Genomic DNA, 288,358 nt, shown 5'->3' with positions numbered 1-288,358 from the left:
AGGCGACAAGGCGAATGTTGTGGTCGCTTTTCATTCATGCGACAGTTCGTCGCCATTTCAGCCTGATGTCATGTGCTTGTAGATTAGAGTCAGCGGTCTCATTGAGGTCACACAACTGACTATGCGTTCAAATGAAATGATATATTTGTTATGCGACGTCGCCTGTTGTTGTACAATGGACGAGAGAACAGTAGGAGCTTATCGTGTATGGAGCGTAGCAATATGCACAAGTATTTATTTGAAGGGGAGTGTTTATCGCGGGGCATGATGCAGCATTATTCACATACATAAATGTTTCCCACTGGCCTATCCTTAACGCGAGTGCGTTATCTGCTTCAAACATTACTCCGATAGGTATATAACTGAATGTATAAGTTACCATACTTAATTGTGACGTCACAAAAGATGATCACGAGCGTGGGGATGAGATGGATGTAATGACTGTTATTAACAATAGAAAAAATGCATTAATTCATACACCAGTAAGCTTAAAAGGATACAAATTGTTGTGTTGTACAGGCCACGTGGATCCACATTTTGAAATAAAAATCCTTATTAACTCTGAAAACATATTCAACATTAAAATTAGACCATTATGAATCGTATGTATCAGTCTCATGTGACTAAACATTAAATGAAAGTTGGTGAGCTACATAAAATATGCATTTACATACATACGGAGAATTTAGATCTCTCTCTTCATGAAATGACCTATGTTAGTATCCTGACGTATTTTGTTTGCATAATTGCAATATCTTTCACAGCGTGTTGACGTTTAACATGTTGCTAAGAAAACAAACACGTGATTCAATTTATTTTACAGATGAATGGGACTTCCTAGATAGTCGATGGATTATACTCTTAAATATTTTGTTACCATACGTATTATCTGAGAAAAATATTAGCCCGATGAATGTAATTTGTGCTGGTTCTTCTTGCCTCTGTTTGTCTGTCTGCCCATAAGTCTGGCAGTCCTTGTACATGTGGGCGACTCATGTCTGTGTTCATGTCCACAAAGACTTGCACAAGAATCTGAGGTAATAATCACTGGCTTAAATGATAAGCTATTTGTGTGCTATTTATTTGCTATAAAGTGTGCGTTTTTGACTACCCCGCTGTCTGTGTGCGTTTACCCGGCTGTATTTATACATAGGTGCCGGTCAGTCTACCTGTCCCTCACTCTGTTGTGTCCATACACATATGTCGGTACATAATAGTAACCATGCTTGTAAGCCTGACTGTCTTTGTTGCCTCACCAAATAACACTCAAAACAGGTTCGGCATTTTCTCCAAGTTGCACAAAATATTTGCGTTACACGACAATCTTCTGAAAGTAATCCGTCACCTTTTCTTAATAATTTCATTGTGTTTATTCCATACACAAAAGAATGTAAACTACGCGAATAACACAATGTATAAACTCATTTGTTTTTTTAGTTCTGATAATTCCCGCTTGCCAGTTGGTTTGGACCGTCTGATATAGATGCCGCTATCTTGTCACATGTCAAGTAAGCAGAATGTGTCTCATGACATTGGTGTCTAAACACATATCTCCAAGTACGTTATGTTAGTTTACTCAGTTGCTACATAGTCTATTCACAAGTTTCCAGTCATCATCATAGTCATGGAAAACTAATTTCAGCCACGTGCGTGTTCCAGGTACACATGGCAATGTCGTAAATTAGTTGGCTTCTTTGTAGGTGTTCCGCTTCGGCCCCTTGTAGGTGTTCCGCCTCGGCCCCTTGTAAGTGTTCCGCCTCGGCCCCTTCCTAATTATCAGAGAGTCTTAGTAGTGACGAGGACGGGACGACTGTTTCATCTCATCAAAAGTGCACCGGATATTCTGATATTTTTGGAATGTTAAGTGGCACTATTTTAGTCTACATCCTCAAATTTGGTGTTCCTTTAAAACACGCTGCTTCATATTTTTCATGGGTCCTCGAATATGTCAGTCGTTTGCTTAACTTGGAACAAGACAACCTGAAAGGCTTTCCAAGGTTCTCTGAACGACGAGCTATTTTAATAGCCAACCAAAAGTCGATGGTCATTAACTGCAGACCCCTTGAAGACAACTTCCTGTCTAGGGGTTCAATCTGGTCGTCATTTCATCTTGCAATTCTGCACTGGGATGTGACAAACGTGAGAAAAGTTCGTGCCAGGAATATTTGAAATTTTGAAGAGATGAAAAAACGAGTTAAGTTGGGTCTACACAGGTACGCGTGCACATCAACTATATATAGATACAGGATAAGATCCTAACCAGTTAAACACACCTTCAGCTCCCGGAGTGTTATGACGGTCTCCATATTCCATTACTTACGTCCGCGGCAAGGACAACTGTGAATTATGTACGTAACGTACGACATATGATGATATTATGATAACATAGGTACTGAAAATCCCTTACGCTTTCTTTCAACATAGGTGTATTATAGTAAAGTATTTGATAGAGATGTTTTAAACGTTATGGTTGTATATTTTGTAAGTGAGGGCACAGATATGCATTATTAAATGTACGTATGTAAATAAGACGTATATAAGAGACATATGCCAGATGTTATACAAAGTGTGGCTAGTGGGTAGTGTAACACTCAACTTGTCGCTCAAGTCCAGTTTATTAAAATAAGCACGGCTTTGCGTAAAACGCCAAGTTCCATTCACCAGACGTTAAGCTGTAAAAGAGTTCAATTCAATACACCACGTACCACCTGTTGACATTAGTAGATTAACCCAGATGACCAGTTCACCAACAAGCATGGGGTTATATGGAATCACCAGATTCAATTTTACTTGGGAAATGTTCACAAAGTCACCGTGTAAATTTATATTTATTACAGGCCTTAAACACGTTGTGGAAAGTGAGTTTGTTAAATTTATCAGACCTTTCAATGCACATTCTAAAAGACTATGGAGCAATCAAGTCCGCCCTGGAACCAGAAAAATACCTATTTGAACTCTGTCATAACAAGCTCCTTATACGCTGAATATTCAACAACTGCAATAATTATAATAATAATAATAATGATATAAATAACAGTGTAACAAATGTTTTAATGTTTCACAAGATGAATTTAATAATTCACTTGTTTGTCCATCCTATTCTGTACATGGACAACTGTATTTACCTTTTTTGTGCTGTACGCTTTCCTGTCGTACTGCTAAAGAGACTGCCTGTTATTGCACACACCAAAAGAAGTTGAAACCATGACCATACCGCAACTACTAAAAATGTGAAAACAAAATATGCAACAAAATGAAAAAAATTGTTAAAGTATTTCAGTTCTATTTCAACGATAAAAGGAAATCTTAAGTAATGCCTGATTTTGACGTGTACTGCCCCACCAGCTGGGACATACAGTGAGTATAAAGGGCTCAAAGTTTCAGGACATAATGTCTTTGACGTCAGTGAGCAGATACCCCTACTTCATGTAACATACAATGTCCAGTGTTCAGAGGGACATAGGGACAAAGGCAAGCACGGCGATATAAACGTCATTAACAACTATTGTTGCCCGGAATATATTGATAGTAGAACTCCCACCCAAGGCGCACTTCCTACTGTGGACGCCGCGCACTGGGGATGGTGAAAGAATAGTCGACAAGGTTATAGTTCAGGATACCTTTGAAGCTAATTAATGACACTTTTAATCTTTTCCTTCATCCACTGCATCCTGCATCCGGGGGAGTTGACCGGTCACTTCCTGTGGCTACTTAGTGGGCAGCATGAAGCCAGGTGGTAGAGGAAGAACTACCTGACAGGCACGTGGTCATTAAGTTTCAGATGTTGCAAGCACTGCTTGAACTGGCTAATTACAGGCACCATACAACATGTACACAATTGGGGAGACATACCTATATCAGCTTATATCTATACTGGTCACGTGTAGGTCTACTTTTAGTACCTCTTCATATGACAGCTCTTTCCGAAAGTAGAGAGGTCATGTCTCGAATTGACTATATATGTGATAGTGTAGTATATAGTATATCTCCACTGTGTTAAAATTACAGCGGGTGGAAATCTTCCGCTACCCCATTCAGTACTGGGCTGTTAGGATAATCATATGACTTTGTTCCAGTACCTGTATAGACACGCTGTTATTGCGATTTCAAATCCCCGTTTTTCTACAGTATCTCCGAAAAAGATACTTTACGGATTGCATGTCTCCTCCTCGTCAGCGTTAAAAACCCCACACCATAATACTCGCTATTTCTTATTCTTGACTGATTATCTGTGACTCTTCTTACCTACAGTCAGTGGACTATTCTCTGAACATGGAAATAAATTATGCCCACACCATAATACTCGCTATTTCTTATTCTTGACTGATTATCTGTGACTCTTCTTACCTACAGTCAGTGGACTATTCTCTGAACATGGAAATAAATTATGCTCACAACAGTCCAATTAACGACGATATTTTGTTCTTACAATAGTTTTGCAATTCGTTGGAAAATATCTTCTTATATCAAATACATCTGAGGCAATGGCCACTACAAATATGTAAACATAAAGATACAGTGATATATAAATATACATAGATGATCCTTATCATATCAGTAAGAAGCTATATGCTACAAATGTCGGGTACATAGTGAGACACAAGAAAACAAATACGATATAGTATATATATAAATGGCCTAGGGTGATCAAGAAGTGTTCTATATTTGTTTGAAATTATATACAGAGTAACAAATTATTTCTATACTATTAGGTTGATCATTTCTAAACACGAGGTGAATTTTTTCTGTTGTAGAAAGACTTTGAAATTTATTATTTTGAGTCGAAAGTGGCTTAAGTAAGTGGCACCTTACATCCGAATATTTCGAGCAATACATGAAATAGTGCTCTTTATCTTCAAGGACTAAGCATTGACTATAGAGACGGTCTTCCAGACGTGTTGGTGGTCTTGTTTTCCTACCTAGTTCAATGTGTAGCCTGTGATCGCTCAGTCTTAACTTTGTGAAGTGGACACGGTGTTTTTTTTATTTTGCAATGTTCAAGGTGTGGTTCAAATTTTGATTTAAATTTTCTATATGTTTTAAGTTTGTTCCTTGAATTTGGTGAATTTGGTTTATCTTGAACAGAGGAATGGAACATGTCAGTAAATTTCAGCTGCAGGTCCTTGAGGACGGAGGAAGAGGTTAGGTTAATTTCGTTGATGTTGAACTTCTCTAGGAGGCAACCCCTACACATACAGACGTTAATTACGAGAATGCAAATGTTTCAGGATTAACGGGATCTGATCTGGTCACAGCGTATCTGTGTGTAAGGGAATAATGTCCTATTAACCGGCTTGTGTGGTGTGGAATCAACCATCCTTAACTCTAGCGATAGCATGTCACAATGTACACGGGTTGTATGGTAAAAATGATTCGGCTGATAGCTTCTTGTCGCTTGAGGTCAAATAGGCTGTTGTGACGTCACAGAACCAAGCCACATGTGGGGCTGTCCTAGTTTCAGCTATTTACGTAGGAGTAATGTTTACAAAACACTTGTCCCTGTTTCCGAGATTAATTAACCTAATTACTCGTAGACTCTGCACAACATGGCTTCTCACGAATGACAGCTGTTGTCTGTTCCTGATATGAGAATGGTATGCGGTGTCTTGAAGGATATGTAGCACAAGTGATGCCGGAGGAATCAAATAAGATGGTAGAAGGTCAAGGTCGAATGTGGCTCCACTCCGTTCCTGCAATATGGAAACTAGCAATATTATGTCAATGAAACGATCGTGGTCGGGTCGACTGTGTAGCAGGGGGTGACAGTGTGCTGATGTTGTTGACACACGTAGCAACCGCATACTAATGATAACAACATGGGCACAAGCATATGTCTTGAGATACAAAGCTTAATGGATAGGCCGGTATAAACAGAGCATACCCTAACAGTGATCGTCAGCGAATGGATTTGGTAAGATAATTCTTGGGTTTAGTTACTTCATCAACATCTTTGGGTGATAAAGGACAGTTGATGTGATGAAGAAAGAGGTTTTGATTCTTGTTCCGTATATACATTAAGTGTGTTAACGTACCGTCACAAAATGAGATTCGTTTTCTGTAAGCCCCCTGGGTATCCTAAAACAATGCCGTCTGTGAGTCAGGAGGATTTTACGCGGCCTTTACCAATATATATAACCAAATAAATTGACTTGGCATTGATTGTTATTATTCACACAGTGACCTACAGATTTTTGCCGCGGAGGCTCCTCTCGGTAGACCAACCTTCCAACAAAGCACTGGGATTTGTTAATTTTGTTTTCATTTGGTTTCAAATTAAAACTGAAAATTACACAAAGCTCTATCACATGTAAGGGTCAAGATAGACTACATATTTCCAATCATATGGTAGAACCTGCAAACTGAAATTCACCAACCACATACATTGCAAACCCCATTTACTGATAAGAGCCCAACCTAGGTTGTCCTCTTGTCGACATGTGCAGTACCGTTCATTCAAGCCGTTTCCTATAACACCTCTTCACCACGTGTTGGCAGATTTCCCAGCCCTCCCCATACCCTAAGTTTTCTGAAATACCATTCACCCTCCCAGCCTTGCTTCCGAGCGCATATGTATCGTTATTCATAAACAAGGATGAAAGCCAGCCAGCTAGACACGTGTTCCGCTCGGACCGTCTTCCCATCTGCGTCTTCTCACTGAAACCAACCAGCTTAATTAATTTCCCATTTGATGTGCAGCAGCTGTCCTCACCAATGTGAATACAACATGGGGCACTATCATTGCAGGCCAGGAGACGATTAGGTCGTCTTGAGGATGGAACGAACACCTTTAGGAAATAACAGGTCATGCCCATATAGGTACCATTACATGACGATGTTTGTTAGCACCTTCTGTAAACCTGTTTGACGGACATTAATTTTTATCAGTTGATGAATAATAATTGCCTCCTGTAGAATATCGCAACTCGTAAATATTTCTGGTTCTTTCTGTTTATCACAGCAGTCAGTATTCCACCTGCATGACGGAGGTGTGTAAATAATCCAGTCTGGACCAGACAAGCCAATGATGGACATCATGAACACAGGCAGTCAGAAAGACCACCCGAGGCTCCCTTCACGACGCAACCTTTGCTACGGTCAACCTTAAGTCCCATCCTTTAACATTACACTAAGGTTACCCTAGTGACATTCGATCACCTCAGTGCATTGTGAAAGAAGGCCCTGATCCCGTTAGTCGCATCTAACAACATCCATTTGCTGATGAAGGTTCCGGAATACGAGGATTCCAGATTAACAGTGTCCGGTCAATAAGGTTTCATCGCTGTTAAGTGATGTATAAGGTGATGAGAATACGTCAGTACAGTACACACTGGTTATGCACAGTAAACCCCACCAATCCACACCCTGGTAACCTGGAACTCTCTTTATCACGACCCCGTTTATCCATACACCCTGTTTTATTCTGTTGGGACATACAGTAAAAGATACATATCGCCTGTCCATGGTATACATTACACTTCAATGAAAAATAGAATGGTCCACCGTACTGGAATCTGTTGCATGAGAATCTGTCTATTCAGGCGCGGGGGGTGGGCGTGTGTACCAGTTTGTATGTGAGTGTGTGTGGAGATGTGTATGTGTCTGTATGTGAGTGTGTGTGGTGATGTGTATGTGTCTGTATGTGAGTGTATGTGGAGATGTGTATGAGTCTGTATGTGAGTGTGTGTGGAGATGTGTATGAGTCTGTATGTGTGAGTGTATGTGGAGATGTGTATGAGTCTGTATGTGAGTGTGTGTGGAGATGTGTATGAGTCTGTACGTGAGTGTATGTGGAGATGTGTATGAGTCTGTATGTGAGTGTATGTGGAGATGTGTATGAGTCTGTATGTGAGTGTGTGTAAAGATGTGTATGAGTCTGTATGTGAGTGTATGTGGAGACGTGTATGAGTCTGTATGTGAGTGTGTGGAGTTGTGTATGAGTCTGTATGTGAGTGTGTGTGGAGATGTGTATGTGTCTGTATATGAGTGTGTGTGGGGATGTGTATGAGTCTGTATGTGAGTGTGTGTGTGTATGAGTCTGTATGTGAGTGTGTGTGGCGATGTGTATGAGTCTGTATGTGAGTGTGTGTGTGTACGAGTCTGTATGTGAGTGTGTGTGGAGATGTGTACGAGTCTGTATGTGAGTGTGTGTGGAGATGTGTACGAGTCTGTATGTGAGTGTGTGTGGAGATGTGTATGAGTCTGTATGTGAGTGTATGTGTATGAGTCTGTATGTGAGTGTGTGTGCACTTTTAACATTTGTCGATATGAAGCAACCGAGGATCGCCCCACCGACCGTCTATTTCTCCGGACAGACCACACCTGAGGGGAAGTAAAATAGAAATACATCACATGGCACTAAAATAATTCATAACATTTGTTCTTGCACTACCCATGATGCCTAACATATATTGAAGGAACACAACACAGTTGTGTCTAAATGTAATACATAAACATGAACGCTTATTTTTTATGAGATTTCATTTTTTTCGAAACTTTTGCTGGTCAGTATAGGACATTCTGAAACTGAGTCCAAGGACGTTCTACCGGATACAAAGGTGCATGTTTTGTCTGTCTCAGGACGTGATGTATTGAACTACTGTCCATAGCGCCCCTACACTTCCGGGTACAATTCACAGCACTGGTCGTAGGTGTGGTCTCAGTATCGCTGTAAATGCGGTCACAGGTTCCTGTATTTATTTACGGGACACCGTGATATGACTGGATGAGGGCTGACTGCGGCGTTAAACAACATTCAAGGCTTCTTGGACAGCCCGTGTTCTGCATCTTCGTTATGCCTGGTGATTAACATTCGTTTACAGTTTTTTCAAAGACAATGCTGATAAACTCTCTACTGAAACAGGATAAGAAAACGTTTGACGCATCCAGTATGATAAACCCAAAACGCAAATTTGAAGTAGTTCGGCGTTTTGCTTATGCTTATGTTTATGTTTAACTGACAACAATAAATCTCTAGAAAAAAAACAACAACATTGGTTGTAATACCATCTTGGATGACACAGGGCGATTCCATGAGACTCTGATCAGGTTAGATCCCGGGTTTCATGACGAGAAGAGCTAATGTGAAAGTCAATGGTGTCCTCAAAACTGAAATAACAAACTGACACAAAGGTATATTCATGCACAAAGCCTCATGTGGTGAAATGGGAGCTCCACAACTCGGATAACAAACTGGAAAGTGTTGCCGGTTGTTCAGGAAACACGACTCCTTGTCGGAGCTAGGGGAACACCTGTTAGTCAACACTGCGCGGGGTTTCTTGTGTACAACCTCCCAGAAGAGCAGGCTACACAACGAATAAGAATCATGGAAAAATGACGAGAAGAATGAACGTATATAAAACCTTGACTTTATAAGTGAACTGTAAAGCGATGAATGACGAGGTCAGGGACCTTACACCCTGTCTATGCTATTGAACAATGCGTAGTATAATCTGAGTTGCAAGCACAGAGCGAGCGGGTTGTATTTCCTTTTTGGTTACAGTCCTACTTCCCCTCAAGGTTACAGGCTGATTTGATTTACTTTCTTTCCGGAGAAAAACCACAAAAATGTGGCTACCGCGCTGGCGATTCACAAGGCACTTTTAGTTGTAAACATGCGCATGCGTCACCGGAAGTTGGCAAGTAGTGCAGAAATTATGGAAGGGTATAATTCCCGCACCGTTGTGAACGGCATTCCAGTCTTTGGTTCAATGGGAACATGTATTGTATCTGCTCCAGGGCTGAACGGACGTCAGCCGCACACTCCAGTGGTAGTACGGTGCATCGTCACTTTTACGTCAATGAACGTCACATTGGGCATATTGAGTTTGTTTCATATAATGAAATCTTTCATTACATGTCACTGTATTTCTGAAATGAATATGATTTATCTTAAAGAGACAAACGTATATGCATTAATGGAACATTAGCTGGTTCTGTCACCTGGGAACTAAACAAGCCCTTCTGTATCATAGCTGGTCGTAGATGTTTCATCATTGTGTGTTCTGATCGTATATATACTATATATAGTCTGGTTCATAATTATTGAGAATTTTTCTTCTTACTTTGAGCTATCCTAACACCTCAACTGATTCACTGATACTTAAAACTAAGTAATGGTATAAGGGAGGTAACTCATCTTGGCCTACTGAGTATAGTACAATTAGAGTTACCTCCCCTGAATTTGTAGCAGACGTCATTTTCCTCAGCACTGTCAACAATGTCTGCTGAAGATAAAAGAAGGTTGATTTTTGAGTTGTGTAATCAAGGAATTGATGATGTAAATACATTGGCAGAGAGAACAGGAACTCCTCTTTCTACTGTGTATAGGATTAGGAAGAATTTTAAAGAGGGAAAGGATTTTGGGCACCAGAAAGGAGCAGGGAGACCCAGAAAATTGGACTTCTCAGATCGCGTCCGGCTGGGAATTTTAGCGTCTAAAAAGCAAAGGGCAAGCATCTCCAACATCAGGTATGAAATGATAGAAAGGGGATCAACAGTTGTATCAAAATCTACAGTTAGAAGAAATTTGATTGATCTTGGATGGGAGAAAAAGACTGGAGTTCCTTCTCCTCTCATGAAACAAGAACATAAAGACAGGCGTGTTGAGTGGTGTTTGGCACATGAAAACTTTGACTGGGAAAATGTGATTTTTACTGATGAAAGCTCAATATGGGTATATCCCAATAATGTGAAAATATGGACAAAGTCTGCGTCAGCACCGTTGTATCGACGACCTAAATACAGCCCAAAGTTTCATGTATGGGGAGGGATATCCTTATTAGGAACGACCCCGCTGTGTGTGTTTGAGGGAAATCTGACAAGTCAACGCTACACTAACATATTAGATAATTTTCTTCTTCCAAGTGCACATGTGTTTTATGGAAATGACTGGATTTTGCAGCAAGATAATGATCCTAAACACACCGCAAAACATGCCAAGCAGTGGTTTCAGGAGAAAAATGTGACTGCATTACCATTTCCTGCATATAGTCCTGACTTAAATCCCATTGAGAACATTTGGGGGATGATGAAGGAATGTGTGAATCAAAAGGGGTTGACAAAAATTGAAGACATGAAGAGAGAAGTGGTCCGATACTGGGACAGCATAACTCACGAGACACTAACCTCTCTGATAGGAAGTATGCCTACCCGTCTTAGACTGTGCCGTGAAGCTCAAGGAGACTTGATAAAATATTAAATTGTTACCTACACAACATGAAAAGGTCAGTTCACTTTCACAATACATTCAGTTTTATCTGATTTGTTCTCGTTTAATAATATGAAATGCTTTAGCTATTCTCAATAATTTTGAACCATACTGTATATACCAAAGGACCATAAAAAGATGCGCTATGCAATATTTTCTTTTAAAAAAAACCCCAAAAAATATTAGTGTTTCTTTCAACACATCTGTTGTAACTGTAGTCTCTGCAATTCTTAACATACGTATTTTTTCCACCACCCGATCAAATACAGACGTCTGTTTGTGTAACACCCGATCAAATACAGACGTCTGTTTGTGTAACACCCGATCATATACAGATGTCTGTTTGTGTAACACCTGATCATCTACAGATGTCGGTTTGTGCAACACCCGATCATATACAGACGTCTGTTTGTGTAACACCCGATCAAATACAGATGTCGGTTTGTGTAACACCCGATCATATACAGATGTCTGTTTGTGCAACACCTACTCATCTACAAATGGCTGTTTGTGCAACACCCGATCATATACAGATGTCTGTTTGTGCAACACCCGATCATATACAGACGTCTGTTTGTGTAACACCCGATCATCTACAGATGTCTGAATGTGTAACACCTGATCATCTACAGATGTCGGTTTGTGTGACACCTAGTGATGTACAGACGTGTATCCTTGTCGAACACGCGTCGGTCCTTGCAGTGGTTGTTATTGTGAGCGATGTGATTACAAAGATATGTGTGAGGCACATTTGCAGCAGATACATATGCAAAGAATGGTCATTTTTAACAATGCTCAGTATGTATCTGTTACAGTCAGGTTGTGAAATCAGTCATTTGTGAAATGAGTAAGAGGATGAGCCATTCCGCCTCATTTTGTGTAACAACAATCAACATACTTTAGTCATTTCATGAAATTTCACTTAAGAACTTAACCTACAAAAGTGGATCACAATTTCAACATCACTTGTGACTAATAGTTAAAAAGAATGTGGCAGCGACTGATGCATTTCATCTTGGTTTTTGAAGCATTTACACCTGTTTGTTTGACACCTGCTGCGTCCAGAGTAGCCACACCTCACAAACCCCTGTCCACCACATATAGATGAAATGAAAGTTGATGAAATGACTGAAGTATATTAATTGCTCTTATACAATATGACACAAGAGGAGTACGGAATATCGCCACCCTTTGAAGGCCTGCTCCAGGTGGGAGAAAGTCCAGAAACGATGCTCTCGCGACACCTCGCTGATCCCAAGGAATCAGTTGTATGAGAACTTTCATGACAAATGGATGCGAAATTAGGACCGACACCAGCTCGGGTCACGTTTGTACAAGTGCATGTAGGGGTTCTTGTCAACTGCATCTCGAAACATTACCCTTCTCACCGGGTTCTCGTAAACTTGTGCCCTAGTTGGAAAAGATGACTATCTATGGCTATTTAGCACTTATAAAACCTGCCCTTTGACGCATCCCACTGAGAGTTAACAAGCTGTTAACGTGTTAACTCGATACTGATGTTAAGAAGGAGCCATCATGTTTGCCTGTCTTTGAGACTGGGTTGCTGTGCTTGGCACTATGTCGATCAAGTACGCAATGAGAATGGAAGGATTAGAATCCTTGTCACTAACGAACGCCAGAGCATATGTTCTATGTTCCACATTCAGTATATTTAATGCAGCGTACATAGACATTAAACTACACAATTAAGCTATTGGTTCATTTAAACGAATAAGTTCAAGTGACATCATACAAAGCTTCACCTCCTACACTGTATGTTAGTCTATGAGAATCTGTAACAATAACTTAGAAAGTGAGTGAGTGTGTTTAGTTTTGCTTTTATCAATATTTCTCAGCAATATCGCGGCAGGGGGCACCAGAAAGGAACTTCGCACATTGTGTCCACGTGGGGGCCTGAACACGGGTGTTCGGTGTGAGGAGCGGACGCTGTACTCTTCAGCGTGCTCCACTGAGGTATGTATGACACATGTTGGATGTGAGAAACGAAACCATAGGTTCTTAGCACTAAGGCTGTAACAACGCAGCATTGAGCCAGTTTCCTTGCGTTGTACAAGTATGTATACCAGTGCTGTTGTTTGAATATGATCAGACATAACAAATGTTGTATTGAATAACTGTCAATAAAGACGTTACGTAAACTGTCATGTCTTGTCCTCTTTAATTGTATTCCATGTATGTTGCACTGAGCAACTGTCGTTACGGGTATTGTATGCACTGTCACGTGGTATCCTCTTTAACCGTATTCCAGTTGCACCTGTTGAAACGTGTACATAAGCGTTGGTCGGGTTTCTCCTATCGAGTTAATTTGACAGTTTCATCAGCCTTGTATAGGTCAGTATATCCGACTATTCGTATTCCCTTAGCCTTGCTCCAAGGCTATACTGAATGCTGAGCCCGTGGGTGTATAATAATTCTATCCTACGATGTCTAGATAATTGGACAATAAGGATCCCAGTGTGTTATTTATTATTAAGAAACTATCATGTAAACTATTCATTTTTAACATAGCGACGTGTGCAAGTCTAATCTTCCGCCTGCACACCGCGGAGTACATTGTTGCTCGGGTTATTACCCACTGGCCTGTCCGGCTCTCCGCCAACATTTCCGACACCCCTACCCCTTCAGACTACTTGAAGTAAACAATACAAAGTTATCTAACACCTAACAATGAATATCCCTAATCACTCACCTGAGCTATTGAGGTGTTCGGTTTTGGAGACTGGGAAATTCTATCTTTATGAGTCTACCCCAGGAAAAAGATAGATGTTCTACACCGCTTCCAACACGGCAGGGAAATCCGGGCCTCATTATTACAATGCCGCGGGATTTACTGGGCAATAACGGGGGGCCGATTATGGCGACATAACACATGGATAAGCGTGACCTGTGGCCTCGCTCACCCATTACTTGTAACTTAGATATCCTTTTTAGCAATAGACGTGTAACGCTGGGATCTCAGAATACGAAACACTGAACGCCTGGGTGTATCCGTGAGGATAATTTGACGCTATTGGTGTGAAGCCCTGGCCGAGAACCACAAATTAATGGTTTTGTTGACACATTTTAGGTAACCGAGATTAGAACCTGTGGGACTAATGGATGTTGTGAACGATTCACCTTGGTTTTGCTCGATCACAAAACGTAGTGGATTTCTAGTTCAATTCCTGTTCCCTATATTGTGTGGGTAGTCCATGTTTGCCTGCATGTATGCTTGCATGTATGCCTTTATAATCAACGACTTTGACGTATCTACTCACATCAGAAACAGGATCCGATGATCGTGAAGCACGTCCTTGAGCACGTTGGAACTTTCCTGTGTCAATGTGCAGCTGATACATGCAACTGACGATTATGTATGCAAACGTGGTCTCGTCATTATATGCCTGAAGTAAACCCAACTCAACATGCCCCCATGACGTGTGAAGAACAAGTGAGCATTTAGAATACTTGCCATAGCAAGTCTGTAAGTACAAGTAGGCATTTTAAATGCTTTCCATAGCAAGTTTGTAAGTACAAGTAGACATTTGAAATATTTGCCATAGCAATTCTGTAAGTACAAGTAGGCATTTGAAATATTTGCCATAGCTAGTCTGTGAGTACAAGCAGGCATCTGAAATACTTGCCATAGCAAGTCTGTGAGTACAAGTAGGCTTTTGAAATGCTTGCCATAGCAAGTCTGTGAGTAAAAGTAGGCATTTGAAATATTTGCCATAGCTAGTCTGTGAGTACAAGTAGGCATTTGAAATACTTGCCATAGCAGGTCTGTGAGTACAAGTAGGCTTTTGAAATACTTGCCATAGCAAGTCTGTGAGTACAAGTAGGCTTTTGAAATGCTTGCCATAGCAAGTCTGCGAGTACAAGTAGGCTTTTGAAATATTTGCCATAGCAAGTGAGTACAAGTAGGTGTGTGAAAGTAGTTGGCATAACGGGTCTGTGAGTACAAGTAGGCATGAAATGACCTTTTCATAGAGGGTCTGAGAGTACAAGTAGGCATGAAGAGACCTTTTTCATAGAGGGTCTGTGAGAACAAGTGGGCGTTTAAAGTCATTTGCCGAACAGTCAGTTTGAAAATTGTCAGATTTGAACAACACCGTTATCAACGAAATCTAGCATGCCTGCTACAGGCAATTCCGTCAAACACACACACATATGTAAATAGGTTTTAATCGGCCACCATTTTCAGCAATTCAGGACCTTGTCTCCTGACTAGAAGGTGTAAAACTATAAATGACGTAAAATAGGGCAATGTGTCATCTGACACACGCTCCACGTGCGTGTTTAACACAATGTCCCATTATGTGGGGGAAGGTAACCCATAGGACGATTCAAGGTTTGTCATTTGTATAATTACTCTAGAGTTTCAGGTACAGCTGTTCAGCAACGCTGGGTGACACAACGGACAAGTGACACAACCTATCGCTTGTACAGACCTTGACATCTGGCACTGAATTACATGTAGCGATACGTACACACCATTTGCATCCGTTTCCATGTCGATGGTGGGCTGCTGTCAGCATATATATACTACTCTCTGCCTTCATTCTATGACAGATTAACTGCACTCCTATGAACGAATCCGGTGTTCATTAGCTTCAGCTGAGTAGCACTTCTTCATATTACACCATTAACCGTTGTGACATATTCTATCACGGGTGATGTATTACAAACAAAAATGCACTTATTATCGTTTGCTGTGTCGAACCCTGATGTGTCGATCTCTGATGTATTGTTTGCTCATTTGTGTCAAATGTAGTGTCCTGTATCGACGTATTCTCTTCTGTTTTCATCAACATTTGACCTCTCCGCCTTTTTGTCACGGGACACAAACTTTGAAGCCGTGAACTGTTGACGTCCGCGCAAAAAAACCCACTTCCAAATGAATGAATGAATGAACGAAGGAAGGAAGGAACGAATGAATGGGTGGATGGGTGTTTGAGTGAGTGAATAAATGAGAGAGGCAATAATTGTGGATGACAACCTCTGTATCATGAGTAACACTATGTTACGCTCCCAAACGTCGTGTTATTCACAACAAAGAACCTGGCATCCATACATCTTGCTTTTCTTATGCATTTTCCATTTCTAAATGCCCTTCAAAGATTACAATAAGTAAACATATAAATATATAAATTTACACAGAGTACGTTGATTAATGAAATATTGGTTGGTTTGGTTGGTTTAGTGGGTTTAGGTTCCCGTAGACCGACCGTGTGACGGTATCCTTGTGACGGTACCCGTGTGTCTACCTCGCTGAACCTACCCCTATAGAGGGGAGAATGCATGATATCAAACTTAGGATACCCGAAGGCGTCATTCAGTAATTGTCTTGTCGGTGTACCGCATTATTTTTGGTGTCTGTGACTTTTAGTATCTGCTTTTGGATGTGTCGAGCTCTCGGATGTGTCGAACCATTAACCGTCTGACTACACATGATCATCTATAGTGGGAAGGTACACCTGATATTGTGGAGTTAACACCCTCATTAGATCTGAATGGTACATCACAGGGTGAAGTGTTCTCTTTAGCGCAAGTCAATATATAGAAATACATGGATATATTTGCCCCTTTTCTTGACGACGCATATTCCCATGTAAAAATTATTTACGCTGAACAAATGTAGTCTCAGTTTGGATGTATGCATGAATACTTAAATATAAAATTACATGTTCTTCAGGCGTTTTGTATCTAACTCGATGCTGCGATGAAACGTGTTTAACTGTGCCGCCTCGTGACGATAACATCCATTCAAACTGGTGGAAGGTCTTGTAATGGGGACGCTACGGCAATATTACTTTGAAGTATGTATAAATAGTCTTGGTTTTGTTTTGCTCCATTCAAGCTGGTAGCAGGTCTTGTAAACAGAACCACTAGGACAGTGTCCTTTTGAGGTATGTGTATACAGTTTTCATCTTGTGTTAATGGTTCACCAAACAGAAGTTTGCTCTGCGGTAGGGTCTCTGATTTACATAGTTTTATTGTCTGCCACGATGGCCACTTCCAGTACTCAGTGATATCAACTGACCACCTACCGAGAGTCCAAAGTAGCAGGGAGGGGCAAATCGGTCTGGTCAGTTTCAACTTCTCGGCTACGCCTTCACGGCAGTGTGGCTGGCTCATCACCCGGAATGTATACAGTCGTACATGAGCAAGTGACTGTGTGAGCTGGAGAGAGAGAGAGAGAGAGAGAGAGAGAGAGAGAGAGAGAGAGAAGAGAGAGAGAGAGAGCGTGAAAGGGAGAGTTAGTGAGAGTGTGAGTGGGTGTGAGGGAGGGTGTGTGAGAGTGAGTGAAAGAGTAAGAGAAAGAAGTAAGAGTGAGATGTGAGAGAATGAAAGAATCGGAGAATGAGAGAATGAGATAGAGAATGTGAATGTCAGAGTGAGAAGCTGTTACAGCTTGAGAGTGTGTGTGAGAGAAAGCGAGAGAGTGAGAGGGAAGGAGAGAGTGAAAGAGACTGTGAATATCAGAGTGAGAAAGACAGTGACAGCGTGAGAGAGCAGAGTGAGAGAATGACAGAGTGATAGAGCGTGTTTGTAAGAGTGAGAAAGAATGTGAATGTCAGAGTGACAGAGTGAGAAAGACGTTGACAGCGTGAGAGACTAGGGTGAGATAATGACAGAGTGATAAAGCGTGTGTCAGAGAGTGAGAAAGAGGGGAATGAGAGAGTGAAAGAGAGATTTCATAATTGGACCGTCATAAGGTGACCAATGCACACATGATTTACGTGTGAATGTATGACACGACCAGTAGTTCGCCACCTTAAGTAGCGCGGGCTTGTCAGAATGCCATTCACAAAACTTTAAAAGGTAAACCACATTGAAGCAATAACGTAAGTAAATAAAACCGATGACTTTCCAAAGTCACTTCCACTCTCCAACAAACATATGACTGGTTCGGATATTCTGAATAACACAAATAAGCAGGTTCACATTTGCCTGTGTATGTTTTCCTTTACACAGCAGTGCCCGGAGCGAGGAGCGTACAATAGAATTAAGACTATTCTACCTATATGAGTACCAGGTGTTGGACACGAGAGCTCGTCTATAATGTCGCTCTGGCACTAATGCTTCTTGCTATAGCAAATACGTCGGGAGATTTCCTCAACAACAGTGCCACAATTACCCTTCTGTTCCAGAATCATGTGTTTTCAAAGTCAACTTGACATATTAGATGCCATTTAATACCGTTTCAAAACACCTTTGTCCATTGTGAAAATAACACTGCTAAGGTAGAAAGTGGCACTGCTTGCTCAACGTAAATAGTTCAAGGCTTGACTTTTGTCGAAATCGTATGTTTAACAAAGTTTGCAAGATCTTTGGAAGCAGTCAGCGACCTTTTTCACTCCTCATTTTTCTGCATCTTTTTACAGGTAGTAATACGCCGTGAGCATCAGATGTATACTGCATCCTGCATTAAGGGATTAAACCCAGAAAACGTTTTATCAACAACACTACATTGGTGTCCCTACCACTACCTTGTCCTGTCTGTTCACACGGAGAGTCAGCACCAAATCACCAACATTGATGCATTGCGATTTATTGTATCAGTGTTGCTGCCTCATGGTTGTCAGTATTGCTTCCTCATGGTTGTCAGTATTGCTGCTTAATGAAGTCAGTGTGGTTGCATCATCGGATGTCAACATGTCTTCTCGAAAAACATTTGGTGTAAAGTTTAACATGGAGCAAAAACTCTTAAAAATAGTTTAATTCCGTATTGTTTAAAATGTTAATGCGTGCTTTCCTGGTATCAAAGCCTGTACTATGACCAGAATTGGGTAATCAGATCGCTTGGTAGAGGTATTAATGTGCACCAACAACCCACAAAAAAACAGAAGACCTCAGTGAATATGGTTACCATGGCTTCAAAATCATACATATATGGTCAGTCAGTTATTAAGATATTTGCAAACATTTAAATAACGCATATGTGTAAACATTAGATGAACATGATGTAGATTCGTTACCCGAGATACATATTACACTGTTGAGATACATATTACACTGTTGAGATACATATTACACTGTTGAGATACATATTACACTGTTGAGATACATATTACACTGTTGAAATACATATTACACTGTTGAGATACATATTACACTGTTGAGATACATATTGCACTGTTGAGATACATATTACACTGTTTAGAAAACTGTTGAGATACATATTACACTGTTGAGATACATATTACACTGTTGAGATACATATTACACTGTTGAGATACATATTACACCGTTGAGATACATATTACACAGTTGAGATACATATTACACAGCTGAGATACATATTACACTGTTGAGATACATATTACACTGTTGAGAAACATATTACACAGTTGAGATACATATTACACTGTTGAGATACATATTACACTGTTGAGATACATATTACACTGTTGAGATACATATTACACTGTTGAGATACATATTACACTGTTATATTACATTGTTGAGATACATATTACACTGTTGAGATACATATTACACTGTTGAGATACATATTACATTGTTGAGATACATATTACATTGTTGAGATACATATTACACAGTTGAGATACATATTACACTGTTGAGATACATATTACACTGTTGAGATACATATTACACTGTTGAGATACATATTACACTGTTGAGATACATATTACACTGTTGAGATACATATTACATTGTTGAGATACATATTACACTGTTGAGATACATATTACATTGTTGAGATACATATTACACTGTTGAGATACATATTACACAGTTGAGATACATATTACACAGTTGAGATACATATTACACTGTTGAGATACATATTACACTGTTGAGAAACATATTACACAGTTGAGATACATATTACACTGTTGAGATACATATTACACTGTTGAGATACATATTACACTGTTGAGATACATATTACACTGTTGAGATACATATTACACTGTTATATTACATTGTTGAGATACATATTACACTGTTGAGATACATATTACACTGTTGAGATACATATTACACTGTTGAGATACATATTACATTGTTGAGATACATATTACACAGTTGAGATACATATTACACTGTTGAGATACATATTATAGCCGTACACAGGTTAACACAGCAGTATACACATATGGTTGAATATTGCATGTCCGGCCCACTCGGAATAAAAACACATCACCAGATATAGGGATATACACAATATACATTCTATCATTGTAATAACACAGGTTCAAAGGTAAGGAGTGTAATACAGTCAAACTGAAGTAATCTGTTATGAGCAGTGGTGGGTGGTGATAGTTGAGGAATTTACCCAAGTATAGCATGTTCAAATTAAACACGACGGTAGTGGCTAACTTAAGGGTATAATAACTGATCAGTAAATGGGTACAATAACTGACCAGTAAATGAATACAATAACTGATCAGTAACTGGGTACAATAGCTGATCGGTATATGGGTACAATAACTGATGAGTAAATGGGTACAATAATTGATCAGTAAATGAGTACAATAACTGATCAGTAAATGAGTACAATAACTGATCAGTAAATGAGTACAATAACTGACCAGTAAATGAGTACAATAACTGATCAGTAAATGAGTACAATAACTGACCAGTAAATGAGTACAATAACTGACCAGTAAATGGGTACAATTGATGACCAGTTGCGAGTAAACATGATTTGACCAGCGTGGCCACAAACAGCGATTGCTTTTTTATATTGATCAATAGATCATGCTACTCTAACTATAGTTGCGGACGATCGATAGCCCGATTTTTTTAAATTTTACACTACTCAAGCTAGTTGTAATTACTTTTTGATAACCCCGTTGTTATTCTGTCCTTCGCTGGCAGCGTTTTAGGAAATATAAATACAATGTATACTTATTGTCAGTATATAATTTCTTGTCATCGTATGGCTGAAATATTGCCAGTGTGACGTATAATCTTAACTCACTCACTTACACAGATTATGCCGTGCCTCCTGGGTCTGTTCGCTTAGGTCTCTCTGACCAGCGCAGTAGGAGACACTGGTCTTTAGAGTCTGATTAAATAGAACTGGCATAGAGCTAGTTCTCTCATAACCTACGCGGTCATTAGTCATCGTACTTGTCATTACGCCAACAGAGGCTAAACATCGCAAGAAGGTTGCAATGAGTTGTCGACTCGGCAAACAGACCTCACAGCTGAATGGAGGGTACCATCCATTTGGCAGAATATCTGTTTTGGAAACACAATGATATCGTATCTCAATAGTGTTCTCTCCGAACAGCGGATATTCTGGCCCGGATGTATGGTCCCGATGTAGATGGGTCAGTGGCCGACTTTCTCTGTTGATGCGAGCCGGGGATGTGCTTATCCCCACTTAACGTCCAGCAAAGATCACATTATTAGTGATAAAAAACAACGTTGGTGTTTGTTTACCTATTTTTAGTTGAAGACCATCTGATGTATCTCAGAAAGCTGGCTGGAAAACCTGTCGGCGTTAATCTCGGTCACAATTGCAACATTCTGTTTACGAGTATGGAATATGCCATTAACAAGTAGGGGCTATTGGATTTACTAGATTCATAGAACTGTAAATGATGAAGCCAAGGAGAAGAGAAACAGAAGAGAAATTGGGGAAAAACGTGACTAAGTATTCCATTTCTTGGGAATGTTTCATCTGTGTGGCTCTATATTACTTTTTCTCATAAGCATTGGCATTGGCACTGGCTAGGTTTGTCCTCGGTAATGGAATATACCCTACCTTTTTTTTCAGAGGTATAGATGTTTGAAAGAGATTTGACAAATGCACTCCAAAGTAGGTAGCAGTAAGACCTGAATCTGTAAACCAACTTTAATGTGATGAGTGTGAAGATGAAGATACAGATATAGATGTCATAGAGAAGGTAACGACGTCTCCTACTGACTGAAGACTTAATTTATAACAGTATTACTCACTGCTGTATGAATGATTCGTCTGAACTGAATTCTCTCAGATAGTTCTGAAATATTGGTAGTTACTGGTAAACATGAGACAGAATGCTGTCCTGTAGTATGATATTTTACATGGTGTGGCCACATTTCCTCAGTGGCACGTAAGTTAATCGTTCGCTTGGTAATGGACGTCCATGGCGTCGGCTCTATATTGTTCATGGTATATCACTGGAATTTGCCTTGGTGGACAGTAACTCGACTGGACAGTCCAGGTTTTACGAGCTATAGGCAATAGTTCCAAACTGGTCTCTTTCATTCCAAACCATACTTTGGACAATATTTTTACGAAACTTGAAAACTGAACAAGAGAACATTCATGATTTGTATTTGATGGCCCACTTGGTATGACAACAAGCGAAGCGCTTCCGTTGAAATGTATTCCCACTTAATTGAGGCAGACGATGATTTGGACAGAATTTGGCAAATCCTGAAAATGTCGGGAAAATCCGGTTGCAGGATTGAAGGCACGCTCTGACTGATAAATGATTTTAACTGGTTGAAAGGAAGTTACAGTATCTAAAACCTATGTATCAACACAGTGTTATACACAACCTATGTGTTATACACAGGTGAGAGGCAGAACTAAATACAGTGTACCGTGTGTGGAGGGAAACCCAAATATTCAACAAGGATTTGGTATAAACGAACTGTTCTATTTCATCCATCGAATTTGTTTTATCCAGAAGCCAGATAGCTTACTAAAGATTCTTTGCATGTATTACTGTCTCATTGAGCGACGTCTTTTTCTTGTCCATAGGTTGTACCCATACCGAAGCCTACAGAATCACTGGCATTTGTGACTGGGTTAACCTGAGCTTATCACACAACAAATTCTTCATGCAATGTGGTCAGTTTCATTCAAAGGGAGCTAACCGGTGGCAAATGTGAATTCATTAACCTTTCTAACCCTGATATCCTACATTTATTTTATATTTCCTGTACATCACCTTCTTCCGCCCGAACCCTTCCTACGCTGAAGTGCCATCTGGCTCCGAAGACCACATCTTCACGAAGACTTTGCAAGCCTTGGAAGGGTTAAGGTGCCTCGTGTTCAAAACGTAGTTGATGTATTTCCTGTTTAAGCTGGGGTCCAATCATCGCTGTGATAAACCATGTCTTTACCATGCTGTTTCTCACAGGTACGACCTCAGTATACAACTATACTTTAAATAGTTCAAATATTGATCTTGATAATAAATACCAGTGTACAGCTGATCCCACTTGAATGAATTCGACAGGTGCAACGCTTCTGTACATGTGTTGCTATCAACACAAGCGTATGTGTAAAAAGAGGGAGAGTTAATTGGCACGGGCATGAATTGTGTTTTTTTAAAGATTGACACAAGGGAAGAAACCGTCTGTCATTTATGTTGAAGGGCGTGTAGTCCTGTTACCACAGATGATAGAGTGAGCTGTCGTATTCCAAATCTTTGGCACGTCCGTGTTCCGTGAAAGTCACGATCACAGACATGCCCCTGTCATATTTACAATCACAGTCGGTGTTCTCTATGATTCAGCGATCACAATCGGTGATGTCTGTGATCCAAAGATCATGGATATCTGGCAAGACCAAAATGACCATTTGTGAAGTGATATCATCTAAGATTATCAGTTGGCAGTTAGTTGATATCACTGAAGATAATCATGGGAAAATAAAGTGTTGTCATGTAAAGTTACATGATATCACGACAGATCATCACTGTAAAGCTGACATTAGAGAAGATCATATATGGTGACATCATAAAAGACAATCTCTTGTAGGTCAAATGACGGGATTTAAGAGGATCACAGAACTGTGACGTCATCAGGTCGGTCACCAGTTAGTGGAATGGCTCCATATAAGATGCTCCCTTCGAGGTTAAGTGATGATCACTTGAGATGATCACCTGGACGTTAAGTGATGTCGTCTGAGATGGTCATTTAGACGTCAAGATATGTCATTTGAGATGATCACAAGTTCAGTAATGACATCAATCTCTTGTCAAACATGAAAAAATGCGCGCGAGTATCAGTGTATTAATTTTACTTTTGTTTCAATCACTTAGCTCATCCGAAACATCTGCATATTTTAGCTTGAAAATTTACCTTGTCAAGCTTTCGTTGCCAGCTGTCATAATACTTTAAGACGAAGGTAGACCGTGCAGATCGTTGTGATTGACACAGAAGGACGGCACCGTGCACATCAACACGATACAATCATGTATGTAAACACGTCTCCGATAAGCCCAACAGATTGTACTGAAGTTCTTATTCGCCTTAATGACGCTCCTGTGTCAGTGCCGAGGGGTTCAGAGTGTTTCTATCAAATCTTGAGTCTTTATTTTCGTCATATTGCCCGAAGACACGATCGCCCACGCTCAATGACAGACAGTGCATGATGTATACATTCCATCTCAACAGTCGAGGTAACGCACACTGGCAGACAATACTTGACGTTACAGTCACGTGACTGATGTATATCTCGGGCGTATGCCGTGATGTGATACCTGATTAACAAATCACAGAGTGGCCTTGTACATGCAAGGATTTGATTCTTCCTAGATATCACAGTAAAATGGTATTTTGCAGTAAGACAGACGCACGAGACCCTCACAGATTATTTAATGATCAATACAATCAACATTCGACTCCTAAAACGTGATACAATGTGCAAAGGTTAGGCACAGTCAGGTAAGGAGACCAGTCCCACCTGTCCAAAGAGGTTGTGGTGGACATACGATCGTATGCTAAATATCTGTTTTTACACATACCTCGACTTCTATTGGCACTTGTACAAATGCAACACATTGAGAGTTCAACCGACATCCGGTTATGAATGAATTGAATTGAAACGTGTTTTACGTCCGGTAACCTTGCCCGTTTTAGAAATGTTTTTTTTAGAAATGATACCCGTCTTTTCATGCTGGATGCCGGGTGGAAGCTCGGTCTCTGTTCTGATGTGTAACTGACATTATGGATAAGGAAAACATATTATTTAGTGAGTGTATATATCGATAAATATCATCCAACTGACACAATTTCCGGATATCGGAGGTCCACATAGTGTGATTCCTCTTTATATGCTTACGATGATGTACACGTACACTATGAACCAAATATGATTTTGATCGGTTTCATCAATCAGGATTGTCATGATGTGCGTGGATGTCATGCAGCACGAATATCAGACACAATGATTGTTTCTCACGTGCAAAGCATAAGTACAGCATGTGACTATAAAAGACCCAAATGAATTTCACCATTTCAGCCACGATCTTTGCAAGTATTGTACACGAAAATGGGACGTCTCAACGCTGCCGATCGAAATCAGGCAATTGGACGATTGCAAGCTGGCGAATCACAGAGTGAGGTGACAAGGATCGTCAACGTTCATCCCAGCACAATTGACTGATTTCTTCAAAGAAATTCGACAAATGACCGTCCAAGATCAGCAAAAGCTAGAGGCTCCACACCTGCCCAAGATCGGTACATCCGGGTAACCCATCAATAGCCTCCCCTGGCCCTCCAGATCCACGGATCTAAAACCCAATTGAACGCCTTTGGGATCACATCGATAGACGGGTACGTCGACGTCGTAACCCACCACAGAATCTTCAACGGTTGTTCCACATACTGCAGGGGGAATGGAGAATGATTCCAAAACAAAACAGCCTACGACTGATTCGATCTGTGTCCAGGAAGTGTCGGGCAGGTAGCAGGTTGAGGTGGTCATACTAGGTACTGACTTCAACACCACCTGGTGGGCAGCAGTAATGAATGTGATGAGTGTTGTTATTCTCATGAAATATGGACAACATAGCAATGCATTGCTCCACAAAACGTCATTCATGATTCTTTGTTTTCCACTGATCTACAGGTCCTTGAATAACACCAAATTTTCATTGCTATTTGGATTTTGCGTTTCTGTTTTTGAAGAGTATACATGCTTAGCAATCAGAGATCAACAAGTTATATTCATTGACTATTTATGCATGACTAATGGGGCACGGGGGAGAAATGTACGAAGCTACTGCGACAAGGAACATTGAAAGAATGCATGCTGGAGATTACCAATCTTCTGTTGCCAGGTGCCTGAATGTTAGTCTGAGCAAGATATCATGACCAAACAGGTATCACAAATGACCGTCTCCGTACAGGAAGACCTTCACTTACCACTGCAGCCCAAGATCGGTGCATCCAGGTACTACAGTTGCGTGATCGTACTACCACGGGTGAGAGCACAGCAGACAGGGTGCCTGGGCGTCAGAGGATATCCGGTCAAACTGTATTAAACAGGTTGAAAGCGACTTGTCTGAGAGCCAAGAAACCCGACGTCGGGGCCGTGGTACGTTGTCGCCATTCGCGCTGAACTTCCCTTTTATCTAAAAGTATCCACTTGGTTGTATAGTCATTACCTTCTCCTAATCTGGTGTAAAATGCCATGCCTGTTTGTGGACGAGTTCTACATGTTTGAAAATACAACATTTTCGCAACAGATTTCCCGCATATGCGTTTCTTTTTTTGAGAGTATATATAGTGTTACAGATCAGTGTCAACTTGATGTGTGGAGAAAACCCGAGGTAATGAAGGTCTATGTCAGTTACAACTTTGGTGAAAGTTGCGGACACCAATATGGTGCTCACAAAATTATACATAGGAACAACACTTCTACAACACGGCCAGAGGTTTCTGATACTCTTCTAGAAAACGACCATAAGTTCCTGGCACAATTTTAGAACACAGCCATTGCTTTCTGGCACACTTCTAGAACATACCCATAGGTTTCTGATACTCTTCTAGAACACGGTCATTGCATTTGCTTTCTAGCATATTTCTAGAACACGGCCAAGGGAAAAGCATATGTAAAATGTTCAGGGATTACAAATTTATACAGATTTTCCATGTCTAAATGCTAAAAAGACATACATTTTCAGGGTCTGTAATTCAAAAGTATTTTCATATGTTAATAGTGAGGTCATTTTTATTTCATTTGGATATTTCAATAGCATGTTAAGTATTTCTTTGTAAGATTTCCATAGGCGGGGCAGATAAAAAGATATTGATATTCGTCTTCTAAAACGCTGTTGATTACAGAGGATTACGGGGAATATTGATGTAGAGCCCTGTTTCAACAAACAAATCACGCGATGAGCAGCGGAAACGGAATTTCATTTCAGTGATTTTTGATAAATAATGTTTTTTTTATATAGTTCCATCGTTAGGTTATATTCAGTTCATTGTACCTTTACTGACCCGGAACGGAATGTATACTAGCACAACTATAGTGTACATTAAAACTTGATCTAAGAAACATTTATCAAATAGGATACGTTTCTGGCACAGGCTTCTGGCACACCCAGGGGACGCAACTTTGCCAAGAGTCAATATTTAACTATTATCGTCATGGACGTCATGACATGTAATTGTTCACCTAAATGATATTTACAACATAATAGGTATGTCTGATTTTTCACCTATATCCCCATGGAAACGTTCTAAAAGAAAGCGTGCTTGTAACATTGGAAAGTTGTAAGGCCTTTGAGCAAGTATGATGAAGATATGATGACATATGGTCTTTCTCTTGAAAGTAAATAAGTCCTTTGAACTTCTTTCTCGCTCGTCATACAAGCCCAGAATCTGCACAATCGTGTTGGCAACACTATCAGATATCAGAAGAAACGTAACTCTGGGTCCGTAACTGTACATCACGATACTACTCTGCTGTCGGTGCTGTCTGGATTAACGAGGCCTCAGTGTAACTGGAATGGAGCTATAATCCTGCTGGAAATATGAAAGACAAGACACAAAAGAAAAAAAGAAAAAAACCAACCAACCAACCAAACAAAAACAAAACAATTAAAAAACAAACAAAAAAACAACAACAAAAAAACTTGCTAGTGACTGGTGACAATCGAACCTATGTATGATTCATAATAACGTGTGCGAGAACTGTGAGTATGCTTCAACGTTCCTTTCACTTTGACATCTGCAGTAGCAGTACACTCACATCTCCTGCTTAGAAGAAGTCTTAATAAACAATAATAAACAGGGCATCCATGTCATTTTTCTAGGAGTGGCCCAATTTTGCCTAGAAGTGGATAAAACAGCACACCCAAAACCTTGTTCTAACACTGGTCAAAACGTGACACTTATCACCGTAATGTTACTACAGTGAAATGAACATGCTTAAAAACGACAAACAACAACAAATGAAAAGCAAACACACACACACACGCGCGCGCGCGCACACACACACACACACACACACACACACACACACCAAAACAACAATATCAAATTGCCCCCGATGAATGTGCACTTGATTTTAAAAGCCAACTGGATTTCATCCCTTCGTTCACTTCTACTAAATTTTCTCATAAACTGCAATGTTTCTGAAACACCATGTTCCGATCTCGTCAGAGACAAATATTATCGCGAGACGACGTGAACTTATGGTCGACCTTTTAATCATACTCTCAACACTCAACAAGAGTGAAGATATTGACCTGCCACCTTTGACATATACACGAACCTTTTGCACCAATTTATGCTCAGCAGGTAAACAGGATGTTTTCATTCAGGTTTACAGTGGGAGCTTCGGGGAGGGAGTGGTGCTCCGTAGGTGAATAATTCCATGCGCAGTTGGGACAGGAGCTTTAACATTTTCTTAGCGTATTGGCTTGATTATTGCTTTTCGCACCTGTCGGTTGTATGATAGCACTATCATGGCGAACCTGACGTGATCGAATCCGGACCAGACAAACCAGAACTACATAAAGAAGAAATTACTTTGGAAACGTGGAGATCCACACTTGTCGATGTTAAGTTCAGGTCCAGCAGGAAGTAAGTAGTTTCCTCACCGCAGGTGCAAGTTGTGTTGGAAATAGTTCTTACATGTCGGAGTACACATGTACGAGTAGGAGTAGGTCTTATTTTATTTGCTAAACTCAGGGACATATTAAATACTACTACTACTACTACTACTACTACTTCTACTGCTGCTGCTGCTGCTGCTGCTACTACTACTACTACTACTGCTACTACTACTACAGTGAATATCTTGGACCACAACAGCCAAAGAGCTGTGAGGACATGTAACCAATATTCACAACCATGCCATGTCGTCTCATAGCAACGACGATAAGTAACGATGTAGGTCAAAACAGTCTGAAAGTCCGAGTAATGTGAAAGAATTCTCAGTTCTTTTTCCATCGTCAGGACAGGACTTTATACACTCGCACTGCAGTTGCAGACCTTGGACAATATGACCCGACTCACATGCATGCACCACGAGTACTACAAAGTTTCGCAAACGTCTTGAACACGCAGCAAAATGGTTTCTGCAGCCAGTTATTGCGTACAGTTGTAACACCACGCAAAAGCCATACATTCAAACTGAGAATCACTTTTCTCTTTTTAAGTAACAGCCTGGCTTCCTCGAGCACCACATACAGGAAACGTGACGCTGTTTGCCGTCAGTGGTATTGGGGACTGACGTCATACACAATACATTACCTTCCATTAAATTCAAACAAAACAATACAGTCGCTACTCTCTGACGTCAGATATTGATGGATGTGAAATAAATGTTTACAAATGGTAAAAACCAAAATCATTGCCAGCCAATCACACGATAGTGGCTGGATCTGAAACAAACACTTGTATCCAAGTTTTTACATTCACGATATCCAGTACAAACGTCTAACTGATTGAGGATGTTAGATGTCAGCCTCTTTGCTGTTTACAGCTTCCTCAAGTTTAAAAGGTACAAGTTATCACACTTTCGCTTTAATGAACGGTCGCTTTGCAGAAAGCCATTTTGGAGAGGCCGGAGTCGCCGCTATCTCACACCGACAAAAGAAAAGCGCCGTGTTGCAGAGTTTTCAAAGATTTGGTCGATGAGTCAGCAAAGACTTGAGCTGTGGGAACCACACAACCACAGACCGAAATGTTCACATCAAAGCTTGTTCCGTTCTTGAATCCAATCCAACTTTTTGGTTTTCTTGATTCTGTTCCAGAACCTCAGCGAATCGTCCTCTTGTATAGGATCTTCGAGCGATCTGACCCATTCATCCAGACGTTTCTTTCGTCTTGGTGGTTCATCGTCCTGTGGCATGTTTTTACCAATGCCCGACATTTTAACAGATATTAATCTGTTCTCAAAATGCAATAGGGAGCCGAATATATATAAACTGAAAGAGACTTTTAAAAACAACGTACCCGACAGATTCCATATTATGCTACAATATTTTGGTGATTTTGTATGTATATTCCTGGATGGTTGTCTGTGTAACCTGTCAGCATGATGTTAGGAAATTGAACTGAAATTGCTGTCAGTGGGCGGTGTTGGTGAGTGACTGGATGGGGTACGGACCCCTGGGTATCCAGTCACTGTGTAGCACTGCTAGCGAACTGGATAGAGAGAGTATCATTGTCGGTTGCGTGGACCATCATTGAACATACGTGCATCATTGAAAGTGAACCGGGAAGTGGATCATTAAAAGTGGAGTGGGAGGATATGAAGTGAAGTAGGAGGGTATGATTGTTGGAGTAGGGAGGTATGACTTGGTACTTGAAAGAGTAGTTGCCGTTTGAAAGTGAAAGTGGGCCATAATGCGTATCGTTGGAAGTGGAGTGGGAGAGCGCTCGTAAAAGTGGACTAGGAAGCGTATCGCTGCAAGTGGAGCGGGAAAGCGCCAGTGAAAGTGGGCTAGGAAGCGTACCGCTGCAAGTGAAACGGGAGTGCGCCAGTGAAAGTGGACTAGGAAGCGTACCGCTGCAAGTGGAGTGGAGAGCGCCAGTGAAAGTGGACTAGGAAGCGTATCGCTGTAAGTGGAGTGGAGAGCGCCAGTGAAAGTGGACTAGGAAGCGTATCGCTGCAAGTGGAGTGGGAGAGCGCCAGTGAAAGTGGACTAGGAAGCGTATCGCTGCAAGTGGAGTGGGAGAGCGCCAGTGAAAGTGGGCTAGGAAGCGTATCGTTGGAAGTGGAGTGGGAGAGCGCCAGTGAAAGTGGACTAGGAAGCGAATCGTTGGAAGTGGAGCGGGAGCGCGCCAGTGCAGGGGCAGGAAGCGTATCGTTGAAAGTGGTATAGGGAACGTATCGATGTGTTTATAGTAGGGAGTGTATGAGCATCTTTACGTAAACTTCCGTCCATCTGTCAGTGAGCAGTACTGGTGGTAGGCTCAGGGTATAATTATTTGTTTATGACCAACCTTTGTCAAGCTGGTTCGGTGACCTGAGTCAGAACATATACGGTTAAGGAGAATAAGGAATATACTTAGGCGAGTCGGTCAGCGTCACAGTCCTTGAACTGAACCGTCATCGTCACATCCATAGCTTCAATTCTCCACAGGAACACCACATGGTCCCATGCTCCGCTCAAACACCATATACCCAATTCTCTTATGTACACAGACAGCTGGTCGCCGCTTATCGTGTTTTACCTTTCCTATTCCGTCGTTCCTACCCATCTTATCACCCCTCTGTCTCCGCCCCTGAACACTTAAAACAGATTCCCAAAGTATCGCATACTCTCGTTCCATGTCCGTGATAACACGCGATTGATCAATCCATATTTTTGACACAAGATTGTGTCGGTATCAACGATCGGGGATGTCTTATCCTTACCTCATCTCACGGAGATAGGATGAGGTTTTGACAGACTCTTCGCAAAGGTGTTGGTGTTCGCTTTGATCTATATTTATGTAAGCAAACAGGGCTTGGATTAGATTTGACATTGGTGAAGGCTGTTCCTCGGTGCGAACGGTTCTACCTACCCTTTTAGCGCCATATGCTATCCATGTCGCTAGGTGTTCTTTAAGACATACTGAAATATTGACAGCTGTGGTGCTTATAAATGGATGTGTTCATCTTAAATCTCAAATGCAGTGACCGTGATTTTTCTAAGTGAATAAATTCATAGCGAAAGTGAGACGAGGGTTGAGTGTTTTAACAAATTTTTAAGACCTCCGATATTTTTTTCATTTGTGTCATTATTATCATTATCATTTCAGCAGTGAAGGGTTACACAAGGAAGGTTCCAACCTTAACAATATTTTCTGGAACTGATCAACAGATGGATCCAGACAATCGACACACCTGTCCCTGTATGAAGCCCCAACAGAATCATCTCTGACAGTTGGAATAATTTTACTGCAGCTATATGACAATAAATGTACAATATACTGCTTACCTACATACTGCAGCAAAGATGCTCTTTGTATGTGGGTTTAACTGTGTGAGTATTCGTGCGTGAGTGTGTGTGGCCGTACGTCCGTGAGTGTGAATGATCGTGAATGCGTGTGAGTGTGAGTGTGAGTGTGAGTGTGAGTGTGAGTGTGTGTGGCCGTACGTCCGTGAGTGTGAGTGATCGTGAATGTGTGTGAGTGTGAGTGTGAGTGTGTGTGGCCGTACGTCCGTGAGTGTGAATGATCGTGAATGTGTGTGAGTGTGAGTGTGAGAGTGAGTGTGAGTGTGAGTGTGAGTGTGAGTGTGAGTGTGTGTGGCCGTACGTCCGTGAGTGTGAATGATCGTGAATGTGTGTGAGTGTGAGTGTGAGCGTGAGTGTGAGTGTGAGTGTGAGTGTGAGTGTGAGTGTGTGTGGCCGTACGTCCGTGAGTGTGAATCATCGTGAATGTGTGTGAGTGGCATTGTTTGGCATTTTCACTTCCCTACAGGACTTCATGGAACTGTGAACTGGGCTTTTAAATCCAACAAACACCAACAAAAGCCCTTGAGGCTTCAGGTTTTACCTTTCTCATAAGCTTAGCTGTTTCTGAAGAATGAGAGGACATTAGCTAGCGGCTCACTCAAAAAGATAACTACTTCCTATCAGGCGAAAAGCAGGTAATCAGCCAAATTCCCCAAGGCCGATTGCCGACACCGGAAGCTGGGTTTCAATATATACGACGATCATTTCCGGTGTACAGAGCGTATAATGCTAGAACATGACGTCATCGACTCTGGTTTTGGCAAGAGATGGCGCTACAGACATCCACTTCCACTACAGGAACTAGCTAGGTTGAATTGGGCACTTCATAACAGGCCTTTTGGAAATGCGCCCAAACTTGGTGGCCACCTTGTGTGTGGTTCGGGGCTTGTGTTATCTCGTGTACCAGGGGACTACGGCGAGTGTCTGTACAGAGGCTGGGATGGTGTAGGCGGCAACTCATCTCCAATGCTTGGCAGCATGTAAATCACTTTGTCAGATCTAGGTAATAAGTTCAGGCTTCGGAGCGTTTACATATGGTGTTTTCGTCTAGGCGAGCACCTGTCGGTTAGGTAATAACGTTATCAAAATATATTTGTCGGTGTTGCCATTCCGCCATTGATTCATTTCAGGGGGAAAACCTTACGTGTGGTGATTATTTCAAGATATCATCAGAATGATTACCAGAAAGTTTGAGAGTCTGAATCACCACGTCCTTCAAATTATGATAGGGAAGGTTTGATTGTGAAGGTTGTGTAAATTATGATTAAACCATTATGTCAGGAATATATGCACGTAACGTTCGTTTACCGTTATCCGATCTTCTCGCAAGAGTGAGTGACGCTTGTTTTTTTTTACTTCTGTGATTTATGAATTAGGGAATGTGCTATATCACTAACCATTCCTTGAATAGTCTTCTCACGCTGTACTGATGTTGAGCATACATTCTTAGACACCATGAACAGGACAGTCCTTTAGTTAACCCCTCAAAACCAAGCGCCGGGTGGGATAACATATACAATCATTTAACGCCATTTGGTGTGCTCCTGTCACAGGATCGAACATTGACATTATGGAGTGCTAACCCAGATACTAGACAAGTGTTCATTAATAATAACAACGCAATGTTGTACCCGAACTCCTACACAAACACTTTATCATGAAACATGAAATATTTTAACATGAACTATTCATAGTTTAATCACCACATTCAAATTAAGCTCTCAGGTGGTTAGCATATTGATTTTGTGAAACAATTTTCATGTGTAAGACCATTCTTCAAAAAGAAATACAGCCAGTTGTTCGTCATCATTTCCAAAGTGTTAGACCGAATCATTGTACCAAAGACAAGGTGAAAATCCTACAGTGACGAATGTTTCAACCATAAAAGTGTCTTTTCAGGCATTCGTTTCCGCCGGTGTATTATATAGTGGCCGGGAAATGGCGTGTCATATGAGACAAGTAAGGATTATCTCCCCTTAGACATCCCATGACAGCTGAACATGACTGCACAAGCATCCGGTGACTTTACAAACGCTGTTTTGACATACACCCATTTTTTCACCCCTAGGTTCGGTTCCGTTTGTCAGAGAATGCGTTGTAAAATGAGAATTGTTAGTGCTGACCTTACCCAGACTACAAGTCAATGTCAATCTTACACACTGAAACAACTTGCAATTGGACGTGGGTGAATATGTTTTGTTGAGAGGTAATTAACCGTCGTTGTAGAAGCCATATAATCACATCATCCAACCACCCGCTATATTTTCTACATTGTTTTAACGCTTAATTGCAGGTTCAGTATTACCACAAGTCTGATCAGTTCCCACAAAGTTTCCATGAGATGGTATTTGTTGCATTTGTCCCAGAATGACAATTACATCTGTAATGTACATTTGCTACTTGTTTTCATACAGTACATATCTGTGTAGATTTGAGAGTATTGCCAGTGCGTAACGCACAGTCGTATTTATCTTAAGGTTTAACCACCATGAAATGGTCACCAAAATGCTATATGACATTTCAAGATTCGGGCATTTTGCATCAGTGTACTGCTTGAATGGACAGGATGTGCAACACCAAAACAGCAAGTCAGTACGAATCGTCTTCGAATGTCATAAGGCTACAGTTCCCCATAGTCAGGCCAGCTGACATAACATGCCTAATGTGAACAAAGGTAAGTGGAACACTAAATGCGTCTAAATGAATATGTTAAGCACCACGGCAAGCCTTTCTGCCGAGATACCATTGCTATCGTAGAACTCGACTTAAGATGTAAAATCTATTGGTCCCACACCAAAGGTTCGAGACGTGTACTATTGGTTTGTTATGGACATGACCGGAACTTCCCCGTATGTAATGAGCAGCTCTCTGATAGCAGTTCCTTCAACCTCTGACCCCGTGTTACCCGGATGGTCAACTGCTTCATGAATCTCCTCCTCTAGGCAGACTCACATTCACTACTTGTCTTCAATGGAAGACTGGCGTGGTGTATGATGTAGTGCCCTGCAGTGTGTAGCCGCAATGTACAAGTTGTCTGACAAATGGATTGTTCTCGGGCTATTTATAACTTGGAGTGGGGGATGCGTACCTGTGTGGAGGGGCGGACGCCTCTCAGACAATCGGCCTCAATGAACAGCACTCGCAAATACGCCATTCATAACTTGCATTGTCACTACCGAACGCAATGCTTATCGGAGCAAAGATACGTATGGGATCGAACCTTGTATATCGTTATTGGTGTATGTACATACGTCTCATTTCTTTTTCCCTTTGTGAGTTTATTCCTATCAACCAACAACTTATTCGTACATGGGCACAGTCCCCGAAATAAAATCACTTACAGGCCTTAACAGAAATATTTGATGAAGGAACTCAGAGCCTTCAGTGGCCTTCATGTCTCAGACAGAACGGGGAAGTGAAAGAGTTGCTGAAGCTGAACAATAGATGACAATAGCCAGCTGGAGAAGGGGAACAATGGATGATGGTATCATCGTTGATCATTCCAGCCATACAGTGAAGAGATTAAGTTTGCATTCATAAATGATTTGTGGTTCAGAGGCGACATAACAGAGGCGACGTAAGGCGGTTGCCAACTGTAAAGTAAAACACACCATCCCATAAAAGGGGACTGTGCCAGCATTCGCAAAAAAGAAAAAGAAATAAAATAAATAAATAAATAAATAAATAAATAAATAAATAAATAAATAAATAAATAAATAAATAAATAAATAAATAAATAAATAAATAAAATAAAATAAAAATAAAGATAGCGATATTGATTTAATAACAGTTTTGGACATATACTTATATGAAGGGGTTGATGGCCTGAGATATTGTTTCAGCTCAATAGCTAGAATTTTGTTTGCAATAATATGGTAGTGACGAATGTAAATAGTGTTCATCTGTTCATTATTCCGTGTATTTCAATTTCACATTCAGTTGTGTTTTGAGGTGGTCAATAGAAATACTTTGTCCCAGTTGTTTGATTGTTCTATGAACGCATGCGAACGAAACATTTGTACTGTGCATTTGTTAATTCTTCAGGTTTTTATCCAATATAATTATTGAGTCCTCGACTGGACACTATGTCGGAAGCTCTGGTCCATTCACTCATTTATCACACTCACATGATAAAGCATGCGGCCTGCCAGAAAGCCTCAGTCGTCCCGTTAACGCTGAATGAACCAAATCATTAGATTATGAATGCAAGACAAAACGTCAATGCCAGAGAACTAAAAAAACCGACCAGAGAAATGCAACAGTGGTGCGAATCACACGAATGAAACCCATGGAAAATCTATATGATGACACATACACGCACACAAGCTCTCTCTCTCTCTCTCTCTCCCTCTCTCTCTCTCTCACGCACACACACACACACACACACACACACACACACACATTGTGGGCAGACAAGTTACAACGTAACAAACCATGCCATCGTTGGGTACTATATGTAAGGTGAAATCTATGCAGTTACTCCGACGTTACCAACATGTTCTTATACGCAATTTCAAGCTACGTAACCATCGACAGCCTAGATTATCAATGTGTCATAACATCACGTGACACCCTACAGTGGCCGAGTCAAGCAGAAGAATACATTGCCGCCTGTCAAACACTGATGTCAAACATGTCGTCACGTCTTCGTGAGTTGTCACGATTGTTCAGTAGTGTCCAATATGGTTCGAATCAGAACGCAAGGAACAGAAACAATATAGCAGGTTGAATTTCGTAAGACAAATGTAAGAAAATTGAAAAAAAGAGTGGAAAGTTGAAACGAAAACAGTAGAAGGAAACAAACCTAATTGGCCACAATGCCACAAATGGCACTTTGACTTCCTCTGACACCGCACATATGACAGGTACACTGCGATGTTTTCTTTGCTCCCTAAACCTGTTTGTGTTTGGTTAGTGAATGCTGTCAGATGTTCCATAAGAAGAAGAACAAAGCTTTTTCGTCATGTCTAGACCGGTTGTACTCACGGCAAGAAACCTCAAAGTGCTCTGGAGTCTGTATTCTTCAGACGTGATATGTACAGCCAAGAATGAGGTCTAGGGAGTTATTTCAGTTATAAAATATTCCTTCTATATTCAGAAAGCATACCTTGTAATACAGACCAAGCATCAGATCTCTGCCTCATGGCAATCCATCGATTAGGATGTCTTCCACGCTGCTGACCTGTGATGTGGGGCATTATATTTGTCTCTGATTGTAATCAAATGAAGACTGTTTAGCTTACAACAAAATATTCAGCAAATATTCTAAATACACTCTAAACAATATTGATATTGAACTCATCTCTTCTTCAAAATAGTAGAATGTCAACCTTCAAGTTAACACTAGGTTTTGTGTGTGACAAACACAGTCCCTTGGCTTTTACCACCAATTATCGGTTCTATAAAGAATGATTTTATTTGTTTACAAAATGGGATGAGTGTTAAAGTGCAAATACAAAGCAAGACTATACATTGTATAAGAAAGCGTTACATTATATACCAGGTCGGATTGTTTCAATGTTGTTCTTTGAAATTACTTTTCGTCACTATAATTAGACCACTCCAAATTATCATTCATGTATCTGTCATTTTCAAAAAATGAACCTGTTATTCCGTATAAGACCCCAGCAACTCTTTGAGCCAGTGTAATAACTGATGTGTACCTGGTCACAAGAGGCAGCAATGCTGATAACGGCAATACAGGATCTTCTAACACTGAATATGTCTTTCGTTTAGTGATTGTAAACTTGACAAGCTACATGAACCGATCCAGGGGTCACACGAGCCGAAGAGCGAAACCACAAACACGAAGACAGATATCGAATGTTCCTAATCCATCTAAGCCGAATGGCACAGAGCTCCATGACCCAAGTAGTTGTAGCCAAATAGCATATGGCTTCCTGCTTGATCCCAGCAAGACGTTCCTTGTTTGCGGTCAACCGACCTTCACCTTGTTTGGCGTGAACAGTCTTAGATTCCATTGGTATGTCCTCGCCAGGTGGCGCACTCTGGAGCCAGTCATGGCAAGCTATTAGTTAGCGGATGACCCATTCTCTCTTTTTCAGAGCATATTTGTTATAAACAATCACAATATTTCCAACCTATCCCTTTTTCTTGGATCAGGGTTATGCAATGAATATATCTTGTGTCTAAGGTATACTAAAAGATCTCACTATGAAAACATTTGTGTCAGTTTCCCTTAGATGTCATATGGTAGACGTTTGTGTTAAAGGTGGAACAGACTCGGCAAATTTGTCCAGCAGTCCGTGGTGACCACCACTGTTACCACACACGTCTCAGCTGCACGCAATTTCGTGAGTGAGTGAGTCACTGAGTTGTGTTTTACGCCGCATTCAGCAATATTCCCGCTATATGGCAGTGAACTGGCAGGGGCGCTGCAGCACAACTCCCCTTTGAGGAAGAGCGTTGAAGACCAGGGCGGTCTTCTTAATGATGTAAGTGAAGATGCTATCACTCTCATACAGGATGTGCTTTGAATTACATCACGTACAGATATGTCTACCACTTCGTTCAAGGTATGTGCATGAATATTCTTGAATGCGGCATAAAATGTTGTGTTTATTCATTCCAGTTTGATATATCTTTATAACCCATAGACGCACATATTTGGATAATGCATGTATTGTACCTCGTGGTGCATGGCTGGTCTGTCGTGTTATCGTACCAGAGTGGAGCGTGGCTGGTCTGTCGTGGTATCGTACCGGAGTGGAGCGTGGCTGGTCAGTCGTGTGACCGTACCGGAGGGGTGCATGGCTAAGTTATACTAAGTTAGCCAATTACAGCATTCATTCATTGAAGTACCAAAACAACCTTAATCTAATTATGTTTTACAGATTAAGACTGATATGCAGCAGTGAGGGTTTGGGTGATCCTGGAACAGTCAGGCCGGTAAGGCACATCATCAGCTCAGGGCCCTCGCCCCCTCTACACGCAGCCCAGACAGCGAATGGGACTTCTCCCAGGAAACACTACCTAGTCGAACCCACCAAGAACTTTCCGGAGAATATGGAGGCACCCCAACACTGCAGCCTTCTGCATTACCCAGATTGTCAGAAGGGTTGTGCTCCCAGTGGAGAACCCAGGCACTCTCCTGATCTGCGCCAAGAGATCGGGAGGTCCAAAACCAAGGGCACCGAGAACAATGGGGAGCCTGACGAAAGTGTACTTGGGACGTAAGCGAGACATTTTAAAGGCGATGTCCGCATATTTATCATGCTTTTCCTGAATCTTGCCAATCACATTGCTGTCAAAAGGGACAGAAATTTCAATGATATAAATAATTTCATTTGCTTTATCAAAAAGGACAAGATCAGTTTTTTGGCTGGCATTCGTCTTAGGCTCGTCTCAGTTTGAAAGCACCATTTTCCAGGACGCCCTGGACATGTTCAGGGTCGTACCATGGATGGACCTCGGGGTCAAAGCCACAGGCATGGCGGAGATGACATTAACAAAAGCAGCGAGCCATGCCATCATGTCGTTTAAGATATGCTGTTTGTGCCAAGGAAGGGCATCCAGTGACAAGGTGTTGGACAGTCTGTAGATACATTGCGCAGTCGGCATTTTATGTTAACATTTTGGTTAAGAATAATATTCTGGCGACTGCGAGTGGGAAGTGACTGGTCTTGACCAGCAAAAAGAAAGCCCTCAGTTTCACATTTGAGACCAGCCGACTTTATCCAGGCGAAGGAGTCGGTTGGATCGCTGTTCTGTTCCACACACGGCATGTACACACGATGCAATGGCTTCTCAGCCAGCTTCTCCACAAAAGACCGACTCTGTGCAGAATTCCCTGCTTTCATCGTGAGTCCTGACGTGCATCACTAGAGGATCATCCGATAAATAAATATGTGCAAAAGCACAAAAAAAAATTCTGTCATGAAGAACCTCCACATTAATCAAACCCCGACCTCCCGAACTGATTGGCATATATAATTAGTTATTGTTAGTAGTATTATATTTAGTGTCAACAACCACAGACCAGCGCTGTTTTATCAATTATCAACCACATTACGGTAATACATTAACGTTTTAAACTGTCAGCAAACTTAGGGTATCAATAGTCATAATGTATTAAATCATGATCGTCATCAAAGATGAACGGAACTCTAAGTACGAAATTAATTTGCATACATGCCAACAATTTAAATGCACTGAAGGCATATGTACATTTACCAACTTCGGTACGACGTGTTAAAAACCCACTGCATCCAATCAATACCAACCGATTGTCAGTCAGTTCATGGGGGTTGCTTGTAGCGACCTAAGCACGCTGACCAGCTTTCATATGAACCGACTCCTGGTCACAGGATGCATAATAAATGACAGGGATCGCCTTGGATTCCAGGGCAAGGTTCCAGTCGCCAGTACCCCGGTATGTGGGTGGTTTAGGAACATATGTGTTTGTGCCCAGAGTGATGTTAACAGATAAAACAAGGCAAATGGCTGACCCTAGACATAATCTCAACCCTACAGGGCAACCCGGGTAAGTGACGCGGGCAGGGTTCCAGGGTAAAACAGTGTAGTCTTCTCGGTCGACTAATGCACTGGAGACGACAAAATGTATTGAATGAATAAATAACTGGTTCATTAATGTAATGAATATAAATATGAAATAATCACGTTTTGGTAGAGAATATGTGAGCGGGCCAGTAAATGCTATGGAGGCTTAATGATACAAACAAAGTATACTTAGTGAGTGAATGAGTGAGTTCAGTTTTACGTCGCATTCAGCACTATTCCAGCTAAATGGCGGTGGTCTGCACCAGACAATCCAGTGATCAACAGCATGATCATCTATCTGCCAATTGGGAACCGATGACATGCGTCAGTCAAGTCAGTGAGCCTGACCAACCGATCCCGTTATAGTAGCCTTTTATGGCCAGCGTGGGTTGCTGAAGACCTATTCTACCCCGGACCTTCACTGGTCGTAAAGTGTACTGACCTTCACAGAGAACCGAAATAAGCAATACCAGCGCTGAAGTGTGAGAGGTCTGACTAATGTTGCTCTGTGCGCAATATCCAACCACAGCATAAGGTTGGACACCTTGGACTGAATTCACTACATTTTGTGTCCCCAGCACTGTATCCGAAACGACGCATTTGATTAAGCTACGCAATGCCCACGCTAAAACGTCCAGGTGTGTTAACTGCAAGATGAATCGACAACTTCTCATATAACTGATATCCAAGAAATCCGTGAATGTTCACAGGGAGTTGTCACTTCACTGATGTCATTATGTTTATGGCCTTAAGTGGATGGCGTCGTGACAGAGGTGATGTATACAGATGTAATGTCAGTGGATGGTGTCGTGACAGAGGTGATGTATAAAGATGTAATGTCAGTGGATGGCGTCGTGACAGAGGTGATGTATAAAGATGTAATGTCAGTGGATGGCGTCGTGACAGAAGTGATTTATAAAGATGTAATGTCAGTGGATGGCATCATGACAGAGGGAATGTATACAGATGTGATGTCAGTGGATAACGTCGTGACAGAGGTGATGTATACAGTGCTAATTTCCATGCCCCACTGAGTGTGCTTACATACTTTATTCATAAAGTGTTTATAGTTTCTTTTGGTGTCTTAATCTGTGTATGCTTACAGTTTCGTAGATGAAGAACCCAATTTTGTTCTACGTGTGTGCGTCACAATAAAAGGACACAACCTATATTTTGTCAAGAAGCCTGTTCCTTAGCGATGCGGCTTGAAATGTAACGTTTGACAAAGGGAGGCAATCGATGGAGTAGAGAATCCCGCAATGTACTGACACGACCAAAAGGTGAAAGTGTATGATTAGCTAAGCGGGTTTATAATGGACTTTATCTCAAGTGTTTCACATCGCAGTACACTTGATGTCAAAGGCACTAGTAAGATTGAGATAAATTATGGATGTAGCACCAGGGTGATTCCTGTGTATCTAAACACTGGCCTCTATGTGGAAGCTCGACATTGACTTGTAAACAACAGCTTATTTTAACTACTTTCACGCAACAAACTTGCGTACATGATTGATGGGTAAGGTTTTTGTATGTTTCTTATGGCATCAAAGACGATATGGGGACTCTGCCTAAGTTGATATCCACAAACGTGTTGTTCAATAGTGTAGTTATGGAGATATAAGAACGTCTGTCAAGAAACATCGATCCTGAATGAAATGACACTGACTGAAATTCGCAGATACTCACAGAGACCTCGCAGAACTGGACACTTGATTTCCGATGTTGTTAGGGTTTGTCATTCATCAAATACAAATACAAACGCAAACACAGTGACTCTAAAGGCATCATCACAACACCTCTAACACAATCACGATGTCATCGTCAGGACAACAGTGTCTGAACAACGACATTAGCACCAGCACAACACAACACAATGCGGTCACAACACCGCTAATAAAACCACACAGATATCGTCAGCACGATGATCTTGAGGCTGTCCCCAGGAAAACTGTTTTACTTACATTTAGCTTTCAGACCACGGCTAAGAATTTTGAACAAATACGTCTTTGTCTTTAGACAACAGATCCCCCACAATGTCTGTGTCACCTTTAAAACACGTTTTAAAATATTTACTTTGATTTTTGAAAGCAGTCCCCAAACACCGGGTTCGTACTCTGATTTGTAGGTCCGTTGATGAGAACTAGTTTGCAAACATTTTAGATGTCGCGAAAAGTTCCAGGAAGTTTTGCCACTTTATAATAGAAGAGCATCTGGTCGTTTCCATGACAACAAACGTGCAATTTCTAGCAAAGTAGAAAAAATGCTGTTTTCGAAACTACATAAAATATATGTAAGTAAAGTTCGTGAAAAGAGTTCGTCATAGAGTAAACCTTTTCAATAAGTTTCTTTAAAACTTCAATTATTGGAACGACATTTCTTTTCATCAAAATACACTGAAATTCTGTCCCCTTTGCCTGTTTAATGTATTCAGCAAGCATTCAGTGTATCCCCTCTAGTAATAACAGCCCCAACTCCCCACCACACCAAACCCACACCCAACCCCTTGGTTGGGATATGGGCCGTAGTACTTTCCGATTTTTTTTGTAACACCACAATATTATATTTTGTCGGCCTGCAAATCGAGCTTGAACCAGGCAATCTAGTGACTGGAGATCTGCTCGCAGACCACTTGACCCCATTGTCCCGAGCATATGTTGTTTGAAAACCATTCTAACTCTTTACTTTGAAGTAAAAACGTAAATCAACTAAGAAAAATATTTACCATTTTAGGAATGCATTTTCAGCGGTACTGAAATCATTCTACGAAAATAGCGGCATTAAGCTTATTTTTACCTTAAATCTGTCTGTTGTCTTGATCATTAGTATATCCTCAGGGGCAAAAACATTATACACTTGATAATTGGATTTGATAAACAGAACATGCAAATTAGGAATTACTGTGAAGAAACCAATTAATTTTAAAATATAAACAAAACGGCATCTTCGAATTGTGTTTGTTTCAGTTTTCAACATCATGTAACATATTTTCTTTTTCCAGGCAGTTTACTACCATAACGTTTTTGCGTGAAAGAGGTTTTCTTTTCGAAAGTCTCATTGAAGTCGTCTTTAAGCCATTGCATGTAAACCTAAGAGTTAGTATCTATATTTAGGATTGTATTCAAATATTGATTGATTTAATATTTGCTATTCAGTTGGCATTTCTAGGTGGGCCATAAAACGTGCCGACGTTGGCCCTGCAAATACATTTGACCTTGAAGCCCGCCTGAACACGGTCAAGTGAAGTGTCACCGGGGAACGTCAGGTCCCCCCTAGTCTCACTTACAAACAACACTTCCGGTATCAATACACAAATATGAACAGGCCGTTTAGCCATCATTTCCGCTCAAGTTGCCATATTGACAAAGTGCCTTCCGATTCAACCAATCACAGCAAGTCTCATACTTCAGTCCGGATAACCATAAGCAAGCGGCATCGAGGCTTGTAGACACTCTCGCACCCAAATCTTTTCCCAACATTGTCTCATAGTAACACCACACTCTGTATGTTCAGGTTTGTCCCTTCCCAAAAGACGTCTTCAAAGTTTCTGACATTTTGAGATGCGTCCTGAAACCCCCACAGTGTGTCGGGGGTCAACAATTTGTCTTTCAATAAAAGAAGAGGAGGATTTGCTTTTCAATCCCTCGTTAAATAATCTGGCGGAAGTTTCAATATGGTGGCAGATTACCTGTGCAGGAAACGTACCCGCCGATGATGATAACGGTCCATATTGTTTAACTGACATTTCCGTCGAGGATGCGAGTATCTTTCGAAAGATAACACACGACTGAATCTTCATCTGGTTTTTTTTAATTCACAGGAATTGTGTACTTGTGCTCACGTTTCTTGTGAAAATATCTCTTCAAGTAAAGAATGTAAAATGCCATGTTCACATACTCCTCTTAGTACTGCTGAATGATACTTATGTAAATAATCATCAGAAAATTCAAAATGTAAAGTATAGGATGCTAAGTAACAAACCGATCTATGAAGTATACGCTGGAAAATTTGAAACAAAAACAAACAAACAACAAAACAACAACAACATTAAACATCTATGACCCCGTTTAAATACGTCATCACTGAAAGCACAACACAGTAATATAACACGTCGTCCTACCATACACTCTCCAAAATACCAGCCATGGTGGGCGAGCAGTGTAGGTGGTAGCTTGAAGATAATTGTAGCTTGAATGTAGGTAATACCATGTGGGTGGTACCATGTGGGTTACTGCAGTCTGGTGTAGGTGGTACCATGTGGGTTACTACAGTCTGGTGCAGGTGGTACCATGTGGATTACTGCAATCTAGTGTAGGTGGTACCATGTGAATTACTGCAGTCTGGGTGTGGGTGGTACCATGTGGGTTACTGCAGTCTGGGTGTGGGTGGTACCATGTGGGTTACTGCAGTCTGGTGTGGGTGGTACCATGTGGATTACTGCAGTCTGGGTGTGGGTGGTACCGTGTGGGTTACTGCAGTCTGGTGTAAGTGGTACCATGTGGGTTACTGCAGTCTGGGTGTAGGTAACACTATGTTGGATTACTGCAGTCTGGGTGTAGGTAATACCATGTGGGTTACTGCAGTCTGGGTGTAAGTGGTACCATGTGGACTACTGCAGTCTGGGTGTAGGTAATACCATGTGGATTACTGCAGTCTGGGTGTAGGTAATACCATGTGGATTACTGCAGTCTGGGTGTGGGTGGTACCATGTGGGTTACTGCAGTCTGGTGTAGGTAATACCATGTGGATTACTGCAGTCTGGTGTAGGTAATATCATGTGGGTTACTGAAGTCTGGTGTAGGTGGTACCATGTGCATTACTGCAGTCTGGTGTAGGTGGTACCATGTTGGTTACTGCAGTCTGGGTGTAGGTGGTATCATGTGGGTTACTGCAGTCTGGTGTAGGTGGTACCATGTGGGTTACTGCAGTCTGGTGCAGGTGGTACCATGTGGATTACTGCAGTCTGGTGTAGGTAATACCATGTGGGTTACTGCAGTCTGGTGTAGGTAATACCATGTGGATTACTGCAGTCTGGTGTAGGTAATATCATGTGGGTTACTGAAGTCTGGTGTAGGTGGTACCATGTGCATTACTGCAGTCTGGTGCAGGTGGTACCATGTGGATTACTGCAGTCTGGGTGTAGGTAATACCATGTGGGTTACTGCAGTCTGGTGTAGGTGGTGCCATGGGGGTTACTGCAGTCTGGTGTAGGTGGTACCATGTGGATTACTGCAGTCTGGGTGTGGGTGGTACCATGTGGGTTCTTGCAATCTGCTGTAGGTGGTACCGTGTGGATTACTGCAGTCTGGTGTAGGTGGTACCATGTGGGTTACTGCAGTCTAGGTGTAGGTGGTGCCATGTGGGTTCTTGCAGTCTGCTGTAGGTGGTACCGTGTGGATTACTGCAGTCTGGGTGTAGATAACACCATGAGGGTTACTGCAGTCTGGTGTAGGTGGTACCATGTGGATTACTGCAGTCTGGTGTAGGTGGTACCATGTGAATTACTGCAGTCTGGTGTAGGTGGTGCTATCTGCATTACTGCAGTCTGGTGTAGGTGGTACCATGTGAATTACTGCAGTCTGGGTGTAAGTGGCACCATGTGGGTTACTGCAGTCTGGGTGTAGGTAATACCATGTGGGTTACTGCAGTCTGGTGTAGGTGGTACCATGTGGATTACTGCAGTCTGGTGTAGGTGGTGCTATGTGCATTACTGCAGTCTGGTGTAAGAGGTACCATGTGGATTACTGCAGTCTGGGTGTAAGTGGTACCATGTGGGTTACTGCAGTCTGGGTGTAGGTAATACCATGTGGGTTACTGCAGTCTGGTGTAGGTGGTACCATGTGGGTTACTGCAGTCTGGTGTAGGTGGTACCATGTGGATTACTGCAGTCTGGGTGTAGGTAATACCATGTGGGCTACTGCAGTCTGGGTGTAAGTGGTACCATGTGGGCTACTGCAGTCTGGGTGTAGGTAATACCATGTGGGTTACTGCAGTCTGGTGTAGGTGGTGCAATGTGGGTTACTGCAGCCTTGCTGTAGGTGATACCACGTGGGTTCCTGCATTCAGGTGTAGGTGATACCATGGGGGTTACTGCAGTCTGGTGTGGGTGGTACCATGTGGGATACTGCAGTCTAGGTGTGGGTGATACCATGTGTGATACTGCGGTCTGGTGTAGGTGGTGCCATGTGGGTTACTGCAGTCTAGGTGTAGGTGGTACCATGTGGATTACTGCAGTCTGGGTGTAAGTGGTACCATGTGGATTACTGCAGTCTGGGTGTAGGTAATACCATGTGGATTACTGCAGTCTGGTGTAGGTGGTACCATGTGGGTTACTGTAGTCTGGGTGTAGGTAATACCATGTGGGTTACTGCAGTCTGGTGTAGGTGGTACCATGTGGATTACTGCAGTCTGGTGTAGGTGGTGCTATGTGCATTACTGCGGTCTGGTGTAAGAGGTACCATGTGGATTACTGCAGTCTTGGTGTAAGTGGTACCATGTGGGCTACTGCAGTCTGGGTGTAGGTAATACCATGTGGGTTACTGCAGTCTGGTGTAGGTTGTGCAATGTGGGTTACTGCAGCCTTGCTGTAGGTGATACCACGTGGGTTCCTGCATTCAGGTGTAGGTGATACCATGGGGGTTACTGCAGTCTGGTGTGGGTGGTACCATGTGGGATACTGCAGTCTGGGTGTGGGTGATACCATGTGTGATACTGCGGTCTGGTGTAGGTGGTGCCATGTGGGTTACTGCAGTCTAGGTGTAGGTGGTACCATGTGGATTACTGCAGTCTAGGTGTAGGTAATACCATGTCGGATACTGCAGTCTGGTGTAGGTGGTACCATGTGGGTTACTGCAGTCTGGTGTAGGTAATACCATGTCGGATACTGCAGTCTGGTGTAGGTGATACCATGTGGGTTCTTGCAGTCTGCTGTAGGTGGTACGGTGTAGGTTACTGCAGTCTAGGTGTAAGTGGTACCATGTGGGCTACTGCAGTCTGGGTGTAGGTAATACCATGTGGGTTACTGCAGTCTGGTGTAGGTGGTACAATGTGGGTTACTGCAGCCTTGCTGTAGGTGATACCACGTGGGTTCCTGCATTCAGGTGTAGGTGACACCATGGGGGTTACTGCAGTCTGGTGTGGGTGGTACCATGTGGGATACTGCAGTCTGGGTGTGGGTGATACCATGTGTGATACTGCGGTCTGGTGTAGGTGGTGCCATGTGGGTTACTGCAGTCTAGGTGTAGGTGGTACCATGTGGATTACTGCAGTCTAGGTGTAGGTAATACCATGTCGGATACTGCAGTCTGGTGTAGGTGGTACCATGTGGGTTACTGCAGTCTGGTGTAGGTAATACCATGTCGGATACTGCAGTCTGGTGTAGGTGATACCATGTGGGTTCTTGCAGTCTGCTGTAGGTGGTACGGTGTAGGTTACTGCAGTCTAGGTGTAAGTGGTACCATGTGGGTTACTGCAGTGTCGGTGTGGGTGATACCATGTGGGATACTGCGGTCTGGTGTAGGTGGTGCCATGTGGGTTACTGCAGTCTAGGTGTAGGTGGTACCATGTGGATTACTGCAGTCTAGGTGTAGGTAATACCATGTCGGATACTGCAGTCTGGTGTAGGTGGTACCATGTGGGTTACTGCAGTCTGGTGTAGGTAATACCATGTCGGATACTGCAGTCTGGTGTAGGTGATACCATGTGGGTTCTTGCAGTCTGCTGTAGGTGGCACGGTGTAGGTTACTGCAGTCTAGGTGTAAGTGGTACCATGTGGGTTACTGCAGTGTCGGTGTGGGTGATACCATGTGGGATACTGCAGTCTGGTGTAGGTGGTACCATGTGGGATACTGCAGCCTGGCGTAGGTGGTACAATGTGGGTTACTGCAGCCTTGCTGTAGTTGATACCATGTGGGTTACTGCAGTCAGGTGTAGGTGGTGCCATGGGGGTTCCTGCAGTCTGGGTGTTGGTGGTGCCATGTGGGTTACTGCTGTCTGGTGTAGGTGATACCATGTGGGTTCCTGCAGTCTGGTGTAGGTGTTGCCATGGGGGTTACTGCAGTCTAGGTGTGGGTGTTACCATGGGGGTTACTGCAGTCTGGTGTAGGTGGTACCATGGGGGTTACTGCAGTCTGGTGTAGGTGGTGCCATGTGGGTTACTGCAGTCTGGGTGTAGGTGTTACCATGGGGGTTACTGCAGTCTAGGTGTAGGTGTTACCATGGGGGTTACTGAAGTCTGGTGTAGGTGGTGCCATGTGGGTTACTGCAGTCTGGTGTAGGTGGTACCATGGGGGTTACTGCAGTCTGGTGTAGGTGGTACCATGTGGGTTACTGCAGTCTAGGTGTAAGTGTTACCATGGGGGTTACTGCAGTCTGGTGTAGGTGGTGCCATGGGGGTTACTGCAGTCTAGGTGTAGGTGGTGCCATGTGGGTTACTGCAGTCTGGTGTAGGTGGTACCATGTGGATTACTGCAGTCTAGGTGTAGGTGGTGGCATGTGGGTTACTGCAGTCTGGGTGTAGGTGGTACCGTGTGGATTACTGCAATCTAGGTGTAGGTGGTGCCATGTGGGTTTCTGCAGTCTGGGTGTAAGTGGTGCCATGTGGGTTACTGCAGTCTAGGTGTAGGTGGTGCCATGTGGTTTACTGCAGTCTAGGTGTAGGTGGTACCATGTGGGTTACTGCAGTCTGGTGTAGGTGGTACCATGGGGGTTACTGCAGTCTGGTGTAGGTGGTACCATGGGGGTTACTGCAGTCTGGTGTAGGTGATACCATGGGAGTTACTGCAGTCTGGTGTAGGTGATACCATGTGGGTTACTGCAGTCTGGTGTAGGTGGTACCATGTGGGTTACTGCAGTCTAGGTGTAGGTGTACCATGTGGGTTACTGCAGTCTAGGTGTAGGTGGTACCATGTGGGTTACTGCAGTCTAGGTGTAGGTGGTACCATGTGGGTTACTGCAGTCTGGTGTAGGTGGTACCATGGGGGTTACTGCAGTCTGGTGTAGGTGGTACCGTGTGGATTACTGCAGTCTAGGTGTAGGTGGTGCCATGGGGGTTACTGCAGTCTGGTGTAGGTGGTACCGTGTGGATTACTGCAGTCTAGGTGTAGGTGGTACCATGTGGGTTACTGCAGTCTAGGTGTAGGTGGTACCATGTGGGTTGCTGCAGTCTAGGTGTAGGTGGTACCATGTGGATTACTGCAGTCTGGTGTAGGTGGTACTATGTGGGTTACTGCAGTCTAGGTGTAAGTGGTACCATGGGGGTTACTTCAGTCTGGTGTAGGTGTTACCATGGGGGTTACTGCAGTCTGGTGTAGGTGGTGCCATGTGGGTTACTGCAGTCTGGTGTAGGTGGTACCTAGTGGATTACTGCAGTCTAGGTGTAGGTGGTGCCATGTGGGTTACTGCAGTCTGGGTGTAAGTGGTACCATGTGGGTTACTGCAGTCTAGGTGTAGGTGGTGCCATGGGGTTACTGCAGTCTAGGTGTAGGTGGTACCATGTGGGTTACTGCAGTCTGGTGTAGGTGGTACCATTTGGGTTACGGCAGTCTAGGTGTAAGTGGTTCCATGGGGGTTACTGCAGTCTGGTGTAAGTGGTACCGTGTGGATTACTGCAGTCTAGGTGTAGGTGGTACCATGTGGGTTACTGCAGTCTAGGTGTAGGTGGTACCATGTGGGTTGCTGCAGTCTGGTGTAGGTGTTACCATGGGGGTTACTGCAGTCTGGTGTAGGTGGTGCCATGTGGGTTACTGCAGACTGGTGGAGGTGGTACCTAGTGGATTACTGAAGTCTAGGTGTAGGTGGTGCCATGTGGGTTACTGCAGTCTGGGTGTAAGTGGTACCATGTGGGTTACTGCAGTCTAGGTGTAGGTGGTACCATGTGGGTTACTGCAGTCTGGGTGTAGGTGGTACCATGTGGGTTACTGCAGTCTGGTGTAGGTGGTACGATGTGGGTTACTGCAGTCAGGTGTAGGTGATACCATGGGGGTTACTGCAGTCTGGTGTAGGTGGTACCATGGGGGTTACTGCAGTCAGGTGTAGGTGATACCATGGGGGTTACTGCAGTCTGGTGTAGGTGATACCATGGGGTTACTGCAGTCAGGTGTAGGTGATACCATGGGGGTTACTTCAGTCTGGTGTAGGTGTTACCATGGGGGTTACTGCAGTCTGGTGTAGGTGGTGCCATGTGGGTTACTGCAGTCTGGTGTAGGTGGTACCTAGTGGATTACTGCAGTCTAGGTGTAGGTGGTGCCATGTGGGTTACTGCAGTCTGGGTGTAAGTGGTACCATGGGGGTTACTGCAGTCTAGGTGTAGGTGGTACCATGGGGGTTACTGCAGTCTAGGTGTAGGTGGTACCATGTGGGTTACTGCAGTCTGGTGTAGGTGGTACCATTTGGGTTACGGCAGTCTAGGTGTAGGTGGTACCATGGGGGTTACTGCAGTCTGGTGTAAGTGGTACCGTGTGGATTACTGCAGTCTAGGTGTAGGTGGTACCATGTGGGTTACTGCAGTCTTGTGTAGGTGGTACCATGTGGGTTACTGCAGTCTAGGTGTAGGTGGTAGCATGTGGGTTACTGCAGTCAGGTGTAGGTGTTACCATGGGGGTTACTGCAGTCTGGTGTAGGTGGTACCATGGGGGTTTTTGCAGTCAGGTGTAGGTGATACCATGGGGGTTTCTTCAGTCTGGTGTAGGTGGTACCACGTGGGTTCCTGCAGTGAGGTGTAGGTGATACCATGGGGATTGCTGCAGTCTGGTGTAGGTGATACCATGTGGGTTACTGCAGTCTGGTGTAGGTGGTACCATGTGGGTTACTGCAGTCAGGTGTAGGTGTACCATGTGGGTTACTGCAGTCTGGTGTAGGTGGTACCATTGGGGTTACTGCAGTCTGGTGTAGGTGGTACCATGTGGGTTACTGCAGTCTAGGTGTAGGTGGTAGCATGTGGGTTACTGCAGTCAGGTGTAGGTTGTGCCATGTGGGTTGCTGCAGTCTGGTGTAGGTGGTATCATGGGGGTTACTGCAGTCTGGTGTAGGTGTTACGATGGGGGTTACTGCAGTCTGGTGTAGGTGTTACCATGGGGGTTTCTGCAGTCTGGTGTAGGTGTTACCATTGGGGTTGCTGCAGTCTGGTGTAGGTGGTACCTTTTGGGTTACTGCAGTCTGGTGTAGGTGGTACCATGTGGGTTACTGCAGTCTAGGTGTAAGTGGTACCATGGGGGTTACTGCAGTCTGGTGTAGGTGGTGCTATGTGGGTTACTGCAGTCTGGGTGTAGGTGGTACCATGTGGGTAACTGCAGTCTGGTGTAGGTGGTACCATGTGGGTTACTGCAGTGTGGTATAGGTGGTGCCATGGGGGTTACTGCAGTCTGGTGTAGGTGGTACCATGTGGGTTACTGCAGTGGGTGTTACCATGTGGGTTACTGCAGTCTGTGTGCAGGTGATACCTTGTCTAGAAAATAGCAACCCAGTAGAAACATATCGGTACTACATTTAGATGTTATGCCTTTGAGAGGAGCAAGAGACTGTGTGATGCTGAAAGCGTCAATTACATTAAAGAACACAATTTCAAAGATCTCTTATCATAATTATATCTTTGTAACTCAGTTTTGACATATCCCCAGTTTAGAATTCTTCTCTGTCTTGATTCATATTATCAGATTGCGTTTATTTCTAATTCACACTGCTGAAAGTACCTCCTTTGTACCAAGATTGGAGCTGTATGTTTTGTTCATACGTTTGTATTTCTATTCATTTTTCTACACATTTGGAAACAACTACAAAAACTCATATGAGCTAAAGGATTTTATATGCCTTGAAATTATACCAGTGTCTTTAGTGTAGACATGTGCTGTCCCTACCTAACGTGACACCTTAAAACCTTTGACCCAAATAGAAATGAAAGGAAATGAGCTTATAATGCCACATTTTATCTCGATGTTTACCGATTTTCGAAATCTTAAGAACCCTTGTACAGACAGTGAGTTTGTGTAAAAATAAATCTGAAAAAGGCATTTAATTTCCACGTAAGTCTCCAAGCACCTGGGTCGCTAGCCACAGACTGTCATTGTGGTAAAGTCCTCACGTAAGAGATGACACGCGGAACTACATTTTAATTCCGTCGACAATTCACCTGCGGCCCTGTCAACTCAGGGGACAAGTTGGCAAGGCAAGATACTGTTTACCCAGCGACAGACTCAAGCACCCTGATTGCGCACAGGAAATCATCAGTGTGACCTTTCAATTGACGCCCTGACCTTTGAAAGAAAACAGCAATTTGCACCTGTCGGGCGTTCCATTCACCATCTCGACGGCAACACAATGGGGCCCAAGGGGGGAAACGGGAGGGGAGGGGGCGGTGGTGAACACTCAACTGACGGCGCGTGGGAGCGGGATGAGACAGGGGAAGTGTCGCACGAGGGGTGGATGTGTTTGATTCTGAGGGTGTTTATTCAGTTTATTGAGGTTTTACGGTCACGTGTTAACGGGTTGTTAGGTAAGGGTGCAACAACATATACAAATGTTTGTTATCAACAGAGGTAAATGATGGATCCAGTAGTTAAAAGGGGTGCTTCAAATTTACGATTTCTTTTTGCACTTCAGTATATACGGGATGAAATTTGGCAAATACATGCGAGACGCTGCAGCTGTTCCCCTTTTTTCTTCCCATGACTATATTGAGCCTGTACGTTAAGCCGTGCATTCATTGTGCTCAATATATTGTCATTCGTGACCCCACGTCAAACTTGAATAGAAAGCGACTTTTATACCGAAACTGACTAACATACCGATTTACCAACGTATACAAAATGTATATACGTTATGACTGAACACGAACATTTACAAAAGTATAAAATGTATATGCTTTGAAAAAATCCATAATAAAATAACCTTTTTCATATTTTTTCAGACATCGCCAGGTCAAGGAAAGCTATTCCGAAGTTATACGCCGTCTATATGGAGATCAAGTGATATGTCCGTCATCAGACTTAGAATCTGGGAGATCAAGTACATCATCTAGACCATCTCACTTTCCTCATGAGTGAGAGAGTGAGTGACTTTAGGTTTACGCCACACAGAGCAATGTTCCAACGGTTACTATATGACAGCGGTAGGATAATCCAGCGATCAACAGCATAAGCATCGATTTGACCAGCTTTCCCCCATAAAGTCGCCTGTTATGGGGTTACTGAAGGCCTTCCTCGTGAGATGTAGATAGGTACATATTCTACTGGTTCCAACTCTTTGCATCACTTGCTTGATAACGGTATCAGGTGTTAGAATCTACACCGAAAGGTCGATAATATTGTAATAAAGAAATTGACCATCCATATAGAATTTGGCTTTACTTTATCTTTACAACTTCTAAAATGCTTCTCAAAGAACATTTTTCTGATTCTGGAGGAAAACCAAGTTCTATGGATAGTCAACTTCTTTATTGCTGTGAATGCCACGTGTCGGTGTAGATGCTGAAACCGTTAACAAGCTGGTTCCTCTGAAAGAAGTTACTCTGATTAAGTTTAAAATACCAGAAGTCGCACCAACTTATTGAAACGCTGTGAATCGGTAATGTAAATGGTAAATGTGATGGTCAGTTGCGTCAGTGAGTCTGACAGGACGGTAAGTAGCCGAGTAGATATAGATTTGGTTTGAAGATGGTGACCCGCTTTTAACTTGGATATGGGTGCACTTTCTGAAATACATAAAGCGTGGCTGAAAGCTTTCCTGTTATTTTGGACAATAATATGAGCTCCACACATTGTAATAAGCTCCACACACTGCAGTAATGTGAGAAACGGAGTATGAAAAGCTATGTAATGCCAGTAAACATGTGATAAGATGTTACTCCAAACTTTAATTTTTACCAATATATCAGTTATTCTAGAAAATGCGATTACTGAAAGAGTTTGTTTCATTTGAAATCACTCGTATATTTGGTACCAAGTTAATCACATGCGGTTTAAATGAATATTTTGCCTTTACTACATCTGGTTATAGAGTCTTTTCACTCAAATAACTTCATTTAAAGTAACTATTAAGAGAGAAGGTGAACCGGGACCAGGAAATTAACAAATTCATACCTTGCACACCAGATGGTTGAACATCAGTCTACTGTATAACTGACACCTATTTGTATATTCGGAAATACCTACGACCCTGAAACAGCACTGAGTTCGTCAGAACCAAACACGCCCCATTGACAGGCTGCTTGATTGATGGACGCGGTGCAACAGGTAGGCAACAGGTGGGAGGATGGAGAAATGGAGAGAGGAGCGTTACAAAGGGAGAGGAGGGGGAATCGGACAGAAAAAAAATCAAAAACAACAAAACATACCACCTGTCTTCCGGGCGCGCTCCCGGCTTTGTGTTACCTGGGAACAACCCTTGACTACTATATCGAATAATTGCACTTCATTCTTGCCTAAGTTCCTAGCTTCTTTTCACTCGTTTAATAATGAAATGGATTATTACAATGTAAGTCTAAAACAGGATATGGTTGCATGCTCACATAGTCGAGTTGGTGTAATAAAATATATCTTAACAATTCATTTTAAGGTGTAACGTCGTATGAATTATTCATGTGGGGAATTGTTATTTATTTGTCTGTTACTTTGACACACGCTGTGTGCTGCAGTCTGATTCCAGACGGGTATTGCCCGGGGGAACTTACACCCAACATGGTGGAAAAGGAGTGGCGTCTTCTTCACACCTCTAGCTGACGTACAGCAGGAATGTCATTCTTGAGCACAAGTGCAAGAAACTGGGAAAAGGTTTAGAAAATATATACTGACCGATAACAGTCTGTAATGAGTTTTGTTTATATAGAGAAGTAATGTACATTGCAAATATATCAAATTGTGTGCCCAAGTCGCGCAATTAGGTTAGTCTGTCTCACAGTCCCTGAACCATATCATTTTCCCTTCATAGTGCTTATGTGAAATATGTGAAATACAAGGAATAGCATAGTAGATAATTTGGTACATTATTGTGTAAACTTGTACATTATTGTCATTATTATGTAAACTTGTACACACGACTTGGGTGACGGGGGCATCTTATATTATATATGATTTGTTGTTATATTCACCTTTGTCCTCTGTCTTTATTCACACGAGTAGGTTTCTGCACAAAGGTCACCATACAAGATGAGGCGTCATACATACATTCGGTTGGTTATTCGTTGTTGGTGTTTATCTTTCAATTTGAAACATATCCACCAAGGTAGCAATGAATGATTGAACACGTATGTTTTTTTTCCAGCCAAAAGAATGTGGTTCCTCCGTTTGCAGTCCCCTGAATACCAAACAGGATGGATTTGAGATTTAGCCTCCAAATGTTGTAGTGAAAGGTGTTCAAAATTAGACCAACCAGTGGAATTTCAAAATAGACACATACAATCATTTCGTTTTCGTTAACACATATTTCACAAAGACTATTGTCGATTAACTTCATCTTAAACAATTCGTTTTTGGTTTTGTGTTTTGTTTTGTTTTTTCTTTGACGTAGTTCAGAAAAATGAAGAAGTTAAAGTGTTCACAATGACTGAGGCAAGGATCTGTTTAATGTTTCACTAATCTGTATGCCCGTTGTGTATTACCTTCAGACACTGGTGTATCATCATGTGAGATGTGAAGAAGGCTATCTAGTTAAACTGACCTGCACTTTATCGATGCTGATATTAATGAGGAAAATGCTGATACGGGCAGGAGTTTTATATACATCTAACCTCCCCCTTTCTTCACCTGGCTTTACTTAAGTGAAGGCATTTTAGTATCATGTTATTTGATGTTGTGACATGTCGGTAAACATTTATCATCTTTTGACCACTGTATATAACAGAGGATATATCCCTAATTTAGTTCTTCTTGTCCAGTTAATGGGAACTTGTTTGAGTGACATTTTAGAAGTGGAGGTGTACAAACATGACAAATTGTTATGGATAAGAACAACTTCCTTATCGCGTGATTGCGTTGATTCTTGTACCGTTGTCAAGCAGGAATGATGCATAATAATTGAAGCCACACTGTCAACACTGTATATATATATGGTTTTCTTAGTGTGTGTGTGTGTGTGTGTGTGTGTGTGTGTGTGTGTGTGTATAGACCGGCGTCATCTCTACATTGACCAGAAGAGCCAAAACATCTGCTCAACTAATCTACATGAGGAAATTAAAACACCTGAGGAAAGTCTTTGTAGAACGTAACCACTACCGCCTGAAATAGTCAACCGAACCATTGAAGCCACACTGTCAACCCCTACCAAAAGACCTAAACTAGCATCAGCCCCAATCAAGATATCCATTCCCTACGTTGGAAAAATGTCGCATCAGATCAGCCGGCTCTTGAAACAACAAGCTAACATTGACACAACCTTCTCAGCGTCCCCCAGCCTCAACAACCTCCTCCATGCCAACGGAAGAAAACAACCCACTGTCAACAACAACAACCCGAAATGTGTTATATATAAAATAAACTGTGATTGTGGAAAAAGCTACATTGGTGAAACATCACAACCCATCAAAACCCGAGTCAATGAACATCGCACCTCTGTTACTAATTCGGGCAGTAAATCAGCCATCTCGGACCACATCAAAGAAAACCCTAATCATCAAATAGAGTGGTCTGACATCACAATCCTAGCCAACAACCAAACGGACTTCACCAAACGCAAGCTCACCGAAGCCATTCACATCACACGTCACAAGCCCACCATCAACCATGACCAAGGATATTTCATTCAATCTTCTTATGATGCACTCCTCTACCAAGCCCAATCAACTGTAGAAACATCTCATCCTCCACTGTAATTCCTTCATTGTAACCCCATTATATACATACATACATACTTGACAACGGTACAAGAATCTGTATCGAAACGTCGCAATCACACAATAAAGAAGTTGCTATCCATAACAATTTGTCCTATCAGTTAATGGGAAGTTTTGCTTACTCGTAATACACATTTACAAAATCGAAGGTGAATTTTTTCAGGCGCGTACGTTAATTAAGTAAAGTGAATTAAAGTGCCTCAGTTCCCCAACTGTTGCTGTTGAAACCACGTAAAGTCAAATAGGTTTATTGTACAAACAGCCTCATGTCCACATACAAGTGTGTTATGTATACATATAAATAGCACACTGTTACATACAGGAATAGATACACCCTTGAAGCAGTTAATTTCTTTTGACAAGTGCATGCATGTTTAATATATAGTGAACGATTTAAACGTGAGATAAAGGCTTTCATCGGTGGCATCCGTATCAAATGATCTTCAATATATATTTCTTTCGAAGATCGATATAAAATGGTCGAACAAACAAACAAACAGTGAATTTCAATTTCTGTTTCTTATTATCTTTCAATGGAAAGCGAAACTGTTGTCGCATGTAAGACTTGAACCGCAGATATTGGCAATGATCAACGACACAGGTAATGCTTGAGCTGCACAGACCAGGTTATGAAGCAGGTGTCACAGGTAAGACTTGAACTGCACGGGCCAGGCTATGAAGAGGGTGTCACAGGTAAGACTTGAACTGAACATGCCAGGTTATGAAGAAGGTGTTACGGGTAATACTTGAACTGAACAGACCATGTTATGAAGCAGGTGTCACAGGTAAGGTTTGAGCTGTACGGGCCGGATTAGCGAAGTTGTGCCACAGGTAAAGCTTTAGCTACACAGGCCGGGTTAGCGAAGTTGTGTCACAGGTAAGGCTTGAGCTACATGGGCCGGGTTAGCGAAGTTGTGCCACAGGTAAGGCTTTAGTTGTACGGGCCGGGTTAGCAAAGTTGTGTCACAGGTAAGGCTTGAGCTACACGGACCGGGTTAGCGAAGTTGTGTCATAGGTACGTTTTGAACTGTACAGGCCAGGTTATGAAGCATCTGTCATAGGTAAGGCTTGAACTGCACAGCCCGTGGGTCTTCTCAGACCATGAGACAGACCTTTGTCTAGTATTAGCAGTGGATGCCTCAAGTTTCGAAAGTCCAGGTGTCGGGAATTTCTGTTGCTCCTTTAGACAACAGACATGGCTACTGTACGATATCATTCGTTCATTTGGGGTGTTATTAACTTGAAACTTATCCGCATCGTCTTGAATAAGGGGATAGCCTACATTATTCTGTGTATTCAGGTTTAGGGGAGTTTGGTTAAGCAAGGTTTGACAAGGTATACCTCGCCTTATACCGAATGACTACGCCAGTTACCAATCCTAAGATTTATTGTTATACATACAACCTTCACAGAGTGGTTTGTCTAATTTTCTCACGTGCACACGGGGACTTAAAAACCTGAGAGACTATCCAGTTCAATATGTGAGTATTCCAGCCCTTCATCACAGCGGTCGACATGCAACAAGACTTGAGCACATGGTGTTCTCGTAGCTTGGCTTCCGGAGGTGCGTGGAGTTCACAGCACTGTATCCACATAGTGATCAGACAGGCGTTCTGTGTACTCTCCACATCGCCGAACTCCACATTCCGCACATCCTCACGTAAATATGAAAATGCCAAGTGGCTGGAGAGATATGGCCCCCCATAGAGCGTTGGCCAGGCTGGCGGATATATATGTTTCCGGTTTAATATAAGCGTGTAAATGGGATTTAGGAAGGTATATATAGTACGGAAGTCATAAAAGGTCTTGTCAGGAGTTGAGTTGGTTTGTTCTGACTCAAAGGGGATTACAGGCATGTGTGTTTTCACACTGTCCAGTGGACAAATGGGTTGGCATTCACAGATGTGTATAGGTGATCTGTGACCAGAATAGACTAGCGCCGCTATGCTGAACCATGTTTGGCGGGTTCAGTCGCTCGCACGCGTGTGCGTGATCGTGTGCATTTGTCTTTTTTGTGTGTGCGTGTGTGAGCGCGCGTGCGTGCAATAACAAAGCGTTCAGCGAGGTTGGCCACCCAACCCACAAGGTCACCTATTTCTTGTGCATGTGGCCAATACCAACATGGGATGGAATGGAATGGGAATAAAGATAAGACTGAAGTATAGCGACCCTGGGAGCCGACAGTAATTATGAACATTCAGTATCATGTTGTACTGGTATCTAATGCCATAATACCGATGATCTCCAGATATTCATTTGGTGTATGAGTCTTAAAACAGTTTTGGCAGAAACAAATGACAATGAAATGATTTTAGAGACGTCACTGATTGTGGGTTTCCGGTTTTGGAGTTATGTCATGACGACCAGCCTTAAGGATAACAGTCCACGACATGGAGGTAGTGTGCGCCTACAGACATGGCTATGGTGTCGGTGAGACACCTGGACCAACAGATAGCCAGGCCATGCTAGTCGGATGTCCCTAGATCCGGCTATGGCCGGACCTATATCTGGGTTTGCGTCTCTTTGGCCTGGGACCTGTGGATGTTTGTTTGAATCTGATATTTGTTCCGATTGTTGTCAATACAGACGTATTGCATGAGTATGATTTTAAACCGAAGTTAGTGTAGTGATTGCAACAGTCACTAATCTGACAGAAGGCTCTTGTTCGACTCCCTACATAAATGAAATGTTGGAGGACCATTTCTCCTGTGGAGCCCACCAGGGTAACTACAAGTAGCTCCAGTCATATTAGCAGTGAGGGGAACCCATGCTGACGACCTGACCGCCCCGTTCAGGTCTGATCTGTGTTTGATCCACAGTTTATCCTGGGATATGAAGAACGTTTCTCAAAACTTTCACAAAGACCGTGCGATTGTGATTACATAACGCAGAACACTGATTCGAAAGAAACATTTCATTCCACGCAGTAAGCTGATACACAACTGCACGTGTTGGGATTCTGGAGGACGATAAGATCTGTGTGACCAATGTTCCAAGATTTACATGTCACCAGTACATAACTGCGGTGTAAAATAATATTCACCCACTCATCTTAAGTACCACTGCTGGGCCATTACAATGATGCTTTACTACTTTTCCAAGACGTGTCACTTTTTACAATTCAAACGTGAAAATACGTCTCTTTTTCCAAATGAAACAATACAAAATGCTTCTTCAGATGTGAGAATTATTTATCTGTACCAATGCAAAAAGGTTCCCACATCTATTGCTACCAAACAGAACGTGTTTTCTGGAGGGCCTTACAAATAACTTTGTTCACGCCACCCACGAGTGGCCCATATCATCTTCAACGCTGACATTAGAGGGCCACCCCCAAGACAGAGCTCCCCCTCCCCACCACACCCCCTTGATTGACAACATGACGGAAGTTGTGAGCGGTGAAACAACATCTTGTTAGTGCGTCGATAAAACACTGTTTCTCTGACGCCAGATTTTGACATTTTTCTCCCCAAATTTGACAGAGGAGTGTGGAAACATTCAGCGCGGGGGAGTCATGCATTTGCACTTAGCATCTTCCAAACAAAGAATCTTTACTCTCCATCCAGTCTGTCGCGAGTGGATTTGAACTGCAATATTTGTATAATTGATTGTTAGGGGGTCTCTCTTAAACGACATTATGATGTGAGGGTGATATATTTGTGTTGTTCGGCCGACAACACACTTAGAAGGCAAATACAGTTCATTTACCCCCAAGTCAAATCTATACACTGTAAATGTTCCAAAAATGAGAGAAGACTCCAAGTACGAGAGAATTTATGGGAATTTACCGGAGTTTTCCCGGAGTTTTCCCACTGGTAAACAGATTGCATGAATGACTGATGATTAATCATTAGTTCTCTTCGAGTGCAGATTCGAACTTGGATCTTTATCATATGAAGCGAACGTTTCACCATCTGTGTTGGTTAAGTTAAAAACATATTATCAATAATATTTTAATATCAATATATCAAAATGATGTTTCAATTGTTGTGCATGCTGCGGCGTGACCTACTTTACTGACCTACTTTAATCTGATGTTCCCATGACATATTTATTGGTTTTTGCGTGTTGGTTTTGTTGTTGTTTCCCCCATAACCCTGCACCAATGTTAGCTCTCGTGGTTAGTGTAAGGGTCAGAACAGATCCTAGTGGAGACATTGATCCTGATCGTGGTTCTCGCTCTGACATGCATGTAAACTACCCAATACCATCTCTCATACAGTCGAGTGCTGGACGGTATCATTTTGCCTATGACTTTCCACCCAGATGTGAAACTTTGAGCTAAACGACGGTGGTACCTGAAGCTGTGTGCGAGCGAGCGAGCCAGTGACTGATGAGGAAGGAAAGACCCCATGACACTACAAGCAGATCATCCTCTGTATAGTCTCCAAGGTACATGTTCCGGTAAATCTCACGATTGTCGATTATCCATCTCGGTTCGGCCTGATAATAGTATTACCTCCCTTTACTGGCTTTGTATGTGAGAAAAACACGTGTATATGATACTGAAATTCCTGGGACCACAACTATGGGTTGTGGACATCGATCAGCAGATCCTCCCTGGTCATTCTGTCTAGCGATCTGCAGAGAGAGGAGTTAAACAGCCAGTCATCCATAATAAAACAGCATGTAGCGCCATGAAAGTCTGCGAATCAGCATGTAACGCCATGGAAGACTACAAAACCTGAAAAGACGCGTCTATCTCAAACAAAGTGATATTCCACAAAGTACATTCTGTCACACTACGTATGACCTTGACACATGAGGAACCACACGGAAGCATTTGGGTAGAATCGTCGGACCTGGCGGAAAACACCAACAGCCTAGCATGCAGTGTCAGCTCGTATCCAAACCATACCTAACGTGTGTTTGTAATACCACAGCTAACGACAGTTTTGTGCACGTGTTTATTTTCTACAACAAAATAATCATTTGAACAAATCTGACGATAGAGCAGCGATTGTACGTGCGTTAACCCACACTCCTGTCCGCCGCCCCTGCATTGATTTGGGAGTGGCAGTTCCTGCCGCGATAACGACACCTATGTGCTGTGTTTTCTTTATTGAAATTTAAAATATTTACTGTTGTCTGTCTCACAATTTGATGCACCGCACACGACCGGGAAGATAGGCTACAGGGATTATGTGTCGTTCTTCCCGTTCGCTTAGCATAACTGACGGCTCGTTCAACATCACAAGGTTGAGATGTCAAGCACATTAGATTAATGATGTTTATAGAAAATCGCCACTGATTCTCAATTATATTGTATGTATTTAAGCCTAAAAGTCTAAACTCACTAACATCTCACAGTTTCACAGTCCCCGAACCATATTATTTTCCCTACAGCCGCGGACTCCGTATAAGCACTAAATTAACGAAGTCAGGTTCCCTGGCTCCTTTTCATTTTAAATGGTTTGGTCCTTAGTATCATATATATATAATACTTAGTCAGAGATTAAGCGTTAACCTTTCGAATATATTGAGCTGTTTGAGTGTGTTGTGACCGGAGAAGCATATATTTTGTAATTCACATTTCGAACTGACATTTCAGGTAGCTAATTGAACGCCTTATAAATCAGGAGAAAATTATCCGTGACTCGGGAGAAATGCTTCGCAACGGAACCAAATCTACGAATGTGAATGGCCTGTTCCTGAAAGCGACTGTAGCGCTACGACAGACGTAAGTCTATATTAAGTATGGGAGTTACGATCATTGTAGCGCTGAGGTCGCTTTGAGGATAGGGCCCAGGTTATCATGGTGACGCATGCGCTTTTGTACACTAGCACTTAGGGAAACTGTTTGCGGCTGTAAATCTGTGGAATTAAGGTGTCTAACTGCAGAATTCACGCGACTCACGTATCACTCGAAGTCGGACAATGACCCACTTTTATTCCACGAAATTTGTTCCGATATTATATCTTGGTTGCTAATGTGAATATATGTATTGAGGCCAGAATGGAATCTCTATCTCCAGGGATCATTTACATGACACATGCTCTTTCCTATAATGTTCTTAGAGTATCAGATATATCAAGATATTTTCTTTGTTTAGCAAATCTGCCCTCCACAGTTACGCATAAATCTAAGCACGGTTTCGAGTATGTATTGACAAGTTATCTGTCAGCTAGGATCATCAAATATCTGTTTCATACAGATAAAAGATAAAAAGAAATACTCAACTTAATCCCCTCTTCTCAGAGGAATAATGTCCACCCGTAAATACCTTTGTCGATAAAGACACCCGCGACAAAAGGTGATCTTCACTCTATCGCGAGACGTTGTGAATTCTCACGTGATTTGAAAGTTAATCCTCTTACTGATCCTCAAAGTAGTGTGGCCATCTGAACATGTTTTTGAAAGGAAGCGCGGCTTTACGTGTTTAAAACAACTGGTTTAACGTCCTGGTGTGTGATTGATTCGATAAGAGGTGCAGATTTAGCGACTTCAATTAGAAAAGCGAATTAGGTCCCTGGCAATGGCTGAAAATGGTGAAAATATGGTATTCATGTATCATTCACCGAAAAATAATCTTATGATCATAATATTGAGTAAAATGTTGCTTTTGAAAATGTTTCACTTAATGTTCTTTTTATCGATCAGGTTGAATGGAAGATAAAGGATGACTCAGTGAAAAAAACAGGTACGTCTGACTGCGACATGGAAAACTGAATGTATAAGTGTGATATATATTGTTACGAGAGTGTATTTTCTGTAATTTGTATTGTTATTGATTAAGTGATAGTTATTATTGAGTCACAATGTCTAGAGTACTGAGTGATAGTTATTATAGGTCACACATCGCAGTGATATATTTTAGAGTATTTTAGCGGTACGCCTTTTAAGCGCTTTAGTGTTGCCTCCCTTTAGGGTTTCTTCTGTTGGGTGTGTGTTTTGACTGTTGGTAAACACGCGACCGATCTCGAAGGTTCCATACTTCGATGGAATGCTCAAGGATCAGCGACTGTGTATGTAAAGGCACACACACGAACTTTCCGTCAGAGTTATATTGGAGTTGTGTCATCATTCGGCCTATCTACAACTGTCTGCCTCTTCGTCTGATGTCAACATCGACATACATTCAAGACTTACCACTCGCCGTGTAACATTGAGTAGAACTGTTTCTCACTCTTAAACAAAGACTTTGGGGAGTTGATATTATAATTGTGACCCATTACTTAGGATTTGATTCTGCTGTATTGTACTAGAAACCTCCATTGTGAATCTTTGTATCTTGCCCTTGTCTGCTTAATACACAATAGTGAATATTTTCGACTTGTCAGTGTTATATTTTGCTGGTTCTGAGGGGATTTCTTAGACCTTTTGTTACGGCAAATTATTAACCGTAACAAAATATTACGTGAAATTGTGATGTACATGCAGTGGGTAATTAATCAACAAAACGCATTAACTCGATATCCAGTATCGCGATGTGTCGTTTCAGATGACGTTAAGACATACCCGACAGGTCCATTATCTTGTCTCGAAGTGTCGATATTCGAGGTCCTCAGGTTCCACAGCACACATTTATTGTCGTATTGCTGTCATGCGTTTGCTGGTGTATACACATGTAGCCTTGTAGACGTCCGACTAACGAACTGAGCTGCTATGAACGATTAGTGAGGTAGTAGTTTGGTTCTGGAAATCCTCTGTTAAATACTGTTTGGTTCTGGAAATCCTCTGTTAAATACTGTTCGGTTCTGGAAATCCTCTGTTAAATACTGTTCGGTTCTGGAAATCCTCTGTTAAATACTGTTCGGTTCTGGAAATCCTCTGTTAAATACTGTGCTATTTCCTGTTTTGCGCAAGTGGTGACAGGTATGGGTCAGTTAGTTTGTTGATTATGCCGTACATGATAGTATGTTACATACAATGACGTCCTGTAAACCACCGAGTCTGGACAGGCAAACCAATGACTGATAGCATGAGCCACGTCTGATGTGATCGATTTTGGCTAAGAGATCGAAGCAAGCCACACGACCAGGGTTTGTGAGGTTCCTATCGTATTCCCGCATCACCCCGACAGGTTGCGTAACGTGCACGTGACAGATCGCAGGGATATCCAGTTCTGATTGAGCTCACGGTGTTTACCACAGCTCACTGAGTGAGTGAGTGAGTGAGTGAGTGAGTGAGTGAGTGAGTGGGATTTACTGACATATGTCGGCTCCTTCATAACGTGTCACCCCAGTGTGGATGGAGACGTGTTAAGAAGGCTGTAAATATTTATAGGGTTGTTGAAATGCTTGAACACTCACACACCAAGGATACTAATCAACGCACTAAATTTCAGCTACTGGCGTGACCGCTGCTCTCAACACGACATGTTGAACTGATGCACCAAAATAGCAAAGAGCATATGATTACACCAACATACATGTTTATAGTGAAATTATAGTGAAACGTGATGAAAGTTTCTCTAACTAATATAACCAGATAAGAACAAGTTCTACCACAAGTCCTCCAAACGCGAGGACACGGAGCTTCTACAGTGTCCAACCCGCTCCGACAACGGGGACAGCCTATCTATGACTTATTGGGTTATGAACTCAGAAACTTTACTGGGATAAACACACAGAGTCGTAATACAGCCGACATCAAAGGCCGTCTCTTCCCAGGTGTTCCCAGGTGTAATGAAGACTGATTGTAATCAGCACTGATCTGCAAGTACCCACGGCCTGGTCGTGTCTTAGCCGATGTAGCGTACAGATCAAAGTGGGAACTGACGTGTTACAGGTATATTTGTATCTGATGGACAGATACTGACAAGAAGTACGCCACCACTGTTTTAGTACTGTTTTGAAGTTTGGAACACTTGCGGCTTCTAATGAAATATTCTGGTGGAGTGGTTTGCAAACACTTGAAAGCGTTGGTTATGGTTGCTGGGTTATGTGTTTTCTTCAGACACAACAGGGAGGAGACCCCCAGTTTTATCAAGAGGGTCTTATTAGTTTTAGACATACAAGGGTCTGTGACGTAAGCAAGATGATGAGATGTTCTTGTACACAGAATGCTGAACAAGCGAAATCTTGAGTTTGTCCTCTTCATTACCCTGATTACAACCCTGACGGGTGAAACTACTTGGGCAAACTTGTGTTACATGAGCGATCCAAGTTTCAACTTTGTTTGTTTAAAATGCATTTTCTCGCTTTCATTCGCTACAGTCAACAATGTGTTTTCGTCCAAATAGCGTTAACATGTCGACAGATAAGTGTCACATACTTGTCTAAGAAACAATACTCGTTAACTAAAACAGTCAGTAGCATATCGAAGATATTGCAATTTCAATATTTCACACATTGGGCGTAGCCTGACGAGAATCCAACAAGTTCTCGGAGTGAGTGAATGTTGCTTTGTCCGCAAATTTTCATCTTCTCACCTTGCTGTGGACAATGGACTCAATTGTTCAATATGCCTCAAGTACACAGTGACCCCTACCTCTACTTGACTTCTCCATGTCCATCGTCGACACAGTGTATCACCTCTTTCTAGTTATCCACCAACAGGCAGTGGAACAGGTCCTATCTCGACATCACATCTATCTCGAATTATTAGTATCTGGTCTTAATGTCATATTTTATTACTGCGGTAGGTGTAACAACTATTGTTTCTAGCAAACGTCGATAGACTCTGAGGTTTAATATGACCCCCTCAGTCACGAGTTGACAGGAAGTACTGAAGTGGTTACTCAGCAAGAAAACAGAAGGTAACAGAAAGTGTTTAAATAAATTCTGAAGTGTTAATCAGGATCCCTCTGTCACAGTCAAGAGGAAGCATTGGTGGTCCACGAGATAACTGAAGGTAACAGAAAGTGTTTAAATCAGCACTGAGGTGTTAGTCAGAATTCAGATAAAATATATCACATACGGCTAAATAAAATGATATCGATTCTTATCAAGTATAAAATGAAATATTCCTATCTTGAACTTGAACAAATCAAATGCACACCAGCACTCCAGATCGTTTATTTCATACCTCGTCTTCTTATCTTTTTAGCAAAGACATCATATCATACTAAAGGAAACACTCACTTAAATATTTGCCCAGTTGGGATAACAACATACATAATCATAAATATCTCCCCGCCTCGTGGCTCCATCCCTCTTCAAAACTGAACCAAATACACTCAGACATATTATTTCCAGTTTAGCATATCTTCACCAAAAAATAAACTCACGTTTAAAAAATCATTTAATCTAAGCCTAATCAGTTTTAACATTATTCTATGATATAAAATCAGTCTCATGGCAAGTACAATGTTAAGACCGATGTCCTGCCCGCACTACACCTTTGATCAACGATCAAGATGAGTTTTTAAAATCTTTCTCCGTACTATCTCCCTGACAGTATATCTACACTAATAGATTGTCTCTTCCGGTTGTTGCCAAGTTGATAGACATTCTGTAGGGACTACACCCATGGTGGGTCTCGCTGCACTGGCAATCATCATGTGGAGTCATTTCTTTTGGCGTCCAGACACTAACACCCGAAGAAGCAGGCGTTTAAAGGATAGCTGGCTTGAACGTGTTTCATGTTTTGTGAAGCTCACATAAAGTGGGAATCGGGCTGTGGTGTGCGAGTCTGTGAGTGTGCGTACGTGGGTGCATGTGTATGTGCCTGTCTCTCTCGTGCGTGCGTGCGTGCGTACGTGCGTGCGTGCGTGCGTGTGAGTTCCTGTAGCTGTCTGGACAACTGCCGATTTGATAGTGGTAATCCAGTCAGATACTACACCGCAGTCTTACCTCTGTCAGCTGACTTAAAGCCGACCAGTCCTTGTGTTATCTCCCCTTCATGCTAAGCGTCAGACAGGGAAACAACAAGTACCATTCTACCGTGGATCGGGACACCGACAGTCTGCTCTCCGCGAGGCGATGAAGTCAGATATGGATATGTCACATGTAAAACAAACCACTTGTTTTGGCTCACCAAGGCTGGCATATTGTCAGGTGTTTAACGCCGCATTCGGGTATATATCATCAACATCACTGTGGTGGACACCCGAAATGGTCTTCCTACATCACATTCACGCGGAGAGTGGAACCCGGCGTGACAAGAACGCATTAAGAGTTACTTTTTAACAATTACATATCATCAGATTTTGCTGCTGACCTTTAAAAGTTGCGTTTTTACGTAAAACACCAGCAAATATTACCATTATCCAGTTTCATACGATGTCTTCATATCAAATTTGAAAACTAGATTACTGCAACAATAACTAACTAAAGCATCCTTTTCAAGTATACCTAGTTACAGATCTTTAGTGACAGAAATATTCCATCTGAACACACGTATAGGGGATCCGGTGGCGACTTAAAGGGGGACAACTCCACACTGGGAATTGGACTGCTCAGACCACTGGATCACTTGTGAATCCATTTATTCAATTTATCAAATAGTTTTGAAACTTCCTAACTTTCTTTTTCACCCGGTAATAATGAATACTCCTGCTTCTGACGTCACGTGCAACTTTACATTTAATATATAATACTCATGATCAGTAGTCTCCCGACAGCCTCTGTAGCACGTGCAATATCGGGAAGATGAGCAGCGCCTAATGTCTGTACAATATAACCACCTATATATTTCCTCATTCTCAGTCACAATACATGTTTCGGTACATTTTGTAAAAAGACACTTTTTAACCCGTTGTAACCAGACAGTATTTCCAGGACATGTTATCATATTTCTACGGGTTTTTTTTCATAAAGTTCCAGAACGTGAGTACCACTTTACGAAATTTGTGAGAACGTGGAGTCTTTGCGTCTGTGATGCATCTATGGGTTTTGTTTTTTTTCCACAATGCATATTTTTGTTGCTTGTTGAATATATATATATGATCGTGATGAGAACTACGCAAAAAATATCTGACTTTATACGAATACTGTTTGATGTGTCCTGTCACTAAACCAAACAATGCGGTTTAAACGCAAGAACTGTCGATTGACAATCAAAGGGAAGTAACTCCATATTAGAAAAACGTTATTGTGCTGCATGAGTTACCTTTCTTTGCTTGTAACTACTTATTTATTTCATGTCCTCTCAAATTAGTCATTTTCAAAGCTTTACCACTCTAGAACAATTAAGCATCGGGTTTACATATATAGTAATAATTTTCAATGATATACTCAACTTCAAACAAATGTGGAAGATCTCTATATTGCCTTATGCCACCATACACATTTGTATTAGTACATGTATATGTACTGTTACTCTGACTTAACCGACATATAACTGGAATATTGCTCAGTGTGGCGTAAAACTAAACTACTCTGACTAATCCTGTTTACATAGTCTATAGAATATTGTCACTGTCTCTACATGGAACGTTTGTGCAATGTGGGGTCGTTCATAATCAATACCTACTTGGAGGAGTAAACCCCGTCTCAAGTGAGATGAACAAACACATGTAGGTCCAGCTAGGGTACTGCCTTTGTCTGTCTCACAGTCCCCCAACCACATTATAACCCGCTGCAGTGCTGAAACCATAACTGAACCAAGACAAGATTTCCTCAGGTTCTGAATCTCTGATCTTCTTGGGATCCTATTGAATTTATGTGGTCTTTTTTATTACTGTCAAAATCATAATAAATTTATATTCAGAGACTAAGCATTAGCCTGCTGTTCACGATGACTGCTCGGTTGACGACAGTCCTGTATTTCGCTACGGTAGCATAGTACATGCTGATCATCAATGCTTCGTTGACAGAGCCCTAGCTGAATGTTGTCGCTGAATGTCAACACGTTCCGGCTGACGGTGGTGGTATTCCCTTGGTACACCTTATTTATATAATGTCGGCGTTAAATTACCAGGAAAGACATGTTTCGGTAAAGAACTGATAGATAAAAAGGGGCAGACAACTCCGGTTTAGTAAACTTGAAAGTGCTAAACGAGGTATCTTTCTTATTCATCGCGAGGACTATTTCTGTGAAAAATGTCCATATTCTTTGAACACCCTTTCCCAAAAGCGAAAGAACCCAAACAAAAAAGACAAAACAAAAAATGAATATATTCAAGAGTCACCCTAGCACATTTTATGAACATGTGGAACCAATGGACGAATTGGACACCAATACAATTTATGACACATCTTTCAAAGTCAAGTAAAAGCATGAATATTAATATATATTATTATATATTATTTCTGAGGCAAACACCTGCCAGTAGTGAACATATCGCAATATGTTTCCGGTCAAATGTACCAAAACAAACACGGTTTTAGTTAACAAAATACTTTTGATGACGCGCATTCGTTATATTATCAGAATGGGTCACGATGCTAATTTGTTTTGCAAAACAGTTCAGATGCACATGTAGTAATAGTGTATGAGAGAGCGTCGTACTTTTCCTAAACCTATGTAAAAGGAGAGGAGTCAGTACACACCAGTGGACACAGATGCAGAATCAGTTGGATCATGTTGAAAACTGACATGTTTACTGTAGGTTTGGTAGTTGTACTGTGTCCGTACACTGTCACGGACACCCTACAGCGCCTACATCACGGTACGAAGGTAGACCACTGTGTTGCAGACTGTAGTATATGGCCTATAATAATTACAGGTATTAAAACGGGAAAACTGGACGAAATTTTACCAATATGTTATAACGGTGTGTGTTATTGAAAACTGGAAATTTACAGACCAACTGAGCAAATTCTGCAATGTTAAACCTGTCAAGGGTCACAATGATAACCAGTCTCAGACTTAATCCGTCACCAGAATTTCTTAAACTAACAGAACCAAGTGCAATGCATGTATCTGTCTCTATGGCCGTTTGTAGTTCACCCTGGTCAAATCACGCGCGTACCACGCATGCCCTCGTGGCATACTCACGACTGGCCATCGATGCCTTGGTCCTCCTAAATGACATAATCAAAGGTTCACGATAATAGCATTATCGTAAGTTTTATCTGTAAACGCGATTATCCGCGATAGCTGGAATAGGTATATAATACGGATGACAGTCACAAATCAGGGGGTGGCTGTCTAGTAAATGTTATCTATTGTATTACGTTGTGCATACTATGCTGTTTTGTAAATATGTACTATGCAGGTTGTAAAAACGCCCTCTGGCTTGATGGATAGAGCATTTAACGATGACATTACGTTGTGTACGTTTGAATGTGTGTCGCTAATAATATAGTGTGTAAAAAGAATCTGTGTTTGATGTTTATATTCTTTGAAAGCTGACAGATAGCTCTACCCATACTATTATCGAATGATTGTGTAACAAATCAACCTGTGACTGCGGGTATTAAACTCCCGGTTTGTTTCACTCAGGTGTTGTGTTGTGTGTGGGTTGGTATAGTCATACCACTTGCCAAGCGAGCCAATTCCCCAAACTCGCGACCTTTAATACAGGTATTCGTGCCGAGCGATTGGAGTCCACTCATGTACGTGTTTGTCTGTGTAATGTAAAACACGTGCAACAAGAAATCTCCCCTACGTTTATCCTCTTTACTAAAACCGTTAGTGCGTTCATTTTGCGAGGCACGTTGTTTTAGAAAAGACCACAGGCATTTTCCCGTTCGTAAATCTCACAAACTCGGGGACAATGTTAAGGAAACAGTATCAAATCAGTATTAAACAATAATTCGATAAACTGATCCAGGACAACATTGGAGGCTTTCACCCATTTTTTCATGTAACGAAAATGTATAAGAATGAAGATTTTTATGGATATCAACTCGATGGATATTCAATTCGAAGGGAGGACACCAGGATACTATCTAGCAACAACAACTGGCGCCAAAGGAAACTACAAGAGGCCATCGAGATCCGGAGACAGAAACCAGCAATCAACCGTGACCAAGGAGTGTACCTACCAAGTGCCTGGGACTTGTTGATAAATTAATCCTATCTATCTATGTACATTCCCTCTATGGAATTCATTAGCGTTTACACAATATATAGCCAGTCTACCCGTGTACATCCTTATCATCTTCCCTATGACGTACATCATCCTTAACCCTCATCCAATCATGTGTGATGTCATCACCACTGGCTTCCATCCTTAATCCCCAATCATGTACATCGTCCTTATCCCCTATCTGTGTTATGTAAAGATAATCTTACCATTGGCTTCCAACGTTGTTATCATAACTGTCGGCTTCCCATCAGTGCTTGTTTATACTGGCTTCCAGCTTTTGTTAATTCATTTCACTTGTTACTTTGTTTACCTGTACATATAAATATAGCTCTGTACCCCATTCTCATTCACCTGATGAATGAGTAAGCATTAACTCCGAAACGTTGTGTTCTCATAATAATTAAATTTTTATTGTGTTCATTAAAATTCTGGCAATCTGATTGGTTAACTGGGAACATTTCTTTTGATTTCATTTCCCAATGAATCTGAAAAAAATAAGCCACGCCCCCCGAACCGGACTACTTTCGGACCTGAGGAATGTCGGGGAATACCTTTACACAGCGAGGGAATTCCCTTGCACCTGCGTACCTTAATGAACTTTGGGTAAACACTGAAGTGATACATTGTGGTTAACATAAACAAACAACTCAAAATTATCCGTGAACGTTCATAACGATACAACGCCTCGACAAGAGCATGCGCACGTTGGAACATCAGTTCATGGCATCGCAATCCCAGTCACATCACAGCCTCTTTCTACTTGCGCAAATACTACAATCTCAGTTCAACTAACGTCATATCATCGGGTTTCATTTCCATTTCTCACTTTTCAAACTGTCTCTTTCAGTTCGCAGGTAGTAATTCAAACGTTTGAACTTGAAACTTTGCCGATACCGGGACGCGTCACGTTGAGTTGTTCCACTCTGATTCGCCGACCGATGTTAGCTTGGTTGATTGACAGCTGTTTGGGGGTGCTCTATGCTGACTGGCTAATGGTTTGGCAGGCGTGTCGTTTTATGTAAATGAGTCACCTGAGTCATGTCACGCCATTACCGAATTCTTACACCGAAAATGTTAATCGGTGGTAACAAAGATATCTGTTTCGATGAATTTGATTATGTTTAAAGAAAATATTGTTGACAAGGTATAGTATTCGTCGCTGAATTTAATTATAAGGATTGACTTTGTATTCTTTCGTTGCATTGAAGTATGAAACTAAAAACCAATGTGCAAACTGTTACAAAAGTTTGCACATTGGTTTTTAGTTTCATACTTCAATGCAACGAAAGAAATACACAGTCAATCCTTAAATAAAGTAGCTGATATCCATAAAAATCTTCATTCTTATGTATTTCACTTCTAAATGCCCTTCAAAGACCTGAAACGAAAATGTACTGTTTAGGATATAGACTATACACTAAGCACCTTGCATGTGTTAAACTACTCAATAATATATAAAAGCAGAGAATATTTAGAATGGTCCCACTAATAGTTTGTAATATTTTTTATTGGGATTTGATCCTTGATCGTCGTCCCTTCACAGTTTAATGTTTTCAAAAAGCATTTAGGAGTTACTTCCCTTGGCCCACCTTTAACGTTACTGCACACAGCCTTGTGGACATTTTCAAACTGTTGTCTTCGCTGATAACCTGTCTAGTTTATCGTTGTTAAGATCCAATGTTTATAACAAGTATATTATTAGATAATTGTTGGTACATTTCAATAACAACAATCATTATTTACGACGTACCTTTTCAGGTTATATATCCTGCTCAAAGTTACAGTCTGATTAATGATACCCCCGATAGTAAGCATGTACCTTCTTGTGAAGCATGATTGTGTTGGTATCGTTGTTTGCTGCGGTAAGGAAATTATGCACAGAACAATCGATGATGACATAAAATCCTCCCATTTGATCAAGCGACAAACAACCCAACAAAAAACAAAATAGTAATCGCAAACTGCAAACGGTTATGACAGTAAAATAGGAGAACATTAATAACAATTATATTTCAGTAGGAATTTATGGACATGATTTGTAAATCTTCCGTAAAACTGTAAAATACCTGGAAACTCCGTTTACAAATTTATCTATAAACGAATGAATATATCCCATTTATCAGATGCTCACATACATTGTACTGCTTCATATTAAAACATCTCCTTTTAAGCACTGGTCTACGCCCCATTTCCCAGAAAAATGATATCAATCCTGACTTGGTTTGCTACCGGGTTTGTGTGTATATAAATAGTGATTTACTTCCTTGTCGAACAAGGGGAAAGTTCTATGGATTCACAACGTCTTTAATGTTATTGTGAGAGACATTTCCAGTTATCAGGTTACGTTTAAGTATTGAATGGAAGTAAATCAAATCATAATTAATGTTGTGTGGCGGCTGCATTCAATTTATTACATATACTGCATTTCATTAGGCAGGAAATGACGTAACGACCTCACGTGACGTAATACACGGTCAGCTAACCACCCGTCGAGTCACACAAAGGGGTGGACTGCGTCTTTCTCGGAAAAACAAGGTGTCACAGCAACATCGCGCCTGAGGACAGCCGTTATTTCGGGTAGGTGTCCTCTAGGGCTTGTTACCGTCATTAATTTTTGTTCGTCTACTTTTGTGAGATTGTTTCAGTTTCGATATGCAGGTTGTGTGCTTTCAATATAATACTTCTCGGGTACACACAGACCTTCGTTGGTAGAGTATGTAGTGTATGCACAGTGCATTCAGTCACACGAACCACTGAATGGCTGCTTGTGTGCACCGATCTTTGCTACTTCTACTTTCGTTCATTTCAAACATCGATAAAAGCAGCAACCAAGCGACAGTCGCAGCAAAACTATGTGATGGATTTGTTTCGAAGATTTGTACACATAGGAGACTCGATGTAAGTTGATTATGACTCAGTTGTAAAATAATCATCATATCAAACAAACCGGTCTTCATTAAACTGCTTTGAGTAATATATAGTTAGATCATGACCTGACGGTTAAAGAGTAAATCAACCATAAATAGTCATACCAATTTCGACATCATATCTGATGTCGTTTCAAACCTACTAAACTGTTCTAGATCAAGGTTGTGTCACCTTGTGCTAATCGCAAACTGCTTATATCTTCAGCGGGTATTCGTGTAACGTAAACGGTGGGCGAGTATTTCCTAGACCATCTCTATGAGATAACATGACCAAGGTCAACCTCACGAGGTCAGAAAGAGTGCTGATCACAACAAAAATTTACCAGTAGACAGGGCCGTATCAGACTTTCCTTAACAAGGGTCACTGTCAGTGTTTAAAGAGTGTCATAGTAACAATTCGATGCATCAAAAAATAATCGCAGCTGCCTATCACTGCTTGATAATTACTCAGTGTATATAGAACATAATTACTGGGAGCAACAGAATCGAACACCCGAAAACACCTTCATCGCTAGGAAAGTGGTGCGGGTTTCACAGTCAGCAGAATGTTCGTGTGATCGTTGAAGTTCCACATTTGGTTAACACTTGGTCCTGACTTGTCCAGTCCGAGTCACCTTGTAATGAAGAAACGGATCGACTAAACCTATGCGGTTACAGAATTTGGCGATGACTTCGTCATTGTATGAATATGCCAGAGTATAAGAGCGACGAAGAGTTAGTGTTGAGCTCACATCTCCCCTGACAATGTGGAACGACCATATCAACAGATGACGCCCAGCCGGCAGTAACAAGTCTCACTGTCACATAATCTGCAACAGGAAGCTGTATGACTGTCGACCATTTCGAAATGTGGGAGGTTTTCCTTAACGGATTTTCCTTGTGTTTCCTGTAGGTCATTTGTCGGGTTTTACTGGTCACGACCACGGACCAAAGATAACATAGATAGAGGTTTTACACTTCAGAACAACACATGATTAACAAGGTTCTATAACTGTTGTTCCACCATGAATAGGATATTTAAAAACAACTGTCACAACTGTGGTTACACCTTCATGTCAATGTACGGTATAATAGAAAATCTTTCATTCACAACCCTCTTTACAATACATGAGTTGTATTTCAGATGCGTGGAACGTCACAACGGTGTGAAAGACAAACATGTTATGCAGGACACAGACATTTCCTCTTTCGCGGACCCGTGAAGGTCCCGGGGTAGAATAGGCCTTCAGCAACCCATGCTTGCCATAAAAGGTGACTATGCTTGTCGTAAGAGGCGACTAACGGGATCGGGTGGTCAGACTAGCTGACTTGGTTGACACATGTCATCGGTTCCCAAGTACGCAGATCGATGCTCATGTTGTTGATCACTGGATTGTCTGGTCCAGACTCGATTATTTACAGACCGTCGCCATATAGCTGGAATATTGCTAAGTGCGACGTAAAACTAGACTTACTCACTCACTCCTCTTTCGCGAAATTCACAAACATGTATACTATGCCAGCAAACCTGTGTCCTGATAAGTTGCAACAATCTGGGCTTTAATAAAACCCTCACAATCTAGATAGTAAAGTTCACTCTGTTTCAAATTTCCATTTTGCTTTGACTGTCATTTATGATCAGAGAACTCGTAATTGGTGATGTCACATAGAAGCAGCAGTGGTCAGGCTACCATGAACATCCGTCGGTGAAATGCCTGATGTTCAGACAATCAGTGGTCCTGACGTACAGAGGGAAGAAGGACTCGCTTCCACTCTAAACGTCTCATTGTATGTCACAAAGACCACGATCTATGTTGTTGCAGAAGATATTGCAGCCCTCACTTGAAACCTAAATGCATATTTCCAAGTAATATCAACACAACTGCTTAAAGGAGATAGTTATATATTCCCCACAAGAAGCTACTGTTCAACGTATATTATGAACCTCTGCTGAATCATAAACGACTCTTCAGTTGCAACATTGTTTAACAGATGCATATAATGAAACCTACCAATTTAGTATGTCATATAAGAATGCATGTGTCATGAATACATAGTGAGTGAGTGAGTGTAGTTTTACGCCGCACTGAGCAGTATTCCAGCTATATGGCGACGGTCTGTAAATAATCGTTTCTGGACCAGACAATCCTGTGATCAACATGAGCATCGATCTGTGCAATTGGGAACCGATGACATGTGTCAACCAAGTCAACGAGCCTGACCACCTGATCCCGTTAGTAGCCTCTTTCGACAAGCATAGTCGCCTTTTATGGCAAGCATGGGTTGCTGAAGGCCTATTCTACCCCGGGACCTTCACCGGTCTTATGTGTATATAGAAATCCACCCACTATCGACTGATAATTGTAAAGGTAGAAAAGCATGGCAACGAATAAAACAATTTCCACTATATTCATAGTCATATATGAACATGTCGCCAGAAACGTAATTTTCAGTTATTTACAAACAGATAATAATCGAGAACAAAGGTTACAATACAATGTGTATTTAAAGATCACATATACTCTCGGGAGTATACGATGCATAGATCATTTACTGGCATCGTTATAAATGAAACACGGTCGTTAAAACTCCCCACTTTCACATTTAATTACTTTAAATCGAAATTTGTACAACAGTGCACAGTTCTCTCTTGGACACAACATTTCAGCCAATCAGACGGGCGCATGAGGTGTGAGTGTTTCTTAATCTTTTTAATCATTTAATCTTGTCACCTGCTTTGCGATTTACACCTTGTTTTCAAAATCGCTTGGTGCCGTAAGTTATACATCGTCAAGTTACGTCATACAAAACATTTTTGTCATGATTCAAATTCATATTTAACAAAGGGTAGGAGGTATTTTGATTTTCTATCTCGAATAAAACACACCGTATTCTACTTGATTCTTGATTGACTTTAGCCCCAGATTTGCAAAAATAGCGGCACCTAGACGCGAACATTCACCAGTCTGAGAATAAATGATAATTAGGTATGTTTTCACCAAGTTAAAAATAAAAACTACTTTTTTTTAAAGTGGGCCCTTGTGAAGTCCCTTATCCCATGCCCGCATTATGTATACTACTTACCAAGTTGCATGCAAAATTTGAGTAATATCAGTGGAATACTTTGAGATACAGACTTCGAAGAGAACACAGGGTTGGTCTGGGAAAAGGTTTTGTTTGCTTGTTAGAATTTTAGACTTTGAGAAAAGAGAAACAATCGGTGACAGGGTGAATCGCACACTTTGATGTACCAAGACAGTGTAAGCTTGAACGACAAGAGAACGATCATCACACGGTGGGACTGTGTTGCGAGGTACAATCATCAAATCCTCTTTGACCCATTCTCTCAGAGGTCCATCTTTCAAGTAGTACAAGTTGGGTTCATGTTGACCAGGTTGACGTTATACGTGGACCATATCAGATTGGTGACGCGTTTCCTGCTGTCGTCCTAGTATTCGCCCGGCTCGTATAAGTACCTAGCACTGACAAGGCCTAGTAATGGTTTCTCTCCTATTTTATGTTGACGATACACCGACGATGATTTGACAGATTTCAGTTTGGTGTCTTCGACAGGTCTCTTGCCCAGGAGTGTGGTGACTTCATGGTTGATGCCATCCACCGCTTGTGGCAAGCGTGTCACGCATTCCGTGTATCTGTTTCCGGGATCGATTAAATCCCGTGAGCGCTGATGCAAGAACAGGCGCTCAGCTAGGGTGTGATCGAGTCTCTTGATGGCTTGGCTGTGGCGAGCTCCTGCTACACCTCCTCTCACACTGACGTCATGCTTGGCAAACAAACTGCGGCATCGCTCTTGTGCCCATGATCAACTTGCACCTTGACGGGCCAGGTCAAGTGACTGTGACTGTGTTTGTAGATGTGTTCCAACACTTTGGCAACTTCATACAAATCTTTGGTCATCAGTGGTCCAGCTTCTTTGTAGTGGCTCGTGATGTCGACTGTCAGGGTGCACTTGCAGGTTTGGCCCCCCGTCGTGTGGGAGTCACAGGAAGTCAGCTTGGTGACAGCAATTCAGTTTCGAAATGTTGTATTTTTTTTCTCAGGATATACCAAGGCCGGTAAGTACACTTACCAGATGGCTTGTTGTTCAAGCAATGCTTTTCATGCTTTGGCTTTCTCTTCTGAGACTCTCGCGTGGCTTTGGCAAGATTCAGGAAGGTGTCAGCACCTTTTCAGCTGCTTCTCAGCATGTTCATTCAGTGTCTGAACATTTAGTTCTTGAACAGGTCTTCCTTGAATTTGGCGAGTTGATGTGCTATTTCTCCACGTGGTTTTTCACACCTTTGCCTTTTTGATTTTGTAGGCAGCAATGTTCTTGATGGAGTACGCTTAGAGTCTCAAGCATCTTGTCCTTCATCTTGCTGAGCACTTTTTTGTTGGCAATGTCATGCAATGGGTGATCTTTGGGTAAAGCTGGTGTCGTACAGGGGCATGTGTTTAATTATAATAAAAAATCTTCATGTCCTTTTACACATGCTCAGTGTGAATTTCCATGAGCAGAGTCTGTGTACAGCACTTTGCTGTACTGCTTCTTGAGCTTGTTGTAGAAGAAATTGTACATCAAGTGTTTGGACAAGTTGAGGATGCTCATTCCCATGTAAACGAGCGGGCTGAATTTGATGTGGTTTTTGTTCATGTGCAGAGTGGCCAATCTGTCACCGAATATCATGCTCCTGTTGAACGCCGGGTTTGTGAGTTTTGCTTCCTCTTTCGATCTGACAAGTTCTCTCGCCAAACACTGAGATGTTTATGAGCTTGTACAGATATTTCTCAAAAATCTCTGGTGGCCAGTTTTTACAAGCTGGTGTTCATGCAGATGTAAGGATTCATCCAAGGACTCGAGTGACAGGTATAGCTGCAGGTTGCAAAAGTGAAGGACGCATTTCATTTTGTACCTCTGGTTTCATGGTCATCGTCTTATCCTTTCCCAGCGAGTTTCGTTGGCAGCTGGACAAACAAACAGTCTGGATCCACCAACAATCGTTAAGAAGCCAGGGGATAGCTCTTGTGTGAGTCATGTAATTCGGTGGGGGCTGGGGCAGGGGGAGTGGGGGATACTCCAGGTCCACTTCAAACAAGTAGCCTTTGTTCGAATTCAGCGCGACGCATGTGACGTCGATCGACTCGGGTGAGGAGACCCATTCCAATCCTCTTGTAGACTTATGGCCCAGCCCTACAGGTTGTTGACATGGAGATAGAGGAGATAATTGGTCGGTTTGCCAGGGTCGTGACCTTCCACATACTTCTTGGCTTTGGCATAGCGTTTGGAGGTAATGGAAATCCTGCCTTGCAAGCCTTTCTCCACAGTTTCAGTTCTACGCTGATCTTTTTAAACAGGGCAAAACAAGAGACGTAAAGGTATGATCCAGACGATACTGTTTTGAGCACTCATCTTGTGAGTGAGTTTAGCCTTCGTCGTCAGGTGCATGTGAGCGGGATGTGACAACTCTTCCCTGATTTTTCTGTCTTTGAGTTGCAAGTACAATAGAGATGTTTTGACTGCGTCGGGACCTCAGTAGATGACGGGAGTGTTGGACGACCGTGTAACTGAATCGGCAAGCTTCGTGTTCCTGCATTTTATGCAGGAAAGTTTTGTCCAAGGATGGAGCAACAGTGTCGACGTTTTTGTTGAGGGCTTGATGTCCGTGGTTGACGAGTTTCAATACGTGGTTTTTGGCCGGTATGTTGATTTGGACAGCCAATCCTCACAGTATGATTCCAGCAGGTCGGTTTGCACTGCTCGCAACAGTGTTTCTTTTCCTTGTGGTTCGACTGGTCATAAAACCGTCTGTTGAAATTTGTGATCCATGCAAAGTGATGCTTGTCTTCTCGCTGGATCATGAATATGTTGATGGTCATCCACGTTCGTTCCCTTCGTGTCAGAAGACGTTGATGGCAATGCAGCCATTCTGCTTTATTTTGGGCATCTAGGGGGTGGGAGTGGATTCGTCGAGCCCGTCATCTCTGGGATAGCTTGAAAGTCTGTCCAAATGTGAGTTGGTCAGAAACAGGAAGGTTCTGATCACCACCTTTTGGCAATTGCTGCCTTTGATTTTGACACTGACCGTGGCTTGCTTTGGTAGTTTGGTGGCAGGTCCAGGTATGATCCTCCTATGAAGGGTTCATACGTGGCTACGTGCAAATTGACATGTTGACCGTGTTCATGGCAAAACCCATTGTTGTGTGTGAAGCGTTCCAGGGATTCTCGTATTTTTGTGAATGAGTAGTTGATGGATACTTCGACGGTTTCGGGTTGAGTCGCGACTTCTTGTTTGTACATTCAGTCTCACTTCAGCTGTTTTTCCAGCGACATAAACACCATAATATGAAATTTGAGGCTTCCTAGATCGTTCAGTTCCTCTCTGATTTTGTCGATGATCAGAGGTTTGAGATCTTTGACGTCCTCTGCATGAACTGGGTTTCAGTTCCTCCAGCCTTCCGGGGACTTGGCTTTCACCATTGGTATGTTTTGTGAGGAGGAATGTTGAGCAACTTCAACAGCTGACGTTTCCTCAAACGAGTCTAAATGATCACTGTGCATTTTTGGGCAAGCATATTTAATAGTCGAACGCTTGGCATTGCTTCTATGTTAGTCTCTTTTCATCAAGTAGATGAAATGGCCTCACCATGGGCCTTGTAACGGTTATAATAGCCTTTGCCACACATTTAGCATGTGTAGTTGATTTAAGTTTCGGGGATGGACATCATGTGCATGCCGCAGATGTTTCCGTTCAGCTTCCACGTCTTGCGGGTTGAAATCGAGCTTGGGCGCTGGTTGTTTGGTGATCAGTTTGCCCAAGTGCGTGAGTAGTATATGCACTATTGGAGTTGTAATTTTGTGAGTTTGAAGGCTGTAAAACATTGGATTTCGGCTACATTTACCCACTCAACCAATTTTTACGTGACACCAATGACAGCTGTCTGGAACCCAAGGACAAACACAACCACCGATGCACAGGCTGCCTTGCCACCATAACGGAACTCCCCACTGTCTTTGAATCGGACATCTCAACATGTAAGTGCGGCACCACTGACCACTGCATCTACAGAGAGAAATGTGTTCTATGGAAAAACAAATAGGGATATCAGAACAGTATTCAGCATACACCGTTGCCCAACCACAGTGGTCCCAAGGACGTGGAAGTGGCAGCCCCTTTGTGCAACAAACACCGAAAAGCTGCAGATGCTCCAGAAGGAATCTACACAGGCAAAAACCTGTAGCCAGTACACGAAGGGGAGAACCGTCTGTTGCTGCTACTCGATTTGCCGATGACTGGTGGTGGAGAAACGATTACAGTGTATGGCTACAAGATCTGAGAAATGGTTCGAGATGCTGGCGGAATAGAATGGGTCCAACTGGTGGGTGGACCGACCGTACATGTGCAGACATGGCAAAACCTGCCACTCACCCAATATGGAAAAGGAAAGACAATCGTGAAGTCGAGCTACAGTTCACCTAGTCCAGGTTTGGCTGCATGTTTGGGCGTTGCTATCTCCTCGCCTACTATTCATATGACTGATGGGCTGGTGTTCCGGGTTTGTTCATTGGATGACCTTACACAAAAGCATGACAGCCATCGAAGTGTAAACCCATCTTTGCATCACTTCCACAATCCGCCCCATCCTCTGGATATTGAAATAGCTCCCTTCTTCTTCCTCCTGCTGCTTATCTTTGTCGTCGTTGAAGTATATGGATGCTTTCTAGAGAAGAAAATGGAAAGCTCTGTAAGACTTCCCCCAAAACAAAACAAAAAAAATATACCCAAACAAACAAACAAACAAACCAGAGACAGGGTAGTGTCTGTAGTATACAGCTAGAATCAAATAGTCCTGCCATGTACTAAATACCTCAATACATGTACTGCCAAATACCTCCTATGCACTCAATGATATACATTCTGCTATGATTTGCAAACTGTTTTGCTGTATCTTTGCCAAAGTACCCTAGTACACGAGCTGGTTGGTCTATTGGACCTTTTCCAACCATTTCTTGTAGCTTTTTGTCCACAGAAGAATACTTTTTCCAGTATGCAGCCTCTGCTTTGCCAAATGCCTCGAAAAGGTAAGTGAGGCGGATTTCCTCTTGACCTCTGTTGTATACAAAATGCATGCTCGAAATGTACAATGTATACGGAGTACAATATTTCCAATTGCGTACACACATTTTTCTCTTCTCCATATGGTGGGAGTCTCTGTGGTAGACTGTGGAAACTGGTTTGGGTTTTGCTGTCTTCTCATGTACCTTTTGTTGACTGGTGTGTGGGTGGTGTGCTGTACTTCCAGATCTCGTGGATGACCTTCCAGAGAACCACAGCGGCCATCAATAAGTGGGCCCATCTTTGGATTGATTGCACCACCTTTTGGATATCAAAATGGATCTCTTCTTGTTCCTCCTCGGTTTCTACACCCTCCTGGAGATAGTCGTTGCCGTCGTCAAGCCTAGACAAGATGTTGACCAACAAAGCCGCAATTTGCTCAACACGAGATGACAACATCGACGTGCTTGCTCCACATGAGCCTCGATCTCACGAGGATTCCTCTTTCAAACCTATCCCACTTTTTCATGGCGGAATGGGAAGGAAGATGCAGAGTAGATCTGCATCAGGACTGACCCTATGGTTTTCGACTTTGCATCTCGCATACATCTTGTTGATATCTTTGGTGGGCAATATGTGAATTGTATGTGCTGTGTGATCTTCACTGCCCAAGTAGTGTTTGGTTTTGCCACCGACTGTGAGTTCCACCAGCATCAGCCCCCAACAAGAAGCAATACTTACAGACGAGCGGAAGTGGACAGTAGTGTAGGTAACCTTAGAGATTTAGCTGATGTTGAGACTGGATGTCTCATAAAATACATGCAGTGCAATCTCGTCTGCAGTGAAAACAACAAATGTTTGATGGTCTCGGCATATGGTGGCAATCTAGCCGATTTAGACAACGTCAGTACCTTGGGTCTCTCTAAAAAAACGTCGTACCAGTACGTCCTAACCAATGCCAACAAATGGACCTTGATTTCACCCCAAATCGATTGGCTACTCGATATCACCCTTTCTTCAAAGTCCTCAAAAAGGTGATTTTCATCGCATTGTACGTCCCCAGACAACAAATGTGTGTGCTTGTGAGTGTCATCCCGAATAAAGCACATCATTTGCTAGCGAGTTGACTGGATGGTCAAAATACAGTTGGCATAAGAATTCGATGACGTATCCAATTTTACACAAGTGCTACCAAACATTCCATGCTATCTAGGGGAGGCATCGCCCACACCAAATATCAAAATATACCGGGGGTGCACCTAAAAAAACATCAAAATCAGTTGAACTGGATTATGAATTTGGTCCTGACCTGCCCCTACCTCGTCGTGGATGAGCATTGAAATCTAGTAGAACTAGTAGAACGGGCGTTCTACTGGACAGTTATATTCCGATTTGGGAAAAGGGAATGTACAGTTACTATCAAGATTCATGATAAATAGCTTCACGGACATCAACATAGCAAAGTCAGCCTGACCCCCCTGGAGCACAGCCGAGAGCTGCGTTTCATTCACCTTTGGACAGTTATCGCCTTGCTAGTTAGCAGGCCGTACATGATTAGCCGAGACACACACACATCGGCTCTTGCTCAGAGCAAGCCTAAAACCGTATCGAGCCAACTGCTGCCAAGACATTTCACTGCGTTCCATTTGCCTTCAGACAGCTATTGCCTCGCTAGTGAGCCGGCCGTGCATCATTATAACCAAGCTCATGCACTGATACTTGTCCACAGTGTTCGTTCAGAGGTACTGTGACCGTAGCGAGGTGACGACAACCGAGACATGCGTATCCTTCATGTATCAGATCAGTCTCACATCAGTACAAGCATGTCCCAACAAGACAGCAACCAGGAGAATGCTGAGCATTGCATTTAACTTGGCTGAAAACAGCTCTCACCTTGCTAATATATAACAAGTTCGACGACAATATGTGGATTGTTAGCCTTTTGTCAGACCAACCTCAAACTCACTGAATAGTGATTATTTCCTAAACTCTTCCACCGACTTTCGTGAACTTTTGCATGTACCTCGCGGATGGTTATGCTATAGTGAAACAGCATAGAGGATACTCTTGATGACTTCTTTCAACTAATTAAGACTTAATTACGACAAAATATTGAACATTTTGCCTTTTAACAGACAGACTCCGTGCTCGCTTCAGATAGTATCTTCAAAACCATTCCTCCAGTTTTACTCAAATTTTACATGCACCTTGTAGTAAGTAGTATACACAATGGGAACATGGAATACGGGACCTGGTCACGTGCACCCATTATGTATGCTACTTAAAATATGAATTTGACTGATGGACAATCATGACATAGCTTATAACATAACAATTTCACTCCTGGAAGTGAGATGGGTGTCAATATAATACCGCTTACAATATTATTGACACAGGTGTGATTTATGTATTAATATGTTTGAATCAATATGTAGTTATAATAGCAGTAATATATACTGTCATCATCATAAATTCAGCCGTTTATGAAAGACCGAGGTATTTCTCTCAGTCATGTTGGGTCCATCTCCTACACATGTCACACTCCAGGGCATCTTGATTCTTCCTAGCTTTCACAAGCCACCCACTTTACAGGCATGGCTACCAATTTGAATTGAGGTTGAACTGTTCGTCTCCTTTTGCATTCTGAATCATGAAACCGTTCTCAATTAATCAAAACAATATTCCTGTTTACTGACTGGGGTAATTGTCACCAATGACTGTCATGAAACTTCTTCTAATCATTAATTAGACAGTTGTATGGTTTACTGTATTCATGAAATAAACATGTTTGGCCCTTTTGGACTTTAGTCTATGGTCCTTTTCACTTGCCCCTTTTGTCCTTTGGCCCTTTCGACATGTTCCCCCTTTCAGAAGAAATCGTTGTGCTACAATTTGTGTCTTGCAAAATCCCTTTGGTCATCCATCGTTTACTAAAACTGGTAAGTAGTTTTGAGTTTTTAACTCAATAATTAAATTTTTGTTGTGTTCATTAAAATTCTGGCAATCTGATTGGTTAACTGGGAACATTTCTTTTGAGTTCATTTCCCGATGAATCTAGAAAATAAGCCACGCCCACCGAACCGGACTACTTTCGGACCTGAGGAATGTCGGGGAATACCTTTACACAGCGAGGGAATTCCCTTGCACTCGGGTACCTTAATGAACTTTGGGTAAACATTGAAGTGATACATTGTGGTCAACATAAACAAACACCTCGAGTCGATTTTCGAAGATCAATCTACCGGAAACGTTGCAACTCTTAGCATGGATGATTTTCCGGATGATTTAGACCTGGAAGAAATTGAAAGTTTGTTAGAGAAAAGATCATCAACCAGATCTACAAATACATCGGCAAATCACGAGATGAAGAGTGCAATGCAGGACGATGATAAGCCATCCCAAATACATCGTTTCAAACGTTTATCAAACAATGATTTACTTCGAATGGACGACTACAGACAAGCAACATCCATAAAGAGAAACACAAAATGATGTGTGAAACTATTCCAAGGTAGATATACACGATTCATATGAATATTATTTTCAAATTCCATCCTACGTATATTTTCTCAAAACGAAACACAGTTCATCAACACAAAGCTGATTGTTTGTTTTGAAAATGGAACAATTATCCGAATGAGATAAAGTTATGTAGATCTAACCGAGAAAAATGATTTGCTATAAAGTTACCTAGTTCAAAGTTTACATAGATGGGTCTGTCATAGTCAGGTTTCTAGATATTGCTTTAATTCTGTTTATTTAGATTGGTCGTTCGAGAGAGAGGGGAGGACTGTGGATTTTTCAACAATTACACCAGAGGAACTTAACACAAAGTTGAGAGTTTTCTACACTGAGGCACGGCCTAAAAACCAGGAAACAAGATGTCAAAATATGCCGACTGCACATGCTGCCGAGTATCACAAGAACACTTTAAAAATTGTTCGTTCTGCCCTGAAAAGACACTTAAATGACATCGGGAGAGATATAAGCACTTTAAGTCCGCAAATGATATGTTTGATGCTAAATTAAAGTACAATGTACAACATGGCTTGTCACGTCCCACACAACATAAATCAATTATTGAAACAAGTGATCTGATGGAAATTAGCACTTATTTACATTCGGCATCCAATCCTGTTATCCTCCGGTACAAAGTGTGTTACGACTTGGCCATCCATTTTGTAAGTCGTGGTCTTGAATTTCACCAGCAGTTCACACCCACATCCTTTGAATTTGCGGTAGATGATAGCAATGTTGAATATGTCATACTGTCCCATGAAACGAAACAAAAAAAACCCCAAAACATCCAGGGTGGTCTCAGCAGCGATGAAGCGCAAAGCGACAAACGAATGTACGCAACGAATGACATAAACCAATGTCCCGTCCATGCACTTCGCCAGCCCCTTGATAGAAGTGACCCAAATGCCGGATCACTTTTTTCGCACTGTAATAAAGATGCACTTTGTTCCCCAGACACATTTAGTATACAGCAACCCCAGTCAAGAAATACTAGTTCACTCGTTTCATGTCTGACATATGCCCATTGTAGTAAGTCATACACTGCTCATTGCCTTCGCGCCACAGCAATCCACAGCTTTGAACTTCGTCACATAATGTTTATGAGTGGCCATAGGAATGAAAGTTCCGTGCGCAGTTATAGTCGCCACACAAAGACTATTCAAAAACTAAGGATTAGCGAGACGCTTTCCGCCATTGTAACGCCTCGGCAAGAGCATGCCCACGTTGGAACATTAGTTCATGGCATCGCAATCCCAGTCACATCACAGCCCAAATACACTTGCGCAAATACTGCTGCCACTAACAACCTCAGTTCCACAAACTTCATGTCATCGGGCGTCATTTCCAATTCTCACTTTCCAAACTGTGTCTTTCAGTTCGCTGGTAATAATTCAAATGTTTGAACTAGAAACTTTGCCGTTACCGGAACACGTCATGTTGTGTTGTTTTGCTCTGATTCGCCACCCGATGTTAGCTTGGTTGATTGACAGCTGTTTGGGGGTGCTCTATGCTGATTGGCTGATTGGTTTGGTAGGCATGTCATTTTATGTAAATTAGTCACCTGAGTCATGTCACACCATTACCGAATTCTTACACCGAAAATGTTAATCGGGGTAACAAAGATATCTGTTTGGATGAATTTGATTGTGTTTAAATATTGTTGAAAGGCTTGGGTATTTTTTGTTGAATTTAATTATAAGGATTGACAGTGTATTTCTTTCGTTGCATTGAGGTATGAAACTAAAAACCGATGTGCAAACGTTTGTAAGAATCCGCTACGCGGATTCATACAGTTTGCACATCGCTACGCGGATTCATACAGTTTACACATAGGTTTTTAGTTTCATACCTCAATGCAACGAAAGAAATACACTGTCAATCCTTAGAATGAATACAAATCTAAACAGCATCTTCAATCTTGGATGCGAGGTGGGGATCGATATACTTCCACAACGACTGCTTCGAACTCATAAACATTTCCCATTTAGCGCAAACTGAGGGTCTGGTGGAAATTTGTGCATGGTGACCCCATCACCCGACCCCTGGGAGGAATTGAAGACAATGCAAAGATTTGGCATGTCTTTGAAATCAGCAAAATCAGCAAATCTTGTTACACAAATTACGTCACTTCCAGTATTCACTTCTGCAGTGCTCTGGCGGTTTCGTTGCAGGGCCAGAAGCCGACAGCATCTGGCAAATTTTAATCGCACGGTATTCATTAACTTTTTGATGAATTAATTTTGTGTTCCACTTAAGGCTGACGACAAGTCGTTCATATGTAACGGTTAAAGGAGTACAAATAAATAACGAGGAAACAACAACAACAACAACAACAACAACAACAACAACAACAACAAAAAGGAGAAACAAGTTTATTCGTTTTTGGAAAGTCATCATGTTAGCAATGATTAACAACAATGCCAACATTTCGCGCACATTGCGTTCCCTATAGCCGTCCTATTACAGGTTATGCTTATGCTTAAGGACTGGTCACTGATCGACGTGTTGTATGTAAACCATACAGTTAACAAGCTACTGACATTAATCATACAGTTTGTATCCGACCATAAAAGCGACTTATTGACACAGATAGTGATGTTTTTCTTCTAGTAGCATACGCTCCCCCAGAGGGATCTACTTACTATAAAGTCACCAGGACAGCTGCATTTCTCGAACTTCGTTGTAAGATTCACTGGTACAGGTGGGAAACAGGTAACTGAAGACGTGAGTGCAAGTACATTCAAGTATATATAGTATGTTCTAACAAGATACAATTCTTCTGTATTTTGGAGGGTGCTGAGACAGATTTCAAAGATAAAATCCTCTGCGAATGATACAACTAATGAAAAGTGGGACGATCGCTTTTATGAACGGGAAGGAGAGATATAACCAGAGGTACTACCCAATTTTGACCAATCTGTTGAAATGAGTGAAGATGATAAGATGATACCTGAATCCATTACAGCGGAAGAAGAATTTCACAAGACTATTCAGCATGTGAAAAATGATAACTCTCCAGGTTTTGATAACGTCCTTATAGAAATGCTCAAAATAAGCGAATCTAAAATAATTGCCTTTACAGTGTTCAATAAGATATTTTTAAATGGTTGTTTTCCACAGATGTGGACTAAAGCGGTTATAGATCCTTTGCACAAAAACGGTAATGTAAATATATACACAAGAGCATTAATTAAGCACCACCAAAAATAATTGTCGATTGTAACAAAAAGGTATCAAAACAGAGAAGTTAAACCAGTTATATCTAAATACACATGCAGTGAGCATGACATTCACTTGCTGACTCAAATACATGCGTTTTATGCTGAAGTTCTGTCATGGTACAAGCGACTGAGGGATATGAAAAGGTGAAATGAAGTATTCTCATTGCTTTCTTATCGACGCATCAATAAGTGAACAATGCTGTAACTTTTTTCGACATGCTGACGACTAGACTTTCTGAAAATACCAGATGGCAGATTATTGGTATGCATGAAGCTGGTTTGTCCTGTTGTAGCATTGGGTCCAGATTGAAAATCAATTACACTGTCATTAGTCGCCTTGTAAGGAAACATGTGGCCACTGGTTACGTCATGGATCGTCCACGATCAGGAAGGATAAGAAAGAGCACTCCCCGTGATGACCGTGCCCTAGTTCGCCTAGTGAGACGCAGGCCCATGACCAATGCAGAAGATCTCAGAGAACAATGGAGAGTGGTTGTTCGTCTCTCAGCATCTGAAGGAGGCTCAGGTCCGCTGGACGTCGTCCAATCAGACGCCCCTTACTCACTGATAAACGCAAGGCTCAAGGTTTGGCAAAACCACAATATGAGGACATGGCGCAGGATTCATTGGTCCCATGAAAGCCGTTTTCTTCTGTTACTGATGGCTGTTGGCGAATTTGGAGTAATGAGGCTGATGATCCATGCAGCTGAGCCCTTTGGCGTAGCGCTGTAATGATGTGGGGGTGTATCTCCTATGACTGTAAGCTGAATCTTACCACCATTCAAGGGACGTTCAATGGTCAGAGATACCAACAGGAAGTACTGGAAGCAGCTGTTGTCCCTCCTTTTTATAACCACCCCGTCGCCAGTCGGTCAGTTTTGATGGACGATAATGCCAGGCCTCATCGTTCCAAAGCTGTTATCGCATACTTGCACAACAACGCAGTTGACAAATTACCTTGGCCAGCGAGAAGCCCTGATCTCAACCCAACTGAGCATTTATGGGACCATCTGGGCTTAAGTTCAAGTAGCGTACACCTGTTCAAAATCTACAGGAATGAGTCCAGGCTCTTCATGAGGAGTGACAGAGGATTCCAATGATGCGCATTCGGAGTTTGATTTCCAGGATGAGGAGGAGGATTGCAGCAGTTATCCGTGCGAGGGGAAGAAACACCAAAACAACCAAAACAACCAAAACAACCAAAACAAACCTGATGTCACCATTACTGTTGGCTTAGAATTGAACAGTGAACGTTTTTTGAGAACTTTGTGTAGGTTGGACCACAGACATTGTCTGTGTGAGCATAGTTTTGGACATGATTATTGATAACGTTTTAGTGCCTCTATATGGCCGTCAAAAAATTACAGACGAAAATAGCAGCAGTGTTGGTAGTTGATAGGTTAGATGGTAACGAAATTATAACCATGTCTTTGGTTTCCATATCATGAATGACCAGTGTGTTGTGTTAAACACAATCTTATAGCATGAAAATGGGTAGTGCTTAATAAATGTTCACTTGTATAGATATCTTCTCTCATCTCACTCAGGAAAATATATACTCGTGCTTTAAATGAAAGACTAACAAAATGGGCAAATGTTATGGATAAAGTTTCTGAAACTCAAGTTGGTTTCGGAATGGTATTCAGTTGTTGACCAAATCTTCACATTGTATGCTACTGCTAGACACATATTAGATGATCCTGCGCACTAAACGCATTTGTGACAAGAGGGGCGGTACAACGAATTGGGCGAGTACATTTGGCTGCTACAGGTAGCTTGACGATTATGCACGTGCAATACATGCTAACCGTGACATGAAATCAACACCGCATATTCCTTCGAATGATAAGACTGCAATTTCAGGCATAAGATACTGATATTCCACGCTAACCTTTAGTTAAGACGAAGACAAATAGATGATTTTGGCATTGACAAGCATTTTAGATATTCAACAATATATTTAAAAAACCCAGGAAAATGTCATTTGCTTCGTGAAAAGGATCGGTGGTCCTAAACATATTTGCTCAGAATATTGTGTTGATTCAGTTCGTTGGGATTGTACCTGTTCCCAAATCGAGTGTGCTATAACAATTCATGCCTGAAACGCACGAGGAAAATGAACTTCTCGATATTTATCAGACAACCTGTCTCCCTAAGTTGCTTCAAAGGCATTTAGGAAAGGCTTTCATGGAATCAACTTCACCTGAAGAAGAGACTAGAATCAGTCTCGAAACATTGTGACCTTGTATAATAAAGAAGTTGAACCACTTTTAGTTTGAACCTGTCTCCCTCTTGTTTCAACTGGATCGTTCTGTGGGGCGTTCCCAAGTATGCAAATTGGGGTCATTTGTCAGGTCGTGGATCTTCTTATATGTGTTTACCAGTATCTTCGAGAAAAATCTAAAATTACGGCGAACATTTACGGTCCAATTGTTTACAGATGTACTTGAAATTCTACCGTTGCTATTTGTGGATGATGCAACTCTTGTGTCAGATACTATTTGTGGTCTTCAGTGCCAGCGAGACACTTAAAAACCGTATACAGATAAGTAGGGTTTAGCTGTAAATTTAGATAAACAGAAAGTTCTACTTTTTTGGAAAGGTGGGACATTAGAGGTTAATGAAAACTGACTTTGTAAAGTGAGAAACATTGAAACTGTAAACAGCTACTGATGTCCAGGTTTTGTGATCACGTGTAACTGTAATCTTAACTTGTAGCTCGTAGTAAGAAGGCTTTCATGGAATCAACTATAAATTTAAGGAAATTAAGACCAATACACTGAAAGTATTTTTTTTTATAAATTCAACCAATATATTTGCACGGGTAGAGGTTTTGGGGGTTAAATGATATGTCAGCATTGAAAACAATTACTTATAAGCAAGTAAAATAGTTTCAAAGACACAGACACCATATGCATTAGCATATGGAGAAAAAGGACAGTTTACAGTTTATATTAATTCGAACGATTCAGTAATAATTATTATTGGGTCACAATGTCTAGTGTTTTGAATATCAAATATGATGGGTCACATTTCGTTTTATTAGCTGGTCAACACTTTTATAATTCTTGTTTTCCGGAATTTATTTGTTCCTAGTTTTCGATGTTTACTTCTGGCAGACTTATTCGGGTGCATTCTACAGTGTTGACGATGTTCGTGTGTGCCCGAACTTTCGGGAAATGACTTTGTAAATATAAATAAGGGCTGGTTGCCGTGTTGAGGGTGACACTCCTACTCGTTTACATTACTGCCAACACTTGAAATCCTGTCAATGCCTGAATCTACATTATCTGCTGCCGCACCGATCGCTGTGTTGACATTCTGCCATAGTTGATTCTCTCTCACACCAAGACTGGTGGATTTGCTATATTGTATTTTGTGACCCACTGACTTAGATTTTGTCTCTCTTGAATTGTACCTGAAATCTGCATTGTTATATTGACTTGTGACTTTGTATACCTTCCTCTCGTTACATAACAATACATAATTTGAACGTTAACGACTTGTCTTTGTTCTGTTTTGCTGGTTCACAGGGGATTTCTTACATAGTTTGTCACGGGAAATTCTTAACCGTAACACGTTTCATTTCTGAAGCACGCTTGATCAACACTGGACCAAAATTGTACACCTACTCACAGCTCACGTTATAAGTTATATAAAACATATGACAGTTTTCTTGAGAAAGAGGGGTATCTGTTTACAGAATCTGAATATTAACCAAGTAAAATACTGGTCAAATGCACATCTGGTGTCTTACGTTTAAAGAATAACATAGGAATGTGGCAAAGTCTTGACGGGTCGCAAAGAAATGTCCTGTATGTAAAGTAGAATTAAAAGATGAATATCACTTTTTGTTGAAATGTCCAGCTTTTAAAGAACTTCGGGGTACATTTTTGCCTACGATTTTGAAAGTTGATATGATATTGTTTAGAAATATCCTTTAACAAAACAAACAGAAGACATAAACGATCTGGCTCGTTTTATCCATAATGCATAGAAAATAACAAAAACCTTAGAAAAATAGAAATAGGCATTGAAATTCGAAAAGATTCCAGTACAGCAATACATGCATATGTTACTGATATCTTTCACTGGGGCTGTAAAATATTCTACGCAGGTAGACAGGTAAACGCTGAAAGGTTTGAGAAATTGTTTCCTCGTTTCGTTCATATTTACATACCTGTGTAGAATATGTGTATTAATATGCATACGGGCCTGTGGTCTTCATACATAATAACGATGATGATGATGATGAAGATGAAGATAATGATGATTATGATTATGAACACCAGTCACATAAGTGTTTGGAAATTAGTTTGTGTGAAGACCAACTTCGTTGCCAGTATAAGGAATACTGCAAGCATTCTCTATGTTAAGTACACTGGAGTTACTATAAAATTATAGTTCTCAATAGATCAACACACCTCTCTATGCATTGTGACAGGCAACATATAACCAGTTACGAGTATTTTAGGTCAATAAGCTTTGAGTGAACAATGCATAATTCCTGGAAACCAACAGTTCAAGTCATATCAATAGGTGTAGGGCGTCTTTCTCGGGTCGACATGGCGTGACAACTTATTGGCCCATGTTTATTTAGATAGCTGTGTATCGTGACTGGTGATTTTAACTAACACTGAAATGGTATCTCTGTCTTGTAAATGGCTTATATGGGGAAAAGGCAGCAAACCAACACAAAAGGCGTACTATGAGACGACCATAGTTCACAACAGTTTGTAACAGTATGACTCTCTCTCATACGAAAACGTTCGAGTGACCCAGCCTGATTTTTTTTATCTCCTAAATAGGACTTAATATTTCCTAATTAGTATTTAATATCTCCTAATTAGGACTTAATATCTCCTAATTAGTACTTAGTATCTACTAATTAGTACATAGTATTTCCTAATTAGGACTTAGTATCTATAATTAGTACATAGTATCTCCTAATTAGGACTTAGAATCTCCTAATTAGGACTTATCAGAGTTTAGAGGTTTGTACTGGATCGGAGCAAGATGGTTGCCTTCGTTGTCTCAACATTGATTGTCTCAACATTGAACAGCGTTTCTAATTGGCATTGGTTTTCATTTGTCTGCGCCGTCATTGTATTGGGATTCTAGAGAGGCATTTAGAAGTTGCTGAATATATTAAGACGAGTATACTGATGACAACTTCTTTTAATTGTCTAACACGACGTCTCGGTTCTATTTCTTGCCCCTTCTTCAGGTGATAGAGACAGGAGAGTACGAGACATGATATATATAACAGTGCTTACAGGAAGAAGACAAGTACATGTATATACAAACAAATCACAGAGGACAGATCAAATGCAGTTATATGAACAATGATAACAGGGATTAAGTGAAGCGAGTTGACAGGTGTGTACACAGCAGGGTCATATACAGATAATTAGATTTACAGGAAGCCTGAGATGTGCATGTGTATACAATCAATGAGGTAGATGAAATAGACGTTATATAAACAATGACGATCGGGAGATGTAAACACAACAGAGTGATATACAGCTGACTAAATGGCATCAGGGGTGGCTTTTGTGATGTTCCAGGCACTGGAGAGATATACACCTTGATCTCTATTAATCTCTAGGGTTAATCTCCTGATGTTGATGGGTTTAGTAGTTTTCGTTTGCGCCAATCGTGAACGTTGGTAGCCAGGATGCTAGTCTGTTGCCAGTCAGTGGAATGGGTGGGGTTGTTTTTGATGTGCCCTGAAAGGGCAGATTAGTTTTCGGATGTAACGTTTGGGCAATGATACAACTGCCTAACCAAGTTAGATCTTAATGAAATTCTTACAATCTAGACAGTAAAATTGCTCACTGATTCAAATTTCCTTTGATTGTTTGTCTCTTAGCATAAAAGAATCTATGATAAAAGTACTCGTCCATGAATACATTTTTAAAAATTGGCATGTGCTACTGGTGTCGAGTTAAAACCTGAAACAACTTCACCGAGAAGCAGCAGTGGTCAGGCTACCATGAAAATCCAGGGTGAAACGTATGATGTTCATACAATCGGTCGTGACGTACAGATGGTAGAGGACCTGCTTGTACTCACTGCAGTACAAAGACCCTTGAAAACTTCTAATCTATGCCAGATTGATCTATGTTCTTGCAGAAGATATTGCAGCATAGGTCTTAAGTAATATCGTAACCATTACTTAAACAAGATAGTCGCATATTCCAGACAAGCAGTTAAAACGTATGTTATGAACCTCTGCTGAATCATAAATGACACGCCACTTGCAACAGTGCCTCACAGTTGCTCTATCACTATTATGCAATATTCTCCCAAATTAGTATGTCATATAACAATAGCTCTTGCTGGGATGTAGTGTTCTTCATCTAGCAATTGTTGATGACATTATAGATAGACATTACATACATATCAGTAATCAGTTAATTGTTTTTGCAATTCTGAAAACACCAAGGTTTGTTTTTAAAACTTGCCTGTCTTATGACAAAAATGTACTATTGTACACACGTGACCTTTAGCTGTTCGATGGGCCGCTAGGTCTTTATATAATGTATGAGCAGTCTGTGTGTCCACCGTAACCCATCCACTATCGACTGATAATTGTAAGCCTGGCAGAGGTTGGAAAGCAGCGCACTGAATACAACCATCTCCTCAATATTATTCGTCATTTATGAACATGGAGCTAACGACTTAATTTTCCATTATATTCAAAGAAAATAATCGAGGACAACGGAAACAATATCGGTAATAAGAATGAAGATTTTTATGGATATCAACTTCTTTATGAGAGAACACAACGTTTCGGAGTTAATGCTTACTCCTTCATCAGGTGATTGAGAAAGGGATACAGAGGTGTATTTATATGTACAGGTAAAACAATAACAAAGTAACAAGTGGAATGAGTTAACGAAAGCTAGTATAAACAAGCACTGATAGGAAGCCGATAGTTAAGATGCAGTAAGCATTAACTCCGAAACGTTGTGTTCTCTCATAAAGAAGTTGATATCCATAAAAATCTTCATTCTTATGTATTTTCACTTCTAAATGACATTCAAAGACTTAATATCGGTAATGTTTATTTGAAAAATATCATGTTAGAAATGGTTGACAACAATGCCAATATTTTACACTTGTTTTATTTCTTGTAGGGTCCCATTACACGTTATGTTTATACCTAAACACTTACTGACGTGTCGTATTTAAACGATATAAATACATATAGCAGCAGTCATCATCTTTATCAAGTGTTTAGAGATCGGTTTGTCTGCACATAAGCACATTCGTTCTCATTTGAAGCAACTCTGACAACATCCTTAATACTGCTGGAATTATTTGTGTTCGATACATTGAAGACAGGTGCGCTCTTATAGTTTTGAATAGATCAATGCACCGTTCTGTGCATTGTGACAGACTTCATATAACCGGTTACAAGTATTATACGTGTATTTCAATAGGCTTTAAGTGAACGGGCTGCATATAACCAGTTATGAGTATTTTATTTCAATAAGCTTTAAGTAAACAATGCACATTTCCCAGAATCCCAACAGTTCAAGCCATACCAAGAGGTGTAGGGCGTCTTTCTCGGGTCGACATGGCATAACGGCTTATTGGCCCATGTTTATGGGTGTGTCGTGACTACTGATGTTAACTAACACCGATATGGTATTTCTGTCCTGTAAATGGTTTATATGGGGAAACTACATGATATTATCTTCTTGCCACATTTTGATGACTATCCCCTTGCCAGTCGTGGACGACAACACTACAACTCATCGTTCTTGTGTCGGCATTGTAAAATAACGCTGTTGAAACATGACCATGTCTTGCAAGAAGCCCGATACGAACTTCATCGAACATTTTGGGGAGTACTGTGGCCGCCATGTTCACGATAGAGATCTTTCTGTTTAAAATCTGTCTTGGTAGATGTAGAAATTGTCGTAGGTATTCCTTGGGGTATGGAAGGGGGTTACGATGCCGAGAGAAACTGGCAGATGCTACCCGTGCGAAGGTGGGTTACACTATCAACTGATGTGATCGCCAGTGGTGGTTCATAGAATTGCAACAATCGCTTTGGACAAGTGTGACAATCATATTGATGGTGTAGTCATAGTGACCTTATTTTTCGACATTTTGGATTTTCGCGTATTCTTCCCATACTGCAAGTAAATTGTTACCAAATGTCAGTTTGTCAATTCCATTTCCATTTTGTTTTAATTAGAGGTATATGGGGGTACTATAACATATCTCCAAGAAATCCTCTGACGATGTGTGATATTGTGACCACATACCTTTGTTCATATTTTTCAGGTCATTTGGTGATACAATGCCTTTACTTCCACTGGACTGAATAGACTCCAGGAAGCGATCAATAATGGCAATGGAGATGACATATGAGAAATACAGATCTGAAAAGGATCTTTTCTGGTCTGATATACCACATGAGAAGGCCACAATGGTGGCCAAGAAGAAGAAGATTAAGAGGAAGTATTTATTGTCACTTAGACCGTCATGTAGTGTAATGGAGACACATCATGCTTTTAGAAGGAAGAAAAAAGTCAAAAGTCACCATGCTCAAAAGGTACATGCAGACATAAAATTGAAACTATTTATGTGTGTTAAGTTTTTACTGAAATCGAAAATAATATATATGAATAAGTTATCGATAACAAACAGCAAAACGGCACCATATAACATCATTCCTGTAAATATTCCTTTCCGAGAACTTTTTTCATCATATTTTCAAATTAATACCATAGCTCTTTCTTTATTATTATTCATATGATGCACTGACGTTAAGTATTATCTACGCATATATCTTTCTGAATAGAATGTTCAGAGTGACGAGGTGCTATCTGAGTGAGGTATATGGGATGCAACTAGGAATTAATGTAAATTCAAATGTCTATTCCAACATGCCATTGAAAAAATACTTGATTCCTATTGTTAATAATTGTTTTCCATTTCCCTTCTGAATCCCCCCAACCGTTGTTATTTGCGTATGACGTGGTCTTCAACAACCCATGCTGAAGCTTAAGTGGTTAGACTCACTGACTTGTTTGATATATAGCATCGTGTCCTATTTGGGTAGGTCAGAGCTCATTATGTACGTCACGGGATTATCGGATTCAGACGCGATTATTTACAGAAACATGTGATATATATGTGGAAAACAACGTGACGAAAACAAACTGAAATTCCTCCTCTTCGCAATTTTGAACACCAATGTCAAAGCGTTCGAATACATCAATAGTCTACATGCAAATGGCTGCCAACAGCTCTTCAGAGCTGTAGACCTATCACCCTCGACTATAGGCTCTGGGTCTCTGATACACACTGGCCTCTAGCAGACGCTCGATTGACATTAACTAATGGAGTTCCAAGCATGTTATAAGGTATATTCTTTTCATAAAATTCCAAATGTTTTCATAACTATGAATACACAATGCCTTTAAGAAAGTGGTCAAATGTAATACGTTTTATTTGGAATGCCACTTTTAAAGCAAAAGTACAGAATCTAGTAGTTATGGTGGGCTGTGTTCGATCCTAACAAAAAAGCTTCTCCCTCAGTTAGGCCGGAAAGGCTAAAATCGCGACATGTCTTTGGGTTCTCTGCACTTGCAATGCACAGTTGTGACTGAATAAAGCCATCACAAATTACAAAGAAACAGGATTACATTTAGGCACATATGAAAATATAAATTTACACATTTTCTTGAACTTAACATTAAATAGGAGACTACTGTCAATGCACTTTTGGTTTAGGGACACTTGAGGAGTTCTGACACGTGGTATTCTGTTGAACACGCGGAAAACAAGTTATGAATGCCTGTACAGCAGAGCTGACCTTACGTGCAATACCGACTACCGGACGTCAGAGACCCCGCCCGGATAGGCAACAGTGGGTTGTTTTTCACTGAACACAACAGTCACAACTCGGGAAGTTGAAAAGGCAGTGTTTCAAATGAAAATGGGAAAAGCAACAGGACCGGACGACATACTGTATGAAATACTACGCAATACAACGTGCATACAGTAACTTCACCACATAATAATCTTTTGTCTCGAAACAGTGTAAAGTCGTTCATTACTCCTATGCCAAAGGACGGAAGTTGCCCTGCGGTTACAGAGGTATTACCGCTCATATCTATACGACCCGTGAAGGTCCCAGGGTAGAATAGGCCTTCAGCAACCCATGCTAGCCATAAAAGGTGACTATGCTTGTCGTAAGAGGCGACTAACGGGATCGAGTGGTCAGACTAGCTGACTTGGTTGACACATGTCATCGGTTCCCCATTGCGCAGATCGATGCTCATGTTGTTGATCACTGGATTGTCTGGTCCAGACTCGAGTATTTATAGACCGTCGCCATATAGCTGGAATATTGCTAAGTGCGACGTAAAACTAACCTCACTCACTCACTCATATCTATACCCTGCAAGGTCTACGCCGATATCCTGTGTGCCCGAATTCAAGCATGGTTAGAAAGGAATAGGCTGCTAGCAGAGGAACACAATGGCTTTCGCTATGGCCAGAACTGTGAATACCACGTATGCTGTCTGTATAATCTAATAAACAATAATCCAACCACAGGTAAACTGTAGCGCAAATGGGTTGCACAGCATAGAGAAACTGACCAGTTTGCTTACATGCGAGCGAAGCGAGGAAAGGTTGGCAACGTACTTTCCTCGCTTCCGTTCGAAAAATATCGCCATCATCACTTATATACCCAGTTCTTCACTGGGTTGTGCTCTCACATTACCAACCCCATGTTGAACAATTACTCACGCTAAATATCTTTTATTCATCATTTTAAGCTCAACTCGTGGTATGTTAGACTGTTCTCTGCCACCAGTCCCCTTCCAGTTTGCGGTGCCTGTAAAAGCAACCTTAAACTTCTTGATTCTGTCCACCAAAAAAGGTATAAGACTTTATCTTGGGTCAATCAGAACCTCACCTGTTGACAGTCTCTATATTGAGGCCGATGAACCATCTCTTACACAACGCCGTATAAAATTGTCTTTACAGTACATTACCAAATTACACGCTAATGAATCTAACCCTGCCTATAACTGTGTGTTCAATGCCATTCATGAGGATATATACAACAAGAAATGATCTCTTGTTCCCCCTCTCGGGCACAGAATTAAACCATTTATTTCTGCTGCCGGCATTGAGCTGGAAAATATAGCTCCTTACCGTCTTATTTCTTCTCCTCCTTGGCAGCTGGTTAGGCCACAAGATGACCCAACATTAACTATTTTTTTTAAAATCAGAAACTACTGAATTACAATATAAACAAGAATATAATCAATTAAAAAGTAAATATAGCAATACAAATCCTTATTTACAGATAGGTCCAAGGACGGTGGCGCAGTGGCTTGTGCCACTGTCATTGGATCTAGGACAGCATCTAGTAGAATACCAGATAACAGCTCTATTTTTACAGCAGAAGCAAACGCCATATTAACGGCTCTTACATATATTCAACGACACCCTAAATATAAACAATATATCATATTTGCAGATTCTCTTTCTTGCCTTTAGGCTATTAAAATCTTTCTTGTAAACGTCCACTTTTAATAGAAATTATTGAATTATGTAATGATCTTGCTACTGGCCAATACGACATCGTTTTTTGTTGGTTACCCAGTCACGTCGGTATTTCTGGTAACACAATGGCTGACCTTGCGGCCAAGGCAGCACTCAACAAATCTGTGACACCACTTCCATACACTGATTATAAGGCTGCCATTAGATCTTGGTGCAGAAGAAGAGGGACACCCAGGTAGGCATCAATAAATTACATGCAATAAAACCCTATACCTACCTACTAAAACCTACTCGAGTTGTCAGTCCAGATTTGAAGAGGTCATTTTGCGACGATGTCGTATTTATCCATACAAGATACACTTATGCATATCTATTAAAGGTGAGGATCCTCCGTTTTGTATCCCTTGTGATGAGAGAGTGACGGTCAAGCATATTCTGCTTGATTGTGTTGAATTCGCCATCACAAGGGATAAATATTTCAATGTCAAAAGTGTTAAGGATCTTTTTACCACTGTTAGTACTCATTTAATTATGATTTTTTATTTGCACTTTTGTGACCTTTAATCGAATAGGCAGTGAGCACAGAAGGCCGTATATCTGTAACCACTGAACCGTGGCGTCTCACTGGAGCAGGCAAGTTCCCAAGGGGGGTGTCCTCCTCAGTTGATAAATTATCATATTATGATGCATATATGTATGACATGCTGGACATGTATTGGGCATTCTGTGTGAATTTACCATTACCATTTTCATAATGCATGAAAAAGACACTCATTAAATCTATCTCTGAGTGTTGTCATTCTTTCAATCCAACATGGTTGCTAAATCACCTCTGATCATAGTATATGGACTCTCCCATACCCATTTCGCCTAATCCTGAGAAATCAACCAGGCATGACATACCCACATTACCTAACTACTTTTCCGTAAGTACCGAGTAAAAATACGTAAAATGGGAGGACAACCTGTTAACTAATGGGAGTGAGCCTTGTAGGGAGTACCCCCACTCTGACAAACTAACAGATTGTGGAGAAGCTGTCGTTTTTGCCGGGGATTGTTCTAGCTTTGTTAGATATTACACTAACGTGTAAAACATTTTGCTTTGATTGTGTAACTAATCACATTATTGCAATGCTAACATTGAGACCATTCTGATTTATCGAGTAAAATAAGATTAAGTAGACTGAATAGTTTAGAGTTTGAATCTGGGCATATTTGGCCGGTTTTGCCACTTTTGCACTCTACCTTTTTACCTGGGGCGTGCATATTTTGGTGGTTTTTAGTATTTTATCTATTTGTTTAGATTTATTGATTTATTGATTTTACTGTTAGGAGTCCACTGAGTGAGTCTGCTTTGATAACTGCAATTTTATTCTGACATTTAGATTAGGCTATGACTGATACGTAATATATTCAAGATTGATTTTGCGTTCATTTTTCTGTCGTTCTATAAGTTATCACTATTTTTGCTACAGTCGAAAAGATTTACCGTGTCTACGTTGTGTACAGATCCGTGGTTGTGGTCCTTAAATATTTTAGAAATTATGTCGTTGACACAGTTGGAACTGTTGATCTGCAGTCTTTCAAAGTTCATTTTCACGAGATACACTCTCCCCATTTACCCTTTTGAGAATGAACATATAACCGTATACACAAAGGTGTCTTCCCGTAAAATAAGTAGGAGGAAACGAAGTATAGCAGCGCATTTGCCATAACTGAAGTTGTTACAATGATAATGAAAACCGTTATTTCCAACATACATATTGCATGCAATTATATTAAGAAATTGAATAGCTCATTACTAATGGAAGGAATGGATTAAAGTCACAAAATGAACTCGCTAAAATCGTTTCACTAGCATTCTGGTACACGTCTCTTATTTCGTTTCCTGAGGGAGCACATTTTACTTTTTTGAAGAAAACCAGTGCTTAATCCCTCAACACAACACCGTTGTCACTACACCAACCTTGACCTAATGCAAAGATCTAACTTACAGGACTACCCGTAGACATCACTTGCTTGATAACGAGTTTATCAGCTACGCCGAAACGTCGCTTACATTACAAGAAGTTGTACATGTATATTCATAGAACTTTCTCCATTTTTCAAACTACCATGACCCGAACAGATATTACTTTTTGTTGTAATCCAAATTGTAATCCACACACTGATTTCCACTTTTTCCACTTCTTTTATCCCAATTTGTTGAGTATTTCAACATAACGCACAAAGACAAGACCACTGAGCGAAACGATGACATTTTCTGTTTCTCCGCGTTCAGTTACGTAATTTCCGCAAAGCGCCTACGAAAGCGGTTACATTAAACGTAAAAATAATTTTATCAAGTTTCAGGATAGTTACATAGACATTGACATGCACTTATGCAAACCCAAGCAGCTAAATTTTGAAATTTAGTTAGCTTGTCGGTGTGTCAAACTGTTTCGTCATTGTGGACTGACATTTATAACTGTGTTTTTAACAGAAGTACATATTAACGCAAATAGGCCAAAGTCAAAATGAGTTGAATTTTGTGTCACGATACTCATGAATATACCCTCATTCATTCACAACCTCCAAAACATTATTTGGGTATTTGGAGTGAAAAAAAATATTTTTGCCCATAGGCGAGATATTTAAAAATTGCTTTATATCAGCGGAATTAAGTCAACAACATTTGAACGTCGTGTCATGATACTTATAAATATGCATGCCCTTATTGATTCACGACGTCCAAACTTGTATTTAGAGGAAAAGTAAATATTCTTGCACATGTGTCAAAATGGTTTTTGCGCATGGGCGAGATTTTAAAAAAAATGTTCTAAATTTTCTGAATTAAATGAAAATGAGTTAAATTTTGTGTCGTGATACTTATAAAATAGTTTTACCCATTACAAAACAAGGAAAAACATGTATTTGGAGTAAAAGTAAATATTCTCACCCATGGGCCAAAATGATTTTGCCCACGGACGAAACACTTCGTCTCAACACTTAAATTGCTCAAAATTAACTGAATTAAGTCAAAATGAGTTAAAATTGGTGCCAAGATGCTCATAAATGTACTTTCATTCATTTACTACCTCTAAACACATGTATTTGGGCGAGATTTGTTTTACATTGCTCTAAATTAACCGAACTGAGTCAAAATGAGTTGAGCTTTCTGTCAATTACAATTCCCAAAACATGGAAAAGATGCATTTGGAACAAAATGAAATATTCTCACCCAGAGGCCAGATGTTTTTTGCAATGGGTGAGATTATTTAAAATCACTCTCAATTAGCAGAATTAAGTTAAGTGAAATGAGTTAAATTTTGTGTCAGGATACTTATGAATATACCCTCATTCATTTACAACCTCAACAAACATGGAAAAAGATGTATTTAGACTAAAAGTAAATATTCTCGCCCATGGGCCAAATGTTTCTCGCCCAAGGGCCAGATTTTTCAAAATCGCTCTCAGTTAGAATTAAGTCAAAATGAGTTAAAAGTTGTGTCATGATACTTACGAAAATACCTTCATTCATTTACAACCTCCAGACCATTAATTCTGGACGAAATTAAACATCAGTGATATACACTGATGCGGACGGGAATGTCAGATAGAATTATCAACGCAGTGCAGTCTTTCTATGACGACATCAACTGCTCATTACGTGTAAACGATTATATCACTGATAGTTTTAAATTACATTGGCGTAAAACAAGGTTGTAAACTCTCCCCTACTCTTTTTGTCCATTTACGCCAACCACCTTGCAGAAGAGATCAAAATACTAGACTACAGAGTAGATATCACTGATGTGACGTTATACTTACTGTTCGCGAAAGAACAAAAAGAATTCTTTCAGGAGTACAATACAATGAAAATACAATGAATTGTGTTGATACGTTTGTTTTTCCCGTGCAAACATGCCATTACTGTGAATGATACATTTTGAGGTTCAGCGACGAGCTGCCCATGTGTTTTTTTTCCATTTCTGTGCTTTCTGTGTTTTCTTCACCCCGATCCTCAAGGGACGCAACGTCTCTGCTGCCAGAGCAAAAGCGCATACCACACGAAAATATATATGCGCTTACATTTCCTAATGAGTGAGTTTACTTTTACGCCGCACTCACCAATATTCCAGCTATATGGCGTCGGTCTGCAAATAATCGAGTCTGCACCAGACAGTCCAGTGATCAACAACTGTGAGATCGCGCAAGTATGACCATCACTCATTTTCTCAAGGTTTCTATGGCGTTGCTGAACCCCGAGGTGTTCATGAGGTTTTGATGTTTTTCTCGAAATCACTGGCTCTTTTTTCCCTCAGCTCGGTGTTCAACTGAATGTAAGCTTCCATCCAGGGACTTTGATCGAAATGCAGCACCCAGTGCGTTTTAGTCAGTTTCATGCCCAGCAATATGTACAGTTGCAGATTCCACTAGTGCACAACGTACTTGATCTTTCGCATCATGTTTGGAACGAGTTTCTTCACGTTGGTCAGCTTGGTTTATTCCCCGATGAACGCTTGTTGATAGTCTGATACCCAGTCTCAGTTCACCATCACCCGTTCGGGAACCAGCGGATATGCTGTTGTGCAATGCATGCAATACTTTAAATCCACTTCGAGGATGTAGCCTTTGTTCGAATCCAGTACTATACCCATGATATCGATGTCATTGCCCAAGCATGCGAACCCCACGGTGGGTAGAGGCTGACTCACAGCCAAGCCCTACAGCTTGTTGGAGTCGAGATAGAGGTGAACAGGTGCATGTCGTAATCGGTGAACAATTCCAGCTTGAAACCCGTTTTCTTCGAGTGCACCCGAAGAGAGACCGGGGCTGGTGAAGTACCTAGCTGGGTTGAGCTGATGCTGTTTCAAACATGTTGTCTCTCATCTCGAGAAATGTTGAGCATCTCAAACACATCGGCCATTAGGGGCACGTCCGTTCTCAAGTATATGTCGTGATAATCACTTAAATGCTGACAGTACAGTTTCTCCCACACATTCTGGGCATGCTCATAATCAACCTTAGAGAAGATGGAGTCGGTTAAGTCGCTGTTAAGGCGGGTGATGGAGGTGGTGTCGTTTCATCGAACTTGGACCAATCTACTTGTACAGGTACATGCCCTTTTTGAGTAGCAGAGGCCGAGTCGATGTGTCAGTGTATCTCGGTGATCGCAAAGGTATCGTTGGCCTTGACCAAACGGTTGAGCAACTACAAAAGAAGCTGAGCGCTATTGATGAATCTCACACTGTTGAGCGAGAATGAAATGTATTTCTCCAACAAAAGAAAAGGTACGTCTCCAAATTGTCGATTCCTTTCAGGCAAAAATAAAAGTTTGGACTGAAAGAAAGAAAAAATGGGAAAAGAAAAACAAATTTATCAAACAAAATAAACTTTTTATAAAAAATTAGAAACAGTTCTACAGGCAACTTAAAACGAGTGGTGAAGGTAAGCAGGATAAACGGCCTCCCATGGATGCCAATGGAAGGTTTTGGAAACAGTTGTAGTCTGTACCACAGACCACAGTTGCGACCGTAACCTGGAGGCACCATGGGTCAGTGATTATGACCATGCAATGCATGAGAAAGTAACTAGGTCGTTTGTTCTGTTACATCTCACCAGCTTGCCTACAACGTGACGTTAAAATGTCCAAATCTAATACAACTCCTGGGCCTTCATTTGAAACGTGGCAAGGTAACCAATGATGGATCGGTCGGGTTACAAGGGGGAGGAGTTATTGAGCATCTTGTGGAAGATCAGGCATACACCTATCTGGTAATGCAATTTCGAGACAAGTTCTAGAATGCCCAGATTCAAAATAAACTTCGTGCCGAGTATAAATCTTGTTTAAAGAAAGTCTGGAGTTCCGAGTTAAATGCTCGAAACAAGATCAAAGCCACTAATACTTTTGCTGTGCCAGTCCTCTCCGATTCCTTTGGAGTAGTTGATTGGACCAAACAAGACATCCAAACTCTTGACCGTCTGACCAGAAAGATCATGTCTGATAAGAGAGCACACCACCCTCGTTCCTCTCTTAATCGTTTATATATGCCAATCAATTCTGGAGGTCGGGGTTTGATTAATGGGGAGGCTCTTCATAACAGAATTTTATTGTGTACTTTTGCACATATTTATTTATCGGAAGATCCTCTGGTGATGTTGGACACAGTTTGAAATTTGAGGTTAATTTTGCTCATGGTTATGTACTGCTGGACGATACAGCGATGGGAGTAAACCAGGTGAAGTCCTTTACCAAGTCAGCACAGAGTCGGTCCTTTGTGGAGAAGCTGTCTGAGAGGCCATTGCATCATGTGTACATGCAGTGTGAGAAACAGAAAAGCAATCCAACTGACTCCTTCACCTGGATGAAGTCGCTTGGTCTCATATGTGAAACTGAGGGCTTCCTTTCTGCGCTCCGGACCAGCCTGAAAACACGTTCAGGCTACAAAAATATGATGTCATTCAGCATTAGGATGCCCATACAAACACAATCCTCTGTGCAGTACAAATTCAACACAGATATATTCTAAAAATTCTAAGATACTAGCGCTCCTCTTGCCCAAGACTGGGTAATAATTATCTAAAGTTTTATTCACTGGAATAGTCGTATTATTTGTATACTATGCTCAGATTTGTTTTCGTCTTCAACAAAACCCCGAATAAATGGAAATTTCACATTGGTATTTCACACTTTTTTCTCACATATGATTTCTGTTTTCAGAGACTTTCCTCACCAGAAGCTTCTGGTGTCTCATGTGTCATGGGTCACGTTGGGGATGTGATTAGCAGGACATCTGAAAATGACGCATTTCCATTGTATGTGAAATCTAAAAACACATACAGAATATGTCTGACAGGAAATCTCAGCGTGACTCAGTTGAAAGGGGCTATCGAATACAAAGATGGTATTCCTGAAGATCTACAAATGCTAACTCATCATGGCAAACTGATACGGCCATCCACACTGAAGAACCTTCAGCCGGATGACACCATCCATGTCATTGTCAGGAGCAAGGGGGGCACGAAAGGAGCTAAAAAGAAAGCGTCACGTAAGAACAAAGGTACAGACGATTTGATTTGATTGGTACAAATATACAGTTAGGAATACATGAGATATACGGGCGGTTTACAATGAAGATTACAAAACAGCCTACAAAATATACAGATTTCTTTTATAAAACACTAATTCGTTCAGAGTTAAACATTTCGTTAAATCTGCATAGAGTTTTAATTCGAACACTGCAAGAGTTCCGCGACAAGAATCGATGGGACCTCGAGGACAAAGTGCATTCACTATCCCTTACTCTAGATCACAACCTATCGGACAGAGGTCTGTGTCCCGTAAGAGCCCTGAAAGTATTTCTTGCACAGAACTAACACTTAGTGTCTTAGACACTGACATCCTTGGAGTGTTAATAACAATCAGGGAAAATTATTTCCAAGAACACAGTGGTAGCCTTGACTGAGAAAACTATAAAAATGACTTACTCTTTAGTAGAGATCAGTCACCTATTTTCTGATTACTTGGTCCACATGAAGTGCTTCGTCCTTATCATCATGGGATACCATGTCGACAGATCATGTCAGCTTGCAAGTGGACCTTTTCGACATTCTATATGACACGTGTCATTCAGAACCTTCAGCTACTTCCCGACCCAGGGTTTCTGGTTGTTTCACAGTCTCCCGTTACCACCCAACCCTCTCTGGAAACATTTCTTGCTACACATAGAGAGTCTTACGCCTGAAACGTCTAACATAATGATAAATTAAGCAGCAAGGAAAGTTTTCTTTGAGGGCATTCTAGAGGTTGGGCAAATGAATTTATGGATTTAAAACGTCTTTATTCTGTATAAGTGACGTATGGCAAGGCACATTCTCGAGTATTGTGATAACTATTTGTCTTATCAGTATTCATTTAGATTTGAATGTTTTATCTCTTTTTAACCTAGAAGGGGATTCCCTGGTTTCTGGTCTCATTAAGTCTGTAGCAGATTCGAGTGACGTATTTGAACAATATCAACAAGACAAGACAAGTTTATTTATAAGGATTTGAGCTCACATTGCCCCTCATCATCGTTACACGGTACATTTTACATTCGGAGTGTGACGACAGGGCGCTTCGAAATTAGCTTTTATTATAAACATTGCTTTATGAATTTAGCTAGACACAAATGAGAAATCTTATTAGATGATTGCAACGGTTGAAAAGGTTAATCTTGCTAGACATTCCCAATAAAATCGATCAATTCATATTACTCTATTTAGATGATATTAGGGCATACACACATGAATTGAAATTCATCTTCGTATTTGGGGATACCCTGCTCAACACACAAACATTTGATAAGTATAATAATAAGTAAATTAAACTGTATATCGTCATATGAGCCAGTTTTCTTGCAAACGAAAACTAAAATATTTTCGCCAATGGACAAAGCCCCATGGGCAGATATTCTAATATGGTTATAAATTAGCCAGCATAAATGAGTTGATTTGGGTGTCATGAAACTTTAGGATACATTATCATTCATTTGCAACTCCTCCACCTATCCCCAATCATCTCGGCCATGTTCCAAACGTTTTCACTCATGGGCAAGATTCTTTGTTATGAATTAGCAGGATTTGAATTAAAATTGTTTTTAAACGAGGAAATTATTTGATTTAAAACTTTGCATTCTTATGATATATTCCAGACAACAACATGTTGTATTGTGTGAAATAAGAAAGTAGCTACGGCGTTGTTACTTCAGATGAGAGGTCTTATCTCTGCTCTTATAATCCGGTTAGAATTGGTCTTCAGCAGCCCATACCTGTCGTAGAAGGTGACTCATGGGATTGTGCTCGCTCACCCTATTGACACATGCAGTTGCATTCCAATTGTTTAGATCGATCCTTATGTTGTTGATTACTGGATTGTCTGGTCCAGACGTGATCATTCATAGACCACCACCGTAAAGGTTGAATATTGCTGAGTGACCTTAAATAACAAACCAACCTACTTATGTTTAAGAAAAGCTCAAGAAGAGTCTCCAATTCTCCCAACTCCATGAGTCAGAATATAGTAGAAAGATAAACAGGGATTTAGAACCCTACAGTAACTTTCAGAACTGTATCAAAATATATCACACCACTGTCCTTCCCTGACTCTCCACATTTATAGTGTATGATACTTATTTCACGATGAAAATGACCGCCACATAACAATACACAATCACACAACTTCGATACCAAATAATATTACTCCTACATTTTAAATAGTATACATTATGTCAGATGTTCATTTTACTACTTCTATTTATGTTAAAGGACCAGGCTTGTCCAATTCTGCAACAGAGGAAGAGGTCCAGGGATGGCTATTAAGCTGCGTGAAAGTACCGGAACACTTGATTCAAGATGAAGTGAAGTATGTAAATGGGCATATGCTCAATGAGTACAAAGATCCTAATGAAATTAAAGAAGAGCTTGGACTTCCCATTGGACTTTGTAGGAAGATTCTATATCTAAATGAAAATGAAGATGCTGAGAAACTATGGGGATTGAGCAGAGAACAACTAGAATCCTTCACACCAGATCATATATGTGATTTTGCAAGAGATTCTTTTCAGGCAGACAGGAACCTTGACAAGATTACTGAGGCTATTAAAAGGGAACATATTGATGGCTTTGTGATAATGTTATATGTGAATCATGGAATGCTTGCTAATGACTTGAATATCAAGAAGGTTTTCGGTAGAAGATTGTTACTGCATGTAAAGAAGAAGTTAAAGGATAGCATAACGCCTACTTCAGCAACAAATGAAGTAAGTAACACACAGCTGGAAAGTCACCATGTCCCATCCCTTGATTTTAATCAGAGCACGATTCTGTCAGCACCTGATACAGCAAATATGCCATTCACAGAACAACCTAATCATGCTCCTAATGGTTCTCCAAGTACCTTCTCACCAACTGTGGAAAGTATTACCTTCCTACAAAAACACTTAGGATTAGATGTTAAAGAAAACACCAGTGAAGATAATCCAAATGAATGTCAACTATTTGCAATTCACTCTTCCTGGGAACAAAGTAATGAACTTGCTCAGATGTTTCTATTTTGGATTTTATGCAAAGAGGGTGAATTTGAGGACTCGTCTATGAAAACGAAACTCTGGGGTTTGATTGTCCAGAATACATCAACCTGGTTACAGACCTTGCCTATTGCACTGCAATCCAATTTCAAAAAAGGTAAAGATGAATATCGGTATCAGTTCAGGGGACGAAAATCTGTCCGACTGGGCAAAGCTGGGGCAAAGATGATCAGATATGAAAACATAAGACTCGAGCAAACACATTCCTACAAATATCATATTCTTATTTTGACTGGAAGTACTACTAAAGAACGAGATCGTGTGTATAGAATATATGATGGAAACTACCATTTGAAAACTTCAATAAAGGAAATCACAAACAAAATGTTTTGCATTGATGACTCATTGACATGTATCAAAAGTTTGAATTTTGACTCTCCTCCCTCCAAAGGAGGTGGACACCATGATAAGGATCTTGATCTAACCTATTATGGCGAAATGAAGGAAAAGTATGGGACATCAACAGATGTTTCCAAAACACCTGCTGCAGCTAATACAAAACTCCAGGGTGGAGTGTCATTCCAGAGGCCAAGGCCATTTAATCAGGATAGTCTTTGCACGATATATTTCAAGGATTATGTTATGGATGTGCCAGAATGTGGTAGTGGAATGATAACACCTTCCTTAGAATTCAAATACTTTCGGTCAAGTCTTGACACTGGCAACAATAACAGTCCAATAGAAAAATTTCTCACAGAGACTTTGCGTTTTGCTTGTGGTTGCCTTAACAGACGTAGAAATGGAACCATATACTTTGGCATTGCTGATGAGAAACCTGTTGATGGAATTACACGCCGTCACGGTCAGATAGTGGGATTCCCCATCATGGAAGTTGACATTGACAGTAAAATCAATTATGAAGATGAACTGAATGATGCCAAATCAAAATGCTTTGACTCACCAGAAGCAAACAGCGCTGCAAAGGAATGTATCAAATCACCCGTTTTTGTGAAAGTTGCCCCTTCACTTGACCAGGTTCCGCTGTTTGTTATGGAGGTCGACATAGAACCTTTTTCAAGTTTTTGTGAAGGCATAAAATTCAAACTGGATTTATCGAAAATATCTGGGAAGAAACAGAAACCATTGCTGTTTGTTCGTGATGGACCTGAAACAAAAAAGATTGATACTGATGCAGAAGAACTGCATTTTGTAAACAAATTAAAAGAATGGGACACTAAACGTAAATATGAAGAAGAGTGTTCGGTCAGTAGAAATTGGCCTGATAAAAATTGTCACAAATATTTGGCAGAAAAACTTTGTCGAAAGTTATGCAAAACTAGCAACAGAATTGATTCTTCACTTTGGCCAATTCTAGTTTCTAGCAAACCATCAGATGCATTAAAATCCACACTTTTCTCATCACTTACTTTCATCTCAGGCATTCCTTGGTGTGCAGTTTTTGATTTTGATGATGCATCGTTTAGTAATGGTTTGTGCAAGCATTTCTTCAACAGTAATCAAACAACTCTAACAAACGGAGACATCTTTAGAGATGTTGAGAATAACAACAGTTTGAGAGAGCGATTAAAACTCCCAGAAAACAATGTGTTGATATTTTGCAATGGGCGGTCTGAATTTCGATTGCCTCACCTCACAAAGCATGATTGGAAAAAAGATTACTCCCCCAATGTAAAAGGTGCAATCAACTTTTTCCAGCAAAAATCAGTTATTCCAACTGGAAGAACAATAGTGGTGTTTTTACTCTTTGCAACGGATTTTCATGGTTTTTTGGATATCTTTGGAGAGATGATAGCATTCTTTGGAAGTGAAGATATTGTACTAATTTGTGAAAGAAAGGACGTATTTCAAGAATTTAAAGACATGGCTTTAGTGCAACAGATTGTACAAAAAGAGGACCTTGATCAGACGTGTGTTGTTGGCATGACGTGGGAGCAGACCAGTACCTCTGTCAACAATCTAATAGGTGTTGCGAAACAAACTGAAATATGTATACCAACTAGCAGTGGAGCACATGTAACAGCTGAACAAAAATTTCTTGAAAGCATTGACAGTTTACAAGTTTTGAGTTACTCACAATGCGAGGACAAAACATTTGAAACACTATCTGATAAACAAACATTTAGTAGAATGAAGGAATTGAAGTTTTATCAAGGTAACAGGGTTGAGTGGTGGAATTTCTATTTTCAAGGACATGTCATGGAACGACATTGCTTTCAAAGACTGAAAACTAAAGTTTTGGATGCCCTCAATGGAGAAAAAGCCGACAAAATATCAAGAGTTGTGCCTATCTTTCTTAATCATGAACCGGGTGCAGGCGGTTCAACTTTAGTAAGACATATCCTTTGGGAGTTTCGCAAGGAATTCAGATGTGCAATCATCACAAAACTGGAGGAAAAGACTGCATCAGACATACTTTCATTGTGGCGGTATAAAGAAAAGGACATCAGATATGCCAGACCTCTTTTGCTACTTATTGACTCAATAGTGGAACAAAAGTTAGATTTATATGAAATCCACCGCCTCGTGACAAAAGAATCTTGGAAAGTTGATAGCAAGATGAGATCCCCTATATGTGTTTTCCTCGTTTGCAAAAGAGATGAAACCCTACACATGCCACAGCGAACCCTACACCAGGAGGTATCTGAGAATGAGTACCTGCTTCAGAAGGTAGAAGACAGCGAAAAAGAATGGTTGACCATGAAGATAGAGCAACTAGAAGACACAAGCAGAGATTTCGGTCTCACACAGTTCAAAGGAGAATACTTTATTTCCTTCATGATTTTACATTCAAATTTTAAACAGGAATTTCTCAGGGATACAATTCACAGTTTGATGAGCCGAATGGAGTTTGAGGACAGATCATTCAAGCTGCTGGCGTATGTTGCCCTTATCATATCTTTTGTAAGTCCCCCAAAGGGAGGTGCAGCCATAGCAGTTCCTGTAGAGTGTTGTAGTGAACATATGGGATTTAACTCCAGGATGAACACCCAGTCCCGAAATCTTTCACTATGGGAAAACCATCTGGAAGGTCCTTTGAAAATATTATTGATAATTGAAGCAAACGAAAATGGAAGTGGTAAACAGATACGAATGGCTCATCAAAATCTGGCAAAAGCTGTGATAGAATGCATTCAAACTCGATATTTTAACAATGACCTAGCCAGTATTGCTACTGATTTCCTTGAGTCAGATCTACTCAAAACTTCTTCCTTTGCCCGAACATATTTAAATCGGCTCTGTGTTGAAATGCTTATACGACGAAAAAAGGAAGAATATGATGATGGAGAAAACACAAAGTTTAGTCCACTTATTGAAAGCATTATTAGTGAAAGTAAAATGTATTCAAGTGGTGCAAACGTCTTAGTTAAAGGATTTGAACTGATGCAAGATGGCTTCATTGCTCATCAACTGGCACGTTTACATCTTCACCACAAAGAATACGTTTGGGCAAAAGAGTGGGCACAAAAGGCAGTTGAACTGGATCCAAAGAGATCCACCTTCTTACACACGTTTGGATGTGTCTACAAGCATCACTTTCTGAGTCTGAAGTTGTGGGATGAACAAAAAACACCCGATGATCCCAGTACGACAGATGCATTAGATATGGCACTTGGTGCATTAGGTCATTTCCAAAATGCAAGTACATGTGACAAATATGAGAAAAACCTCTTGGCATATTTCGATATTCTTTCAACAGTCAACTGCATTGCTAGATTTCTCCATGAAATTGTTAACATTGGCACAGCTGATGTTGTTCACAGATATTTGACTGAAGACAATTACTTTCCAGAATCTACCGCATGCTGGGAGAACTACCATTTAAAACTGAAAGCCTTGTATACCACGGCCATGGATGCAGTCGCTGTGCTAGATGAACATATTTACTACAGTCAATGTTCTTACGCATCTAAATATAGCCATCAACAAAATGAAGAACACAGAAATTCGAGGATTATTAAGAAACGTCTTCCTGACTCCTTTCAGGATTTTGTAAAGTTCTTCTGTGAAAGAGAAAACACAAATGATCCACCACCCTATATCAGGTCGGATGTGCTCAAGGACGGATGGCATAGAAGGCGTGTTGTGGCTCTGCATGGAAAAAGGCTGGTAGACGTCTTCAAAATTGTCTTCCCTAGAACTGAACAGATACACGAGAGAGTGCACTACAAGGGAAACACTAAGAAAAATAGGAAAGGAGAAAAGCCTGTTCCCTCTGATAGCCTATGGACAATTCAAACCCATCTGAAGAGCATTAAAGATAAAAACGCGGATGACTGTTTAACTCTTATAGCTGTTAACCTTGCGCTTGCGGAACTAAAAGCTGCAAAGCAAACAAGTGTTTCCGAACTCTATGGGTATTGTCTTCAGATAATACGCACTGAAAGACGAGGAATCGCATTTAGCATGGCCTATCTTTACATTATGATGTTTATGTGGCCACAGGGGAAACTAGGTGTACCATATGATCATACGCTGATGAAGGAGGCTATGAGGTTCTTGTTTGATGAATTCAGAGCAACTAAACAGCGAAAACCAAGAGGTGAAAATGAGTTATTCAAACGAGAAAACAATATTTATCACAGTATTGCTCTTTTCTATTTAGCTAAAGGTAGAGGCCTGTCATCATTTTCTTACCACTTATCTCCCCTATTCTTTAAAAAGAAGCAAGAGGAAATGTGGGAAAGCTACCAAGTTAGAGAAAAGCTACAGTTAGTAAATGGCTACACAAGACTAAAACCAAACAGTGGTACGATAAGTGTTATCGTGGACTTGAAAGACTTTGAAATAGATGAAGAGCTAGAATTACGAAATTTCAAATGCAGGCGACCAGAAATGACCGAGAGACCTATTTCATTCTACCTGGGATTTTCATTATCTGGCCCTGTCGTGTGTTACATCTGTCCTGACGAGACATCTTTGGATCAATGGCAACTTGCTTCAGACTACGTCGATTATTCCGTTTTCCCAAAAGAAAAGCTTCGGAAGTTGCTGAGAGACATAGAGAAAATCAAGGCAAAAAAAGATCGGCACCCAAAGGAGGTAAATATGCACTTCACATACTAATACATTAAAAACATTATAATTGTTAATATTCTTCTTATAATATAAATGTAAATTAACTGGGGTGACATCACCATGACAAACTATATCCTTGAAGAGAAACAGGATACTGCGCAGGTTTATTACCTATAGATCAATACAAAATTGGGGCAGGACGCATGAATCTGCATGTGCTGAGATATGTATATATGGCATCGTATCTGTCATAATTTCAGACAGACCTCTTGAAGGACGAAGCGGCAATCAATGACGCTCTATTCAGATATGAATCGGAAGAAGCCATCATTGACTAAGACCTGTGACATACAAAACGCCTGGATGCTTCTTCAAAACAGGTTTTGTAATATCGCTTAATTCCAAAAGTTTGCAGTTATGACCATTCTCTGGTCAGAAGAGATTTAACCGATCCATTCGTGAGACCAATGTGCGACATACAGTCATTCCTTGTTTACGAAATGACGATGAAAAGCAAAACTGTTGTAGTGTCACAATATGTAAGTGAGTTGTATGTATAATATGCTGAAAAAAGTCTGGAACATAAGGAAATCCGAAAAATTATGCGTGAGGTCTACTTCTTGATTTGCCTGTGTGACTCCATTCCCCTTGTAGCGCTGAATATGTCCTATAACCATGACGCGATGGGATCCGAGGATTTTATGTCGACCCCATCTGCACCATCCCATTGGCTCTTGCTCTCTCTTCAACTGTTATAATTAATCATGGCATATTCTCGTACTTCATTCCCCACGTGAAATGGGTGCATGTAGTACTTGTTATATGTAAACAGAAAATGTTAACCTGCAAATGAGCAGAAAATGTGTTATAATTACAGGTATAATACTTTTACAGTTTAACGCACTCTGCAACAGTAATTTCTTGTTTTTGTAGGTGCAAAATGGTGAATCTGTGTCTCAAAGTCGAAATTTTTTTCTAGCTTTTTTTTCTGGACATCGAAATCAATGCTGTTGGTTTATTTCGGCATGGTCACAAATGGAACAGTTTGCTTCTTCTGAAAAAGATGTGAATGCATTTGAGAAACACTGCATCTATTTTCCTTCGTTGAGGGTTTGTAAGTGCCACGACATTACAAACATTTCAATGCAAGCCAGTGCTTAATGTGTAGTATATTTGTCTTCTTTAATATTTTATGTAATTTAAACCCGCATGGTATCCCAGAATTCGTGACTGGTTCGTGATCCCCGCTGCGCCACCCATATGCGCAATTGATAGTTTATGTGTAGACTGATCAACAAAGATGAAGTCATTTTACTTCGTCAGTATGAAAACAATCAAAAACTTTGATGTTTACTCATCTGCCAGTGGTAAAAAAAACGTTATGACTGAAAAATAACGAAGTCAGTGTAGGTCTTTCTATTTTGTTTTATAAACCTAATTAGTGCATTGTCACATTTGTATGCATTTTGAAAGTTAAATTAAAAAAAAACACATGGTTTCCTTATACTGTGAATTTCTAACATGATTTAATATCTAAACACTGTGTAGATTGCCAACGTGAATCATATTTCACACACACCCTATTCGTGTCAGACGAAAGTTATAGCAACAATGTCAGGCTATTGCCTCATTCAGGAATGTATGCATCAATATCCACATAAAAGAACGATATTCCATTCATCTGCAGATGGTAAATAATCCTACTCTATGTCTGGTATCTTTCAGGAGTCTAATATGCGAAAAAGTGACACATCGTTTGAGAAGTTTTCACACTGGTGTGTACACATAATCTCACTAGTCACCCAGGACAGCACACCCGGCAACTAACTGTATGCTGTCCACCATTAGTTAGACAATAATGAGCAACTATCAATCAATCAAGGCAGTGGCGGTTAATTCTTTGTAGGAAGGATGTTGTTTTCACACTAGTACGCGTACTTTACGACAGGGTGTATTCAGTATAGATTAGTAAATATACACTCATAAACACTGCTTTTTAACAAATCGGCTGTGGATGTAATTAATCAATCAATGTGTTATCGGTTAATCCTTTGATCGATGTTTGTTTTTGTAACATAACATGCAATACATTTTCCACTACAGACCTTAATTTATAATGTTGTGTATTTACTCCAGACAGGAGAAATGCCAAATGGGAACATATGTCGAGTAATTTTAGTGGTGTTACCAATAATTATACACGTTATAAATTCATTAATTGACCATCCAGAGAATGACAAATAACACTTGTAGGTTTATACCATCAAACGCGAGTTACAGCAAGGAAGATGTAATCTCTGTGTCGCATGCAACCTGAAAACACTTATGGGTCGACACTGTTTTGAGGATACCAACGGAACTTCGTTGTTACATAAGAAATACACATAGGCATTTGCTGTGTACTTGGGTAAATGGGTATAATCATTTTTTTTTCATGTAAGAAAAATTTCAGATTTCTCTATCAATGGCAAAATCGTTGATATTAGTTTACGAATTCAGATAAATCAATTGTGTGTCTTCATTATCATAGATAATAAACCAGTGCCGTAGCTACCAACATTTACGTATGATGTTTGCCATGACAGGTGGGCCAAAGCTCAAAACTATTTAAATATAAAGCTTTGCAATCTTTCGGACTTATATGAAACAAATGGCTTGCTACGTGTAGGTAGACATCACATGACATGATTAAATATCGAGATAAAAAACACAGAAATAGGATCATATTGGATCAGTCACTACTACCTATACTACACTACTATCCAGGCATCAGAAAAAAACTACACTGCTGGGATATTTTGTTACAAACAGATAGATATTTTTAAATAGCGGCGTTTGATAGGCATCCGGCCTCCTCACTTTTTAGGGTGAAGAAATTCTGCTAATGAGGACAGGAGCCCAGTCCCCGTGTTCGTCACGGTCGAGGGAGCGGGTGCCGACCAATTTGCTGACCAATGGATTGTGGCCTAGAACGCCTTAAGAATCAGCCGGCAGCAGGAACTAAGACACTATGCAGTTTCTTGACGCAGATGGACACTTAGTTAAGTTTAAAAGCTCATAAAATTGTTACAATCATGCAACATCTCTGGCTGTATATGGTGTACATGAAATCCTGGAATTTCCCCAGTTACTGTATGCAATGTCTGTAAAATTCATCATGCCATAAACTCTGGTTCATAAACGCATATTTTGTTTTCTATTCTAAATGTAGTATTCCTAGTTTGTCGTTACAATTAACAGTTATTGGACTAGTCCATTTTTGAGTACAGGGTAATCAGGTGGCAATTTAAGTCGTGTGTTGGCGAAATTGAACTGTAGGCGAAATGCAACTGTAGGCGAACATTGTTCACTCCGCATCAGTGCCCCTTTAACAACTGCTTTGCGGACTAAAGCGTCAGTATAAATTCTGCTTGGACACCATTTAGGCAACAGAGGTGTCTTAACTCTGTTTACTCTGTTGTCTTAACTCTGTTTACTCTGTTGTCTTAACTCTGTTTACTCTGTTGTCTTAACTATGTTTACTCTGTTGTCTTAACTCTTTTTACTCTGTTGTCTTAACTCTGTTTACTCTGTTGTCTTAACTATGTTAAGGTCCCAAGTACAAAGACTTTATTTGCTGGTGATATATAGCCTGTTTCTATAGTATTTTGTTATGTATAGTTCTATCTCCTTAAAGATATATATACATTTGACTATAAATATTTTAATACTGTTGTCGTTTAACTGTCACTTGTTTTAGTTGTTCCCTACATCTCAAGTGTACGTACCACCGTGAATAAGGTGTTGATCATTTTGAGGTAAAATATTTTGTTTTAAGCATATTTGGATTCTGTGAATACGCAATGCCATTTAGAGGGTTGTGAGATGTAACACGTTGTATTTGAAGTCTTGTTCCATTATTTGTGATTGTAATTAAATATGTGAATCCCAGTTAGTTGACTTCTTTCTTTTATAACAACACGGAGCCTCAGATCTGGTATCAAATGACGACATAATTCATTTTAGAAATATCGAAATATTATCCAACATACAGATTAACAACGTACAAACGTAATTCAATGGTCAGTCATTTGTTAGCTGTACCGCATTTACTGCATTTGCATTTGTACCCTATGTGAAAGGAAAACTCCTATGAAATCTGCGACTGGCTGACAAGATCGTTTGTTCCTGCAATCTGACTATTATAAAACATACTGAGTTTGATTATTCTAGCAAGACTTTACGGTGCTGCATATACAATATTGGAACATTATCACAGATCTGTGCTCAAACTGCTCAGTGGGACAATTTTGTCATTAAATCGGAGCATGATCTGAAAACAAAGACTTACATACTGTCTGTCTTTGTTATTTAATCCCGCATTCGGCATGAAGACAGCCATACAACCAGCACAGATTGGTGAGCATCTATTCAGGGCTACGCTCGCACGCGTGCACGCACGTACACACGCACAAACGCACACACACACACTTACAGGCTCGTACTGCTTAAAGCGCAGTACTTTTGAAAGCACCGTTAAAACACATAAGTGTAATGTATATTCATGTGTGTCATTGACGAGCACTGGACAGGGTAAGAAGCTGTACACTCTTCTAACTTGTTTTGGAGATCCAGGGTTCAAACAGAACTTCTGTTGCCTTGGCAGAACCACTATCCACTATCTAGACCAAGGTCACTTTGCATGTACATGTTGATGTTTGCACGAAAAGACAATGACATCGTATATGCCAAGAAATTTATTTCTGAACCCTGTATAAAATTAGAAAAGAAATATCCCCGCACGTTTCTATTTTTACGAGCACTGATACGTCTTGCACGTACAGGCTGTTGGCATGGGGATGGTTACCTTGGTGATCCTCTCACCAAAGGCTAACCCAGCACAGTACGCCCACACCCCTGTCTGTCTGTAGCTGGCCTCACAACGGCTGACTGTACCATAGCTTGCTTTGGTCGTACACCCACGTCTGAAAAAAGACAAAGTACTTTCAGCTTCTGTATACAAACAACAGAATAGTCCTTGTTCGCTGGGCATGATCTGCACTTAAAGAACAGAAAATTGATGGGGCGGTTCATAAAGAAACTAGTTAATTATTCATCTAATCTACATCTGACTAGACCCGCCCCTGTAAGGTTTCCATCTATTCTGACTATACACTGGTTGATGTTACCAGTCATCTAAGCATCAAACCTCTACAAGTATAGGTCACAGTGGATCAGTATAAATAAATAAATATAATATCAGATATAATAGATATAGGTCAAACAAAACATTTGAAAGTTTGTATTCCCAGAGTAGAATCAACTTCTCCATTCCATGCCATTCCATGTTACAGAATGCCACGAAATTATTTATCTACTTTTTTAAAAACTGCGTCGTTTTTCGAGATATAACAATCCGATACTCTGGTCTGAATACTTTACTTCGTGTTGATAAAAACCAGATGCCGACGTGCTTATCAGAGAGCTTATCACAAAAGGCTTTCCATGATCCTCAGATTCTTCTGACGACCGATATACATGGATCAACGGTTCGGATTTTAATGGCAATGTAGCCCTTGCATTTCAGCTTTATATGGTCAGGTGTGCACACACAAACACAGAAACACAACGCTTATTGTGAACATTATTCATCATACCTTCTATGACTGATGCGTCATTACCAGACTAGTATAGAGGTCACACTTTCAACATTTCTCACTAGCTCGAGAGCCAGAACTCCCTTACTAACTTGGAACAGACAAACAACATGAACGCCAAACCACCACCAACCCGCAGCTGTAGAAGATGACGTCTTGGTACACGGGGTTGATGACCCAGCAGTAGTTGTTGTAGGAGTAGAACCGTCTCAAGGTCAGAGACTGTCCTTGGCAGCCATCGGTGTAGCTTGCTTGACGTCTGAGTCTGTAATTGGAAACACCCAAGTTGAGACGGGAGGTTGCAACGTAATATGAATAGGAAATATTTACACAAGATGTACATCCAAATGACGTTCGCCGAGCCACATGAGAAACCACAATTTGAATTCGCGTAAGTTTTTTTCTTACGACAGTTTACACCGTCTTTCAAACGTCTAATATATTTTCATGTTATCTATAAAGACGAAAAACGTACAGACACATGTTTCCCTGACTATCCCCACTGATGCTGTGTCTCCTTGAAAGATCACTTTACTCGAAATTCGCAGTGAATCGGTTACAAATATTACATGGTGAATCTTCATTCATCGGGATGGGTTAAACTAATGTGCACCTGTGTCTGAAAATGTGCATGATATATTTGTTCTTATGTTTGGCTCGTTAAGAACGACCACAAACATACCTTTGTCCACGTATGGCCATGTGTGGGTGGAGGTTGTATTTGCCCTTGAATCGACCACCAGTTCCCAAATAAAATATGGCGGCTCTGATCTTTGGTCGTTGTTCAAGTTCGAAGATTATGTCATCCCTGAAAATAAAGTACGATCAACAACTGCAGTTCGGCATGAATACTCGAGTCTGGACCAGGAAATCACCAAAAACAGGTCCAGATTTGATTATTTACAGAGCACCGTCTTATAGGTCGAATATTGCAGACTCCGGCGTTAAACAGCAACCAAACAAAATTAAGGCACAATAAACTACTTCTTAAGCACTACACTTGTATCAAGAGCGAAAGAAGAATCGAAGTGAATGAATAAATGAATGCTGTTCAACTCTGACATCATAGTAAAATGTATTGTGTTTAGCCTCTTCCTGGCATACCAGCCGAGTCAATACCATGACAACCCAGGATAACGCGTCTCACATTAAACTAATGTCAGGTATACTAGAGCTGTGAGGGTGAGCTTAACCAGCTGTTTCACTTACTTTGGGTAGCTGTAAGAAACATCAGAGAATTGATACATAACATAGGGCTCTGGTTGAAGGCCACACTTAAGGACAGCAGGGTTGACAACGGGTGTTGAAACAACATCGGCCTTTAGACTAGGTGAGGTTGTTAGGGCGCCGGTGGTGGCGGGTAACGTCTCGGGGAAATCTGGATGTGGCATCGTAGGGAAGTCGGGTTTAAGGGAAGCTGCGTTTGGTAAAATGTCCTTGACAATACCAGAATCTGGAGGTGCTTGGGGAAAGGTGGAGGCTGATACAACGTCATGGACGATGACGTCTGAGCTTGGGACGACGTCATGTACAACGTTATCGGAAAATGCTTTAGGTACAATGTTATGGGTGACGTCGGGAACAATAGCCTCAGATCCGGATTCAGGAACAACGTCCACCACACCAGATGATGAACCTGTGACAACATCTACCACACCACTGTTGCCGGGATCGGGAACAACATCTTTCACAACGCTGTGTGACTGTGGGTCGTGGACGACGTGGATGCCGTCACCTCCGTGGACGTGGACAGGGTCTGTGATAAAGTCGCCATTTCCACCTACAGCGGAGTGATGAGGCACAACATCGATGACATTATCTGGACTCGGTCCAAAATGTCCGAAATCTTTGGGATGAGTCTGGGAAGACACGACCCCAACGAGGACAGACACCAGAAGAATGTGTGCCTGAAACATTTTAGACAGAACAATCATTTTATTCGAGACGTGGAAACGTTGTAAATTTGTATAGTGTGTAAATATTGGTAGAGAAATTTAGCTATTATAATAAGTTCCTGTGAAATGTTATTGCAGCTGCATAGCGGTATGCGTGCAAACATTCATTTCATCCACGCCACTGTTGTCTGTGCCAGTCCACTCGCTCTCCTGACACTTTTACAACTCCTCCATGGAGGCGATCACACTGTTATAAAACACACATTACAACATTCTTCCTATAGAAACAGAGGCTTGTAACTTTGAAAACGCGATCAAATAATATACTGTACAATCCAGACTGGTAAAAACCGCTACGTGTAACACCACTTGCCCGCTACAACGTCATGTGATCAAAGCAGTCATACACAGTCTGGTGCCTTTGGTCAAACATTGCCAGTTGTTGAAAAGCTATTTGGTAGTGTGGTATTTATACTTTCTCTCCTATTTAAGCATTGACAAAAATGACGCAATGCAGCTAAATAGCTAGCCTTCTTCATTATTAGACACAAAGAATTATTTGAAACACTTTAACTGCATGAACATTATATAGAAACTGGAGCTTGCCACTCATTCAAAGACATAAACATAGACATAGACAGGTATAAAATGTTGCATAAATGGAACATATTGTCCAAACCAATGTCACCCCGACCCAACCCTGGAGTAATTTACCGGTCCCTTTTCGGGTAAACATAGTAAAACTGCGTCGTCTTCTGAAAACACACTTTGTTTTCTTCTTCCCGATCAATGACGGTAGAGTTTAGTGAACCTTCACTCGTTTATGAAACATTTAGCACAGGTCGTCGTAAATACAAGTTGCCATAGGCATTCAAATAGAAACAATAAAATATCCGCTCGTTTCTGATACCGTAGAATATAACAACGGATATCACGTGCTTTAAATGTTGAATGATCATACCATGTGCATTAAATGTTGAGTAATTATACCATGTGCATTAAATGTTGAGTAATCATAGCATGTGCATTAAATATTGACTGGTCATATCATGTGCATTAAATGTTGAGTAATCATAGCATGTGCATTAAATGTTGACTGGTCATATCATGTGCATTAAATGTTGAGTAGTCATATCATGTGCATTAAATGTTGAGTAGTCATAGCATGTGCATTAAATGATGAATCACCATGCCGTATTCTATCCAGTGATTCATGCCGACATTGTTCACCAATACTATAATTTCCTGCCTGACAGATTCCGTATTGGTGGATATTCTCAAGTGGTGACGGTTTATATTCATCAGGTACATCTTTGCACACGTGAAGCAATTTAATCATGGAAGTATATATAATTATTTAGTAAAAGTCACCAGTACCATAGATCTAAGTAATTTAAAATGATTTTACATATTTCCGAATGAACAATATATGACAAACCGTCTCAGATACAGTCAGTGGTCGATACTTACCTAACTAATCAAAGCAGCTACTGTAACCCCACAATACTGGTTTTATCCCCCAAAGCATATTAGATAATAGAAAATAGGTTGACCCTACACACTTACTAAAAAAGGGAACTCCCGGAAAAAGATTTCACACCACTGACATTGATATAGTAATAGTGTCAGGCTATCCCCAGGTAAATTAGCAGGTTTAAACGGTGCTAAACATTCTAAGCACTAATGCGATACTATACCAAGTGAAACGTATGTTATAACGACACAAAGAAACCAACCTGACACATCACATTACTTACAAACATTGTATTTGTGGAGACACTTCCTGCCAAAGCCTCCACCTGCAGCAACGTGATTCGGTCAAATGACGGCAGGTCAGCGCGAAACTTAACCCCCCGGACACCATATAACGGTTCATTACGTATGGGCCAGCGGAATATACAATGATGATACCGCCACCATAAACACCTACGGTCAGCCATGCTCCCTACAGCGGACCTATTCACTGCATCACTGCTCGACTATAGAGAGTTTTTAAGAGCCCAAATCCCAGCCAATCTCTGTTGACTGAGTAAATACTAAAATTGCTCCTAAAAAGAGTTTTATTGCTGTCACACGGTTCAGACGTTGAGGGTATTTAAATGTGTTGATTAATCTTCGCTTTAATATGCATATTTTCTCAGAGTTGCGTGTCATTATCCATTTAATGCAAAAGGAATTTTAAACTATAGTGTGATTCTTTTATGGACCACACCCTCTAACGTTATTGTGTGATGCAACACGAAATTCTATTGGTAAATCTGTCAAGTTGTGCAACATAAAGCATCGGCCCTATTGATCAATATCAACACACTGAATACGTCGTCAATCTGAACATTAAGAAATCACCGTATTGACACATGTGTCGGTGCAATGGGCTGTTTACCAAAAATATCGTTTGGTGGCGTCAAGGAGAACGTCATGTGATCTGTTGATCCATGTTACACCAAATCCCCACCCCCCCACCCCCATATATATAACATGTCACTCAATATGTACAGAATGATCCGGCCACACCATGGCCTGGGGTGATAAGTTATGAAACAATTCACGTATCTGATCCGGGCGGAGTGCATACTTATCCCTCCACCATGATGGAGTGACAATACATTAAACAACGCCGTGTTCCTCAAAATAATGACATAAACAAAAATCCATATTATTCAAATGTTTGTTAGATTGCGTTGTTTAAGTGATAGGAGTATTGAATACAATCGCCATTCAAGTATCTCAAGAAGAATCGTAACTGACTTTTAGAAATTGTCCAGGGGTTGAAAAGGATGTTTCGTTCCCTTGTAACTGTTTTACAACACATCGTGTAGATTACCTTTTACCGAAAGAAGCTAAACTATTCCAACGAAAGAATATATGAAGAAGAAGTGAAATCCCAGACAGTTCAAGGGAATCTGGAAACAAGGTTTCTGTAGGGACCAGGACACGGCAGGAGGAAACACTGTGTCAGGTTAAGGTTTGCTGACGACCATGGAAGATACTAAGATATATTATATCAGTAAGATGTCCTTAGACAGTACGTTGTTATGGGTATCATAAGATGATCGTCTTTGTTAGCCATAGCTAGGGTATCCATGATTCATTCATAGTTACACCAATAAACATTAAATATATACAAATATGGTTCTCTTCTTCACGTGGTCAACATGACACCAATCACCTGCAGAATAGTTTTGTCAGTATTGTAACCACGAGTGTCAATAGTCACAAGTCAACAGACATTAACGGATTCTATTAGAGCAACAATATTCGTGCATTGCTTTGACATTGATCAAAGTGACGTGAGAATACCAGGCAATGGGGCTGTTGGATTTGTAAATAGAAGTGGATTATATGCATCCATTATATGTAAATTTGTCGGAGGAAATCGAGAAGTATTGTTGTCGCATACGTCTGCCACACCGACGACCAAAGGGACGCTATTGACAAACCAACACCCATTATCAGGGAGGATCTGGATTCAAACCTACGATCTTTGAATGCTGGTGGGCCCAAGCGAAATGGGTGGTCGAGTTTGTTGTGCACGTCAGTATTCTCTGAATAATTTTTTGACTGGTCTCCAGTAACTGAACATGAGTATCAACAGGAGATCCACCGCAGTTGGTGTCGTCAGTGTCTATAAGTGTCTCAGTGAGCGCACCTGAGCTTGCAGAGCCTAAATTAAAATTCATATATTACACCGGGTTGGCCCTTTGAGAACTCAAAACTTCGGTGTGTGAAACTTTGCGATTACTGAAACTGTCGTGTATCACATTGTCACCGGAGTTTCTGCATGTATTCTCTGTGAATGATGGACTGCCTTGCGAACTTGTCTCGGGTGTGCAAGACATTGACGAAACATCGTCCTCACTCTCATTCAACATAATGCCCTTGATTTCGTCGTCTTCGTCTGTGAACACAGCGTCTTGAACGTCCCTTAGAAACTTGTCCACCTCCTCTTGTTCCCCTAACTGCTTGTCCAGCCAGTCTCTGGCTTTGTTGACCACCACCTCCCACACTGGACGTTCATTTGGGCATTCCAGTGTCAACCAGCAAATCGCCAGACCAGTCGCCCATATCTTCAAGTCCTGAACAAAACAGAGGCGTTGTATGTATGTGCTAAACTGTTATTAAAACATCACATCTTCTGTGTCTAACATGGCTTTACTTCCAGCCAATTCACCTGAATGGAAGCTGTAGCTTATTACTAGATGAAGCAGTATGTCATTACTACTTTCTCTGCGTATGTCCACATTTGCACACACAGTAAAATTCAAGTATCCATTAAATATTGTCTAGTTTCCATCACCAGCTTTGAATATTGCTTGGGGAGGAACTTTGAAAATTGAGGAACACTGCCATAAAGTGGTCTTGCCTTATTTGTTTCACCCAGTATATAAAGAAACTTTGGACAAGTCAAGTATTGCTTCAAATCACTCACTGTGCAGACTGCCATGTTTATCAGTCTGTACCGTTGTACATTGATGAGACGACACAGTGTCTCAGTCAGCATCCAGGAACCGTCATTCTCCTGCACTGTCACCATCTCAGACGCTGTGGGCGAACCTGAACAACTCAATAAGTCATTGCTGACACGACCTGCAATATACCACAGGAAAGATAAATGATAAACTTAAATATTTGTATCCTTATTTGTCGTTCAGAAGTATATTTTAAAAGCAAATATGCCAGTAAGAGGCAAATAACCCCCATCAGATCTGAGACATATCGCAGGTTGATTGTGATCAATTTCCTGAATATCGTTGTCGGATGAGATGAGGTATGCTACGTCATGTCGTGTGAAAAGACAACAACCATACGGTTTGCTGGATATCGGGTCAGAGCATCCTTCACTGATTGAAACAATTCATATCTAGGGTTGTGAGTGATGACTCATAATTCCAGTTAAAATATGGTTTCACCTGTTGGGTGAAAGCCCACCTCTCTCCCATCGCGTATGTGTTGCCACACCAGAGTGCATAGCAGAGCAGGCTAAACCAACGCTTGTTGCATTCAGTCACGACAAAGGGGGACAACTAATTCCGACATCACAGACCACCTGTGTGTTGTGCCTTTAGCCGATGCCTGTCAGCTTCAGGTAAGGTCCAAGCCCAAACTAACAGAAATTATTACTGTTAAACAAATGAGTATAACATGCAGCAGAATAAATGATTAAACACAGAGACAGTTTAAGTTTCTTGACAACGATACAACAAGCTATATCGAAACGTCGCTTCACCTGAGCAAACAGTTGCTCATCCATAAAGTTTGTCCTTCTCGGATGGCGGTATTGATGTGATAATAAGAGGAAGGCAATGGCAATTGAGGCCCGCACAAAGTATACGTGGCTGACTAGATCAGTTACCAGTGATTCCCGGAATACTCTAATCTGTTGTTTGTATCAGTTCATTGTATGCAGTTGGGATGTGATATCCCTGATCTCTGTTGATCGAGAGCTTGTGTCTTCAACTGCTTCTGCTGGTTTTCAATTCCTGCTTCTGCTGGTTTTCAATTCTAATAATGCAAGTCAAACAAATCATTTACCTTCATCGGTGGTATCTGCTACATCCGCTTCATTTGACCTGCAGCAGACATGGGTAAAGTGGTCTGGTCACTTCAGTTCATTCCACGAATATATTACTAAAAAGCAGTTAAAACACTTGCTTCCTTCATAGCATGACAAATTAACTCTATGAATATGTTTCATTTGTATCCTAATTAAGACTAATCTTTGGTTATTAGTTTGCGCCATGTTGTCATCTGTAGATATTATGTATTGTGATCTACCTTCAGTTGTTGTCATCTGTAGATATTATGTATTGTGATGTACCTTCAGTTGTTGTCGATCTATAACTCAGTTTCATGTTGTAAATGGCACTTAGTTTTATCTTATATGCTACTTTGAAATCTCGAACTGTGATGTACTAGTTGTTTTACTGTCCTTTGGTGACAGATTTTATAAAGCAGAACTATAACGTATTTACAGTTTTAGTCAGATCATGGCTGAAGTATTGGTATGGCGACTTTACATTTTGACTCACTGTTATGATTATCATCATTTTAAGGGAGGTAGAGCAAAACCTCGCTAAAGCGGACACACTAAGCTCCCTATGAACTCATAAAGAGTAACGTACGTCCGGAATACCGGTACACTTGCATTTAGAAGACCTTTGTATATCGCGAATCGGATAACCAGCCATCCGGATTACCGAGAGTCCACAGTAGAAGTATCTAGCTCTGTCACTCAGCTGCACGACCGAAAGTTTAATGATGCATAACTTTTGTTAATGAATTAATCACAGTGATAGACACACCAAGCCTTACTCATGAGTGGCTTATACCTCACGTCCGTTTTCTGACGTGTAGTGGGCTGTGGGTGGTCCTCAGTGGTCAATACGTCCACACCAACGAATGACGTGTACTTTGAAATCACATTGCCGGAAATACTCGCAGCTACTATATCATCTTTCTTCGCTCCGCTGAACTCTGAAATACGGCGAAAATGTTTGCTGAATGTTACTGCTTCTAATACAAAATATTTATGCACAAAACAGTCACGGATTACAAACACGTTTGACAGAGAAACACTGTATTTAGCTATACATACTTATTATTCGTATCTATGGAATACAGAGAAGAGCCGACGAGTGTGGAGGGAAAACGGAGAAGGGGTGAGGTACGTTGTGAATAAGCTTTTAGTTCTAGACGATACTTCCAGAGAGGATGGCGAGGGGGTGAAATACGTTGTGAATAAGCTTTTAGTTCTAGGCGATACATAGAGGGAGGATTGTGAGGGGTGAGGTACGTTGTGAATATACTTTTAGTTCTAAGCGATACTTACAGGGAGGATTGTGAGGGGGTGAAATACGTTGTGAATAAGCTTTTAGTTCTAGGCGATACATAGACGGAGGGTTGTGAGGGGTAAGGTACGTTGTGAATAAGCTTTTAGTTCTAGACGATACTTCCAGAGAGGATGGCGAGGGGGTGAAATACGTTGTGAATAAGCTTTTAGTTCTAGGCGATACATAGAGGGAGGATTGTGAGGGGTGAGGTACGTTGTGAATATACTTTTAGTTCTAGGCGATTCTTACAGGGAGGATTGTGAGGGGGTGAAATACGTTGTGAATAAGCTTTTAGCTCTAGGCGATACTTACAGAGAGGATGGCGAGGGGGTGAAATACGTTGTGAATAAACTTTTAGTTCTATTCGATACATAGAGGGAGGATTGTGAGGGGTGAGGTACGTTGTGAATAAGCTTTTAGTTCTAGGCGATGCCTACAGAGAGGATGGCGAGGAGGTGAAATACGCTGTGAGTAAGCTTAGTGTTCTAGACGATACTTACCGGAGAGAGGCGAGGGGTGAGATACGTTGTGAATGAGCTTTTAGTTCTAGGCGATACTTACAGAGAGGATGGCGAGGGGGTGAAATACGCTGTGAATAAGCTTAGTGTTCTAGACGATACTTACCGGAGAGAGGCGAGGGGTGAGATACGTTGTGAATGAGCTTTTAGTTCTAGGCGATACTTACCGTGAGAGATGAGGGGGTGGGGTACGTAGTGAATAAGCTTAAAGTTCTAGACGATACTTATCGGAGAGAGGCGAGGGGTGACACACGTTATGAATAGGCTTATAGTTCTAGGCGATACCTACAGAGAGGATGGCGAGGGCTTGAAATACGTTGTGAATAAGCTTTTAGTTCTATTCGATACATAGAGGGAGGATTGTGAGGGGTGAGGTACGTTGTGAATAAGCTTATAGTTCTAGGCGATACCTACAGAGAGGATGGCGAGGAGGTGAAATACGCTGTGAGTAAGCTTAGTGTTCTAGACGATACTTACCGGAGAGAGGCGAGGGGTGAGGTACGTTGTGAATAAGCTTTGAGTTATAGACGATACATAGAGGGGTGATTGTGAGGGGTGACATACGTTGTGAATATACTTTTAGTTCTGGGCGATACATACAGGGAGGATTGTGAGGGGGTGAAATACGTTGTGAATAAGCTTATAGTTCTAGGCGATACTTACAGAGAGGATGGCGAGGGAGTGAAATACGTTGTGAATAAGCTTATAGTTCTAGGCGATACACAGAGGGAGGATTGTGAGGGGGTGAGTTACTTTGTAAAGCCGCTTACAGTTTCATGCGATATTTACAGGAGAGAAATCGTCCAGAGGATTTTCAGGGATAGAACATGTGTGTGTTTCCAGACCACTACATTTTATTTTTGAATCACACTTGTACTATGTAATAATATTGTTTTATGTTTTTGTGTTGTCTAAATCTAAATTCAGAAATATTTCAGCTATATGACGGCGGGCTGTAATACGTATTTATTTAAATAAATAATATGTTCGATTGAGGGCGTGGCGTGATGTGACGGTGTGAGCTGTGAGATGTGATGTGATCTGTTTGTGGGGAGTGTGAACTGTTGTAGTGTCTTGATGTTGGTGAGGTGTGCTATGATGGGCACTGTATGTGGTGTTCTGTGATCTGAAGTGTGAGTGGTGATGTAGGTTTGACGCAGTGTCCTTGTACCTGGTTAATTACCTTTGTCGATGACTTCCAGGTGTTTGATCAGGGCGTTAATCGCCATCCTGTGCATGTATGTTTGAGATGTGGTGGAAGCGTCCCGGGAGACGTCGAAGGTAATGGTGTACGTGAACCCCTTCTCCCCAATCCTGCCAGAGACTCTGGCTGTTCCAATAGATGGCGTGTGGCGATCAATCTGTGTGGAGAGCATGAGTGAGTGAGTTTGGATCCCACCACTTTGGGTACTTCTTCAGTAATAACCCGGAACGTCTGCTTGATCGCGGCTCATGAGAATACAGAATAAGGCGACACTTGTTTATAATGCCATTTCCATTAAACACAACTGGGGTAGCGAATGTTTCGGGGTAGTCATAAATCACAGAACGACGATAAAGATCCTAACACATCGAGGATAGTATGGCATGGATTTGATGAGGTTTGAATACATTACTGGCATAGTGTTACTTAAAATCTGATCACTCACTTGCTAAAATACAAAGGCACCTCGATATTATAACAATTGTTTTATAACACTGGTATGTCCATACTTTTACAACAGCACGCTGAAGTCGCGGGCGTGATCGTCTTCTTGGTTAAATCCACGAAGCCCGTTTCTTGTTTATCCTTTGATGATATTGGGCCTATATTCCTAAAAGCAGGGTAAAGCTATACTCATTCACACACTTGCTGTTAAAACAGTTCCGCTTAACTACCACAAGTTCACCATGTCCTACCTCCCCATCCACAATGGCATAGAGTGTGTATTTCCCGCCATTGAGCATCACTGGACAGTCTCTCGGCAGTCTCCACGCCACTTTCAGACCCTCGGGAAGGTCAAGTGTGAGGTCAAGGCCGGTCACGATGGGTTGCAAAGCGTACCTCAAGAGCTTCATCACCTTCAAACAGTGAAATAAGTCCACGATAATAGTTTAAGTATCTAATTCGCGAAAACAGATAATGTAAATGAAATACCAGTTTGCTAATCGGCATCAAGGGCAAAGTGCTATAAAAACGTATTATGTTCCTTGACTTGACAATGTGTGTGTCAGCGGTGCTGCACATGCCTGTATAATACTGGGTTTACGTAATACGCACCGGAAATACTTGGATATAATTAATCACTGTTCTCATATCCAACTTATTCTCTCAGTGACATCCATATGTCTTCACTGTATTACATCAGGCTCCAAAGGCCTCAGCTACTTATCTTCACTCTATAACATCAGGATTTAGAGACCCCAGCTACTTATCTTCACCGGCCTTCACTCTATAACATCAGGCTTTAAAGACCTCAGCTACTTATCTTCACTCTATAACATCAGGCTTTAAAGACCTCAGCTACTTATCTTCACCGAAAGTTGGTGACGACGACTAACGCCATACATAAGAAGAAGCATTGACTGAACTTGTATCAGCGTCCATATACAGTACTTACAAAACTCTCTACCTTGTCATAGAAAATATACACAGATTACGGTCGATTGTTTCTTCTCAATTTCACGATATACCCATATTCACCTTCTTATGAAGATTATCAGTGTCTCTCACAAACTCTACCAGCCCACCTCCGGCCTTGGCGACCCTTCTCACCAGTGACGTCGACAACGCAGCACCGACACTAACTGTGAAGACCCTAGAGTGGAGATACATAAGTTATACTTGAAAACTAGAAAGCTGTGCCTGACGGTGGCAATTATTAAACATGTATGGAACTTTTACATGTCGCCGGAAATTGCTCGATATGTGTTCCTGTGCTTGACGGAAACTGCAACACGATATCAAGCTTGTCATTCTGCTTGTCCCATATACGTAACTGGAATGATACTGAAATTGAGGCTGAACCCGACTCATTTTGAAAGCCAAATATAATGTTTAACCTGACATTATATGCGTATCATCATATAACACTCTGACGATATCAAGGTACAAGTAAAGGTTTGATGTGACACCTAGCCTGAAGGACACAACGTTCCTAGGAAAGCGCACCTGCTGGATCTGACTTTCTTCTTGACTAGATCCACAATGTGATCAACCCTGGAGACATCTCCGTCCGTCAGAAGGAACACCTGCAACAGAGCACTGATACATCGCAACATTCTCAGGAGTGGTATATCGCATAATCTGAGTACATCAAGTCAAACGAGTATTTGTATTGGAGGGAACATGTCTTAGCTTTTACGATAACTGTCACGAACGACGTTACTGCTACTGCTGCTGCTACTGCTACTGCTACTGTTACTGCTACTGCTACTGCTACTGCTACTGCTACTGCTACTGCTACTGATACGGCTACTGATACGGCTACTGATACGGCTACTGCTTTTGTCAATGCTACTCCTAGTACTACTAATGCTACTTCTACTAATGTTGCCACAACTACTAATCTATAGGCCCCGTGAAGGTCCCGGGGTAGAAAAGGCGACTCAGCTTGTCGTAAGAGGCGACTAACGGGATCGGGTGGTCAGACTCGCTGACTTGGTTGGCAGATGTCATCGGTTCCCAATTGCGCAGATCGATGCTCATGTTGCTGATCACTGGATTGTCTGGTCCAGACTCAATTATTTACAGACCGCCGCCATATAGCTGGAATATTGCTGAGTGCGGCGTAAAACTAAACTCACTCACTCACTAATCTATAGACTACTTCCATCAATGACGGTGAGTATCGTTATTCATGTCACTGACAATAATTCACTAAAAATAAACATGTTAGCGTTACTGTACAATATTTACATTTTCGGAAACGGGAAGTGAAACTCAAATGGAGGTATAAACTCTGGAGGTATAACAACCCACTCTGATAGTCAGACGTCCTACCTGTCGAGAGAAGCCAGGGATTTCTCCTCTCTCCAACACGAAGTGTAACGGGTTGAAAAACTCACTTCCTCCCATATCAGCTCTCAGATCCTCCTGGAGCTCCAAGGCTTTCTTCAGGGAAGCTGGCCCGTATCGCTCGCTCCCCCTTCAAAACATGGATAGACGGGTACTTTCAAGGATCACAGGGAGTGGTTCCCCCATCCAAACCCATCGAAACATGAGTAAGAAATATATTACATTAATAACATATGCCTGGATATTATTAAAGAAAGAAAACACCCCAAGTATTTCCGATTTTACAATATTGTGGAATTTCAAATGACTCATCAAAAAAATAAGAAATCGTGTTTCTGTTTTTAACATTTATGACAAAATCCTTTTCGATGATGATACACGTCTATATCCCCATTAAAGTTATCAATTAAAAATTATCTTGATTAAATATAAAATCGTGCCTCTGACTTGAATTATTGTGATGAGATACATTACTGTATTTAGTATGTTTGTTTACCGAGGGAAGAGGGGAGAATATCCGGTTCCAAAGCTGATGACGTTGAAGTAGCAGTCTGTCGGAAGACTCTTCAGGAAGCACAAGAGAAGCTCTTGGGTTCTTCGTATCGGTTTGCCGTTCATGCTGCCTGTTGTGGAAAACATTGGTAGCTTCACCACCACACTGTTACATGACTAGTGTGATTGATATCATTGATCACTGTCTCCCTTAGATGTGTCTGCATTCGAAGGATTGCCATTGCCGGGGAGTTATTATTTGATATTTGTGACCCATTACCTTCGACTTGTGATTCAACTGCATTGTACTAGGAATCTGTATTGTGATTCACTGTAACTTGTTCATCGTTTGCTCAATATATTATTGAAAATTATAGATTTGTCTGTGTTATATTTTGCTGGTTAAGAGATGATTTCTTGTACCTTTTGTCTTTTATTTACCGTAGCACAGTATGTAATAACCAACTTAAAGGACTGGTATCTCTGCGTTCGTTATAACCAAATTTCACAGTAATTGATGACTGCCGACAACACCCTGCTCGTAAAACAGTACAAGCTGCCTTACGTACCTGATCTGTCCAGAATGAAGATCAACTCAACGTTCAGAGGCCCCGAGATGACATTTGGGTGGAAGGACATCATCAGTATGTCTCTCCGAAGAAGGGATGAAGACGCACCTTTATATGACAACAGAAACAAACAAAAGTGGGATATGTTCACACCGTGGGACCTAACCCAGCTTGTCTGTCCTAAAGTGTAAATCCGTAAGTATGAGGGACTTTCTACTGAAAAAGTAGACCTTTTCTATGTATCTGTTGCTAATGCAGCATTTAATGATATTCTAGCTACGTCTCGACTGACACCAGGCGCCTGGAGAACACGTAGTGCACGGCGTTACCTTTGTTTCCTTTCTCCAGGGAGGTTTGAATGTTGTAGTCTTCCCCATATAGAACGTTGAACGATAGGTCATGTGTTGGATTGAATGGTTCAGCGAGATGTATCTGAAATGACACATCGTCCACACACTGACGTCACACATTGAACAAATTCACTTCATCAGCTACCAGTTAATGGTCCTTGGAAACTAAATGAATCGGAACTATTACTCCAGCTGCCATTTTAAAAGAAATAGTCAACTTCAGCATCTGCAAGACTTATGGACTATTGTAGCTGCTTCGTACATACTCACATCATCATCATCACCACCACCGACAACAAAAATCGCCATCGCCACCACCACCGAGAACAAAAACGGATTTCTCGGGAAGAGTTCTTTCGTACATAAACTTATGACGTAACTAAAATTAGTTATTAGGTTGTACACCAGCACGTCCATAATTTTATAGTCGTATCATTTTTGTCAATTTCCAACGTTGCTAAATGTGCTTCTGTTAACCAGAAGTGGTTGGTCTTATTGCATGTGTTGTGCCCTCCGTGGTATTGCTATTTGACAACACTTGCAGTTCCACTGCGAGGCTCGGCATGTTGTGGATCCGGATGCTGCACCACCACGGGTACCAGCTGTCCTCGTATTGCAGGTGTGTTGAACATCATAGAGTTCAGGATAATTATTAGGCCGAAACATTTCCAGTTTTTTATAAACCAAGACGTGTGAATAATCGAACTCTAGGTTACTTTGCAAAATGTGTATTATTGAAAAAATGCAGTATTCTGGCAACAAGGGAAGTTTGCCAAGATACATTCTTACTAATCGCGTTACGGATAGACCCGCTAATGCGCGAGTGTGTGTGAGTGCGTACGTGCGTGTGCGCCTCTGTACATACCGTCACGGTCTTGATGATACCGCCGTCCACTACTGTGGTCAGCCTATCTGTAGTGGACCAAACTTTGGCTATCTCGTGCTTAGACACCACGGTGCCTTGGAAGGTCAGACTGTAGCAGGACGCATTCACGTCGGGGACAGCCACATCTTCATCTGCACCACTGTCTACGATAACAGAAACAAACATCAGCTTATCGCCTGTTTCGGGAATATTCATTGACTATTTGTAAGAATGGTTTTCACACTGTATCCATTAAGGGTACAAAGTGAGCCTAGTTAGGTGCCGTGACGACCAAATGTTTTAGCCACTCGGGTCCTCCACCGCCTCTGTATGCAGTTGTCACTACTCAAAGATCGTGTAAATAAGCGACATGTCAGATGTGGGTTAATGAAGCTATTTTTCGTGTACTTGTCGGTCCTATTTGTCTACTAACGTAGCATAAAGACGCATTGTCGCAAAATAGTTTTATCATAAATGTTGAACATTGAATCAAACATGGAATACATATACATTCCCTAATTTAACGTGGACACTTTTCAATGAAGAATAGGAGTTTGAACCAAAGAATTGAAGACCTTTCAAATTTGTATCCTGTTCCTATTCACATTGAACAAATCCTATTGTATAACATCACCTCATTACACAGTGCCTTACCTTCCATGTTAGGAATATGTCTAGGATTGACGACCGTGGGCAGAACAAATTTGAGAGATCCATCAATCTCCTGAGTCAGTTCCGTCACGAAAGAAAACTGAAGTTTGGCGTTCGAGTTTGGTGGAAGATTACCCAGCTTGCATCTGAAGATGTCTGTGGAAGCTACCTGTTTCTCCCTAGCAGGTCGACCAACAGCCTCAGCTTTTGTGTAGGTTTCTTCACCCTTGATGAATGATTGAATGAACTGTGATATATCGTGAGGCAATGTTTGTACTATAGAATCCCACAAAAGAAACGCATAGGCGATATGTGTTTTAAAAATCTATTAAAATCGTCAAAATGTGTACCAAAAGTGTTGATATCATGTTTTACACAATTCCACAAAAATAAAAGATCGATTTTACTCGGAAATGTTGATTTTGATGCGATTTCTGACACGGATTAAACAGTGCACAAAGGGCACGCATTGTCTGGTAATAAAAATCCAAATTACTTATGGATATTGGCATTCATTTTGCAGGGGTTTTCAAGGTCAAATCACTACGCCACGTCTTGACTCGGCGACACGGAACATCGCCATTGAATGAATGCACGCTTGAGATTACCAAACTTCTGTTGCCAGACGTCTTAATGTTAGCCTGAGCAAGAGCAGATATCGGGGGTTGCAGCTCGTTGCAGCCAAACAGGTATGACAAATGACCGTCCCCGAACAGGCTGACCTCGAATTAGCACTACAGCTCAAGATCAGCACATCTGGTTACTACATTTGCTTCCACTAGTGAGAGCACAGCAGCGATGATGTCTGTACTTAAGGGATATCCGGTCAAACTGTACGGAACAGGTAGAAAGAGATTGGTGTGAGAGCCAGGAGACCCGACGTCGGTGTGGTGCCACGTCGTCACGATCGTCCTAGGTGTCTCCGGTATCTAAATGTATCCACATGCTTGTATACGCATTACCTTCTTCTAAACTGGTGTAAAAATCTACCTGGGGACCAGTTATACGTGTTTGTAAATACAACATTTTCGCAACAGATTTCCGGTCATGTGTTTCTTTTTTGGGTAGTATATCTCACATTCCTTCTGTTACCAAACACCAAGTCACCAAAAGTTATAATTAGTAAAACTGTTATATTTGATTTAACAGACTGAATAATTATTTTATGCTTTACTAAATAATGTAATCAATCGTGTGGAAGTTACCATATTTATCAAGTGTAGTCTGGAAACCTCTAGAGTATAGAAGAAGAGCATGGCTTAATCCAGCATAGTACAGATCTTTCCTGAAGGCATTCAGACTATACAAACATTCAGACTAGACATATCAAGGGCATGCCTCTTTCATCTCAAATTACTGTACGATCAGCGGGTACGTGAAAATGTCGTTTTCACCCCGGATAAGCAGTATGTTGCTCTTAGATGAATATTAATTCTCCTGACGTACTGTTATCGTATGTTTTAACCATTAGGGTGTACCAACACACATGTTTTATTGGAGAAACACATTCCTCTCCTTGAACGTAACTCATCTGAACCAGACACGGGACTATCATCAACGATTCACGCCTTTGGTGTACGCACGTCAACAAACAATCAACGATCACACCTCAACCCCCGGGTTGCCTCTTACCACAGCTAGTATTAACACTGGTTGAAGAGGCCAGGTCGATTTGTATGATTATGTTCATGATTAAGTTATTTTTATTATCACCTGCTGTTTTTCTTGAATCTCAGCTTCGTAATGCCTGTCGTCGATGTCGGCCACAAGTTTGTAGACCACGCTGTTGTCGTCCACGGGGAAGAAAAAGGCCACGTCTACTGTGTTTTCCTGAACATTGTGATACTGGACATTGGCGTCAACATTTGCCAGGAAACCCTGAATACTCACTGATACCTCCACACTCGTCAGAGGCACTGAAACAGTACAGGTGCAGGTGAGTGGGCTCTATCTCAGAACCATTAAGTGACTGTCTTGCCATTATTTTCAATCCTCTCAAAGTCCCTATACAGTCGTAGTAACCTGTATTCAACTGAGTCACGCTGCGTAATCGACATGAGTAAATGTATAAAAGATGAGTTGTCTATATTCCACCGTCCAAGTCCTCGGTGTAGTTTTCTTCAATTGTAGCAGCAGTCCTACAACATCACACAATGCCGACACTCTGCCATGACTAAACTACTTGGGATAACACTTTCTTAGTAAAGTACAAGTTCTAGTACTTCTTTGGTTGAGTTACTGTAACATTTGACCACTTCCTAAATGTGTAATCATAAACTACTGGCGGTTAAGTGCAAAGGGACGTGGAAAGAAACGTCATTAAACACGCCACTAACACGTGTCTCACGGCTTGTGGTTTATTTCTTCGGTTGTTGTTTATCGACAGTCACCAATGTTTCAGCCACGTACCGGCAGTCCGTAAATACAGACTGGACCAGACAGTCGGGTGACTGACCTGGTGGCATGACGATTTTCAGGCCTTACCAAACGATCCCGTTACGCACATGGTACAAGCACGGGTTGCTGAAGAACACTTCTAAACAGAAACTTTACGGGTCTGTCGCTGATGAGATGTAAAGATGTTTTGTCAGTTTTGAAACAAAGCGTAGGAAAACCAACACTGTCAACCCGGCGTGCAATGTTTCCTGATGACTGGTGTCATGTACTCAAAATACCTCAACATGATGGAACGGTTTCTTGAACATACAATGATAAAGGGAGAATGTTTCAGGCAGTCCAGGAAGAGTGGACGAGGCAGGACACGGTCTACTACTTACCTGTTCGTCCTCCTTGTCCCGTGATTACTAGACCAGAGGGAATCGCCATATTCTCCACCCTACAGCCACACTGACCGCAATACACTAGTAACCCGCATACTGCCAGTTCGACCCAGTAGCGTCTACCAACGTCTTTATTCCTCAACACACCGATCAGTGACTGAACACAAAGAAGTGTTTTCAATATATTACTGTTGCACTGAGAATATGCTCGCTCGGTGAATCGTAAGATTCTATAAAGGAACTTCTTTGCCTATTTATCCAGCTCATTGATTGTTAGACAGCTATAGTAGCCGTTCGTAGAACATACTGCACAGAAAGATATGCGATATTGTGTATTATTTGGCTTGTAAACAGGTTGGTGGTTTTACTATCAATGTGCGATCTTCTGATTGTGCGTAGGGGATACTCTGAGGGATCGAGTTCCAGTGTGTGACTGATCAGCATGTGGGAAGGGACACTGGCGGCCATTTTGTAGACATCGCGGTAATGACGGAGCAAGATTCGTCTCGGTCAGAAACTTTGGGTGGAGAAATCAAGAGTCTTGATTTATGTTTCATAAGTCAGCACCAGACCCATTGTTCTTGGTCTACACGGAGAAGTAGCCGTGTCAAATCTCATTTCAGAATCACATCCCAGTCTGTATCATATTCACCACTAACTGACTTTCGTGCTTCGATCAAAATTTCACCTAGAAAATTAGTTTTGACTTATTCTTCGTATTCATGATCAGAATATGTTGAGTTTAAAATGGTCGCTTTATTGCGCGTGCCTGAGAACACCGAGAAGTAACATTCCTTCCTCAAGTCACGATGAGTTGCCTCCCTTGGGCTGTTGCCGGACGACGTCGAAGATTATGGTTTAGTAACCTGAAAGTCACTCAGATGTGTATATAATTCGAAATTAATTTTCTGGGCAATGCCCAATTTGCAGTTATACATACCCGTTAAAAACACATGAAAAACTGAGGACGGGATGTTCTGGACGGGAACAGGTCAAACTGGCCACAGACAAAAAGTCAAAATGGGCACAGAAAAAGTAAAAACAAAGATACATTATTTTTTTCGTATTAATGAGCATTGTTCTTGAAATGCTTTATCAGTTGATATCTTGAGGTTGTAACTAATTTTATTATTTTGAGATTTTTTTACGATGAGACATTTCCTCTGCAATCCTTTGAGCTATTTAATTTCTTTTGCAAAGTTTTCTCAATTAATGCAAACAGATGTTTACATTTATAATTAAAATCAGCAACCAGAAACATTATTTTGCACCAGATATCAAAATCAATGTTAGTCGCACAATCTGGAAAGCCAACAAGTAGAAATGTAATCATAATACCGTCATCGTTTGCCCACAAGTTGACAAAGCAATCTACATATTACTTATATCAACTACACTTTCATACAACTAATCGAGGACCAGGACATCTTTATTGAGAGCTCGTCACCACACTTCAGGAGGCACAAATGAAAATGAAGGTAAGATGCATAGGTATTTACAACATAACAACTTATCCTTTAAATGGCTCGTCAGTTGCTGATCAGCGTGTGTTTAATTAAGATTTGAATACAGAAGTGCCTCGGTTAACTATGTAATTGATCAATTAGTTCTTAATCTCTGTGTTTATTATAATCGTTTTTATACATTTAAGGTGAAGGAAACTTTACTGGCAAGTCTACAAGAGCTTGGAAGCTCCATTGCTGAAAACTGACCACCGAGGTTGTAGGCGAATACTTACTACAAACGTGCGTGTACATGAAGAAAGAACCTACTTATACATCGCCGACTGAAAAAAGACTGTGTTCTAAGTTCACATTTTGCAAAAATAACTTATGACTATCATAGTTAAGCTAAGGTGTTATTCTATCTTCTGATAGATTGTACAAAATCAGATTTCAAGGTTTGCAGTCCATCTGCAAATTTAGTTTCAGTGACATAGAACACTCTGGTTTTCAGGCAACAACATGCCTTGTTATTTGTTGAAAATATGAATTGTTGATGTGCAAACAATAAACCAAATATTGTTTGATATGACTTCTTTTGTATTTTTATATCAAATAATACAACAAAGGAAAATGTTTAGAGCATGAAAATATGAAAAAAATAATGTGTGACCATTTTGACGTTTTCTTTCTAAAAGGTCTCTGACGTTTTGAACTAATGATCAAACTGTTCTACATTACACTGTGTGATGTTGAGAACAAGGTAGATTAGATGCTTCATTGACATTTTAGAAAATGCTATTTGACGAACATAAGGACATTTCAGGATTTCATATTCATTTATTCACACGAAGGTAGATTATACTACATTTGTGATAGCTCTGTTGTAGAAAGAATACATGGGCCTTCTAGTGTATTATTATTGCCACACTCGTTTATGGGTTGTCATTCTTGATTTTGACAGTTTTCAGGTAGGTCTATAAATCACCGTAGACCATTAATTTCGACAACCATCTAAGTTGTTTAATGTTTCGTACAAGCCGTGTTATTTTGTTTGAAAGTGAAAGTCATGCATATGCAAATTCACATGATACACTGATCACATTCCAAGAACCGTCACGCTCCATCGTCATAACAACTATGATCATAAGATGGTGCAAGTGGCAAACCTCTCAAAGTTATACTACAATTCCCTAACATTTGAAAGGGCATAATACAAGCAAATCTGCATTGTGATTGGTCAAATCATAAGAGTGTATCATTTATAATTATCCTTGACAGTTTCCACTTAAGACGAAACTTGATATTTATCAGTATTGCTTCCCAAATGGGTACACTTTGAGATGTCATCTTCAGGATTTCCTTGGGCGACATGAAACATTACTGTGTGTGTGTCGATTGAAGTAAATCACACTTAGTTTACCAGTTTTCGTAAAAACGATAATGTTGTGCACACCAGACACATGCAGCTCTTGTTCGAGTGTTTGCAAAATATTTGCTGTTGCTGAAATAGCGATAGCTGCTGAGTCCAACAAAATTAAATCAGTTCATGATGATCTCCAACTGAAATACACAATACACAAGAAATGAACTCATTCTTAAATATTGGAATCATAATAGCAACGTATTCACTGCCGTTCAGTGAACTACAGCATGCGCCACAAGTGTCTGTCATGCCAAACATCTTCTTGATGACACGCTTATAGTAATGCACGTTGCATTATACATTCTGTTATAAATAATTCTTAATCATTACCATGAACACAACTGCCTTCCCTTAACTTCTACAGAATTCCGTGACGTTAGATGAGAAAATATTTTTTAATTTAGCATTTGCCTCGTTATTATGACCTGTATTTCACAATAAAACGTATCTGTGAAAGCGTGGGTTCTAGTCACGAGCGAAACTTCACGGCGAGATTCCATGTGTGAGCCACAGATTGTTACCTGAGCATGATGACCTGCCGCATGGTCATGAAGCAAGGTGAGCGTATTCCTCTGTACCACCAGGTGTCGTCACAGACACATGCTGTTGTCACATATTAATTGTGTACCCAGGAAAACACTGGTGAAAGTGAAGACGGGAAATAGCTTTAAACTTCATTTGTGTCTTTAATGGGTTAAATTTGAATTTAGGTGTAGAACAGGGTGTTGATGTAAAACAAGGTATTGGTGTGAAACAAGGTGTTGGTGCAAAAACATTGTGTTTACTTAAACAGGATGAAGGTGTAAAACAGGGTGAGTAGGTGAGATATACTTCACACGGGAGTAGCAGTTTTACAGCTATTCCCGGCCCCCACAAACAGATCCCATGAAATGATTGATGAGGGAATCAACGACTAACGAGTTTGGATGTTGATCGTCGTTCTCTGTAGCCACCGTCAAATCCACATTATTTAAGAAAAGCACATTGTTCTCGAGACCCTTGAATGCGTCTCGCTGGATCATGTCGTATACAAACATCCAACAGTCGTCCAGAAACCCTATCCTCTTCCTGCCCTTGAAAGCATGCGTTCCTCGTATCGCCACCTTTACCCCAGGTGCACGTGTCACTAACGATTTGACGGATCGGGCAATTCGCTGGATGTGTGTTCTGAAAACCTCTGGGGGGAAGGAGTGAAAATGAAGGTATATATGAATGAGGAATATATCCCTTGAGGTACTCGGAATGGCATCCAGATAGGCGTGAGTTGCTCTGTTGTAAGACAGTTTGTCAAACCTGAATCCATGGAAGAATGGATACTCGTGAGGCACAAAGAGAAGCGTGATGTTCCAGGTCTTGTCCATTGTTACAGCTTGTTTGTGCCACTTGGAATTGTCCCATTCCTCTGTAACCAGTTTCAACCCTAAACGTTTGTTTAAATTAACGAACCACGCTCTAGAAGTTGAATCGCCATGGATCCAAAGTCTCCGGTTTTTCAGACATTTCCTGTATATTTGCGGATCAGCTGGAATTGTGTTTTCACAAATTAGAGACTTCCAGGAATTTTTGTAGAAGAAGCCAACAGGTGTTGATGCCTCCCAACTTTTCCACAAAGGGGTTTTGTTACATGGGACACTTGGCAAAGACACCGTCTCTTGCTCTGCAAGCAGATATCATTGCTTGAAGGACCAGTCACACAAAGTTATGACGAAGGTGGAGGGACAGAAATACACACCGTTGTCTGATGTTCGACATAATCGCAAAACACTACCTACATAAGGAATACCCAGGACCCAGTCTTAAACTTCGAAACAAACCTACGTTCGACACATCCATGTCTGAGAGTGCTTACATAGAGTCAAAATGTGAGGTTACATCTTTTATCATCGACAGTTGCGGGAAATGTACAAGTATGTGTTTCCCGATGTCAGTCTAGTGTTACGTACGGTGGCTTTCCCCTGATTATTCTGTATAGAATACAGATAGTCTCTCTCACTCAAATATTCTCACAAATATATATGACAAAGTGTGATACTTGAGTGAGTGAGTTTAGCTTTAAAGGCCGCACTCGGCAATATTCCAGCTACATGGCGGCGGTCTGTAAATAATCCAGTAATCAACAACATGAAGATCGATCTGCGCAATTGAGAACCGGTTACATGTATCAACCAAGTCAGCGAGCCTGACCACCAGATCCCGTTAGTCGCCTCTTACGACAAACATAGTCGCCTTTTATGGCAAGCATGGGTTGCTGAAGGCCTATTCTACCCCGGGATCTTCACGGGTCGTGATACTTGGTCTTGTAACTGTCAGCTTATGACGGGGACATACTTGCAGTTGCCTTCACTGTGATCACAACAGCTGTGGGGATGTTTTGATGTAACAGGTGTCTGAAACATAGGGTTGAATGTATTTTATGAAATTTCGAAATACATATTTCAACATGATGATAAATACAGTTATAGATAAACAATTTCGTCAGAACGTTTCGGAGAAAACCAACCTGGAAGGCATTACTCTGTTATGAGTGAATGTGGCCATAGGTCACTTTCAGCAATATTCCAGCAAAATCAGGACGGGAGATACACTGCACCCAAGTGAGGAACCGAACCCTGGACATTGGCATGACAGCAAACACTTTAACCACTTGTCTATCCCATGATCCCAGTTACGTTGGAATATACACCATATCGCGATAATCAGTCTGTTGTATCAAGAGAGCCATTATGCTGAATTAGTGTCATTAAACGAATCGTATAAGGTCACATGGACTCACTTAAGAAATTTCATCATGCGCGAAATATCAACAGTTCAGAAACTCTCCGCTAGACGTTATCATGTTGCACAGTCTACTGACATTCATCGTGTATTCAACGACAGGTGGATGGTAGTGTGACCACCCGCACTGTCTACATCATATCTACACAACCATTATGTTGGATTTATATGATATCTAGACAGCCATTATGCTGGATTAACATTATACCTAGATAACCATTATGTTGAATGAACATAATATCTTGATAACCATTATGTTGAATGAACATCATGTCTTGATAATCATTATGTTGAATTAATATGATATCTAGACAACCATTATGTTGAATTAACATCATATTTTGAGAACCATTATGTTGAATGAATATCATACCTTGATAACCATTATGTTGAATGAATATCATATCTTGAGAACCATTATTTTGAATTAACATCATATCTTGAGAACCATTATGTTTAATGAACATCACATTTTGATACCCATTACGTTGAATTAGCATAAACTCGAGATAGTCAGATTACCAGTTTGTCAAACTTAATATCATATCGCGTTAGGTATAGTCAGGACGGCGCGATAACCACAACCAGCATTAGGAAACCAGCAGAAAACATGTACATAACTAGACAATACGATTAGCCACTGTAACCCAACATTCGTCAATACTGAAATCAATGGCATGCATGTTGAATTACCACTTTTAAATTCACTTATTAATTCCAGCCACGTTGACAGCACCAGGGTTGGGCTGGATTCTATCGGCTCGAGTCGGAAAACTTATTGCAACATCTGCATGTCATAATTCTCGACAGATTGGCCATTTGAGTCTGTCTGTGCAAAATATACCATTATGAATAAATGAATGAACGTAGTACCGTTTGAAGAATTTCGCTTCGTGTGACGTGAACAGAGTCGACTGATAACCTTCTTCACGAAGTCCTGTTAAGTCGTAACACAACAACTTCCGGTGTGATGGTTTCCCACAATACCAGGGGAGACCGTAATTCTCGGCCGTCAAGTTACAGACGTCCGCATATCCTTGGATATGTGGTATCGGCAGGCACAAAGTTTCCTCTGTAACGCCGTCGCTCTCAAACCTTGCCGATATGTTCCTCAGTGTGTAGTCATCGAGATATCTCCTATAGAATATATCCACGTTTTCTTTACGACTAGCAATGCTGGCCTCGAGTTTTGGACTTCCGGTCCAGAGAGCTCGGAGAGTTCCTGTGTAGGTGCCGTCTTTGTTGTCGGTGACAACACCTGCTGCGCGTGCTTCTTTTGACGTTTCTCTCATCCACACTCTCACGTTATCACCTCCCTTGGTTTTACGTCGTTTGTACTCGTCGAAAAGTTGGATTGTCACAGAAATTGTGTCTCCTAGTTTAAAGTCCGTTTTAGATGAAGAGAGATGCATCTTTGAATTAGGAGCATACGAACAGCTTTTGGGGTCCGTCTGTGCAATGATACTCGCTAAGAGCTTTCCTTTTACTGCCTTCAAATCAGATAGGGTTTTCCTGTCCACAGACATCGGGCCTTGCCAGTCACTTGAGGGTCGAAGATCGCCATTGACATTTAGCTTTGGAAGAGACGAGTTCTGTCTGAGAACAAACCAAAATAAGTCCTAGATGAATACGATCAAAGAAAAAAGAAAATCTAAGAGGAGTTGTATATTACATGTAACCATGACAAATAACGATCACAATTCTCTAACAAGGACTAACAATTTAGCAATTTTTGAGAGGCGCGTGAACATGAAAGCAAGACATCACTATCTGCCATCAAGATCCCATGGTGGCTAAACCTTGGCAAATTCAGTTGGCTACAAATGACAACCTCCCTACTCAACCCATTATTAGGCACTGTCCAAAACCAAGATGGTGAAGTCCTGAGACGAAGGGTGACATGGGATTCATAAGGCAACGGTGGTCTGTATTGTAAGCATAGGAACCTCAAACCTCATTACCAACAGGAAAAAGTTGATTACAAAATATTGAAGAATTGTTACTTTATGCAATACTCGGGGATTGTTTTCACTATCTACGTCAAAATCCATCTATACAAACACTGAGACATGAATATTTTCCTTATTGTTACTGTAAATGCCCATCTGTAGAAACGTTAAAACGCCTTATTAATTGTTCTTGTGTGTCCTTACTGGTGAGAAAAGCCAGAAATGTAAAAGCTGGCCTAACAATATTTTAGTAGAAGCAGGACAATCTGATGTACATTTTGGCAAATGTATACATGTATACTACTCTGTATCAATTCAGGTGACTTATTTGTACAAACTATGTTCTGCTCTGTTGTTGCTATCGTCGAGCGCTGAAACAAAGGGAGATTGGCTAACGCACCAATTTGCACCCCGTATTTAAAAAGGTTTGTGATTAACATGTTATGTAATAAATAGATATGGTACATATTCACCCAGGTGTTCAGGATGGTGAAAGGGTGGTGGCGGCACATCACGGGTTAATGAATCAATAACTATGTCAGCATTTGTGCAATTGCTACTCATACACGTGTCTGTCAATTTCCCTACACGCCTTCCTCGTAACAAATAGTGAACTGTGTCAATATTTAGCAGGTAGTTTGTTAAACTACTTGGTATTTTTAGGGCATACGTTCTGCAAAAATCTGACGCAGTTGGTCTGATGTCTAGGATATGATCAGCGTCTCACTGAGTCTTTTACGTTTATTAGTTTTCGAGTTAGATTGCAAATCATGGGGGCCGCTTTCAGGCGCGTAGGAAGCCATTTTCTTCGTCTAATCCGATAGGTAGCAAAGCTTATATTTAGATAGTATTGAGAGCTTGCCCAACCTTTACTGCAACAATCATATGTAAACCCGGACTCATTTATAATGGTAGCTACGGCTCTGGCTTTTGAGGCAAATGGACTGTAAGTTTGGTTTGTATTGGGCTTTCGTGTTTGCACAAAAGGAATTGGACAGCCTGGATAATGGTAATGTTCATGGACTGTAAGACAGAAATCTCCAACAATCTTCGTACTCACCGGAACACTAGCACAGACAGACAAATACTAAGCACTCCCAGCATGGACACAAAGGGAAAAACGACTTTCATCCGCATGGTGGCCGGTGACTGGAACGGCAGTTAGTCTCAATACGCTGAACACCACAAATAAATTTTAAATCTCAGTTTTCCTTGGTTAAAGCAATTTCACAATAATGTGATTCTTCTGTGATTCGGCACGCTTGGCTTAGCGCGTATATGCCTTTACGTTCAACCTGGTCATTCGTGACCCGCTCGTGTCAGTCCGTGATAAGGCGAATAGCGGGTTACACCTGGAGAAATCTCCGTTTTCATTGGTCGAGATATGTCAGGAAAGAATCACAGGGCCGTATTGACCTGCTGAGGGTCAACTGTGTAGTGACAAGATTTATGCATCATGCGCCAGTAATCATATTATCATTCAGCTCATTGGACGTGCTGCACGCCTGGCTACACGTGTAAATGTTGCTTTCGTTATATTTACATGCAGTGGTACTAGTTTCAATGCCTTAGAATCAGTTTCAGCGCCATGGTACAAGTTTCAGTGTATCAAGTACACTGGTACCGTGGTATCAATTTTAATACCGTGATATCGGTGTTAATGCCGTGGTACCAGTTTTAATTCCGGGATAGCGGTTACAATGCCATGGTACCAGTGTCAATGCCATCGTATCAGTAACATGTCTAGTGCCGTGGTGCTGGTTTCAATAGCCTGGTACCGCCTGGTACCAGTAATATACCAATGCGATTGTACCAGTTTCAACACCGCGGTACCAGTTTTGCGAAAGCCTGGTGTCACACATTTTCGAAGATTTCATGTAAGTTTCATCGGTATTTTACCTTTAGCGCCCCATATTTTTGTTTGTCGAGGCGACCGTGAATGGGCACTGTCACTGGCATCAACATTCTATATTCTGTATTCCATAAGATGCATGGGTTTCAGCGTGTTCACATTTTGTAAAAGCCGATATATCAAAGGCTCATGTGTCTTCTCATCAATGCTGTGTAGCAGATGACACGATAACACATAGGAATTAAGTTTAACCCAAATCAATCAGTTTGTGACCTTCATGCTTGTGAAAACACGGTTTTCCTTTCGAGAGAGTGAGTTTACTTTTACGCCGCACTGAGCAATATTCCAGCAATATGGCGGCGGTCTGTAAATAGTCGAGCCTGGATCAGACAAATCAGCAACATGAGCATCGTATTTGGAGTACGATGTATCAACCAAGTCAGCGAACCTGACCTACCGATCCCGTTAGTCTTACGAAGATCTTACTGAAGATCGATCGAATCCCGAGTTTTGATGGTTCGTTGTTCTGACTCAAATAGACCAGTGATTTTAGTTCGTTATAACCATACTTCGTTGGTTGCATTTCGACTACAAAACAGTAAACGGCTGTGACCAAACAAAGAGGTTTTATCCGTCTTGTGCTCGTCATTAACATTGTGTACTGTACGTACAACAAAAAGAGCTGCTAGACTGGAATGAGCTTCTTGCAGACAGTCTACAGTATATGAAAAGGCCATGTGAAAACATGGCCGGGCAGTCTGGATGACAGGTTACTGTGACAGAAGGAACTTATTGTCTTTTCCACTTTGTGCATTTTACCAATGACAGCATCACGCATTGACCTCATCCCCTCCGAAAGACATTCGACAAGTTCATCTCCATGTTTGGCATATTATGTTTCCGCAGATTTTAAAGCTGTAGTTTTAATCAGTAAAAGGCAGTTCATGATATCTAGGCCCATATATAAAAAGGGTTGCTGTTATCAACAAAGGAGAAGTGAATTGTGATTATATATTTTGCAGGTTGGCAGTAAAACTGAGGTGGGGTTTTATTTAGTGATCTGCCAAGTCCACGCTCACAGTCATAGTAATACGTAACATTAATGTAGCCACCATTTACTTTGACAACATACGGCTTTACTTTCAAACGGCTTTACGGCTTGTGGTCAATCAAACAGAGCAAGAGCTACCCGAAACAGTTAAATAAAAACGCTCCTCTCGACACTGGCATCGGAGAACTAATAAATCAGATTCTTGGGAAAGGGAGACACTGAAAAAAAGTAATACTTTTCTATATTTACCCCCAAAATATTAGCCTTGAAAATATTAACTTTTTGGGGTAAATATTTTATATACGAACTTATTTTGTAAATCGTCATGTGTTTTTATCCGCTCGGTATTACATGCTGTAATTATTTTGTTTCAGCAGCATAACTCCAAAACCATTCAGATATGTCATCTTCGGATGACTCTTGTCATGTGGATGCGGTGGTACCGTAGTACTCAGTCCGTTGGGGTGGGGCCTTGAGAAGAGAACCGTGAGGGTTAAAGGTAAGATACGCTGATATGGTATATTGTGGTAATCGTATTATTTGAACGGACTATAACCCTGGTTTGACAGAAAAAGTGAACTGCAACTGCTTTTCTTACTAGAAAAGAAAGAAATTTTATTGTCTGTGGATGGAGCTTCGACATCCTTGAGTTGTTTCTCATCCATGTTTCATTATAAAAGAAACCAAGTGGTTGTAATCACAAATTCACCCTGGCAGTTGTATATCAGCGGTTCCGTAACCTGGCAGTTGTATGTATATCAGCCGTTCCGTAACCTCGTTATTCCGCTTCTCCTGGAATAACATGAGTTGGTGACGAATGCTTATTTTAACACTCATCCAAATGCCTACCTTGTATGAATTAACTCTCTATCCACCAACAGCAGAAGAAAACTGACACGTGTTCACAGTACATTGTTGACACATGCATGTCACCAATACGAATATAACTGATCTAAGACTTGTATGATAATGAGGTCGGGCGTACATGATCTGTCTGTCTGTCTGTCTGTCTGTCCATCCATGGCTGGAGGCAAGGAAAAGGATTGAGATCAGGTACTGGAAGACAAGATAGGTATACTGGAACGGTAGTCGACCTTCTCGGTGTAACGTTTTCCCTACGACCATGCCTCTCTGTAATGCACACACCCCAAATTTTAATGACCAGATTTACCTCACATTCTGAATCTCCATTCTTCATGGGGATCCTTCTCTATTGAAACCAAGCTTGTTTCTGTCAGAATTAGATATTTTCAAACCCCAGTGTTGCGTGTGGCAGAGCCCTGTGAACAGTACAGGACCAAACGAGAGATTGTACACCATTGAAAAGAAAGGTCAAACATAAATTTCTCAAGAGTTTATTTTCCAAACATATATATGATTATGTTTCTTGTCTGCCTTCCAATATCATACTTCAGCTTACTGAGAATATTTAAGCTGGCTACCACTTTCTTGAAAACGATATGTTGTGAGGACCCGGCCAGCGGATCCCGGCAAGCAATGGGAGGCAACTCTGGCACATTGCGTACTTCATAGTTCAATTATGCTTGTGTTTTCCACAAACATGACGGCTAAAATGAAACTTTGTATAAAGATTCATTACATCTGTCCTAATCACTCGCCATATCCATGGACCAAATGAGTAATACTTGAATATTAATCCAAATGAGTGTGTTCCATTCACACAAAACTGAATGTATAGTATCTAAACACATAAACTCTTTCTTCTGGGTAGCATCTATTGCATTAAGCTAAATAGTATGTATTTTGGGAGTTGTTCAACACTGATTTCAGCAATGCTGCAGCTATATGACGGATCTATGTAAATAATCGAGTCCCGACCAGACAATCACGTGATTGACAGCACAGCTCGATGAGACGAGTACCATTTTAACCGGATGATTTCGAGCCAATAAGACGTGCTTTCCTGATATTTGCGGACTATCGTGAAATGAAGGGCCATACTGTTTATTCCATCTTCAGCGCTGTTTTCTAAGAATGTCTTTAATCTGTTGGCTGAAATATTATAATGATATTATGGTTAATAAAAACATTGGTATTACACTGGGACCCGACAAACTCCAAGTGTCATGAACAATAAGGAATTTACTAAGAACATATAGGAAATCTAACATTAAAATGAAATGAAGATTCTGATGAACATTTTCAGCTGAAATGGAGGTATATATATAGGTGTGTAACACTACTCGCCGAAGGAGGACAGGAACTGTCAGCTGTATCTACACTTCAAATGGCAGACAAAGAATTTGTCTTCAATGACTATATATATTGTCAAAGCTTCCTGAACCTGGCGTCTCTCACGTTACAAATAAGTTTAATGTTTTTTTAAATAGTTTTTAATGTATGTGAAGGGGTATCTGTATTCATATATTTATGACGCATGTTGCCCATGACTTACGCATAATAGTCCTGGTTATAAGACACTGTCTTCCATATAAATATCCGTTTAATCTCAGTCTTTTCTAGGCTGTAGCGGAGGCTTGTAAGGCCCTCGTACCGCGCTCGTCGCCAGGCTTCAAACAGCAAGTATATCCTATAAATAGTTATGCAAAAATAATATATAACTTCAACATAGCTTGACATCTACAACAATGTGGGACAACGCATTCAGTTATCGATAGTTCAAAGTGGATTGTCAATACCACGATTAGCATGCTTCTACTGTGATATACGAATACCTATCTCCTACTGTTCTAGTTCAGGAGATTATACCTGTACATGATAGTATTAGGTTAGTCATGGATTTGTTGTCTTACCCTCTTGGGTTTTCTTCATTGTGGTCGTCCCGTGGGTGTGTGAGACTGCGAAATGCACCAAACATTGTTGGCGGTTCCAGTGGCTCGCCATTCAGGAATCTAAGTCTGTGGAAGATAATGTATTAGAACCTGTCGTCCATGCAGAGTGTACACCTAAATACAAAGAGGTGTCACACACTATCACAGAACTCGACACAATATACATTTTTATTATCTTCATCATGGTACAACAGACCTGAACATGATTATGCACTTGCAGTTACTGATGACGTCATCTCTGACATGTATGATCATGGAAATGCTTTCATGCTCTGTTTGTACATACAAATGGTGGAATGACCTGTATGCCTGCCACTTCCATTCGGTGTTTTCCTTATGTATTCCGATACAGTCGTATAAGATTGCTACACTGTTCTCGGTTTTAAAGCCTTCGCATGGCACATAACCGACTAACCCTACAGTTCTATGTTTTAGTAGAACCAATAATTATGGAACGTGTTCTCCTGTTGTTTTATAAATGATGTACCAGAAAAAGTCTGCTCAGTTAAAAACCATCAAGAAACGAAAAGTATTTTTAACATTAGTTTCTGTTGGCAAAGAGGTAACATACTTGAGTATACCTTTTGAAAACATCGTTGTCTTCAAAGCCCCAACCGAAGTAAAGGTTCGAGTATCCATTGATGGCTTCAAAAACTCTCTTTGGGAATGACAAAACCCCTCCTGCGTAGAATGGTCGATAGCTGCAACCAAATAAAGACAAATGTTTAGAATATGTACGAAGTACGCCAGTGAGGAACAACGACTCCGTTCAACATATGATGGATGGGTGAGTTGTGTTTTACGCCGCTTCTACCAATATTCTCACATAGTATCCGTGTGGGGAATCGAACCCGGTTTCGGCGTGACGAGCAAACGCTTTAACACTAGTCTACCTTATCACCCCACCACCATAGGGAAACAAAATTTATCTACAGCGCGCTTGCTGCACCGTAGACACTGACCAGAACTGATGCCTTAAACCATCAATGTGTAACACTTATAGAGCTAATTGTAACTAATACTACACACCGAGGGTGATACCTTTGCACACATACATGGCGGGCGCGTTTGTGGGATCTTAGATTTGCCTTGCTGTATTAGCACTGCACTGCTCTGTGGATGCATGTGCACGATGCACATCTCGTGCTTCCGTGTTTCCCCATTGGGAAGTTAGCAAACTGATATATCTGAAACAGTGCCCGGTGAAATAGTGTACGATCAGCATGTATACTCAACGGATCTCATTTCAGTCGTACAACTAGGGGCGGTAGTGTAGCCTAACGTTCGCTCATCGCGTCGAAGACACGGGTTCGGTTCCCCACATCGACACAGAGTGTGAAGCCCATTCCATGTATCCACGCAGCGTTATTGCTGGAATGTTGCTAAGGGCGCGGTAAAACAGATCACTCACGATCATGAGTTACAATGAAAGAACCATGCTACGGAACAATAACGATGTTGAAAAGAAGAAAGACCTTCAGTTTAAGAATACATCGCATCAATATTTCATAGTCGTGGAAATCTTTAATGAACATATAAATAAAAACAACATTGAAGATCAATGAAGGGAATAAATATATTAGCTGAACAAGAACGACCAAAATAATTTTAAATTATGCCGTTCAAGGACATTCCTTGCTAATATTTGAGCCAAGTGATCTGTTCTGTAATTGAGACACTATGTTACATCAGATACTATGTCATGACATGTACTATAGAGAGCTGTACTCACGTGTAGTTGAAGGCTGAGATGGAGGACGACAGGTGATACGAGCGGTTAGTCAGACACTCGTACGGGACGAGGCTGCTCTCTGGCACCATGTCCACGTCGTGGAAGATGAAGCAGTCGAAATCGCCGTGATTTTGTGCTTCTTTGAAGCCAATGTTCATCAACATCGCCCTATTGAATTTGACACCAGCAACCTAAAAAAGACCGATTGACATATGGTGGAAACTTCATTTCGGATATTATAAAACACAAACTGTAGACGAAATATGTAAGTACAGTGTCTCTCAGCACACTGCCGTCAATAATTTCGTGTGCTGTAGACTTTCCAGATAACGAGGCTTCAATGTGATGCTAAGGTCTACTGTTTTCTGTTTACCAAATATTGTTTGTCTTGCAACAACTATCCAGTTTATGGCGACTTATTCTATGGCCTGTATGGGTATAGAAGATGACTGAAGCCCATTTCTGGCTTCCCCAAGCAGCCATATTGCTGGAATGTGTGGTATATGCGGCACAAAACAATAACCACTCGCTCACTCACTCACTCGAAAGTCTACGCCAGACGCACTAGGAATATTGAGGGCAACAGCTAGTCTGTCTCACAGTGCCTGAACTACATTATTTTCCATATTACCAAGCCCTCCCTCCACTGCTAAAGCCCTAAATGAAGCAAGGCTAGATTTCCCCAAATACCAATTCTGTGACGAAGATGGTGAAGTCCAGAAGTTTCTTGACGAGGCGAGGGATGAGGTTGTTGAGTAGGATACGGAGGTGTTGGTGCCGGTCTCGGAATGGAATTATGATTGCAATTTTTTGCTTCCGTGTACAATTAACAGGCTGCGAATGGCCATCTTTCATGAAATGCATGTATTTGGTTTCTAAAGTTTCGATCGAAACATCTCCTTCATCGACCCCAGCATTTGCATCTGAAAGATAACATTAATTTTCAAAACGTATGTAATCATTAGGTTTACATTAGTCGTGCAGTGCTAACAACTCTGACATGTTTATAATGGTGAATCCATGAACGGTAACACACACCACACCCAGCTCGCTATGGCTTCTACCTCTATAATCTACAATAAACTGGAGTAGGTATTACTGAACATACCACTTAATATTCGCTTATTCGTTGCTTATTTGTAATACATTCATTGATAAGATGCATACCTGGTAAGTGACCCCCTAACAACGCTGATCTAAGAACTCACATATCAATATCGGACTTGACCACCATTCGTATTGATACAGGCGAGGGAGCGACTGAAGACACCACACGCTGAAACAAACTGAATGTTTATGTCGAGTTGTTGATGAAACATCCACCTGTTAATGCGGCATGTTTGCATGGATACACCAGTCGAATTTAATTGTCTTGTTGGCATGAAGTCCTACGATCGACCACTCACAAGTGTTGTATTGTGTTTCAATGATCACTGAAGGTCTGTCAGTTTCTTTTTGTATCATTACTGAAGAATTAAAAAAAGAAAATGAACAAAAAACAAATAAAACAAAACAAAAAAGCAAAAACAAAAAACAAAAAACCAAAAGCAAAAGAACATAAATGCGGAAACAAAAACAAAAGAAGGAAACTCCCAAAAATGTGGAGAACCATCCAATCTGCGCCGTGCAAATTGATAACTTTCAATTTTATACATAGTAGTCTGTCCTCTCTGCCCTCCTCGTCACACACACAAGTATACAGGTAATATCTTGTTCTTACACACATACACACACACACACACACACCACGTACTCACACACATCATGTTCCTACACACACACACCATATACTCACACACAGATCATGTACTTAAGCACACACCATGTACTTACACACATACCGTTTACTCATACACATACCATGGACTCACATATGCGATGGAGCCATTCTTGCTGACGTCTTTCATGTAGTTTTACAAGAAAATTGCCACGTGTTGTGTGCAGTGGATTGCAAACATCGTGACGCAGAGGTCCGTGAGTGTAATGTAAAACATTTTGGAACTAATTTTATTAAATTTAATCAAATGTAAGCAGATGTCGAAAACATTCACAAGCTACAAGCATAAACTCACAAACACATGCATGGACGTGCAACCTACACTGTGAAAGCATATATATATATCTTCACATTACAAGAAAAAATTACTCACAGAGATCTCGAATCCTTATCGGGCACAGCGGCAGACTTGTGTTTGTGAAACTGTAAGCGTTATTCCGTTTCACAAATCTGTCACCACTGTTGAACTTTGTTTTCACACTTTTTAGTGTACTATTCCCACTAAACATGAGAAAAAGGACGTGCACCACCAAAAGGGCCATGCATGTACTAAATAATATGACTGACGCTCTTCTTCGGGCCATCTGCACCAATATCGTAAAATGGTATAGATTAACATGAACCAGCATCGCAATCAGACAGAAGTCTGTGTTCTACGGAGCGTCATTTGTTAGTTTTACATCTGTCGAAGAGTCCTGATCTCTCACCTGTTTCATTGATTCATCCGCCAGCTGTCGCCAGCGGTAGAATAGCCACCTACTACGTACAAACTGCAAGATCCTTATCCGAGAACACGTTACACGGCGCAGTCTTCTTCACGTTGTGTTGCTACTCTGAGTTGTCACAAACAGTTCTCACCCAGTAGACGAACGACAGCAGCAAGCCTGGATTAATTGTTTTCCGTGCACATTTTAAACGTGTCATAATTGTACAGGAGATTATTATTTTGAAACACAACATATTTCTCAGATGCTTCATTGCAGTATTCTGAAGGATAAGAAACTTTGGAAATTTTGAAAAGATAGGGAGCATACACTGAACATTGTCTCGACGTGCGATACAATGTGGCTCTTAAATTACTTCAGCTTGGCCTTCCGACCCCGTTAGTCACCTCGTATGTGAAACACTTGTTGTTGAATTCTAGCCTGGATCATCGCAAGTTTCCCAACATGTATAAACAATTACATAGCTAGATTGTCGCTTGAAGCCATGTATGGGATGTCTGCTCCCCCTTGACCTCTGTCCGTCCAGTGCGAGGCCAGAGAAAAGTGTCGTGTCTGTGTGTTCCCGGAGTGTATAGCTAGTATATATTGTTTACACTGGGGATAAAAGAAGTAGTTCTATAATTTGACTTTGGGTGTACTCTTGTGTAACCGTGCATTCCAATACAGGTAAAAAGGAGGGAGGAATGGTTCCACTGATTAGAGCAAAAAAGCGAAGTCAGCACCAATCGGCTACCGCTCCATTTGGGAATTTCAGAAATGGCAGTTTGCTCACGCATGCCATTCATTAGTATAGAAACGCAGTTATGTCCACGTGCTTCTCTTGTCAATATCTGGTTTGTAAATTAAAGTGTAACAGCTTCGCTGTTCATTGTTAAGCTCTTGTTAGGTTCTCTCATCAATATTTTATTTAGTTCTTGTGAGGTCATGTGTGGACGTTTGTCAAACGCATCTTTCAGGGAAGGGAGACCACTCTTTAGGCTTTAGTCCACTATACCTTTTACTCCTATGTACGGATATTGTCGCGAAAAAAGGGAAACCCAACTGGTTTTAGGCTGTTACTCTGTATTCCTAATATTGACGCAACTGATAATAGCCTGTGTCCAAACATACTCCATCGGCCTCATTGGGAGTTCAATGGGTTGCATGTTCAGTCGCAAAATCGGACAAAACCTAGAAAAAATACGAAGAGTCTATGAAAACAATAGATAAGACTATTTGGTTGGTCAGCCTGGTATGACGACGGCAGGTCGACTCACCTGGCTTCAAGTACATGTGCTGCCAACACTTCGAGGGGTCTTCCGAAAGATGTTATATTCTTGATTCTTCTATATGTTGAGATATATAAAGGAATATGATAGCCATAGAAAAGATGAAATCTGCCATCGTATCAAATGTCTCAAAATATATTGGTGACATGACTACCCGAAAATCAAAATGATATTATTAATTTTGTAAATTGTTATTGACTTTCATGTAATGACCCAAAATGATTATCATGTCTTACTATTAAGATTATTCTTACCCCATACCCCGACCATCTGCGACACCCGACCTGATATTGTTGAGACATCGTCATTGCACACTAATTTGCATACAGCCATAGTTTGTACCAGGTAAGTCGCACTGGACCGCTTTGCTCAATGCCGTACTAAGTTCCCCTCAGTAAAGTCCTTCTTTTACACTTCTTATCTCCCTAACACTCAGACTGCGGCAGTTGTGTCGAAATAAGTTAACACATATTCCACACTTTCATATATTAACTGCTATAACTGATATTATAGATATCAAAGTGAAAAAAACCACATTTATTTTTTCTATTTCCGATTGTACTTTATTGGAGTAGACGCCTCGGTCTAATAGTGTCCATGTGTGGTTCATATGTTACCTATTAAATGTCTTGGTTCGAACAATTGTTATTGTTCAACATACTGTATACTTCATGTGTACGTCGTGGGTTAGTCAAACACTTCGATCTGCAATAAAGTTAATACAATCAGAAGATAAATACATAAGTTCTTAAGGAATAAAATTTGTTTATTTAAAAAAAGAACGTATATTCAATAACAGCTTTTATATCCGATAATACAATGTCAATAATATGCAGGTCATGAATATTACGGTACGCTGTTGTAAACACTATATATACCAACAGCAACTTCCGGGTTTTGGTGGTTGCATTGTTCAATCGCGGATCATAACATGGATTGTTTCCTCTCTGCATCGTGATCGTTTACCATACAGAGTGGGGCAGGTAATTTGAATGCTTGAGGTTGTATTTGTCTTGAGCAAATGCAGACGTTGTGTATGGATTCGTCTGCACTGTTGATCACATAAAACGTCTCATGTCTAATAACCACTGAACTGAAAAGGGGAACCATGTCCACACCACATCACGAAAGTGTCCACACCACATCTCGAAAGTTATAAGTGCTCTCTATATGTGTTCATATTCTTTTCCGAGGTACGAAAGTGAGCTATACCACTCTAAACGCTCGGTCATGCATGCTAGAGCATCCCCTTTTCCCCCGCTTCGGAAGAAAAGAGCTATAGAGCGTTTGTCAGATCAGTGTTCGGGAAAAATACATCAATGTTTGTAACACAATTGTTTAGAAAATGTTAAAGAAGGGGAAAATAGAACTCTCTACATCCAAATAATATACGAACCGTTATCTACAATCTACCGGTAGTTTGAAGCATGAAATCATTTATGACGTATCTGAAGTAGACAGTGACAGACGTGACTGTCGTGACTGTCGTGACTGTCATGCAAGCATGATTAGATACGAGTGAAGTAAAAATACGTTTAAAAAGGTTTCAGTTGTGATGCCAAATCTATGTTCTAAGATTCTAAAGAACATAGGTGCCATTACATGGCATCGCTCGGCACAAATACCTGCATCCCACAATCATTCGGGCATGTAGTGCTATGTCCCATAACCGCTACTGGATCCGCTTGTGTGTTCCAACCCATTTCCTTCACGGCTTAGGAGTGGTAAAGATTTTAGGTGTCCTTCATTCAATCGTTCACGTGCCAAAAAAAAAACTGATGCAAGCTTGGTTACTGTTCACAGTGGCGGTTCAAACAAACTTCAAACTTCTAATTTGAAATAAGCCTGTATTCAATACAGTATATTTGATACAAAATAAACGTTCTCACCCACAACAGATGTTTATCTACTGAGCAAGCACGGACTATGATCTCCATAGCATGGCATACCGACCAGCAAGCACGGACTATGATCTCCATAGAATGGCATACCGATGAGCATGTTGATGTGTGGTTCCTTTAATTAGCCTGGACGAATGCCCCTTTCGTAGGAATTATGCACTGATATAACAGGCCTCATTGTATCATGAATATCAGATACATTACAGTGACTCCCGACAGGCCAGTCCTTGTTCCAAACCTCAATGCTGCAGGCTTGGTAACAACAAAGAGCATGTCTATTTTAAAGATGAGGCCGGGTATCGGCCAACCAACCTTTTCGATGATGTCCGCCGATGCTCTGTTCACCAGAACACCGTCAGCGTTAGGTCCTCCAAAAGAGTGTGTGAGTAGGGCTTTACCCCGCTTATAGGACTATACCAGAGAGATTATAGCAGGTACGCGACCGTCGTGACAAGAGAATCGAACTCGGTTGTTTGGTGAGGCGATTCGTAAGTGTGCAAATGAGCTTTCAAGTAACACATTATTGAGGAAGATGGAGCAAGAGTCGAAACACCTTCACAACAATTCATGTAGAGCCAATATCAACCTTATCACAGAATAGTGTTTAATGGCATGTACATCACTGGACAGAATGTTCTAACGCTATGTGGCAAACAACTTGAGCATATATCACAGTGTTCACTGGCGCCAGGGGCTGAAGTACAATGGCGCTGTGTCAAATCTGTAACAAACTGACCTGACCAGGTGGGCTTGTAAACAATCCATTCTGTGGCGACTTGACGCAGTGCCGTTTTAGCAATAATCTCATTCCAGGACCAGGGGTGTAATACATATCATGCCACGAGTGGGCTGGGTGTCAAAGCACCAAATGTACCTATAACAGTCTAAATAAAATATATATATTTAACAAATCAGTTCAAAACTTTAGGACGGCTTAACTAATTAAAACTGGCACTCAGTGCATTTGACTAAAGTGTTTCGAGGCACATTGCTTGTATTCAGTCTTATTACACAGAGACAGTTCCTCATTGTCGCATCATGCATGAACCAGAAGTAAATAGAATCAGGCCTCTGGCTGAGATTTGTTCCTCTTTCAAGTTAGCTATACCTACTCCTTCTCTATGTACAGTCTAGAAGACCAATAACATATGCCAGTGGCGATCTTTAGCAGATAAGGTAGGTAGCCAACCAGAGGTTGTAGTTTATCGTCATGGCCAGCTATCCGATAAACAAATAAATTATCCCTCTCGTTGTGTAGTTTGGTGAAATTGTAATCTTGTTTGCTGGCTTGGTCGAGGCGAGCTTGCATGTTATCAATGTCCAGCCTCAGGTGCGGTTCACGTAATCGTGTAATACTATTACAGAAGGCACACATGGAAGCGTTAAGAGCGTCCCCTTCTTTCTTCAGTTCACAAAATGTAACCCAGAAGTCATGAAACTGTGACATCTTGTCCAAGTTGCGGGGAAACGTTTTGCCATTTTGAGGCAGTTTTTTTAAAATCTCAAATATCTGTAGAAAGTGCGACATATGTACAATCTCTGGTGGCACTAAGCAAGGGAATGTCAGCTGCACAAGTTTAATACCATCCACAAAAGACTGGAATTGTCTGTCAAACCAGTTCCTGTAATGAAGTCGGAGACTGTTCAACCGGCCGAGGTGACGACGGAAGTCATTCTTAATGCGATCCAGCTCTATCTGTTTCTCGTCAAATCTCGTGAGAACCCGTTTCTTCATTATGTCGTGTCACCTGTTGGCAAAAAGTTAATTTAAATTCAGTTTACAAACAGTGTTAAGCAGTGTGCGAACTAGTTTCCAAATTTTGCTAGCCACCCCGGATAGCTATGTCAGAAGGTTGCAGACCACAAAATAATTCACTAAGCAAAAGATTACAAAATACGATATTGTTGGCATGACAAGGATTTCATCAATACGCTGCTAATAATATGGACATTTTGTTCTGGTCATAATCGTGCATGGTCGAAAAGTGTGTTTTAACTTCACAAGTCGGAGAGAGTAATATATCTGCAAAATGACCTTATGAAAATACACAGGCCAGTTGGGCAGCTGTCTGCGAAGAGTTTTACTAGCCACGAACTAGTCGATCTATTTGACGAACTTGTGTGAAGGCATTAAAACATAATGATGTCACCACAATTCAACCTAGGTGACAGCGCCACGTATTTATGCGATTCTTGATCAGGCATTCCAGGAACTGAAAATATCGCCCTTCACACGCTATGAACGCTGTGAGTCCGACTACAAGGCAGATACACTAATGCGTCTCGAACTGGAAGCAACTGTTCTATTCTATGATTAATGTAATATTGAAGATACTGAATCACATCATGGGCCTTATATCTGAATCATGGGCCTTATGTCTGAAGCGTGGGTCTTATGTCTGAAGCACGGGCCTTATGTCTGAAGCATGGGCCGTCTGCCTTATGTCTGAAGCACGGGCCTTATGTCTGAAGCGTGGGCCTTATGTCTGAAGCTTGGGTCTTATGTCTGAAGCTATAGGCCTTGTGTCTGAAGCGTGGGTATTATGTCTGAAGCACGGTCCTTATGTCTGAAGCATAGGCCTTATGTCTTCTGTCTGAAGCACGGGCCTTATGTCTGAAGCGTGGGCCTTATGTCTGAAGCGTGGGTCTTATGTCTGAAGCACGGGCCTTATGTCTGAAGCATGGGTATTATGTCTGAAGCACGGTCCTTATGTCTGAAGCATGGGCCTTATGTCTTCTATCTGAAGCACGGGCCTTATGTCTGAAGCACGGGCCTTATGTCTGAAGCATGGGCCTTATGTCTGAAGCGTGGGTCTTATGTCTGAAACACACGACGTAACTTGAATATTGCAGAAACAGCCGAAAATCAAACTCTCAAACTACAAACATACAGTAGTCTTGACAGTACAATGATTGAGTTTAGTTTTACGCCATATCACGGCGAGGAACACCAGAAATGGGCTTCACGCATTGTATCCATGTGGGGAATCGAACCCGGGTCTTCGGCGGGATGAACGACAGCATTACCTGCTGGGTCACCCCATCGCCCTTAACAGTACACAGACACTAACGTGTGTTTGGAGGAGAGAAGAGAGGAGGGGTAGGTGGTATCGTCCTAAGCGATGTCAGCACGGGGTGTCACACACGGTGGTTGGGATCCGACTGGGGGATAGAGATATCAGCTGAGATAAGATAATACTTTAGGGAATTAAACTGGAGAAGCAAACGGAACGACCATACGATGTCGATCATTGGGTGGTCTTGCCTACTATATATTTTGAGACATTTCAGAAGATGACTGACTCGAGCTTGTCAAAAGGTATCGTACACATTTACTTATCTTAACATAAACTTTATCGAAATAAGACACGTAAGACGTAATAAACATATGAGACATATACCTAGCTGGGCGACCATATTGCCAACTGTAGTCTGACCTATTGTTTTCAGCAGCTATCTGTATTTTTTGCCTGATCTTAAGAGTAAACATGCTGTTCTGGATATCATACTGAATGCCCATTTGGGCCGATGTGGGTCATTTCGACATACGATGTTTGCAACTGAGTACTAAGTTTTAGGGATACAGAGTAGCAGCCTAAAAAAACCAGTTTTTTCCATTTCCGACAGTACTTTAGTACATGCGATCGTTACACTTGACGGAGGTGGTGTAACCTAGTGGTTTAAGCGTTCCATCAGTATACTGAAGGTATTGGTTACCAGTGTGCACAAGTCAAGTCCATCTCGTCTTCCGCCCATGATGCTGCGAGAATCAGTCTAACACCATACATAGTAATCCAAGCAGGGGTTCACATCGGCATTGTGTCACCCATATAGGGTTGATTACTCTGAGCGTTTCAATCCTAAGACAACCGACGAAACGAATAGTGTACATGTGGTATCGTCACTATTATAGGTGATTCGTAAGTGAGTTTAGTTTTACGCCACACTCAGCAATATCCCAGCTATATGACATATGCCAGTGGCTACGTGGCAATCCTACATTGGCTTTCAGCAGAGATGTCCAGTGGTTATGGAGCACTGTTGTCGGGTTTACTACCATAGACCCGACTGCGACAACTGTGGAACTACTATGTTTGAATGAGCGGACAAAATGTGATTATCGATTCAACATAAACATATATACTTGATTGCTTTGTCTTCCTTAATCAGAATGCCAGCTGCCATTTGCTAATTTCGCAAGTGCTAGCTATTCCGTCACAGCTGGAATTGATATTCCAGTTCAATGAAGCCATTTACTTGTAACTGTACACATCAGCCTTAAAGATCAAGCATCTCATTGCCCATCATCTTCAAGCATTTCCAAGGCATTTCCTAAAGCATCAGATAATTTGCCAAACCTAAAGTGAGCTTGGAACCAATCATGAAAGTGGTTCGAATCCCGTGATTAACAAAGTGAGATATTACAGGCTACTAGACTGGAGGTTGAAACTTCTGTGGAATGGATACAGACGAAGACAAGGATACTAAGATGCTTAGAGAGAGGACATCAGATGATGACAACAATTGTGAGAAAAGACAGATTAGCAATACGGATGGTGATGTGAACTGTAGGAACCTCTAGAAACAAAGGGTGACGGGCTGTTCTTGAATATACTTAGAAACTGCCAGTATACACAGTTCATCACCACAGACGGCATGGATGTACGTGCATCCCCTTCAAACAGTCATCAGCAGGTGTTCAGCTGTCGGTTTCCGGGTGGACTAGCGCCTCCAGAAGTAATGAACACTGATTGCTTGGGCGCTTGGAAATATAATACATTCATCACCAAACGATTGAACTGTACAAACCTTACCTGGAAATGTGTACATAATGGACACGATGTTTGAAAGGGGAATTTAACTCAGCACCAGAATAGAGCAGTGACCCTTTCGCACAAAGGATATTACACACAACTTGTATGACTTCAGGGCTTATCACAGAGACCAGCTGACCGAACACCACAAGTCATTGTACTAAGGGCCAAGCTACTTACGGTAATCGCCAACTCACGTGGAGTGTCAAGATTATTACTCCAAAGTCGGGCCGCTACTTGATCAGGCAGCTGTTCTACTGCAATCCGCTCTTGATTGCGTTTTTCTGAAATTCCCCAGCGTACTATCCGCGTACAGTGTCCAGGTATTTTCAGGTAACGGGCAATTAAACGTGAAAAGAGATTTTGACACCATAGCTACGTTTATCACGTTAATCCCTCATTGAAACTATCCTCATGTTGTTTCCCTACTGCCATGTCGCCAAACCTCAGTTCGATTGTTAAATCAATATCTCGCATGGGCTGATCAGGTTACCTCGAGGCAACATGGAGACGAAAATAAACGCAATAAAATACCTTACCATGCCCGAGTTAAATATAACTTAAATATTGATTTACGTACTAATATATAGGAGACACTTTTTGTATGCACAGATAACAAATCCCGGTTATATATAAAGACTATGCCAGCTATTACCCAGAGGATCAACACCGCTTTAAGCAGTGCTGCAGTAATATTCGACATTGTCAATTCGGCATGAGCCAAATGTCCAAAGTGAAGTCACTCTCACGTCCATCGTGACGGTGAAACCCACAAGCACGGGTATGGAGCTTGTAAATCTACAAACAGACTCATTGAGATCAGGATTAAGGTTTCTGACAGGAGAGAAAAGGCGAATTATAGACCGTAAAAAGGCGAACAGCTGTCCGTGTTCCTGTGCTGAGCGTACATACACCAATAATGAGTGTGTGAATCTTTCAAGACTAACTTTGCTAAATGAAGGACTATGTGAAGGCATAGGAACTGATCTGTCTGTATAGCGTTTAGTGACTCCGATCTTGGCTTATAGGACCTGTTAGACATACGATATCTTTGAGTATATGCTCAGCTACTGGCCTGCTAAACATGCCTACAAATTACCAATCCGCTGAGCGTGGTGCCAGCTCGTTAAATCACAACCTGTCGCTTTACTTTAGGTTTTACTTTTTGATAAGACGCGGAGAAAGCATTAGCTCGATCACTGTGTTTGAATTGCGAAGATATATGGTCATTCGCTTGAACAGTCGAAATTAGACTATTGTGGTAGTGACATTTTGAAGTATTACCCTGCAGTGTACAATAGAAGTTCTCTGCCCACAGTAGCCGCAGTAGACGTGAGAGGCCTGTGCTATGTACTTGAATGTCGCTCGTGGTCACGCCATGACTTTACTTGTGTGGAAGACGGTGTATAAACGTCCACTGGTCTACACTTGGTCATGTGACCTGCTTCTGTACAACCAATGCCACACACACTGAACACGGAAGATATATTAAAGATCATTATTCTTAGTCCGCCCTGACAAGTCGTACTTTTTGGGAAATCAATTTTGTGGCTTGTGATCTCAGGTTTCAGCATGTAAATCAATCAACTGCGGTTTACCTTATTTACGCAGAACAGAACCACACACTATGGAGATTTCAACCATAGCATACTTCAAAGTGTAAAGTGAGTGAGGGGCTTGGTTTAAGCCTGCCTTTAAAGGTATTTAAATGTCTAAGTTTGTTATAGGAACAGGAGGAAAGTTTTGGAGGTCTACCACCGACTAAATGTTGCTGGTCGTTATAGTGTTGATAAAAATACAAACAAGATCAGGGAAATATGGGATTGAATCTGTCAATATACGATCCTGGAAGGCCTAGGGGCCGCAACCCACAAACTGAAGTGCAACATCGTACACTTCTGACCCTCATGCTGTCTGATAAGCGACATCCTGGTGTAAATACAATTACACACTTCCGGTGTCCCCCGACGTGATACTGCAGAAGAAATATACCTGAACGCGGCGTAAAACCAAACTCACTGTTTGAGGATGAATATTTTCACCACTCACGACCAGCCTAAATCTACACGGAATCTGCTCCTGATGGGAGCGCGGGTGTCTTTGTGCTAATAGGTAACGAAGAGATTGGTATACACCATAAGAGTTGACTTGGGCACGCACGCAAAGTGGTCGTCGAATGACCTGAACCATGTTTGCGGGGGCAGCCAACTGACCAGGGATGAGTACCCCTTTAAAGGCACTTGTGTGAAGTGCACCTCTGTACTTGTGCGTTAGATAAGCATACAATGCATCTTTATGTACTGAAAGATATGCACTACGCATTCAAAAGGTACAAAAAGCGTATAACGGTTGTACCTAAACAACTGCAGTATGGTAGTAAAGACATATATCCGTTGTCAGCTAGTTGAGGGGCGAGCCACTACACACTGCCACAGCAATTGACAAAGCAATTCACATGTTGCTGGTGGGCCAGTACTCTCGAATGCATGTTTGTCATAATGCTCTGACATGTAAAGGTTTTTGGTGGAAGGGATGCCACGATACAGGTGCTGCCGATACGTATCTCGGTACTGAGGTCACGAGAGGATACGTGTACGTATCTAGGTACTGAGGTCACTAGAGGATACGTATACGTATCTCGGTACTGAGGTCATTAGAGGATACGTATACGTATCTTTGTACTGAAGTCACTAGAGGATACGTATACCAATACTGAGGTCACTAGAGGATACGTATGCCAATACTGATGTTACGAGAGGATACGTATACGTATCTCGGTACTGAGGTCACTAGAGGATACGTATACGTATCTCGGTACTGAAGTCATTAGAGGATACGTATACCAATACTGAGGTCACTAGAGGATACGTATGCCAATACTGATGTTACGAGGGGATACGTATACGTATCTCGGTACTGAGGTCACTAGAGGATACGTATACGTATCTCGGTACTGAGGTCATTAGAGGATACGTATACGTATCTTTGTACTGAAGTCACTAGAGGATACGTATACCAATACTGAGGTCACTAGAGGATGCGTATACCAATACTGAGGTCACTAGAGGATACGTATACGTATCTCGGTACTGAGGTCATTAGAGGATACGTATCTCGGTACTGAAGTCACTAGAGGATACGTATACCAATACTGAGGTCACTAGAGGATACGTATGCCAATACTGATGTTACGAGAGGATACGTATACGTATCTAGGTACTGAGGTCACTAGAGGATACGTATACGTATCTCGGTACTGAGGTCACTAGAGGATACGTATACCAATACTGAAGTCACTAGAGGATACGTATACCAATACTGAGGTCACTAGAGGATACGTATACGTATCTCGGTACTGAGGTCACTAGAGGATACGTATGCCAATACTGAAGTCACTAGAGGATACGTATACCAATACTGAGGTCTCTAGAGGATACGTATACGTATCTCGGTACTGAAGTCACTAGAGGATACGTATACCAATACTGAGGTCACTAGAGGATACGTATGCCAATACTGAGGTTACGAGAGGACACGCATCTCAATACTGAGGTTGCGATACTACATTTCCGACATTTTACATTATAGCTCAAAAGTCACCAAATAGCTGAGTACAGATGATTTTAAGAGTGGGCAAATGTTGATGTCTTCCAGGGGTTTGCACTTCGATGTGGACAATAGAGCTTCTAGGTACCACTCATGATTTGATCAGTCCATCGAAACTTTGCTTCATCGATTTTGATAAACTCCATTTCAAGATTTTGTCTCATATGGATCTAACATACTGTGATTCAAAACAAAGGGTGTTGACCGGAATCAATACCACTGTGGTCGACCTGAATGTTCAATGACTACATCGTTGTTGAGGTATATCATCGATTTGGCCGATTTTGGAAGAGAGTTGACAAGAAACTGTCTGAACATTTACGTTCCCAGATTAACCACAGCTTTGACTGCTATTGGGTCTAAGTCTGCATCTCTTCCCTACAACGCACGGAACAATAATACCGAGTAGTGTTTCGTGTGACAATACTGGTGAGGCCGACGGGTATAGAGCTGACAAGCCTTCACGATTGCAGTCATGGATTCAAACCCAGGATCATGCATTTCCCATATCGCTATGGGACATATTTCTGAACAATGGCATTTGGAGAAGGAAAAGAGTTTTGTGTTGTCCAAAGTTTAGACAGGAACTCATCCATGAAACTGATCTGAAAGTATCTATAACACACATGGAGGATATAGCCGGGAAACAATGGGCGCCTCATACTGCAGTCGATCTCATCTACTTCTCTCACGTCAACACATAATACCTCTACAGGCGTGTCATGAAAAGTATGACTTGAGGTCGAATGTGGAATACGCATTTGGAATACTCAGATCAGGTACAGATAATGCCATTCAGACGTACATGTGCATGGTTGAATCAATATTTACCAATTACAAAAAATGACTTTGGTGTTGATGTCGCATTCCTGATAGGAAACATGTTTTACTTTACTTCTGGGGTTGTTCAAACTTGACCAGTGGTCAAGAGGCGTGGTAGCTGGAATGGGTATACTTGTTGTTTTAGAAAAAATATTTTCCCTACCCGCCAAGGTGTGAAGTATGCTTGACACACCGATAATCTGATATGTATCTCAACAATGCACTGGCATATACTCGTCTTGGACATATACACTACTGCCACATGCTACTTCCAGATACACACTAGTTAGTGACAACACTATTTTGAGAGATAAACTACTTCGAGACATGCATTACGTCGAGGTATAAGCAAGATCGTGATATACACAACTGACAAATTCAGGTCTCTGACAACGAGTGAGTCAGTTAAAATTTAAAGTCACATCGGCAGAATTTCAGCAATACCGTAACAATAATTTATTATCAAGTCATATATTAATAACAGTTACAGGTAACTCATAGAAACCTGTCAAGAAAGGAAAGTAAAACAACTAGCGTTTAGTTTAAAACTAGTAACATGTATCCATACATGTCAAGACAGCATAAAAACGGGCTACAGAACGCCAACAACTGAATTCTGATCAGCATAACAGCGACCATGGGAACGTACAGTGCCTTTGCTAAGAATTCTGAGAGGCGGACACGACTGAGCGTTATATTGGTGCGAACACAGATGGCGTATGCTGAAGAGCGAAGTCCCTGTCCAGATAACATGTCTGTCAGTATTGGTCCAACTTTTAATGTTCTCTGAGTGGTAGTTTGGGTCATTACGTCAAGTCAAAGAAACGATCCGTGTACACAGACAATCACGTAACTATGGGCATAACAGGTGATACACCGTTTCAAAATTCGATACTAAATCAACATCTACCTGAATTCAAAGTCTTTTCGTTTGCGGTCACAGGAAATAAACCTGATAATCAACCCGTCTTCTACGGTACTGATCAGTCTAAGTGAACTTAGTCTCAGTGTATTTCGTTACACTCCAGCACTCAGTCTCAGTAGTGGAGTGTAACGAAAAGTACTGAGGATAAGTTTACTTAGACTGTGGTACTGATAGAATGACGACGATAACCATGACAAATCTGAGACTTGAACCTCTTACATACCAGCGAACTGCAGCACCTGAGCCAATGGCGCACCAGGAACAGACATAACTGTCCAAGCCGCTTCCAGCCTAGATTCATTTTGAACCAAGGTGGGCATCAGGGAGTCAGTCTCATACGCTGCTCACACCGAGAGACTTTGTGGCTCTCCATCCTGACGTATATGTCATGCTGGACTCCATGGAACTGGACGAAGAGACAAAAACACTTCTTGGGGGGCATTCCCTCGATATTGAGGATCATAAACTGCTACGTTTAGTTGGACGTTTTTTTCCTCTCCAGTGGACTCACTTGCCATCAGCATCTTAACTAATTAACTCTTCCCAACTGCTTAACTTCAGATCTCCAAACTTGGAGGAACTAAAGACACTCACGCACTCACTTACATTGCTGCTTTTTGGAAACGATTACGTTATAGACGACGGGATAGATCGGGTCGTCAAGATAGCCGATTTAGTTCACAACAATATCGATCTACATTATGTCTAATATCAATCACTGGTCTTTCTGGTCCAGAATTTACATGCCATTACAAAACCAGAATATTCAAGAGCCGGCGTTAAACAACAACATTCTGAATATGCATGACTTCTCCTTTAACATGTCATAGATACTTCCCAACACAGCGAAGCCATCTATAAACTCAACAATTAATTGACAATGGAATCTTTTCATTCCCTGTTTTCATACAAAATCCGAAAGATTTTAAGACTTGTCTAAAGTTTAACGTGTTCACTGCACATATATCCTTAACATTAATGTCGCTTAGTACCAAGAGATTGATCCATTAAGAACTATTTCAATGGTGACCATGGATGAATAGCTTGAATACATTATTAACTCGTCAGTCAGGGCTTGCAGCGAAATGGACAAACCGGCACTATGTTATATTGTACGTATGTTCAATAGCACAGCTGAGACACTTTCATACGACCAATAATAGTAAACTACTTTCACCCTATATACACCTCACCCTTGGCCTTTATTCACACCTCCAACCTAATGCTGATTAAACGCTCCCCTGCACATTCTTCTAGTAGGACTTTCCTCTCGACAACAGAATGCGTTTTGCCATACGTGAGCCCACATTTAAACAACCTACTTGACAGCCAGTCGGTTGCCTGGCCCCCCGGCTCCCCATCCCCCCTCCCTGCTATTCACGCACATGTCCAAGTGACAAATAGCTCGAGTCAATAGTTTGGTTCTCTCGTTCCTTCTCGAGGAGTGGTAGTATTTGATTTAAACTTCTGATATCCATGTCGATTGATAGGTTTATTGTTTGATCTAATCGAAGTTGATATCAATAACATTTCAGTTTGAATAGTCATAAAATCCTACGACTCAGACTGTTTTGTGTTGACTTCAACATCCGTGACATTCTAAACATGTATTTTCGCATCTTGGCCAGTCATAAATTCATAAATATGATTGTTTACATATCAAATATGCCATATCAAATTGTCACATTTAATTCGTCGAGGCTTTAAGACAAAATCGCATTTCAAAAAATACAAGACCAAGTTATGTAAAAATGGTCATAAGGTGATAAACCAGTTTTGCATCTAGTTAAAACAATCTGTATTACCTTCACTAATTCAATCAAATTTACCACTTAAGAAGACCTGAGAAAGTTCATTAGTACAATACTATCAGACAACTTGAAGATACTTACACTCGTGACGTCACCTCTCAATCACAGTGATGTCCTTACAGAACTATCAAAGATGTCGAACATTACTCCTCTCCGCTTTGCGCTGTTTAGGTATCTCACATGCCTGCGCGCTGCCACGACAGGATCTAATACCTTTCACTGACAGACAAAACACGGTCTCCAGTGTCTCCGGTTCACAGACTGTCTGTGGGAGTCATGATATGTATCGGAACACGACCCCTATCTGTACACCCACTGTTTCGGGGACAAACACTCTTATCTCCCCTCGATCTGCTTTTCAACTAACAGCATTGGAAAGTCAAAACGTCTGTTGTCGCTGCCTAATTTAGATTCACAGTCGAGGGTTGGGTAGGTAATAATCATGATTATTTTCCCTTCCAACCATAAAAGAAAACATTTTTTTAAAAAGCAACTTAAAATTATTCTATTCCTTCCAGTGCATTTCATATGACTATGATAATCACACGGAAAAGGACCGGCGAGATTGGGCTTCATGTCAAGACCTGCCACCCCTAGCGACAGGTGGACCCACTCTCCTTGATTTCTATCCCGCGCCAAATGAACGTTGAATGAGGCTTGCGAAATATGTAATCAGCCGTTTCGGTCTGTTCTCAGACAACACACGTATGGGCGCGGTTATTGAGTAAATATAAATGATCAGTTTTCAAAAAGGAAGAATACATTGTATTTCCGTTACTCATTACGCTAAAATCAGTTGGTGAAAAATTCAAAATTATCTGCTTCAAGATTAATCTTTCACCCCAAATTGTGTGTTTCTTCTCAAGGAGTGGGCAGCATGTTTTGGAATCAAGGTTTTAAAAACAAACCATGTCTGTTCCGTGCATTGTCTAATTGAGCCTCCATCAACAGCACTGTAACATATCATAAATCTGTAACTCGACATATTTTAAGTAATTAATAGATAAGTGCAAAGTTGTTAAATCAATTAGTAAATCCTCTTTAACGTAAAAAATGATCTGTATTAAACAGCAATGTAAAATAGTAAAACAGATTTAACGCAATGTTGGAGAACATAAGAATGAAATATAATATTTACTTTTTATTAAGTTTTTTTTCCAACTAAGTGTGTTGCAATGGAAGACTTTCCATTGATGTCAAATCGAACTGAAAAGTTAAACATTAATTGCCAACTTTGCTTTCAGTGGTAACCTCCACCAGGCAATACACATGACAGGTAACCTCCACCAGACTATACACATGACAGGTAACCTCCACCAGGCAATAAACATGACAGGTAACCTCCACCAGGCAATACACATGACAGGTAACCTCCATCAGGCAATACCCATGACAGGTAACCTCCACCAGGCAATAAACATGACAGGTAACCTCCACCAGGCAATACACATGACAGGTAACCTCAGCCAGGCAATACACATGATAGGTAACCTCAACCAGGCTATACACATGACAGGTAACCTCCACCAGGCTATACACATGACAGGTAACCTCCACTAGGCTATACACATGGCAGGTAACCTCCACTAGGCTATACACATGACAGGTAACCTCAACCAGACTATACACATGACAGGTAACCTCCACCAGACTATACACATGACAGGTAACCTCCACCAGACTATACACATGACAGGTAACCTCAACCAGGCAATACACATGACAGGTAACCTCCACCAGGCAATACACATGACAGGTAACCTCTACCAGGCTATACACATGACAGGTAACCTCCACCAAGCTATATGCATGACAGGTAACCTCCACCAGGCTATACGCATGACAGGTAACCTCCACCAGGCTATAAACATGACAGGTAACCTCCACCAGACTATACACATGACAGGTAACCTCCACCAGGCTATACACATGACAGGTAACCTCCACCAGACTATACACAAGACAGGTAACCTCCACCAGACTATTCACATGACAGGTAACCTCCACCAGGCTATACACATGACAGGTAACCTCCACCAGACTATACACATGACAGGTTACCTCCCCCAGACTATACACATGACAGGTAACCTCCCCCAGACTATACACATGACAGGTAACCTCCACCAGACTATACACATGACAGGTAACCTCCACCAGGCAATACACATGACAGGTAACCTCAACCAGGCAATACACATGACAAGTAACCTCCACCAGACTATACAAATGACAGGTAACCTCCACCAGACTATACACACGACAGGTAACCTCCACCAGACTATACACACGACAGGTAACCTCCACCAGGCTATACACGACAGGTAAATAACCATGTCATTTATACACGACAGGTAGCCTCGATTTTGGATTTTGAAACAAACAGAATTGACAACTTATTCATTTTTACTGAACACTTTTAGAATTGCCATTGCATTTACTTCCCACTCAGAACTGGATTGATAACAAAAACATTCTAGTCAACACCGGGGCGATGGTTTCCGTTTTCCGGGGTTTATTGTTTGAAGCTGCACCAACATCCCAGTTACCTGACACTTGCCAAGTGTGACCAAGTGTCCACAACAAAATACACAGTCAACAGTATTAAGAACAACACCCACAAATTGTATCAAATGACCAAGCAAATCGCTGGTGCTGCTAGGGTCCTGAATAGCCCGGGTACATGGATATTGGTTTACCTCACCTAAATGATTATCTATTGGTGCCGTGAAACATTATGTGAGATGGGAATGACAGGTTACTTTCCAGATGTTTCTGTTGACTGATGCCACCACTATGGGTTGGCAGTATTTCAGCTGGGCTGGAGGGGGCTGGAAGGTAGTGACATCAACTGACCTTCGAAATGTATAATACACAGGTTATCACTCATTCGTAACATGGGACACATGCTTCACATATCTGCAACAGTCTCCCAGCTGATTCAATCAATCAACAAATAACAAATGCAATGTGATTTTTTTATATGTTCATCATTTTCATAATCGTACATACAAGTATGCAGAGCCTGTCTGTAAAACAATCTGATGCTGGACATGTGACATTAAAAATATGTCAAATCTGGTTCCCATGACAACACCATGGCAACACAGATTCTTGATGACAGCACAGCTAAACCAAGCTGGAAAGGACAATACAGACAATTAAATTTTACAAAAATGGTTAAATTCTGTAAAATTTAAGAAATATCAAAATAGTTTTTTCTTGGGGGGAGAGGGGTATAATTTTACATAAAACCACAACTGCATCAATTTCTCCAACTGCTTTTGTCCATTTCAATATTCAGGAAATACCATTGTACATTGTCAACATATACATTGCTAAAAATGAAAAAGTGACAACTGCATTATTAAAAATATCAAAGGGTTGTGTTAAAATGAACATCTGGTTTAAACATAATTGACATTATCATTTACAGCTGCAACTCCTTGAAAACTTGTGAGAACCTTTGATTCAAAAGGAAATATACTCTTAAAAAAAACGTAGGGGAACCTTAACTTTGAAGTCTAGTAGAAAGAAAACCCACTGACAAACGTTACAGTGACATTCATCTTGTGTATGCAGCATCATTTCATGTTATCACCACAATGGGACCTCCCCCACGAGCATGGGGTGTGATTATGAATCTTGACATTTTTCAGGCAGGTCGATAAATCACTATAGACCATTTTTCCAATAATTTTCTTGCATCTGTGCATGGTCAGGGTTTTCGGGGTCAAGTCACACACTACTGACTGAAAATTGTAAACCTGACATTTTCATGTCATACTGCAGTCACCTAACAAGGAGGATAACTGAACGAACACGTTCATGTTCACCGGACTGTTCTGAAAGGTCATCCTTTCACCACATTCACACACAGATATTGTAAGTCCAGAAATGCATACTGATAAATAAACTGCAAAATATCCTGAATATGAAATAGTTAGTATCTAACTGGCTATCAAACTGACTCTAACACTTAAAAATATTAGTTTATGCTGTGAACGATTTTTATCAAACACTTGCTTAGACTTCAAGACTAAGACTTCCACTGAAGCAGCTCAGAGTGAACAGAACTCAATAATACGGTCTGTTCTGATGTTGAATGCAGGAATGTAAAAATATTTATAGAAACAGTAAAAGACTTCGGGAATATCAACTGACATGATCATCTTGATCTTGTGGGAACTCGCCAGAAAATGGAGATTCATCTTTTGGTTGTAATATCAATAAATCTTTATGGTTTTGATGCATCTCACAGTATGTCTTAATGACATGACATGAGACTTCTCTAACACACAATTTTAGATCCATCTTTTATACATTAGCCATCAGGATTCACACAGTGCAGGAACTGTCATTTGCATATTTGTCTTCAGACAATTCATGAAGTGGAAAAATGAGTTTTAAGAACATAATGACACTCTGCTTCATTGTGGAGATGAATGAGAAGACAGCAACTATTGTTGTCACTGTAGACCAAATGATGCCAGTGTTGAGAGCACTGGTCCCAAATTATGCCAGTACAGACCCTACTGGTTCCAAATGAGGCCTGTTATGAGTATTTGTTCCATCATGTCAGCTATCCTGACCTCAGATCCCAAAATGATACCTGTTCAGAGTGAAAAATGATACAATCCCAATAAAATTACCCTAGTTTCAGTCTGAAACAAAGATGAATTGAAAACTGTTTGCTCAGTCATAAAACACCAAACACTAATGCAGAACAGAAGTACCTGACAACATGTCAGGTGAAGTAATATCACAAATATCACAATGAGTGCTTATCTGTCTGTACCACACATATTTTATCAAGAAAATACAGGTCATTTCGAAGGACATCTTGAAATTACCAAGATCATACTCAAGGCTACATGCGACATCTATAACAAATTGTATGTAAATTAATCAAATGACTTCTTGGAATAAATATGTTGAACTGAGTGCCAATGTGTATACAAAGTGCATATTGGGACAAACAGAATGTTGGGAGGGTAATGCACCTTTTCCCTGAATAAGGCTCCTAGTGAAAGAAAAGCCAGTAAACACGACTAATCTGCCACAACTCTATCAACATACTGATCATTAGATTTACTGTGCAGGAACACTAGAACACATATTGTATTTATTGTAGAACCATATTCAGTTTCTAAAGATAGTGGTAGTTAAATATTGAATAAAATGAAACATCATCACTGACCAATTATCATGAGCTTCTAATTACAGAGGTGACAAATACACATTGAAAATAAAAGAAATGGACACTCAAAAAGTTGTAAAGTGTACTTTGTAAAGCACACAGTCAACATAGCACTTGATGGTGAAAAGAAACAGATAATAATTATTGTTAGTGTTAACAATGCATCAATTATACATTACATAATTATGAAATAACAAACAGGAATTGGTGTGACAATCTTAAAGCATTTATCTGCCTTCCAAAAGGCCCAATTTTCCCACAAATAATGTCTTCATCTGAAAAAAGGTTATGTGTGAATTTCATGGTCAAGGACACACAAACAATATTCCCTCAGATAACATAAATGATAAAACACACTACAAGCATATTTCCCAAATTGTTCATAGTGATGGAATTTGTAGAAACTGCAAACTTTTTCAACAGCACTTGTGTTAAAGTTATCAAACAGGGGTGACAACTATAAACAACATACATCTTGACTTCTCACAACCTATCTGATAATCTTTGTCTTGAAATATCCCTTATTATTTATTATTCTGAGCATGTATGCAGGTCCAACTCTTTTTAAGTTCTGAGTTGATATTTTGTTAAAATTGCTGTTAATGTCAGCTAAAATTCACAAAATCACATTCCACATGGAATCGTAAAAATGTATAGACACATTAAAAATACAGAATCTGACCACTGGCAAAGTCAAGGAATATCAACACAGTTGAAACACAGACTTTTTTGTTTAATTTCTTTTAATGTTTAAAATGTCAAAACGAGCTGCATGTTAGCAGAAAATAGCTATACTGTACATGGTTGTACACAAGTAGTAGACAAACACATATATACACAAGTTTGCTACATATGATATGATCTATCATACATGTTGTGTGGAAAGCGATTTATTGTAAACAGTTATGCTTATACAGATATAACATACTGGTAAAATATATCAACATGAAGGTCTGCTGTCTGGTTATAACGATATTCACTACTCAACATACACCACTTAGCCTTGATAAGGATATCCAGATACTACTAGTACAAAACTAACTCCAAGGTAATATCAAATATGTTTCACATGGCAACATCTGAAGACAATCAGTGACAGATCCCAAATGGATAATAAATGACAGCATTGTCTGAAAGTTAAGTAAGATCTGCACAATTAGTCAAACAACGACTTCGTTTATACTTGTTCTTAGGCAAAGTAACTGGCCACTTTGCAAAATTCATTAAATATGTGGAATTTTACAGCCATACAATATCACATTGGATTTCTTCCATACCTGTTACAAACACTGTGAAAAATGCTTAAGAAATCTAATGTACATAAAAATTTGACATCCCAAAACTAAATGATAACAAAATAACATCTGTGTATTTCATGCAGATATCCCAAAACTAAAAAATCACAAAACAGTATCTTCATATTTCATGCAACAGAAATATATGTTGATTATTTGTAACCTTTACTGTCAATAACATTACTAAAATATATTTACTATCTGTGGATAAGTACTGAATATGTCAAAAGGTCAATACTAAATAATTGTTTGGTTTTATTATTTCTTCTCAACAGTTCCTGGTAGAGGCAGTGTCTTGCTCAAAAGGTTGGAATAAAAGGGACACAGAGAGGCTCTGGTGAACATAATGGATGCTACACATGAACAGTTGATAGTTGAACAAGTTACTCAACTGCCAGACTCAGAAATTCAGGGCTTCTCAAAAGTAACTGTTATCGTAATTAAAGTATTGATAATTTAATTATTAATGACAAACATCCTTAGGTTATATGCAGATCAGGTAGCTTTACAATATCTGACCCACACTGATATCAAAACAGATGTTATATCTGTGTTCTTTTGAACCTAATGTACATTTCAAATTTGTAATGAAACTTTCAATACACTTACCAAAATGTGTGTAAAGAACGCAAGAATTCTATGCTACACAGTTGTATTTGGATGAACTATATTTTCAAACTGATGGATTTTAAGAATTTTTGCAAAAAAAGGTAAATGACACTTTTCATCTTTATAATATGGGTTATTTAGCTAGATTCTTCTAAATCATCATACACGACAAACAAGAACATGATCACACATGCATTTACTGTTAAGCAGAAAGAGTTCAATAAAATTTTGTAAACATTTCCTGTTTCCAGATGTGACATTCAAAGCCAACTGACAAGTAATTCCTGAATAAACAGTTGACAAGATATTCTTCAGTGATGACACTAGCTTCTTCCAGGTTCAAGTCTGAATAGACTATGGTTCTGTAGTCCAGAGAAACATCAGGAAACAAAGTGACATTTCCTTGTGGACAACCACTCATCAGGTGGAATGGCAAGTCTATGGACCAGTTTATGTGGACTACCAATAACAAAATAAAACTTAATCTGACCAAACAATTATCATACTGACTTCAAAATGCAAAACAATGTTGAACCACTACAAGTATGTATTAATGATATACTTTTGTGTGTCAGGGACCTGCTTAATCTACACAGTCTCCTCCATTTCGATCTCATCCTCAGGATTATCATTATCCAGCAGGCTTCGCTTGTCTGGTCCTGGCGTGATGGCCCGCCAGTTGCTCAGCCGTGACAGAATACTTCCCTGCTTGCTGCTGCGGGGGCCAGAATTGTCCTCATCTAGGCCGCGGTGCAGGGAAATGTTGTCATATTCCTGGTCTTCAGCGTAGCGCTTGGAATAATCTTGGGTCAACAACTTTTCTTTTGATGGTTTGTGGAATCTGAAATTAATATACATGACATCAGGAACTGACATGGGTCTCTACAGTTAAAAGCCAGTGAACCACATGACCTCATTTCATAAGCATACTTGAATTGGACATATCACCTATACATTAGGAATATTGTATGCACTGGTTGAGGAGATATGGAGTATACATTAAACTGCACTGATTATGTATCTGACCTATGTAAAGATGCCTAAAACTTCACTTAAATTTACATATCATTACTTGGAGTATTAGGCGTCATTTTGATGAGGTTGAACATGATACAGCCTAAATGTATTTGTGAGCCGTCAGTAGTGAGAACAAAAGAAATTTTGAGGTTACGATAAACTTAAAAATTCTCACAGTTTGAGTAGCAGGGATGCACTGACAACTGATACTGATGACATCGCCATGGCAGCCGATGCCATCCATGGTTTCAGAGACAGACCCAGTGGTACAAACATGCCTGAAATACAAATACAGATAGCATGAAGAAGCGAAATTGTGAAGCAATTAAAATACTCCAAAGAGTCTGAAAAACAGTCTTCTCATTAGTTAAAAAGCATTAGGTATTAAGCACTTGGGGCTTATTCTACCTTGTCATGGTCACTTAAGACAAACATGAGGAACAGTAGATCTAATAAAATTTCTACCAGTTCCTCCTGGATTCCACAGTTGCAGAAAAATCGTGGAATTTACCTTTCCATGCTGAAAAATGTCTAGTAAGCAGAAAATGAGTTTTCTGTCACGGAAATTGCTTATTTAAAAAACTGAGTGAAAACGGACTGACAGCCGAAATGAAAAGTAGAGATAATCGTAGGATCGGCTGCACATATTTACTGTGAGAACATTTTCAAAATATTCATGATTAAAGATACTTTATTAACAAAAGCAAGTCTGGGGCATCTTTCAAATAATATTAGATGAACACTGCAATTACGTTCTCAAAATCGATCATTTTGAAAATTGAAATTATTTCAGATTTAGTTTAAATATAAAATTGTCATTTGTTTGAAACAGGAAGCTGTTGGTCTGCATCTAAGTTACAAATGAGAGGAGAGAAATAACTTTCAGCCAGTGTTTAATTCTCAAACACAGAAAAAGGTGTGGGTGCTTAGTCAAGATGTGATGTGTACTGTCGACGTAACATTATATATGTGTTTGAGAATTAAACTATGAAGGTCTGTATAATGTTTTTGTTGTTTTTCCAAAATGTTTTAACTGCAGAATGTTTTGCAGAATATTGAAAAATGGGGTGCAGAATTTGCTGAAATGTGCCGCGGAATTCTTGAAAATTTGCCGCGGAATCCAGGAGGGATTGTTGTACCTTGTCATGGACACTTGAGACAACCACAAGGTAGGATGGACCTATTCTACCCTGCTATGGCCATTTGAGACAAACACAAGGCAGGATGGACTTATTCTACATTATCATGGCCATTTGAGACAACCATAAGGTACAGTGGACCTATTCTACCCTGCTATGGCCATTTGAGACAAACACAAGGCAGGATGGACTTATTCTACATTATCATGGCCATTTGAGACAAACATAAGGTAAAGTGGATGTGTTCTACCCTGCCATGGTCAGTTCAGACAAACTGGAGGTAGGGTGAACCTATTCTACCCTGTCATGGCCATCTGAGACAAACACAAGGTAGGATGGACCTATTCTACCCTGAGATGGCCATTTGAGACAACCACAAGGTAGGATGGACTTATTCTACCCTGTCATGGCCATCTGAGACAAACACAAGGTAGGATGGACTTATTCTAAACCTGTCATGTCCATTTGAGACAACCACAAGGTAGGATGGACTTATTCTACATTATCATGGCCATTTGAGACAAACATAAGGTAAAGTGGATGTGTTCTACCCTGCCATGGTCAGTTCAGACAAACTGATGGTAGGGTGAACCTATTCTACCCTGTCATGGCCATCTGAGACAAACTGGAGGTAGGGTGAACCTATTCTACCCTGTCATGGCCATCTGAGACAAACACAAGGTAGGATGGACCTATTCTACCCTGAGATGGCCATTTGATCAACCACAAGGTAGGATGGACTTATTGTACATTATCATGGCCATCTGAGACAAACACAAGGTAGGATGGACTTATTCTACCCTGTCATGGCCATCTGAGACAAACACAAGGTAGGATGGACCTATTCTACCCTGAGATGGCCATTTGAGACAACCACAAGGTAGGATGGACTTATTCTACATTATCATGGCCATTTGAGACAAACATAAGGTAAAGTGGATGTGTTCTACCCTGCCATGGTCAGTTCAGACAAACTGGAGGTAGGGTGAACCTATTCTACCCTGTCATTGCCATCTGAGACAACCACAAGGTAGGATGGACTTATTCTACATTTTCATGGCCATTTGAGACAACCACAAGGTAGGATGGACCTATTCTACCCTGAGATGGCCATTTGAGACAACCACAAGGTAGGATGGACTTATTCTACATTATCATGGCCATTTGAGTCAACCACAAGGTAGGATGGACCTATTCTACCCTGAGATGGCCATTTGAGACAACCACAAGGTAGGATGGACTTATTCTACATTATCGTGGCCATTTGAGACAAACATAAGGTAAAGTGGATGTGTTCTACCCTGCCATGGTCAGTTCAGACAAACTGGAGGTAGAGCGAACCTATTCTAAACCTGTCATGTCCTTTTGAGACAAACACAAGGTACAGTGGACCTATTCTACCCTGTCATGTTCATTTGAGACAACCACAAGGTAGGATGGACTTATTCTACCCTGTCATGGCCATCTGAGACAAACACAAGGTAGGATGGACCTATTCTACCCTGAGATGGCCATTTGAGACAACCACAAGGTAGGATGGACTTATTCTACATTATCATGGCCATTTGAATCAAACATAAGGTAAAGTGGATGTGTTCTACCCTGCCATGGTCAGTTCAGACAAACTGGAGGTAGAGCGAACCTATTCTACCCTGTCATGGCCATTTGAGACAAACACAAGGTACTGTGGACCTATTCTACCCTGCTATGGCCATTTGAGACAAACACAAGGCAGGATGGACTTATTCTACATTATCATGGCCATTTGAGACAAACATAAGGTAAAGTGGATGTGTTCTACCCTGCCATGGTCAGTTCAGACAAACTGGAGGTAGGGTGAACCTATTCTACCCTGTCATTGCCATCTGAGACAACCACAAGGTAGGATGGACTTATTCTACATTTTCATGGCCATTTGAGACAACCACAAGGTAGGATGGACCTATTCTACCCTGAGATGGCCATTTGAGACAACCACAAGGTAGGATGGACTTATTCTACATTATCATGGCCATTTGAGTCAACCACAAGGTAGGATGGACCTATTCTACCCTGAGATGGCCATTTGAGACAACCACAAGGTAGGATGGACTTATTCTACATTATCGTGGCCATTTGAGACAAACATAAGGTAAAGTGGATGTGTTCTACCCTGCCATGGTCAGTTCAGACAAACTGGAGGTAGAGCGAACCTATTCTAAACCTGTCATGTCCTTTTGAGACAAACACAAGGTACAGTGGACCTATTCTACCCTGTCATGTTCATTTGAGACAACCACAAGGTAGGATGGACTTATTCTACCCTGTCATGGCCATCTGAGACAAACACAAGGTAGGATGGACCTATTCTACCCTGAGATGGCCATTTGAGACAACCACAAGGTAGGATGGACTTATTCTACATTATCATGGCCATTTGAATCAAACATAAGGTAAAGTGGATGTGTTCTACCCTGCCATGGTCAGTTCAGACAAACTGGAGGTAGAGCGAACCTATTCTACCCTGTCATGGCCATTTGAGACAAACACAAGGTACTGTGGACCTATTCTACCCTGTCTTGGCACTCCTAGAAACTACTGAATTACTGCTCAGATATGCTTTGCCAATACCACAGAGTCTTGTGTGACAAGTGAAACAGACCTACCTGCTGCAATAGGAATACCAATGATGTTGTAAACAGAGGCAGAGAGAAAGTTGAGTCGGATACGTCTGACAGTCATCCTGGACAACTTGATGGCATAGTACACATCCAGCAGATCATTCTGTGGACATGACGATCATGCAGGTTCATAGATCACAGAAGATCATATACAATCTTACCACTGACAGGATATTTTGCACTGTCTTATCTTTAGCTTTTTTACACCTAGCCAATATGTACAGACACACCCCAAACACTTCAATCATAATGGTTAAGGAGACATTCAAAAATATAATACTGTACTAATGGTGAATGATAAACACATTTTCAACTTATCTCTATACAATAAAGAAGAATCAATACATGCAAAGAAGGATTTCAAAATCCATCACTCCTGAAACCATAAGTGCTTATAAACTGTTGAGCAAAATCATTTCCCTCTAAATAGAACTCTGTACAGACATGATCCATATTCTGAATTATCCCATCAACAAAAATCTTGTTTGAAGGTGAATGTAAGAACAATAAAAGAACAATAACACAGAATTCTGTTTTCTACTGATTGTCAGAAATTATCAAAATCATTATTTACTACAGGCTGTTAATGCCACGACACTGACCTTGATGAGGACAATGTCTGCTGCTTCCACTGCCACATCGGTGCCGGTACCGATGGCGATGCCAACATTTGCTTGAGCCAAAGCGGGTGAGTCATTGACACCATCACCAACCATCGCAACTTTCATTCCTGCCTTCTGCAACATTTTCACCTTCTTCACCTTGTGTGATGGCAACACCTCAGCAAACACCCGTCTTATTCCAACCTGTCAAAGTGAACATTGGTCCAATGTCAGTCATCAAGTGTATCAAATCTCCAATATCATCAATACCATAGACCTACTTGCCATCAAGTCTTTGTCTTAGGTGCTGTTGCAATCACTTCACACTGACAATGGCCATTAACTAACATATTACCGGTAATATAGAACTCTGAACAGAGTAATAATAACCTCTGCCAGTCAATAATTGTTGTAACAATTGAAACAGAGAGATATATTAATATCAAAGTTATAAGCATTACCAAAGCGTCTATATTTCATGTTTCACCTGATACTGAAGGATCATTGAAACATGGGTTGCTATTATCAGAGAAGATCTCTAATGAACTCTTGATGAAAACAATATGTTTCATTTATTCTCCAGCTGGGTTAACAATATTTGACAAAATGTTTTATAGGGAGTGTATCCAGGTAGCGTATGTTTATCATAATGAATGAAGATGATGAATAATGAAAATCTCTTGATGAAATACAGCATATACATAGTGTTTCAAAGCACTGAATTCTTATTTGATATTATCTGTTGCAAGTCTATTCATTCAGAATTTTGAAACACTGTAACACAAAACAAGTAAACCATTAAACAAAATTCTAATAATTAATTTGATCCAGAGAACAATTGATTCCAGAATCCAGCTTAAACAATAACATTAGTGAATTTGTAAACCAGACAGATACATTCTTACAGAGACTGACCTGCTTAGCAATGGCCCTGGCTGTCTTCTGGTTGTCACCTGTCAGGAGTATTACCTGCAGGCCTAACTCCTTCAGACAATGTACAGCCAGGTGAGCTTCAGACTTGACTGTATCAGCAACCGCCAACATTGCAGTTACCACACCTAGTAACAGATGCATATACACAGGTACCACACCTAGTGACCAGTTCATATACACAGGTCTACCATACAAATGGTGAACAAATCATCAAGAATGAACTCATATACACTAAAACAGAACAAAAATCACCAAAATAGGAAAATAAACTTACAAAACTGTAACAATATCCCCTAAAACCAAAGCAAACGCTGTGTAATGGACAACTAATCATTTGCATTGGAAACCAAACTCAGCTACGATAGCACACAAGAATGGTTGCTGAGCATACAAAACAGCAGTCCTTGCATCCAAAAATGGCATCATATCATCCCGAAAAGACATAAATATGAGACGAACAGGCTTTGGTCAATAATGCTTTGATGTCTAATCTGGAAAGTTTGATATGGGTGCCTGCACATCATGCTTTTCAGTGTCATGCTTGTGATTCTGCACAATGTGGTCTTTGCTTGCTGTCAAAATATTGTGCTTCCCTTCAGTTTTGTAAATAAAGTATTCACATTGTCACATTTGGAAGGGAAATTAACGTAAACATGACACATGACAGAGAGCATGATGTTGACTGTGTCTGTTAATTTGTGGATAGATGAAAGTGAACCTTTTGCATACATCCTGATTGCTAGCAGGAGTGACCTACCATCGATGGCACAGAGTACTGCTGTGTGTCCCTGGTTCTCATGCTCTGTCATAACACTGTCCATGGCATCACTCACGAGCAGGCCATTCCTGTTCATCCACTCACGGTTCCCAATAAGGACTTCATATGTACTGGAGGAAGCAGCGCCCATCAGCATCGCATCTGAACACAATACCATCACAGGATTTACTGTCTGGATACAATATACTAACATTGCATCATTCAGATCAAAAAATCTGATGAGTCAGTTGCAGGTTCTAAACTCCTCCACAAAAGTTAAAACACAACATCTGATTTGTCAATCTTGGTTTAAACCATTAGAAAAACAAATACATAAATCATTTACTGACATCCTTATAAATGAACGCTGGTAGAACATAATTTCAACCAATCAGAGGGGCCCACCGCCACAACGGAATGTGAGGTATACCAATGTGAGCTGCTGTAGTATTTCAGGGGGTAGATTATCTTACTTATAAGTTTGTCTAAACCTGCAAACGTGAAAACTGTTTTGAAAAATGAAAGCTTTATGTTTTCACAATCTACTGCCAATAAATTCTGTAACCCGCTTTGCTTATTTTCTGAGTAACATTTTGTTTTCATAGAAGATTCTGTCAAAATCGCTTGTCATAATGACTACAAATCGTTGTTACAAGCAGTGTCTGGCAAAATCTTTTTGATCATGATTCAAAAACATATTTAACTAAAAGTAGGAAGTAGTTTTAGTCATTTAATCTGATGGAAACAAACCATTATCTAATTGATTCTCAAATCAACTTTCGCGATGCCACGATTTTACCCAGTCGTGAACATCCGCCAGTCTGAGAATAAATGCTATTTCGGACTGTTTTCACTGTGTTACAAAATCTAAACTACTTTCTACTGGTAGTCAAATATGTATCTGATAGATAGACAAGAGGATTTTACATGAGACCGGTTACAACATAACAATCTCACTCTTACTACACACAATATTATTGTCACTTCGACCACAACCTCGATAGCTTTTGAGGAAGAGATTGTCATGTAACAAATTGTGTCATGCAAAATCGTTTTGGTTATGAATCATTTACCACTTAGTAGTAAGTAGTTTTGATGCTTTTACTCGATGAAACAAATCTAAATAGCATCTTCTATCTTGGAAGCGAGGTAGGTGTCCAACCACCCGATTTAATATGTACAGGCTTCCACAACGCTCGTTTCACACTCACAAACAGAATATTTAACACAAACTGTGGGGTCCCATGGAAATCTGTGCATGGTGACACCATCACCCGACACCTGGAAACATTTGATGAAAACCTAGCGATTCCGCATGTCTTTGTTGACATCGAGAAATCAGTAAATTGACAAACTTTAATTTTACATATTTTATATATATCTAATTGAAAATCCTTCCTCACATGAGGTCACTGCAGTACTCTGGCGAGAGAGCTACGTAATTTGTTTGTGGTTTCATTTGTGAGTGAGAGTGAAGCAGATGAGTTTTAATCACTTTGTATTAATAAACCATGCGTTTTTAAGAAAAAACATGGTGTTCTGCTTAAGACTAACCACAGGTCTTTCATATGTAATGGTTAAGAGAGTAAAAAAAAAATTGAGTTTTTTGTTCTTTAAGTATGTATCTTAAATACATCCTGTTTCATGTTAGTGTCAACATTCTGCATCTAATCAGCACTTTTGATACTACTCACTCTCTATCTGGAGTGACAAACTATCACCGCTCCCCTCAGACACACTGTCTATCTTGATGCGCATGCTTCCAAACTGGTTCTTGCGGTTGTTGACACCAGCCAAGTCAATGTTGTTGAGCAAAGTCTCTGTCTGAGACACTTTACACTTGAGGCCACATCCTGGCACCGCTTGGAAATCTGTTACCTTCCCCAGCGCCTCTGTGGCCAAAGTCTGTAAAATACACAATACACTCATACTGAACAATAGAGTCATATCATGGCAGAAATCATCATGGGTCATCTTGTTTACCGTGTCTCCATTCTGTCGTGATTCTGTACACACAGAACCCATTCACAAGAAGTTACTGAAGTGTGAAAACCAAGTCCATCTCCGGAATCAATCAGTAACATACAGCCGAAATGCTATCAGCAAGAGCTTGAAACGAATAACTGATGAAACATATTAGATCTGAACCCTAATTTGCATATTCAAAATCACACTTTACAAAAGAGAGCACTTCAATCATATCACACAATGTGTGGGTGTAATTAAAAACTAACTAAACAGTGTGCACACAACATCCAGCTTTCTTTGAGGCTATGAATATTTGTATACAAGACAGCCAAATAGAGTATGAGTGCTCCAAATCTGGTAAGAATTGGAGAATGTTTGGTACAAGACAGACATTTTTGGTGGGTAGGAATTGTTTAGTATCCTAGAGAACAAAAGTAGTCCTTGGGCACTTGGGGTTGCTCAGACATTATGATAGTCAGAGACATCCTAAGTAATTAATTCCTTGACCTTTGGGTTATGACCACGATCTCGTATTTCATGTTTCTGACATGGATCTTACCTTTTTAGCGTATTTGACAATGGCTGCAGCTATGGGATGCTCGCTGCTGTTTTCTGCTGTCCCGGCAATAGCTAGGAGCTTGACAAATGAGCAGACATTCTCCTTTACAAACAGGGAAACTCGGGCAACCTCAGGCACACCCTTTGTGATTGTTCCAGTCTTGTCAAACACGACACACTTAACCTGAAGAGAGTTAATCCAATGGAATTTGCTGGAGGTTGCACCATTATCTTATCATAACTCTGATTTAATAGCAAAATAACAACAAAACATACAAAATTGGATCAAAATAATGTATTTGCCAAATGAGAGCATATAAATTGGGAATCTTGGAAACATTCATGCAAATGTGACGTATGTTCTGTGATAAGATATCACATGATCCACAACTACTGTATTTGTTCAGGATCAAAATAATTCTGATCGTCAAAGTAACCTAACTTCCCTCCCCCAAAATACTAAATTAAAAAATAAACACACAAGACAATCATCACCAGTTGGGTAATGAATGATTCGGATTCCTACAAAATGTGTCCTATGGTTTGTAAAGTGTACCTTGTGTGTTGTCTCCAGTGGCTCGCCTCCCTTGATAAGGATACCGTTTGTGGCACCGACACCTGTCCCTACCATCACTGCAGTGGGCGTGGCCAGACCCAGGGCACAGGGGCACGCTATACTGAGTACTGTGATAGCATACTGGAATGCTTTTTGGAATATCACCTCACTTCTCAATACGGGACCATCCTCCTGCAAAATTATCATGAAGAATCAACAGGCATGATTCATGCAACATCACCATTCATAATCCACCAAACATTTAATACTTAACAATGGCACAATTTGTACCCTGCCCTTTATTTAAAAAATAGTGACATTCTGGAAGACACTTGAATGACATCACAGAACACTGGCCAAATCTATTGTTGAGATGACTTGCATGACCTATAAACATATCAGTGTAGAGATATGATGCCATGATTCCAGCCTGGGAACTCACCATAAACTGTGGATCTATGTTTCTGACATCCACATATCCGATGATGACCCAGCAGACTAGTGTGACGGTAGACAGGGTGCACACAATGGGGACGAAGTACCCGGCTATCTTATCTGCTAGGTTCTGTATTGGGGCCTGCAAGGCAGTAATCAAATCACCACTAAGCCAAAACTTCAAAATATTGGGTTTACAAAATGTTCATTGACAAATAGTGGACAAGAAAGAAAATAATCTGCAATAAGAAGAAGACACACTGTAGTGATACAGGAAGGAGAAATATTGTACCTTGGATGTCTGTGCTTCCTCCACCAGTTTGACAATCTGTGAGAGGGTGGTGTCTGCCCCAACATGGGTGGCCTCGATAATCAACATTCCATGTTGATTGATTGATCCACCAATCACAGAGTTCCCTGAAAACAATGTGACACCATACACTCAATATGTTCAAATGTCTACTCTAAACTCAAAATAATGATATAAACATAATTTGCTAAATAATACAATGAGGGGACCACCGTAGTGTGAAGAACTTCGTACATTTTCTACGTGGAAACCTCCACTCAGTCCTGTGTCAGGCTCCTGACAAAACAAGAAACATACTGAGTGTAATAATGTGTGTTATAAAAGCAAAAAGTGACTCCATGTTTTATCTCTAGAATCCCTCACCTACAGACTTGGGTACAGGCATGCTCTCGCCTGTGATGAGAGATTCATCACATGTAGAAGAGCCCTGCACCACTCGGGCATCTACTGGGATCTTCTCACCAGGAACCACCTACAAAGTCACAGTATCAAGGTTCAGTGGTTTAAACATAAACAGGTTGACTCCCAGGACATATTACCATAGGCTTATAATACAGGCTTAAACATGGTATGATGATAAACAAAAAAATATTGTAAAGGAGTAGTCATGAATGGGGAGTTTGAAGACAGTAATGGTGATTATTAGTTGGAGAAAGGAAACAATGTACAAAGCAGACAGTATACTGTCCTCTTGATTTCATCTGTCCCCAGGTACAAAGTTCTTTACATAATAAGTTCATAAAACATTTATGTCACAATTTGTCCAAACTAGTAATCTGGAAGTAAAGGAAGGGTGTTCATATGCAGAGAAAAGTTGGAGAAATATCAATAATGTTTGAATGTTGTATCAAATGAAAACATACCCACTCATTTACCTTTGCACCTTAATGAGTGAGTGAGCATAGTTTCATGCTGCCTTTAGCAATATCGTAGTGACATCACAGGAGAGGAGGGACACCATAAACAAGATTCACGTGGATGTTAAATCAAAGTGTTTATGATTATGATCATGAGGAACACTTTAACCAGTAGACTTCCCAAACACCCTTGTACCATGAGGAACATTTTAACCAGTAGACTTCCCAAACACCCTCGTTCCATGAAAAAACACTTTAAACAGTAGACTACCCAACCACCCTTGTACCATGAAAAAACACTTTAACCAGTAGACTACCCAAACACCCTTGTACCATGAAAAAACACTTTAACCAGTAGACTACCCAACCACCCTTGTACCATGAAAAAACACTTTAACCAGTAGACTACCCAAACACCCTTGTACCTTGAGGAACGCTGTAACCAGTAAACTACCCAACCACCCTTGTACCCTGAGGAATGCTGTAACCAGCAAACTACCCAACCACCCTCGTACCATGAAAAAACACTTTAAACAGTAGACTACCCAAACACCCTCGTACCGTGAGGAAAGCTGTAACCAGTAAACTACCCAACCACCCTCATACCATGAAAAAACACTTTAACCAGTAGACTACCCAAACACCCTCGTACCATGAAAAAACACTTTAACCAGTAGACTACCCAAACACCCTCGTACCGTGAGGAACGCTGTAACCAGTAAACTACCCAACCACCCTCATACCATGAAAAAACACTTTAACCAGTAGACTACCCAAACACCCTCGTACCATGAGGACCACTTTAACCAGTACCTGGTAGGCTAAACAACCACTCTCGTACCACGAGGAACACATTAACCAGTACCTGGTAGGCTAAACAACCACTCTCGTACCATGAAAAAGCTTACCTTGAGATAGTCTCCCCTGTGTAGAAGATCCACCTCTATGGTCTCCTCGTGGATGACATTGCCCTCTTTGTCCAGGTCGACCAGGACAGCCTCTGATGCCTGGAGGGACAACAGTTTAGCAAGGGCCTCACTTGTCTTGCCCTGTGGGAGACAGATAGTCACAGGAGTTTTACCATGTTCACTTACCATGGTTAATGCAAAGCTCGAATTCACCCCATAAGAACACTTCATAGTACACAGTTACTTCACTTCAACACATTGACTGCCTCTCATAAGTATACCTGTAATATCAATTCTGGTTGAATATGGCACTACAAGTTATCTCATAGCTTCATCAGTAGTATTTTAAAAAGAGGTGCACATGTTGGCAATCAGGCACAAGTAAGGAATGTCCCCTGGTGTTCTCTGTTGCCAACATGTGAAACTTGTTTTAAAACACCACAGATGTAGCTAAAACTTGTAGTGGCAAACTAGGCCAGACATTGACACTAAGAGTGTACTTGTGGTGGTAGTCAATGTCTTCCCATTTTTTGTCCTGTTATAAGTAAAATACCAATAAAAATATGCATCAAAATTTGAAACCAAGGATGAGAAGTCTGTCCTTGATTTTCGGTCAGATCTCTCCTTTTGAGGAGGTGTATGCCAAATAGAAGAAACGAACAGTTATACATTAGGATTTTGTTCCTAAACATATGTCAGGAGAATTCTTCCAACAAGCTGGGTTTTGTTTATATACTTCTTGTTGAAGGACTTCTGAAAAAATACCCATAATGCTAACTTTAAAATTAACCAGCCTGTCATGATATTCAATCAATGTGGTCTCAAATTCTTCTTTGAAGGGACTGATCAATTCATCACTTGATTTTATTTTCGATATTATTGTTGTAATGACTGCTTGTCTTTCATTCTTCATTCTGATCAGTGTTTTTACCTTAGCTATGTGTTCCAGCCATCTGCCAAGAGCTATGAACACCATCAACATTGGGGTTGTCTCGAAGAACGTCACTGGACTAACTGCTTCTTCCAGTGCCATGGCAACTATGACGACTATCACAGAGTAGGTATAGGATATTGTGGTTGCTAAGACAACCAGGACATCCATGTTTGTTGCTCGATGCTTTAGTGCCTTGTATGCTTGTATGTAGAAGTACCGACCCCCAATAAACTGAGAACAAACAATATCTATTGAAGTGGAAGTATTTCCAATAGGTCCATAGTATATTCCATAAAACAACATTTATCCATCACAAAAATATCTTGGAGTGGTACTTGTGAGGCTTTAGGTGTTTTAAGGAAAAGTCATGCTTATAGATTTCAACTTGACACTTTCAGTAGAACACCTTAAAGTTCTTACATATTTCACAGTAACGTTGTCTGTCACCCTGCAACCTCCTCGATCTACCTGTGCTCATGTTATGTCAATTTCAGTGACAATTTTCAGGTTTGTCTTACCTGAACCGGGGTTGCGAGGATGAAGAGAAGCAAGTTCTCAACCGACAAACCAGGCATAATCATCAACTGGTAATGGCCATCAGAATTTGTCGGCATGGGTGTGGTGGAAGCATTTGAGTCATTGGCTCCCATGACAGCATGGTGATGCGTGGGCTTCGAGAACATGAAGTACATCATCACGGTCATCGCAGGGATGCCGAACACCAGTGACAACAAGAAGGAGTTACGCCATCTGTAAATTGTAATAGGTTGATTAAACACAGGTCAGGGCTGTATAAGTATTGTTGGGGGAATTACACATTGTTAGGCATAATGATTAAGAATAAGTGCAACAGCGAAAGGGAGTGTGACAACATAATGTTGACTTCAAGGAACTCTGGGTATATGAGTGAATATATAGCTGGATTGACTATTGCTTGTTTGAGCATGTTTTAAACTTGTACTGAGGGCAGTTTATGAGGTTAGATACTCTGAACAAGACTGACCGTCGGATGTCATGTCGGTGGTCATATCTGGCTGCCTTCCTGTCATCATCTGTCAGAAGAAAAGCATCAAACCCCAGAGCCTGAAATGACAAATAACATCAGCCCTGTAGAATACTAGTACCATCACCCTATCCCATTGGAAATGATGCCATTACAATAGTGCATAGTGTTCCCATATATCGGTTTGTATACTATTACTGATTCACTCAGCAGTATTACAGGTACAGCATGCTGTTATAATAAATCTGTAACAAGTGAGGAGACCTAAAGTAGAGACCTAAAGTGGACATCTGTTGTGCAGAACTGTTATGGGGGCATGTTTTGGACCGGTTGTGGGGATCTGTTCGAGGGCATTATTTTGGAGAGAATTTTAAGACTGATTTAGACTGGAATATCTCTTCTCCATCATTCATAGTTCACTTTCTTTTAGGAGTTTTGGTTAGAATATTGGTTCCAATCGACCTATGTGTTTCAGTTTAGAAAGTGAAAGATTGGTGACAGATTAAGTGTGGGTCATTACACCATTACACGGCTCAAATTGTTGCTCAGATAAACAATCATTGGTACAGATTAAATTCTTTACTGCCAGTCTTCAAACAGCTGGAACTCTGATGAGTGCAGCATCAAACAAGTAGCAAACAAACAAAACCTTAGATCACAGAACAAACTGGGAATATATTTGTATCTGACTACCAACCTTGACTGCTTCGATGATAGTGCGTGGTCCTGTGACCTCTGTGTCATACACAAACTTGCCGGTGGATGTGGAGAGGGCAACAGTAGCCGAGAGTATACCCGGTGTCTTTTTTAGGCTGGACTCAATCAGGTGAACACATGACGAACATGTCATTCCAGTTATCTAAAAACAAAATCATTACGAGATTTACGTCCTTAGTTCCAAACACACCCTGACATAATTTTTGTGCAGATATTTTGGTCTGTGTCACTTTCAAACCTTACTTTACAAACTAGAACCCAGTTGAAACAAAGACTTCATGTGTTTCATAAACATTCAAAACTAAAACAAAATAATATTTCCTTACAAATATCCATAACAATACTTTCATTAACACAAACCTTTCATGACATCATCACAATCCACACATGCTATAGAAAACCAATAACATCATACCAAACTGTAGAAGAACATATTTAGAAACATTATAAGGTGGAGTATTTCCAAGACTGGAGAAATTAATAACTTACAGTAAGTTCCACCACACCTTGACCATCCCCTTCCTGCTCCACCACGGAGGCTGAAAATCCCAAGTCGTCAATGGCAGTGGCGATTTGAGATGGGAGGATATACTCTGGGTCGTACTTCACCTCAGCTTTCTGGGCCATCAGTGCCACCAGGACACTCTTCACACCTGTACCAGGGGGAGACAGATTAACCAGCATAGCAAATTCATTTCTGTAGTTTGTTACTTGTGTTCTCATCATTTTTGCTAGATACTTCAATTACTATAATTTGGTGTGCTTTACGTTGTCATTTTACTAACAATGTAAGATGGAATGTTTAGGGAGAGTAAAATAAACCAAAGCTCCAACTCACAGGAATATAATGGACCCTGACCCAGCAAAGGGATGTACTGGCTAGTGACCAGCTATTGCTATTTTTAAGCGTTTTTAAAGAGTTTCCATTATTTCTTAACACAATGAAATAAAATTTGTCTTGATGATAGACCAGCTATTCACCGATGTTTTCTGCTTGTTTACAGTTGCCGATCATGCTTCTCCGAAACTCGGTCAACAGGAAGCGCGGTAGTGTAGATTTTGCTTTCCCAACGACTAACAAGACCAGTTATCGCCATTTCTGAATTTTTTATGCTATTCATCTAATTCGATATAAACTTGGTAATAAAACTATTGCGTTTCAAACCTTCACATATTGAAGAAATTTCATAATTGGAATTTGTTTTAAAACAGAATTAAAAAAACAAAACTCGTGCTCGTTGTGGATGTTGACGAATGCTAATATAAGCTAATATAAAATGGAGATGTCACCGTGGGGTTGAACTTATCAAACTTGACATTTTGAGTAGTTATTTGCAATTTTGGCAATGTTTTCTCAGGGAAAAATGAAAAGATAAAGGTGAAATTTGAGAGTCATATTTTGTCAGTATCCTTTGCATGGTATCTGTCAAGTCCATAACACGGAGAAGGAAATTTGGGTCAATTCAAAGTAAGAGATTGAATGTTGGCATTATGGGTATGTTCTGAAACTAAAATCTGTACTTTTTATGGTCTGAATTGTCAAGTCATAGATTCACAACACAGCCTGGATGATTTCCACTCAATTCTCATCGTTTATGAAATTTGATGTCAACACACTAATGGTCACGTGACATACCCCAACATGTTTGGTCTCCTCTTCCAAGAGATTCATATTTGTAACATCTACAATGTAAAATACTCACAGTAATTTTAACTCTTGTACCCTATCAGGTTTTTTTTGATGTGTCAGAAGTACAAGTAAAGCTGTCTGCGCAAGTGCTACAGCTAGGTGTTGGCGATAATTGGTATGTGGCGATAACTGGTTGCTGGCCAGTAACTCTTTCCAGATAATTGTGTCAATTTATGCTTCTGGTGTTTCTTTTCACTTAGAGATTCTAAAAGAGTGAAGAGAAGGTTTTAACATCAACTGCTTATAAGTAAATCCGTACAATAATTCAACAGTATGACAATGACCTGTATGTAACCAGATCTGTGCCCCGTTTATCAAGGCGATCATAGCGCTACAATAAAAGTAAGTCAATGTTAGAGTATCGGAATTACGACAGTTGTAGTACAACGATCACCTTGAGGAATGGACTAAACAGTTCACAGACTGACACTGTGAGCAATATCCCACTGTGGTAAAAGGACACCTGTAGTCAATAAAGTCAGTGAGCTGACAACATTGTCATCTTTGACTGCCTAAAGCATAGTTTTGAATGAAAAGCCTACAAACAAAATATTTACCAAAAAATAAGAAGCTACTATCTGAGAATGGAGGTCTTGCTACAGACACCACTAACAAAAGGAGGCTGTGTATTCAATACCTTCTACTTTGATGAGGTTCTTCTCAATGGTGGCAACGCATGATGCACATGTCATCCCCCGGACGACCAGGAAACACTTCTCCATGTCATCCTCATCAGCATGGAACCGGACACTGGACTGTCCAATGCTGGCCTGACTGGCGGAACTCCGTATCGATGAGGTAACATGAGATGGATTCAGTAGCCCATCTGAAAAAACATCATTCTTGATTGACATGACATGGTAAAATTGGAGTACCCAAATGCATCCACCTGCAATGTCCTAATACATGAAAGTCTGTATTTCACAGTTTCTACAAATCCCAACATATTTATCATTGACACACCATAACAAGTCATGGTCTCACTATTTCACATATTTTGATAAAAACATAATTCAAATGTCCCCATTTTTCAAAACAGACAATAAAATGTAAAGTTTTTTTTCAACCATTTATACACTTAATGCCAAAGCATTCCAACTTTACAACCAATACATGTACCATACCTGTCTGGTTACAGTCCATGTCAGCATCATGTATGAAATCCCAACTTTACAATATATGTACCATATCAGTCTAGTTACAGTCCAAGTTACTATCATGTGAGACTTACCTGCAGCGGTTGCGTCAAAGCCCATATCATCCACAGCTTCACACAACATGGCTGGAGTCACCTTGTTAAAGTAGTAAACAAACACCCCTTCCTGATTGGCCAGGGAAACCTTGACATTCTTAACCCCTGGATGCTCCGCCATCTTTCCTTCGATGGTCTTCACACATGAATTGCATGTCATGCCTCGGATGTTGATCAGTACAGTTGCCAGTCCTTCTGTACTTCCACCACCTTCAGCAACTGTGGCACCAAATCCCATGTCATCAATCATTTCTGCTATCTTTCCTGCGTCTGTTACTGAAGGATCATACTTTACAACCCCATTCTTGTTCTCTAGAGATACCTTTATACCTTTGATGCCTCGCTTGCTGGAAATGTTAGATTCAATATTTTTCACACATGAGCCACACGTCATGCCCTCTATATCAATGACACATTCAGCTTCTCCAGACGTCTTCCTGGATGCAATGGCCTCAAATTCATCCACAACATCAGCAGGGGGAAGGGAGGCTTCAAATCCCATTTCATCAATGTCATCACGAAGCTTATCAGGGTTTGTCCCTTTTGGGTCATAGATGATGAAGGCTTCTTTGTCTGCAAGAGATACTCGGATTTCAATGACTCCTAATTTTTGACCAATGTGGGACTCAATATTGCGGACGCATGACTGACATGTCATTCCCTCCACATGAATCCTTGTTGCCAGGTTTCTGGAGTTGCTGTGTCGCACTTTAGCCTCGAAGCCCATTTCATCAATCTCACTACTGATCTTTGAAGCATTCAGCTTCTGGGCATCGAAGGTGACTTCAGCGCAGTTCTTTTCCAGTGAGACAGAAATATGGTAGATGCCATCAAGTTTGCCAATGTTGTTTTCTATCGTGTGGACACAGGACATGCAGGTCATCCCTACAATATCAATGACAGCTTCTGATGAGTTATCTCCTCTAGAGTATGCTGACCCCTGAATGTCCTTAATCTTGGCCTCAAAGCCCATGTTGTCTATCTTCTCTACCAAAACTGGTGGGCTTGTTTCAGATGGCCTGTACTTAATAGTAGCTTCATTGTCTTCAAGGATTACCTGCAAAATATTGTTAAATGACATAAAGAAAATTCCAACAATGTTTTGTTGCTAATTGCTGTGGTAAGCATTATAGAAAATAATTTCTAAGATAATTCGGTGAAACATCAGTGGTGCTGGCAGTACTTTATCAGACCAGTCTAAGTACACTTAGTCTCAGTACTTTTCGTTACACTCCACTAATGAGTCTGGCAAACCGTAGTAGCAGGTCGTGCCAGGTAACCTTTGAGTGACCTATGACCATCCAACCAAACACAAGAACGCCTAATGGATTTAACCAGTCAGACAATGGCTACTGTTTAGGGCACTTAAAAAATTTGGTAGTCACTGACACTGATCCCTCAATAAACGAAAACCAGCATGAAACATAGGTATCTGACCTGCAGTGTGTATGCATAGGGTTTTCTGATGACATGGTTACCATTAGCTAATATTTCTGCAGGATGACATCCTTGAATACTGACAAATATGCTATTTTTAGAGACTGCTTACGCACTGTTGGCAGTAAATTTATGTAGTGTGCTTCATGTGCATTACCCGGTAGCGACTGTATGGAAAATAGCATTTGGAATAGTTCGGGTGCAAACCTTTCTGAGGTAAAAATTCAAAAGGTATGCGTGAATGTCCACTTTGGGATTTGGTAAGCTGTGCTCTGATTGTTCAATCTCAAAGATTACCTGACACGACCTCTTCCTAGGTTTTGTAAAGACTGAGACAGAGTTTACTTAGACTGTGTATCAGACGATAATGAACACTTTTTGCATTATATCACAACGTACTGGCATCACTGAATAATTCTAGTCTGCATCCTGCATCCTGTTCCTTGGCTTGCAGTTGCCTCACTCAGTTCCAATCACTGATGGAAACATAACATTTATGTTTTCCGAGAGATAATTGTCTCAGTTTGACTCACAATGTAACAATGACACAGTAACGCTTGCTATGTCTACATTCCCACAATGCAATTGTGGAATATCGTTTGACTATTCAGCTTTATCTGCATGTAATGATCTATACATACGTTGGCAGTAGAAATGCAATGTTCATACTGCCCCAAATGCATCCTCATGCTTTCACAATAATAGATCACTGTGAAAGTGTGCCTTATTGCACTGTACATGTTGATAGAGTTATAGGATATTAAACAAGCTTCCCCTTTCATATCAAGTTTATGTTCCGAGTGAAATAATTTTGGTTTGTCACAAGCTTTAGCGAGTTAAAACTCGTGACAAACCAAAATTATTTCACTCGGGACATAACCTTGATATGAAAGGGAACAAGTTTTGCATCCTATTTATTATCCACGTTTTAAAAAATGAAAATATATTTAAAATTATGCAGTATTTTGCTTTTCTATATAGAACCACGTAACGCGGATTAATACATCATATTGGTGATTGGAATGTCAACCGCTTCACTCCAGGAAAACATATGCTGTGTAGAGGCAATGTATTTCCTATACGGCGCCTTATCACAAGAAAAAAAACAAATTAAGACTTAATCAAGTAAGAATCAAAATTTAATTCTTTTCAGTTGAGGATTTCTTTTCAAAAGCAATAATGTAATTCAGCAAAACATTTGTGAAGCGTAAATATTTTGAACTTGACTCCGTGACCTAAATCTTGCCTGAACGTCAGTCGGCCATCACTGTCGGGCTAGTTGTCATGTTGAGAAGTGGTCACAAAAAAGAAGATTATAGGGAGCATTTAATTAGGCGCGGCAACCTCAACAGCAAAGATGAATGTGAATAACAGGGAACAGTATGTCTCAAATAGTTGAGCTTAATTTTCTTCATTGGAGGATGAGTTACTGTAGATAATTAAGCGATGCATTGCGCAGTGTGCCAGTGACGCCTTCTCATCTCGGCTTGGAATTCCTACTTGTTGAGATTCGATGTTTATGTTGAAGACTCCATCGAAAATTGGGTCTGAAAACACAGCCTACAACCTCGAACGAAGACGATTTCAAGCCTATTGTGTTCAGATTCTGGGAAGTGCTTTTGACCTCTACATAAGAAACCACGGGAGGCATGGCAGTGACAGTGTTTGTGTGGGAGGACGCGAATGGATGCAGCAGACAGTGGCAGGAAAGATGGAACAAGTGTCTTGACTCACAAGGGGACTATGTTGAAAATTAATGTGGTTCATACCAATATTTTGTGTTTTTCTATGCAAGGCTCAAAACTTATTGACATCCCCTCGTATGTGTCATAACACTTTGTTATGAAACACCCTTACGAAGTACCACTTGGATAATAATAATCTTTATTTCTTAAATATATTCATATTTGAGGTCAATAAATTATTTGAAACACAGTGATTGAGAAATTTAACTTAATGAAGCTATGTGAATGTTCAAAATAACATTGACTCTCAACCTGTCCTTCCACAGGAACCTCAGTATATTATCAGCATAGCTTAATAAATGATTGGTGCATCTGAGAGCATCTCTTCAGTAATCTATCTCTTCTGCATCCTTACTACTAACATTGAAACATAACAAGACAACATCAGCAACATAATAATCAAATACTGATGCTTCATAGTGAGTGAGTGAGTGAGTGAGTTTAGTTTTACACCGCACTCAGCAATATTACAGCTATATTGCGGCGGTCTGTAAATAATCGAGTCTGGACGAGACAATCCAGTGATCAACAACATGAGCATCGATCTGCGCAATTGGGAACCGATGACATGTGTCAACCAAGTCAGCGAGTCTGACCACCCGATCCCGTTAGTCGCCTCTTACGACAAGCTGAGTCGCCTTTTATGGCAAGCATGGGTTGCTGAAGGCCTATTCTACCCCGGGACCTTCACGAGTGATGCTTCATAACAGTCAGTTAGTCAAGGAGTTCAGTTTTATGCTGCTTTCAGCAACACTACAGCAATATCATGGCTGGTAGGAGCTCATGTGGGGAATTGAACCCAGCATGATGAGTGAGTGAGTGAGTGAGTGAGTTTAGATTTATGCCGCTCTCAGCAATATTCCAGCTATATGGCGGCGGTCTGTAAGTAATCGAGTCTGGACCAGACAATCCAGTGATCAACAATCCAGACGATCAAGTGAGCATCGATCTGCACAAATGGGAACCGATGACAAGTGTCAACCAAGTCAGTGAGCTTGACCACTCGATCCTGTTAGTTGCCTCCTACGACAAGCATAATTGCCATTTATGGCAAGCATGGGTTGCTGAAGGGTCTATTCCACCCAGGTACTTTCACAGGACCCCAGCATGATGAACGAATGCTTTAACCACTATGATACCCAACGGTACACTTGTACCGGGTGTTACACGAGTCAGTAGGGGGATGCACAGGATTTCACCATGGGAATTTGTTTGTCTACTCGTACCTCCTGACCTGACCAAGGGTTCAGCAGTCAACAAGCACCATCAACTCATGACACTCGCATGCAACCTGCTCATGACACAAGTAACAAATTTATCAAACAAGTTACAAAGAATCGCTATTGTGAAATGTTACATCTATTATGTTATCTCTATGATATTTTCAGTACAGATACAATTAAAGATTTCGCATTAAACATTATGATGTGTACTATCGCAAGCCTCACATGTTTTATCGAAAGCATAATATTACCTTGTTGTGTGCAAACAGAATAATGTGATCACCCTCTCCCCATCCCTATCCACACAACCCACACTGCTGGTGTACACATCAACAAATACTAACTGACAACTGGAGACATACCCTCTCATCATCCTAACTATTTGGGTCATATGTCACCAACACACTCTATCTACAGTCTCACAACTTGTGGGTCAGCATGTAGTGTAACTGTACTTCCTGGCATGATTTCACATGCATATTTAAGCAGAATTCAAAGCATGTAGCCCTTCACGCCATAAGCTAGTGGAAAAAGTATGATTTTGTTTGAAATGATGATTTTAGTATCAACTCCAAAGTATTCTATAAATCCAGAATATTTGGTGATACAAACGTAAATGTGAATGCAGACTTGCAATTGTTCAGAATTGTCGGTCAGCAGATTGTCTCCAATAAATATCTTGGTTATCAAATGTGTCTGGCATTCAAAAAGCCATATTATAGATCAATTCATAAATAGATATTTTCTTCAACCTCCATCTCACTAAACAAAGCTACCAATTATCGGTAATTTAGTGTGGCTCTGACTGGACATTCAAACATGGACTCAAAAAATGAGTGAATGACTGATTGAGTGACTGAGCGAGTGTGGTTCTACACTGCTTTAGCAATATAAAATCATCATCACTGCTGGGGACACCAGAATTGGGCTTCACACACTGTATCCATGTGGGGATCGAACGCAGGTCTTCGGCATGAAGAGTGAACACTTTTACCACTAGTCTACCCCACCATCCACATAATTAATGAGGACAATATAGGTGCAGTGTATATGTCTGAATGGCATGGAGATTCTGTAAGTCTGGAAGCTGAGGAAGATTTAACATCAGAGTGATGCATGTGTGAGTTGAAGGTATAACCACAGCAAACTGTAGCTCAAATGGGTTGCGCAGCATTGAGAAAATGACCAGTCTTCTTACATGCGAGTGAAGCGAGCAAAGATTGGCAACATACTTTCCTCGCTTCGGTTTGAAAAATATTTTTCATGTCAAAATACAATATCGCCACCATCAAAAGTATACACCCATTTCTTCACTCATTTTACCCTCATATTTCCAAGCCCATGTTGAACAATTACTCACGTGAAATATTTTTTACTCAACATTTTAAGCGCAACTCATGGTATATCAGACCATTCTTTGCCTCCATTCCTTGTTCCATCACTCCATTCAACCGGAAGCTGACAGGGATAATGGAGGCGAAGAACGACCTGAATATTACGAGTGGTGTTTCAAATGTTGAACAAAACATATTTCACATGAGTAATTATTAAAAATGGGGTATGAAATCTGAGAGCACAACCAAGTGAGGAAATGTGAGTGTACCTGTGATGGTGGTGATATTGTGATCAGAAGCGAGTGAAGTGTGTTGCCACACACCGTTGCTTGCTTTGTTCGCATATAAGAAGACTTGTCATATTCTCTATGCCACGCATCCCAATTTGCGCTACAGTTGGCCTGTGTCATAACAAGCACCTGCAAAATATCAGATACACCTATGTGGACAAGGTATTGATTTACCATACTGTTCATCAGGCTGTGAGGCCTCTAGCAATATGATACCATGTGTGATACTGAACTGTAAGAACTGAAGATGAAATTATTCCTCAGCTGTAAATTCATGACAAATATGGAAATTTTGTGGCCACCATAAAAGATGTCCAGAAACTGTAGTTGTTACCAGCTGATGCCTGCTTGGGGTACAAACACTCAATGTGCTGTGTGGTACTCCTTTTTCTGTTTTCCTTGAACCCAGTCTCAGGGGGGCAATATGAGTCTAGACATTCCATCTCATTATTGGTACTTGGTACACAACAACCGTTGTCAAACTTGCAATCACAATTAACTTCATGAAGTCACTTTAATCTTGCTTCTGATACACATAGATCTGAAGAGGTTTATGGAATGGTACAAACAACTTAATTGCAGAATGGCAATCTCAGGAAAAATCAGATCTTGCTCCCAATACACACAGAAATTAGAATGCAGGACATCCAAGCACATATAAATGCTTTGATTGCAAAAGTCAAAGTCAGAACTTTCGAATCCTGGGACTACTACAGTTAAAATCTGTAGGAATGATTCACTATAAATCACTGAATATTTGGCTTCAAATAGACAATTTTTTAAACAAGAGAGACCTTCCACAGGGAGTACTGCCCTGTAATGCTGCTGGCCATTCTATACATTCATTCAGTCTTAACAAAGTGAATCAAGAATTCTGTCCAATTATTCTTGCAAGTGCATAATTTGCAACAGGATGTCCTCAGACATTGTGTAGACTTTTGCTTACATAACCTTGCTAATAACTGACATGCTACAATCAGTCCAGAGACAAGTTTCCCAGAAAAACGATGGCATTTATCATTACTATTCTGACTAATATCACTACTTTTAATAGTCAAGCCATTCATCCTCAGTACAATCAGAGACTGTTTATTGTATTTCATTTACATATCAACTGACTTAAATATTTATTTAAACTTGTGTATGTAAATGTTGTTCACAGCCTGTCCCTAAAGTTCCTGGATAGTCCTTTCACCATGTAAATAAATTGTCAAACTAATGGTGGATAGCATGAACAAGATATTTCCCTGAGTGCGTTAATATTCAAAGTCACGTTGGCAGTATTTCAGCCATTGTGTGAGTAAGATATGTCACTACGATAAGGCATGCCTAAACACTTGTTTCAGACTTGGCACTAATGACCAACATAGACTATGCAAACCTCTTCTGTTCATGAACTCTGCTAGGGAGACAAGCATGGAATATTGGGGATGTAAACTACCCCAGAATCCATACACATATATTTTGCAAAAACAGTAAGAAGACACAAAAACATATCTCACCGGAATCCTCAAATATCCTTGTTGTCTAGATTTCTTCATGATCGGCATCGCTGTGTTAATAAATATTCCTCTTGTATCTACAACTATTTCCAGACGGCGCTCATCCGTCAATTCTCCAACAAGTGTTTCACCTCACAGAGGATAAGGCAGTGATGGTCTCCTTGATGGAAGTTAATTCCACATGGCTGTTATTCCCTGATAAAACACATTTACGTGATAAACTTCCACTTGCAGAGAAAACTCCACTCTCCTGAAAGAAAAGTGATGATCTCAGAAAGTGAAGTCTCATCCAATACTTCACTGTCCTGATAAACCAGTGTAACTTCTGACAGGAGAACAACAGGTCACCAAAGGAAGTCTAATACACCAATGAACTAGACAGCAGGTTGTAAAAGCCTTCAAGGACTGCTATTCATGATATTCACACGATCAAACATAAACAACTGTAATATTAACTTTTGACGTGCTTCGCTTCCCTGTACAAGACCCCAAGCTGTGTCACAATATTTAAATAAGTCCACAAAAGTCTGCTGTCCTATCAAATGAACTATGCCCCAGGTAAGTGACAGTGGTGTAATGTAGGTCATATAACATGCATGAAAAATATCCAGCAACCTATTAAACATTTAGATAAATTTAGATTAACAAAAAGCCGATCCAACAAACTTTAACAGTCATCTGAACCAACATACTTCAACAAAACTTTGAATGAACAACACTCTTCCAATATAATTTGAAAACACCGTGCAACTCAACAAGAATAAATACTTCTCTCTAAAACACTCATAACCTTCAACAGCAACCACAACCAACAACCATCCACAACCATCTGAACCAACAAGATCAACCATCCCCCAAATCTCAAGAAACACTAAAAATCTGTCAAAAGATGTAGGCTGCAATTACTTTAGAGTATTGTGAAGGATAGTGAACATCTCCCAATTGTTTGCATGGCCGAGTTGACTATAGGTACATCAATGCTCTGCAGGTAGTGGTTGACACACCAGACCAAAACACACAGACTTTACCTCTACTCCACGAGCTGATATAACTCTACACCTGCACCAGTATCATCATTAGTTTGTTCAGAAAATAAACAAGTCAGATAATAAATACCTGTTCACTTACTTTGATGATCAAAAGTGTTACAAAACAAGAAACACAATCACATACTGTTGAACCTTAAAAAAGTATCGTCACCTTGTATCCCTATGACGAGAGACAGACTGACATGAAAACGACATCTCATCACAGCAGGTGCATGCAACGCTTAATAAACAGAACACAAAACAAACGCCCATCACAGCTAATGGCAGTGCGAAACAATCAATCTGAATGTTAACTAAAAACCATCAATGGAAATGAAGGCACCATGTGTGTGAGAGACTGATTGTCCTGATAGTATCCATTACCATACAAGATGATGTGTCATCAAGTCATGTAGCTTTCTTGGCTCACATATAACCACCTCCTTATCATGCTTATAAAGACTGACAGTTCAAACTATTTCCAGCAAATATATGGTTGTCACAACCATGTGATGTGAGAGTATTGACACTACTGACAAAGATAAGAAGCCACTCACCCCAATAATTCTTAGCCACTTTGACAAAGAAAATATATCCCACAAGATGAAATTCGAATTCACTGATACACTGTATCAAAGATGTTGAGTTCAAGTTTACATGTACATTTCCTTGTTGATTACAGCAGGTGAGACCGCTGGTTGTCTATATGCTGATGGACATTTCACTCGATGAGGCTCTGTACTGGGGGGGGGTGCTCTACATGTGGCAATAATTCATTCATGACATACACTGACGTAACTAACATGTTTAAATCTTCTATTGCAATCTTCATCAGTCTGTCTATTTTCTGTAGACTTAAGCAAATATATTGAAATATTAACAGTCTGCATGTTCTGTGACTAATCCAAAGCAACATGATTGAACATTTTGAAATAAATTCAGCTACCTTTATGGACTATTTATACTTTATGTGTTAAACAGTAACATACTATTGTGATCTGACACCTGTGTTTATATTGACAAAAGAACACAATCATTGTGGTAATAAAAGCAATAGGTCTTGTTATCTCAAAAGGAGATCTACAAAAATGATCCAATAAATTACTACCTTTTCAACATATACAGGCTAAAAATTCAAAACATCTTAAATCATTTTTTAACTTTATATGCCAAACAAAAATGGACAATTAATCGAAATTCATCACGTTTTATCAACAGCACAAAGAGGTTAAGAGCCTCATGATAACTCAGCTAAAAACAGTGTGTACAGCCCACCTCCAATATCTGGTCAAAGGTGAACTGGTTATTCTGTCATAGAATGAACAAGCCAGCAAATCCAAGCTTCTGGCGTCCATATGCTCGCTGCTCAAACAAACAGAGGGGTCTACAACATGTTTAGTGATGAAGTGATATCCCATGCTGTCATCTGATGCAATGAGGGCTACAGTCTAGGTGAACAGGCAAACCGCAGGACATGTTCAGGTAAGGACTGAACATGCTGGATGAACATGGACATGAAATTTAATTTATTATACTTAGAGTATAGTACTTCAGTTTGCTTGTGTATTTGTTGGTAAAATATCCAAAACCATCTCACAACCAACCATCCAATATTCAGTTGCTTGTATACGAATACCAATGTTTGAAGCAGTCTTGAAACAATGCTTGGAGAAAAGGTGTCCTCAAGGATTTCCCCCTTCTCTCATTTAGCCTTTGAATTGATGGCCTCTCAGTCTGCTAAACATAACACTGGAGATATGACAATGACCCTTGACACTCATTCTGAATTTCAAACTGTTGCTAACTTCAAACAGCAGTTCACGTAGGATCCTTTTTAGCAGTATTCCATCAATAGATAAGGACATAGGGGTTATACATATTGAACATCCATGGCGCCTGTCACTACCCATCGTTACTGGTAACATGTGAGTAAATAAATAATATTATGCGCAGTCCTTTATGTCCGATATTGACTCTCTGTTACACCTTTCACAGGTGCTCATTGTCAAACAAATATTGGAGCATCCACAGGTATTCAACTGTTCATGTGAGATGGACACACTGAATTCAGGCAATAGTGCGAAGGTTGAGTGTAGTAACATATGTCATATTTGGGATTACACTTTCAGAAAAGTAGATTATAATACCAGCATTTGAACCCACATCTTCAGATTTAGGCAACTAATTGCCAGTACACAAAGTCTAACCCATTCAGCTGCCGCAGCTTATATGATATGTGCTGGTGATTAGTTGCCAAACTCTGAAGGTCTGAGTTGAAATCCCAGATGGGACTTAACAAAAGTATAACATTCAATACAATACTGAGAATATGTAATCCCTAATTTCACCTGTGATACATTTGATAAATCTAAATGGCATAGATTATTCTCGGAGTGTAGTAATACTTCTTCTGATAGTGTAACATAAAGCTATATATGTCCTGAAACAAGACTAAAATACACTGAAAATAGTGCCAAAACATCCATAAATGAAAACAAGAGAACTGTAAATAGGAGACACCTGACTGCTGGCAAAAGCGGCCTGCATAATCATGACAGACAATGGATGAATGAGGTTCCCACACAACACAGGACTGAAAGAGTCAGATAACGCCATGCCATATCCTGGGTGAGTGTATCGGTAGGTATCTCACCAGTAGGTTTGCTATCCTCACACATGGTGGAACACATTTGTGAGGCAGTGAGCGCTGTTCACCATCATACTGGAACACTCTGTGGCCCTGTAGTGAATGTTCATCATAGGTACATCACTACCCTTTAGCATTCAGCTTCACTGACAGTTAGTTACAAAACAGCAATATAGAAGAAGTTCAGTCAGTTCAAATGCTCTTACTGATATGTAAAAGTATAATCAAATCATCAATATTTCAACCGATACATAACTAATATATTAATTACCATTTACGAATGACATTTAAAAGATATGGTTTTAATTGACATATAATTTTTACTGATTATTATGCACAGATGAAAAATATACTCATGCATGCTCATACATTATATCAGAAATCTGTATGTCAGAAATCTCATTAACTGTTAGAGGTTTCAACACTGTTCAGTCAACTGACATAGAAGATGCATATCTTCACATGTGCTACATCCAAGTGTTATTTCTACACTGCATTGTCATAACACAATATTAAATAGACATATCGTCTGATAAGATGACATATTTTACTTTTGAAACGTCTATTGTCTCAGTCTGACATGTACACATAATACGACATTACGTCTCTTCCAGCCAAGCCCTGCATGTCACTGTTGACGCAAACAGACACACTGTTAACGATTTCCTGGTTTAGAATTTCTTAAAGACACAAAGTGCAAGATATATTTTCATGTCCAAAACCATGTACAGCACAGATGTATGGCATAAAATGTATTGTACTAACAATTTGCATGTTCTACAAATAATTACATGGAGACATTAACCAGTATTATGAACATTGTAAAGTAAAGATTATAAAAATTAATACTCTATTTTCATGAAATACTAGTCAAAATATTATGCAGTATCTAATCCGTTGTAATATGACCCATGGCCTTCATAAGATCAAACACAATTTGCAGTTGTTTCCAGACATTACCAGCAATCACAGTAAGAAGCTGAAACCTTTCTGATAAAAGAGTTACTTGGCACTTTTAAACATCTTCTGAGCTGTTTGAGTGAAAGAAGAGGAGGCTATTGAGAAAACTTTGCCACTGCTCATTTGCACCCTTAATTTCGTCTGGTTTGCCTTGCATAGTTTAACATGTTGGCAAAGCCGTAAAGGTTCTTGGTTTCCCAGATTCTTCAGAATGCAGTGGAGTAATTCTGTGATAGCAGGTAATGGCCTTGATGTGAACAGATAGCGAGGTGTCCATCAATGCCCAACCAAAAGTAACGAGCAGTGGTGTAGCCAAGTGGACAAAGCTTTTCTTGTCACTCCCAAACCCTGGGTTCTATTCCCTGGATGGGCAAAATGTGTGAAGCCAATTTCTGGTGTCCTCCACCATGATATTGCTGGAATATTGCTAAAAGTGGTGTCAAAAGCAACTCACTCACTCACTCACTCCACCATAGTCTTCCAACAACATGTTTTTTTCCCCCTTGAGATAACCTCGGAAACCTGTACCTGTGCATATGTATCTGACTACATAGTCCTTCAAACAGACGTTTGATTTTGACAGATACCTGCTTTAAAGTAATTAGGGTCACGTTGTCTTTTAGATCTTCTATACTACATTTTTTGAGGTGAGAACCTCAAGTGTCTCAAACAGAACAATGATCCATTACCCAGTCCATAATTTTAATTCAATGACTGTCATCAATTTTGTCATCAGAAAACGGAACAAAACAGTTAAGTCCCCCAAATATGAGCTACCCACCTAATGTTAGCTCGTGCCAGTATAATGATGAATGCCCAAGGCTCATTCACTATCATAGATTTCTTTGGATAATCCTGAAGTTTGTGTCCATTTATTGCAGTGTGATACACTGTTACACAATGTCATATGGCAGTCCAATTCAGCTTATTTTGAAGGACAATAGGTGTTCATATACCCCTTACTATTTTTCCCTGGGTCATGTACATCTGTATAAAAAACATTTGCTCAACTATACAACATTAAATAAAAATATGAAATGATATACAAAAAAAAGACAATAACAAAGTAAAAAAAAATACAACTCCATGAGCATATTTATATCAGCAACAATTCTGATCTAATTGAGTAGCTGTCGTTTGGGTGAAACAAACATCTGAAAAACTGCTTTAGTGTCCCTGGACACATCTGAACTGTTTTCTGATTTCAAGCCCTGGAGTCTCTGAGTTCAAAACAAACAAACAAACTGAAATGTTACATAAACATTATTATTGTTACTATTATTATTGTCTATTTTGTGTATGTTTCATGCAGACACACAGCTTATCTAGACCTCAGTGTATCCTGTTTAGGTGTATATATCATCCAGGGGATATCAACATCTAGGTATGTAAGCTTGTATCAGTAATATCTTCAAAGATCAGGCAGGATGCAATTACAGATGTACACTCTTCATATGAAGTATTTTTCAGTAAAATATGTGTCATATACACAAAAGTAGAGTCATTTAAATATTTCATGTGAAGTTAAATGGTAATTTAAATTGCTCTGAAAAGCCCTTGATGACAGTATACCAAGCAGACAGTCGTCTCTAGTAACTGCTGAGTCATCTGAAAACTTGGGTTAGATAACAGATTCTTGGGACCAAACTGTTTCTTTATATTGTCGTGGGTGTCAGATAACTAGGAAACCGAATAGACAAAATATGTTTCATCATCAGATCATTGATTGAGTCTTATTGTGTGTATGTCATTGTGGTTTGAATCCATGAATAGTTTTCTTTTATGCCCCTATGTCCTATGTTTTATGTATGGCACTGCACAAGAGACAAGAAATGTCCCCTAAAATGGCATGGGTTGAAACTAGCCTCTGATATACATGTTCCGTGTCAACTTCTAATTTGAAACAATATGAAGTCAATGCCTAAAGAACTCAGTGTAAAACAAACATACAAAGAATAGTACTCCAGTATGAATATTCATGAAAATGAACTAGGTTTTCATACTGATACCAGTGATTGCAAGGTAATGAGAGTAAACCTCAGAATAGCAGCACAATCATCATGGCAGTATACAATGGATATTCAGGTAAAACAGATTTCCGTTTAAAGTCAATTTGAAACAAGGGCACTGTAGTATGTTTAACTTTCAACTGATTGCACTAATTAAGAAAAAAGGTACATGGTTTAGAGCAACATGACATAATGCTGTCACAGTATTTAAGCACTAAACTTCATCAACAACGATACAGTCTCTACAATTTGAGATTCCTACAACTTCTTCAACTTCCTTCTCCAAAGAAGACAAACCTCTGCTCAGCAGTGTTACCAAGAGACATGTTTGTCTGTCAAGATCTCTGTTATTCCATTGACCCTGTGTCAAGCAAATTAAAACTAACACAGTATGTGTCAGATGTGACACATTTCAACAGATTTAAATTCCAAGTCACTTCAAAGTCAAACAGCATTTCTAGTTGGAATTTTAAAAATGATCAATTCCTTGACTCAAAAATACCTAACAGAAAATAATATTCTATACTAGCAATACTTCCTATGAGATGTCACTTGATCAAACCAAATTTCTCACACACATATGACATGAGCAAGTGATTGCATGTCCTTCTGTCTCTTTTAGGAATATTAAGAAAATTGGAAAGAGAACATTTAACACCAGGTGTTACATCCAATTAAAATCTGTAAATGAGGTTATTCCTGTCCATACATCATCAAAGATGCCACATGTGACACAAGCTGATACAGGTCACTGTAAATGTATGGACAGAAGAGTTACCTCCCTTCTGTAAAATCTTGCTTTCAATTCCATTTGGACAACAGATGGACCACTTATTTACAACTTCTTGAGAGATTACAGTGATGTTTCTGGACTCCTTTCATTTGGTGAATATTTATTTATATTCCATTCCTGTCCATATTTTGCCATTGGTACTATTTATCGCCGTCCAGATTATTTGAGAATGTCAATTGTAACCAATCGTCAATGGACCACATACCTTCTAATCCTATTTTCCAGTGTTATGCATGAAAGGGCTTAAAGTAAACAACCACTTAAAATGAACATATGTTGCCATGATCCTATATCAAGGATGTGGAGGGGGCCGAGATTCACACAAACCTTTTACTTCAGCCATGTAAACATGGTAAATGTTTCAGAGTTGTTGCACATAGTAGAATATGAAAGTGAGCTAAGCGCTTTTGTGAGTATATATCTGAGTGTTTGTGTGTATATGTGTAAGTGCAAGGTATCATTCTTTTGTTGCAAGAGTGTGTTTTTTTCTAATTTGTATAATCATTGATTAGGTAATAGTTATCATAGGGTCACAATGTTAAGACTTTTGAGTTTGAGTTGTGGGTCATATTTCATATCATATATGTTTTAATTTCATTGTATTTTTAGCAGCAGGCCTTTTTGAGAGTGCTCCAGTTACCTGCCCTTGGAAATTTATTTTTTACTTCCTGTTCCTGAATGTTCTGGCTGAATACTAATGACAGCCATGCTTTGCTCGAATGTTCCCGACACCATGTCAGAATATATAAAGGTTGGTTCTTGTGTTGAGGGTCACACATGAACTTACACTCCTTATACTGGAGTTGTGTGCCTCTGCCTACCGACAAATCTGTCTTTCAAATCATCTGACCTATAAGATCGATGTTTCGTGCCTGACCACTGACTTTGTAAACTACCTTCTTACTTCTACTGGATTTTCACTGCAAGGTAAATCTCACCATGATTATGGTGAGTTGTTATTTTATATTTGTTACCCAGCACCTCAGACTTGTGACTCAACTGCATTGTACTAGAAATCTGTATTGCGTTTTGTTGTAACTTGCTCATTGCTCGCTCAATATATTATTGAATATTTTAGACTTGTTTGTATTATATTTTGCTGGTTCAAGGGGATTTCTCTTGTCATGGCAATTTATTAACTGTAACACTTTAAACATCAATCACTGACATTCCTGCTATCATTCTGTGAACTTTGATAGTCTTTTTCATGAGGCATGGATTGTGATAGTGGAACATCTTGATACAAATAAAGAAGTGACCTATCGAAAGTGCATTATGACCCTTCTGATATTTGTCCCTTGTTAATGTGAGCGATGTGAAGAAAAAACCTTGCCGAACAGATGAGATTGTCAAGATTGGTGTCTTGGCTCATATTGCTTGCCACTTACATTTAGTCACTGGTTTGTCTGAACCTGAAGTGATGATGTACAGGCTGTTGTCATATACCTGGAACTGGAATGTTTCTGTGTACAGTATTTAAAAAAACTTCTCTTACCTTGATGTCCAGTACCCCCTTCTCCTTTGCAATGTTGTTTTCGATGTTTTTGACACATGACTGGCACGTCATGCCCTCTATCGATACCACCACGGTTCGATCCATTTCTTCACTGGCCACTTTCTGTAAAGTAAACATAGAGTCATCACCACCCTACAGACAGATACAGAGAGACTGGATTAGGTCTCACTCAAATTCCATAACTGCAAATTTTGTATTTACAGTGATCCATTCGATAGGTTTTAATCTAATGTGCAGTTATAATTGTGAAAGCTTTGTTGACACATTGGTGTAATGGGTGCCCTATACTTTGCTTAAACTTGACATTCCATATATTCATGAGAGTTTTACACAGTTTTTACAGAATGCCAGATCAATCTCAAACTTTTAGCATAACTGACATTGGAACTAACTTGAACTTGAATGCCAGGGACATCCTTGGTCACTTTCTCAGAACTCAATCAGCTTTTAACAAGATAGGGTATCAAAAGTACAGGCACTAACATTGTCCATGTTGTAGATCTCTGATCAGTATCTCTGAACTTCACAGAAACAATAGCTAGTACACTAATCAACTAGGAACAATAAACAAAGACATAAAATCATAATTAACCATTTCAAAAAATATATTGACAGTAACAAATAAAACCATAAGAACTGCTGATAAATACAGTACAGACATATGTAAACCTCTCATAACGGATGATCATGATGATGAGCACATGACACAAGCCATGTAGTACACAAACTGCCTCATTACCTGTGAGCTCAGTGTTAATCTACTCATGTTATTACACACTGGTTATACTGGTCATAACCAATAGTCATCATACATATATGGACCTACTGTTGTCATTTAGTCTATCAGTTTTATTCTAAATGTAGGCAGAATATCATGAACATGAGTAAGAGCAACTTGCAGGTAAACGAACCACTTGAATAATAACTTTAGTTTGACTTGAATCTTAGTTATAATGGATAAGCATATAATAAATGTCATACTTTAACACCATCAAAGTCAAACTTGTTCAAGCATGATAGTAACAGCCATATGAGAATGGACAGAAAACAAATTAGTCTGGACCAGACAACCCAGTGATTGATGTGATCAGCCCTGATCTACAAAGTTGGGATATGCTGCCATACATTAAACAAGTCTGTGAGTCTGACCACCTGATCTGATAACTTGCTGAAGATGGATCCAGTTTTGGTGGTGATTCAAATATCTGGAAATTCACAGAGCAAGTGACAGTAATTGAGAAAACCTATTAGTGTCTAGGACAGGTTAGAATGTAACTGTGAAAAACTGTCAATAACATTAATTCAAACAACATTCATTCCAATTCATCCTGGTTTATGTCACAATGTTAAGTGGGTAAAAACTATGTGAGAAAGTAACCTGTCTCTGGAACACTCAGACTGCTTGAGTGAGTGAGTGAGTGAGTGAGTGAGTGAGTGAGTGAGAGTGAGTGTTTTATAGACTATAATGCAGGTATTTGGGGTCAAATCTGTCCCAACTCACACAACTACCAAATAATTCTATCAACTACTCACAATTACCTACTAATCGAGGCTTACCTTCCAAGTCATTTTGGCATCCCCTGGCATTGAAATAAACACAAAAACATGTTACACAATTCTCCATTGTACTGCTGTCTGAAATCGCCTCGTCAGATCCTGTTGGAGGTTACAGCATCCTGTCTCTCTAGCAAAGTCTAATAACAAGTAGGTCACCATGACACATTCTACATCACACACAGCAAGCTTGGACTGAAACCCAATCTGCTGTACCAGCAATAAACTAGGAGAAGGTTACCCACTGACACAGAACGAAAGAAGTTTCCTCTCAAGGACTGCCTAATATGTTAACATGGTTAAAGCACAAGAATACACAGCTGTGCACCCATGAAATGTTAAGGTCCTATGTAAGCCATGTTACTGATATCAAAAGGTTTCAGGTCACTATCAACACTTTGTGTATCAATGTGCATTCATGTGTGTGGCTGCTTGTACTAACTGAGAATATTTTACTGTGGACGCCTTAATCTGCAACACATTCACAGATACACTGGAAAAAAGAATGTCCCAAATTTTGGTGCAGAGGGTTTTATATAGTGATGGCACTGTATTTAGCAAGCAATTCAAATTAAAATGTACTTGAAACTAAAACTTGGCACGACTCACTGTGGCACCTGTGCAGTGCCACATGAACGAAACTTACATAAACAGTTTTAGTCATACTGGAAATTAGGCCAGGGGACTGTTCAGACTGTCTCTAGGCAAAAAAAACTACCAAAGCAAGTCCAGTTTCAAATTTGTACTCTTTTACATTTTTTTTCGTGTGGTTTACAAAAAGAAGGAGTGAGACAAATATGGAGAAGAGCAAGTCTAGAGTTAGCTCTCTTCAGAAACAGACTTGGCATATTCATAACACAGCATAATTTGTTGTGCCTTAACATTTTTACGTTACTTTACACAACTCAATCATATTGACAGATACAGCAACATTTAATGTCACCACTAGAAAGTAGTATCATGAACAAAGCATCACCAAAATATCATGATTGATAGAACACTCTGGCATGATGACGGCAATAAATACAACATAAACAGAGGCCCAGATAAGGTGCATATCAGGTAAAATATGCATAGAAAGTTTCCAATTACGCATTCAAAAATATTTGTTGTGTACCAATTACACACATAAAATATTAGATATGCAAATAGTTTAAAACATATGCGTACTGAATATATTTGCATGCGTAATGAACAAGACCCCGATAGTTATCAAGTTGTACTGAAAATATAGAACTGGTGTTGTACTGTCAGTATAGGATGAGGGTTATTTTATGAAATCATTTCCGTCTTATTCAAGCTGGTGTAGGTATGACATAAGGCAGTACATACTGACTTAGTAACCTAACTCAATGACACATACTTCAGTGAGTAAAATCCCTGAAATATTCACATATCTGAAAGCAGTGGGTAACGGAAAATGAAATACCCACTCAACATTCATAACCCACTCACAAAATATACAGTGTGTAGTACAGTAGCCACATTAGCTATATCTTATCTGCAGCTCTGATGTAAATGCAGAGTTATAAAACTCAAACTATAAACGTAGCATCTAAAAAATCATATTATGAACAAACTATACATATCACATCTTTGTTCAGACTCATTTTATCTCATGATAACAGCCAGGTAGTACAGCGAGCTTAGGTAAGTTTCTTAGTATACTCCTATTGCCATATTGTACACAGCCACATCTACCTTTTGCAAAGTTTGGCAGTACTTGAATCTTCCTGTAAACATCTAAATTTAGATATTATTTATGCTATGTAATGGGTATTCCCACTTTAACCTTCTTTATGAAAACGATATTAATCTTTTCAACAATTATTCAGTTTTGTTTCTTTTGATCAAAACCTTGCACTTGAGTGATGGTGTGAGACAGAGGAGTACAATTTCACCTGTACATGAACTTCAGCATAACTTGAACATTGTGTGCAATACAGTGCAACCAATACCCAAAGTGCCCATCTGAATGAAGTGCCCTCTCCTCATATTTCTTCTACTAAGCACACCAACAATTATTCTTTATAAAAACTTAAACATGGCGGAAAATGATGGCATGGCAGTAACTAGAGAGATGACACTAAGAATCAAATATAACAGCTCCAATTAGTGTAAGAGTCCTCTATTCAAGTATTTATCACATCCATAGCTTCTGTCTGACAAAATGTTTCTGATCATGTTGATTCCAACCATACAGAACTATCATCATCATCAAACTCATGACATAGACATTTAATTACTTGTCACATCCCATGTCCCAGCACTGGAGAAATACTTACATGCAATAAATACTCTGATGTGATGGGCTGTCAACACCACAATCCATGAGTCAACACGCACATACACAGACACTCCCACCAAGACGTCTTTCTCAACGTACAACCAGGATGTCATTATAACATCCTGTACACCTGACAGGTGACTGATGGCTTGTGTCAGCATACAAATATATTTCACACAGAATACTTCAGAGTTTCCTCCAGCTACTTGACTCCAAAAACTGATCTATACTGATAAATCATATCAACACACCCTACACTACAGCCTTATATATTAAGGAAAATGGTATTAGTCACTTTTATTGGAACCAGTAAAACATGATAATTAGGACAATATCTTCAACACGACCCATTCTGGGCCTAGATTTTCGAAGTTCCCTTAGCACTAAGATAGTCGCATATTAATGTATGGCACTTACGGCTATTTTAGCGCTAAGATAGTTTAAAAAAATTACTCCCTTGTGACTAAACCAAATATTGTACTTTTAAACCCTAGTGTCATATGGCTGTGTTGTACTTGTGATGTCCCACAATGTTGTACTATGAGAATGTGTTGTACACTATTACAGTGTGGTTCTATGACTTGGTGTTTTAATATCACACAGTGTGTTCTGATAAAGTGTGGAAATATAATGCATTTTCTTTCTTTGTACTATGATAAAATGAGTTGCTCTGCCCTAGTGTGTTACTACATGTGTTACTCTGACCCAGTATGTTACTCTGACCCTATGTTGCTGACTCTAGCCCGAATGTGTCTCTCTGCCCCATTGTTACTCTAGCCTAGTGTGATACTCTGCCCCAATGTGTCTCTCTGCCCGCGTGTGTTACTCTAACTCAGTGTGCTACTGACCCAATGTATTACTCTAACCCAGTGTGCCCAAGTGTGTTACTGACCCAGTTTGTTACTCAAGCCCAGTGTGTTACTGTCAGTCAATATCTTTCTTTGACACACTGTGTTACTCTGACAGTGCATTCCTTTAACCCAATGTGTTACTGTTCCAGTGTATTACTCCAACCCAATGTGTTTCTGACTAACTGCGTTACTCTGTTACTTCTGACTAACTGTGAAGGTAAAATAGGCCTTCAGCAACCCATACTTGTCATAAAATGCGACTATGCTTGCTGTAAGAAGCAGCTAGCGGGATTGGGTTGTAAGACTCGCTGACTTAGTTGACATGTCATCACTTCCCAATTGCGCAGATTGATGCTCATGTTGTTGATCACTGGATTGTCTGGTCTAGACTCGATTATTTACAGACCGCCGCCAATTAGGTGGAATATTGCTGAGTGCTGCGTAAAACCAAATTCAGTCACTCACTCTGATCCAGTGTGTTACTCTGCCCCAGTCTGTTCCACTAGCCCAGTGTGTTCCTCTGACCCCAATCTGTTCCACTAGCCCAGTGTCTTCCTCTGATCCCAGTCTGTTCCCAGTCTAGCCCACTATTACTCTGCCCAAGTGTTACTGTCCCAGTGTGTGTCTTTGCCCCAAAGTTTTACTCTGACCCAGTCTGTTCCTATAGATCCAGTGAGTTACTCTCACCTCTAGCCCACTATTACTCTGTCCCAGTGTGTTGCTCTGCCTCAGTGTGTTCCTATAGCCCCAATGTGCTACTCTGAGCCAGTTTGGTCCTATAGCCCCAATGTGTTACTCTGACCCAGTTTGGTCCTATAGCCTAAATGTGTTACTCTGACCCAGTGAGTTACTCTCACCCAGTGTTACACTGTCCCTGTATGTTACTCTGCCCAAGTGTGTTACTGTCCCAGTGTGTTACTTTACCCCAATGTTTTACTCTGACCCAGTCTGTTCCTATAGCCCGGCGTGTTACTCTGACCCAGTTTGTTCCTCTAGTCCAATCAGTTACTCTGCCCTAGTGCGTTACTCTGTCCCAGTGTGTTACTCTGACCCAATGTGTTACGCTGTCCCAGTGTGTTAGTCTGCTCAAGTGTGTTACTGTCCCAGTGTGTTACTTTGCCCCATACTGCTCCGGTGAGTTACTCTAATCAGGTGTTACGCTGTCCCAGTGTGTTACTTTGCCCCAGTGTGTTACTCTGTCCTAGTGTGTTACTGACTCAGTAAGTTACTCTGACCCAGTGTGTTACACTGTCCTAGTATATCACTCTGACCCAAAGTAATTTTCTTGAGACAATGTGTTATTCTAACCTGATGTGTTACTCTGCCCCAGTGACTTACTGCTACTAAATGTGATACTCTGCCCCAGTGACTTACTGCTACTAAATGTGATACTCTGCCCAAGTGTGTTTCTCTGTCCCAGTGTGTTACTTTGTTCCTGTGTGTTACTATAACTCAGTGTGTATTACTTTAACCCAGTGTGTTACTGACCATGTCACTGACCCTGTGTTACTGTACCAGTGTGTTACTATAACTCAATGTGTTACTCTGCCTCAGTGTGTTACTCTAACCCAGTGAGTTACTGACTTTGTCACTGACCCAGTGTTACCCTGTCTACTGACCCAGTATCTTACTCTTACTAAATGTGCTACTCTGACCCAATGTGCTTCTATGATACTGAGTGTAACATTCAGTGAGAGAGTGCAGTGTTAATTTACTGGGACTGCATTCTATTCTCTGTTGGTCCTGATGATAACTTCTTTCAATCACTATTCCAACACTGGCATTGTGTTCTTCTGAACAATTATTGGTCTTTGTCTCAGTGTTGTACTCTGACCCAATTACGACTGCTGACAATACTTGCCCATGGCTATCACATGACAGTGAAACACAGTGAGTCAAGTAACGGCACAAAGGTCACTTTAGTTAATGGATATGCAATGAAACCCTCAGCACTGTCCACAAAAGGTGATTATGCTTGTCGTAAGAGGCGACTAACGGGATCAGGTGGTGAGGCTTGCTGACTTGGTTGGCATATGTCATCGGTTCCCAATTACGCAGATCAATGCTCATGTTGTTGATCACTGGATTGTCTGGTCCAGACTCGATTATTTACAGACCGCCGCCGCATAGCTGTAATATTGCTGAGTGCAGCGTAAAACTAAACTCACTCACTCAGCACTGTCAAGAAATCCTGCAAGTGGCACAGAACTTGATGCCGGCACAGAATTTGATGCCGGAGAAGCCTGAGAAGAAACAAATGGCCACTGATATGGTTCAAAGATCCTATTACCCAGATCAATGATCTTCCTCACTTTGAAGTACATACTGACTAGAGGGGTTTGACTGTACAGTGGAATCTGTCAAATTTGGACCTTGGGTAAATCGGTTTTCTTTAAAATTCGGACCTTAGTGGTGGTCCCGGCAGAACTTAGTTAAGTTACCATTACACAAACGCTGAATAAATCGGACTCAGTATAATTTGGAATTCGGACTAAAATCTCGGCCCAACAAGGCAATTGACTATGAAAACACACCTGAGGTAGAGTCAGTGGCCTAATTAGAGGTCCCCGACTTCAAGCGGATTATCGGGTTAATCAGTAAACAAACAACTCAACCAAGAGGACTCGGCTCAGTGTCACTCAGTGTCACTGTCATTTTATTATAAATAGAAAACAGTCTCGATTATTTTTCATCTGTAACAAAATGGCTGAACCACCTCCAAAGTGAAGACGTGCATATGAGGCAATGACACAGGATGTTGCACTACGTCGGCAATTTTCCGAGCACAAACAGGCCAACTTGAGGCAGCATTTCCATAAGTGAAAAAATTGACCATGAATCACAACATGATCACAAAGTGAAATTAATAAATTAATAATAAATTAATAAATAATTATTCATTTTACACTAGTGTTGTTTATTATGTGTTTTCACCGTTGTGTCTGAAAATTCAACTTCGTCAACAAGGGAGCTAACTCCTGTCAAATTGGACAATTCAGACCCTATGTAATTCGGACAATTAAGTCGGTCCCAGTAGAGTCCGAATTTGACAGATTCCACTGTAACATGTGTATGACTATATATCAGTGGGGTTCAGTAAAAAACATAACACACATCATTTATCACATATCTGGTTCTAAAATATATACCAGGTTGTTAGAAACATACATACATACATACATACACCAGGGCGTCTGAATCTCATTCATCTAACTTGGTCTCATTACATTTCAATTCTGAACAAAACATGTTTAAAGCAAACTAGACGATGGGCAGCAAATGATCCACATGGTGCATACTGGTAAACAACACACACTTACTATATGACACACAAATACCAGCATATTGCCTGTGCTTAGTTATGCTTAACTCAGGGACTATTAATTGACCTTGAGACAATCAATGAACTGACGTGAATTGCAGCATTGTTTCTCTGTTCCACTATACATGTTAAAAAAAATACTACAAGAAAAAAACAAGTTTGGCTCTTATTTGTATTGTACAAACTATAATCTGAAATAGAATTGCTGGTTAAAAATAATTCCATTTTGAAATTGATATATGTCTGGAATGAAGAAGTGATTTATATCTCGCTTACAGTAACTGGACATGCTGACCATGAAATCATGCATATTTTGCAAGCAATTCACACAAAAATATGTTGTGATATGTTGCATATGTTGAATGAAATTTAGAACCACAGTCCATGTGTGGTCCATTCTACAAGAGGCATTATATATATACTGGTATGTGAACTCATCAGCTCCATGTTGGGGATTCATTCTTAGTTTCAGTACTGCAGCACAGTTTCCAAGCTCACCTGACGTGGTCCTGCACGGTCTGCTAGCCAGATCAACTGGCTCTGCACGTGCCCGATAAGGGAGCATTAATTGAGAACTGAGTAACCATTGTTTCAATGTAAATACATGACAACAAATATGGTCTCTGATTCTAGTAACTTAACATGACACAATATATCAACCAGGAAAACAACTTTCTCTACTTTTTCTGTCTGATCAGGTGTAGATAAACCCCAGAATACAAAGAATTCTTCTTCTCTTTGCACTTTTGTTTATTAATCTGGGTCTTTGGTATACAAAACTCTATACTGGAATACTACACATCCAACATGGACGTTGGTTTCAAGCAGGCATCAACAAGGGTTCTTGAATAATTGTACCCAACCTGTATGATAATATCTGCTATCTGATAATCAAGGTGAGATTCTACAAATACTTCACTAGCATTGATCATGGGCAACCATGCGTAAGTGCATGTTATTCAGCATATCCTCTGTCTGTCTGCGTGACAAAACACACGTTGAGTCACACAGGCTGAGCTGGATTTATTAACTGCTTCATATATTATAATGTTTATGTATATGAATCAATCACACTTGCATGTATATTGAAATACATTTCACCTGGTCATGATCCAGTCCACTGATTCAATAGCATGCAAAAACTCAAACAGATAAGCAGACTAAACCACAAAAGACTACAGCATGCACAGGATGAAACAAGCAGAACAAATTCCAAACAGTGTGATGTATTTGCAAAATGACCCCATGAAAATTCACTAACTAGTCAAGCTAATAAGTGTGGAGATTTACTTGATATGCTCTAACAGGCCAGTGGCTATTTATTCACACACTGGTTCCAAAAAATACCAAAACTATTCGTGGATTCAGGCACAGGTTCATGTCCCAGACTGAATTGGCATATTTCTGTAGAATGCTTTTGTGGTGTCCGGTGGCATGATACCACAGGAACTCTTTAATCCACACACAAACCCAACTCACTCACTCATTTACACACTCATGGACTCTGATTCAGATTGCTCTAAGTGTCTGTATCGAGTAAGCGAGTTAAAATTTATCCTCTAGTAATCAGCTTTCTTTCACTAGTTTCAGCCATAAGAAGACTTGAATCTAGAGACCCTCCACTTCTTCTAAGTCTACTCCATGTTTATGACAAAGGCCTGCTAAATGTTTTTGTTTCGGTTTAAACACTTAAGTCAAAATGCACATATTCTTTCAACATGTTCGCAACCTCTCAAATACTCACTTACAATGTTGATATAAAACAACATGTCACTGCCCATTCACATATTCAGCAACTAGCTTTACAGTCAGGTACTTCAAGCCCAAATAAACAAGGTGCATGGTGAAGCATTCATGGTATGCTATGACCATCATCCTTACTTAACAGTGGACCTGACTAGAATTCAAATCAGTCATGGAAAGGGATCAAGTGCTAACCAAAAGTGTCATTAGACCAGATTTTATTTTCCAGGTTTGCATATGTTTTGAGTAACAAATCCTGATTATTGTTAGGAGCATACAGCTAATAAAATGGAAACAGTGCTTGCCCTGATGCAGAAAACCTGCATATTTCACACACAAAATATCTCAAATATGCAGAGAATTTAGAAGCATGCGTAACTGTTGACGCAACACTACTAGGGATTTAGTTCAGACTTATCACTACTTCGTTTAATGTTTTAAGTTAACTGACTAATGCTGATTAATACCTGACCTGCCTTACCTTGGGATTTTTTATGTCTTGATGAAAGTTCCAAACTGAAGTTGACTCCCAAAAATATGTCCCTGACTCCCTCTCATGACACCAGGGAGTCATGATGACTCCTAACATTTATGCCATGGGCAAACACTGACATAAAGGACACTTGGTGCATAAAGTGTCTGTTACATCTGTTCCTTCACTGAACAGTGTGTGTCCTACACTAATTCATCATAAAAATGCCTTATAGCATTGGTTTCCAGAGTTAATTCTTTCTTCCACTTGAATCCATCAACAATCTTTGTGTAATACTGTTTTCCTATCCTTACTCCATTGGATTTTCAAGGGCATGATTATAACAGATCCTTTGAAACATGAAAACCACACTAATGTGGCCATATGCATCATACAGCATGGATTATCAATATCAACAGGCACATCCCATACAGAATGCATAAGTTATATTCATCAATCCATCATGTGCATTCACAGGAACACCCAAGAATAAATTTCATAGCAAGTGATGAGGCTATAACACATGTACATAGTTAATTATTCTTATATTACTCAAGCAGACCATGAAAGTAGGACAGATCTTCCTTTCAGTAATTCTGAACACAAAATGCACAAGTGAATATGTGTATGTGTGGACATGTATTTTAATATATTTCAAGGTAAACTCTGGCTTCAAAATCATAATCTTAACAAAGTCAGACATACACACATGGAACTGTACATTTTACGTTGAACCCGTTCTCAAATATTGTGAGTACTTTTGTATCCTCTACATTTCCAATCAGAAGATATCGCTGACAATGATACAAAAACTATTTTAAACACAAATCATATTATTTTTACAGTCAAACAAGGATAAGTTTGACTGGTGCAGAAAACATGTCTTTGTGAAGTAGGCACTGCCTGTCAATGAGCAAACCCATATGGTTTGTGGAAGAGAGAGCGGATGCAGGCTAGTGCATGTGCAGTGCATGATGGTGAAACTGATTCTGCATAGCTGCATGCCCCTTGCTCAAACGACTCTCAAGTCTTCAGTGTAGAAACTACACTTGATCGCAGACAACGTAGGCCCCATTCGGTCATAATGGCCAGTGCCAGTGAGCAGCACTCATATATGAAAATAAGGGTCAAAATTGTCAGGTCGGTGTCCACAGTGACTGCTTAACACAATCAACAAGTTTTTTTATGTAAAGAGTAGATTACTTATTTGTTTATGTACACAACCACAACCAAGAGTAGACTACTGCTTACAACCTCATACTCCGAGCATGCATACTGTTTCAAGCTCTGCAAACCTATTCACTGCGCATGTGTTGTGGGTGCAGTGAAGCACAGCTGTTGAAACCACTTTTTCCCCCAGCACTGGGGGAAATTTAGTGAATCATTTGAAGTTCGATATAGCTGGCTTTTTTTCATTGCGTTTTCTTTTTCAACTATATAGGCTGAATTGGCATTTTTGATGATTTGTTTTGGTAATTGCATGATTACACGATGCCATTTAGACAGTGGTCAAATGCAACATATGTCATATTTGGGATTTCACTTTCTCAGTAAAGTACAAATTCACAAAATGAAAGTCGGACTAGTGGGAGTCTAGACTGCGTACTTTTTGTACCCCTCTGACAGTGTGAATTGGCACGGCTCCCATGTCCCAGTCAAAGTAAACGTAGTCTCAGTGTATTTCGTTACACGCCACCACTGAGTCTTACAAAACCTAGTAGAAGAAAGCGTCAGGTAACCTTTGAGCAATCAATGGCTGTCCAATCAAACGCGAGACAGTTAAATAGATTTAACCAATCAGACAACGGCTACTATTTAGGGATTGGAGGGACTTTCAAAATATTCAGGTCACTGACACAGATCTCTCCACATACAAAAATCTGCATATAACAGTTATTTGACCTGCAGTATATACGCTTTGGGGTTTCTGTTGACATGGTTACCATTAGCTAATATTTCCGCAAGATGACATCCTTGAATAGTGCCAAAAACACTATTTTCAGCGACTGTTTACTCACCGTTGTCATGGTTGTACGTACGCAGTGTGCATCACCCGGAAGCGAGCGTACGCTAAATAGCATTCGGAATCGTTCGGGTACAAACCTTTTGAGATAAAAAGTTCAAAAGGTATCTGCAAATGTCCACTTTCACGATTTGGTAAGCTGTGTTCTGATTGGTCAATCTCAAAGGATACCTGACGTGACCTCCCATAAGGTTTTGTTTGACTCAGTAGTGGAGTGTAACGAAAAGTACTGAAAATTGGTTTACTTAGACAGCCCACGGCCAAAAGCTACGATTACACGACTCTGAGGGTGCGGGTTCGAATCCCGGATGGGATGCAACCAAAAAAGTACTAGAAGGTGTACTTTACGGAGAAAGTGAAATCCCAAATATGACATATGTTGCATTTGACCACTTTCTAAATGGCATCATGTAATCATAGCTTTTGGCCGTGGCGGCTAGGCGGCCTCGGCGGCCTCGGCGACTGACTTTGTGTGCTGGCGATTAGGTGCCTGACTCTGAGGGTGCAGGTTCGAATCCCAGATGGGATTCAACCAAATAAAGTACTAGAATTTGTACTTTACTGAGAAAGTGAAATCCCAAATATGACATAGTTGGTAATTGCATACTGAAAGGTATCAGAATCGGCAAAGTTGGGTTTTCGTTGCATGTGACCTTTAAATAAGTCATTATGGCTTGTTTACTAATCCCTGTTCAAACGTTTTTTAAATAAAATATGTTTACACTTATCCTGATGGTAAAGAAAACTGTTCTTAACAACGACCAAAATGAATAAAATCCCATCCTTAAAGGGGCACTGATGCGGAGTGAATAATGTTTCTCGCCAACGGTCTAATTACGAAATCAAACCGCAAATTGGTCAGCGCCCGCTCCTTCGACCATGACGGACAAAGGAACTGGGCTCCTGTCCATATTAGCAGAATTTCTTCACCTAAACCGTCGGGAGGCCGGATGCCCATCATATGCCATTTGTTTAAAAATATCCATGGTATCCCTTGTCTGATCGTAACCAAATATCCCAGCAGTGTAGTTCTTTTCGGATGCTTGGATGGTATAGTTACTGATCCAATTTGATCCTATTTCAGTGTTTTTAACCTGATATTTAATCATGTTACATGAAAATATGATGTCTACAGGCACGTAGCCATTTGTTTCAGTACGGAAGATTGCAAAGCTTTATGTTTAGGTAATTCTGAGTGTTGGTTCAGCTGTGATAGCAAATATCTTACGAAACTTTTTGGTAGCTATGGTAGCTACAATGGTTTAGTATTTATGATAATAAAAACACACAGTTGATTTATTTGAATTCGTAAACAAAAAACGACGACTTTGCCTTTGGTAGAGAAATCTGCAGATTTTCTTACCTAAAAAACCCTTAGTTCACCTATTTACCCAAGTACACAGCAAATGCCCGTGTGTATTCCTTATGTAACGAAATTCCGTTGGTATCCTCAAAACAGTTTCGGCCCAATAGTGTTTTCAGGCTGCATGCGACACAGAGATTACATCTTCCTTGCTGTAACTCGCGTTTGATGGTGTAAACCTACACGTGTTATTTGTCATCATTCTCTGGATGGTCAATTAATGAATTTATAACAGGTATAATTAGTAGTAACACAACTTCGGTTACTCAACAAAGGTTCCCATTTGGCATCTCTCCTGTCTGGAGTAAATACTCAACATTATAAATTAAGGTCTGTAATGGCAAATGTATTGTATGTTATGTGATATGTGCATGTAAGTGATGCAAGAGGGTTTATCAACTGAGTTACAAAAACAAACATCGATCAAAGGATTAACCGATAACTCACTGATTGATTAATTACTTTTATCTTCTAGCTGATTTGTCAAAAGGCAGTGTGTGTAGATGACTACACCCTGTCGTAAAGTGTAAGTGCAAAAACAACATCCTCCCTTCAAAGAATTAACCACCCTTTCGTTGATTGATTGCTCATTATTGGTTAACTAAATTACTTAGAATAATGGACATCATACAATTAGTCGCCAGGTGTGCTATTTTGGGAGACCAGTCAGAGGTTTATCTGGTTTTCACCAACGAAAGACGTGAAACGATGTGTTACTTTTTCGCAAATGAGACAGTTGTAAGACACGCGACACAGAGCAGGATTACTTACCAGCTGCAGATGAATGGAATATGATTTCTTTTACGTGGATATTGATGGATACATTCCTGAACAAGGTAGTAGCCTGACATCGTTGCTATAAAATTAGTCTGTTTTACATTCATTTTTTGCATTTTGTTTTAATTTATTTGTTGTAGCATTCAGCAGAATCTGTAAGACAGAAAAAAACACACTAGATCGCGTATGTGTGTGAAATAGGATCCACATTGGCATTCTATACAATGTATAAATGTTGCTGTTATGTTAGAAATTTACTGTGAGTATAAGCAGATCGTGTGTTCTTTTATTAATTTTCAGATTCATACAAGTATGACAATAAACTAACTAGGGTTATGAGACAAAATATAGAAACGTTTTCCGTCCTAATAGTTTTTTACCATTTCTGCCTTGGGCAGATGATTAACCTTCAAAGTGTTTCATTTGTTTTCATAATACATTTGGAATGAAGTAAAAATGACTTCACCTCAGTTGATCTGTCCATCAATTGCGCTTACGGACTGCGCAGCAGAGGTCACAAACCAGTCACGAATTCTGGGATATCATCCGGGTACTCACGGGAGAAAAACAATAACAAAAGTTTACACCAGTCCACGAAAATTGCTCCGCATCAGTGCCCCTTTAAGTTAAGAGCCATTGGATTTGTTATTCACCTGCTCCTCCTCGACACACAAGACTGTCTGTATGAAAGCACAGTAAGAAAATAAACCACCACACAAGAAACACAAAATCAGAAAAGGCAAGACACTTAATGAAAAGAATCAATACAGAACCAATTACAGACAGAAGACACTCCACGTAATAGTGTATTCACTCACCAAATACTTCATTGTGACGGCTTGAAATATACAACAACATTTTAGCCACAACAAAATTTCCTCATCATATGTACGCATGTCTGGTAATGCAACAATTTACATCTTCCTCCACTAGTTAAGGTGGCCAGTGAAGTGTTAATAATTAATTAAAGATAAGAGTGAAACCTTCTAACATTTAATTATCATACTAGCCAGTGATAGTACATTTTGTGCAGCATTAAAAATATTAGAAGGCATTACCGATGAAAATCGCATGTATTATTATTTAATGTAGAAAAAAACCAAGACAGCATAAAAAAAATGCAAAGTCATGGTACGCAATGCATGACAAACATTCGTCAATTCGTTGTGGTAAGTTAGTGAATCTGCGTCTGACTGAAAAAAGACTGTTAGTCACAACTATTTCTTCACCATCAGTACTCAAAGTATTTACTTCAACACTAAAGAATCTATAACACTTACAGTTGATATGTTTAGCTTGTAGATCCAGTTCTTTAAGTATACAGATGTTGGTTCGCCACGAACCTAAATATTGTCATGTTTTCAATCCGGAATCAGACCGAATCCGATGTTTACAACTGATGGATTTTGGAAAAGTTGGATTGGGTACTTTCTGGATTCGAAATGGCGATCGATTTGTGATTTGAAGTATTAGAAATAATCTTTGGATAGCTTTTACAGGCAATAATGTTGTGAATGTTTTAATAATGTTTGCTTTGTGTTCACAGTGGGTGTACTTTTCCATGAGTTTGCATTGGTCAAGTGCAAAGCCCGTCGAATTCTTTGCAAGCATATAAATTGCGTTCGGTTTGGTTGATCGAGTAGTTTCACGCGCCGTACTCAGCAATATTACAGCTATTATATGGCGTCATTGAAAGACACATAATATCACTTTACAAAATCTGATCCATGACGAATTGTGGGAATTGATATTTTAATTACCTACAGCTACGAATTCTTCTTTTTGTCGTCGATACATATGCGAACCAATGTCATATTGGGGAAATGGTTGAATAATAGCTGAAAACCTTTCTCTATCTCTAAAATAATCCCAGATATACGTGTTAAAACTAGAGTATGGACCAGGTCGACTTATGGCTGACATCAACACCATATGTGGCTCTCACCGCAGGGGAGCTCAGGACACTGGCGACACTTTCAAAATCGTAAACTGTGGCACTTATTTGACAGCCTCTGCTCCTAGCTGAGATACGTCGTGTATCTTAGCTCCTCTGCACCTTGTTTCGGAGGTCTAGTGCCTGAAAGTGAAATATGTAAACATGCAGTCATGTTTCCGTGGTGAAAGACAAGGTCAAACAAGTGCCAATAGTCAACCAACCAACCGTCTCGTGCATACTACACGACTTGGTCTGTGTTTATTTGTGTTACTCATATATTATTTGGGATCATACCAGAATACCAGTTCTATCTGACGCCTGATTACCATGTGCACAATCTCAACCAGTAACCCTTGAGCTAGCTTGATCTCCGCCACCGCGGGTCCCACATAAATGGAAATCAGACCAAGGACCCTGTGTACATGTGTGTATTTGTGTTCTGAAGCACCCTTTAATGATAAAGTACTCTTTTTTCGTAATGGTGACAATCTTTCTATGAAACTTCTCTATTCTGTATGGGCGACGTTTCGGAATAGAATCTGATGTCCCTGTCGTGCAAGTTTGGACATTAGAATCTATGTCGAACATACAGAGTGAATTTGAATGTCCATAAAATATGTCCATATTCTTCGTCTCCTCATCTTCTAGAATGCTCATAAAAGAACTAGTTTCGTGTACAAATTTGTGAGATTTAGTTTTTTCTAGTGTTCATCGTTGACAGGTTTAAATTAGTAATGTGAAACGTGTGACACTGGATGTAATGTTGCTCTAAAGATCCAATAAAATCCGGTTTCGTAACGCAGTCCTAACTTTCGTTTAGCTTTGAAAACACTTCCTGCTGAGAACCGAATGGAAAAGTAGATAGATAAAGCATGCATTTCTCCCATTTTGTAGGAAAAAATATATTTAAACAATATCGGCTTTGGTGTCTATATGTATATTTCAAAATATTATTTTGAGTTCATGATAAATTATGTTAAGAAAGATCAAAATTGAAGGCCTCCCCTCGTCCAGAGGAACCGGAAGGAGGTCGTGGCAAACATGAAATGACGAAATCACAACAATGCTGTCTCTTTTCATGCAGAAATATGTCAGGTACAGAATTTTCTGTTGATATTAGCGACATGTGTCCATGTTTTGCTGTATAGATGCATTTTCGAACATTTTGTCACGTGAAAGTTTATGGTAGGTTTATGGACAGACGGCACGATCTCCACTCCAGCTGCTGACTGTCCAGTTTCTGATCAGTCAACTCGTGTCTACACATTCATGTTCTTGCTCAAAGCATTGTGCAGGGCATCTCATGATCTTTCCTGTTCTATCAAACGAAGGAAACCACGTACTTGTACCTCATTATGCTTAACAATCTTTTAAAGCTCGATGTCCCTCAAGAGGGAAGTGTGTGTCGGACATTTCACCAATGTTCATAGTTTTCGCTCGTATTATTGATAAGCTCTCCTGTATTCACATACCAATCCCAGAGGGTTGTGAGACCATTTGCTGTGACACTGACTCAATTACAGTACAGTATTCGAATGTACATATTTTATGTTTTTCAAAGTGGATGTTCAGCATGTAGAGGTTGTGTGTTTCAAAAAGCCTGTTCCGCAGATGTTTTCCCTGATGCGCTGTTATAAATTGTTTTTGGGTGAAGCTTTTAATGGGGGTAGTATTATCTGGCATGGGGAGAGGGTTGATAAAAAAACCCCAAAATGCTGATGTCCTCCTACATTGTCTCTGTTCTCCTTCCTAGGGCTTAACTGTTCTTGTCACGTCACCTGCAGCTTCCTGTGGATTTGACCTACTACTTTCATAATCTAATGTTAGTGTTGCAAGCATTACAGTGAACTGTGTAAGTAAGAACCTTAATTAAGGGTCTAACTGTGTGTCAAAGGAAGAGTGTCTAACCTGGGAACTGAACCAAGGCCGTCTTGTTGACAGTTCTTCCCCCTGCTCCTCATGTTCCACTCCTAAACAACCCCCTTCAATGAATATGTTTTTTTCTAATCTCTCACTTATGAAGCACTAACAGCACAATTTCTTTTTGTCAGTGGCACAGGGTTTTGCCAACAAGTTGACCAACTGAAAGCAAATACTAACCTGTACATATGCAATTAATTACTAGGGTAAGATGCCTCACTACCGTTACCAGTGTCATCAGAAATTATGTAAAAAAGGTAACAACAATCAAGTTCTTGCATGTAGGGGTAGGTGGTTTTCTGGATCCAATTTGTCTTACAGATCAACTGTTTTGCTTACTTACTGCTTTGCGTATATAATGTTGTATGCAGACACAATCAGAGAAACAAGCATTTACTGTGATGGTTATGATCTTATGTGTTAAAGAGAGGTGTGCTGTGGGATGGTGTGAAAAGAATGGCTTGGACATACTGGGTGGGGTTGGCTTGACTATAGAAATTGATGAAAGTTTGTGAATCGCAAGTATCATAGAGGCAGGATAGTAGAGGGTCAGTGGGTTTTGAGTTGCATTAGTAGGGAGATTCGACAATTCTGTCTTGTTCCTGTAGAGACGTGTGGCCCACAGACTTTCCTTGATGTCATTTGAATGGAATTTGTGCGAAGTAGCCAGGGTATTACAAACTGATGAAAGTCTTACATCAAACTGTCTTACCTGAGTTATACCCATAGTGCAGAAAACCATTCAGAAAGCTTGCAAGGTAAATATCTGCACTATAATATATCATCCTGATATATGTATGAGTAAGATAAGGAATAGGAGTTCATATTTTTATCCCCTCGGCATGCAATGAGGGGGGATATAGTCAACACCTCGTCTGTCCGTCCATCCATCCGTATGTAAGCCTAACTCGGAAACCGTTCAATATTTTTAGACCAAACTTAATACATAGTAATCTCAGCCTATGGTTGTGCCTTTTGCTATTTACAGATTTTTGGCATTTATATTTTTTTCGTTTTTCCATGGAACATTTTGGTGTTAGTCTTATAATGGGATGGGCTTTGTTTCTGGAGCAGAACTCAAAAACTGTTCAATATATTTCAGCAAAACTTGGTAGATATATCAGTCAGAAGCTGTAGTGGTGCCTTTTGCTATGTACAGGTTTTTGTGATTTATTATTTTCTCGGTTTCCATGGAAATGTTTCGGACATAGTCTCAAAATGGAGGGATGGGCTTCGCTTCCGGAGCAGAACTCAAAAACCGTTCAATATTTTTCTGCAAAACGTGGTAGATATATCAGTCAGAAGCTGTAGTGGTGCCTTTTGGTATTTACAGGTTTTTGTGATTTATTATTTTCTTGGTTTCCATGGAAACGTTTGGGACCTAGTTTGAAAAGTGAGATGTGTGTTTCGTTTCCGGAGCAGAACGCAAAAACGTCTTAATATCTGTCCATAAAACGTGGCAGATATGTGTGGCAGACCCCAAAGTGGTGCCTTTTGGTTTTTAAAGGTTTTCGTGTTGTATTATTTTCTTGGTTGCCATGAAACATTTTGGACTTAGTCTCAAAATGGAGGGGTGGGCTTTGTTCACAGAGCACAACGCGAAAACCATTTCATATCTTTCAACAGATCTTTCCAGATATATGAAATTGCAACTTTTCTGGTTACAGATATATGGCATTTATATTTTTCATGAATTCCATGGAAACAATTCAAACTTAGTCTAAAAAACAATGAGTAACTCTCAGATTGTTTGTCCTTTCAAACATGTGGGGGCCGGGGAGATATGTCATCTTCTGATGACTCTTGTTAAAAATCATTTCAAGATCCCACCAGTGGTGCGTGCACCAACCTAACTGAGAACTGGTGGTGGTGCATCAAAAAAGGCAACTTTCCTAAAGATTTTGTATTGCACCTATCCAAATATATGTATTGGTGTAGTTGTTAGAAAGACATCTACATAAATTGGCTGGAGGACATAGGATCAATTTATTCGGATAGTCGTTAGGTATGTTGTGTTTTTCATGTGTAACAATCACCTGTTATCTGTGTTTTTCAGGTATCTGTAACAATGAGCTGTCCTAATGATCCGGCAATGTGCAAACTTTCAGTTTTTTGTATTTTCAGCCTGGTATCCCAGTGGGCCACTCTCCTGGTTGTCTCGGGGGTGTTCTTTGTTATCTCATTCACTGTGGTCCTGTTCCTGCTGAGACTCTGGGTGAGATGGAGGGCTAAGTCCTTGTTACCGCACTTGAGGCAAGATGGCAAGGGGAGACAACTGCTGACGGTGGGGTTCTTCCATCCCTACTGCAATGCTGGGGGTGGTGGGGAACGAGTGCTCTGGATGGCCATCAAGGCATTGCAGAAGAAGTAAGTTATCTCCCTTTTGTGGGTGTCATGTACATGTATATGGCTTACGTCAACCCACACAGATCAGATACGTGTGTGTGTATGACACTGTATGTGTAGTGGTGTTACTTGTTGTGTTTATACAGTTAGATGTATTCATTTTTCCCTGGGGAGCAATGGGGTAGCATAGTGGTTCAAATGTTTGCTCGTCGTGGTTATGACCTGGGCTCAATTCCCCACATGGGTCCAATGTGTTAAGCCCAGTTCTGGTGTCCTCTGCTGTGACATTGCAGTAATATTGCTACAAGTGGCATAAAAGTAACTCACTCCCTTGTTTTTGCTACTACACTACTGACTGCTACATTGTCAAATTATAGGCATGTTTATTAATGTAAAGTGGAGATTGATCAGATTTCTATTACTGACCCGAATACCCAACAAAAAATGTGTACAAAACAGTCCACCTTCATGTTTGACGATGGTTAAAAGTTTTATGGATCATGCTGTCTGCTATTAGTCATTTGCTTTGCCTTTATATATTTACTGGCTGCCACAGGCAGCTGCACCTGTTCAAATAAGTGGTTGTTCCAGTTTGGTGTGTCGGCTTAGTTGAAGGGTTATAGCATTGACTAATCAGTCATCTGTTTCTTGTTTCCAGACACTCACATGTTAGCTGTATCGTGTACACCGGTGATATTGAAGCCAAACCAGAAGAAATTCTCGGTCGAGCCAGACAACGATTTAACATTGTTTTACCCAAGCCCATTGAGTTTGTGTACCTTAGAAGACGACAGTGGGTTGAAGCCTGTAAATACCCATATTTCACATTGCTTGGACAAAGTCTAGGCTCTCTATATTTAGGATGGGAGGCGTTAATGAACTTTGTACCTGACTTGTACATTGACAGTATGGGCTATGCCTTTACTGTGCCATTGTTTAAATACTTTGGTGGCTCCAAGGTGGCATGTTATGTTCATTATCCAACAATCTCCACTGATATGTTACAGAAGGTGACAGACAGAACTCAGTCATTCAACAATGCAAATTTTATTGCCAGAAGTTCGTTCCTCAGCAACTTCAAGCTGATGTATTATAGAATATTTGCATATATGTATGGTGTTGCAGGGAAGAGAAACGATGTTGTGATGGTCAACTCGACATGGACGTTCAACCACATTCAGGCTTTGTGGTCAGCTGGAAATATAACACATATAGTCTATCCTTCATGTGATGTCTCAGAGTTTATCAAAATACCATTGGAAAAGTCTCCTGTGTCTAAAGAAAGGACTATGGTGTCAGTAGCTCAGTTCAGGCCTGAGAAAAATCATTCCTTGCAGGTGAAATCATTTGCTAAGTTTCTGAACTCTGTGGGTGGAGATAAGTGGTTGTACAGGCTGGTGCTTGTGGGTGGGTGTCGGAATGAGGGGGACTCCGAGCGAGTGGAGGCATTGAGGGAACTGTGTAGAGAACTGGAGGTGGAAAACTCAGTGGACTTCAAACTCAATGTCAGCTTTGATGAGCTGAAGAGCTGTATGTCATCAGCGGTTCTTGGTCTTCATAGCATGTGTGATGAACATTTCGGCATAGGTAAGCTGCTGTTAGTTTGATTGACTTGTTATATTTGCATTTGAACATTTGCATGTGAACATGGGTGCAAGCGTGCATATGCGTACTATGTTTGAAACCCAATATCTGGTGTCTCCTGTTGTGATATTGCTGGAATATTGCTAAACGAAATCAAAGTCAAAACTCTCTTAGAATGTTATATTTGAGTGATTCATACCATCAGTCCTGATTACTGTATTCGATACAGAGGTGTAAGAGTATGATAGTGTCATAACTTTAATTAGATCTCAGATGTTGGCAAGTTTATATGATATTTCTTGTGATAAGTGATCAAACTCAATACCCTGTGTACATTCTTGATGGCAGTTGGTCATGCCTTTCTTGCTTCATGTCATATCCTGCAGTGATAAGCCTTGAGTATGAAGCAATTTGTGCTTCTCACCTTTGATAGGGAGAATCATATTCAGTCCATTTAAATATACTTTTGACATTATTATCGTTATGATAAACGTTTATTTGTAACAGAAAGACTATAACTTTCTCCATCAAAATGGAGTTGTACTGTATGCACTCACGTGATCATAAAATCAACATGTTAAAGAAGGGGCAGATAACTCATGACAATCAAGTAGTCCATCTAGTGATCAACTGCTAGAAACTGTACTTTTCTCAAAAGTGTTGTCCCAGATATAGCATATAGTTTGTGAACTGTCTAATTTTTCTGATATCAGTAACCACTCTGTCTCTACTTGCCACAGGTGTTGTGGAGCTTATGGCAGCTGGAACGGTCATTGTTGCTCATAACTCAGGTGGGCCTAAACTTGACATCGTTGTCCCATTCAACGAGGAGCCTACAGGTTTCCTGGCTGATGATGAGGAGTCCTATGTCAGCGCCATGAAGACAGTACTGAATATGTCTGATGATGATAGGTTCCGGCTACGGAGCATAGCTAGACAGTCAGTGTCTCGTTTCTCTGATGAAAAATTTGAGGAGTCCTTCCTGGCTGTTGTGGATCCAGTGTTGAAATCCATTGAAGGCAATGGTGGGAAATAGGGTCACAATAAATTGTTTGTGGATTTTCAGTCCAAATGTTAAACTATATGGGGGATGAGGCATCATATTTTTTTAATATTTTTTTGCATCAGCATGGCCTTGGCTTCTCTGTTCATGTACTGGTATGATTCTCTAGAAGTATGAAGAGTTTACAGGGGGTGGGGGACAACATTATTGTTGTGTCTGGTATGTGGAAATTATGTGTTTTACTGAACATAATATCAACATTGTTTTGTCTGATGATGGTATGACCATTGTGGTTTCTGATGGTGATGGTAACATAGTCCAGTGTGTCCGAGAATGGTTTGAACATTGTCTATTGTGTCTGAGAACAAGTGTGAATGTCTAGTGTCTGATGACAGTGTGAACATGGTCAAGTGTGTTTGATGACAGTATGAAGATTGTCTTTTATGTCTGATGACCACGTGAACATTGTGAACTCTCTGAACATTGCCTATTGTGTCTGAAAATAGTGTGAACATTGTCTAGTGTGTCTCATGACAGTGTGAACATTGTCTTATGTCTGATGACAGTGTGAATATTGTCTGTTATGTCTGATGACAGTGTGAATATTGCCTATGGTCTCTGATGACGGTGTGAACATTATCCATTATGTCTGATGACAGTGTGAGCATTGTTCCATGTGTCTGATGACAGTGTGAGTGTTGCCTATTGTGTCTGTTGATGGTGTTAACATTCTGAGCATCAGAACCTTTTTTTTTTTGGGTCTTTGTTAACATGTGCATGAATAAAGGAGGTATACCTAATTATTTAACACTATACATCAGCATTCAGTGTTGTTTGTATTTTTGTATGGTTTGTTGTCATGATAAACAAATGCTGTATTCAGTTTTGTGAGACAAGGCACAACTACATGAAAAGTTTTAACATGCTGTTTTGGAAACATGAGACTGGGTATGTATTCCAGTTAGCCTGCAGGTCATCTGTCTTGGTTACAACCGTGTGTAGAATGGATCATCAGGAACATGCTCTGTTTGGAAACGTTTCAGAAGTTAATGAGGTTAGTGAGATTTTGCTCATATTATCAATGACTGCATAGCCTGGTCCACACATTGTTCCTTTATGTAGACAAGCTAAACTGCTGACGAAACTATCAATACCACTATTAGACTAAACTAACAAGATCCCCTGTCCAGGAATGTCAAACCTACTGGTGGAAAGCTGAATACTGCAGATGAAATCACAATATCAGGGTCTGAATGGGATGTTTCCATCTAAACCTAGATCTTGGCAGGAGCACAGTTTGCACTGGTTTGACATGACCTTGTGTTTGGCTGTCCAGGCCTTCAAAGAGAAGAAGGAATCAGGGTCTTTGACCCACTTAAAATTTTATAGTTACTGAAAACTCTTATGTGTTTGTATGGCACTTTTCAGGCATTTCAGCAAGGTCTTGGACCCTGACCACTTGATGCCAGTGGCCGGTTGTCTCTTACATGCATGTATTGCTAAAGACATATTCAAACCCTGATGGTCTTCACAATGAGCTCATCTTCAGGTGTGGAGTGAATTGTACCAAAATAGGCCTCCAGGAGCCAATGAAAGCAGAATAATTGGATTGGTTGTTGGTGCGGTAATATGGTTGACTGCATGTGGCACATCCTGATTGACTGGTCAATGCCTATAATCTCAGTCACTGGATTGTCGGATCCAGATTTAATTATTTATAGACAACCACAGTAACTAGAATATTGCAAGCACTGGAGTGAACACAACACCAGAAAACAAAGCAAAACATGATATTAATCAGTTTATTGTCAAAGTTTTGTAAATTTTTGGAAAAGGAATGGTGAACACGATTCATATATTTCAATGTGGTTATGTTCTTGACAGCGTAGTGATGTAACATCAGATTGCCAGACTGGGAAAATGCACGTTAATTATTATGTAACACAGATGTTTGCACCTGGTATCAGGACCTGATATAATACTGGATGGGCAAATGCCACTGTACGTGCCGCTATCAACACCCAACAATTACTACTGGGGGTCCAGACGAACACGAAACAAATATTGGTTTTAGAAGAAGCCATGCAAGAAGAAGGATCCATCTTCGTACACACTCAAGGACCATTTCCAAGAGGAGCTCTTCTGCTTTACAGACTTCCCGTCTTGTGCACTGAGTCTAGATCTTTGTTGGGTGTTTGGGGCGGAGGCTACTGTCTGCTGTCATCAGCGTCGCAGTGACGTAGGAATCGGGTAATGGTTTTATTTCTTGCTGACCGTATTCCTGATTCTGGATCCAAGGTTCCTAATGTTGTCGATCATGCCCTGGAAGCCACCCCGCTCAGTGAATTCGGTTGACCCTCGCAGAAAAGCACACCTGCCAGTTATCTGGATCACCTCTTGCCAGATCCTGCAAATACAATGGACATACATGGTTATATAAACTAATAATGACAATTACATAAAGGTTGCTTCTTACACTGGCATACCCCAGCTGTATGAATTTAACGATTTTAGACTAGACAACCCAGTGATTGAGCTATGAGCACCGACCAACCTCGTCGGTCCTGAGGGCATGGTAAGTCTCGCCGATCTGACTATACATGACTACTCACTCATTGTGTTATGTATGAAAACACGATAATGCAAATTATCAGTATCATTCCATCAGTGACAACAAATTTAAGGTGAAGTGACTTGCTTTCCTGATCCCCAGCTGAAAAGGTCACGGAACTGGTAGACATTCCAGAATGCCTGTCTGTTAGCCAAGAATACATCGCAGAATCCAGTTTCCTCGTAGCACGCGCTCCAAGTGTTCCAGGCGAAGTGTGCCAGGTCATGACACCGAGCCGAGTCCTGGTTGTAGTAGGCCAGCAGTCGTTCTGTCATACACCTCGAGGTGGCGTTGATCCACTCCTTAGCCTGCGTATAGAAGATGGGTTAACCGCATTGGTATAACCAGAAACGAAACAACAAACAAAAACAACAACAAAACAAAAACAACAAACAAACAAACAAACAAAAACAACACATACTCATACCGAAGATCTGAAGTCACAGTCCACAATTAAAAGAATCACTCATAGCAATCATTATATAAGTTACAAAATCGCCTATCGGCTTGTCCTAGATTGACGTGAGTTCATCTCAAACAAAACAAACCCACATACGACAAGGGGACAACTCCGCACAGTGGATACCGACGTAATAGTGCACCCGTGCATCATGGAACCGTTTGTTAATATTGTATATTTCTGTTCACACATACTGTCTTCGACATTAATGCACGGCATTTACATGAAGTAAAAGTTTATTAAACAATTCAAACCAGTTTCAAACTTACGGCAATGTTTGCACATACCTGTTGGTCAAAAGTATCGTACAGCTCAGCGAACCGAGCACAGTAGTAACCTCCATATTTGGACATGTATCCGCGGCTGCCACATGGAAGTCTGCGCTCAAAACAGGAATAGAACTCGCATCGTCCCGCAGAGCCGTGAGCAAAACATTGGGGGTCGGCCTCTGTGAAGGAAATGATAGGACCAATAATAATCCTCTTAATCGACTCCGTCTTAGCCAGCTCCCATGGATTTGTGTAATATGTGTATACCAGATATATAGATATTCAACAGATCCCTGTGAACAACGGATGGACGGGTGGACTGTTCATCACCTGGGGTACAGGGGGGCAGGAAGGCAGCTGAACATCTAGAATCTTTTTACAGATTACGAAGAACAGTTCATCTATTTCCGCTGCTGTGCCAGATAAATGTTCAGACCTGTGATCTATTTAGGCCGAGAGAATCTTTGCGAAGAAAACATTTACAAGTGAAGACAAGTCAAAAGAAATCAGTTACTTTAGTTGAAGTAATTTTGTGGCAACAACCCACCTCCTGTTGCAGTAGCAGTTCTTCTGTTCCAGAGAAACGCCTCCGACAGCCCAAAACAAAGCACAACTACAGCCATACAAAGTTTCATGTTTGTCAGTCACCAGTCAACCCGTCAGTGAATGAATGGACGATACTGTACGTAGATATACCGGGCTGGCGGAAGAGTCTCTCAATGTGTTTCCTGTCCAGTTCAGATATAATGACCAGAACAGGGCGATGCTCTCGCCCCCTTCTTATCCACCTCAACTCCGGAAATTTAGTATTTGCATTGACGCTTGCTTGATAATTCTTGAGAGCCTCCGCTGACGTGAGCTGTAAGGATCGGAATTCTAGTAACGTTTGACCAACATCGGTTGTAAGATTTGGTTTGTGATTAGAACAGGAACATTACTTCATTATGCACTGGTTTTGGTGTATTTCGCTGCCACCTCTCGACCTTATTATTACCCAGTGTTGACTTGATGTAAAAGGATCATGATTTGTTGCGCATGGCAATTAGCATATGGCGCATGAACATTCTGACATGCACCAAGGGACCCTTCATTTACGATCATTAATAATAACGTAATGTAGGCGCAAGCACTGATACCAAAGTAAAGTAACAGTTCCTCATTTAAAGTTAAAAAATTGCAACGCTACGTATTTCTAATAGAAAAATAGTCTCCATGGATACGTTGTCTACCACAGGGCAACCATCTTCGTCTGGGGCGTCTACGGCATAGGAACCATACTGTCATATAATAAAGGTCCCAGGACTGAGGCCTAGATATATATCATATTTATTTACAAAAGCATCAGACATTCCCATAACCACATATTGTAACCCTGTGTATTTCTTCATTCGAATTAGCACAATTATGTTTTATATGTATGATCTGATGTTTAATGTCGATCATTAACTCAATTCCCAACCACTCGATTGCACACAGTTGTAGAGTCGATCGAAACCGCCTTAGATCTGAGCGAAACGATTCCGGATGACTAAGGTAAACTCAGCATAACACTGTCCGACAAGAGGGACTACTTCAGTTCAGCTTTCCTCTCCCCATCCACCATCCATCCCTACAATTAATGTACAAAGTAAGTGACCTCCTTCATCTCTTGTACAAAATCAATGAATCCCCTCCAGAACTTGTACAAAACTGATGACATCCCTACCTCCCCAGAACATAACGGGTGACACCCCCCCCCCCCCTCCACACACACACACGCACACGCACACACACACACCCCACCCTCACCCCTTGAAATTACCACCACCACCCTAACCATAAATTGTGAAAAGAACAAAACTGAACTCACTAACTTTCCTTTCATGTCGAGCAATAATCCAGTGGCTATGTTGTAGATATATTTTATTGCACTGCATGGCAGTTGGCATGGGGACCTCAAATGGAGACAATCACATAGGGAAAGCAATGTAGAGAGGTTTACTGATCATATTTGGAAGTTATCGCATCATCGAAGCAGCACCATCTGAGGGGGCAATAGAAGCTGAATATATGGGAGTCTTCCGACAGGTTACGAATGATAAAAGGCCACTCGATGGGTGTATTGGAACGTTCCGTACTGTGCAGTAATCACGTGACACAGAATGAAATATCAAGCTGATATCAAGTGACCTAGCTCCGTGCAGCATGACGACAGCTCATGATCCAGATCCAGCCAGTTTGGAATCCGAGTCTGCTTCTAACTTATACATATGGTAGTCGTAATACCTTACTCACAACACGGGGTAGCCTAGTAGTTACAGCATAGTCATGCTGTAGACGCAGGTTCGATCCCCAAGATGGGTACAATGTATGAAGCCATCTTCTGGTGCCCCCTGCCGTGATACTGCCGGAATAGTGGTGAAAAGCGGCGTAAAACCATACTCACTCACTCGCAACACATTTATGCATACAATGAATAAGCAAAATGGAAATATAACAGTTTCTATTCAGGTTTGGTTTCCGTGGACTAGACATTGAATTTAACCAGGCCGTGGTCGCGTTTGTTGGCCAGTGTTGCGATTCCGAGTTGCTGGTGAGCCCATGTATCCTTTGGGGTCCAGTCGTCGGTGATGGACCACGACCAGGCACCGCTGTAGCCGTTGTTATAGGCATGGCTGAACATCTGCTGAATCGTCATTCCGGCGCCCTGGCTTTCCCGGAACTCACCGATCACTATAGGCTTGTTCATGTGATAAGCTGAGGCGGCCATCTAGACAAAGACAAGATTGTACTCAGAATCGAATGCCAGTGACCGACAATGAGGTAAGTCAGAGAGTTGTGGAGCAGGTCAAAAGATTTCGTCGTACAAAATATGTGTAGGGTTGGTAAACAAACTCAAGTACCACCCCCATACTTTAACCAGTCCCGAAGTAGGCAGGGAATCTTAACTGTCGCCCGACCCGTTAAACACGTGGGGCCAGAAGCTATAGTGGTGGGTGTGATGATGTCCATGTTTACCAGTATCTTCACGTCGCATGTCAACGTCCGCAGCACCGGGACTGTCAACGATCAATTTGACATCAATTTGTTTTACCCGCATACGTTTACAATACGTACATGAGGTTTTACGTATTTTGTAAGCAAGCATGAAATAAACATAACGTTAAGAATATATTTCGTTCAAGGAAAGTGTTATCGCCGTGCACAGCGGGGGTACTGGCGTCACATGGTAAAAATGATGTTAGAGGATCGATTTAGTGTTATAGGATGTCCGTCCTTCATGAAGGCATTGATGAGGAATGATTGTAGATTGACGCCGCAAGCAACATGACGCCTGCCATGAATGTCCAGTCCTATCTTCCTTACAGATTAAATAAGCATAAATATCAAGCAAGTTAAAACCGATAAAGTCATGCATGTTCATGCAATAAAACTGTATTTTATTATCTTTATGCAATGAAACATATAACACTCTGACGATAAGCAGTACTTGGCATTGCACTGTCTGTTATATCACTGGATCTTCACGTGCAAAGCTGCATGCGTGTACTTGTGTAAAGACACGTGTACCCGGACCCACGATCTGACTCTTTGCTCGCTGTTTACCAGTTACAGTCAACCCACTTCACTCGCTCGCTGCAGATTCTGCTTTATAGTAAATTCTGATGACAAGAGCTGCTCGTCACGGAACGAAAAAACAATCGACATTATCTTATCGAAGTCGACTCCTTCAACTTGAGAAGCAGTTGACGCACTGGTGTTGCCTCCTTTGGAGTTGGGCCGTCTCCGTGGTGTAGTGCTTACAGCGTCGACCCGGAGAACGGAGGGTCGCGGGTTCTGTCCCCGACCGTGTCATACCTCCCCGCCCCAAAACGCTAAAATATGGTACTTGTTGGTCCCTGCCCGGCGTTCGGCATTACTGGGAACAACAAGGACTGGTCGGCTCTCTGTCAGTATAATATGTCTGAGTGGAGTAGTCACATATAACTGCGGCACAGTATCCAGACAGTGAGGCAGCACCACATAAATTCAGCTTAAGTCTTGGCTAGTACTTGCAGATACGCATGCACCAGGCATATGAGCGAAATAGTGCCACGCTAACCCCCACGCGTTACTTAAGTTCCACGCTAACTCCCATTTAACCTCACCTCCTTCGGAGTTGTGATGTTTAATACATTCTCACTTTGTCTCGAACTGCCGATTATCTAGACATACATATTCGAACCCATTATCGGGGGTTTCTGGTACATCTAAGGGACATACCTCAGCACAGAGAACAGCGGCGAATCTGTCCCTTTTAAGTGACAAATGCTTACTGTGAATGGGGAAACTTCATCGAATTTTCCTTGCCAGTCATAACTGTGGATCTGATAAAAGTCGAGCACGCCCTGAAATAGGAAATTAATCAGAATATAATTGTAAATAAATGGACATTTGATTGTGAAGATACCTGCTCGTATGCAAAGGTCTATACTCATTCAGCTATACAGGCATAGACAACAATCATAATGATTATAAAATACAGGATATAAAATGGTTTGTTTTTCTATCATATGCATCCAGTTTAACTTGTTCTATTTTCATACATCTACATGTTAACACATCCAGAACATATATCAACAAAAAGCGTACTATGGATTCACTGTTTCTCCTGGGGAGTGGTGTTGTAGCTAGGCATGGCATATACACCGGTGTCTGTTTCCGTATTTTTTGTCAGTTTGCTCGTTTTTAAACCGATATACATATGTTGATTGTTCACCGCTGAACATTCTCGAACGAAATAAATATATTACAATAAATTGAAATTCCCACCTAAGCTATATAAGTCAACGCATCATCTCGCGTCCGTCTAAAGTACAATCGGCGCGTATGGTCTTTACCCAAGACATTACGAGACGGTTACCTGTTTTTTGCCCCCTGCCTTGATAAGACAGGCGTCTGAGTAGTGGTTGTAGTAGTTTTTGATGTTGACGTTCGACTTAGCGTTCCAACTGCCCATGGTCACCAGAGTGTGGGGGTCAGCAGATTTGATTGCCGCAGCTTGCAAGTTGATGAACCTAGATTAATAAAGAGTGCAAACAATATGGATGGATTTGATTGTCATATCTTGTCAGATGATGAATGGAGGATGAATATAATATCCAGGACATTAGCCGGCTGTGTGTTCCGAGTTTTTCTTCTGAGATAATTATGAAAAACATTCGGAACACTTGCTGCTGTGTTAGAAAAGAGAGTGAAATCTTGGTGTGATAAGAGTTATATAGTATTTATCTTTTCACTTGCTATCATATTAAGCGTGAAGAGAAATGGTATGTGCATGTCTCAAGATTGTCCAAATGTGGATGCATTTATGTTTTGCAGACGATACCCATGTTTTTTTAAAGCAATGATTGTTTGATCCAGGATTGGCATCATACCATCAATTTAAGACACTTTGAAAGACATCTTTCCTTAGATATTCAATCGTCCTACAAAGTTTTGAGCCAGCTCAGATGTAATAACTTTAAATTTGCAGTTGCAACAGGGAGGAGTGAAAATACACGATGCTGTAAGATTGTCTATATTGTAATATCGAAGACGTATCATGAGTTGAAGATGGGTACCACCTATTGACAGATTGTCAGCGCTGTATAGGTGCAAAAATTGAAAGTTTCCACCATTCCTATGCTAGTAACCGATGTAGGGAAAGTTTTGAAAAACTTGTGTCACGTGAAGGCGTAAACGTATTGGTAAATTTCTGATAAAGGCTCGTAAAATCAGAAATGCATAATTATAGTCAATATCTTAAGATGTACTAAGATTCCTATCTTATCTTTAGAAGGATATGTTATGCCTGTAAATTATGCAGTAATGATTATGTGAGATTCCGTAATGAATGCGATGTGATGTCATGCCAGTCACGTGTTTCGTAATACGTTGGAGGTACGTTCCATGTGGAAACTACGGACAACAGAAGTATATAAACCACAATGTCTCCGGCATTTGAAGCGCTCCTACAATAACCATATTCTATCTATTGGAACCAGCTATTTTATAAACTCGAGAAATCATAACATCGTTGTCTATTGTTCTTTGTGGTCTTCGGCTATGTATGGCACTGGACCAGACCAATCGTTTAATAATTATACACGTAGCAGATGCATCATCATCATCATCATCATCATCATCATCATCATCATCATCATCAGTAATTAGTAGTAGTGACAGCAGAGTAACAGTCATAGCAGTATAAACAGGATAGATTGTGATCAGATAGTTAGACCCAGTCAAAGCCTGGATTGTCTGCACTCAGTTATACCATTCAAAAACAGTAAGGGGTATCCCCTTTTTGCGAGCATACCCAAGCCAATGGCAGTACCTTTGAGATAAAACAATATGTATCCATACAGATGAAACATTTCCCAAGGAATGGAATAAGTTGTCACATTTCCCCTTAATTTAAATTCATCATCTGTTTCCTCTTTGCCTTCATAATTTGCATTTTGCCATTCTTGTAAATCCAATATCCCCTACTTTTTACTGGTATAACTACAGACTGTCGTTGTACGGCTGTTCGGTGGTAAACACACAAACAGCAATAGTACTCGTATACTCACCTGAGGAAATCATCATACTTGTACAATTTCCCCGCCCACCCGGCTCCCGAGTTCTTGAGATGGGTGGTGTCAAAGCAGGGATCGCTGTTGGCCACATCAGGCATCAGCACCCCCTCAGGTTCATTGATCACCTCCCAGCCACCCAGTCCCGGGAGACCAGCTAGACCCTTCGGTAAAAGCACAGTTTAACCTTTTCATCACGTGGTGAACGTTCCAAGTGCTTGAAAGGGCCATTAACATTCCTGAAATACCATCCCTACCGAAACATGGACTTTTGACAGTGATCATGAAGACAGATAACATGATGCGTTATCCCATCTGATACAATATGTGGAAAAGGCTAAAAATATACTGTATTCTGTCTTATCACTGCTGGACGTCCCTACAATGGGACTAACATATGCCATGTCTCACACTAAACGAATTCCAGATCTCGTGTTTATGTAGGTACGCTTATCAATGAGTTCCCTTGACCCAGTGAGACCCACCTTGACCATAGGGACGAGGGCCTTGTTGATGTACGACTGTAGTTTGTTTGTGTCGCGGATGAGGCCGTCAAGATGGGCGTGGGAGCCCTGGTTAACGGCGCCGTTCCACAAGCAGAGGAAGACGAGGACGTTGTGAGAGGCGGCGTAGTTCAACATCGACTTGAGGTCCGACAACATCGTGCCCCCTTTATCCATGCCTATCACGTGACCACTGCTGTCGAACTCTGGTGTGTTCGCTCCTTCCATGTGAATCCACACTCCTTAAATCATTAAACACTTCCATGTGAATATACACTCCCGAAATCACTAAATACTCTACCATTTGAATCCACCGTCCTTAAATCCTTCAACACTTTCATGTGAATCCACGCTCCTCGTATCTCCAATTATCCCTTTCAATGTATCTACCTACAATCATCACCAAATGAAATAACTGTTTCAACCCTGAATTGTAGAAACCTCATACACAGCCCATAGCGACAGAACAAGATGATGATAAGATGTAAAGCACAATAAACAGGAATTAACAAGGAAATGCATATGTCAGTGAGTGAATCAGCATTGTAATGCGGAGGTAAAGAATATACACGCGCGTGTCACGGTTCCCCTGAAATAACATGTTCTTTTGCATCCATGCTCCTCACATCATTGAACATTTTCCAGTGAAACCACACTGCTAAAGTAACCAACCATCGCGTGCGTCACCATTCACAGAGACATTATTCATTCTTGTGTTCATGAATCCCGATTCTTCAAATCATTTTACGTTTCCGTATTCACGCATTAACACAAGTCTTAACTTCATTACATACGTTTCCTCATTCTGCATTCACTGAACGGTTACTAATGTGCAGATACGTCAATTCTCTTTGCATCAGTCCATGAAATGATAGCACATATCTGTGGACGGCTGCCAATGTATTCATCTATCTAAACCCGAGACGAGAGATAACCGTAGCATTGATGAAGATCGTATTAGGACTGAAGTGAGTCATTGTGTAGTTTTACTCCGCTTTTACTCCGTGTCCATCACCATCACCATGACAACAACTTACGCAATGAGTTCCCTCCGGACTTGCTGAGATCCCGGATGTACCCTTCTAATATGCCCTGTACACGCCCTTTATACAGGTTGTTGCCGAAGTCGTATGCATATTGTACCCAGGCAAGGTTAGCGCCAGAGAGGAAGACTTTCTGTCCATCTTTAACAAAATGGTTGCCTTGCACGGCAAGTCTGCCGCACTGGACTAAAACAAATCAAATATAATGCGTAGGCATTTAAGGTTCTGCACGGGTGGGTGGTTAGATATCATCTCTACGAGCATTTGTAAAAACTGAACAAAAATGATTGTCTTGCAGTATCTTTAGCGACATATCGGCATGTCAGCATGTATTTTCAGAACTATTTCGTTCATCTTGACATGCCCAGACAACCAGTTAAATGTTGGTTTGACGACATCGTTAACGTCCTACCTGCAGCTATACCGCACACCAACAAGACCAGATGGGAAACCGACATGACTGAAAGTTACCTGTTTTGATAGAAATGAGACGTATTCAACGAATCGGTAAACGGGGGATCATAATACAGAGTGGATGAGTTAGTGAATGGACACTGCTGCCATGGACACTACATGGGAATGAGACACAGTCTGCTATACTGTTGCAATACAATGATCACCTGCACACCGATCATCAGTGAGTAAGATTCTCCCCCACTTTGAAAATAGTCCATCAATATCACGCACATTCTTGTAGGGAATCAACCCCGGGTCTGAGCGCATTAGGATACTGCAACATACTGAACATGTCATGGCAAACCTCACAAATTCATAGGCCCTTAACACTTGTTCCAACGACCAGCACGACGAGGACAGTCTTACCTATAACCGTACAGCTGCAAATGGTAAGTCAACACTTCCAAGATGGAATTTATGTCTCCGGGAGCGGCTACAGATTTAAATACTAAATCCCAAGATAAGATAAGGCATTTGACCATGACATGATATCTCACAAACTATGCGTCGCAGGTTCAAGCTACGAGGCACCAAAAACACCGGGGTATGCATGATTTTAGTGTGTGCACTATATCGAAGTGATTTTAAAAGGACAGTCCTACAACCTTTTTATGACTTGGCAATAAGGAGACCCTTTCAGAATATACACGATGACAAGTCACCCGCATGGATGACGTGAGCACGTCTATTGCAACACTGGGGTCATTTGAGGAATTAAGGGGTCGTGCAAGTTTTGGAAGACCGAGGAAGAGCCTTGACCGTGTTGAAGGAGCCCTTAATTGTCTAGCAAGTGGCAATATCACATGATCCATCCCGAATTACCACTAGGAGGATGCCGCGAAAGACAAGAGTCGAGAATTACCTCCCTTGTATACACAAGGATAGTAAAGAAGTGAGATAATTCTGGAATCAGCTCCATGCAGTTATCTACAGATGTTTCGACTACAGCACATGACTAACCCTCATTGAATATCTCGTGCACAATGTATTATGAAATCGCACTTGGAAGACTGTTACACAATAAATGCCATGCAACATAACATTTTGTGTACATATAAACTGATGGACAAAAGAAACGCTGGCAACATTTTTTCTTATGAAATGAAAACGTAAGACAATATATGTAAGCAATTATGACTGTATATCAAAGAGATGGTAACTGACAACAGGTGTACACGCTCTAACAAAAATATGGTGGATATTTAAGAAATTATAATGAATTCTGTTCAAGCAGTTGGATTGTCCATAAGTCGATCACACCGAAATCACCCAAAATTAAGAAAATGTCATCAGTATGGAGTGTGTCCACCTCTAGCACGAATGCACGCCCTGACACGACGTCTAACAGATGTAACCAGTCTCCTGACAGTTGCTGGGGTGATTTGACGCCACTCCTCTTGCAGGGCTTGCGTTAACGTCTGTCGGTCATGAGGACGTTGTTGACGTTGCTTAAGACGTCTCCCGATGTGATCCCACAGATGTTCTATCGGATTCAAGTCGGGGGATCTTGCTGGCCAAGGAAGAACCTGGATGTTATTAGCGTTCAGAAAGTCCCTTGTAACACGTGCACTGTGTGGAGTGGCGTTATCCTGTTGAAACAGAGTTCTTGGATTATTCTGTATGAAGGGAAGCACGACTGGTCTCAATACCTGGTTGATATATCCTTGAGCATTTAGATTATCATTAATGACAACCAAATCAGTCTTCCTGTCACCACAAATACCACCCCATATCATCACACTGTCGCCACCATCGGGTTGCACCTCTTGAACACAACAACGTGACGTCCGTTCCCCTCTACGTCTGTACACGCGCACTCGGCCGTCAGCACTGAAGAGTTTGAATCTGCTTTCATCCGAAAAAAACACTCTGTCCCACTGTCGTCTTTGCCAGAGTTGCACAGTTCGAGCCCACCCCAATCGGTTCCGTCGATATTGCAGGGTCAAGGTCATTCCTCTGAATGGTCGATAAGCCCTCAGTCCATAATGGCGGAGACGTCGGGCCACGGTCTTCCTGCTGATGGGGTGTTGTAGTGCATCTCTTGCTGATGACGTAACAGTGAGGAATCTGTTACGAAGGTGAAGCAGACGTAAACAGCGGTCTTCATTTTGCGTTGTTACCCGCGGCCTTCCACTCCGTGGTCTGTCTGATGTCTGACTGGTCTATCTGATGTCTGACCAGTCTGTCTGACACGTTGCACTAGTCTCTCTATCGTGGTTTTATGACTGCCCTTGATTGTCGCAACCCTGGACTGGGTTGCACCCATCTCCAGCATTCCTATCGCTCTCTCGCGCTGTACAGATGTTAAACGTGGCATTCTTGTTCATCAAATCTAAACGGTCGAATGTCAGAGAAGAGTTTTAGTCATTATTTATACCCGATCTTTGCACGAAATTTTCGTAAAAGCACTTTTGAAATTATATGCAAAAACGCAGATTTCACCCAAAAATCATGCTGCACGTTCATTACATGTTATCAGCCACGAAGGTTGGGTTTGCAAGAATGTTCCTATATTGCTGTAAACAATGTTTTTGAGTTTGAATCAGTTTTGCAACCAGGTTTGTGAAACCAGCGTTTCTTTTGTCCGTCAGTTTAGTAAGTCTCGTTAACACAAAAACGCACTAAATACGCAGCGTGTCTAAAATTTAAAGCAGTTTGGAAGTCTATGACCTTCATTGTCCATTGATTGCAACGTATTGTTACCTGGCGTCTGGAATCAACATCTGGGTCAATGCTAGAAGCAGATTAGTTTTTCTGCTTTCTTATCTAGTTGAAGAATAACTAGGCCATGCTTGAGTTGGCTTATCACCAGCCACAAGATCAAACGTTTCAAACGATCAAACATATCCACCATATAAAGCAGTAAAGACAAAACCATATGCTCTGGGTAGGTGGGTAGGTGGGTAGGTGGGTAGGTGGATGGTTAGGTGAGTGAATGAGTAAGTGAGTGAGTTTAGTTTAAAACCGCTCTTAGAAGTATTCCAGCAATGTCACGGCAGGGGACAAAGTGGGCTTCACACGCTGCACCTATGTGGCGAATGGAACCCGGGCCTTCGGCGTAACGAGCGACATCTTCAAACATTAGGCTAGCAAACCGCTAGCCCACAACAATATATGTTGGTAGACGTCTTTTCTGTACTGGACGTCGACGACGACGACGAGGAGCAGCTGGAGGAGGAGGGAGAAGAAGAGAGCCATTTCGATTTCCAGAGGTTGGGGCGGATGGTGGAAACGAAGCAAAGATGGGTCTACATTTCCATGGCTGCCGGGCTTCTATGGAATGTCGTCCAGTGGAAGCACCAGAGCACACCGGCACATGTATCACTTGTACGAAATGTAGGCGAGAGAACAGCAACGCCCAAAGATGCGGCTAAACCCGGAGACCCCCACCATCTCTGGGGAACAGCAACTCGACTTCTTGATCGACTTTCCTTTTCAGTTTGGTCAAGTACCTTTTCTTACTTCTATGAACTCGCGAAAGCGCAAATGCAGCTCCAGAAACTGGCGTGGGATCTGGTACCGCTCGTAGAAGGTGTGGCCTGATGGCTCCAGAATTTGTTTCTCTCGGTCAGAAAGCAAGATGCGGGGACACTTCCCCTGCAGGGCCTCGAAGACTTCTGCCTTCTGCGTTCGAGGCCTCCCCGAATTCCCGTGTATCGGGGTTGCGATATGTGGTATTTCCTCTTCGCTTCACAACCCGATCGGATCTCGTCCTAGGCTTCGGACGATAGCTTGGTTTGCGGCATTGTTCTATGCCTGTGTCACTGTATGTCTCTAACAAGAGTGAACCTTCGCTGGTGGTTTTCCTTGGTCCATCGACTATTGGACTCCATTTTGTTTTCGTATACCTGTTTTGGGGGTTCGGTCCAGCTACTGTGTGATCCCAAACCATCACTGTCTGTACTACATAAGTTTACTTAGCCTACTGAGACAAGGGAGAAACGAAGCCTTCATTGACCATCTGGGCACCTTCTCTACTTGTCTACCAGTGCGGAACCTGTCAACTCCGGACCAAGTTAGTCATCGTTAATCAAGACATTCGCAAGTTCACTCACATTAAATAGAGGGTAGAAGTAATTAACCAACACCTACGAGACACAACGTAAATTGCGTACAATGTTCAATTCTGCGTGCCTGTTGCAAAGATTTTGCGTTCGACATTAGCTCGATCCAACATGTACGTTTGCTAATATCTAATATGACTTGATTTCGCGAATGCCAAATATATAGGGGAAGTAAAGTCAACTTTAACGTGGTAATAATGGTTAGATATCATCTAACGATGTGCATTTAAAGTAAATCAGTCGTAACCTGGTGTCTGGTGTGGTTACAATAGACAGGTGAGTATATAACTCGAACCCTAAAACGAGGATATCCAACAGTCGGTTCATGAAACAGCGAGTCCCGCTCATATGATAATCTCAATACAGACAGAGAGTATGAGTGAATATGGTCTTGAAATGTATTTCAGTCATATTATGGCACATCAGAATATATGTTGGACATAAAAGATTTGATGTACAGGCTGTTAATACATTGCTGAAACAGGCGAGCACAGGTATGGTGTTGTTGGACCACGGGATTCAAATCCAGACATTAGTTTGTGCATGCATCTGTGTGCAGTAGCGTGCGACTCCCCACACAGCTCCGCCTACCCAGTCCCTCAACATGGATAACATTTGCAGTCGATTGTTTCCTTCTAGTCTCAAATATGATAGTTTGATGGTTCAGCACTCCGTGTATGTGTATGTGATTATGCTAGCATGATAATTGAGTTATCTTATTGATAACACGACCAGGATACAGATAAACAAATTCTGCTGGTCCGTGCTCATGGGCAACTACATATATACATATGGAAATTAATTAAGCAACACCAAATTCAAAGACACATAAAAACTTAACAAAGTTTAACGAAGTAATTTTGATGATTGATTATTCAATTTTGATGTATTGACATACAGCATGAGCTTTTCATGGGTTGATATGACGCGCGTGAAGCTTGCACAGCGCACGTGCATTGCTTTAACCTCAACTTTCGAAAAATGCACTTTTTCCCTGGGGTGTTTACAAGCGCAGGTTGTCGATTGCATTCGGTTTTTCATTCATTTCAATGTCATGGCACGTAGGAAATTATCAGAGGCCACTTGTTGGCAAATAATCGGCATGAGGAATGCTGGTATGTCTCTAAGACAAATCGGGACTCAAATCGGACGACATCATTCCATAATTTCAAAACTTTTGAAAAAATACCGGGCCACTAATGAAGTTAAAGACCTGCCTAGACCAGGAAGACCCAGGAAGACCACAGTCCGCGAGGACAGAGCTTTACTGAGACTTGTACGGCGCAGGTCCTTCGACTCGAGCTCTCGGTTGAGACAGGAGTGGCTTCCAGGGAGACCCATCTCGAACAGGACTGTTCGGAATCGTCTGAAAGCTGCAGGATACCGGGCAAGGAGGCCAATCAAGCGACCCAGACTGTCTCCAGCCCATAAGGCAGCCCGACTGGCCTGGTGTAATGACCGTTTGCACTGGAACATTGCCTCTTGGAGGAAGGTCCATTTCTCAGATGAGAGCCGGTTCTTGCTGCACATGGTGGACGGTCGTACTCGGGTCTGGAGGCAGAGGAACACAGCAATGGCTCCACGGAACATCCAGGAGACTGTGGCCTTTGGGGGAGGTTCCGTTATGGTATGGGGGTGCATTTCCATGAACTGCAAGTTGGATATCATTACCATCCGTGGCAACCTTAACGGTGTTCGTTACCAACAGGAGGTTCTTGACAGGGCTGTGGTACCTCATTTTGAGAACCATCCTCTGGCAACGAGACCCATATTTATGGACGACAATGCTAGACCTCACAGGGCGCATGCTGTAAATGATTTTTTGCGGCAAAATGCAATTGACAGAATTCCATGGCCTGCCATGAGCCCTGACCTCAACCCCATTGAACATTTGTGGGACTTTATTGGCCGTCGTGTGAGGCAGAGAGACCCACCAGTCCATAATCTCAACGAATTGACGGCTGCCCTGCATGAGGAGTGGAACAGGATCCCCCAGAATCAGATCCGGAGACTCATCCAAGGAATGAGGAGGCGTCTGGAATCGGTGGTGCGTGCGCAGGGAGGACACACTAGATATTGATGAAAGTCGGTGTGCAGACTCTCAGATGACTGTTCTTTCTTTCCATGTGACATTTGTGTTAATACACCTGACAACAACGTCTGTGGATGAATAGTAAATTGTGTCCATTTTTTCATGAATTTAAGACAGTTTTAAGAATTTGGATTTCGTTGCAATAAAGCAAAGTCTTGATACTTTTTCCCTTTAAGTTGTTTGTCAGAGATCGTCTGTTGAATAAAAAAGTGTCAAACTATATCAACCCGGCATATTTTGATTGTCAGAACACTTCAAAGTTGCTCCAATAGAAAAAATTGGGGTGTTGCTTGATTAATTTCCAGGTGTATAGATTGTGAGAAGTGTCGAAACGGCGCCGAGAAGTCCTCCCAACACATCTTTTGTGGCAACATAAACAGCTATCGTGAAATAGCTCTTACGTCACCGAGATACTTAATATCTATCGGACTATAACCAATACGTACATTTTGTTTTGTTTTATGCCTCACATCAGTCTTTAAATTTACCATATTTAAACATCTGAATGTGTGCAAATACCCTGAATAGATACTGGGTTTTAATCGAGCCGAACATTTTCTCCTTTCCAGAACCTGTTTGGGATGTATATTTCCTGGAAGGAAGTAATATTGTAGCAAAACATTGTTCAGACGCCGGTCTTTATTTCCGGGTACCTCTTTGTCAGAGTGCCAGCCGAAGGCCACGCAAGCGTCTATCTATTTTGGCCCATGATCTGGTTAAACCAATGTAGTATGTCAACGCGTGAGAATTGTCAGTCTCATTATCGTCGAAGCAAATTCAGTGGGCGACATAATGGTGACTACTCCAGGAATAGACACAGACATTTAGGGATGATGTCAGGTGCTTGCTAAAAACTGTTGCATTTGATAAACGGGAAATATTCTGGGAATCGGGTGCCTCTAATTCCTGAAAAAAACGTTGAGTCAAGTCATTCAAAAATCGTCAGTGTGGTGAATTACATCGGATATTGTGAAATGCACTTTTTAAATGTCAACTATATGATTGCAGGAATGCAAGGTATTCCATCTACTGTGACTTTATGTTTACATGTCAAAGACGAAAACAACCACCTGAAGGTCATACACTCATGTACATCGCATAGGCGTATTTTCTTGTGATTAGTTGCAAAAAATTCATTCTTTCAATATTAGTTACAATTTTTTATCTGTGTAATTTATTTCTAGTGGTACGCTGGGGGATATCAAAACAGGTTATGGACAAACGTTAAAGCGCACGACGAAAGGAACGGTGTTGTGACAGAAGTTGTCATTTATAACCCGAAGAAATAAGTTCGGGATTTTTTGTATGATAAAGGGACATAACTCCTTTTTGCGTAATTCGTCGTTGGAAGCGTCCCTACAATATTGTGCACTAGTCACTGAAAAGGGGGATCTAGATGTGGAAATTGATGATCACTGGGTCACATCGTTTTCACATTCGAATACTGTTATCAAAGTAGAAAGTACAGGGATAACGCTTCGTCAGCATGCAAGAAGACGTCGTTTTCTCTAACCGTATTTGCGCTACAGTTTGCCTGTGATCAAAAGAAAGTGATGAATGTTGTCAAATCATGAAGCATGTTATAAAATCAATTGTCGATTTGTTGAACCATGCGTATTTCTTCATACTGAGCGGGAGATGATCAAGGATATGGGAAAGATGGGGTGGAAAGAAATCATGAAGTCCAAAGGTTAGAGGGAAATGCGCCTGAGATAACATTTTTTTCGGGGGTGCAGGGGTGCGCATCCCCCCAAGCCATCCCACGCCGATTTAGCAATATTCCTATAATACAGTAGTAACACAGAAATGACCTTCACACACTGTAAGCTTGAGGTGTTACTCAGACGAATATTTCCTGAATAAACTCAAGATTAAAAGGGAGGGGGCGCAGTCTGAGGCGCAATCAAACCGGATCCTAAGTGTGGCCTGGCAAACACTTTAATCATTGGCCTATCTTGCCGCTTAACCTATACATCTTCAGCACACTGTCAGTAGCAAACGAGCCAGTTTTTCACACCTAGTTCCAGCACATCGGTGTATCTACTGAGGCGATTTATCGGCTTTTGCACCTGGCCGCCCCCGCTGTAATTACGAAAGTAGCGCTCGATACAACGGAACAACCTTCACATACAAACAGACGCTCAGTGGCTTTGAAGTGGAATCTGTACTAATTGCCACACACACCATCAGACGCCACTGGCGTGTTCTTTCACGGACCTGGGTATGAAATATTTACCAAAGTCTCCAATATTTAGAAAGGGGTGTTATATTTTAGCGCTGTACAACTTTTGAAGTTAATAGCGTTCTAATGTGGTATTAATACCATGAAATGCATCCTTTCAATTTGCCTTTGAAATTTGATATACGATTAACAACACTAAGTGTTGGACGTAAACAATCAATAAAAGCGATTGTTGTCTCGAAAATCTTTTTGATGCTCTGCTAAAACCAAACAACAAAAAAATATAACCAGACTGGTGGATGGCTATCAACATTAATGTTGATGCAGTGTTGTCCTGTAATGTGACGGGGACATGCGCATAGCTGATTCAGACACCCAGTGATTGATGTCATGAGCAAAGATCCACACCGTCGGATCACGGAGTCTTGCAATTAAACATTTCTTGGAACATTGAAACAAGACGCCTTTTCTGGGCCTACTAGATTGCTGAGACAGATTGGTTGTTTGAACCTGCACGCGGCTCTGTTGGTAAGGGCCTACTAGATTGCTGAGACAGATTGGTTGTTTGAACCTGCACGCGGCTTTGTTGGTAACTATGGAGATGCAGCATTGCTGTCTTTCCCACAAATTGGTCATACGTTATCTGTGCTGAAATCGAGTGTTTCATATATAAGTTTTATAAATGTATCACGAAAGTAGGATGTGGACAAGTGATTCATCCATTTAATTGCCACTTCTTCTTAGTATTGCTTGGTTCGGTCTGTACCTCTGTGGTGTAATGCATGGAGTGTCTGCAAGGAGATTCGGTCGGTGGTTCGACTCCCAATCTGTGACATGCCATGAGATTAAAAGCAGGTACCTATTGTTCCCCTAACTGGCGTTCGTTAATGTAGAAGAAATGGTTGTCCTTCTCTAGACTGAACAATATGCTTGACTGGTATACTAGTACATCCACGTGGAACAGAACGGTATAGGGACTAAACAAGCCCAGTTGTAGTCCGCACGGCAACAAAGTGCCTTATACAAGCGTGGACAACGTTAATAACATCGGTGCAGTTTGAACAAATATTTCTCTTATATACCACCCATCAAGTTTAGACCCACCTAAGGCACTCCCTGTGTAACATATACAGCAGCGTTTTGGGGTAAGGTTTTTAAGAATTCGCCAATTTTTACTGACTTTTCATTGTATATTGAACTCATGACAATGCATTTTTCAAATATTGTTTATTATACACAACTTGACCATTTAACAAGATGAAACAGAGCCAGGAATGTCCAATCGATAGTAATCTGGTCACGGAATCAAGCACAATCAAGTCACGTTATTAAATTGTCCAAGCCTCCAGTAGTGCGCGTGACTACCCCTTCAAACGATACATGCCAAAACACGTCTCCTCATGTCAGTAGTCGCCGGTTGACGTCAGTAGGAATTCTGTTCCACAGATCCAAGAGAACTTGTTCGAGTTGCTGTCAATTTGCTGGTGGAAGTTTGCCGTTGTCTCAACTGTCTATCGAGATGATATCTTTGATGCTCTATCGGATTCATATCCGGCGATCGTGCTGACCAGGGAAATGCGTTGTTGGGGTTGTCTTGTACGAGCAGACGTGCATGGTCCTGTTGCAACTCGACTGATCGGTTCGTCTGTTGATAGGGTATCCGCAGGTGTGTTGTCCGGATGTAGCGGTCTTCAGGTGGTGTGGTAACCCTTGGTCTATCCGTTCTTGGACGATCTTTTTTCTGGCCTGTCTCTTGGTGACGGCTCAACAAGTTGTTGATGGTTGCTTGGCTGCAATTGAAGATTCTTGCAATGTGACACTCCTTCCATACCAATGGCTCTGTCACGTTCGACTTGTGAAAGTCTAGGCATTTCTGTTATGTTTTATTGGATACTGCATGGTGGCACTGTTCCACGTCCGTATTTATTCAACAATTGTGCACGGGTATTTTCAACAAAGGCAATTTATGCTGTGTCTGGAATTACTCATGCCAGCACGAGATTCACGTAATCGACTACAGACTGTTTTGGCGAATGTTTTCTGAAAACATTTCATTTTATGGCAGTATCTGTAATTGCGAAAACGTTAATTTAAACGTGATAGGTTTCTTTTCCTCGGTAGTTACATTACACAAGCAGTATTACTTGTAGTAGTAACAGTAGTAGTAGCAGTAGTAGTCGAAGCAGAAGAAGCAATAGGAGTATATTATGACCAGAAATTATTGAGAATTTTTCTAGTGTAAACTGCCTTATCAGCTATCAGGTGCTTGGTTTTATTCAAGAGAAACAACTGCGTTGATTTTAGAGTATTATGACCAAGACATTAGATCAGCTAAAGTGATTTCAAGCAGAACAGGCATCCCTTTGCCCACTGTTTTGCGCATTGTGTACAAGGGAGACGCAGGTAGCCCAGAAATGTGACTGTTGCTGTTTCTAAAAAACAAACGAAGGAGTTTCGAAAAGTTGATGCTGGATGTGATTGATAGAGGAGCTGTGGCTGTCTATAAGGAGACAAATGAAACTGAGCTGCAGTGGGTTGGCAGAAAAGTGGAGGAATTCCATCACCGATCATGAAACCTGAACAAAAAGAGCGAAGGTTGAACTGGTGCTTACAGCATAGAAACTTTAACTGGGACAATGTGATTTTCTCAGATGAAAGTTCGGTGTGGCTGTTCCATGGACCATTTTCCAGCAGGACAACGACCCAAAACATCGTTTAAAACATTCACAAGCCCTGGTTTCGGACCCAAAATATGACATTATGAGATTAGATTATCAGACCTAAATCCAAAATGTTTCGGGACTAATGAAGGAAAGTGTCAAAAAGAAATATCTGACAAATATTGCTGAAATTTGAAAGAAGAGGTGGTCCGATATTCTTGGAACAGCGTGGACCACGACTATCTAACTTCTTTGATCAGAAGTATTCCCCGCCGTCTTTGAATCTTTGCTAACATTCACATTTAATACGTGAGTAATGAGTGGGTAAAGTAAGAAATGTACAACCTTTAAATTCTCAATAATTTCTGGTCCTACTATATGAGCATTTGTGGCAGTGGTCGTAGTAGCTGCACTTTTTTGTAAGCTGATTTGATATATATTTAACACCAAATGACCTCCACCTCTGTGATGGTTACTCACTAACATACAACTGGTGTGGTCGTTATATTTGTCTTTGACCTTACACCCAGCACCGGCCTTCACAGATCGATAACACCTCCATGGTAAAACAGGGGTAATGTGCCGAGCAAGTATTACACTTACTACGGTTCAGTGAAGTTAGGCAACCGGTCTTCTAAATAAACTCTTCTACAATCGATCACGTCCTTCAAGCCACATTAAGCTTCAGACTACGAGAGCTACTGAACACAAAGACTTTAGTAAACAAAATCATGTTGACTAAAGAGAAGGATAATATATACTTATACATACAAAAATGGCAAGTCCAGTATAAAAAATATATGCATGTAATATGTAATAAATAAAATATAAGAAAAATACAAATAGGTGTCAGATAGACAAAATGAGTAAAGACATTTCACTGGCTACCAAGACTAATGACGTTATTAAGTTTTCGAAAGGTAAATGGGTTGTAAACAACGGATCTCTCTGGTGTTGACCGGAAATGTGCCGATCTAGTCGAGGTGTGGTTACCCTGGACGGCCGCTACGAGGGAGGTCATCTATGGTCTGTGTGTCGATATATCGACATCGTTATATCGATGCCGGAAACGGTAAATCGCGGTTATGTTTACGTCGAAATGACGGGCAACATTTTGTCGAGACTCTCTAGCTTCAAAAATAGCCTCACTTATTTCAATGTGAGTTAAACGTGGCACTGTTGAACGAGGAGTGATAGAAACAACTCTTGTGGAGTCTTAAACCCACCAATGGTTGTGACAATTCGTGCATGTTGAATTTCATGAGAAGTGTATGCATGATACCCACATGCTCACTGGTATGCTGTGTTTTGGTGATCCCTTCTTTTAATGTGTGATTTTCACGGATCTTCCAAAACGCACCAAAAATTATTGATAACTCCATCAGGTTTCACTATATCCCAAAAACTATTAGTTATTGTGGTTGTGTGTTTGAAACACATATCGTAGTTGTGGCACAGATCGTCACTGAACAGTTTCGTGGTCGATTGCAGATCTTCAATGCTTTGGTCAAATCCAATTTCAAGTTTGTATTTAGTTTATGCATGTGATCTTTGACCATAATCGATAGACGTGCGATAACGATAGAAAGACACAAAGACATGTCTGTGACGATGAATGTGCACTGTTTAATTAAAACCGGACGATGTACGGCGACAATGAGTAGACACTGAGACTGGCACTTGTAACTTGACACCGCGTTACTGCTGGCTTCCCGCAGGTTTCGCATCATGATTCAAGTTGCAGGTTGATTACAGTACCCTTTGTCTGTCGAACTGTATCCATGCCAGTGTATATAACTAACACAACACGATGTTGGGAAAGGAGGTAAAATTCATTGCTTATAAAACAATCTGTTGCAACAAATGTGATTTCTTATATTTCTATATATTTATATTATATTTCAACATATCTGAGAGCAGGGTTGATTAGACTAATCACTTCACAAAACACATGGCATTACACGGATACAAAAAATCAGGTCATACGTTTGGAGATGAACAGTATCTTAAAAAGTTAAATACAGCAGCTGATTTCATTTCAGAGAAACACATTTTACAGAGTTCTAAAGCAATAACAACACTGAACAAAACCATATCGCGGAAATGTTGTAAAGGAAGCTATTCAGATGCCCTTCAAAGTTGCCAGAAGGAACTATTGGTCGATAAGCATCACTACAGCAACCACCAGGAAGGAGAAGTAAAAGCCTGACGAAAGCTACTACAAGTCGATAACCACGTCTAAACAGTCTAACGCCACCCGAAATCTGCTGCTCTAATCACCAGTACACGAAGTCCCATCATCTTTAGACTTTGGTCGGCGTCAAAGCTACACCAACATCATTCTTTCTAAATCTGCTGTACACTGAAACCCAATGCCAGTCATGGACTTGCACAAACGTTCACTTGAGATACACCCTGTCAAATTAATGTCATTTGTCACTCTCCACCTGGACTGGTCACATCTCAGTAAGATGGTGTGAATGAATCTAACATCTATTTTGAATGCATGTAGAATGCAGTAGTAAGGGTGTGGATGATCCTATCTCTACATGTAACATGCTCTTCTACGCCATAGATATGAGTAATTAATTAATATCTTTGAATATAGACTTAAGATTAAAACAAACTTAGCCACATCATCTCTGAAGAGGAACACTTTATTTTACACTAAAGAAGCACCTTGGTAGTTCCTGGCTTGCAAGAATAAGACAATACCGGTTTAATATTTACAGCTGCGAGGTGGGAGGTCATCCGAAATTGCGACGTCTGTGGCATGACGACCGACTATTTACTACTAATTTTTTCGGGATTTTTAACACTTTGTTACGATATAAAAGCAACACAAAACTGTTCAGCTAAGACATGATGAAGTCAGGTTATACCAACTCCTTCGTGGGTCTAAATGATTCTGGGTTATTGATCTTCAGTAGCCCATGCTTGTCGTAAGAGGTGACTAATGGACTCGGGTGATCGATTTCGCTGGCTTGGTTGACACATGTTGTCAATTCCCAACTGCGCAGATCGATGCTCATGCTGTTGATCATTGTATTGTCTGGTCCTGACTCCATTATTTACAGAACGCATCCGTATAGCTGTAATTCTGCTCACGGCGGCGTAAGACTAAACTCTCTCACTCACTCCTATATGATTTCCGAAGACTTCTTACAATGGCCAGCAGCAGGACTCTAAGATTGTCCGGACACACGAATTGTGTGCACCTTAGACATATGTCTTTAGTGACAAAATCAGTCAGTTACAGACGTGAATGGCTCAACATCGACGCCATGAAATGCGTGAGGGACTATCACGCCTTAGATCTGCAACTTCATAATGCGTTGCTGCGTATTCCAGAAACGTTAATTTTACTGCTAATAGAGTTTACATGATGTTGAGGCAAAACTTTGCCGTCCAATTTGCTTCTTAATCCAGCACTACCCAAAGGCCGATCCACTCATTCCGATCCATTAAATGAACACAAAATAGCTACCAAATCTAAAGGAAGTTGATTTGTGTTTTTTTCTTGTATTTTTGCCATGATAGGATACCAGAAACTGAATTACAGAATTTCAGAAAAGGCTGTCACCCAGAATATGAATCGTCTGAAACCATCAAAACCTGATGTCCTTATTGAGCTATTCATTAAGACACGCCAAGGCCAAACGCGATGTCAGGGTTAACTAACTGAATTTGTTTGTTTGTCTCTTCAGTCTAATGTAAATACGTCAACTAACTCTTCTTTCAGTACAGTTTTCAATGTTCAATGTGCATGCTCTAGCTTCAATTACGTCTTTAGATTTACTTTGCTTTAGCAATACGGCCAAATCCCATAACAGTTATGCATATCTGCTTCCACAGAACTCAGTGAAATATTTTATTTTCTATATTCAAACTGGATGTGTGGAAAAGATTGAGACAGGTTCTTTCAAATTCTTCAAAGGCATTTAGAAGTTGGTGAGGTAATACAAGACACTATTATGGATGACAACTTCTTTAATTCTTTTAAACGTCGTGTTAAAAGAATTAAAGAAGTTGTCATCCATAGTAGTGTCTTGTATCAGGTTCTTTGAGTTAGCGAGCCTAAGTCGAACTTGTTAGTTTCAGCCATTATCAAGTCAGGGACGTTTGGATGCGTCTGGCGTAAAGGGGTACAATCAAGATAAAACTAAAGAGACTGCTAGTAAAGATAATTTAAATTCAAATCAAACGTAGCAGCTAATATTAGCATAATGAGTCGTAATGTTGCGTAAAGGAGTAAGCCCTTAATAAATGACACATTGTGTTTATTAGTACCGTGGTAGCAAAATCTCAAGACAAGGGTATTGAATAACCCTGTTAAAGGGAACAACAATCTAAAGAAATAGTCGTCCTGACTACTTAATGTCTCCTTTGATGATATGTGGTTAGGAATTCATGTTCCTTCGTGCACTTGTGAGCCCATTCCCGGTATCCCTAACCTGATGTTCCTGGAACATTGCTAAAAGCGCTGTAAAACTAAACTCACTCCTTTCTACACATGAAAAGACTTTGACAGGGTAATCTTTCGGAATGCCGGGTTCCACACTGACAAAGATTCACTATAAGGTAGGATAATATGTACATGTCAGCCGTTAACTTACCGTTGCAAAAGAGCTACAAATAATTTGAATGCATTTATGACACATTCTGGGACACAGAGATGTAGATTCGGAGGGTGTCGATTTCAGCCATGACAAGTGACTTTTGTTTGTGTGAGCCAGTGACTTTCAAGTCATCCAACCACAAACTTTATCTAACATCAATAATCAATATCACATGTATCTGTTTAGGACATTTAGTCTGTTGATTATTAATGGCGATCTGTAATGTTATGTCATGCATCCATCATTGATCAAGGAACTAAAGGTAATGGATACAGAGAACATTTTTCTTCCTTTCTGATCAACACAACGCCAAGTATTTCAACGCATTCTGTATGCTCCCTTTCCTTCTGTAAGCATGTGTGAAAACCAGCTTCAACATTCTCTTGCAGACGGATTTTTGCACATTGTAAACACAGTTTCTTCTTCCTATCAGGCAAATACAGTTATCGCCAGCTCGGTTCTTATGTCATATTCCTATTTGATAATATAGCCATCTACCAGTAATATGAGGCCCCTCGAAATCCAATGTGACCAGAAGAGGATTTGGGTCTGATACAACCTCTGTCTGTTACCAGAAGAGCGAAAGTGCTCCCGATGGAGTTAGAGCCATTTAGATACACGCCCTCAGAAAACTGAGTCAATATTAATTAGCTTCGTGTTGAATGTAGATCCCAGTAACCAGAGATTCCACTCACGTCGGCTTACACATCACCGAACTTTCATTCGCTCCCAAACGAGATGCAACTTGGGTAACATGTGTAAAAATATCGATTCCTTTGTTTACCAAATACAGCGTCAGGCTCTTCGCATATGCATAACCCCGAACTGGGAAAGCATGAGTTCCAATTCCAGAAAATGACTCTGATAATGTTTGATGAGAGCTTTTCGTTTCGCATCAACAACGGTTGCACTACTGCTGTTTCCCGTATGTCCAACAGCGGCAGTGAATTACCTGAAATGTGACGTACTGTTCTGAATCGAGACTGAAACCGGGTCACCGTTATCAAACGTCACGTTAAAGTTATCATGACTGCATGGACAAAGGCAGGAATGATGAAGTGCTTGCAGAAACCACCTCAGCGATAAGAGAAAGCAGTCCTCTCAGTCGTGATCTGACAGGTCATTCGACTCGCAATGAATCACCCTAACTCGTTGCATGTCCATATAAAGAGTGAACAGTAAGAGAAAAGTTATTATAACGCATGAATGCATTTAGAAAAGCACAATGTCTCTTTACTATCGAAACAATTGGGATTGTTTGCAACATGAGTCATTTTCACGTGTTGATCTGTGAGACTGTGTATTTAACGTTTTGGCCAAACGTATGACAATTGCCATTAACTGAAAATACTGAAAGGCAACTGTCCGTGATGTTTGCCAATAACTCGAAAGGGTGATTCTATAAACAGATAGCAAACACTATCACTTCGTCCTGCTGTGCCTCCTTATTAAGCAGCAATGTCATTCCGTATATCAAGTCTCATCGTGTGACACTGCTGAACAACACCCACTTATACAGATCCCTCTGAAGGATCCACGACAGTATAGTATGAGAGATGTCAACATTCAAGCATGTAGCAGGTCTCCGCAATCTTGGCTGAAGCTACATGTTGGTCGAAGTACACTTCTTGAGAACTGGAGTGAAATATTATATGTTTGCCAAAGACATGGCCATTACTTGGCTTTTGGTATCACTAGCTGATCATCGGCGACATGCAGCTATTGAGTTTAAAATGAAATGTGATATTTGTAAAATTCTAAGTCTAATAAATGTTCAGTTAAAATGATACGGTTGAACTCCATAAGCATTGCTGTAGAGCATGATCAAGAATCTTGTCTTCATTCAGTGTGATTCTGTCATGTTGTCACCGTCCCTGGTGGTGCAGGTCCGCACAGGGAAAGTCCGAACATAGGGTCAAAAGTGAACTGTAATGTACGACGTAAGTATTCAACACAATTGTTGATCACAAACGTGGACATACTGGTTTCGACATAACAAACATCTGTATAACAATATCAAAATGACGTCTCACAATATCAAGATCGAGTCCCTGTTACAGCAGAGCAAGAATTTCTGTGTACATTGGATCCAGATATGGTCATTCGTGACTGTTGGACTTCCTGCTGAGTGCATCTATTAATTACCTTATGTATGTATTAATTACCTAACTTACGGGATATAAAGACGCCCTCTGGTGTTAATGTAAATCGCGTGTTAGAAGAAACAAGAAAGCGTCTGACTTTAACTATTATCGCAAGCCGCACAGTCTTGTCGTGCGACAGACTGTTATTGATGAAGCCTTTTAAAAGTCATTAGCCGTTACTGAACACTCAGTGTCCCCGACTGTAGGCCTAATGTTCTGTCCTGTGTATAGAGGAATAGAACATCTCGAGCGGTTACCGTTTTGTCGTCTTCATGTAACGACCGTGTATGAATTAAAGTCACTGTACCTGGTCCAGAAACAGGGCTTTTATCAATATGACACCACAGGTTCAATAAGTTCTTTCAACGCCTCCCTTTGGGTATTTTGCTAACCTCACAGCCAAATTAAATTAACGATATGTCAGCATATGATATGACACCACAGGTTCAGTGAAGTCATTCAGAATACAGAACTGGACATTTCAACCTCACAGGCAATTTAAATGAATTATATACTGACAAATATCCCATTACCAGATTTTCGTTATCGGTAGTTGAATAAAATAAAATATTCACAATAAAAAAATAAATAAATAAAAAATTAATATAAAATACTACATTGGTTTTGATTTAGAAATAATAAAAATAATGTTACAATTGCTGATGCTAAATGTCATTGTTACATTCAATTTGTAATTCACCTGTTACCCCTGAATTCAGAATCATCCTATCTTTTTAATCAGTCTTATCTTAACTGTAAAAGAGTTGGCACCAGACTCCTCGAAGCTTGCATTAGTTGATGATGTATGAAGAAATTCATGTTTGAGTTAGCCACGCTCAAGTCACTAACATCAAACCAGTCGTAATCTACTTACCTGTTAAACAACCATTTGTCGTAAAAGTGTCACACTTTATCTGAGCTCTGTGAAAAATGTCATGGTTGACATCTGAACTGTTATGAAACGTAGCTGCATTACTAAAAAGGGAAATCCAATCTAAAGTTGTAATTGAATCTAGGCCTTGCACGGACCTTCACGACGGAAAGTGCTGTGAAGGGAGATCTGAGTTAGTTGTGGTATTTACACTATACAGTAGAGACAAATGAATGAATTTAATCAGTTAATCGTGATATGGCGTTTGACCTTTGTTTTGTCAGACAAGCCTCTATGATAATCCAATACAGACTTCTTGTTTCGAGTGTCTGTTTTTATCTGATAATCAGCGAGTCTGTTCTTACATCCTCTCAGAACATAAATTAACATTAACATTATTACCAAACATTCCAAATCTGACTATTGTTATATGTGGTAAGGAAGTTGATGTTTCAGCTGCCGGATCCGAAGGACACCTGCACCGTGGTTCAGTAAGAAGCAAATAAGACTTTGCTATTCGGGTCCTGACAACCTGACTATGTGATTATTAGTGAATCTATTGGACTTGTATTTTACTCAAACAGGACCTTTGAAGGTCCGGGTTAGAACTGATTCTGGTATGTTGGCTTGGTTGACATATATCATCAGTTCCCAGTTGCGCAGATCGATGTCCATGTTGTTGGTCACTGGATTGTCGGGCTCTGATTCGATTATTTACAGACCACCTCCACAGAGCTGGAATATTGCTGAGTAGGGCGGTTATGGAGATTTGTACCATAACAGGGTATCTGAGTTTCGCATTATGTATTTCAATGTTACTTGCGAGTTTTGTTTCCACTTCATATCGCAATTATCGTTTGATATCATAAGTATCAGGGTAAGGTCAGTCCTTTTACCTATGACGAGAGTAGATTACATTATAGTTAAACTGTTTGAAGTGAGTATTGGCGCATAGTGGATAAGGACAAGCTTTTACCCTTCCTCCCTTTGACTGCTGAAGTATTATATATCGACCACACTTCCCTTGAAGATACATTGTTTGAAGAGCATGTAAATGACTTCCTTCACAAAGAATACATGACATGTATAGTCAAGCACAATGTTGTTATTGCTCGATATACTTAGTCACCTGGTGAATATGCTCAGACCGATGTTATATGTATACTTTTGCCAATATATCAGCTCGTGTCCGACACACTGTGGATAATAACAATGTCAAACGATTCATTTGGAAAGAAGTTACAGATTATTGGTACAGTTACGTTTGTGACGTGTTCTTTATTCTGAAACAATTTACTATTCAAGGAAAATGGAAGTGAACACCTAACACCACGTCGACAGAAAACCTTTAGAAAGCAATCCCGTCTTTCTCGGTGTGATTCCTATTTATGTTATGGAGTCACTAACCAGTGGTGATCTGTCACAGAATATCAGACTTTGCTAGAATCCCTTTACTTTGTTTCAGCTACCAGCTGTTGAGCATTCAGTACATTATTGCTAATGTAAATCGTTCTTAGATTGTTAATGCATTGGTGTTAGAAAGAATATTATCTTACCTCACACATGAATGTCGCTTTCTGATTGGCCAAGCGCCCTTGTATTTTTTTTCAATGTACCACAATTACAGACGACGCATTTTTTTTCAACGTACACCGTTGGGAATGCTGAACTCATTTTGTTCTTCATGGTAATTACTTCTTTATCTCGATAACATTGAAACACGCATGATGCGCGGAAATGAACGATGTTTTGCGATTGAAAGTGAATGGAAGGGAGATAACTGTAAATTTGTTTTCCTTGTGTCGTCTGCACAATGGCGACGAAAGGATTCGCCTCACATTCGAAAGAAGACATTGCTTCAAACAGTTCAAAACTGAACTCAGGTGTTCGGTAAGATATATACGTTGTTCACTGGTCCCTCGGGGTCCATGGGCTCTTGTACCGTCGAAGTTTGTTTATATTTCCCGAGCCCTCAGGTGAGAGGTCATTACGCTTCAGTGTTCATTGCCACTATTGAGTGTGTTAAATAATATTACATAATATATTTTTATATGGCATGTATTCACACTATAATAGTTTTATTGTGATATAAAACGTCTCACCTTGGTGCATGTTACGAGATGCACACCCAGTATCAACAACTGATCATATCTGATAACAATCACAGTGGATGACTACATTTACAGACCTTCACTTGTGGTAATGATTGATACGTAACGCCATACAATGTACTTGGTCCACAGTCCATACCATCACAGGACATGATGCGTACTCTCCCTGCTGAAATGCTACAGTGATTATTACAGACACAAGCGATTATCAGAGTAGATTGCTTTTGATTCTCCAAGTTCTTCTGAGTTTTGACAGCTCATTTATAGGATGATAAACAGTTTGGTTTTAACGAATCACTAATAAGGCATGGTGTTCTTCACCATCTTGGCTTTTGCAGCTGTTTCACTTATAGATGAGCATTGCTATCAAACCATGTGTGGAATGAATACTTGTTGTTTGTGGGAAGGATGAATGTGTAATGTCACATTCAGCAATATTCCAAATATAAGGGCGGTTTTGAAATAATTGAATCTGGACCAGACAATTCAGTGATCAACAGCGTGAGCATCTATTTACACAACTCAGACCTGATGCCATGTGTTAACCATGGTGTTATGAAGTAAACTGAGATACAATAATGACGCAGTAATCTGAATAACCAACTCCTCCAAATTAACTCAATTTATCCATTTGTACTCACGCTAACGAAGATATAATACATTAAGGAAACGAACTCTATGAGGAAGTTGCTTAACTTTCAGAAAAATGTGGTACACTCTCTAACGTAAGTTTCATCTACACCTGTACCTCGCATCATTAACAATGCATACATGTATTTAAGGCAAGGACTCGTAGGCATGTATTAGACACAAGTGTATTGTTATAATTGTCCTCACTTCGGTAAATGTCATATACTGCACTTTTGATCATTCTCAATAACCATTGTAAATCCTGTAAACTCCGACTCTTTCCGCTTTATATAGACTGTACGGGTCAATGTTGCTTCTGACCGTCAAAATACACATACTAGGAGGATAAGTAATTAGCGACAGTAACGCTCGGCACTCCTTACGTTCACTGTTAACGTATAACAAACAATGACTGGTAAATAATCCATACAGGTGCTGCAAACTTAATGTCGCATATACGAATACCACGAAACTGAGTTTGTGTAGCCCGAATAGCATGTGATATCATAGCTATCAAACCACATACAATAACTGAATTCTAGTCACATAGCATATCAGGACATCACACAAATCATGAAATAAAATCAACATTAATATATGTTGTAATTACTTATCTATGCAATGAGCATACAACTTAATACTACTAAAGAGAACGATGTGAATTTTGATTCCGTGAGTAATTGTGAATCCGTGTAATACGAAGCTGTAGGTTTTGTGTATTTGTCTTGCTACCTGGACCTGTGTTGATTCCATATCTGGCAGGAACCGGCGTTGAATGCTCTTGAGTTCTCATATTTATGAGACACTGTACTTTCTGTCTGCATCGCATCACCAAACCAAAGCTGTCTTTTCTGTTTCCGCATGAAAGCATACCTGATAGTCAGATGTCAATATCTGCCCAGACGAAACTGCATTTTTGGCACGAATTCACAGAATGATTTCCATTTTCGCCACTTCGTCTTCCTATCGTCCGCTCAATTCTAACGTCATTTTCGTGTTCACATTATCTCCATATCTTCGTTTATTATCAGTTACAAGAGATTCCTAAGGCTGATGATCCAATGACGGTGACCAGAAGAGGCTCTGGGTGTGAGAGGTACAACCCCTGTCTGTTACCAGTAGAGCGAAAACTCCCGATGGAGTTATAACTATTCATTTTATTTTTTTCAGAAAACTGAGTCAATATTAATCAGCTTCGTGTTGAATATAGATCCCCGTTACCAGAGATTCCACTCACTTTGACTTACAGATCACCGAGTTTTCATTCACTCTCAAATCAGGCATTTATCATGACGGTGTATTAGTTTGGTTAAATTGGTATAAATCCCGATTCGTTTGTTTCCCAAACAAGGCACCAGGCTCTTCATCTATGCATAACCCTTAAGTATGAAAAAGCCATTCCCATCAACGAGTCAGTTTGAAACGCCTCCTGAAAATAATTATGATTCAAGCAAACGAGGCAGATATAATTTGATAACAATCTTTGGTTCCTTATCACAACGGTCACGCCATTAGTTATTCCCCTGTGTACTAAAGCGGCTCTGTCAATAGAATTATACTCTTAACCAACAGTAAACTAATTCAGATGTTAGTTATTTTCCCCCATCGGGATCAAAACGTAGCCGTTTATATCATACACGTCAAGTTTAATTTACCAGGAATACATGTAAAAAGACAATGTTGATCAAACGGCAGCAAGACCCCCCGCAGCGTTAACTGGAAACGGTCCTCCCAGACTGACCAGAAATTCGCGCCCGAGTGGGTTCCATTACGTGGTATGCATGTCCATATACGGAGTGAATAGGAAGCCAAAGTCTTTTTGACTGTTCCGTGTATTTGTTTCTTTTAGGCTTGTTTATATAACGTGTTTGCGAGCAAGTATAACAATTGATATTTGATAAAAGGTTTGAAGGAAATGGGCCGTGATGTTTGCCAATACCTCGCAAAGGTAATTCTGCCAATAGATAACAAACATATCATCTCTTCTTCCTGTTGTGCTGCATGAGAGGCAACGAGGCTATTCCTGACATATGATAAAGCCCAGTAACACGATAGTGAGTGTTGAAGAGCGATTCATAAAGACAGACTTCTCATTACACCAAGTATTCAAAGCAGTACATGACGTTACAAGTATGTTGTCAACAAACGGCCATGCATCCATCAGCTGACACAAATGGACTTTGGTGAAACTATGTAGTACTCTAGAACTTAGCCTTGATAACTGGAGTCAAATATCATGTGTTTGTCTCATACATTCAGTTGACATATCAAGCGTGTGCATGTGTCATTAAACGCAGTTCAACTGTGATGACGTTCCAGTTCTCAAATCCACTTAGCAAAGAAAACTTGTATGTGTCCGTTTTCGAGTAAATGCCGGCTGACTGACTACGATGTCACTCAGATAAGTGTGGTCATTCATTCTCCTTCACCATATGTAGAATTTGATGGAACAAATATGACATATAGGGTTTGCTGAATGGAACATATCTACATGTGAAAGCTAACACATACATGCCAGTTTGCATGTATCTAATCTTTGCAATATTTATGCAAATCCTTCCTGCAAGAGTTTGCATCAAGCTTTAATGAGTTGCTTCTTAAATGGGAATTTCCTTATCTGCTCCAGCTCACTCGTCAGTCCTGTCTTGCGTTTCAGAAAAGTCTCTCTAACTTGATAATGGCAGAAGCTTGTCCGACGAAGTCACACAAACTCACCAACATCAAACCTGTCTCTGTCTACTTTAAATAGAAAGTCCTTAAAATCATTTATGTCTGAGTTCAGCTGACTTTGTTTACGTCCAAACTAGACACGAACTGGTATGAAACATTGCCGGGTTGTAAAAAGCAAATACATTCAAAAGACAAATTGAAGCAAGGCTTGGCACAGACGTTTATAGTAGACACTTACGTAGTGTGAGATTAAGTTGTTGTACTTAGAATGTACTTCTGAATAAATAAGTCATTTCACCCGACATACCGTTTCATCCTTTGCTTGTCTCTTCGAGCATTGCATGACTTCTCTATAAAGACATTTTAATTTGATTATGTATTCTGCATTTTATAAATATATTTCCTGATGCATGGGGGTAGGTACATGTATGTATGTAAACTTTCTTTATGGCAACGAATCTGTGACGATTACTGATACCTTCAGTATCACTGTACATGCTTGATGGCGGTGTCAGTACGTCCTCCGAAACGTTGCATTAACTAGAACAACAGATGCTTGTTGGGGTTGAAATGCCTGAATTGTAGAACAGCGCATTGATTTTCTATATTTCCCAGTGACTCCTGAAATGATGTGTCTCAGCCAGTTTTACATTTTAGCAATTGTGTTTGAAGGTCACATGAATGACTTCCTCTACACATCCCTCATAGTGAGACCAGTTTTGTTATTGAATGCTTTCAGTTGGGTTAACACTGTGAGAGTGGTGATGTCAGAGTAATATACCGATTATACAAAACTCTTTATACAAAACAATTGTGTGGAACATTAAAATGCAAGAAATGTCTAGAGACAAGTAATCTGAATATGTTTTTCACTGCAAGCCACTCTTCATTTCCAGTGTGGGATACCTTTCATTGACTTGGTGACCATAAAAATGCAATCCAAGTGTTCACTCGGTTTAACACCAATAGACATGCAATAAAAAAGTAGACCTACCTCTGTTCACCAAATCAATGTTTTAAAATGACAGATTCACTTTATTGTTGTTTCTATTATTTCTTTAAATAATTAGCTACTCCAAGAAGTCTTGCAATTATTTTCATGGGCCATACAATCTCTAAGAGCTTCTACCAACGTCAATCCAACTGTTTCAAATGTGTGTAGGTCCATGGGACATTGCATGGAAACAAAACTAGATGTAATGTGGCTCGTGGTATTAATACCGTTTGAAATACGCCTGAACAAAGTGTTAGAACGCTTGATAACACCATGCGAACGACGCCCATTTGCACAAATTATCTCCCCATGTCTGTGCTTCAGTGTCTTCCAGCTGTTGTGTCTTCTGATGTCAGTCACACAGTACCAATCACACAGTCATGTCATCATAGCATGCCTTTCCACTGTTCCACTTATTCAATATCACATTTGATAGCTTGTACCCTGATTGATGCACGCTGCAGACCAGCATGTGACCTGGCTAGTGACAAACACCATCATACAACGTAATTTGTTTAATGTCTCTTGGTGCTGGAAGAACAGTAACAAACATTTCAATAGAAACGGTAATGCGTAGAGGAGGATAATTGGAGTCAAAAGTGGGGTTTTGATCTTGTATGATGAATGAGTAGTGATCGAATCACGGATTTTGTAAAATACATTTTTGTTTACATGTCAGTTATGGTTCAGCATAAATTTCGTTTATTCGGCACTCTGCAGTTTGTCATTCACCTCATATGTTGACACCTATACACCCTCCTTTTAACATAATAATCGTATATAAGTACGACGTCTGAATCTTTGGCTCTTGGTGCTCAATTGTCTTGTGATTCTTGAGTAGATATGAACAGTTAGTCTCCTTTAATATCTGTGAAAAAACCCTTCCTGTTCTCTCCTGTAGCCCAAAACGTAATGTCGTCTGAAGACGTAATCGATGGTATGAGTGTGCAGTTAGAATGATTCTCCATCTTCAGTGGATCGCAGTGTAATACCGTAATACCTGCTTTGCCTTTACACCCTTGTTAACATGGAGCTTTTATCTTACTCCTGCGAAGGAAGGGGTGTATGGAGGATTCAGTGGTAAATCCAGTGATGGCAGCTCACGTCTCGGTAATGAAGAAGTGGCACACACAGGTGTGAACCTAATGTAGGTATTAAAATCTAGTCATAAATACCACCGCTCCTAATACAGTGGCTACTGCTCATATTATTACTACCGCTGTTGCTGCCAGTTTGATAGCTACTATATAATATTATACAGGTATAAATATATCACAATAGCCCATCCCATCTACACGCATGCCCGATGCGTTTTGGATGACAATCTCAAAGGCACATCGTATTTTCAATCTCAACTCCCTGGGGATTATGCAACTTGTGCAGCCACAGGTATGATATTGATAACCAGACTTACGGGATACAAATCAATTCTTTGTGTTTCATGTAAATCTCATTTAAGAACATTGAACAAAACCATATCAAGTAAACTTTGTAAAGGAAGTTATTCAAATGCCCTTCAAAGTTGTCAGAAGGAACTACTGGTCGATAAGCATGACTGCAGCAATCACCAGAAAGGAATTTGCTTCTTATTCCAGCACTAGCCAAAGGCAAGACTCATTCAGATCCATTACATGAACACAAAAAAGTTGATTTGTGTGTTTTTTCTTGTATTTTTAACATGATAGGATACCAGAAACTGAATTACAGAATTTCAGAAAAGGCTGTCACCCAGAATGTGAATCGTCTGAAACCATCAAAACCTGATGTCCTTATTGAGCTATTCATGAAGACACGCCAAGGTCAAACGCGATGTCAGGGTTAACTAACTGAATTTGTTTGGCAAACAGTCTCTTCAGTCTAATGTAAATACTTCAACTAACTCAAATCCCCTTTCAGTACAGTTTCCAATGCGCATGCCCTAGCTTCAATTACGTCTTTAGATGTACTGTACTTTTGCAGTACGGCCAAATCCCGTAACAGTTCGGAAGTTATGCATGTCTGCTTTGACATAACTCACGGGTGTTTCTTTTTCTACCATCAAACTGAGGCAGGTTCTTTGAATTAGCGAGACAAACTGGTTAGTTCCAGCCATTATCAGGGACATTTGGATGAGACTGGCGTAAATATCTACAATCAAGATAAAACTGATGAGGCTGATAGTTAAGAGAAACTAATACATATTCAGATTAAACCGTCGCAGTTAATATTAGCACAATCAGTCGTAAAGAAGCAAGCTCTCAATTAACAAATAAACGTTTGGTGCAAATGACATGTTATGTTTTTTAGTACCGTGGTAGCAAGATCTCGAGATAAGGGTATAAAATAGCCTGTTAAACCGAACAAAAATCTAAACCGAACAAAAATCTAAACAAGGAGCCGTCCTGACTACCGAATGTCTGGTTATGAATTCAAATTCCTTCGTGCACATGTGAGTCCATTCCCGGTGTCCCCCGCCGTGATATGTTCCGGGAACATTGCTAAAAGCGGCGTAAAGCTAAACTCCCTCCCTCACTCCTTTCTATACATGTTGTTACGAGTGTGTATTTTGTGTATATTTTGTTGTTAGTCCAGTAATAATTATTATTTGGTCACAACAATTAGTGTTTTGAATGATACTTATGATGGGTCACATTTCGTTTAATAGATGGTCAGCACTTTTGGTATTTTGGTTTTCCGGAATTTATCTGCTCTTAGTTTTCTATGTGTTTACTTCCGGGAGACTTATTCGAGAGGATTCTACAGTGTTGACGATGGTCGTATGTGCCTGACCTTTCGGGAAATGGCTGAGTATATATGCCAAGAGGCTGGTTACCGTGTTGTGGGGGACACACTCATTCATATTTACTGGAGTTACATCGCCAACAATCATCAACGCCTGACCTACATTATCCGCTGTCAGACCGATCGCTGTGTTTACATTCTGCATAGTTGATTCTCTCTCGCACTAAGACTTTGGTGAGTTTACTATATTATATTTTGTGACCCACTGCCTTAGACTTTGTCTCACTTGTATTAAATATGTAATCAACATTGTGAAATTGACATGTGACCTTGTATACCTTGCTCTCGTTGCATAATAATACATAATGTGAACGTTTATGACTTGTCTTTGTTCTGTTTCGCTGGTTCACGAGGGGATTTCTTACATCATTTGTCACGGTAAATTCGTAACCGTAACAATGTAAAGACGTTGAGAGTGTAAGCTTTCGGAATGCAGGGTTCCACACTGACAAAGATTCACTATCAGGTAGGATGATATGTACATTTCAGCCGTTAACTTACCGAGTTAAAGGAGCTACAAATAATTTGAATGCATTTATGACACAGTCTGAGACACAGAGATGTAGATTCGGAGGGTGTGTTCAGTGACCGATATTGATTGTCAAAGGCTTTCGTCGTTTTTAGTCATGACAAGTGACGTTTCTTTGTGTGAGCCAGTGACTTCTAAGTCATCCAGCCAACAACTTAATCTAATATCAATAATCAATATCACATGTATCTGTTAGGACATTTAGTCTGTTGATTATTAATGTCGATCTGTAATGTTATGTCATGCATCCATCATTGATCAAGGCACTAAAGGTAATGGATACAGAGAACATTTTTCTTCCTCTCTGATCAACACAACGCCAAGTATTTCAACGCATTCTGTATGCTCCCTTTCCTTCTGTAAGCATGTGTGAAAACAAGCTTCAACATTCTCTTGCAGACGGATTTTTGCACATTATAACACAGTTTCTTCTTCCTATCAGGCAAACACAGTTATCGCCAGCTCGGTTCTTATGCCATTTTTGTATTGATAATGTAGCCATATCACTACCACCAGCATGAGACCCTTGAAAGAGACCCTGTGACTGGAAGAGGATTTTGGGACAACCCCTGTCTATTACCAGCAGAGCGAAAGCTTCCGACGGAGTTAGAGCCATTTAGGTACAAGGTAAAAATTAATCGACTTCATGTTGAATGTAGATCTCCGTAAAGTGGCAGGGTCATAGCATATACATAACCCCGAACTAGGAAAGCATTAGTTCCGACTCGAGAAAATGAGGCAGATAATGTTTCCCGGATGTCCAACAGCGGCAAATGTGTCGTACTATTCTGAATCGAGATTAAACCGGGTCATTGTTATCAAACGCCATGTTAAAGTGGCGTCCATGGACAAAGGCAAGAATGATGGAAAGCAAACAGGAACCCCTTCATTGATAAGTGCAGACAGTACACTCGGCCGTGATAGCTGACCAGTCACTCGACCTGCAATGAATCACTTTAAGTCGTTTGCATGTGACACAGTAAGAGAAAATATATAACGCATGAATGAATTCAGAAAAAGCTTAATGAATCTTTGCAATGGAAACAATTGGATTGTTTGCAATATGCAATTATGTAATGTGTTGCCGCCAAATGAGAATGTTTATTTAACGTTTTAGCCAAAGACATGACAATTGCTATGAAAGCGTTGAAAGGAAATTGCCCCGTGATGTTTGCCAGTAACTCAAAACGGTGATTTTATAAACAGATAACAAACACAATATCTCACAATATCAAGATCGAGTCCCTGTTACAGCAGAGCAAGAATTTCTGTGTACATTGGATCCAGATATGGTCATTCGTGACTGTTGGACTTCCTGCTGAGTGCATCTATTAATCACCTTATGTATGTATTAATTACCTAACTTACGGGATATAAAGACGCCCTCTGGTGTTAATGTAAATCGCGTGTTAGAAGAAACAAGAAAGCGTCTGACTTTAACTATTATCGCAAGCCGCACAGTCTTGTCATGCGACAGACTGTTATTGATGAAGCCTTTTAAAAGTCATGAGCCGTGACTGAACACTCAGTGTTCCCGACTGTAGACCTCATGTTCCGTCCTGCGTTTAAAAAGGAATAGAACATCTCGAGCGGCTACCGTTTTGTCGTCTTCATGTAACGACCGTGTATGAATTAAAGTCACTGTACCTGATCCAGAAATAGGGTTTCTATCAATATGACACCACAGGTTTAATGAGTTCTTTCAACGTCTTCCTTTGGGTATTTTGCTAACCTCACAGCCATATGGAATTAATGATATCTCAGCATATGATATGACACCACAGGTTCAGTGAAGTCATTCAGTATACATCCCTGGATATTTGAACCTCACAGGCAACATGGAGCTATGGTGTTTAAAATGAAATGCGATTTTATTAAAACTCTAACTCTAATAAATCTTCAGTTAAAATGATATGGTAGGCCTCTTTGGAAAGTTGTTCTCCTGCCACTTTCCGGACGTGTTTGCACAGTTGTAAAGTTTACTGCTACACAAAAGGAACACATCTGGACGATGGTATTACATGATAATTCAAATGGAGCATTTTAGCTGCCAGAACATACATATTCTTCAGGCGTGAATGAGTTTAGTTTAATGAATTTAAATGAAATCACAGCGTGATAGCTCTAGATGGAAATGCTCTGTTGATAGAAGTCATGGATATTTCCTGTTTAGTGAAATCCATGAGCATTGCTGTAGACAATGATCAAGAATATTGTCTTCATAGTTTCTGTCATGGCGCCAGTGTGCTTGGGGCTGCAGGTCCACACAGGGAAAGTCCGTACCTTACACCACAGGGTAAAAAACTAATGTATCACGTAATACAATTGTTGAATATAAACGTGGACATACTGGATTCGACTTGGCAAACATCGGCCTGACGTTTCAATTCACACAACTGATATCAAGATATTGTAACTGTCACAGCAGGACAAGAATTTCTGTGTGTCTTGAAACAACGATAGGTTCATCAGTACGTAGGCCATCCATGACTGCTGAACGTACTGTTGAGTACACTTACCTATGGCATTACAGTGGAAGCTGCCCAAACCGGCAAGTTATCAACAGTTGCATAAACTCTCAGTCGTGACTGTGACTTGTACCTTTATGACCAGCTCTGCAATCCGGCACACTGTCGAAACCGGGTTATTTCTTCATTCCCAATGAATGCTGCTTTAGGCAGCTTCCACTGTAATTACCTCACTTACGGATGTAAAGACATCCTCTTATTCTAATGTTAATCACATGTTACAAGAAACAAGAAAGCGTCTGACTTTAACCATTATCGCATTCAGCGAACACAGCCGCAAGTCGCTCAGCCTTGTCATGCTCCAGACTATTATTGATAAAGCATTTTAACAGTCATTAGCTGTCACTGAAAACTAAGTGTCCCCGACTGTAGGCCCAATTTTCCTTCCTGTGTGGTAAAAGGAAAGGAACAAGGTTACCGTCACCGTGTCTGATCCCGAAATCAAGTTTTGTTATCACTATGCCACCACAGGTTTAATGAGTACATTCAACGCCATCCATTGGGTATTTTGTTAACCCTATAATCAAATCAAAGTATGGATACATCAGCATATGATGACACGGCAGGTTCACTGAGGTCATTCAGTATACAGCCCTTGATATTGTGTTAACCTCACGGGAAAGTTAAATGAATCATATTCTGAAAAATATCTCATTACGATTATCTTTATCTGCAACTGAATATTAAAAAAGATAAGAAATAAATTATTATATTGGCTTTCATTTAAAGATAATAAAATGATAATAAAATTAATGTTACCATTTAATTTCATTTAGCATAAATGTACAATAGATGCTAAATGTCACTGTTTGATTGAATTTGTAATTAACCTGTACGTATGTAAACCCTGAATTTTGAATCAGCTCATCTTTTCGATCGGTCTTATCTTACATATAAACGATTTAGCACCAAATTTTGTAAGTTTGTCTGAGTTGATAATGTCGGAAGGCATTCGTGGTAGTTTTACCCAGGTTAAACTCTCTAGCATCTAGCATCACTCTCAATCAGTCGTAATCTACTTTACTGTTTAAACAGCCAGTTGTCGTAAAAGCGTTTTGCTTTAACAGAGTTTAGCATGATTCACTTCTGAACTGTTATGAAATGTAGCCAGGTTGCTAAAAAGAAACTCCAATCTAAAGATGTAATTGTATCTTGGCCTTGCAGAGACTTTTACGATGGAAAGTGCCGTGAAGGGAGACCTGGGTTAGTTGTGGTATTTACACTGCACAGTAGAGGCGAATGAACAAATGAATTAAATCAGTTAAGCCTGGCACGTCGTTTGACCTCTGGTTTGTCAGAGGGGCCTCTGTAATAAAGCAATAAAGACTTCTTGTTTCGAGTGTCTGTTTTTATCTGATAATCAGCGAGTCTGTTCTTGCATGCTCTCATAGAATTTAACACACAGTTTTACCAAACATTCCAAATCTGACTATTTTTACATGTGGTCAGCAAATTGATGTTCCAACTGCCGGATCCGAAGGCACCTGCACTGTGGTTTAGTAAGAAGCAAATAGGACTTGGCTATTCGGTTTCTGACAACCTGTCTACTGGATTATTAGTGAATCTATTGGCCTTGTTTCCTACTCTTACTGACGGGAAACTTGAAGGTGCGGGTTAGAATTGCTACTGGTATGCCGACACATGTCATCGGTTCCCAGTTGCGCAGCTCCATGCTCATGTTGTTGATCACTGGATTGGCTGGTTTAGGTTCGATTATTTACAGAAAGCCGCCATATAGTTTTAATATTGCTCACCCACTCACTCTCTCTTTTTGACGATGCAGCGTAACTTTCACTGCGTTCCGGACAACCAATACGTCTCAGAACGAACATAACTCCTCTCAAAATTTGCTAGTCTGGAATACTTCTGTGTATCAGATTTGTACCATAATAGAGTATTCGTATTATCAATTTTACATACAGGTTTTGTTTAATCTACTTCATATCGCAATTATCAACAGCTGTCACAAGAATCAGGATAAGGCCAGACTTTTTTTCTGTGACTAGAGGAACATATTTGATTATAGTTAAACTGTTTGAAATGGGTATTGGCGCATAGTGGATAAGTACAAGCTTTTACCTTTCTTCCCTATGACTCTTGAAGTATTATATATCGATCACTCTTCGCTTGAAGTAACTTGTTTGAAGAGCATGTAAATGACTTCCTTCACAAAGAATACATGACATGTATAGTCAAGCACAATGTTGTTATTGCTCGATATACTTAGTCACCTGGTGAATATGCTCAGACCAATGTTATATGTATGCTTTTGCCAATATATCAATTATCACACTGTGGATAATAACAATGTCAAACGATTCATTTGGAAAGAAGTTACAGATTATTGTTACAGTTATGTTTGTGACGTGTTCTTTATTCTGAAACAATTTACTATTCAAGGAAAATGGAAGTGAATACCTAACACCACGTCGACAGAAAACCTTTAGTAAGCAATCCCGTCTTTCTCTGTGTGATTCCTATTTATGTTATGGAGTCACTAACCAGTGGTGATCTGTCACAGAATATCAGACTTTGCTAGAATCCCTTTACTTTGTTTCAGCTATCAGCTGTTGACTTTTCAGTAAATTTAACGTGTGATCACCAGTTTTAGTATTGATAATATAAACCTTTCCACGCTTGTAAATGTATTGGTATGTGGTTTGAAATAACCTAGTGCCAGAGGAGAAACGGTCGGGGCATGCAACGTGTTGTCAGTTGGTAAGTGCAACCGAACTGTTCGGTTCATAGATAGAGGGGGACAATGAGAAGTTCCAAATGAATTTGTTCTTCGTTGAAATGTATCTCATGTCCATGTCAGTGATGTACAGCGTAACACTTACAGATGTGTGAAGGATTAAAACTATAACCACCTGACTTCATTATGATTGGTTGGTTGGTTGGTTGGTTGATTTGTTGTCTAATGTCACATTCAGCACTATTCTAGCTATATAGTGGCGGTCTTGAAATAATTGAATCTTTAACAGACACATCAGTGATCAACAGCGTGAGCATCTATTTACACAACTCAGACCTGATGCCATGTGTTAACCATGATCTTATGAAGTAAACTGAGATACAATAATGACGCAGTAATCTGAATAACCGACTCCTCCAAATTAACTCAATTTATCCATTTGTACTCATATTAATACACATACAGAGGAGGATGTGTAATTAGCGACAGTAACGTAACAAGACTCGGCACTCCTTACGTTCAGTGTTAACGTATAACGAACGATCACTATTAAGTATTCCATACAGGTGCTGCAACCTCAGTGAATAACAAGAACTGGGTTTGTGTAACCCGACTATCGTGTGATGTTAACGTTGTCAAAACCTATACAATCCACATAAGAACACCGCACTGAAATAATCAACATTAATTTAGACATATGCAGTGAGCATGTAACTTTACACTCATAAAAAGAATATGAATTTTGATTCCATGAGGAATCCATGCTCTTGAAATCTCATATTTATGAGACACTGTACTTCCTGTCTGTGTTGCTTTAACAAATCAAACCTCTCTTTCTTCTTTCCGCGTGAAAGCATACCTGAACGTCAGATGTTAACATTTGCCCAGACAAAGATGCATTTTTGGCACAGGGTCACAGAATGATTTCCAATTTAGCAACTTTGTCTTCCCATCAGACAAATACTGCTATCGTCAGCTTAATTCTAATGACATTTTTGTGTTCAAATTATCTCCATATATTCGTTTATTACCAGTTATGGCTGATGATCCAGTGTCGGTGACCAGAAGAGACTTTGGGTGTCACTGGGGTACAACCTCTGTCTGTTACCAGCAGAGCGAAAACTCCCGATGGAGTTATACCCAGTTAGGTACATGCTCCCAGAAAACTGAGTCAATATTAATCAGCTCATGTTGAATGTAGATCCCAGTAACCAGAGATTCCACTCACGTCGGCCTACACATCACCGAGTTTTCATTAGCTCTCAAACGAGGCAGCTATCATGATGGTGTATTACTTTGATTAAATTGGTATAAATCCCGATTCGTTTGTTTGCCATACAAGGCACCAGGCTCTTTATCTATGCATAACCCTTAAGTGTGAAAAAGCATTTCCTGTCAGTGGGTCAGTTTGGAACACCTCTCGAAAATAATTATGATTCAAGAAAATGAGGCAGATAAATTTTGATAACAATCTTTGGTTGCTTATCAACAACGGTCACGCCATTAGTGTTTCCCCGTGTACAAAAGCAGCTCTGTCATGTCCGTCAAATAGAATTATACCGTTAACTAGCAGTAAACTAATTCAAAAGCGTGTTACGTTTCCCCACCAAGATCGGAACGTTGCCGTTTGTTTCATACACGTCAAGTTTAATTTACCAGGAATACATGTAAAAAGACAATGTTGATCAAACGGCAGCAAGACCCCCCGCAGCGATAATTGGAAACAGTCCTCCCAGACTGACCAGAAATTCGCGCCCGAGTTGGTTCCGTTACGTGGTATGCATGCCCATATACGGAGTAAACAGGAAGCTAAAGTCTATTTGACTGTTCCGTGTATTTGTTTCTTTTAGGCTTGTTTATATAACGTGTTTGCGAGCAAGTATAACAATTGATATTTGATAAATAGTTTGAAGGAAATGGGCCGTGATGTTTGCCAATACCTCGCAAAGGTAATTCGGCTAATAGATAACAAACATATCATCTCTTCTTCCTGTTGTGCTGCATGAGAGGCAACGAGGCTATTCCTGACATATGATAAAACCCTGCAACACGTCACAAGTATGTTGTCAACAAACGGCCATGCATCCATCAGCTGACCCAAATGGTCTTTGCTGAAACTGTGCAGTAATCTAGGAACTGGCCTTGATAACTGGAGTCAAACATCATGTGTTTGTCCTAGTTGGTAAGAAAAACTTGTACGATTAAGTTTTCGAGTAAATGTCGGCTGACTGACGAAGGTGTCACTCAGATAAGTGTGGTCATTCAGGCCCCTTCACCATATGTTTAATGTGACGGAACAAATATGACATATAGGGTTTGCTGAATGGAACATATCTGCATGTGAAAACAAACCCATGCATGCCAGTTTGCATGCATCTAATCTTTGCAGTAATTATGCAAATCTTACCTGCAAGAGTTTGCATCAATTTTTAGGGAGTTGCTTCTGAAATGGGAATTTCCTTATCTGCTCCAGCTCACTCGTCAGTCCTGTCTCGCGGTTCAGGAAAGTCTCTCCAACTTGATAATGGCTGAAGCTTGTCCGACGCAGTCTCAGTCTCAGTCTACTTTAAATAGAAAGTCCTTAAAGTCCTTGTGAGTTCAGCTGACTTTGTTTGTTTACGTCCGAACTAGAGTTTGTTTACGTCCGAACTGTTATGAAACATAGCCGTTTTGTACAAAGCAAATACATTCAAAAGACTGAACTGAAGCAAGACTTGTACTGTTCATTTCCAATGTGTGATACCTTTCATTACATTGGTGACCATATAAATCCAATACCAATCAAAAAGTAGACCTACGTCTGTTTACCAAATCAATGCTTTAAAATGACACATTCACCTTATTGGGTTTTTTTTCTGTTATTTGTTTAAATACTTAGCTACTCCAAGAAGTCTTATAACTATTTTTCTTGGGTCATACAATCAAAGAGCTTCTACTAACGTCAATCGAACTGTTTCAGATGTGTGTAGGTCCATGGGACATTGCATGGAAAGAAAAGTAGATGTAATGTGGCTCATGATATTTATACCGTCTGAAATACGTCTAAGCAAAGTTAGAACGCTTGATAACACCATGCGAACGTCCGCCCATTGTCACAAATTATCTCCCCATATCTGTGCTTCAGCGTCTTCCAGCTGTTGTCGTCTCTTCTGACGTCAGTCACACAGTACCAATCACACAGTCATGTCATCATAGCATGCCTTTCCACTGTTCTCAGAAACCGTCTTATTCAATATCAAACCTGATAGCTTGTACCCTGATTGATGCACGCTGCAGACCAGCAGAGGGAAAATGACAAACACCATCATACAATGTAATTTGCTGTGTGCCGCCTTGATGCTGGAAGAATGATAAGAATTATTTCAGTGGAAACGGTGATGTTGTGAGTGGAGGAGGATTATTGGTATCACAGGCGCTTTTTGTGATTTTGTATGATAAATGAGTAGTGTTTTTATGATGGATTTTGCAAGATTTATTTTTGTTTTACATGTCTGTTATAATTTAGCACAAACTTCATTTATTCTGCATCCTGCTCTTTGTCATTCATCTGTTATTTTGTCACCTATAATAATCGTTTATAAGTACGATGTGTACTTTGAATCTTTGGCCCTTGGGACTCATTTGTCTT

The 288,358-nt window shown here is 40.6% G+C and overlaps 11 protein-coding genes and 1 pseudogene across 20 annotated transcripts; 5 read left to right on the top strand and 7 right to left on the bottom strand.

The window, feature by feature from the left end:
* Window positions 1–57,202: 57,202 nt before the first annotated feature.
* On the top strand, window positions 57,203–57,691 carry LOC137272148 (uncharacterized). Its single transcript, XM_067804500.1, has one exon. The coding sequence runs from the start codon at window positions 57,203–57,205 to the stop codon at window positions 57,689–57,691; it is 489 nt and encodes a 162-aa protein (XP_067660601.1).
* Window positions 57,692–75,036: 17,345 nt separating this feature from the next.
* On the top strand, window positions 75,037–120,833 carry LOC137274667 (sterile alpha motif domain-containing protein 9-like). Of its 2 annotated transcripts, XM_067807995.1 has the most exons (6): window positions 75,037–75,150; window positions 98,575–98,845; window positions 108,521–108,860; window positions 111,106–116,927; window positions 117,164–117,283; window positions 119,770–120,833. In XM_067807995.1, the coding sequence occupies exons 2-5, from the start codon at window positions 98,639–98,641 to the stop codon at window positions 117,239–117,241; spliced, it is 6,447 nt and encodes a 2,148-aa protein (XP_067664096.1). In that variant the 5' UTR covers window positions 75,037–75,150; window positions 98,575–98,638; the 3' UTR covers window positions 117,242–117,283; window positions 119,770–120,833. The 2 variants fall into 2 exon arrangements, with proteins under 2 accessions (XP_067664096.1, XP_067664097.1); XM_067807996.1 differs by lacking the exon at window positions 98,575–98,845 and having other exon boundaries at window positions 75,115–75,150.
* LOC137272146 (uncharacterized) lies at window positions 82,195–87,863 on the top strand (annotated as a pseudogene).
* Window positions 120,834–121,679: 846 nt separating the features above from the next.
* LOC137274675 (uncharacterized) lies at window positions 121,680–124,455 on the bottom strand. The gene is made up of 4 exons (XM_067808006.1): window positions 123,749–124,455; window positions 123,222–123,347; window positions 122,673–122,804; window positions 121,680–121,867 (listed from the first exon to the last, which is right to left on the bottom strand). Exons 1-4 carry the CDS (start codon window positions 124,453–124,455, stop codon window positions 121,696–121,698), a joined length of 1,137 nt encoding a protein of 378 aa, XP_067664107.1. The 3' UTR covers window positions 121,680–121,695.
* A 3,662-nt stretch (window positions 124,456–128,117) lies between these two features.
* Window positions 128,118–141,532, bottom strand: LOC137273055 (von Willebrand factor A domain-containing protein 5A-like). Its single transcript, XM_067805495.1, has 16 exons — window positions 141,484–141,532; window positions 140,420–140,622; window positions 138,710–138,932; window positions 138,056–138,219; window positions 137,170–137,272; window positions 136,841–136,948; window positions 136,276–136,402; window positions 135,765–135,909; window positions 134,934–135,013; window positions 134,466–134,580; window positions 133,682–133,843; window positions 132,966–133,143; window positions 130,758–130,908; window positions 129,967–130,004; window positions 128,864–128,988; window positions 128,118–128,510 (listed from the first exon to the last, which is right to left on the bottom strand). Exons 1-16 carry the CDS (start codon window positions 141,530–141,532, stop codon window positions 128,118–128,120), a joined length of 2,364 nt encoding a protein of 787 aa, XP_067661596.1.
* A 3,679-nt stretch (window positions 141,533–145,211) lies between these two features.
* Window positions 145,212–160,300, bottom strand: LOC137272145 (uncharacterized). Its single transcript, XM_067804499.1, has 9 exons — window positions 160,285–160,300; window positions 157,217–157,449; window positions 156,527–156,717; window positions 155,376–155,495; window positions 154,756–154,860; window positions 154,398–154,532; window positions 148,003–148,725; window positions 146,683–146,741; window positions 145,212–146,011 (listed from the first exon to the last, which is right to left on the bottom strand). Exons 1-9 carry the CDS (start codon window positions 160,298–160,300, stop codon window positions 145,212–145,214), a joined length of 2,382 nt encoding a protein of 793 aa, XP_067660600.1.
* A 744-nt stretch (window positions 160,301–161,044) lies between these two features.
* LOC137273054 (uncharacterized) lies at window positions 161,045–174,539 on the bottom strand. 2 transcript variants are annotated; one of them, XR_010956121.1, is made up of 2 exons: window positions 174,257–174,539; window positions 161,045–163,945 (listed from the first exon to the last, which is right to left on the bottom strand). XR_010956121.1 is itself a non-coding variant. In XM_067805494.1 (2 exons), the coding sequence occupies exon 2, from the start codon at window positions 163,930–163,932 to the stop codon at window positions 163,306–163,308; it is 627 nt and encodes a 208-aa protein (XP_067661595.1). In that variant the 5' UTR covers window positions 163,933–163,945; window positions 172,588–172,682; the 3' UTR covers window positions 161,045–163,305. The 2 variants fall into 2 exon arrangements, 1 of the variants encoding a protein (XP_067661595.1); XM_067805494.1 differs by lacking the exon at window positions 174,257–174,539 and adding an exon at window positions 172,588–172,682.
* Window positions 174,540–175,774: 1,235 nt separating this feature from the next.
* Window positions 175,775–176,503, top strand: LOC137272144 (uncharacterized). The gene has a single exon (XM_067804498.1). It carries the CDS (start codon window positions 175,775–175,777, stop codon window positions 176,501–176,503), a length of 729 nt encoding a protein of 242 aa, XP_067660599.1.
* Window positions 176,504–177,872: 1,369 nt separating this feature from the next.
* LOC137274664 (copper-transporting ATPase 1-like) lies at window positions 177,873–231,836 on the bottom strand. 6 transcript variants are annotated; one of them, XM_067807990.1, is made up of 22 exons: window positions 231,732–231,836; window positions 216,039–216,161; window positions 199,555–200,632; window positions 198,961–199,149; window positions 197,123–197,286; window positions 196,614–196,775; window positions 195,917–195,996; window positions 195,432–195,663; window positions 194,911–195,144; window positions 193,980–194,120; window positions 192,578–192,686; window positions 192,197–192,321; window positions 191,912–192,046; window positions 191,470–191,661; window positions 190,915–191,097; window positions 190,082–190,292; window positions 188,388–188,549; window positions 187,613–187,755; window positions 186,698–186,901; window positions 186,081–186,198; window positions 182,472–182,574; window positions 177,873–182,120 (listed from the first exon to the last, which is right to left on the bottom strand). In XM_067807990.1, exons 2-22 carry the CDS (start codon window positions 216,141–216,143, stop codon window positions 181,868–181,870), a joined length of 4,323 nt encoding a protein of 1,440 aa, XP_067664091.1. In that variant the 5' UTR covers window positions 216,144–216,161; window positions 231,732–231,836; the 3' UTR covers window positions 177,873–181,867. The 6 variants fall into 6 exon arrangements, with proteins under 6 accessions (XP_067664091.1, XP_067664089.1, XP_067664088.1 ...); XM_067807988.1 differs by lacking the exon at window positions 231,732–231,836 and adding an exon at window positions 231,270–231,289 and having other exon boundaries at window positions 180,924–182,120; XM_067807987.1 differs by lacking the exon at window positions 231,732–231,836 and adding an exon at window positions 230,918–230,950 and having other exon boundaries at window positions 180,924–182,120.
* LOC137274665 (GDP-Man:Man(3)GlcNAc(2)-PP-Dol alpha-1,2-mannosyltransferase-like) lies at window positions 209,388–240,063 on the top strand. Of its 3 annotated transcripts, XM_067807994.1 has the most exons (5): window positions 233,203–233,482; window positions 234,141–234,239; window positions 236,432–236,674; window positions 237,312–238,240; window positions 238,978–240,063. In XM_067807994.1, exons 3-5 carry the CDS (start codon window positions 236,649–236,651, stop codon window positions 239,271–239,273), a joined length of 1,251 nt encoding a protein of 416 aa, XP_067664095.1. In that variant the 5' UTR covers window positions 233,203–233,482; window positions 234,141–234,239; window positions 236,432–236,648; the 3' UTR covers window positions 239,274–240,063. The 3 variants fall into 3 exon arrangements, with proteins under 3 accessions (XP_067664094.1, XP_067664093.1, XP_067664095.1); XM_067807993.1 differs by lacking the exons at window positions 233,203–233,482; window positions 234,141–234,239 and adding an exon at window positions 209,388–209,616; XM_067807992.1 differs by lacking the exon at window positions 234,141–234,239 and having other exon boundaries at window positions 233,195–233,482.
* A 968-nt stretch (window positions 240,064–241,031) lies between these two features.
* Window positions 241,032–243,468, bottom strand: LOC137274663 (uncharacterized). Its single transcript, XM_067807985.1, has 4 exons — window positions 243,128–243,468; window positions 242,599–242,759; window positions 241,939–242,159; window positions 241,032–241,647 (listed from the first exon to the last, which is right to left on the bottom strand). The coding sequence occupies exons 1-4, from the start codon at window positions 243,213–243,215 to the stop codon at window positions 241,500–241,502; spliced, it is 618 nt and encodes a 205-aa protein (XP_067664086.1). The 5' UTR covers window positions 243,216–243,468; the 3' UTR covers window positions 241,032–241,499.
* A 1,577-nt stretch (window positions 243,469–245,045) lies between these two features.
* LOC137274662 (mannan endo-1,4-beta-mannosidase-like) lies at window positions 245,046–251,610 on the bottom strand. Its single transcript, XM_067807984.1, has 8 exons — window positions 251,527–251,610; window positions 251,117–251,175; window positions 250,699–250,890; window positions 249,644–249,903; window positions 249,156–249,322; window positions 247,463–247,616; window positions 246,876–246,947; window positions 245,046–245,329 (listed from the first exon to the last, which is right to left on the bottom strand). Exons 2-8 carry the CDS (start codon window positions 251,160–251,162, stop codon window positions 245,087–245,089), a joined length of 1,134 nt encoding a protein of 377 aa, XP_067664085.1. The 5' UTR covers window positions 251,163–251,175; window positions 251,527–251,610; the 3' UTR covers window positions 245,046–245,086.
* Between the last annotated feature and the right edge of the window lie 36,748 nt (window positions 251,611–288,358).

This window comes from Haliotis asinina, chromosome 2 (assembly GCF_037392515.1).
Source record: "Haliotis asinina isolate JCU_RB_2024 chromosome 2, JCU_Hal_asi_v2, whole genome shotgun sequence".
Taxonomy (NCBI): Eukaryota; Metazoa; Mollusca; class Gastropoda; order Lepetellida; family Haliotidae; genus Haliotis; species Haliotis asinina.
The sequence above is the reverse complement of the archived record's forward strand: the minus strand, read 5'-3'. Positions and strand labels throughout refer to the sequence as shown.

What these genes read in the sequence shown, in the direction of transcription:
- LOC137273055 (XM_067805495.1), bottom strand. Translation starts at nt 141,532, where the DNA reads ATGGCGATTCCCTCTGGTCTAGTAATCACGGGACAAGGAGGACGAACA. An exon ending in AGATTCAAGAAAAACAGCAG is followed by an intron (nt 138,933 to 140,419) that starts GTGATAATAAAA and finishes TCATTCATCAAG; the next exon opens with GGTGAAGAAACCTACACAAA. An exon ending in AAAACGGACGTGAGGTATAA is followed by an intron (nt 130,005 to 130,757) that starts GCCACTCATGAG and finishes TGTCTGCTGCAG; the next exon opens with GTCAAATGAAGCGGATGTAG.
- LOC137272145 (XM_067804499.1), bottom strand. An exon ending in CCATCTTCGTCACAGAATTG is followed by an intron (nt 156,718 to 157,216) that starts GTATTTGGGGAA and finishes GGTCTTTTTTAG; the next exon opens with GTTGCTGGTGTCAAATTCAA. An exon ending in AATGAAGAAAACCCAAGAGG is followed by an intron (nt 154,533 to 154,755) that starts GTAAGACAACAA and finishes AACTATTTATAG; the next exon opens with GATATACTTGCTGTTTGAAG.
- LOC137274665 (XM_067807992.1), top strand. Translation starts at nt 233,451, where the DNA reads ATGCTGTCTCTTTTCATGCAGAAATATGTCAG. An exon ending in TTCATGCAGAAATATGTCAG is followed by an intron (nt 233,483 to 236,431) that starts GTACAGAATTTT and finishes TTGTATTTTCAG; the next exon opens with CCTGGTATCCCAGTGGGCCA. An exon ending in ATCAAGGCATTGCAGAAGAA is followed by an intron (nt 236,675 to 237,311) that starts GTAAGTTATCTC and finishes TCTTGTTTCCAG; the next exon opens with ACACTCACATGTTAGCTGTA.
- LOC137273054 (XM_067805494.1), bottom strand. Translation starts at nt 163,932, where the DNA reads ATGAAGAAACGGGTTCTCACGAGATTTGACGAGAAACAGATAGAGCTG.
- LOC137274667 (XM_067807995.1), top strand. Translation starts at nt 98,639, where the DNA reads ATGGCAATGGAGATGACATATGAGAAATACAGATCTGAAAAGGATCTT. An exon ending in AAAGTCACCATGCTCAAAAG is followed by an intron (nt 98,846 to 108,520) that starts GTACATGCAGAC and finishes TTCTGTTTTCAG; the next exon opens with AGACTTTCCTCACCAGAAGC. An exon ending in AAGATCGGCACCCAAAGGAG is followed by an intron (nt 116,928 to 117,163) that starts GTAAATATGCAC and finishes TCATAATTTCAG; the next exon opens with ACAGACCTCTTGAAGGACGA.
- LOC137272148 (XM_067804500.1), top strand. Translation starts at nt 57,203, where the DNA reads ATGTCGCATCAGATCAGCCGGCTCTTGAAACAACAAGCTAACATTGAC.
- LOC137274662 (XM_067807984.1), bottom strand. Translation starts at nt 251,162, where the DNA reads ATGTCGGTTTCCCATCTGGTCTTGTTGGTGTGCGGTATAGCTGCAG. An exon ending in AAGTATGATGATTTCCTCAG is followed by an intron (nt 247,617 to 249,155) that starts GTGAGTATACGA and finishes TTATTAATCTAG; the next exon opens with GTTCATCAACTTGCAAGCTG. An exon ending in ATGAAGTTTCCCCATTCACA is followed by an intron (nt 245,330 to 246,875) that starts GTAAGCATTTGT and finishes GTCTTTGTCTAG; the next exon opens with ATGGCCGCCTCAGCTTATCA.
- LOC137272144 (XM_067804498.1), top strand. Translation starts at nt 175,775, where the DNA reads ATGACAGGTAACCTCAACCAGACTATACACATGACAGGTAACCTCCAC.
- LOC137274664 (XM_067807986.1), bottom strand. Translation starts at nt 217,646, where the DNA reads ATGCCAGGGGATGCCAAAATGACTTGGAAG. An exon ending in CTATCATCGAAGCAGTCAAG is followed by an intron (nt 195,997 to 196,613) that starts GTTGGTAGTCAG and finishes TTGTCATTTCAG; the next exon opens with GCTCTGGGGTTTGATGCTTT. An exon ending in ACAGGGGAGACTATCTCAAG is followed by an intron (nt 192,687 to 193,979) that starts GTAAGCTTTTTC and finishes GTGACTTTGTAG; the next exon opens with GTGGTTCCTGGTGAGAAGAT.
- LOC137274663 (XM_067807985.1), bottom strand. Translation starts at nt 243,215, where the DNA reads ATGAAACTTTGTATGGCTGTAGTTGTGCTTTGTTTTGGGCTGTCGGAG. An exon ending in AACTGCTACTGCAACAGGAG is followed by an intron (nt 242,760 to 243,127) that starts GTGGGTTGTTGC and finishes TTTCCTTCACAG; the next exon opens with AGGCCGACCCCCAATGTTTT. An exon ending in ACGATACTTTTGACCAACAG is followed by an intron (nt 242,160 to 242,598) that starts GTATGTGCAAAC and finishes TTCTATACGCAG; the next exon opens with GCTAAGGAGTGGATCAACGC.
- LOC137274675 (XM_067808006.1), bottom strand. Translation starts at nt 124,455, where the DNA reads ATGTTTCAGGCACACATTCTTCTGGTGTCTGTCCTCGTTGGGGTCGTG. An exon ending in GTTTCTTACAGCTACCCAAA is followed by an intron (nt 123,348 to 123,748) that starts GTAAGTGAAACA and finishes CTTTATTTTCAG; the next exon opens with GGATGACATAATCTTCGAAC. An exon ending in ATGGCCATACGTGGACAAAG is followed by an intron (nt 122,805 to 123,221) that starts GTATGTTTGTGG and finishes TTCCAATTACAG; the next exon opens with ACTCAGACGTCAAGCAAGCT.